Source organism: Bubalus kerabau, chromosome 1 (assembly GCF_029407905.1).
Source record: "Bubalus kerabau isolate K-KA32 ecotype Philippines breed swamp buffalo chromosome 1, PCC_UOA_SB_1v2, whole genome shotgun sequence".
Lineage (NCBI taxonomy): Eukaryota > Metazoa > Chordata > Mammalia > Artiodactyla > Bovidae > Bubalus > Bubalus kerabau.
This window is the reverse complement of record NC_073624.1, coordinates 85,370,901-85,611,068: the sequence shown is the minus strand read 5'-3', so window position 1 is coordinate 85,611,068 and position 240,168 is coordinate 85,370,901. Positions and strand designations below refer to the sequence as shown.

General features: G+C 37.2%; 1 protein-coding gene and 1 long non-coding RNA gene across 9 annotated transcripts; one reads left to right on the top strand and one right to left on the bottom strand.

Moving 5' to 3' along the window:
- Positions 1-25,332: 25,332 nt before the first annotated feature.
- Positions 25,333-30,925, bottom strand: LOC129641674 (uncharacterized). 4 transcript variants are annotated; one of them, XR_008709394.1, is made up of 4 exons: positions 30,796-30,893; positions 29,378-29,506; positions 26,638-26,709; positions 25,333-25,463 (listed from the first exon to the last, which is right to left on the bottom strand). It is a non-coding gene; the product is annotated as an uncharacterized LOC129641674 (long non-coding RNA). The 4 variants fall into 4 exon arrangements; XR_008709395.1 differs by lacking the exon at positions 30,796-30,893 and adding an exon at positions 27,371-27,436 and having other exon boundaries at positions 29,378-29,940; XR_008709392.1 differs by lacking the exon at positions 29,378-29,506 and having other exon boundaries at positions 30,796-30,925.
- A 120-nt stretch (positions 30,926-31,045) lies between these two features.
- Positions 31,046-234,735, top strand: ADAMTS20 (ADAM metallopeptidase with thrombospondin type 1 motif 20). 5 transcript variants are annotated; one of them, XM_055581264.1, is made up of 39 exons: positions 31,046-31,447; positions 32,025-32,386; positions 52,151-52,313; positions 79,210-79,469; positions 90,725-90,808; positions 91,324-91,448; positions 92,779-92,819; positions 105,100-105,205; positions 107,032-107,178; positions 109,019-109,160; positions 112,882-112,986; positions 119,081-119,226; positions 120,355-120,536; positions 120,633-120,769; positions 123,601-123,718; positions 126,099-126,194; positions 129,083-129,249; positions 129,405-129,534; positions 134,446-134,572; positions 136,138-136,348; positions 136,487-136,651; positions 137,377-137,541; positions 139,804-139,923; positions 140,524-140,631; positions 142,010-142,174; positions 142,270-142,560; positions 143,338-143,499; positions 145,305-145,481; positions 178,354-178,521; positions 186,990-187,163; positions 187,237-187,407; positions 194,267-194,467; positions 195,132-195,261; positions 195,468-195,562; positions 195,650-195,744; positions 196,277-196,410; positions 204,267-204,358; positions 230,401-230,505; positions 233,068-234,732. In XM_055581264.1, exons 1-39 carry the CDS (start codon positions 31,357-31,359, stop codon positions 233,155-233,157), a joined length of 5,748 nt encoding a protein of 1,915 aa, XP_055437239.1. In that variant the 5' UTR covers positions 31,046-31,356; the 3' UTR covers positions 233,158-234,732. The 5 variants fall into 5 exon arrangements, with proteins under 5 accessions (XP_055437239.1, XP_055437248.1, XP_055437257.1 ...); XM_055581273.1 differs by lacking the exon at positions 31,046-31,447 and adding an exon at positions 45,308-45,380 and having other exon boundaries at positions 32,345-32,386; positions 233,068-234,733; XM_055581282.1 differs by lacking the exons at positions 31,046-31,447; positions 32,025-32,386 and adding an exon at positions 46,830-46,900 and having other exon boundaries at positions 233,068-234,733.
- Positions 234,736-240,168: the final 5,433 nt, after the last annotated feature.

Sequence of the window (240,168 nt, the reverse complement as noted above, 5' to 3'; positions counted from 1 at the left end):
AAAATTAAGGGTACAAGGGGAATTGCCAGACACACTGTTTTGTAAGAACTGATAATGGGATCTTCCACAGAACATGAAAACATCCTTATTATTTATTTAATGGACATTTATTAAGTGTCTCCAACTGTAACCCTTGACATTCAGTTTCTTCTGTCTTGGAATATAGGAGTGAGCAGTAGGTGAAACTCAAATGCAAATCCCTTTCCCTGTGGAGTGATTTACTCAAGTTTCTTGTCATGTTAGGGTGTCCCCCTATAACCATAAGAGGTTGTTTCTCTAATTCCAGAGTAATTCTGTAATTTGTCAGAGGCCACTGCTACTGGTATGTCATAGGATCACAGTCACACGTGGTCTGTTGACTTCCTTTCCTCTGTGCCTGTTCATACACTGAGCCCACACACTTGCTGCTCGGCCTCTCATGGCACCCATATGGACAGACCAAATCACAATTCAGAGTTTGTCATCTTCCCTCGGATATCATGCCCATATCCTCATGCTTTTCAATACTTTCTTTTTATCCCTGATCACTCTCACCTTCAGCTGAAATAAGAAATAACTTTATTCCCTCCAATGAAATAATTTTTAAAAACTTTTTATTTTATGTTGGAGTATAGCCAAGTAACAATTGTGATAGTTTTGGATGGACAGCAAAGGGCCTCACCTATACATATACATGTATTCATTCTCCCCCAAACTTCCCTCCCATCCAGGCTACCACATAACATTAAGAAGAGTTCGATGTCCTCTACAGTAGATACATGTTGGTTATCCATTTTAAATACAGAAGTGTGCACATGTCAATCCCAAACTCCTTAACTATCCCTTTCCCCATCGTTCCTGCTGTAGAAACCATATGAAAAAACTCTTAACTGGCTCCCAAATAGCATCATTGCAATGCCTTAGAGATAAAAATCCTTTCTTAAGTTCAATTTCTTAAATTCTTCTCCTGAGGTTTCTAAATCGAGGTGTTGGGAACTGGTACCACTTATTATGGATCTTTCAGGTTTGTCCCTGGTGCATATCTGTTGGTACCTAAAGACTGAGTCTTACCACCTCCGCACAGTTCACTCAGGTTCATCTGAAGACCACACTCCTCATAGGTAACTAGATTTGCTTGACCCTGGACTTGTTCAAAGGTCTCAGTCACTGCTCGTTTAAGCAGACTCTTTGAATCTTCATGTAACTGGAATCTGATAAATCCATCTTTTTATTTCTTGATAAATTGAAAATTGGGAGTGAATATACATTTGGGGCTTTTGTCTTACACCCTTTCTACATGGCTAACTATAATATGAAACAGAATGAAATAAGATCAAAACGAAAAGAATACAGAAAAGGTCAAGCGAATACAGACCAGGGACTAACTGATTCCAACTGGAGGAATCAGGTAACATTTAAGAAAAAGTGATATTTGAGCTGAACTTTGAAGGGTGGTTGGATTTTGATTGGGGTTATGGAAGTATTTCAGCTTGAGAGACAGAGTTGTGACATTCATAGTAAGTTTGGGGAAATAAAAGTCCACATTCACAGAACTTTGTAGGGCCAAAATGTATTCTTAGAGATTTATTTAAATTTTCCTCTTCATAGTGGGTCCAAATACAAGTTAAAATACTTATATATTGGAAAATGAATACAGAAAATAGATTTTTGAATCCCTTCCATGAATACTGAAGAGTTCAATCTTAACTAGGAGGGAGCAAGCATTAAAAAAAGGGTCAGAGCAAGGAAATATTTATTTTGGAAAAGTATTATTGAAAACGATGTAAATGTTGGATAAATAACTGCTAGACTGAAGATAAGGTGACCAGTTAAGAAACTACAGGGGAGACCCTCTAGTCATCTGTTGCAATCCAAGGAGGCCTGTCCATGTGGCAGGCAATACCGAGTTTCCACTGAGTCAAAGATCTCTGTTGTGTTCTTCTACACCGGCTTCTGGAACTCAAGTAAAGGCCCTTTCATTTTGGGTGAAATTCCTTTTGGTAGATTGGACCTAGGCTGGTCTTTGGAGAGCAATAAAGCTCTGAGCCTTTGGAGTGGGAGCACTGACTCCAAGATCCTAGACAAGCAGAGAACTAATGCCGCCACTGCTGCTGCTAAGTCGCTTCAGTCGTGTCCAACTCTGTGTAACCCCAGAGACAGCAGGCCACCAGGCTCCCCCGTCCCTGGGATTCTCCAGGCAAGAACACTGGAGTGGGTTGCCACCTCCTCCTCCAATGCATGAAAGTGAAAAGCGAAAGTGAAGTCGCTTAGTTGAATCAGTCGTGTCCGACTCCTAGCGACCCCATGGACTGCAGCCCACCAGGCTCCTCCGCCCATGGGATTTTCCAGGCAAGAGTACTGGAGTGGGGTGCCATTGCCTTCTAGGGAGTATCAAATAGTGAGAACTCACACAAAGGAAACCACTTGAATACAAAACCCAGCATCACCCAACCACCAGTAGCATTCTGTGCAGTACGTCTCATCTAAACAACAAACAAAACAAAAATACAAACCCAATCATCAGAAAACAGGATTACCACCTCACTCAGCCTTGCCAATCAGAGGAAAAACAAACAAACAAAAATTCAGCACAAATCTCACCCTATTTGAAGCTTACACAAACCATTGGACCAACCTTAGGAAGGCAGAAACCAAAAAGAAGAAAGAATTCAACCTTGAAGTCTGGGAAAAGGAGACTTCAAACACAATAAGTTAAAAAAAAATAATGAAAAGGCAGACAAATACTACACAAATGAAGGAAAAAACTAGAAACAGAGAAGTCCAAATAAATGAAGAGGAAATAGGCAAACTACTTGAAAAAGAATTCATAATAATAACAGTAAAGATGATCAAAAGCCTTGAAAACAAAATGGAGAAAATGCAAGGGTCAATTAACAAAGACCTAGAAGAATTAAGAAACAAACATACAAACAACACAATTACTGAAATTAAAAATAGTCTAGAAGGAATCAATAGTGGAATATCTGAAGCAGAAGAACGAATCAGTGAGCTGGAAGAAAAAATGGTGCCAATAACTTCTGAAGAGCAGAATAAAGTAAAAAGAATGAAAAGAACTGAGGATAGTCTCAGAGACCTCTGGGACAATACCAAATGCACCAACATTCGAATTATAGGGGTCCCAGAAGAAGAAGAGAAAAAGAAAGGGTATGAGAAATTTTTTGAAGAGATTATAGTTGAAAATTTCCCCAACATGGAAAAAGAAATAGTCAATCAGTCCAAGAGGCACAAAGAGTCCCATACAGAATAAACCCAAGGAGAAACACTAAGAAACATACTAATCAAGCTAACAAAGACTAAACACAAAGGAAGAATACTAAAAGCAGCAAGGGAAAAGCAACAAGTAACATACAAGGGAAATCCCATATACTTAACAGCTGATCTTTCAACAAAAACTCTGCAGGCCAGAAGGGAATGGCAGGATATATTTAAAGTACTAAAAGGGAAAAATCTACAATCAAGATTATAGTACCCTGCAAAGATCTCATTCAAAATTGATGGAGAAATAAAAAGCTTTCAAACAAGCAAAAGTTAAGAGAATTCAGTACCACCAAACCAGCTTTACAATAAATGTGAAAGTGACTTATTTGGTCAAGAAATACAAGAGAAGAAAAAAGATCTACAAAATCAACCCCAAACAATTAAGAAAATGGCAATAGGAACATATGTATCAATCAGATCAGATCAGTCGCTCAGTCGTGTCTGACTCTTTGTGACCCCATGAATCGCAGCACGCCAGGCCTCCCTATCCTTACTTTAAATGTAAATGGATTAAATGCTCCAACCAAAAGACACAGACTGGCTGAATAGATACAAAAACAAGACCTGAATATATATGCTGTCTACAAGAAACCTACTTCAGACCTAAAGACACATATAGACTGAAAGTGAGAGGATGGAAAAATATATTCTGTGCAAATTGGAAGCTAAAGAAAGCTGGAGTAGAAGTTTTCATATCAGACAAAATAGACCTTAAAATAAAGGAGATAACAAGAGATAAGGAAGGATACTACATAATGATCAAGGGATTAATCCAAGAGGAAGACATGACAATTGTAAATATCTATGTGCTCAACACAGGAGCACCTCAATACATAAGGCAAACATTAACAGACATAAAAGGAGAAATTGACCGTAACACAATAATAGTAGGAGACTTTAACACCCCACTCACACCAGCGGACAGATCATCAAAACAGAAAATTAATGTGGAAACACAAGTCTTAAATGATATATTCGAATGAGGTGGATCTTATTGATATTTTCAGGGCATTCCATCCAAATGCAGAAGAATACACCTTCTTCTCAAGTGCACATGGAACATTCTCCAGGATAGACCACATCTTGAGTCACAAATCAAATCTCAGTAAATTTAAGAAAACTGAAATCATATCAAGCATCTTCGCCAAACACAATGCTGTGGGACTAGATATCAATTACAAGAAAAAATCTGTAAGAAACATGAACACATGAAGATTAAACAACATGTTTCTAAAGTAACAGGTTACTGAAGAAATCAAAAGGGAAATAAAAAAATTTCTAGAAACAAATGACAATGAAAATACGACAACTCAAAACCTATGGGGAGCAGAGAAAGCAGTTCTAAGAGGGAAGTTTATAGCAATACAATCATATCTCAAGAAATAAGAAAAAAATCAAACAGTCAAAATAACTTTACACTTAAAACAACTGCAAAAAGAACAAAAAAACCCCAACATTAGTAGAAGGAAAGAAATCATAAAGATCTGAACAGAAATAAATTAAAAAGAAATGAAAGAAATAATAGTAAAGATTAATAAAACTAAAAGCTGGTTCTTTGAGGACATAAACAAAATTGATAAATCTTTAGCCAGACTCATCAAGAAAAAAAGAGAGAAGAATCAAATCAACAAAATTAGAAATGAAAAAGGAGAGGTTACAATAGACAATGCAGAAATACAAAGGATTATAAGAGATTATTATGAACAACTATATGGCAATAAAATGGATAACCTGGAAGAAATGGACAGATTCTTAGAAAAGTTCAATCTTCTAAGACTGAACCAGAAAGAAACAGAAATTATGAACAACCCAATTACAAGCACTGAAATTGAAGCTGTGATCAAAAAACTCCCAAAAAACAAAAGCCCAGGACCAGATGGCTTCACAGAATTCTATCAAACATTTAGAGAAGAGCTAATGCCTATCCTTCTAAAACTCTCTCAAAAAAATTGCAGAGGAAGGAACACATCCAAACTCATTCTAGGAGGCTATCATCACCCTGATACCAAAACCAGACAAAGACAACACACAAAAAGAAAACTACAGGCCAATATCACCAATGAACATAGATGCAAAAATCCTCAACAAAATTTTAGCAAACAGAATTCAGCAACACAGCCAGAAGCTCATACACCATGATCAAGTTGGGTTTATTCCAGGAATGCAAGGATTCTTCAATATTCACAAATCAATCAATGTGATATACTATATTAACAAATTGAAAGATAAAAACCATATGGTAATTAACATATGCAGAGAAACCCTTTGACAAAATCCAGCACCAATTTATGATTCAGTTCAGTTCAGTTGCTCAATCGTGTCCAAATCTTTGCAACCCCATGAATCACAGCACGCCAGGCCTCCCTGTCCATCACCAACTCCTGGAGTTCACTCAGACTCATGTTCATCAAGTCAGTGATGCCATCCAGCCATCTCACCCTCTGTCGTCCCCTTCTCCTCCTGCCCTCAATTCCTCCCAGCATCAGAGTCTTTTCCAATGAGTCAACTCTTCGCATGAGGTGGCCAAAGTACTGGAGTTTCAGCTTTAGCATCATTCCTTCCAAAGAAATCCCAGGGCTGATCTCCTTTAGAATTAAAACTCTTCAAATAATAGGCATAGAAGGAACCTACCTCAATATAGTAAGGGCCGTATATGATAAGCCTACAGCAAATATTATTCTCAATGGTGAAAATCTGAAAGCATTCCCCCTCAGATCAGGAATAAGACAAGAGTGTCCACTTTCACCACTATTATTCAACATACTTCTGGAAGTCCTAGTTACAACAATCAGAGAAGACAAACAAAAGGAATCCCGATCGGAAAAGAAGAAGTAAAGCTCTCACTGTTTGCAGATGACATGATACTGTACACAGAAAATCCTAAAGATAGTATCAGAAAATTACTAGAGCCAATCAGTGAATTTAGCAAAGTTGCAGGATACAAAATCAATACACAGAAATCACTTGCATTTCTATATACTAACAATGAAAAATCAGAAAGAGAAATTAAGGAATCAGTCCTATTCACCATTGCAACAAAAAGAATTAAATATCTAGGAATAAACTTACCTAAGGAGACAAAAGAACTGTACATGGAAGATTATAAGATACTGATGAAAGAAATCAAAGGTGACATAAACAGATGGAGAGATATTCCATGTTCCTGGGCAGGAAGAATTAATATTGGGAAAATGACTATACTACCAAATGCAATCTACAGATTCAGTGCGACCCCTATCAAATTACCAATGGCAGTTTTTACAGAACTAGAACAAAAAATTAAACAATTCATATGGAAACACAAAAGACCCTGAATAGCCAAAGCTGTCTTGAGAAAGAAGAATGGAGTTGGAGGAATCAGCCTTCTTGACTTCAGATTATACTACAAAGCCACAGTCATCAAGACAGTATGGGACTGGCACAAAAACAGAATTATAGACCAATGAAACAAGATAGAAAGAACAGAAATAAACCCATGCACCTATGGGTACGTTATTTTTGACAAAGGAGGCAAGATTATACAATGGGGCAAAGACAGCCTCTTCAATAAATGGTGCTGGGAAAACTGGGCAGCTATGTGTAAGAAAATGAAATTAGAACATTTCCTAACACCATACACAAAGATAAACTCAAAATGGATTAAAGACCTAAATGTAAGACCAGAAACTATAAAACTCTTAGAGGAAAACGTAGGCAGAACACTCAATGACATAAATCAAACCAAGATCGTCTATGACCCACCTCCTAGAGTAAAAGAAATAAAAACAAAAGTAAACAAGTGGGACCTGATTAAACTTAAAAGCTTTTGCACAGCAAAGGAAACTATAAGCAAGATGAAAAAACAATTCTCAGAATGGGAGAAAATAATAGCAAATGAAACAACTGACAAAGGATTAACTTCCAAAATATACAAGCATCTCATACAACCCAATGCCAGAAAAACAAACAACCCAATCAAAAAGTGGGAAAAAGACCTGGGCTTCCTGTAGGAGATGCCTGAATGCTTCTTTTCCTCTGTTGGAGGCTCTTTTGTGGCTCCTCTGAGACCCACCCCAGTGGTCTCAGGACCTCCATATTGTAACATCCCCTGTCATGGGTGATACTTTCTCCAGCTTATCTTTCAGGACAACGTTCAGCTTTTCAAGCTCTGTCCTGGAGGTAGAGCAAGCATAGTCTTTCTCTGCTGGATTCCCACCCCACAACCAGACAACTCTCTTAGGCTAGGATCTGGCTTACTTCAATGACATTTGTTTGGTTCACTAGAGCTGGGCTCTGCATCCGGGTTCTACCAAGCTCTGGAAACACAAGTTGGTCTTTCCTACTACCCCGCCCTCTTCTCTCTACTCACCTAGCTGCCAGAGGCCACTGCGCCAGATACCACTGCCACTCTGCTCCAGGGGTGCATCTCATACCTAGGCTCTCTGCCCTCTGAACTCCAGGGATTCACTAGGTTCTCTCAAGGACTCTTCTACTTCACTCTTGTATTATTCCAGGATGAATCAAGGGGTTTATCCACTTAGAGGCATACAATGGGAGAATGAGATGTCTGTTCACCTTTCCTTTTGAGTATGCCACTTCCAAAGAATGTTCAAACTACCACACAATTGCACTCATCTCACTCTAGCAAAGTAATGCTCAAAATTCTTTAAGCCAGGCTTCAACAGTATCTGAACCGTGAATGTCCAGATGTTCAAGCTGGATTTAGAAAAGGCATAGGAACCAGAGATCAGATTGCCAACATCCGTTGAATTATCAAAAAAGCAAGAGAGTTCCAGACAAAACATCTACTTCTGCTTTATTAACTATGCCAAAGCCTTTGACTGTGTGGCTCACAACAAGCTGTGGAAAATTCTTCAAGAGATGGGAATACCAGACCACCTGACCTGCCTCCTGAGAAATCTGTATGCAGGTCAAGAAGCAACAGTTAGAACTGGACATGGAACAATGGACTGGTTCCAAATTGGGAAAGGAGGAGGAGGTCAAGTCTGTATATTGTCACCCTGCTTATTTAACTTACATGCAGAGTACATCACGTGAAATGCCGGGCTGGATGAAGCACAAGCTGGAATCAAGGCTGTCGGGAGAAATATCAATAACCTCAGATATGCAGATGACACCAGCCTTATGGCAGAAAACGAAGAAGAACTAGAGAGCCTCTTGATGAAAGTGAAAGAGGAGAGTGAAAAAGTTGGTTTAAAACTCAACATTCAGAAAACTAAGATCATGGCATCAGGTCCAATCACTTCATGGCAAATAGATGGGAAAGCAATGGAAACAGTGATAGACTGTATTTTGGGGGGCTCCAAAATCACTGCAGATGGTGACTGCAGCCATAAAATTAAAAGACACTTGCTCCTAGGCAGAAAAGCTATGACCAACCTAGACAGCTTATTAAAAAGCAGAGACATTACTTTGCCAACAAAGGTCCGTCTACTCAAATCTATGGTTTTTCCAGTAGTCATGTATGGATATGAGAATCAAAGAACTGATGCTTTTGAACTGTGGTGTTGGAAAAGACTCTTGAGAATCCCTTGGACTGCAAGGAGATCCAACCAGTCAATCCTAAAGGAAATCAGTCCTGAATATTCATTGGAAGGACTGATGCTCAAGCTGAAACTCTAATACTTTGGCCACCTGATATGAAGAACTGACTCATTGGAAAAGACCCTGATGCTGGGAAAGATTGAAGGAGGGAAGAGAAGGGGATGACAGAGGATGACATGGTTGGAGGGAATCTCCAACTTGATGGATATGAGGTTGGGTAAGCTCTGGGAGTTGGTGATGGACAGGGAAGCCTGGTGTGCTGCAGTCCATGGGGTTGCAAAGAGTTGGACATGACTGAGAGACTGAACTGAACTGATGCCACCTCCATAAGTCTATCCAAAGATTGTTCTTTGCTCCCATCACTAGGAATTCATCTTGCTAAAACCCCTAGGGAATTTCTAATGAAACTCTATCCTGATCTTCTATAGATTTTTAGAAGTGATGACTTCCAGAAAAATTATGGTAAGTCCTGTTATGCTGAGTCCTTTAGATCAGAGACATAGTACTTTTTATCCATTGACCTCAGATTTGGGACCTCAGCTGAAGACTCAAGAATGGAGTAGAAGTCCTATTTACTACTCTTTTATATAACTAAATATATGCCTAAATTATGTTTATGTGAAAATAAGCACATTATGTTGGAGAAGGAAATGGCAACGCACTCCAGTAAACTTGCCTAGAGAATCCCATGGACAGAGGAGCCTGGCAGGCTACAGTCCATGAGGTCACAAAGAGTTGGACATGACTGAGTGAACAAGCACAATCAGCACATGCCTAAATATGAATATGAGTGAAAGGTTCTCCAGTAGGAGTGTGGGCTCTGGAGCCAGAGAGGCGAGATCCAAATCCAGAGTCTGCCGCTCCTTAGATACATGATGGAAACACCCAGTACTTCACTTCCTTGAACTGAAATATGGAGTGCTATTTTTTCCCATCTTCTGTGAGAAAATACTGTGATAAATAAATGAATAATAAATTTAAAGGGCTTAAGTTATTGCTTGACCATAGTCATATTTGCTACAGTTGTTCAGTTGCTAAGTTGTGTCCCACTCTTTGTGACCTCATGGACTACAGTGTGCCAGGCTTCCCTGTCCTTCACTATCTCCCAGAGTTTGCTCAAATTTGTGTCCATTGAAGTCAGTGATGCTATCTAACCATCTTATCCTCTGCCACCCCCTTCTCCTTTTGCCTATAATCGTTCCCAGCATAAGGGTCTTTACCAATGAGTCAGCTCTTTGCATCAAGTGGCTAAAGTATTTGAGCTTCAGCATCAGTCCTTCCAATGAATATTCAGGGTTGAATTCCTTTAGGATTGACTGGTTTGATCTCCTGGCTGTCCAAGGGACTCTCAAGAGTCTTCTCCAGCACTACAGTTTGATAGCATCAATTCTTTGGCACTCAGCCTTCTTTATCATCCAACTCTCGTATTTGTACATGACAACAGGAAAAGCCATAGCTTTGACTATACAGACCTTTGTCAGCAAAGTGATGTCTCTGCTTTTTAATACACTGTTTACCATAACTTTCCTTCCAAAGAGCAAGCATCATGGCTACAGCCACTGTGATAGCAGAGTCCAGTGATATTGGAGTCCAAGAAAATGAAATCTGTCACTGCTTCCACTTTTCCTCCTATTTGCTATGAAGTGATAGGACCTACTGTTACTTTTTTCTATTTTTGATATTCTCCCAAATTATTCTTATAGAGGTCTTTGTTTCTTACTGCTCTCACATTACAATAATGGAATAATAGCAAAGATTATTATGACAGAATTTCTCTCAAATATCTGAGTTAAAAATATGTTCCTAAGTTATGAATTACAATAGATCCATTTCAGTTTGGTCAAAATTGTTGAGATCAAAAATGGATCCAGTCACTTAGCTAAGGGTGAATTTTGTTCATTGAGTCAATGAATTGGTATTAGGCAGTATTTGAAATTATGGTATTTTAAATTAATAAAATTACATTAATATGGAATTAATGTATCAGGGTTTATGGCTTTTAAGAATGGATAAGAGATTGCTGGGCTAGGGATGAAGAGACCTGAGTTCTATTCATCGGTCTATGATTAACAAAGTGTGTGAATATAGATAACTCACTTTATTCCCCAGGCCTTGGTTTCCACATTAGACAAATGAAGGGTTGCACTAGATAAGAAGACAGCATGGGGAAGAGTAGACTCTGGTGACAGAAAGAGCTAAACCAATATGAACTCTGACACTTACCAGATCTGTACTCCTTAGCAAGTTATTTCATCTCTCTAAGTATAGTTTCTTTTGTACAAAAAGAGGATGCTAATAGTGCCTGTCTCCCCTGGTTGTTGTAAAGATTAGAGAGTTCATCTAAAGTGCTGAGCCCAGAACATGGCACATAATACATATCCCAGAAAGTCATTTTAATAATGACTAACTACTGTTATTTCTGGTTTCATGATTAAGTCCTTGGATCACCACCTGAGGATGTGAAATTTGTATCTGTACTGACTGCATTCCCTGAGAGCAGCCCTCTGTCATTTGGCTACTGCCTCCTACTTTCTCCTGACACAATAGTTAAATATGATGATCTCCTTTTAGCAAGTGTCCCTGGATCTCTTTCAAATCATATTCTTCAGTAATAAGCTAAAAGTACATGTATGTCTTTCCACATGCAATTTGCCAGTAAGTAATCTACCCTTCCAGAGAAGGCAATGGCACCCCACTCCGGTTCTCTTGCCTGGAAAATCCCATGGACAGAGGACCCTGGTAGGCTGTAGTCCATGGGGTCACTAAGAGTCAGACACGACTGAGCGACTTCCCTTTCACTTTTCACTTTCATGCATTGGAGAAGGAAATGGCAACCCACTCCAGTGTTCTTGCCTGGAGAATCCCAGGGATGGCAGAGCTTGGTGGGCTGCCGTCTATGGGGTCACACAGAGTCGGACACGACTGAAGCAACTTAGAGAGAGAGAGAGAATCTACCCTTCTTTTCCTTTCACTGATGCGTGTGCATGCTTAGTCGTTCAATTGCATCTGACTCTTTGCAACCCCATGGACTGTAGCCTGCCAGGCTCCTCTGTCCATGGGATTCTCCATGCAAGGATACTGGAGTGGGTTGCCATGCCCTCCTTCAGGGGATTGTCCCAACCCAGGGATCAAACCCAGGTGTCCCACATTGCAGGTGGATTCTTTACCGTCTGAGCTACCAGGGAAGGCACTTTACACTGATATTTTATACTGATCTTTTTACACTGATACTCTATACTGATTTCTTTTAGTCTTGAAGACAAGTGACCAATGTTTTGTTTTCACAGTATATTGAAGAAACCCATCCCATAGCAAAACCCATAGCAGTGATTTAAATAAATATTTATCAACATTTATTGTCTGGTATGTGCTTGGCCCTGTTAGATCCTGGGGCACAGTGTCAGAAAGGCCTATCTCTGGCCTCAAGTAGACTTACAGTGATTAGTTCCTAGAAATATGAGAAATTTGGTGTGCCTTCCAAAAGGTTGTGTATGCATGTATTTAAATAGGTCTTTAAGGCTGGCAAAAATAATTTCCAATAGGTGATATAATCTTAGGAATATTTTAGAAGGCCATTTTATTTTTCCTCAATTGGTTCTAGTGGTTAAGAACCCACCTGCCACTGCTGGAGACATAATAGACACAGGTTTGATCCTGGGTTAGGAAGATTCCCTGGAGGAGGGCATGGCAACCCCACTCCAGTGTTCTTGCCTGGAGAATACCATGGAGAGCAGTCTGGTGGGCTATAGTCTATAGGGTCCAACAGAGTTGGACATGACTGAAGCGACTTAGCACCCACCCAATATTTTTTTCTACTAGGTGACTAGGTCCTGCTGAAGAAAGTGGCCTAAACATGGGTTCGGTGCTAGCATAGACTCCTCTCCAGCCTTAGGTGGCTTCTCAGTGCTTCTTGGCCATCCTTAAATATTTCCCCCAGAATCTCCTTCTGTGCTCTCATCAGGACCAAAACCTTTCAGACTTTCTCAACTTATCTGACACTTCTCATCTGCTTCCTGACCTTCCTTTTCAGAAGGTGACTTGGTTACTTACCTTAGGGTGAAAGTCTAAGTCTGAATGTAGAATTCCCTTAACTTCCTGCCACCACATTGAAATGTTAATTTGGGTTATAACCTACCCTTTACCACCTGGGTATCTCTTTGTATCCACGGCCAGTCCACCCGCTTCTTCCCAGGATACTATCCCCTCCTGCCTCTGACTTCTCTCAGTCTTCAACTATTTGCTCTCTACTAGCTCCACCCTGTTAATGTTTGAACATACTCAAGACACTTCTGCCTTTAAAATGTTTAGAAAACAAAGCCCTTTTCAAGTATATGTCTCTCAGATGCCATTCTCTCTTTGCAAAGAAGTTATTTGAACTTCATTCTGAACTCACTCTCTGCACCTCCTCACCCCTCCTCCACATTAATCCTACTCCAGTTTTCCATCAGTGGCTCCATGAAGGTCCTCGATGATTTCCTTTCTGTGAAATCCAATAGATATTTATCACTCCTCATTTTATTTGACCTTCTTACTTGACTACACCTGTCCTTCTGGAAATACTTTGGTTCTTAAGCAATCTAATTTTGAATCATATTTCAACATTCTGTCCTGATATTTTAAGACAGCATTTCATACCATCCCAACAGCTCTTTATTCCAACTGTGATGAAGCAAATGTGCAGAGGTGGGCATATCTCTATGCTTGTTACTATATTAAAAAAAAGATATGCTGTTAGAGCAGAGTGATTGAAAGAAAGAGATTAGGAGAGGGAAAGAGAGAGAGAGGTGATAGATGTTTTCAATATGCTTGGAGAATTGTTGGGCCAGATTTTGAGAGAAGAGGTTGCTGGGGATCTCTGGTTACATGGCACTCAGGCACTACTCTGGAAAAAATAAAACCCTGAGTATTGTTTTAACTCAAAAGAGAGACAAAGTGAGAGGGAATTTAAATAAGTTCACATGTGGGGCTTTGTAATAATAAGTGCAAAATCATGCCTGCCTGTTCTTACTGATTAGTCATAGATGTGGTTTCTATGGTGATTTCACACATAGGCAGAGCTCACCACCCTGCTCCTCCTATCTTCATTCTGGCTTACATTAAATGAGACAAAGCACTATCAAGAATAATTAACAAATATTTCAGTGCTTTAAGCTCTGATCCAGATTGTGGAAAACCACTGTCAAAAATAGGTAACTTAGCTTACCATTCCTTACTTTGTATTCATTCAAGGAAACAGGGATCTACTTATTTTCCAAATTTCCAACTTCATATGGCTCAAGCTCAGCAGGCATGTTAGAATTCTTGCTTACTTCTGGAAGAAGGGAGAAAACGATTGTAAGAGATGATATCTGGTTTGCGTTTCAGCACCATTTCTGTTCTGGATACTACAAACTTTGTGTGTTCTCAGCATTACCTCAAAGATAATGGAAAGTTACAATAGCACCTATTTGTATTTATCTAAAGCCACATAAGAGAAGGCAATGGCATCCCACTCCAGTACTCTTGCCTGGAAAATCCCATGGACAGAGGAGCCTGGTAGGTTGTAGTCCATGGGGTCGCTAAGAGTCAGGCACGACTGAGCGACTTCACTTTCACTTTTCACTTTCATGCATTGGAGAAGGAAATGGCAACCCACTCCAGTGTTCTTGCCTGGAGAATCCCAGGGACGGGGGAGCCTGGTGGGCTGCCGTCTATGGGGTCGCACAGAGTCGGACATGACTGAAGCGACTTAGCAGCAGCAAAGCCACATAAGTGAAAAAAAGCTATATAAAGAATTGCTTAGAAAGATATATGTTCAAAGTGATTCCTAAGGGTTCATTTAATTTAGCTGTGCTTGATAGAAGATAGTTTTATCTTTAAATTATGTATATTGGATAATTTTGGTCAAGCAGATTATTGGTAGGTAGATAGATAGATAGGTTATGCTTACAGTTCTAAAAATATTTTCACCTAAAATATTAAACAAAACATATTTGCTTTTACTGTACTATGTGATAGGGACTATTCATGTTTCTTAAAACAGATTGAAATAATTTTAAAAGAATTTTTCTTGGAGCGAGCCACTACAAAAGAAATTTTAAGGTCCCCAGTGGAGGCCTTAACATGTATTTGAATTTCCAATACCTTCACTATTCAACTGAGAGTAAGTCTGGTAAAATATGTAACTTGGACAATGGGTTAATAAAATGTATGTAGCAATAAAACAGGTAAAATGATTTTCTTATATGGCTCATAATTGGGTTCTGAAACCTACACTTTCCCAAGCATTTTTCATGCACTTGCAGACAAAATTAGGAAAAAGCAAACAACCAGAAAATAATACAGAATTATACTTGCTTCATAATGTCTTTCTTAAATTTTCTGTAAAAACATCATGCTTTTACATGAAATACATTTTCTGTCTCAGTTTACACAGGTGAGTACATGAAATAACGGAGACCCTGCATTTCTGTTGAGTCTATTTCAGTTTTTATTACCCTTATAGTTAAAGGAGTTCTTTTTATATTTGTGTGCAGTGTAAAAGGATGGAACAAAAAAAATCAGTGTGCATAAATCTTATTTCTATAAAACATCTCAATAATAGTTGTGAATTCTTTTCACTTCAATGTGTTTGTGAAACTTGGTAGACTACATGTAATTCATCTGAGCTGCACAGACCTGCACTGGATGGAGAAATATTGGTTTTAGCTTGTGGTTCCCACCATACTTTGTTTCATAAAGGAGTAAAGAATTTCTTCAAGTTCCTGTATTATATCCCAAAATGCATTGCCCATTTTTGCTACCCTTCTTTTAAAATGAAGATCTAATATCCATATTGACCTATTTCAGCCCACAAATTCTTCCACTCCCTGGTGTTTGTGTGTTTATTATACTTTATTTCAAGTCATAAACTTACAGAGACATAAAATATTAGGCTTGTAAATGGTCACCAAAATTATCCAGTCCTGTCTTCATAATTTATTGATAAGAAAACACACTGAGACCTCAAAAGGCTAAGTAAAGAGATTTGACATGTTTGCTCTTTTTTTTTTTGTGACATTGCCCTCGAGTATCTCTTTAATTAGCCCACATTTTTATAAAATAAATTGTTATAATTTTTGAAAAATATGACAATGTCTGTCGAAATGAAATGCCTGGATGGATTTTTGCTCAGTGTCATTTTCTCCTGAGTGCAGGCATGTACTTGGCTTTTTGCAAACACACTGGTAGAATCTTATATTTAAACACTCGGTCATCATCTTGTTAGCCTGATGGGTTTCCAGGCACCTCCCCAGCTAGAACAGAGTTGTATTATTAGCTCCTCCCTTGCTTCCAGAGTTTTGTAATTCAAGATGGGCTGGGTAAGAGCACTCTTTCTTCTTCTGCCCTTGGGAAGATAACATCCTTTCCTTCATTGGTTTGCTGAAGGCTCCTTGCCTTATTTTCACTCCATCCTGGTCGCATTTAGCTTATTTGGCATTCAATCATGTCACTGGGGTAAACTTCAAGAATGGCTCCTGTGTTTTCTGATCTTCTGCCATTTTGTTCTCTGGTGAAAAACTACCGGTTGTGTGCCACAGTGCTCATTTCCAATTTAACACCTTCTTAGAGGAAAGCTATTTTTACTTTTTCTAAATGTAGTATAACTTTGCTCTCTACTGTAGGATTTTAAATAAAGCTTGATGAAAATAATATTTCCTGACATTTTCTATCCTAATAGATTGCTAGAATTTTGTCTTATTAGCAAAATGAAATGAACAATATATTATTTAATTAAGTCCAGAAGGAAGCATTTTGTTTATATGTATCTTTATACTATAAACAATCAAGAACTTGCTTTCAATAATTTTTGACCAAAAGACCAACTTTCAGGAGCAAGACACATAAATTCATAATACTTTGCAGAATTCCAATTATAAAGGCCATTTAAACAGAAACAATTGTGTAAATGTTTTGAAAAACTTACATCCTTTTAAAGCAGTTGGTGCTTCCAGTTATATTTCATTTTTCATGGACTATTATTATGTCTCCATAGCAACTCAGTTGATGTATTCAGTGTGAATCCATTGTGTCCAAAATACTTCTATCAAATAATCCTATAATGTTTATACAACCATCAGAAGTTATTTTTATCAGAATTTTCCTGACAATTTTGGCTTGTGAGATTTCTAGTCATGACTCTAGTTTTGGATTAAATTGTGTCTGGAGTTAAATATTTATCTTAAAAGATTATTTTAATATTTAATTACCTGAAGTTCTTTCAAATTTTTTTCCATATGGCAAAAAAATAGTGAAGTTTCTTTATAGTAACATGTTACTCTAAAATGTCTATTATACAATGTATTGCATCACATATACACAGAAAAATGATACATATCATTATTATATGAAAATACACAAGATTTCAGATATATGAAATTTCACAAACTACCTGTACAACTAGAACCAAGATAAAGAAATAAAAAAGCACCAGCATCTTAGAAGCTCACCCATCTTTACTTCAATCTTTATTCTCCCCATCCTGAAAATTAGCCACTTCTAATAAATTGACTAGTTTGCCTGCTTTTGTATATTGCAAATAGATTGAATCATTTTGTATGCACTATTTTTTGGGAGGAGGGGGCTCTAAGTCTTTCTCTAAATATTTTTTCGGTGAGATTCATTTGTGTTGGTGCATGTAGTTGTAGATTACACATCCTCATTCTGTCTAGCATTCCACTATGTACATATATCACAATCTGTTGATCTGTTTTACTGTTGATTGATTTTGTGGTGTTTTCTCATTTTTGGCTATTGATTGCAAAAATAGTGCTGTTGTGAACATTCTTGTACATGTCTCTTATGTCTCTTCTTGAACTCACCAATGCGTTTCTTGTGAGAATATACTCAAGAGTTATATACTACGCATATGTTCAGCACTTTCTAAAGTGGTTGTAGTGCTTTGCACCCCCAGCAGTGTCTGAGTATATCAAGTCATTATCACCATTTTGTACTTTTCATCTTATAAATCTGTTCATTCTGTGGGTATGTGATAAAATGTGTAATTTTAAAATTGTGTGTTTTTTTAATTTTAATCTGTACTTTCTTGTTGACTAATGACGTTGAGCACATTTTCCTACATTTATTGGCTATTTTGATATACTGTTTAACCAAATATATTTAAAATATTTTGATTATTTTTATATTTGGTTGTCTATTTTTTATTTCAAGTTTTTTCTAATATATTCTGGTTACAAATTTTTGCCAAATAAATGTACTATAAATAATTTCTCCCATACTTTTCATTCTCTTAATAGTGTCTCCAACAGAAGTTCTTAATTTTATTGTAATTCCAAGCAAAATTTTTACCTGTTTAGAACAAGTCCTTTGTCACATACACGATTTGCAAAGCATGTCTTCCACATTCTTTATTTTTTAATGGTATCTTTTGATTAATGAAAGTTCTTAACTTTACTACAGTCATTTTTGATTGACACTTTTGTATCTTTTGTAAAAAAAAAAGTTAGGGTATAGTTGCTTTACAATATTGTGTTAGTTTCTGCTGTACATCAAAGTGAATCAGCTATATATATACATATATCCCACTCTTCATTTTCCTCTTAGTGATTCTCTCATGATCACCTTCCTTTCTTGTTTCACTCCCTTCCCTATTCTCAAAAAACAGTTGGGAAACTTATGGACATCTAGGATAACTTTGTCTTATACCTCAACCACCTTTTCAGACCTGTCTCAGTTTTAAACAAGCTAAGTGAAATAAACAATATTTTCTGAAATACGAATATTATTATCAATACTGTTTTACGCAACAGACTGTGCTTACTGTAAATCTTTCTTGACAAGATCTACAGACTGTATTAGGAGGATGAAGAAAGAAAAGAACAGAGGAGACTCTTGGAAGCATCATGTTGTTTTCCTCAAAAGTCAGAATAATTGCCTGGTGATAATGAGACATTTAAATCAGATTAGCTTTCCAAATGATTTAGATGTCACTCTGCAAAGTATGGATCTTCCCTGTAGCTCAGACAGTAAAGAATCTGCTAGCAATGCAGGAGACCTGGGTTCAATCTCTGGGTTGGGAAGATCCCCTGGAGAAGGTAATGGCAATCCACTCTGGTATTCTTGCCTGGAAAATCCCATGGACAGAAGATTCTGTAGCCCGCAGAAGTGGGTTACAGTACATGGGGTCACAAAGAGTCAGACATGACTGAGCAACTAACATTACCACTATGCCCTCCTTCTTGGACTTCCCACCCACCACCCCAACCCCACCCTTTTAGGTCATTACAGAGCACTAAGCTGAGTTCCCTGTGCTATGCAATAGCTTCCCACTAGTTATCTATTTTACACATAGCTGTGTATATGTGTCAACTCCAGTCTTCCAATTCACTCCACCACCTCTGTCGTGTCCATAGGTCTGTTCTCCACTTCTGTGTGTCTATTCCTGCAAATAGGTTCATCAGTACCATTTTTCTAGATTCCACATGGGAAGAATACTCTTTGACATAAATCACAGCAAAATTTTTTTTGACCCACCTCCTAGAGTAATGGAAATAAAAACAAAAAATAAACAAATGGGACCTAATTAAACTTAAAAGGTCTTGCACAGCAAAGGAAACAATAAACAAGATGAAAAGACAACCCTCAGAAAGGGAGAAAGTATTCGCAAATGAGAAAGAAAGAAAAGAAAGAAAGTGAAGTCTTTCAGTTGTGTCAGACTCTTTGTTACCCCATGGAATATAATCCACCAGGCTCCTCTGTCCATGGGATTTTCCAGGCAAGAATACTGGAGTGGGTTGCCATTTCCTTCTCCAGGGGATCTTCCCAACCCAGGGATTGAACCCAGGTCTCCTGCATTGCAGGTGGATGCTTTAACCTCTGAGCCACCAGGGAAGCCCACTTGCAAATGAAGCAACTGACAAGGGATTAAGCTCCAAAATATACAAACAGCTCATGCAGTTCAATATTGAAAAACAAATCACACAATCAAAAAATGGGTTGAAGATCTAAATAGACATTTCTCCAGAGAAGACATACAGATGGCCAAGAGGCACATGAAAAGATGTTCAATATCACTAATTATTAGAGAAATGCAAATAAAAATTATAGTGTGATATCACCTTACCCCAGTCAGAATGGCCATCATCAAAAAAATCTACAAACCATAAATGCTGGAGAGGATGCGGAGAAAAGGGACACCTACTGCACAGTTAGTAGGAATGTAAATTGATACAATCACTATGGAGCACAGTATGGAGGTTCCTTAAAAACTAAAAATAGAACTACCATCAGTTCAGTTCAGTTCAGTCGCTCAGTCGTGTCCGACTCTTTGAGACCCCATGAATCACAGCACGCTAGGCCTCCCTGTCCATTACCAACTCCCGGAGTTCACTCAAACTTAAGTCCATCGAGTGGGTGATGCCATCCAGTCATCTCATTCTCTGTCATCCCCTTTTCCTCCTGCCCCCAATCCCTCCCAGCATCAGAGTCTTTTACAATGAGTCAACTCTTCGCATGAGGTGGCCAAAGTACTGGAGTTTCAGCTTTAGCATCATTCCTTCCAAAGAACACCCAGGGCTGGTCTCCTTCAGAATGGACTGGTTGGATCTCCTTGCAGTCCAAGGGACTCTCATAGGACCCAGCAATCCCATTACTGGGCATATACCCTGGGAAAGACATGATTCAGAAAGACACATACACCCCAAGGTTCTTTGCAGCACTATTTATCGTAACCAGGACATGGAAGCAACCTAAATGTTCATCAACAGAGGAATGAAGAATATGTGGTATATGCATAAAATGGAATACTATTCAGCCATAAAAGGGAACAAAATTGGGTCATTTGTAGAGATGTGGATGGAACTAGAGGCCGTCATACAAAGTGAAGTAAGTCAGAAAGAGAAAAACAAATATTCTATATTAACACATATATGTGGAATCCTTTTAAAGAAAGTTTTGCTGATCCCAAGGTCACATATATATTATGTTTTCTTTAAAAGTCTACTGCTTTATCTTTCATATTTAGATATGCAGTAAATCTGGGATTGATTTTTGGGTCTGTTGTGAGATAGAGAATCCTCTTTTAGTTATTACTATTCAAGGGATACATGCCCATTGTAGCTAAAATTAAGAATACATATTAATTACGCTCTACCATCCAAGAATACCATCACTGACACTAGTGTGTATCTTTCCATATACGTCTTTTGCTATCATTTCTTAGTTTTATTACTTAGTGATACTGTTGTAAAAGTTTTTTTTTTTTTTTTTTTTTTTTTTATTCCTCTCATTTATGAACCAGAAATAAGATGTCTAGTTTTTTGTTTGTCTTTTTTCCCCTTGGAACCTCTCCCTTATCACCCATGACAAAAAACAAAACAAATCAAAAAAAGTTTGCCACTAGGATAATGTAAGTACACATATTTAAGCTACATATATTTAAAGGCTAACTTCTCAAGGATACTTTTGAGTTTCCCTTTTGTGGCAATTTTCTTCCACCAGTCATTTAGACACATTATCTTTAGTATAATTTAAGAGCCTATAAGTTGTTTTCTAGTATTTTATTCTGCTTGCATATTTATTAATTTCTTCATTCTGTTTTCCTTGAATTTTTAAATAATATTTGAATTACTTGCTAAATTAATTTTTCCTTTATTTTTTAAAGTTATCTGAAATTTTAAAATTATAAAATAAATTTCTTCTGAGTCTTGTTTTACTTTATCCCTATGTTCAGCTTTTTATTATTGCTGATATTCTAAAGCAATCTTTTAGAAATCTTTAGTATATGTTTTCTATTTGACCTAAGAATTATTTTAAAACTCTCTTGAGAAGCATCTTTAATTTTTCTGTTTTTGTTATTTTTTTATTTTATTAGACTGTGATCAAAGAATGCTGTTGCTGTCAGAACTATTTTTTTTTTTTTGGAACTTATGCATGTTACACGGAGAAGGCAATGGCACCCCACTCCAGTACTCTTGCCTGGAAAATCCCATGGACGGAGGAGCCTGGTGGGCTGCAGTCCATGGGGTCCTTAAGAGTTGGACCTGACTGAGCGACTTCACTTTCACTTTTCACTTTCATGCATTGGAGAAGGAAATGGCAACCCATTCCAGTGTTCTTGCCTGGAGAATCCTAGGGACGGGGGAGCCTGGTAGGCTGCCCCCTGTGGGGTCACACAGAGTCGGACACGACTGAAGCAACTTAGTAGCAGCAGCATGCATGTTACATGCTTATACAAAAGTCATATTTCAAGATACAACTATTTTATTACTTATGTTATTTAGGTCTTCTGTATTCTCACTTATGTTCTTGCCCTCTGCTATGTCATGAATTGATGGATGTGTTTTAAAAACTCCTGCAATTAATCTGTTCTTTCTTGTATCACCTTTTAATTCAATTTCTACTATGTGGTGTTTGTTTCTATGCAATACAGTTTTATATTTAAAACTGTGATGTATTTGTATTTTTCATCTTTGTTGTTCAGTTGCTTAGTCATGTCCAGTTGTTTGCAACCCCATGGACTGCAGTACGTCAGGCTTTCCTGTCCTTCACTATCTCCCGAAGCTTGCTCAAACTCATGTCTATTGAGTCAGTGATGCCATGCAACCATCTTATCCTCTGTCGTCCCCTTCTCCTGCTGCCCTCAATCTTTGCCAGCATCAGGGTCTTTTCCAATGAGTTGGCTCTTTGCATCAGGTGGCCCAAGTATTGGAGCTTCAGCTTCAGCATCAGTCCTTCCAATAAATACCCAGTGTTGATTTCCTTTAGGATTGACTGGTTTGATCTCCTTACAGTCCAAGAGACTCCCAAGAGTCTTCTCCAACACCACTGTTCAAAACCATCTTACTCGATCCAATTTTCATTTTGTTCTGTTACTCAACATTTGTTTCAATCTTAGCTTCAACTTAAAATTATTCAAAACTATCATTCATTTTGCCATCATTTACCTATCCTCTCTTTGCATTTTGGCCACCAGAAAAATATTCTCTGAGTTCTTGTATATTCAAAATTGTTTGTCTATTGTCTGTACTTAAAGGATAGTGAAGTCGCTCAGTCAGGTCCGACTCTTAGCGACCCCATGAACTGCAGCCTACCAGGCTCCTCCGTCCATGGGATTTTCCAGGCAAGAATACTGGAGTGGTGTGCCATTGCCTTCTCTGAAAGGATAGTTTGGGTGGGTACAATCCTTGTCTCATGTTTTCTTTCCTCAAGTATGTATACTAAGGGTATCCATTCCACTGTCTTGAGATGTTGAATGCTACTGTGGAGAATGTGAATATAACCTATTTATTTTATTCTCATAAATAATATTGATTTTATCTGATTGGGTAAAAACATTTCTATTGGACTGTTTCAAAGCCCAATAACTTTATTAGGAAATGTCTTGATGTTGACCTTTTTTGTCAATTCCTTTGTAGCCAGTGTGTCTTTCTAGATACACTGATTCAGGTGTTCTATTTCAACAAAAGCTCTCCTGAATCATGACTTTAACACTTTTTTTTCTGTTCTTCTGTATTTTTTTTTTTCCTTCAGGGATGACTCAAAATACATGCATGTTGATTTCTAATACATATCTTTTTATTTTTTCCTCCCTACTCTGTCCATTCTTCTTTCCTTCTTTTCTTTCCTGCCATAATTTCCATTTCAACATGGTCACTTTCCTCATTTTTCCAAATTCTATATTTCTTAATATTTTTCAATTTTTTCTTAAACTGTTTTCAATTTTGTTTTAGTTGTGATGCTCCCCCCACTTCTTTTCTAAATTTTGCTAGAATATATTTTATTTTTTTCTTTTATCTTTCTATACTGTCCCTCATTTCCTGTATTTCTGATTTGAGGTCTAATTTCAAAAGAAATCTCTTCATTGTTTTATAATTAATTCTAAAATATTTGGTCATAATTTTTATCTGCTCCATAACCAGATTTCTCTGACCTTCTTTTTTCCAGTGGTAGGTAAATTTTGATCCTCTTTCCCAGCTTGCTTCTTAGAGTTTATTTGCATTTATTATGGGCAATCCTTAAGGAAAAAAGCCATCTTTGAATTAACAGAATTTTTCTGGACCAGCTCAGCTACTTGTTGGGGTTGAGAGGTGCAGTAGCTTTCCAGCTATTTTCTTTCTGTCTCATCACAAAGCTTCCTATAGCTCTGGCTTCTTTTTTATTGTTTGCATAGCCTGTTTCCTCTGCTTCTCTTGACAAAACATGGTCTAGGAGAACTCCTGCTAATGAACCTGTTCACGTACTCAACTTTTGATGCTTCACACAAGGTCTATAATTTTCAAAAAAGAGGGCAAATACTCATCTTAAGAAAGTGTATTTTTCCCTCATATTACTTGATATCTGTGCCTGCCAAGCCTTCTTTCTCCTTTGTAAATATTTTATTTCTTTCTTTCCTTTATTTCTTTGTTTATGGTAACTGTTCTATAAGCTTGGAGTTACCATTATCCTTTGTTTTTTAAAGGAATTTCCAGAAGAAGGCTAACTATCCGAATTTATGCAGCAATGTTCATCTTTTAAGTTGACTTTTCCACCATAATTGAAGAATATGAACTATGCCACTCTTTAAAAACAGTGCATATGCATGCGAGACATTCTACAAAAATAAGGAAAGAACCATCCAAAAGAATCAGAAGTAATAGTGCCCTTGGCTCTTATAGGATTAGAAATAGTGTCTGTTCCCACTAACCAGACTGGAAAACCTTCCATTCATAAGCATTGATGTACATAGACAGGTCTTGCCTCTAAGTAATTATTATTAATAATAATACATAAGGGGAATAATTATCCCTATATTGAGCACTGCTTCACTGTTGCTTAATGCATTTTAAAAGTAGAATCAGAAGGGATCTAACTGCATCCCAGAACAAAGCTCAGGAAGATTTATAGGAATACAAACACATGTAGCACCCCAAAAGGTAATATTCACAATATTCCCAGATGTAATATTCACATCCAATCAAGAATTATCAAGTACTCAAAGGTGCAGGAAAGTATGACCAATACTGAGGGAAAAAATCAATTAGTCAAAACTGGACTAAGAATTTTGTTCATATGTTAAAAACAGACATCAAAAGAATGATTGCAACTGCATTCCATATGTTCAAAAAGTTCAGTAGAGGCATGTAAACTACAAAAAAGACCCAAGCTAAAGTTCTAAACTATAGCTTGTGAGACAAAAGATACATTGAATAGGATTACTGTCAAATTAGACATTGCAGAAGAAAAGACAAGTGAATTTGAAGACAGCAAAAATAATAAACCAAAATAAAACACAGAAAGGAAGAAATAAAGAGCTGTAAGACAATTTCATTAAATTTCATATATGTATAATTAGAGCCCTTAAAGGAGAAGAAGGAAAAAAAAATTTGAAAAAATAATGGCTCCCAAGTTAGCACATTTGATGAAAATGATAAACTTGCAGTCCCCCAAATTCAATGAACTCCAAAAACAAGACACATGAAAAAAATCGCCTCAGGGTACACCATAAACAATTCACACAACAATAGTGATCAAGAGAGAAGATCATAAAAACAGTCATTACAAAGATACCCCATATACAGAGGATAAGGATGACATATCTTTATTGGCAAAACACTCAAGGAAGAAGACAATAGGTCAAAATCTTTAAATTATGAAAGTGAAAGTGAAGTTGCTCAGTCGTGTCCGACTCTTCGCGACCCCATGGACTGAAAGAGAAAGAAAAAAAAAACCTCAACTGAGACTACTATTCCCAGAAAAAAAGAAGAAAATAGGAAACAAATAGCAGGATAATAGAGTTGAATGTAAACATTAATTATATTAAGTATAAATGGCATAAATATCATAATTAAAAGAAAGATGATAAGATTGGCTGATCAGTTCAGTACAGCTCACTTGCTTAGTTGTATCTGACTCTTTGTGCCCCCATGGACTGCAGCACGCCAGGCCTCCCTGTATGTCACCAACTCCTGGAGTTTACTAAAACTCATGTCCATTGAGTTGGTGATGCCATCCAACCATCTCATCCTCTGTCGTTCCCTTCTCCTCCCACCTTCAATCTTTCCCAGCATCAGGGTCTTTTCAAATGAGTCAGATCTTTGCATCAGGTGGTCAAAGTATTGGAGTTCCAGCTTCAGCATCAGTCCTTCCAATGAATATTCAGGACTGATTTCCTTTAGGATGGACTGGTTGGATCTCCTTGGAGTCCAAGGGACTCTCAAGAGTCTTCTCCAACACCACAGTTCAAAAGCATCAATTCTTCTGTGCTCAGCTTTCTTTATAAGTTCAACTCTCACATCCATACATGACTACTGGAAAAACCATAGCCTTGACTAGATGGACCTTTGTTGGCAAAATAAAGTCTCAGTTTTTTAATATGCTGTCTTGGTTGGTCATAACTTCTTCCAAGGAGTAAGAGCCTTTTAATTTCATGGCTGCAGTCACCATCTGCAGTGATTTTGGAGCCCCCCAAAATAAATCTGTCACTATGTCCACTGTTTTCCCATCTATTTGTAATGAAGTGATAGGACCAGATGCCATGATCTTAGTTTTCTGAATGTTGAGTTTCAAGCCAATTTTTTCACTCTCCTCTTTCACTTTCATTAAGAGGCTCTTTAGTTCTTCTTCACTTTCTGCCATAAGGGTGGTGTCATCTGTGTATCTGAGGTTATTGATATTTCTCCCTGAAATCTTGATTCCAGCCTGTGATTCATCCAGCCCAGTGTTTCTCATGATATATTCTGCATATAAGTTAAATAAGCAGGGTGACAATATACAGCCTTGACATCCTCCTTTCCCTATTTGGAACCAGTCTTTTGTAAGATTGGCTGATAATTTTCCCTAATTCTCCTAGGTTATAGAAATTTTAATATTGGTACTTACACTGCATTTGGTGATGAAGGATACTTCCTCAAACAGTCTGTTTATAGTTCTTCTTCACGTGATGCTTATAATCTAGTATTGTTTTCAGAAAAGTAAATAGACAATTAGAACATAGTGTAATAATTCCTTGGGAAGTGGAGCTTGGTTTTTTTCTATATACCTGTATATGAATACTGCAAATAACAAGGGTTAAAAGTTATTAATTCAATGGCCACAGCTTGTACTATTTTAACTATAATAATGAAAAATTTCCAGATCTGCTACAACATATAAAGAGTTTCTACTAAACAATTGGTCATTTATAATTAAAAAATTAAACAGAAACTATGGGGGTCTCTTGGCAAACCCATTTTCTGTGCATTTACCAATTTCCAACTCTCTTCCCCTGTTAGGTCAGTGGTTCTCAACTGGGGCCAATTTGTTTCCCTGGGGGCACATTTGACAATGTCTAGAAATATTTGGGGTTCTCGTAACAGGAGTGAGGTACTCCTGGTATTGAATGCGTAGAGGGCAAGTATATTGATAAACATTCTAAAATGTACAGGGCAGCAACTCTATAACAAAGACTCACCCAGCCCAAAAAGTCAATGGTGCCTTAGTTGAGAACCTTGGACCTGAGTGACCATTCATCCCAGTTTGCTCAGCACATCCCGTTTTCACATTGAAAGTCTTGCATGTCAGAAAACCCTCCAGTTTTAGGTAAACAGTGAAGAATGATAAACCTAAATCCTACCTACTAATACTAGAAAAGCAGTCTGTATTCATTTAGTTGTTTCTTTTGGCATGAATGCTCAGTGTCCTATTGTAACATAATAAAAATCATAGTCAGCATGAACATACATTAAGCACATATTTTGTTGAATATTATGCCAAATACGTTACCTCTTTTAGTCACCTTAACAATTGCTTGAGATAACTATCATTGTCTCTATTTTACAGTTGATAAAGAGTAGGCTTATAGAGTTTGAATATGTTCTTAAACTTTACACAGCTGGTCATGGTCAAATTCAGATGATAAAGCAAGGTCTATTTTTTTTTTTTTTGCTTAATTTTTTATTTTTTTAAAATTTTATTTTATTTAACTTTACAATATTGTATTGGTTTTGCCATATATCAAAATGAATCTGTCACAGGTATACATGTGTTCCCCATCTTAAACCCTCTTCCCTCCCCCCTCCCCATACCATCCCTCTGGGTCGTCCCAGTGCACCAGCCCCAAGCATCCAGTATCGTGCATCGAACCTGGATTGGCGACTCGTTTCATACATGATATTATACATATTTCAATGCCATTCTCCCAAATCATCCCACGCTCTCCCTCTCCCACAGAGTCCAAAAGACTGTTCAAAAAAAAAAAAAAAAAGCAAGGTCTATCTTGAGTATAGTGCACATATATCCTTGCTTTGAAAGATTGGAATTACTTCTTCCACACTGTGCTAATATCATAACATAGCTTGTATTTATAATGATAATTGTTGGCATTACAAATCAAACAATACATTTGATATAATTATGGCTTTGTTTTCCAAGTTGTTGCTGCTTATGACTGTGCTGCATGAGATTTCAGCTAGCATGAAGAATATAGCCTTCTCTTAAAAAGTATGGATTTTATATAGAACAGTCTTATGGACTCTGTGGGAGAAGGAGAGGGTGGGAAGATTTGGGAGAATGGCATTGAAACATGTAAAATATCATGTATGAAATGAGTTGCCGGTCCAGGGTCCAGGTTCAATGCACGATAATGGATGCTTGGGGCTAGTGCACTGGGACGACCCAGAGGGATGGTATGGGGAGGGAGGAGGGAGGAAGGTTCAGGATGGGGAACACAGGTATACCTGTGGCGGATTCATTTTGATATTTGGCAAAACTAATACAATTATGTAAAGTTTAAAAAAAAAAAGTATGGATTTTGAAACCAAAGAGATTTGAGTCTAACTTGATATGTGATCTGGGTTGAATTACCTAATTTCTCTAAGTCTCATGGGGGGAAATGCATAAATAAATAAAGTAACCTTTCTAAAGTCCTTTGTATAGTGCTTGGTATGTCAAAGGAATTCCGTAAGTGGTAGATATAATTGTCCATGTGGAGAAATGTTTGATTTAGATGGCAGAGATTAGTTTATTCATGACATTTTCACCGGTAGGAAAGGAAAAAGGAAGAGAGATAAACAATGCGAGATAATAAAGAGAGATAAGTAAATGTTGTCATATTCATCACAACAGTTCTAGTCTGGAATAATGAAAAAACTCTGGTGTCAGGGTTTTTAGAAATCCAGTGAGCTACTTAGATATTGTGTAACATTTATCTTTTATAAAAGGAAAGAAACAATGCTCTTTACTAAACACTGTGCAGATTATAATGACATACAATACATATCCTGTATATCTTCCTGCTTCTTTAAAACAAGAAAAAACAGTTCTGTTCTTAGGACATTGTTTCCAAAAAGTTAAAGCAGATCAAAAAAAATCAAATGCTCCACTGCAAATACTACTTTGAATGACAAACATTCTGTGATGAAAATGAAATATCTATTTTGCCTGCAATTGGCAGTCATAGTCAGTTAAACAGGTGCAGTTCTATTTTCTGTTATTTGTATGAAGGTAGGCAGGGACGGGGGAGCCTGGTGGGCTGCTGTCTCTGGGGTCTCACAGAGTTGGACACAACTGAAGCGACTTAGCAGCAGCAGCAGCAGGCACGACACCTGGGCTTCCCAGGCGGCACTAGTGATGAAGAACCTACCTGCCAATGCAGGAGATGTAAGAGATGCAGATTTGATCCCAGGGTTGGAAAGACTCCCTGGCAGAGGGCCTGACAATCCACTCCAGTATTCTTTCTTGGAGAATCCCATGGACAGAGGAACCTGGTGGGCTACAGTCCATAGGGTTGCACAGAGTCATATGACTGAAGTGATTTAGCATGCACACACAGGCATGGCTCCTAAGGTAACGATGCATTCAGAGCTGCAGGGCAATTGGAATGACTCTAAATTACAGTATACTGAAGGTAACCACCAAATAGTTGTGGATCAAATCCATTTTTGCTTTGTTTAGAGTAACAGTAGGATTAATTTAGAAAAACACTATAAGAAGTCTGTAATTCTGTGATGAATACAAATGACATTTGTGAGCACGGGGTAGATGAGAAGGGGATGGATTGTGGAAGAATTACCATTATCAAGCTGGGTAATTTCCTTGGCAAAAGTAAGAAAATCTTCCTTGGACAAGACTTCCACATTTGTGGTGAACAGATGGACCAAGGGCATGAAACAGAGGCTTGTTATGAGAGGTCAACTCAGAGTGAACAGTATTTTCATTGTTGAGAGCTCAGAGGAGAAAGGACAGCCAGGGACTAAATTGAGAGTGTATTTCTTTATGTTTGTGAAGATTTATTCATCTAATTCCTTTATTTTTTATACTCATACTTTTTCTCTCCCTTAGTTGGATTTGGAGAATATCTGACCACTTCCTGTTCTTTTTTTTTTTCATATTGGTTATTGAGAGGAGCAATATGGAATCTGTAAATTAAACAGGTGGATTTGGGTAATGAGAAAGGAGTTCTGAAATGATGATACTTTTTGCTGCCACTGAGTTTTATCCAACTTAACAAACCACAAGATGACACAACTGGATTCAGAGCTACAATAAAGGCTGAGGAAGATAACTGTGAATACATGAGGCTATTTGGGTATTATAAACAAAGGGCATATGAATACTGTGAAACTACCCGCAGAAAGTCTCCTAAAAACAACCCACAGACAGGGGTAGATCCAAATTTTGTGGTGGCTGATATTTACATAATTTGGTGAGGCCCTTTATGCAAAATTAGGTACAAAAAATGAACACTGAAATGAAAAAAAAAAATACGATGACTACTCTAACTTTGGAGACTGCGCTCCTTTTTTGTTGTTGAATTTCTTTAGGTGATTGTCAGAAATTCTCCCCCAGAAGTTTGCTGATTGCTGAAACTCTCAACAACTCCTCGGGTGCACAAGGGGCCCTGCAAATGAGGCCTGGCCATTAAGCATCATTGGTAGCATCTTCTGCCTATGAAAATTTCCCGCTGTAGTTTACTTTATCTTGTTTGAGAAACCTAACATTACCACCTATCCCCTATCTGGACCTCGGCCGCGCAACTTGAGTCCTAGGTTTTACGGGTACCTGGATGGTGTCCAATTGGGCCTCGGGCGACTCACCACGCTGCACGCCCACAGCGGGAGCCCTCAGGGACCGCACTCCGCGTGCGGCTGGGAGCTGGGGGCGGGCCGCTCGCTGGAGGGCGAACCCGGGCCGCGCCTCCCGCTGATTGGCCCGGCTCGGGCCCTGGGGGCGGGCTCTCCCCCGCGCTAGCCGGGCTCGGGGTGGCTATCTTGGCACCGTTCCTGCTAGGTCGGCTTGCTTCCTCGCGCTGGGCTGGACTGGTGTAGACGGCTTCTGAGGGCGGTGCGGGCGCAGGAAGCGAAGCGAGGCTGCCGAGAGCGAGCCGGGGGCTGCGGGGCTGCAGTGAGATGAAGCAGCGGCTCAGGGAGCGAAGACTGGCAGTGTGGCGCGACGGGCCGGCCGGGGGCCGAGGCTGCTGCTCCGGAGGCTGCTGAGTCGCCGCGGCGGCCGGCGCGGAGAGCGACAGGCGAGAGGCAGGAGAGGCAGCGGAGCGCTGGGAAGCCGGCGGGGCGGCGGGCGGCTCGAGTTGGCCTCCCCGGTCGGGATCCCCCCGGTGGAACCATGCGGGTGGTCAAGTGGCTGACGGGGCTGCTCTACCAGCTCTCGCTCTTCATCACCAGGTCTTGGGAAGTTCACTTCCACCCCAGGCAGGGTAAGGTCACCGCGGGGCGACTTCAGGAGCGAGGTGGGGCGCGGGCCAGAGGGGGTGGGAGGACGGAGGCGGGGGAGCGACTCTGTCCTTTGGGGGACCGTAGCCCTGCCGGGGCTCTCGGAACTCCGGGATCCGTCAGCTCGAAGCATCCCCGGAGGTTGCGGCTATGCGGGGTTTCTAGGAATCGCGCGCGCAGGGACCACGTCTCCCTTCGGGGACCACGCGGCGGGAGCGCGAGGGGCAGGATGGCGAGGGCGCCAGCGGGCACGAGTTGGCGGCCACAGGGAGGAGAAGAGGGACGCGGGAAGGAGGTGGTTGCTGAGGACCCTGAATGTCAGAGTCCGTTCTTGGGGAGGGTGGAGAGAATCGGGGGTGTGGGAAAGCAGGCAGGCACACTCACAGAGCGCACGTGTGTGTATGCGCGCGCGCTGGCCAGCGTGTGTCCATTTGTCGCGCCCGGCCGGGGATATGGGGACCTGGGGCCTCGGCGCTTTGGAAAGGAACTCTGGTTGATGGAGTTCGAGGCTGGGAAGTTGGAAACGGGTGGGGCTCAATGGCCGTATCGCTGTGATTGCAGAAGCCTTAGTGAGGACACTGGCCTCCTACGAAGTGGTGACCCCCGCGCGGGTCAATGAGTTCGGTGAAGTATTCCCACAGAGCCACCACTTCAGCCGGAGGAAGCGCAGCTCGGAGACTCTGGAGCCCACACCGTTCAGAACCCACTACCGAATCCGCGCCTACGGGCAGCTCTTCCAGCTGAACCTGAGCGCCGACGCGGCCTTCCTGGCTGCGGGATACACCGAGGTGCACTTAGGGACTTCTGCGCACCCGGCGGAGGAGCGCAGCGCGGCGCCCCCAGACCTACGCCACTGCTTCTACCGCGGCCAGGTCAATGCTCGCGAGGATCATACAGCGGTCTTCAGCCTCTGTGGAGGCTTGGTAAGCTCCCTCCGGTCCCTTAGCGTTTTCTTGGGATCCAGTTCAGTAAGCCGGGTATTGGCTTTTCCTGAGTGCGCGGTTGGGGGACCCAAGCGATCAGAGTGCGCCACCAGAGGGGTTAACACCTAGACGAACCCAAGCCAGAGGCCACTCCTTCCTGCAAGGGGAGAGGGGTGTGGAGGATCAGCCTGTCCCTCCCTGCTGGGCAAAACTGACCCTCTTTTGCAAAGCTGTGAGAAAAAGTGTCAGATGCTGAGCTAGTCGGGGAGGCAGGCAGGGCTCTTTGCCCTTACGTGAAGTGCGGTTTCCAGCAGGAGGGCAGGCCCTTACATTTACACATCCATGCTGGACTCTGTTGAGGCCAGCACCTCTGAATTTACTTAAATATGTTCTTTGAATGAAGAGTGATAGAAGAAAAAGAGAATGAATATAGGGTTTGAAAGGAGTTGGTTTTTTTTTTGGCTAGTGTGGGGATAATCATTAATCTGTGAATTACAGGATAGGGAAAAAGTTGAAAGTGTCTGTTTAAAATGTTCACTTAAAAATGTAGAGCATCTACAAAGATCTGGTGCCAACAAATGAGAAATGATTATCAGAATGACAAGAGTAAAAGATGTGGATTTTGTAAAAATCTCATTGTAGAGAGAGGAAATAAAATGAAATATTGGATTCTGTGTTTTATTTGTTTTTCTCCTTCTAAAACAGAGGTTCTAAACCTCTTTTTTTCCCCCATCAACTTTTTCAGCATTCTAGGGGAAACTCAGGACCTCCTGTCAGTGTAATTTTACTGTGCAAAATAGCATACATGTTCTTTAATTGGCTTTCTTTTAAATACTAACAATAATCAAAATGTTATAAGTATATAATTTGTGATGTCATAATACTTCCTTCTTTATTAATGCATTAAATAATATCTGTTGGGGAGAAGACTACTTACATACTTTTGTGGTGGTAATGAGAATAAATAATCCAGATCATTTCATATTGCATTATGTTAGTGTTGAAGTAGCTATTATTTTGGGGCTTCCCTGGTGGCTCAGTGGTAAAGATTCCACCTCCAATACAAGAGACACAGGAGATGAGGGTTCGATCCTTGGGTTGAAAAGATTCCCTGGAGAAGGGCATGGCAACCCATTCCAGTATTCTTGCCTGGAGAATCCATGGACAGAGGAGCCTGGAGGACTATAGTTCATGAGGTTACAAAGGGTCAGACACGTCTGAAGCAACTGAGCACAAATGCACAACTATTCTTTTGTTGCTAACAAAGTCACAATGACTGTAGTTTTACCTGCAATCATAATTGAAGGAAATGTTAGGTATCAGAGGTTAGGGAAAATAAAGATGTAACACTTTTTTATCCAAGTTCACAGAACCTGTAGTTGTGAACGCTTAATGTTAAAACACACATGAACTTACTTCATGTAAGTTAGTGTTCAAGAAGAGGACACTAATAATTTGGCTACAGGATTCTCTCCAAGTATTCTGGCTTTTGTTGGTCAAAATTTAGAAGAGTTTCAGAACATCAACATCATTTACTTTTTGATGAAGTAGAAAATTGATAACAGTTCCCTCTAGGCAAAATATAATACTTCCTTCCAGGGTAATTGATGTAAGATGTCTTTCTGGGTGTGAGTATTGGTCATTACTAAGTAGATTTGGAATGTCTCTTTGTTCTTTTCCCTGCTATTGTCGTGTATATATATATATCAAGATATTACATATATATATCTATATATATCTATAAAATTATTATTTTGATTTATACATACAATGAATGCCTTGGACAATTTTCTTTCCTGCTATAGATAAATATAAAATTCAACATCAGAATGGCAGAAACATGCTAATATTTACACAGTCATCTACACATAAAAGGAAAGAAAAATATTCTCTTTTCTAGAAACTTTCAAAATGTTTAGTTTGTCTGGACAATTCTAGATTTACTACCACAAATTTGCCACGGTCAGTATGTTTTCTTGATTTAGTATTTAAGGCATGGAAAAAAGTCCAGATGGGAAACGTTGTTAGGAATGATGTTTCTGCTTATGTTGATTCATAATGTTGGTGTAGTTCAAATTATTTTTCAGCATCTCCTTTTTGAAAATGTTTTTAAGTCTTAACAGAAGTTCATCCTTTCCTATCACTTCATCAATTTGGACATAGTTGTCCATTTATCCTGCGTTATTAATTTGATTTATGTATGTACTTTGCTTTTGATAGACTTATTGATATTATCAGAGTTTAATTTGATTTAACATTTAAAAACATATTTTTCATACTTACATAAATCAGCTTTATCTCACTTTCTTTGTATGTGTAAGTCTGTGTTGAAGACATCAGTCATGGCAGAGATAGAAAATTTCCAGTAACACAGCAAATAACTAGAGGTACCAGGATCTAAAAATCTTTTAGAAGTGTGATGAGGACCAATTACAAGTCTGAATAATGAGATTAGTGACATTTCTTTAATTTTCTTCACTTATGATATTAGTACTAGAACAGATATTAGCTATTATTTTGGGCTTCCCTTGTATACCAGCTGGTATAGAATCCACCTGCAATGTTAGAGACTGGGGTTCAATCCCTTGGTTGGGAAGATCCCTTGGAGAATGGAAAGGCTACCCACTCCAGTATTCTGGCCCGGAGAATTCCACACACTGTATAGCCCATGGCGTAACAAAGAGTCAGACACGACGCCTGAGCAGCTTTCACTTTATGATTGTTTTATTTCTACTTTGACTCGCTCCTTAGAACTCTTTGAAATAATAGTTCCATCAGGTGGCAGAATTTCTGGTAGGCTTTAGAGTCCGTTTGTTGTAACACTAGATTTCTTTTTTAAATCTCAGATTAGTCTTTAGATCCAGATAAAGTTGCATTACCCACAACCTGAACCAGCTGAGTTTTTGCAGATCCACCTTGATGCAATGCCCAGGTTGTCAGTAATGCTCACCTACAGCCCTGCTCCTGCTTGTTTCTCAGCTCATCTTTGTGACTTTGTATATGTGCTGCTGTAATAATCCAGCTTTGATCTCTGTCCGTCCATTAATAGCTAAATTTGAGATTTACTGAAGGATATTTAGAGCAAGTCTTACTGAGGTTCTCTTTTTCTGGTTGCTCCTTGCTTTTAGTTTTGCTTTTAATCATGAGTAGATGTTGTACTTAGTCAAATGGTTTTTCCAAATATCTTAAATGAGTGTGAGACTTCCTAATTTTTCTTTTTTCCGTTAATGTTCATTATCTTGAACATTGCTGGATTCAGGCAAATGTTGACCATTGATGAAAATGACCTTATACAGGGCCATAAAGTGTTCTGAGGCCTTTGTATTGCTTGAGAGGAGGGTGGGGAATTCATATGTGTCCTCCAGTTCCTCTGGCCTCCAGTGTCTTTTGTGCCTTGGTCTCTCTGCATTTTTCTGGCACCAGCAGCTATATTCTGAGCCTGATGGCTTTTCTTTGTTCAGTTGGATTTCACTGACTCATTCCCTCGTGGGTTCTCCCTAGTGCTGTGTGTCCCTCTGAGTTCTGGCTGCAACACCTGTTTGATTTCTTGTCTGCCCGATGCATTGTGCAGCCCTCGACACAGGGTCACTTAACTCCTGTGCAGTGCTGTCCCCATGTAAGGTGGTTTGGTGACGCCATTGGTAATCTTCCAGACCCCACTAAGGTTCTGAGACCCTCCAGGGCATGGGGACTTGATTCCTCCCCTTGCCAGACTCTGCCCTGCCTCTTAGTTCAGTGTGTGTGTGAGAGGGCCTTGCAGAGAGAAATCCCTTCCCTGAATCCTGTGTAGCATGCTGAAGCACTTATCTTGGCAGTCCCCCTAGAGCATCTAACTCGCCTTCTGCTTCCAGACCTTAACCCCCAGTGAAAGAGTCATCGCACACACTTCCTTCCAACTGTTTCCTTTGCACCCATCCTTCTTTTCTTCCTGGAATCCACTAAGTTCTCCTTTCATGTCTCATTCATCACTTGACTTGTTCCCCTTCCATCTTCTCACTTGCAGTAGCATCTGTCCTTCCTTTCTCTGGTATCTGCTGAGGAACTTGACTTTTAGAGGAAAGGAATAAAAAACAAATTACTATTTTCCAAACATTTCTGAGCATACAGCCTTTAAAAAAATTGACACCTCAACATATTTATTGATTCCTTTTAGTTGCTAGTGTTGCAACTCAGATATATGAACTAAAGCTTTCTTTTAATTTCTATTCAGCTATATTTTTCCTACTTCTGGAAGTCTTAGGTTTTACCTGTTTTTCCCTTTCACTAAACCACTGAACCATAACTTGTATTGTTTAGTTTTCTTAAGTGTTTTAAGACACTTTAAGTGTCTTAAGAACCAGAAGGGGCTATGAGTCTGCCAGAAATTTTCTTTGTTTCATGTGGGTATAACTTTTGCTTTTCTAACCTTACCTTCCCTGTAATTTTTCTTTCTCATAAGTATTTATCACATGCTCAAACATTTCTGATTATTTTTATGTTTCTAAAATCTATAGTAGATATGAAAATACAGCCAAATCATAAAGTTACCTATAAGCAATATAATGGCTAATCAAACTCTGTTTTTGGTTCATTGATAAAGTCACAGACTATATAGTTAAATCAGGCCTTAATACCCCTAGATTCAACTACAGACTTTTTTTTATGGTCATATTATCTATCTTCTCATAATGTTGATAGGCAGTTGCCAAAGTAGAGGTCAGTATTCCATAAGATATAATATTGGGGGCATATCCTTGTCAGGATGGCATGTGTAAATTGTACAGAGACGTTCCCGACAACCCCTGTCTCTCAGCTCTCTTACATTACCTGGTGGGTTCCCTTCTTCCAAAGGCCCTCAGGGACTAACCCGACTGCCTAGACAATTAACTTCACTGTTTCTTGGTGGGATTTGAAGCAATGCAGTCTTTTTGGTTGAAAGAAACAGTTTCCAGATGTCATAAAACCAGACGTTGCATCTGGCTTTTACAGTATTCTCACGGAGTAGCTTGCAGTGTCTGTGTGCACTTTTTTGAAGTTTCTCATGTGAACCATTCTGCAGCATGTCAGACACTAATGCCCTCTGATGACTGATTATTGAGGTGCTCTAGTAACTCCTTGTTCAGACAGGAAATAACTGCATGGAAACCATCAATAGTGTCTTTACTGTTTTTTTGTCTTCTTGTAAAACTTTTATTTTCTAAACTTTCTATTTGCTCAGAAGTCCTATAGCCTTAGATCATTACACATGCTAGTCTGTATTTTTTGTTGGTAAAATTCACAAGGACCCCTTTTATTTATTCCCATACTCAGTTAAATAAACAACACTAAGGAGACTTTCTTATGCCTCCGCCTTTAACATTGTAGTGTTAGCCTAGGTCCTCAGATGGCAAGGTGGGGTTAACTGTGCAAAGAGTTTATTTAGGGGAAGTGTCTCTGTTAGAGAAAAGGAGAGAGCAGTGGAGTCTGAAACCGGTGAAGAGAGGATGACAGTGTTGGGTAGAAGTACCCCAGGCTGCAGGGCAGTCTAAGCAAGGTTCCGCAAAGCTCCCCCTCAAAACTGTTTGTCCTTCAGAGGAATCCCTTGCCTCCTGAGAGAAAGTTTCCTCTTCATAGCCAGGCCACACTTGGTTACTGACTGAGTGGTGCATGGGAGATACTGCTGGGGCACGAGCACGATGGATTTCAAAGCCTACTGTGGGAGTCCTTAGCTAATTATGCTCAGCCTTCTCAGGGCCACCACACAGTGACGTCAGGCACACACACACACACGCATACACACATCCATTCAATGAAATAGTCTGTTAAATGCTGTTAACAGAGGAGTACAAGAAGTGCTGGGTGAACTTTGAGACACGTGCGAGTAAGAGTGTTATGACACCTAGGCTGTAGGAGGCTTCTCAGCTGGACTTTGAGGGACGACTAAACACTTGGGGATGTGAAAATTCAAGGGCTTCTTGTGGGTCTCAGGTGCTGAAACGTAGCGTGGCTTGTGGAGTAAGGGAGAAAATTAAGGTTAAGTTCAGATGAAGGCTTGAAATGTATTATGAGAGCGTGAGGGCTTAAACTGTAGGTGGTATGTTAGTCTGATGTGTTAGGAGTGGTCTCCCCTTATGCACATTGTGCAGGGGCAGAGGAGGCGCTGAGAAGACCGCCGTTGTGGAAGGACGACCCCTGTATGGGGAGGGGAGGGGAGCAGCTGGAAGTAATGTGGTTCCAGCGGCAAGAAGAGTGGGTCCCTGTGGGCAGGGCACATGGAGACCAGTGTTTCTCAGCTGGGGCAGTTTTGTCCCCTAGAGAACATTGGCAGTGTCTGGGGAAACTTTTGATGTCACAGCTGTGCAGGGCCAGGGGAAGCTAGTGGCATCCAGTGCGTAGAGGCCAGATATGTTGCCAAACATCCCACGATGCCCAGAACAATGAAGCATACCAAAATGTCAATGGTGCTGAAGTTACGCAACCTTGTAGGGGACCTATTAGAATTTTGGACCAGAAGAGCAGTCAAAATATGGTTCTAATGACTCATGACTTAAACGACTGAGTGATCCTGTAGCCATTAACCAAGAAAGTCAATACCAGGAGGAGGTGGCAAGAAAGAGATACTTATTCTAGAAATATTTGTTTGATTTTACCACAGATATATTTTAATCTTCAGAAGGATTTGAGTTCATATTTACTCTTCTCTTTGTCTAGAATGTCCTTTTCCTAAAACTCCTACTCATCTTACTAGAGCCATCCTGAGCCTTCCTTTCTTTGCCCTGACCTTCTCTAGGAAGAGCTGACCAGCCCTACCTTCATTCCACCACCAGACTTTATATACATCCTATATGGAATTGTGGTTATTTGTCCATGTTTCTGTCATTTATAGATTTTAAGTAAGAGAATGATAGTCCTGTTTACTTTAGCACCCAGTATAGCATATAGAAACGTTCAGTACTTGAATGAATGATCTAAAGCAACTTTTATTTATATGTTCCAAGTAATTAGGTTAACTCTTTTCTGGAATTCAGTGCAAGAAAATTATTTTATCAATTTTAGTTGAAATAATTTTATCAATTTTAGTTGAAATAAAAAATTTTATCAATTTTAGTTGGACATATTAAAAATTTTTTTTCATATAGGTTGAATCTTTTTCAGATGTCCAAGTTAGTTGTGTTCCATTTATTACTTCATTTATATGGCTTGGAGAAGGAAATGGCAAACCACTCCAGTATCTTTGCCTGGAAAATCCCATGGACAGAGGAGCCTGATGGGTTGCAGTCCACGGGGTCACAAAAAGTCGGGCTTGACTGAAAGACTAACACTTATATGGGCTTACACTGAACCTTTGTTACTTGTGGCTGTATTTCTGTTTATCTTGTAACTGCTGTTTCCCATAAAATAATGTTAATTAAGCTGTCCATTTCATACTAATATTTAGAGGAAGAAATAGATCATTCTTTTCAACTGATCCTTATCAGTCCTTATGTACCAGCCACTGTTATATATGACATACAGTCCTGTCCTTATTACAACAGCAGTAAATCTATTAATTAAAAATATTCATGAGTTACATAAATGCTTTATTACCATAGTAACAGAATTGGAAAGGCATACCTAACCTCTTGACTCCCTCAGTCCAAAGGTGACACACACCACTTCTATCTACATTTTGTTGATGAAAACTTATTGCCTGGCTCTGCCTAGATGTCAGGGGCTAGAAAATGAGGGATGGTGCTATGCGCATGAGGAAGAGAGGACAGTAGATTCTGGTGATCACCAACACTTTTCACTGTAGGCTGTTTTTCTGTTCACCAAGTATACCTTTACTTTTCTCTTCTTACACTTCAAACATATTTATATTGTATATAAGGAGACAAGCCTTCAGGGGCACTGTTTCTGCTCATGTGCAGGATCTCTGGGTAATGCACAGTCTTTGCCATAAAGTTCAGATGTGGCTCCTTGTGGTTTAGCAATTACTGAATTAAAAGGTAAATTATCTGCACCACCCCCAACCCAATATACAGCATGGCTGTAATTCAAATTTTAACTTCCTATAGAATGTTGGGGTAGTTCTGAGGGTCTGTAGATTATTCTACAATGAAAGTGTCCAGGGCTTCTTTAGTCTAGGCTCATGTATCTTGGAAAATGTAATCTTGAAAACCCGGTTGACTTCTGATGGGAAGTCAAGTTTTGGTAATTGTTTCAAATTAGTTTCTTGTGATAGTTACCAAAGCCTGAAAGGCATTTACATTAAATCCGTGATTTCCAAGACTCTTCTATGAAGAGAAGCAAAATATTGAATTCTTATCTTTGGTAAACCAAATTCCAACTGTATTAAAGAAGTATTGATAGAATAAACTTCCTGTATATTATAATCATTAGAGAAAAATGTAAAGGGAGATGTAACGAGTGACAAAGATGATATTTGCCTAATAATTGAAGAGTACCATATGTCCGAATAATGGTAAATAAATTGAAAATTTAAAGTGAAACTAGGAAAATATATGCTGTAAATATGACAGATGGTCTGGCAGGTATATGATATGTGTCCTTCTAGCTATTTTATATACGTAATACTTACATATAAATCTTTGTTAAGTAATATTGGCTTTATAATGTTTTGACACTAGATCATGAACATCTTTTCATTATACATCTATGGAGTAGTTCTTAATCATTTCTTATTGTTTTAAATTTATAATTTGTTATAATGGCTTTAGGCCTTACGTCTTCACAGATATTTTAGTCAGAGGTTGGGAGAGACTTTTCTGAGGACCACTACCCAGACTCCACAAGAGTATAGCCATTTCTTTGACAGTTCTCTCCACTTCTAGTGAGTCCACGCGACTTCAAACACATCTCAGTTCCTCCAGGAAAAAGAAATGTTACAGAATTTACTCTTTGTTAGTGATGTCGCTGGGACACAGTTTATATAGCTGAGTCATTTGGCTGCATGAATCTTGGGTAGATGGATCCAGAGTCTGTCTTATATTCTTAATCCTCATGGGTCAGGACATGGTGAGAGCATTGTCTTTTTCGGTGAGTATCAGCAGTATTTCCTCTCATGTTCACACTGGAGATATGGAGTTGTCCTGTGGAGTGGGGAATACAGAATGTTACCGGAAAACTAGCCAATCTGATCACATGGACCACAGCCTCATCTAACTCAATGAAAGTAGGCCAACCGTGTGGGGCCACCCAAGACGGACGGGTCATGGTGGAGAGGTCTGACAGAATGTGGTCCACTGGAGAAGGGAATGGCGAACCACTTCAGTATTCTTCCCTTGAGAACCCCATGAACAGTATGAAAAGGCAAAAAGATAGGATACTAAAAGATGAACTCTCCCAGGTGGTATATGTGCCCAATATGCTACTGGAGATCAGTGCAGAAATAACTTCAGAAAGAATGAAGGGATGGAGCCAAAGCAAAAACAACACCCAGTTGTGGATGTGACTGGTTATAGAAGCAAGGTCCAATGCTGTAAAGAGCAATATTGCATAGGAACCTGGAATGTTAGGTTCATGAATCAAGGCAAACTGGAAGTGGTCAAATAGGAGATGGCAAGAGTGAACGTCGACATTCTAAGAATCAGTGAACTAAAATGGACTGTAATGGGTGAATTTAACTCAGATGACCATTATATCTACCACTGTTGGCATGAATCCCTTAGAAGAAATGGAGTAGCCATCATGGTCAACAAAAGAGTCCGAAATGCAGTATTTGGGCGCAATCTCAAAAACTAGGGAATGATCCCTGTTCGTTTCCAAGGCAAACCATTCAATATCACGGTAATCCAAGTCTATGCCCCAACTAGTAACACTGAAGAAGCTGAAGTTGAATGGTTCTATGAAGACCTACAAGACCTTTTAGAACTAAAACCCAAAAAAGATTTCCTTTTCATTACAGGGGACTGGTATGTAGAAAAATAAAAGTAGAAAAAAATAAAAGTAGAAAGTCAAGAAACACCTGGAGTAACAGGCAAATTTGGCCTTGGAGTACAGAATGAGGCAGGGCAAAGGCTAACAGACTTTTGCCAAGAGAACACATGGGTCATAGCAAATACCCTATTCCAACAACACAAAAGAAGACTCTACACGTGAACATCACCAGATGGCCAACACTGAAATCAGATTGATTATATTCTTTGCAGCCAAAGATGGAGAAGCTCTATACAGTCAGCAAAAACAAGACTGGGAGCGGACTGTGGCTCAGATCATGAACTCCTTATTGCCAGATTCAGACTTAAATTGAAGAAAGTGGGGAAAGCCACTAAACCATTCAGGTATGATCTAAATCAAATCCCTTTTGATTGTAGAATGGAAGTGAGAAATGGATTTAGGGACTAGATCTGATAGATAGAGTACCTGATGAACTATGGACAGAGGTTTGTGACATTGTACAGGAGACAGGGATCAAGACCATCCCCAAGAAAAAGAAATGCAAAAAAGCAAAATGGCTGTCTGAGGAGGCCTTAAGAATAGCTGTGAAAGAAGAGAAGTGAAAAGTAAAGGAGAAAAGGAAAGATATACGCATTTGAATGCAGAGTTCCAAAGAATAGCAAGAAGAGATAAGAAAGCCTTCCTCGGCAATCAGTGCAAAGAAATAGAGGAAAACAATAGATTGGGAAAGACTAGAGATTTCTTTAAGAAAATTAGAAATACCAAGGGAACATTTCATGCAAAGATGGGCTCAAGGACAGAAATAGTATGGACCTCACAGAAGCAGATTTTAAGAAGAGGTGGAAAGAATACATAGAATTGTACAAAAAAGATTTTCATGACCCAATTAATCACGACAGTGTGATCACTGATCTAGAGCCAGACATCCTAGAATGTGAAGTCAAGTGGGCCTTAGGAAGCATCACTATGAACAAAGCTAGTGAAGGTGATGGAATTCCAGTTGAGCTATTTCAAATCCTGAAAGATGATGCTGTGAAAGTGCTACACTCAATATGTCAGCGAATTTGGAAAACTCAGCAGTGGTCACAGGACTGCAAAAGGTCAGTTTTCATTCCAATCCCTAAGAAAGGCAATGCCAAAGAATACTCAAACAACCACACAATTGCACTAATCTCACACACTAGTAAAGTAATGCTCAAAATTTTCCAAGCCAGGCTTCAGCAATATGTGAACCGTGAACCTCCAGATGTTCCAGCTGGTTTTAGAAAAGGCAGAGGAACCAGAGATCAAATTGCCAACATCCGCTGGATCATGGAAAAAGCAAGAGAGTTCCAGAAAAACATCTATTTCTGCTTTATTGACAAAGCCTTTGACTTTTTGGCTTTGACAAAGCCAAAGCCTTTGACTGTGTGGATCACAATAAACTGTGGAAAATTCTGAAAGAGATGGGAATACCAGACCACCTGACCTGCCTCTTGACAAACCTGTTTGCAGGTCAGGAAGCAACAGTTAGAACTGGACATGGAACAACAGACTGGTTCCAAATAGGAAAAGGAGTACGTCAAGGCTGTATATTGTCACCCTGTTTTAACTTACATGCAGAGTACATCATGAGAAACGCTGGACTGGATGAAGCACAAGCTGGAATCAAGATTGCCGGGAGAAATATCAATAACCTCAGATATGCAGATGACACCACCCTTATGGCAGAAAGTGAAGAGGAACTCAAAAGCCTCTTGATGAAAGTGAAAGAGGAGAGTGAAAAAGTTGGCTTAAAGCTCAACATTCAGAAAATGAAGATCATGGCATCCGGTCCCTTCACTTCATGGCAAATAGATGGGGAAACAGTGGATACAGTGGCTGCCTTTATTTTTCTGGGCTCCAGAATCACTGCAGATGGTGATTGCAGCCATGAAATTAAAAGACACTTACTCTTTGGAAGGAAAGTTATGACCAACCTGGATGCATATTGAAAAGCAGACATTACTTTGCTGACAGGGGAACGTCTAGTCAAGGCTATGGTTTTTCCAGTAGTCATGTATGGATGTGAGAGTTGGACTTATAAAGAAAACTGAGCACTAAAGAATTGATGCTTTTGAACTTTGGTGTTGGAGAAGACTTGAGAGTCCCTTGGACTGCAAGGAGATCCAACCAGTCCATCCTAAAGGAGATTAGTCCTGAGTGTTCATTGGAAGGACTGATATTGAAGCAAAATCTCCAATGCTTTGGCCACCTGATGCAAAGAGCTGACTCATATAAAAAGACCCTGATGCTGGGAAAGATTGAGGGTAGGAGGAGAAGGAGACGACAGAGGATGAGATGGTTGGATGGCATCACCGACTTAATGGATATGAGTTTGGGTAGGCTCTGGGAGTTGGTGATGGACAGGGAGTCCTGGCGTGCTGCAGTTCATGGGGTCACAAAGAGTCCGACATGACTGAGCGACTGAACTGAACTGAACTGAATCAGAGGAGAGAGGACACATCTTTTCAAAAACTTTGCAGTGAATCTCCTGCTTTAGGCCCCTGGGGCCAGTTACATGTTCTTCCTATCATCTGTTCATTCATTCAGTGTGTGCTTGTCTATAATACACCATTTCCTCGGCATGATTATTAGTGTAATAATGAGGAGCTGTCAGGGGAAAAATCCTTTTGCATTGAATAGAGTGCCCTAAAATAAAGATAAAACTCAGAGTTAATCTTTATCATCTTTTATTACATAACACTTATACTTTATTTAGAATAAAAAATAGTGGCTGTAACATTTGTGGTTTTAGTGGAGACTTTTCCATCCTGTGTCAAAATGTACTGACTTTCAAAACAGTTATTGACATTATTTGAACACACACTTTGCCTTTCTAAGGAAGTTAGGTGCTGGACCATGCTAAGTTTCTTCAGTCGTGTCTGACTCTTTGTGACCCTATGGCCTGTAGCCCTCCAGGCTCTTCTGTCCATGGGATTCTCCAGGGAAGAATACTAGAGTGGGTTGTCATGCCCTCTTCCAGGGGATCTTCCTGAGACCCAGGGATCAAACCCACGTCTCTTATGTCTCTTGCATTGACAGGCGGTTCTTTACCTCTAGTGCCACCTGGAAAACCCAGTGACATCATTTTAACAGACATTGCCTTTCTAAGGAGGTAAGATAGATGGAATTATGTGTTTGTTTTATAAGTTGTGGAAATGAGGTTTGAGATATGAAGTGGCTTGCGCAAGATTCCGTGAGTGCAAAGCGAGGATTCAGACTTCCTTATTACAAATGGTGTCAAAGTGATTTTCATATGACTTAATAATTAAAGATTGAGAAACTAAACATTTTGACTTCATGATATTAATTACCAGTGTTTCAGACCTTAAATAAAAATCTGATTTTATTAATAGTTGGGAGCAATTTGTTACTGAAATATATTCTCAATATTTGCTCTAATTGTCTTGTTCAATAGTACTGCATTTTGAACTAGTTCTGTAGTTGCCAATGTTAATGTGATTAGCTGTACGTTTTGGGAAAAGAGTCCAAATGGTTTATATTTTGTGCTTGTTTTTTTACCCTTTAATAAAATCTGAGAATACGTTATTGTTTGTGGCCACAGTACATGTGCTTGCCATGTTATTAGAAAAAAGTATGTATGAATGAATGTCACAATAGTGAAATAGAAACATTTTGGAAAAACAATTGTATGAAAATCCTCTAAACATAAAAATTTTAGCCTATGAGAGCAAATTAGATCTTGTTGTATAATCACTTACTGCCTTTCAAAACAGTGTGGCAAGTAGCAGATTATTGCTTCAAGAAACTTGGAACCCCTTGCTCAAGTGAAAGCTAGTTATTCTGCTTTTAATAGTCATCAAAAGGAAGAGTTTGGAATTTGATTGGCATTTCTCATGAATCAAGTTGCAGTGACTCTCTGTACAGAGGCAGTTGCTAAAAATACGGCATGCTCTAAATATAATTCTATGAGCCACCTGTTTTATTAAGTCTTCCAATGCCTTACCAGGTTCCTTTCCAAGTTAAAAAAAATAAATAAATAAGTGCTTTGTTAGGACCTTTAGGCAAGCTCTAATATTTTTATTATTTATGCAGAAAGTCCTCTGCAGTGGAGTGGTTTATAGGAAAATTGTTAGAAGCAAAATACTTCTTTCACTGATAAATACGGGTAAACCCCTTTGAGGACAATTATTTTTTTCTTCAACTAATTCTTTTAAAACATGAAATTTTGTTGAAGAAAAGACGTTTGAGTTATAAAAGTATTATTATTAGCAGGGTAGTATTCTAGGGTCTTTCCTAGTGGCCCAGTTGGTAAGGAAACAGCCTGCAACGCAGGAGACTGGGTTCAATCCCTGGGTTGGGAAGATCCCCTGGAGAAGGGAATAGCATCCCACTCCAGTACTCTTGCCTGGAGAATTCCATGGACAGAGGAGCCTGGCGGGCCGCAGTCCATGGGGTTGCTAAGAGTCGGACAAGACTCAACAACTTCACTTTCACTTTCACTTTCATGCATTGGAGAAGGAAATGGCAACCCACTCCAGTGTTCTTGCCTGGAGAATCCCAGGGACGGGGGAGCCTGGTGGGCCACCGTCTGTGGGGTTGCACAGAGTCGGACACGACTGAAGCGACTTAGCAGCAGCAGCAGCAGCAGCAGCAGCAGCATGACTCCAGGAGGTACTAATGGACTTGATACAACCATATTCACCTTTCATATGAGAATGAAAGTTGGACCTGTGTGTGGGTTTATTTGAACATTACCACTGAAGTACCCCATAGTAAAATTTTGTTCAAAAAGAAATATAAAAAAGTGTCCAAGATATGGATATTTTCAGCATTGCTTGGGGAAAATGTGACATTATTCAAAACATTTTTGGGATGAGTAACAAGCCTCCTCATGTCTATTTGTATCTTTTACCAGGATGCTATCACATTTTCCCTCCTCAGCATGCTTTTTAAAATAGGCAGAAAGTGATTTTTCATATGGGTCCCTTTACTCAGGTTTCAGAAATAGTCTGTTACTTCTAAGTATAGTTAATTATTTTTCTGGGAAGGCAAATAAAGCTAGAATTCTGGTATGCGTTGAAAATAAGTGATTTGTAGTTCTGTTTGAAAAAAAGCACTGTAGAATGAATGAAATATGCTAGAATATAATATACTAAGAAACATACATATAATATACTAAGAAACATACATATAATATACTAAGAAAAGATATCTATATATCTTTCTACTCTATAGAATGTCTATATATCTGATGAAATTTCCTTTATATTAAGCCTTTAAAATGTGTATTCCTAATATACATTAGGTTACCAAGAATGTCTGAACATTTAAATTTTTAACATTGAAAGAAATCATGCTAATCTCAGCCAAGTCCCTAAACTATTGTAACTTAAAAATATTAGAGAAAAAAAATAAAAGATCAGTAATGTGTATATGGTGTGGGGAAATCAGGTACATTACCATGTTACAAAAATGTTTATTTCTGTAGATATGTGTTGAGTGCCTGCTATGTCTCAGGCAATGGTTTAGATTTTGGAACTGTAGAAATAGTAAAGACTTGGTTACTTTTGTGTGGTAATAATTATGAATGTAGAGAAGAATTTATGACTATAATTGCCTGAGTCATTTAAATAGCTTTGAGTGACTATTCGGTTAAAATAATGATTTAAATACGTTATTAACAATGAAATTTAAAGCAACAATGTCAAAGTTATTATCCCTAAATAATTTAAGGATATTTACAATTAAGAAATGGAATTGAAGCCTCATTCACTAAAACTGTAGTTGTCATAGCATCCATAATTCAGTAATTCATTTCTGAATTGGCTCTTCCCAGAAATATGCTTTTCTAAGTGGAAATTTGCCAAGTTTTACATGTAGGTAAATGTATATTTGTGTCTTTGGAGGCATGATGAGTGCTTTTCACTGTCAAACGTAATGAGTACAGCGGGCTCCTGCCTGTTGAGCTTCTGCTGTGTATCCCTTGTTTGCAAATCTTCAGCCGCACTCTTCTCTGTCGCTTGAACCTGCCAAGCTTTTCCCCGTCACTGGGCCTTCCAATCACTGCTCTTCTGTTTGCAGTGTTCTCCCAGAGTTTTCCATGGCTACCTCCTCATTATTCCAGCCTCAGCCCAGAGTGCCTCCATCTCTGGGATTCTGTCTCCCTGCCTTATTTTTTCTTTATTGCACCTATTACTACCAGGCATATTGCATTTTTTTTTTTATCTGTCTTTTCCCATATAAGTGTGAATTCTTTGAAAGCGGAAATTTTGTCCCATTCACCTCTGTATGTCTAGTCCCTCGACCTCTGCCTGCTTTTTAAATATTTGTCAGCTGTTTTTCGGGTTTATCAGAATTGGTGTCCCATCACTAACACAGTGCACTGTATTAAGGCACAAACTATGGAGCCAGGCTACCTGGGTCCACACCTTGATCCTGTTATTTACTAGGTGTAAGACCTGGACAAGGTGCTTAACCTCACTGTTACTCCTTTGTCTCACCTGTAAAGTAAGGATAATAATAACTTGCTCAGAGTTATTGGTAGGTGGAAATAAATGATGAATGTATATGAATGATATCTGCTATATAATTTCAGAATTAGCTACTGAGATAATGATAAATGCCTGTCCTCTGTGATTTAGCCTCACCAAACTAGAGAAAGAGATCTATTTCCCTCCCCCACTATGTCTACAAGACCATTCTGTACATCTGTATCTCCATTCCTTCCCTGCAAATGGGTTCATCAATACCATTTTTCTAGATTCCGTACATATGTGTTAATACGCTGTATTTGTTTCTCTCTATCTGACTTCTTTACTCTGCATAGCAGGCTCTAGGTTCATCCACCTCACTAGAATTCACTCAAATTCATTTTTTATGGCTGAATAATATTCCACTATACATACGTACCACATCTTCTTTATCCATTCATCTGCCGATGGACATTTAGGTTGTGTCCATGTCTTGACCATTGTAGGTAGAGCTGCTATGAACACTGGGGTACGTGTGTCTTTTTTGATTATGGTTTTTTCGGTGTATATGCTCAGTGGTGGTGTTTCTGGGTCATGTTTCATTTGTAAATTGAATTGCTTCTTCCATAATATCTTCTCATTGTTTTTTATATATATGAATACTATTTAATCTGTATATTCTGTCACTAAATTCACTTAGTTTTTATAGCAGTTTTTCAATTCTTATTTGTTAAAGTGTACATCGATGAAGATGACAGTTTTAACTCTTCTAATTTTTTGTTTCTAATCTTTTATCTAATTCTGTTATCTAGAACAGGTGATACTGGGCATCCTTGTATTCCTGACCTAAGTGGGAGTGCCTTTGTTACTCATGATACTGTCTTGGGGCTGTGATAGAATTTATCTTGTTTAGGGAGCATCTGTCTATTTATATTTTATTGATGTTTTTAAAATCAAGAATGTTGACTTTTTTCAAAAAGCTTGTGATTTTTTTTTTCACATTTGTGTAAGTAGCTATGATGAATTAAGATTTCAAATGTTGAACCATAGTTATATTCTTAGGATAAACTCCATCTGGTCATTTTCAGATGGAGTTACTGACTTTTGTTTGCTTATATAATTTAGGATTTTAGCTTGATAGTCACATGTGAACTTGTCCTATATTTGTTTTTTTTTTTTTTTTTTTTTGTAGTTGTTTTGCTTTTGTGCTGTCTTAACTAGGTTTTACCATGTGTTTACACTATTCATAAAAATAACTAGTGTTTTTTTTTTCATATTTTGAAACGGTGAAAATAACAGTGAAATTATCTGCTCTTGCTAGGTTTGGTGGGATTCCTCTGTGAAATTATCCAGGCCAGGAGTTTCTATGATGTAACTCTGGTATCTTTTTCTATTGTTTGGTAGTAAAGAAGTTTGTTGGATTTTTACCATCTCTGAAGTCATTTTGGTAAATAATATTTTCCCAGAAAATTATCTCTGTCATGAATTCTTCCTCTCACTGTCTGCTTTTCTGCTCTCCTGAGGCACTGACATCATGTAATCTTTCTCTTCCAGCTGCTATACCGTCACTGTCACCGTAATTTAGGTTTTGTTACCTCCCTTCTGGGCTATAGCTTCTACCTTATAAATTCTAGTATTTTAACACACAGTGTCACTAGATTAAATTTTATTGCCTACAATATTATTCATTCCATTAATATATATTGTCCAATATGCTATGTGGTAGGCATGACAAGCATGCAGAGAAGACAGACAAAGCTCTATTCTCATGCACTTACATTTTGGTGAATGGTGTCAGACAAGTAACACATATAAGTCATAATCTATCAGGTAGTGATAAGCATTATGGAGAAAAATGAAACTGGATAGTGGGGATAGACATAGGAGGCTGGGTAGCATTTTAATACATAGAGTCATGAGTGTTGAGCAGGGACTTGAAACAAGTCATAGAGGGAGCCAGCTGGGAAAAGTGCTTGAGGCAGGTTTAGTAAGTCATAGGTCCTGAGCTAGGAGAATACTTGTCATATTTGGCAAAACCAATACAATATTGTAAAGTTTAAAAAAAAAAAAAAAAAGAATAGCAAAGACATCAGGATTGGAGCTCAAGAATGAGCCAAAGTGGAAGAGCAGAAGATGAAGTCAGAGCTCTTGGTTGTCTGTGTATTTGGAGGGATGGGGTGGTGGAAAGGAGTGGGCAGATCGTGCAGGGCATTGTGGACCATGATAAGGAATTTGGATCTTACTGAGTGATTTGAAAAGTTATAATACTTTTTTTGTTTTTGTTCTTTTTTGAGAGCAACATGATCTCGACTAAAGACAAATTATTGTGGCTCCTCTGTAGAGACTGTAGAGGGCTATTGATGTAGTTCAGGAAGGAGAGAAAGTTCGGTTAGTTTATGGATATAGTGGTAAAATTTGGGAGAAGTGGTTGGATTTCAATTATATCTTGAAGGTTGAGCGATTTAGATTTGCAGATGAATTGAATGTGAGATTTGAGAGAGAGCCATCCTTCATTTTTCTCTAAGGCTTTTGTCTGAAGCAACCTGAATAATACTGTTGCCATTTATTGAAAGAGAGAGCATTGAAGAATAGCAGTTTGGACTGAAAATAAAGAGTTTGGCTTTGGACATTCGAGGTTGAGAATGCTATTGTTGATCTAAGTGGAGATGTCAAAAAGCAAGTTGGATATTGCATTCTGGAGTTCAGGTGACAGGTCTTTGTGAAAACTCTTCACTGGCTGTCAACTTCTCACAAATTTTAGATTGCTAGTATCACACTCGATATCTTTTATCTGACCCTAGCCTTCCTTTTTGGAGAAGGCAATGGCACCCCACTCCAGTACTCTTGCCTGGAAAATCCCATGGACGGAGGAGCCTGGTGGGCTGCAGTCCATGGGGTCGCTCAGAGTTGGACACGACTGAGCGACTTCACTTTCACTTTTCACTTTCATGCATTGGAGAAGGAAACGGCAACCCACTCCAGTGTTCTTGCCTGGAGAATCCCAGGGATGGTGGAGCCTGGTGGGCTGCCGTCTCTGGGGTCACACAGAGTTGGACATGACTGAAGTGACTTAGCAGCAGCAGCAGCAGCCTTCCTTTTAAGACTTGTCTCACACTATTACCTTACATAGACCAAGCCAAACAGGCTTTCTCACTTCTAGAATGTGCTAAGCTTTTGGCCATTTTGATGCAGCTGCTTATGCTATTCTTTCTAGCATAATGAAATCCCTGTCATTTCAACTCTGTTTATTGGCATATTATTCATTCTCCATGACTTTATACATAAGAAGAAGACGTGAGCTAGGAAAGGAAACAGTATGTTCAGTTGATGACTTTAGTGACTGAACTCCTGGCTATCTTGTTCTGTGTCCTCATTTTAATCTGTGGGACAGCACAACACTTTTTCTACTTAGTGACAGAAGAAAATTAATTTTTATTTTCTTTATTTCCAGATGGGAACATTTAAAGCACATGATGGTGAATATTTCTTAGAACCTATAATGAAGGCAGATGGGAGTGAACATGAAGATGATCATAACAAGCCACATCTTATATACAGACAGGAATTAAAGAGGAACTATTTTCTGCAGTCTCACAAGCCTTGTGATGTTTCAGGTAAACTGTGAAGTAAAACTCTTTGTGGTAAAACTGTAATATTATTTTTATCTTTTTTAGTTTAGAATTTATGTATTTTCTTTAAATTTTGATATATGTGATATTTTAAACAAGTTTTCTTGACCCGAGGGATCCATTAGAAATTTATCTATAGGCAATTTTGTTGTACATTAAGTTTACATTCAAAAAAGTATTCAGTAGAGTTAGCCTTTGAAAAACATGACGGTTACTGATCCCCTGCCCAGTTGAAAATTCATGTATAACTTTACAGTTAAAGCTCCTTATATGCAGTTCTGCATCCATGGATTCAACCAATCATAAATTGCATAGTGCTTTAATATGTATTTAGTGAGAAAAACTCACATAAAAGTGGACCTGTGCAATTCTAACCTGTGTTCAGAGTCCACTGTATTTGAGATTTGTAACAAAGAATCAGAAATTTTTTACTTTAATCTGTTAGTGATAGTAGTATGATTTTTCTCAGCAGAATTCAAATGATTGAAAAAACTGAACCTTAGTAACAATAACATGTTGCTCAACTTTACATCCTTTTAAATTTGTATAAAGGAAATATTTCAAATAGTTTTCGGGGACTTTTTTTGCTCAGCATTGTTTCTAAGGGTTGGCCATGTTGGTACATGTAGCAGCTGTTCATTTTCATTGCAGGGTATATATCACAGTTCACATATCCATCTTCCTGTCAATGAGCTTATGGGTTATTTGCAGTTTTTTGCTACTATAAAAAATGCTTCAGTGAAAATTCTCATCCTCATCTCTGTGTTTGAGTCCATCCAGAGTATACACATTGTTACTAGAGAATTCCACATTATTTTGCAAAGTGTTTTTTTTTTTTAATCAATTTTTATTTCCAGCAGTATATGAGAGAAGTATGTTCCTCTTTTTTTTCCCTATAAAATTCAAACTAATGAAGATTATTCATGGTTTAGAACTTAGGAATTGATGATTTCTATAAAATGTAAGTCTGTTGCTAGTAGAATACTTGTATATTGCATAGAAGTTGTATTAAGAGAGCTGTGTCCTTATAATATACATGAATCTTCATCATATCATTTTATGTCACTCTGTGAAGAATGGTGAAAAGCACCTGCACTTACCATCAAAGTATAAAATCTAGACAAGAGTGGGATTAGAAAGGATTTATTTGAGATTGTAGGTGTCCATGAACTATGGTTCCAAACACTGCATTGCCATCTGTTTTGGGATATAATGATATGTAGGCCTTTGAAGGTTTTCCCTGGGAATGCACTTCTTAACCTTTGCTATTATATGAGTGCCATTTTGGAGTGGTTCTCACTGTGTCTAAGGCCGTGTTTTAAATCTATTGACATAATAGATGCCTTTCTTATGCTTTTAATATGAGCATAAGGGTTTCATTTTTATGGCTTCAAAGAAAACACAAATGGGTACAGCTCCACAATAGAATTCTACGGAAGGCAGCTTATGCTTGTTCTGATCCACCATTCATGAGCAGCTTGTTTAATGAATTGTTTAGCTTCTTAAGAAGAAAGCCACCAAGTAGACACTCTGAATGCGTAAATGTTTCACATAATGATATGCAGGGTTTTGCATTCACAATCTGTTCATTATCAGAAAGAGAATGGTTCAAGAAAAGCCAGACCCTTTTGTTTAAAAAAACAAAAACAACAACAACAAAAAAAACCTTGTACTAAATTAGATTTATTATAAAAACTACAAATAGCAAGCAAATAGAAAGCTATGAGTTTTAGTTTTCTTTTAATCATGATATATTTTCCCAAAATGTTTATCTACTAAAATGCTAAAGTAGTATCATTCTTTTCAATTCTTAAATTACCTACATTTAACATACATATTTTTAATCACTAAAAAGGCAATCAATTAATGGCCTAAATAATTAGCTGCTAATCATCATCCTGTTAGTAAAATGGAGAGTTGTAAATGTCATTAGTAAAATGTTATCAAGGTTTTTTTCTTCGTCCCCAGTTCACACACTGCTGTTCTGTAATACTTGCAGGATCTTATATATTCTAAAAACATGAGGAGAATTCTTCAAGTAGGTAGGCCTAAAGCTTTAACTTATGAACCAAAAGAATTAATTGGAAAAGGAAAAGCCATTTTCCCCCATATTTCTCTTGATTTAAATTTATTTAAAATTCTAAAAGGCTGTAATTCAGTCTTGATGGATTAAATTTTTTTTACATCAGATTTCATCATGTGGCATATGAATTATGTTTGGTAGCTGAACCTTAGCCATTGTGGATGCCAGGTTTCCAGGTAGATATCAGACATATTAGAAGTAAAATCCAGTGGAAATGGCAAAATAAGCTCATAAAACCCATGAGATGAACAAACAACCACACAGTAACAAAATTAAAACCCAAGGGGGAGGGAAACCCTGAAAAGATTGATAGGAATGAAAATAACCCTCTGGATTCTGCTAAGTGTGGTTCTGCCATTACTCACTCTTCAAGGCAGATCAGAGCTGGTCTGTGTTCCTTGGGAGGCTGGGTGAGCCTTATTCCCATTCTGCCATCACTACTCTGTCTCTCTCTTCTCAGTGTCCTTTTCTTTCTTCCCTTTCTTCCCATTTCTCTTCTTGGTTGTTATTGCTATTCCCATCTTCTAAGTTGAATATTTTTTAAAAGTGCACCTCTTGGCCGCCACTTTATACCACTTCTTACATAGTCTATGTGATTTTCTTTGTACTTCTCTAATTTTTAGCTACTAATTTAAAAGATACAGAACTTACACATGTTCATCTTCAGCTCGTCCTAAGATGAAATCTCGGGGTTACAATTGCCAGATGCCAGTGTTTTCTTGGATGTCCCAGGGTATCTTAGATTCAATACGTCTGAATCCAAAGTTACTCTCTCTCCCATTTCCCTTTTTACCTGCACTCCCCAAAAGAAGCCTGTATGTTTTTGGTATTCAAAGCATGTGCTATATGATGCAAACTTAACAAGTATTAGTTTTTAAAGTCCTGTTCAGTTAACTAGAAAAGATTGATTTCTTTTTGAATAACAGATTATTTGCCTCAACCTTCAGGTTTTCTTTTTTGATTTGTTAATCAGCATTCTAAAGTTCATAAAAGTAGTTTATTTGCTCAAGTGGCTATTCTTCATCTTATTGTACTAGCAATGTTCTTAAGTGCAGTTTCATCACAAGAAAAGAAAAATACCAAACTGTGAAATTTGACCAACCTATTAAGATTTTGAGACTGTGAATGCTATGGAATAGAATATATCTATCTATCTATCTATATATATATATCTTGTTGTTGTTTAGTCACTCAGTCGTGTCTGACTTTTTGTGACCCTATGGACTGTAGCTCGCCAGGCTCCTGTGTCCATGGGATTTCCCAAGCAAGAATACTGGAGTGGGTTGCTATTTCCTTCTCCAGGGGATCTTCCCAACCCAGGGATCAAACCTGTGTTTTCTACATTAGCAGGCAGATTCTTTACTGCTGAGCTCCCAGGGAAGACTATATATATATATGGATCTGTACTTTTCAAAGCACTCCTTATAGTCATGTGTCACTGTTCCTTAGAATAATTCTGAGCTGTAATCATCCTTGGCTCATACATGTTTTCTGTGAGGGGAAGACCTAGTAGTGCTGTGACAATTATTTGTTCTGTGCATATAGCATTATTTTATTAGCTGACCTATTTTGCCAGTTGTGTGTTCTGCTTGCTATAATAGTGAAATGTGCGTGTATTAAATAATTCATTCCAAAGAGAAGGATCAGTCTGCCATTTTTGATACTTACTTTGTGTTGTTATTATTATGTCTGTGGCAGTTCCCAGAACTTTGAAATCCTTTTTTATTTGTGAAGTCTTATATTATCTAGTTTTACTTGTAATGAAGTTAATGATTCCCGTTGGGTGAATTGTGTTTTAAAATGGGATATGAAGAAGGGAACGCACATGCTGGGAACCAGAGGATATGTTTATCCAGTCTGACAGGTGCATTTTGAAAATATGTATCATGGAAAGTCACTGTGATCCTTCATTTTTTAACTGTGGTAACAACAGTTCTTTCCAGGAAGGACTACCCACGCTTAAAAATTTAACAGTTTTTAAAAATCTTCCTTCCTCTGTATTGGGATTATATATTTCATGCTCTGTCTTTAAACTGGAGAATGTTTTGCTGGTAGGAATAATGATCCATTCTTCTAGTTTTGAAGTGTAGTCTTTTTCTTGATGTTGTCTTTGTACTAACTTGGGAATGATGGGGAGAATTGTGCTTCTCGAGGTATAAAAGAAACAATCATAATTATAACCCCTAATTGAAGAGTAAACTACACCTGTGTCTTAAACATAATAGTGTCAAACCACTTCTTATGTTTCTGTTAAAGGTTTGCTTATCTCTCGCTGTAAAATTACAGCTTTTTTTTTGTTGCTAGGCATTCTGATGTCAACTTGTTCTGGTTCATGTGTTCATCAAATCTCTGTTGAGGTGAGACTGAAATTGTTAATCCTTCTTTGACATGCACTGTGCATCTGTGTTTCTCTTCCACCTCCATTAAGAACTTTTCTGTCTTTGTTTCAAATTGATACACTTCCTGTTTTGAAATTTCTTATGTAGTGTTCTTAGTCACTTTGCAACTTGATTGTTTCTATGTGTTTTAACTTGACGGTAATATAAGCCTCACTGCTAGAATTGAATACATCTCCATTTACCCTTTATTGTAGCAGTACTTGTTCTTCAGTGCTTTGTCTCCACCATATGTTTCCTTTGGCTTCTTTCATACTCTTAGTCACTTGTTCTTTAAAGAAATTTCTCCTTAATGTTTTCTCTACAGGGAGTGGTATCTCCTCAAATTTCTAAAAAATCCCTTTGCTGTAAATATGTTTATTTAGATATTTAAGATGCTCTTCACTTATAGAGATAAAAATGTGAATGGAGTTATTAGTTTTTAGCTCTTTTACTAACTGTATCTTAGTATAGTTTCTTACTCTACTAAAAGTTGCTATTCATTTTACTTATATTTAGCATCTTACTCATTCTCCTATGGTTAACATACCTGCTCATGATTTTGTCAGATTAAGATCATGGACTTTTGAATGTCTGGCTCTGTAATATCTCACGATTTAGGGGCTGCTCTATTTATTCTGCACATAATTAACACTATCTTGTATTGTTTTAAAATTTCTTATGTGCTCTGTTATCCTACATTTCAGTTTTAAGATTCCTTGTTTATGCTCCTTAAACTAAAGGGTATATTTTATTTCATTTTTTATATTCCTCACAGCAATTATTACTATGTTATGGTTATAATACATGCCATGTACATAGTTGAGAAATTATTAGTACTAAAATAACTGTACTGCTTACAGATAGGTATGGAAGATGAGGTTCATTTAGAAGATGATTTGGGGCATCATACAAAGACAGTCTAACTCAGATATGAAAGTTGTAGAAGCTTACTTGAGAAAATAGCTCATTATCTGAAACCCAGAAGAAGAGTAGGGATTAGACAGGGAGAGGGTGAGAAGTGTTCCATACAGAAGCAGGATGATCTAATACCAGGGGGTAGACAAGGGAAAGTTCATGGAGGTCAGTGTAAACTGGATTAGGGGTTTGGGCTTTACCTCAGCACTGATCCTGTAGATATTGAGAGTCATCTCCTCAAGTAGGTCAAACAAAGATCCTGATATGGGGTCTAATTATGTTGTTTGGCCTGACTTGGTCTGAATTAATTGCTGTTATTGGGAGACAGATGTAACCAGGGTCAGGTGAGTGTAACTGGAACTACTGACTAAGTGAATAGATGGGGATAGATACCCAAAGAGAAATTGGGGACTGTTGTGAGGAGTTAGGTGAATAAATGCTAGAGACGGGAAACTGCAGAAACGCAAGATTGGCAGTTATAATGTTGGTGTTATAAAAATTGTTTGGTGCCTCTGAGCACTGGCAAAAGAAAATGCCAACAACTTACAAATACAGAATGAAGAGAATATTTCTGACATTATCAGATTAGTAGCTGAACTTTGTGTTGAAATATACAGAATGAGTAGAGGACTGAGACATTAATAACTAAAATACAAGCTCTGGTACAAGTAACAGAACTAGTAATTTAGTTTTTAGTGAACACTGTCCAGAATTTTCAGTCAATTCATTTTTTTCTGCTGTCATGGTATTCAATAATTTTGCATCAGATCAGATCAGTCGCTCAGTCATGTCTGACTCTTTGCGACCCCATGAATCGCAGCACGCCAGGCCTCCCTGTCCATCACCAACTCCCGGAGTTCACTCAGACTCACGTCCATCGAGTCAGTGATGCCATCCAGCCATCTCATCCTCTGTCATCCCCTTCTCCTCCTGCCCCCAATTCCTCCCAGCATCAGAGTCTTTTCCAATGAGTCAACTCTTCGCATGAGGTGGCCAAAGTACTGGAGTTTCAGCTTTAGCATCATTCCTTCCAAAGAAATCCCAGGGCTGATCTCCTTTAGAATGGGCTGGTTGGATCTCCTTGCAGTCCAAGGGACTCTCGAGAGTCTTCTCCAACACCACAGTTCAAAAGCATCAATTCTTCGGCGCTCAGCCTTCTTCACAGTCCAACTCTCACATCCATACATGACCACAGGAAAAACCATAGCCTTGACTAGATGAACCTTTGTTGGCAAAGTAATGTTTAGCAAATTTGGATTTCCTGACCACCTCTCAGTTTTTTATTTTGGTGATGGAGAGATTGCAAATAGAAAGACCAAGATGATATTCAGGTTATGACTTTTAAATTTGTGCCACAAGAAAATGGAAGAAATTTCTGAATTCTTTCTCTTTTACTATAGTAGTACATTCACTACTAGCCCTAGGGGACTCCATTTATAGCATTCAGCAGGAAGGAGAAAACATATGATGTAGGGTCAATGAATAAAAAGCCTGTCCATCTTGTGGTGTGCTAGAAGAAGAATGAAGAAGGGATACAAGAAGAGTTCAGTGGTGAAATATGTGTGCAGGTTTTCCCTGCTCCGTGTTCTGGGGTGAGATTAAATTGAATAAGTGGAGAAAAGAGCTGACCGCTAAGAGGAGACTCTGGTTCTTGTTTCACAACAGTAACTCTGGAGGATGAGGTCTCAATTTGACCCTAATGTGGGTTTGTTTATTCACTTGTTCATTCATTTATAATATATATATTTAAGCACTTCCTTCACTGATGCTGCAGTGGTGCAGGGGCTGTATAACTCATCCCATGACCAGCCTGTACAAGTACAGTTGCTGTGAGCAGGGTGAGAGGGTAGAAGGAGATGAAGTAAACATCTCCTATGGGAGGCTAGATCCTATAGATGTAGGTGAATCCAGGTTGCGGGACCTGGAGATTACACAAGGGGAGCTTCTTTAAGAAAAACAATAAATAAATCATGAGTACAAAAGCTTTTAGGTTTCCTTCAAGGTCTTTGAAAGGGACTTTGTAAGTGAGAGATCGAAAGTTAAGCTATTTTAGATTCATGATGAACCTGCCTCAACATATAGGACGTTGTAAGACACAATAATGGCTTTGGCTATAACTTCAACACTGGAAGCCACTGTAGGATTTTGAACACAGGAGTAACCTGATCAGCCTCTTTTTTAAAGATATCACTCGGATTGTTGTAAGGAATCCTGAAACGCTAGCAGAAGGGCAGAAGCAAGGAAGGTTAAGAGGATATTGCAGTAATCAAGTTGATAAATGATGTCTTGAATTGGGGCAATAGCCATGAAATTAGCCATGTGCACAGATACTGTGTACATCTTAATTGTCAAGCTGATAGGTGGAGTGAAGATGGGGGTTAAGAATAAAAATTTTCACATATTATTTATAAGTTTTATATTTGTTTTTCCTGAACAAATGGAAGAATTGTAATTTACCAAGATGGGGAAGTCTGTGGAAACCATGGATTAGAAAAGAATATCAAGAACTTAGCCTTTAGATATTTTAAATTTAAGGTGCTAATTAGATATCCAAAAGGAGAATAGTCAGGTAGGCAATGGAATATATGAGTTGGAAGATCAGTAAGGAGTCTAAGCTTGGGATAATAATTTTGAAGTCAGACCATATAAATGATGTTTTAAGATAAATTTGTATAAAATTGTGTAGGGAATGGATTAGATGCAGAAGAGAAAAAGTCCAAGGACTGAACAATGAGGCATGTTGATTTTCAGCAGTTGTGGAGATGAGGAGAAAACTAGGAAGACTGAAAAGTAGGGAGATAATAAAAAAAGCTGAGACAATAGTGTCCCAATCCAAGTGATAAAAGATTTTTCAAAAGGTAAGACTAATTGGCTAAATGGTGCTGAGAAATCAAAGAAGATTTAGAACTGATTATTGGATTTTGCCAAGTAGAGATAATTGGTGACCCTAAGTATCGTGCTAATTGGAATGGGTTCCAGAATATTTTCAGGAATAAAAATTCATAAAATTAAGGTATTACAAAGGAGACTTAGATTAACTATCTTTAGGCTTTGAGAGGACTAATCCTTTCAATGGTGAAAACTATTGTAGAAAAAGTGATACATTAAGCTTTGGAATGCAGCATAAAATAAACTAAACTATATCTTTGAAATTAAGAGCTCAATTTATCCATTTCAAACTTTGATTTGTTCCTTTTGTCAAAATCCAGAAATAGTAAACTTAATAAAGCTTTTGAGAAAGCAGTGTAAATAAGTTTATTTCATGTATATCAATTGAGATATTTCCTAGGAATTTAAAACATTTAGCATAACATTTATTTTGAAAAGTGTTGATATATGTGGATCTGTTTTAGATATAATTTTTTTCTTCCATTGGCCTATTTATGATACTGTGCAAAGACAAAAAAAGCTAAAAACAGTCCCCAAAATATTACAGCTCTGTTATAAGTCTTGAAATGTGGTACAACAGATCCTTGATTTTATTCAAAATTTGTTCAAGATTGTTTTGGCTATTCTTGATATATATATTGTTGATCTCCACAAAAGAATAAAGGGGATTTTTATTGGATTTAAATGGATTAATAGATCAATTTGAAGCATTGACATCTTTCCAGTATTATCTTCTAATCTACCCTATGACATATCTATAAAGTCCTGCTTAATTTCTCATTTAAATGTCTTCTAGATTTCTTTGTAGAAGTCTTGTGTATTTGGATTCTTCCTGGGTATTTAGCCAGTTCTGACAGTATTGTAAATGATATAATTAAATTTTATCTTCTAATTATTATACATAAAATGCATACATTTTATATATAACAATTTCATTTTCTAATTATTATACATAAAAGTGCAGGCAAATTCTTATATTGATATTGTTCTGCTTATATATTCCATTTATCTGTTTATAGTGTTGGGTTTTGTATATGAAAATATAAGACAGTTTTATTTCTTTCTTTGAAAGATTATTTCCATATTTTATTTCTTTTCTTGCCTTATTGCACTGACTAGGATTTCTAGAACAATGTTGAATGGAAATTGCAGTGATGAAAATTCTTTCCTCATTACCAGTTTTGGAATGAAGCCTTTTGATGTTTTCTGATGTGCACAATGTCTACAACAAAATGTTGCAGGTCTTTCTTAGGGAGAAAAATCAATTTTTATCTGATTAAGAAAGTTCCCCTAAACTCCTGCTTCATAAAGAACTTTTATTAAGAATGGATATTGAATTTTATCAAAACATTTTTTCCTTCATATACCAAGGTGATCATATTTTCCCCCTTTGTTCAGCTATTTGATTCTCAAATGGCAAATCTGGCTTGGGTTCTTATCAGACTAGTTTTGGTAATATTTTCTTTAGAGTTTCTGCATCTATGTTTACAAATGGATTTGGTTTGTAATTTTTCCCTTATTGCATAGAAAAGAGCAAGGAAGATGAAGGACTATTGAAAAGAATGATTAAAATGATGGACTATGAAATATAAGCTATATAGTCATTTTTGTTTTATACACTTGATATTCTTTTAAAATTACTCAAAAAGTAAAGAAGTAAATAATTCAATAGATTTTTGGAGAGCAATAAATGTAAAATTTTCTATGTAAAGTATTAGTTTATAATCAGCCAGATTGTTCATTTTACAGTTTTGTTTTGGTCTTCCAACACATGACTTAACTACAAACGCTAGTGAAGTAAATTTTGATCTTTGATCGCTAGTATTGAGTCATGTGATGCTTTTCTCATGAAGAAGATGCAGGATTCTAATTATTTGCAATTAAAATCTAATTCAGAATTGCAGCATTCAAAAGCAGCTCTGTTTAAAGACATCAAGACATGAGATTGTCTACTTTCACAATGAGTACAAATGTTGGAGGAAATTGCACAAGGATGGGCCAGGTTCTTGGCTGGTCCCAGCTGGTGTTTCTCTCTTTATGAGGATCATTACTGGTAGAGTGAGAGCTGGGCCAGTGGTCAGGTCAGCGACAGACATCTGTTTCATGTGGAAAGCATCCAGTTCTCTGGACCTCCCCCAAGGAGGCTTCTTCCTTGTGCTTTTCTTCCTTGGAAAAGAGCCAGAAAACTGAAGATAAAAACTCCCTTCCCACTCTGATCTGATCTGCAGTTTGCAACTTCTTTTGCCTAAATACAAATGTACCTAGATATAAAATAACTTCCTGGTGTACAATTGACAAAAATATTCTTTTAGAAAGTGGTAATTTGTTAAATTCTGAAGTGTAGCATAAGATAAACAAAATACCTGTTTGCAAATAAGAATTTGACCTATCAGTGATTTGAGTTTGATTTTATTCCCCCACTTTTGTTAGTAACTAAAAGAACTGGACTTAATAAAAGCCTTTACAAAAGCAATGTGAATAAAAATTTAGTCTATAATAAAGATGTTAATTACTGTTAAGATATTGCATAAAATTTTATTTTTAACATTTTATGTTCATTTAATGACTGTCTTTTAATTAGAGCTCTGAGTTTTTCACTGTTAAATTTACTTTGGGAAATACCTTTAATATTTCTTTTTTTTTAAAAAAATTAAGCAAATATTAAAGTTTCAAAGAATATTTCATACAAGAAGTCTATTTTCAGCCAAAGCTGTTTCAGGAATTTTAGAGTTAGGAAGAGTACATATATATATATATATATATATATATATAGTTTAAGAAATAAATTGTAATGACTGCAGTAACATTGGAATAAAGAATAAGTTAAAGTATATCTTTGTGTTACATTTTATATTTTTATGAGTTATAACTTTATTTTCCAAAAAATCTGAGACATAAATCATAGTTAATAACACTACAGGAAGTGTAAGATTTTAAAGAGTTACTTAGTAATAGTGTGGAAAAATAGTATATCAGTTCAGGGATAGAGAAAATAGGGTGTGTGTGCATGCTCAGTCATGTCCAGCTCTTTGCAACCCTTGGACCATAGCCTACCTGGCTCCTCTGTCCATGGGATTTTCTAAGTAAGAATACTGAAGTGAGTTGCGATTTCCTCCTCCAGGGGATCTTCCCAGACCCAGGGATCAAACGGGCATCTCCTGCATTGAGGGCGGATTCTTTACTGCTGAGCCATCAGGGAAGACCCAAGTAGCATGTAATGCTTATAAATGTCTGCTTAGAACTAACTTTGTACTTTGGGAAGTGTTCTAGGATGCTTAGTACTTAAAATTATCTCAAGGCAGTTCTGGAATGATTCCACATGAGGCAGATTGTCAGATAATATGGGGAAATGGAGCTCTAGGAGCAAGTCATGGAAAGTTTGGAAAGCAGAGGGAGTTATTTTATCTACTATTAAGTAATAGTAAGTGGCTGTGGTTCAGGAGTGGCTGGCCATGAAAGCTCATCTGAAAATAGGAAGACAAGACTAATGTAGAATTCTCAATTGGTGTCTATTTTAATAGTGTTATGCTCTGTTCTAATTTCAGCAGTCGTGCACTCTTGCAAAATAAGCTCACTACATATCAATGAGATATGTAGTGTTCAGCATGAATTCTGAATAACTGACTTTTCTTTAAAGAATGAAATGTCACATTTCATTTACATGTTTAGTTGCTAAGGGTATAAATTTAACTCATTAAGATTTTCAGCATCTTTTCAAGCAGTTGTTATCAATATACAATATAACTTTGTTATATCAATATATGTAGTTGTACATTCAGATTCTTCTTACATTTGTATCATTTGATTAGTTTGTCTTAGTCTCACTTTTTTTTAGAATTTCTGAAAAGAGATAGGATTTTAAGACCTGAAAAGGCACTTCCTAAAATGCAAAGGGCAACACAAGTGTTCCTATTCTATGGAGGTTGGCGTGCCAAAAGCTGATAGGAGACTATGGATGTGTATTCCTCTCCATTTAACAAATCTTAAAGGTTTTGAATTTATGAATGAATGTATGCTTGTTTTTAACTCTTGATTTATGCAAGAATCCTTGATTCAGCTTATTAGAGAAATTGTCTTGTACATCTTCAGAGCTAACCCCAAAGGTTGACTTTTGATAATGTGGAAGAAAGGATATTTACTCTGTAATATTTACCAGTGTGCCCTTTGCCCTGTCAGAACACATAGCAGAAGGAACTAGAATTTCTTGCTATATGTAGGATTAATGGGAGTAATTTGGGGGTTTCCAGTGTCCCCTTTTTTTCTCCCTGAGGGCCACTAAAGTAAAAAGTAAAGTAAAAGATCAAGCTAAACCCTTTTATATCAGAATTTTAGCTCAACTCTATGGCTCTGTAATGCAAAGAAGACAAGATCCCATATTTTCATGCATATGACTAACTCCTCTTTTAATTTTGTAGGAGGCAGGATTTTCCATTATAACCCTAATTACTAAATTCTTAACATTCTGCATGAATTACCCACTCTTGACCTTTAAAAGGGTCATGTGATGTGGAATTCAGATGTAATAATTGATATTGAGAAAATATGAATTCATCTCTTTGTTATGCCACTTATTTTTGGTGGCTGTTGAAATTTTATGTAACTTGTGTCACATGTCTCTGTTTTTAAAAGTACACTATAATAGTAGCTGATTCAGGGATGTAATGGGGACTAATGATGTAATAATGCTTTTATATTTCGTGTTTCAGCTGGCCACAGGCAAGTCCATGATGCCTGCACATTTATCACAAATAGATGGGGTTCTAATTATTAACTTGTGAACCTCTTTAAAATAAAGAATTATAAAGTGTTTTATAAGCAAATTCTTTAACAGTGGTTGATATTTCTAATATTGACAAATCAGAGAACTATAGATTTTTATGAATTTTTATGTTATGGAATACTACTGTTTTAAAAAATATGTTCTGAAAGTATATTTATAAGCTATGTTAGCATTATATTTATTAATGAAATTATATTTATAAGCTATGTACAGTTTACTTGACCCTCCTGTTCCTCGCTTTCTTCAAATAAAGATAATCAAAATACCCACCTTATAAAGTTGTTAATAATGAGATAATTTACAAGTACCTGATACATAATAAGCATTCATTGAATATTATGTTTGCCATTATTGTTGCTAGTAATATAAAGAAGAAAACTCAATAGGGTTGCAATATAGTATATATACTAGATCCAGAAAGCAATCTAAATCATGAGAAAATATAATTGAGATTTCACAGTATATGTGATATGATCGTCTTTTATGTCAAGGCACACTCAGTTCTTTGAGCTGAGAGTCCTATTGAGTATTTAACAAGTAGTTTGAAATATTGAAAGTCTAGAATAAGCTTCATGTGATTTCATGCTTGTTTTTAAAATGGATGATTACGTGCTGCTGGAGAATGTAAAATTTGTTTACTCATCTGGTTAAATACAGAGCAGGAATATCAATTCCAGCCTCAGCCCAGAGACCAGAATGAATGTTGTACTTGATATGTTTTTTTTTTTTAATTCAAGTATAATTGCCTTACAATATTGTGTTAGTTTCTGCTGTACAGTAAAGTGAATCAGCTTTATGTATATAGTTATGCCCTCCCTCTTGAACCTCCTTCCCACCCACTCCCTTAGGTCATCAGAGAGCGCCAAGCTGTGCTATACATGGCAGGTTCTCACTAGTTACCTGTTTTACATACGCTTTGACAGAAATCACAGCAAGGCTCTTTTAGACCCACCTCCTAGAGTAAGAAACAAAAAAAACAAAAATAAACAAATGGGATCTAATTAAACTTAAAAGCTTTTTTACAGCAAAGGAAACCATAAACAAGACAAAAAGACAGCCCTCAGAAGGGGAGAAACCATTTGCACACGAAGCAGCTGACAACTGATTGGATTACCCCTGCTCTGATGTGCTCCTCTGATAAATTTATTTTCTTGTTCCTCATTATATTCCTTTCTTCCATCTCCCTCCTTCTATCTTCCTTTTTTCTATCACACTTCCAAATTTATCATCCTCACTTTCTTCCTCCTTCTCCTTTTCCTTTCTTTCCATGAACATTTATTCAATTCAGTTCAGTCGCTCAGTTGTGTCCGACTCTTTGCAACCCCATGAATCGCAGCACGCCAGGCCTCCCTGTCCATCACCAACTCCCGGAGTTCACTCAGACTCACGTGCATCGAGTCACTGATGCCATCCAGCCATCTCATCCTCTGTCGGCCCCTTCCTCCTGCCCCCAATCCCTCCCAGCATCAGAGTCTTTTCCAATGAGTCAACTCTTTGCATGAGGTGCCCAAAGTACTGGAGTTTCAGCTTTAGCATCATTCCCTCCAAAGAAATCCCAGGGCTGATGTCCTTCAGAATGGACTGGTTGGATCTCCTTGCAGTCCAAGGGACTCTCAAGAGTCTTCTCCAACACCACAGTTCAAAAGCATCAATTCTTCAGCGCTCAGCCTTCTTCACAGTCCAACTCTCACATCCATACATGACCACAGGAAAAACCATAGCCTTGACTAGATGGACCTTTGTTGGCAAAGTAATGTCTCTGCTTTTGAATATGCTATCTAGGTTGGTCATAACTTTCCTTCCAAGGAGTAAGCGTCTTTTACTTTCATGGCTACAGTCACCATCTGCAGTGATTTTGGAGCCCCAAAAAAGAAAGTCTGACATTGTTTCCACTGTTTCCCCATCTATTTCCCATGAAGTGATGGGACTGGATGCCATGATCTTCATTTTCTGAATGTTGAGCTTTAAGCCAACTTTTTCACTCTCCACTTTTACTTTCATCAAGAGGCTTTTTAGTTCCTCTTCACTTTCTGCCATAAGGGTGGTGTCATCTGCATATCTGAGGTTTATTGATATTTCTCCCAGCAATCCTGATTCCAGCTTGTGTTTCTTCCAGCCCAGTGTTTCTCATGATATACTCTGCATAGAAGTTAAATAAGCAGGGTGACAATATACAACCTTGACGCACTCCTTTTCCTATTTGGAACCAGTCTGTTGTTCCATGTCCAGTTCTAACTGTTGCTTCCTGACCTGCATACAGATTTGTCAAGAGGCAGATCAGGTGGTCTGGTAATCCCATCCCTTTCAGAATTTTCCACAGTTTATTGTGATCCACACAGTCAAAGGCTTTGGCATAGTCAATAAAGCAGAAATAGATGTTTTTCTGGAACTCTCTTGCTTTTTTGATGATCCAGCGGATGTTGACAATTTGATCTCTGGTTCCTCTGCCTTTTCTAAAACCAGCTTAAGCATCAGGAAGTTCACGGTTCATGTATTGCTGAAGCCTGGCTTGGAGAATTTTGAGCATTACTTTACTAGTATGTGAGATGAGTGCAATTGTGCAGTAGTTTGAGCATTCTTTGGAATTGCCTTTCTTTGGGATTGGAATGAAAACTGACCTTTTCTAGTCCTGTGGCCACTGCTGAGTTTTCCAAATTTGCTGGCATATTGAGTGCAGCACTTTCACAGCATCATCTTTCAGGATTTGAAATAGCTCAACTGGAATTCCATCACCTCCACTAGCTTTGTTCATAGTGATGCTTTCTAAGGCCCACTTGACTTCACATTCCAGGATGTCTGGCTCTAGGTCAGTGATCACACCGTCGTGATTATCTGGGTTGTGAAGATTTTTTTTTGTACAGTTCTTCTGTGTATTCTTGCCACCTCTTCTTAATATCTTCTACTTCTGTTAGGTCCATACCATTTCTGTCCTTTATCGAGCCCATCTTTGCATGAAATGTCCCCTTGGTATCTCTAATTTTCTTGAAGAGATCGCTAGTCTTTCCCATTCTGTTGTTTTCCTCTATTTCTTTGCATTGATCACTGAGGAAGGTTTTCTTATCTCTTCTTGCTATTCTTTGGAACTCTGCATTCAGATGCTTATATCTTTCCTTTTCTCCTTTGCTTTTTGCTTCTCTTCTTTTCACAGCTATTTGTAAGGCTTCCTCAGACAGCCATTTTGCTTTTTTGCATTTCTTTTCCATAGGGATGGTCTTGATCCCTGAACATTTATTAAGCATATCCAAAGGGCAGAACATATTGCCCAGCAGTGTTTTCAGGCCTTGATGGAGTATATTGCTTAATGGTAGTGGGGATGACTATGTTTAGTGGTGGGCTGATGGGGAGGGGCTTGGGACTTCATCTTATCAGCAAAGATGATCCATTGTAATTTCCTGAATAAGGATGAGATGAAAGGGATAGTCTAAAAATGAATCATTTTGGATACAAATGAAGGGTGAATGGGAGGGAGAAGAGACTAATAATGATAGTGGGGTCATTCAAGAGATAGTTTGTGTCTTATTTTGATTTACAATTCATGCGGGCCTTAAGAAGTCAAGTGTGCCTTAAGAAGCATCACTTCAAACAAAGCTAGTGGACGTGATGGGAGTAGTTGAGCTATTTCAAATCTTAATAGTTGATGCTGTAAAAGTGCTGCACTCAATATGCCAGCAAATTTGGAAAACTCAGCAGTGGCCACAAGACTGGAAAAGGTCAGTTTTCATTCTAATTTCAAAGAAAGGCAGTGCCAAAGAGTGCTCAAACTACTGCACAATTGCACTCATCTCACATGCTAGCAATGAGCTTCCCTAGTGGCTCAGATGGTAAAGTGTCTGGCTGCAATATGGGAGACCTGGGTTTGATCCCTGGGTTGGGAAGATGTGCTGGAGAAGGAAATGGTGACCCACTCTAGTTTTTCTGCCTGGAGAATCCCAGGGACGGAGGAGCCTGGTAGGCTACAGTCCATGGGGTGGCAAAGAGTCGGACACAACTGAGTAACTTCACTTCACTTCCAGCTAGCAAAGTAATGTTCAAAATTCTCCAAGCCAAGCTTTAACAATACGTGAACCATGAATTTCTAGATGTTTAAGCTGGATTTAGAAAAGGTAGAGGAACCAGAGATCAAATTGCCAACATCCATTGGATCATCAAAAAAGCGAGCGAGTTCTAGAAAAACATCTACTTTTGCTTTACTGACAATGCCAAAGCCCTTGACTGTGTGGATCACAATAAACTGTGGAAAATTCTGAAAGAGATGGGAATACCAGACCACCAGACCTGCCTCCTGAGAAATCTGTATGCAGGTCAAGAAGCAACAGTTAGATCTGGACATGGAACAACAGACTGGTTCCAAATCGGGAAAGGAGTATGTCAGGGCTGTATATTGTCACCCTGCTTATTTAACTTATATACAGAGTACATCATGCAAAATGCCAGGCTGGATGAAGCACAAGCTGGAATCAAGATTGCTGGGAGAAATATTAATAACCTCAGATACGCAGATGACACCACCTTTATGGCAGAAAATGAAGAAGAACTAAAGAGCCTCTTGATGAAAGTGAAAGAGTAGAGTGAAAAAGTTGGCTTAAAACTCAACATTCAGAAAACTAAGATCATGGCATCTGGTCCCATCACTTCATGGTGAATAGATGGGGAATCAATGGAAACAGTGAGAGACTTTATTTTTTGGGCTCCAAAATCACGGCAGATGGTGACTGCAGATATGAAATTAAAAGATGCTTGCTCCTTGGCAGAAAAGTTATGACCAACCAAGACAGCATATTAAAAAGCAGAGACATTACTTTACCAACAAAGGTCCGTCTAGTCAAGGCTATGGTTTTTCCAGTAGTCATGTATGGATGTGAGAGTTGGACTATAAAGAAAGCTGAGCGCTGAAGAATTGATGTTTTCGAGCTGTGGTGTTGGAGAAAACTCTTGAAAGTCCCTTGGACTGCAGGGAGATCCAACAAGTCCATTCTAAAGGAAATCAATCATTGAATATTCATTGGAAAGACTGATGTTGAAGCTGAAACTCCAATACTTTGGCCTCCTGATGTGAAGATCTAACTCATTTGAAAAGACCCTGATGCTGGGAAGATTGAAGGCGGAAGGAGAAAGGGATTACAGAGGATGAGATGGTTGGATGGCATCACTGACTCAATGGACATGTCTTTGAGTAAACTCTAGGAGTTGGTGATGGGCAGGAAGGCCTGGGGTGCTGCAGTTCATGGGGTTGCAGAGTCCACAGCAACTGAGCAACTGAACTGAACTGATTGCAACAATGTTACTCTTAAGTGAGAAAGCTCTGAATAAGTTTAGAGGCAATAATATTATTGACAACAGGAGCAATACAAGGAAAAATATGAAGAAGTGGCAAAACTTGGTGATCAGATACAAACGGTGAAGGAAAGATAGGAAGAGCCCAATTGTGGTGTAGAGTTTAGTTTCAGTATGGTATTTGGAAGTTATTGCCCACATTGATAGAAAAAGGGAAACTCAAGATGGGAAAAGAAAATTAACTCATTTTTATATGCTTTGAATATGAGGTGTCAGTAGAATGTTCATGTCAAATTACGGATAATTTCATTATTGTTTGACAAACTTTTTAGTAGTTTATATTTGCATAGATTATTTAATCACCTTGCATTCTAGAATACTGTATGCTGTTGTAAGAGTTATTTTTGCTTTTGTAATTTTAAGTATTTTATGTTCTAGTAAGCAGATTATCATCGTTGCATGATGTTTAAGATGTAGTGCTTTGGTCTAAATTAGTTTTGAGTCATACTATGCTTGTTATTAATAAAGGACAAGACGTTGTTTAAACATTTGAGTTAATGGAGCATTGCATAGAAATGGTGTAATTGAATTGGCAAAGAGCTTTGCATAATGCTCATTTATTTAGGGTATTTGGAAAGGTCATTTTTATGATCATTTATTATAGTACTTAAGCATAAATATCAGAAAGAGGTAATGAGATAAAACATTTAGCCTAGTTACAGATACTGTTTTCAAAAATAATAGTATAATTCAGAAACCAGTAAACAAATTCACTGTAATGATTTAAAGGAGACTGAGATATTAATGAAAGAATTTAGTAGTTGTCTAGTCAAACCTCTCCTTATGACCAGTGCTAAAAGTCTGAGGTATATACTTCCATGTATTTTTGGCTCGTCATATAAGTTTTTATGAATCTGTATATTTTGTTAAAGTTTGTTTTCACAAAAATGAGATCATACTCTCATTCATATTATTTTGCTACTTACACTTTTTATTTAAAAATGCATCATGAACATCCTTCCTTATGAAAACACATAGACCTCATTCATTTTTTTTCCATATCTGCATAACATTCCATTGTTGAATTATTCCTTTGTTGAGGATTGTTGGTTTAAAAAATTTTAAATGTGGGCTCTTGGTTATTTCAGTTATCAAAGCCATTTGTCTTTGCAAAATTAGATTTGCAGAATCAAAACATTAGCAAAAAAACTTTCTCTCTAATATTCAGCATTTCTTTCCTAATATTTAGCATTTCTAAAACTACTGTATGATGGCGATCAGAACTGTCCTGTTATTTTAATAGTAGTTGGTTTTGTAAATTACTGTTTGTTAAGAACTTGTTAATAATAATAATGAAAGTCATGAATATGTAAACCAATATGAAAAACAGCATTTGGACAACAGCCCATATATGGCCACACAATTTTGCTTGCACCCACCCTCTCATTTAGTCCATCTACCTCCCCTCACCTGATCATTCTAAATGTCATGCATGTCATCTCCCTGCTTTTTACCTAGTGTTATTGCATCCATATATATTTCTTAAATCTTTATTTTGTTTTTTAAGCTACATAAAAATGTGTCGGATTTAATTTTTTTCATTTTTGTCACTTGTAATTAACAAAATTCACTCATATAGTTGTGTGTTAAAGCATGAAATCAGATTTCTCCCAAATAATTCAAATATTTTACAAAGTCTGCACAATATTCTTATCATTATTTCATTTTCTATAGAGATCAAACCCCTGATATCTGTTTTGGTGAAAGTGTGTTTGTTGTTAAATTACAGTTTTCTTTCTTTTTTTCCTTCATTGTCAGGCAATATGTTTTAGTGGTTAAAATCATCAACTTTGGAGCCAGATATCTAGGATTTCAATCTCAGATGTGCTATTTATTAATTAGATATGGCTGTATTTTACTAATCTAATTCTATAAAGCCTTTGCTTTTTGATTGACAAATTTAAACTACCTTTATTTGTATATGAACCAGTTACTTTTTTTTATCTGGTTTTTGAAATGAACCAGTTATTTGTTTTCATTTTCAGCTCAGTCAGTTCAGTTGCTCAGTCATGTCCAACTTTGTGACCCCATGGACTGCAGCACGCCAGACCTTCCTGTTCAGCACCAACTCCCAGAGTTTACTCAAACTCATATCCATTGAGTCAGGGATGCCATCCAACCATCTCATCCTCTGTCGTCCCCTTCTCCTCCTGCCTTCAATCTTTCCCAGCATCAGGGTCTTTTCAAATGAGTTAGCTCTTCACATAAGATGGCCAAAGTATTGGAGTTTCAGCTTCAACATCAGTCCTTCCAATGAACACTCAGGACTGATCTCCTTTAGGATGGACTGGTTGGATCTCCCTGCAGTCCAAGGGACTCTCAAAAGTCTTCTCCAACACCACAGTTCAAAAGCATCAATTCTTTGGCACTCAGCTTTCTTTATAGTCCAACTCTCACATCCATACATGACCACTGGAAAAACCATAGCTTTGACTAGACAGATCTTTGCTGGCAAAGTAATGTCTCTGCTTTTTAATATGCTGTCTTGGTTGGTCATAACTTTACTTCCAAGGAGTAAGTGTCTTTTAATTTCATGTCTGCGGTCACCATCTGCAGTGATTTTGGAGCCCAAGAATATAAAGTCTGCCACTGTTTCCACTGTTTCCCCATCTATTTGCCATGAATTGATGGGACTGGATGCCATGATCTTAGTTTTCTGAATGTTGAGTTTTAAGCCAATTTTTTCACTCTCCTCTTTCACTTTACTAAGAGACTCTTTAGTTCTTCTTCCCTTTCTGCCATAAGGGAGATGTCATCTGCATATCTGAGGTTATTGATATTTCTCCCAGCAATCTTATTTTATTTTTATTTTTTTAATTTTATTTTATTTTTAAACTTTACATAATTGTATTAGTTTTGCCAAATATCAAAATGAATCCGCCACAGGTATACATGTGTTCCCCATCCTGAACCCTCCTCCCTCCTCCCTCCCCATTCCATCCCTCTGGGTCGTCCCAGTGCACCAGCCCCAAGCATAATCTTGATTCCAGCTTGTGCTTCATCCAGATCAGTGTTTCTCATGATGTACTCTGCATATAAGTTAAATAAGCAGGGTGACAATATACAGTCTTGATGTACCCCTTTCCTGATTTGGAACCAGTCTGTTGTTCCATGTCCCGTTCTAACTGTTGTTTCCTGACCTGCATACAAATTTAATTAACTGTGTATGTTAATTCCTTAATCTCTGTGTATTGTGGATTACTCATCTATAAAGTGGGATTAATAATAGTACTTACTTTATATGCCACCGTTAAATAAGTTGGGCTTCCCTGGTGGCTCAGTGGTAAAGAACCTGCCTGCCAGTACAGGAGATGTGGTTTCCATTCATGAGTCAGGAAGATCCCCTGGAAAAGGAAATGGCACCCCACTTCAGTCTTTTTGTGTGGCAGATCCCGTGAACAGAGGAGCCTGGTAGACTACAGTCCAAAAGAGTGGGATATGACTTAGTGATTAAACAAAAATTAGATGAGTTAATATAAGTAAATTTGTTAGAAATGAAAAGTTGACCCATAAACAAGGAAGGAGTTTGAGGTGCTGACTCCCCTGTTCAGTGTAAAATCTGCATGTACCTTTACAGCTGGCTCTCCATATCTGTATTTCTGCATCTTCAGATCTGCAGATCACAGTCCTATAGTACATATTTATTGAAAAACATCCATGTATAAGTCAACCCACATAGTTCAAGCCTGTGCTGTTCATGGATAATCTCTACTTGATTTATGATAGACAATATACATTGTGTTATTTGTGTTTCATGTTAATTTTATTCTGTTGCTTTTTTTTCTATTTCCTTACTTTTGCTGATTTTTCTGTTCTTAAGTCATCCCACAACACTTTGAATTTAGAATTTGTACTAAGTATCTTTTTTCCTTTGGTAATGGGCTTATTTTAATAGCAGTATATACGCATACCTATACTTACTGATTTTAAGGGAATATAATAATTGTATCCTTTTTGCACTAAGCTATGTGACATATCCCAATTCCTTCTTAGTCCACTGAAATTTTACAAAGTGATTATTCCACTTTTCACTGTCTCCAGCAGTATATGAGAGGTTCAGGAGCCCCACATTATATTACCATGCCTAGTTATTTTCAATATTTTTCATTTTAGCCATTTGGGAGGATATATAGTTAAATTTCATTGCGTTTTAATGTGCATTTCCCAGATTATTGGTAATTTTTGGTACTGTTTCCTGTGTTTATGCCTTTGAATTTTGCCTTTTGTGAAGTATTCATGTCTCCCTTATTTTTATTATTATCTTATTTGCAGTGGTTAACGATATAATCTGTATATAAGTCCTTTGTTTATATTTATTCCAGATATCTCTTCCTTTTCCCATAATAATGTTGTTTGGTGAACACAGTTCAAAGTCTTGGTTTACTCAAATGAATAGTCTTTTTGGTTAGTATTTTTTGTCTCCTAAAGTCCTTTCTCAAACAAAAACTAAGGTCATGAATATATTCTGATATATCATTTAAAAGACAGATGAAACATGTTTGAGATCTTTCCCTTTTTTTAAGTTCTTAGAAAAGTTTTGAGAAAGTAGTGCTATTTATTCTTTAAATGTTTAGTCATGTTTGCTGGTGAAGCCCCTTGAGACTGGGTTTTTGGGGAAGAATTGATTCGAGTTCAATTTTTTTAAGTTATTTGGCTATTAGACTTTCTAATTCTTCGTGGGTCAGTTTTGATAAGTTGTGTTTTTTCAGAAATGTTCTAGAAAACATTTCTTAATTTGTTTGTATCAAGTTGTTTATAATATCTTCTTAATGTTTATTTTTCCCTTTTTAAAGCAATTACTCCAGAATTGGATTTTAAATTTGAATTTGTATATTTTTTTGTTCTAAGGATTCTTTTTATTTTTTTTATGTGTATATTGTTTATCCAATGTTTTCATTCCAGTTTGGAGTTCTTCTTTCTTTCTTTCATTATTTCAGCCTACAGAGAGTCACCTATTCTAACTTACTGTCAATCTGACTCCTTCAAGCCACAGTAATTCCTCAATTATGTTCTTGTTTAGCTTACTATTAACCAGTGAGATGTTTAATTTTGTAGCACCCAGGCTGGACAGAACTTTGGGGGCTATCTCAGGTGGAGATATTGACAGGCCCTGGTAACCAACCATTCAATTTTGTTTCTATGATTTTTGACTGTTTTAGATAGCTAATAAGTAGAATCAAATAGGATTTATACTTTTGTGCCTGGCTCATTTCTAGTTATCCTACTATCCTCAAGATTCAGCCATATCAGAGCATGTAATAATTTCCTTTTTTAAAGATGAGTAACCCATTTGCTATATATACCGTGTTTCATTTATCTATTTATCTATCAATAGATATTTGAGTTGCTTCCACCTTTTGGTTATTGTAAATAATGCTGCAGTGAACATGAGTGGGCAAATATTACTTCAAGACCCTGCTTTTAATTCTTTTGGATATATACTGAGATGTAGAATTGCTGGATCATTTGGTAGTTCTGTATATAAATTTTTGAGGTACTTTTATACTATATCCCATAGCGGTTGCACCCCATTTTATAATCCAACCAACAGTTCATGAAGGTTCCAGTTTCTCCACATCCTCATCAACACTTATTATTTTCTGTTCTTTTTAATATTAGCCATCCTAATCGGTTTTAAATGATATCTCATTGTAGTTTTGATTTGCATATCTCTAATGATAAGTAACATTGACCATCTTTTTATATGCAGTTGTACATTTTTTACCTTTGGTAAAATGTCTATTCAAGTCCTGTCCCCATTTAAAAAATCAGGTTATTTTTATTGAGTCATGAAAGTGAAAGTTGCTTAGTCGTGTCTGACTCTTTACAACCCCATGGACTATATAGTCCATGGAATTCTCAGGCCAGAATCCTGGAATGGGTAGCCATTTCCTTCTCCAGGGGATCTTCCCAAGCCAGGGATCGAACCCAGGTCTCCTGCAATTGCAGGTGGATTCTTTACCAGCTGAATCACAAGGGAAGCCAAAGAATCCTGGAGTGGGTAGCCTATCCATTCTCCAGGGGATCTTCCCAACCCAGGAATCAAACTGGGGTCTCCTGCAGTACAGGTGGATTCTTTACCAATTGAGCTATTAGGGAAGCCCTTATTGAGTTATAAGAATATATATATATATATATATATATATATATATATATATATATAGTGGGTATTACCTCTGTAGCTCCTCATCAGATATGATTTGCAAGTATTTTCCCATTGCATTTTCACTCTTTTGATTGTGTTCTTTAATGCATATACATTTTTAAGTTTGCAGTCACGTTTGTCTGTTTTTTTGCATTTATTGCCTGCGCTTTGGTGTCATATCCAAATAATCACTGTCAGACCCACTGTCATGGAGCTTTTCCTCTGTTTTCTTTTAGGAGTTTCAAAGTTGTTTTAGATCTTAATCCATTTTGAGTTAACTTTTATATATGATATAAGATGAAGTCCAATTTCACTCTTTTGCATGGACATATCTAGTTGTCCCAACACCATTTGTTGAAGAACCTATTCATTCTTCATGGGCTGTCCTTAGCACACTTGTCAAACATCATTTGACCATATACATAAAGGTTTCTTTCTTGGTTCTTTATTCCATTGGTATTTATGCAGGTCATGCTATGGACATTCTTAGTGTTTTCTGGACATATGTTTTCCTTCTTTTAGGTATCAGGATTGCAATTGAGGGGGTCATAGGATAGGTACATGTGTAATTTAAAAATTGCCAGATAGTATTCTGAAGTGGCTGAGACAATACTTGGTATTATCAGTCTTTTAAGTTTTAGCCATTTTGTTAAATCTTTTGATTGAATTGTTATTTAAGGATTAATTTGAGAAATAACTTTAAGTCCTTTGATATGTGTTCATTTTTTTTACTCTTCCCACTGGAGTATAAACTTTATTAGATGCTATTTGCTGCTTAATTTCTGATGTTTGGTGACATTGAGCAGGTACTCAGTGAAAGTTTATTTTGAATGAATGAAATGAGTGAACAAATAATCAAAACATGAATATTTATCTTTTTCCTGATAACGCTGGGATTTGTGTACATCGGATACATCTAAGATCTTCTCCAGGGTCAAATAATTAGTCATGAATATTTTGGTGGGCTTCCCAGGTGGCACCAGTGGTAAAGAACTTGCCTGCCAATGCAGGAGACGTAAGTGATGCAGTTTCAATCCCTGGGTTGGGAAGATCCCCTGGAGAAGGGTATGGCAGTCTACTACAGAATTCTTGCCTGGAGAATCCCATGGACAAAGGAGCCTTGCAGATATGACCGTAGCGACTTAGCACAGCACAGCACATTTTGGTGGTTGACTCAACTTAGGAAAAATGGCAAGACAAAATGTTAGGAATCTATATTCAGTTTGTCAGATGCCCATAGTCTCCCACTGAGCTATATTTTAAAACTTAACAGTGTAGTAATATTAAAAGGCAGGATAGTTTTAGAAATTAGAAAAAGCAGTTCATCTGTAGAAACATTGTTCAAGGACTTTAGTTTCATTTTTTACAACCATAGAGTTGCTACTAATTTTAAGGGAAATGAATTATTTTTGTAATACAGGTTTATATTCTGTCTAATCCTTGTAATACAACTAAATCTTGATTGTTGTAGTATTGATGATTTGACTTATGAACTATCCAGGACCTTTTATTTCTTCTTACCTGTTTGCTTTGATCTACTTTCCTGTTCTAAATATTTTCACCAAACAATTATCAGAAAAATTAGTGGAGAAAAATAAGAAAGAGAGTAGAGGAACAAATTGAAGGAGAAGGAAATAGAACAAACACTGAAGCTGCCTATGAAATTTTTTCCATTGGCACAAATAATCATGAATTTAGAAGTGACTTTTATAGAAGGACTTAAAGTGGTTGCCATAATAATCCCTAATGTTTTAGCAGTTTTAATGCTGTATTTATATATAAACAAACATAATCAAAGTAATCAGGTATTTTATATAATCAAGTATTACAAAATTTATATCAACATTTGAATTTCTGGGTTTGAAAAGCCATCTGTTGCCATACGGATTCATTTTCTTTTGATGCTCTTTAGATGTTGCATAACAAAAAATATATTTGTTTTCTGTACTTTATGAAGGTTTATCCTATAAAATATAATTTCTCTGTGATGAGATTAGATGCAGTCAATGGCTTGAGGACCCAATTTACCTACTGAAAAAAGCCTGAGTTCTCCTTGGTTTGTTTTTATTTTCTTCCCAGTGGTTAATACACATTTTGAATAGTCATGGCTGTTAAAGTAAGACTTATATATGGTTTTGTTACTGCAATATGTGAAAATGTGAACATTGTATTACTATGAGTAGTAGTAATGCTTATGCTAATGCGGTGTAAGACTTTAAAATAAATTTTTTGTCTTTATATTTCATATTGGAAACAGATGTAAAAATATTAAATATTTTTGGCCCTTCTATTCTGTGCAGTATTTTGAGCCACATCCAATTTAATGACTCTACATTATTATATTTTTCCCCCACCAGAAAGTGAAATAAAGAAAACTACTTTATCCTTTCATAACTACAGCGACGTGAATGAAAATCTCAATATAAAGGAGGAAAGAGTTTTAGGATACACTTCAAAAAATATATCGTTGGAAGATGAAAGAAGTCAATTGCATTCCAGGAAAAAACGTTTTTTATCATATCCAAGATACGTGGAAGTTATGGTTACAGCTGACTCTAAAATGGTTCATCATCATGGACAGAACTTGCAGCACTACGTACTAACTCTGATGTCAATTGTAAGTAAACTTAACAGGTCCTTTGTATTTTCTAAAATGTTTTACATAATATTTTTTCACATTTAATTAAAAATTTCCCCAAACTTTAGATGTAAGCAAATTGTTTACATTTAAGCCAAAATATCTGAATGAAATTTAAATAGATGTATATAGCAAGTATTCCATTCTGTTACTTGGACAATTTTTTAAAAAATCTAAAACTCTTTTAAACAAACCCCTTACAGAAAGTGCTTCAATCTTGACTTCATCATGTGAATGACTTCTGCCCCCTAGTGACAGAATTGATCTTTTGCCCTTTGAATCTGAATTTTTAATCTTGTTTCTGTATAGAAGGAGGGAATACTAATTTTACTACTACTGCATTCACCAAATCAAATTGGGACACATATTTTAAGTTATAAAGGTATTTATGGTAATAAAAGGAACTCTATTATTAATAGAGCTGCTTTAACAAACTTGTGATGTAAAACTAATCTTAAGATCATGGCATTCGATCCTATCACTTCATGGCAAATAGTAGAGGAAAAATGGAAACAGTGGAAGATTTTATTTTCTTGAACTCCAGAATCACTGGATGGTGACTGCAGCCTTGAAATTAAAAGACATTTGCTCCTTGGAAGAAAAACTATGACAGATCCAGACAGTGTATTAAAAAGCAGAGACTTTTTAACCTTTTTATCAGTTTGCTAACAAAAGTCCATAAAGTCATAGCTGTGGTTTTTCAGTAGTCATGTATGGATGTGAGAGTTGGACTGTAAAGTAGGCTGAGTGCTGAAGAATTGATGCTTTCAAACTGTGGTGCTGGAGAAGACTCTTGAGACTCCCTTGGACTGCAAGGAGATCCAACCAGTCAATCCTAAAAGAAATTAACCCTGAATATTCATTAGAAGGACTGATCCTGAAGCTGAAGCTCCAATACTTTGGCCACCTGATGTGAGGAGCCAACTTGTTGGAAAAGACTCTGATGCTAAGAAAAATTGAGGGCCAGAGGAAAAGAGGGTGACAGAAGATGAGATGGTTGGATGGCATCATGGACTCAACAGCCATGAGTTTGAGCAAACTCAGGGAGAGAGTGAACGGCAGGGGAGCCTGGTGTGCTCTAGTCCATGGGGTCGCAGAGTCAGACACAAGAGTCAGTCAGACAGAGTCAGTCACTTAGTGACTGAACAACGACAACGAACAATAAGAGCACAGTAGCTACAAGAACTTTTGATCTAATGTTAACGTCTCTGTTGAGCAGTGGTGGTGGCATATGAAAGATTTCTAGTGCTAGTGAAGAGCACCAGTTCTGTGTTAGTGGTAGCGCTCTATATACATAAAAGTACATAGGCACACATTACATAGGTATGGGCTTTCCTGGTGGCTCAGATGGTGAAGAATCTAGTGCAGGAGACCCAAGTTTGGTTTCTTGGTGGGAAAGATCTCTTGGAGAAGATCCCCTGGAGAAGGGAATGGCTCCCCACTCCAGTATTCTTGCCTGGAGAATTCCATGGACAGAGGAGCCTGGTGGGCTTCAGTCCATGGGGTCACAAAGAGTCAGACACACCTGAGGGACTAATGGGCACATATATATACACACTTGTACCTACTGTCTGGGACATTCCTGGATTAAGTCCTGTTCTATTGAAGTAATTGCTAAAAACAGCTCTTTCATGCTCAGGAGTATCTTGGTTTAGCTGATGAAATTTATAGTTTCCTCTATTTATACACATTCAGGGTATTGGATCATATCTCATATTCACAGGGAGGGAATTCAGGGCTGCTTGGCTGAAAAGATGGGACCTGGACACATCTATTATAAATTTCACTTAGCAAGAACTCTCTGATCAACTTCATTGTGACCAAAAAGACCCTAAGACCTTGTTATTTTCCTTACATATAGCATTTTATCTTAAATTCTTATACATGCTAGGAATACATTGCTTCTGTGTCTAAACAAAGTATCTGTTATGAAATGAGCACTCAATAGTTAGTAAAAGAATAAGTAGATAAATGATTAAGGTAATACTTTTTTCAGAATAAGTGACATTATAATGGGAAACAAACATATAATCTAAAATGACGCTTTGAAATTTGTGCAGTGTAGATGTGTTTTATTTCCTTGAATTGAATTTTTAAAGTGACAACACAGCAATACATACAGATTTATCCTGATTACTTTTTAACCTCTGAATCCAAGTAACGATCTAGATATGTATAATTATCTAGATGTGTAATTATTTAGATACTGGTGTGGCATGCTCATTGTGAAGGGCTTCTAATGAGAACATTGACATGGAGGATGCTGATTGATATATAGGAAATTATATCATTTATATGGAATCAGTTCAGTTCAGTTCAGTCGCTCATTCGTGTCCGACTCTTTGCAACCCCATGAATCGCAGCATGCCAGGCTTCCCTGTCCATCACCAACTCCCAGAGTTCACTCAGACTCCAGTCCATTGAGTCAGTGATGCCATCCAGCCATCTCATCCTCTGTCATCCCCTTCTCCTCCTGCCCCCAATCCCTCCCAGCATCAGAGTCTTTTCCAATGAGTCAACTCTTCGCAAGAGGTGGCCAAAGTACTGGAGTTTCAGCTTCAGCATCATTCCTTCCAAAGAAATCCCAGGGCTGATCTCCTTCAGAATGGACTGGTTGGATCTCCTTGCAGTCCAAGGGACTCTCAAGAGTCTTCTCCAACACCACAGTTCAAAAGCATCAATTCTTCGGCTCTCAGCTTTCTTCACAGTCCAACTCTCGCATCCATACATGACCACTGGAAAAACCATAGCCTTGACTAGACAGACCTTTGTTGGCAAAATAATGTCTCTGCTTTTCAATATGCTGTCTAGCTTGGTCATAACTTTCCTTCCAAGGAGTAAGTGTCTTTTAATTTCATGGCTGCAGTTACTATCTGCAGTGATTTTGGAGCCCCCCAAAATAAAGCCTGACAGTTTCCACTGTTTCCCCATCTGTTTCCCATGAAGTGATGGGACCAGATGCCATGAACTTCATTTTATGAATGTTGAGCTTTAAGCCAACTTTTTCACTCTCCACTTTCACTTTCATCAAGAGGCTTTTTACTTCCTCTTCACTTTCTGCCATAAGGGTGGGGTTTCACATGCATGTCTGAGGTTATTGATATTTCTCCTGGCAGTCTTGATTCCAGCTTGTGCTTCTTCCAGCCCAGCATTTCTCATGATGTACTCTGCATAGAAGTTAAATAAGCAGGGTGACAATATACAGCCTTGACATACTCCTTTTCCTATTTGGAACCAGTCTGTTGTTCCATGTCCAGTTCTAACTGTTGCTTTCTGACCTGCATACAGATTTCTCAAGAGGCAGGTCAGGTGGTCTGGTATTCCCATCTCTTTCAGAATTTTCCACAGTTTATTGTGATCCACACAGTCAAAGGCTTTGGCATAGTCAATAAAGCAGAAATAGATGTGTTTCTGGAACTCTCTTGCTTTTTCCATGATCCAGCGGATGTTGGCAATTTGATCTCTGGTTCCTCTGCCTCTTCTAAAACCAGCTTGAACATCTGGAAGTTCACGGTTCATGTATTGCTGAAGCCTGGAATAGTGTGGGTTAAACTTGGGAATTTTATATGGTTGAAGAAGATATTCATTAATAAAATTGGGAAGGTGATAGAGATACTGAAGAAAAATACTAGATTTTTTAAGTACAGCAGGTTTTGATGCTAAATGACAACTCCCTTATCAGTGCTTTGGAAATACTGACTCTAAGAGGTAAAGGAACACAAGAGTAATTTTTGAATAGTTACATCCAGTTTTGGTGATGGTACCATCCTCAGAAAAGTTTTGTCATGTGTATTTTATGATTAAAATCATTATAATCACAGTATCAATTAGAAGATATTGTGATGTACCTTGTGAAGTTGTCCATGGGGGTTTTAAAACCAGAGTTCATCAATGACAAAGTCAACCTTCTGCCATCATGAAAAGTAAATCTGTTCTGAGATCGCTTGAAACTGCAGACCAGTGCATGCACGTACCATTCCCTAGATGTTTAATTACATTAGGAGAGCCCGTTTCAGTTAAGATGAAATGTTCATAGATGCTGTCAGTTAGTTTGTGTTTAGCTTTCATTCATAGGGAAATACTGCCACAGTTGAGGAACAGGGGGATATTCCAAATATAGATGTTGTTGTTGTTTAGTTACCAAGTCATGTCCGACTCTTTTGCAACCCCATGGACTATAGGAGGAAAAATTTAGGAGGATAAATCTCCCTTTTGAGGTAGTTTTGGTTTTATACATACTTTCTTTCCTCTTCAGAGGTCTAATTTCAGATGACTTCAGATTACCTGGGTTTTTTGTTTTCCCTATTCCTTTTCTCTTTCATTAAATGTTTAAATACGGATATAGGAAAGTCAGCAGACTTTATGATTTTGGACATGCATTGTTATTTTATTAGTTAACAATAGTGGCTATAGCTATATTTGTAGATGTAAACCATATTAAAGGTAAGAAGAAACTTGGAGAAAGAGTCAACAGACTTGTTTTGCTTGGGAATTTCTTAGTTGTAGTATTAAAAGTCTTATATCCCTGGAAATCCCTCAGTCCTGAGCAGACAGGACAGTTGGTCACACTACATAGAGACTCATCAAATATGATCCAGCTTGTTTTATCTGCACTTGTGAAGTCCATTTCCAGATTGCTCTACAGAAGTAAGAGGAATGCTGTCTCCCCAAAACTGTCCCCAAATGTTGCCAGTTAAAGAAGAAGCCATTCAAATTTTGTGTATGTCCTAATTTTTAAAGAGACCTTAACTGTATTTATTGACACACTTGGGGTATTGGTAATATTATTTGGTCATAGTACTTTAGGGAAAAGACAAGAACATGTGATTTACACCTGGAATATGATTGAGAGTCATTTAAAGAAAAGTTCAAAGTGATGAAAGAGATTTTGTGTTGCGCCCCAGATATAGTCGGGGAGATTGCTGAATGCTTTCAGCATTGAGCAGATGGATTGTATACATACTTTACAGAGGTGATTATCTACCCTTACTCATCCCATACAAAGTAAACAATTCTGCTGTCTTCTCAAACTTTTCCTTTTCTTTCAACAGTTTAACAATATCTGAGTGCAGTGGATATAGAAATAATGTGCAATTTAATTCACCTTTTAGAGTGCTTTACTCATGTTGTAAAAATAGCTTAGTGATCTCTATTCAAAGAGTTTCTAGAAATAACATTAAAATTAGCTGAGAAAAACACATTTGTGGTGTATAGTGTACCTAATGAAATAAGTGTGTGTTAAATGAGCAGAGATGTTCAGTTTTTCGCTACTCTAAAATTATTCCTTAGAGAATTTGGGGGATATTAACAGGTTAAAATGTCAATTTAAATTCATTATTAAAGTATTAAGTAGTATTTAAATTAGGAAAATTACTTTTTTTAGCAGATTTATTTTGATATGCAATGACTTACTGTTTAATAAACCTTGGATATATTGTCAGAAGCCTCTGCACTCCTTTTGTATACAAAGTTTGATTTGATAATATTCACCTTGTTACAGATTTAATAATGTAAATCTCAAGAGCATCATTTGTCAGGAATTAGCCCTATTTTTAAAAACACAGTTGCTATTAGAGGCATTTATTAACTAGAAAGTTTCACCTACATTACATTGACATAATATCATTGCTTTCAATTCTTTGAGTTGTTTTTACTGATGTTATTTAGGATGGGGAAAATTTTCAACCACATTAGAGTAAAAACTAATGATTTGCTTTCGTACATCACATTCAACCATTTTATTTTACCTTTTCCTTCAACTCAGTGCTCTACCTGTTCTTAATTCTTTGCATATATTTTCTTTGGACATATGTGGACATACGTCATTTTCTAACTTAAAAACAATAACATCTTTCTGGTAAGTAAGGATCTATGTAACAAAATCTGTTCACTTTGCTAAAATCAGATTTTTATAGATAACTTCAAAGGTGAAGGTGGTCAGAAGGTACAAATATCCAGTTATAAGATAAATTACTCCTGGGGAATGTAATGTACAGCGTGGTGACCGTAGTTGCTGCTGCTGCTGCTGCTAAATCGCTTCAGTCGTCTGACTGACTGACTTCAGACTGTCTGACTCTTGTGCGACCCCATAGACAGCAGCCCACCAGGCTCCCCCATCCCTGGGATTCTCCAGGCAAGATCACTGGAGTGGGTTGCCATTTCCTTCTCCAATGCATGAAAGTGAAAAGTGAAAGTGAAGTCGCTCAGTCGTGTCCGACTCTTAGCGACCCCATGGACTGCAGCCCACCAGACTCCTCTGTCCATGGGATTTTCCAGGCAAGAGTACTTATTGTAGTGGTCATTTGCAATACACACACACACACACACACACATATAACAAATCATTGTATACCTAAAACTAATACACTGATATATGTCAATTATCTTCATTTTTTTAAATGGCTTTAAAAAAATGGTGGTCTCTAAACATGCCATATATGAACATTTGCTGAAGCTGTGTTTCAAAATAGTGGTCAGTTAATCGAGATATAATTTACTTCATGCTTTGCATGAACTGTATGTTGCTTGAGATTTTCTTAAATATTTAAACAATTTATAGCATTTCTTTTCCTTTTGCTAATTATCTATGAAGCAATGTTTACTATTTTATGAAGCCTGTAAAGCAATATGAATTCTAGATGCCAGGGGGGCGGAAAACACTTATAGAATAAAGGACTGAACACATTTTAATTGGATCAATAAAAGTCCTAATGCATAGCACTCTAAAATGGAGTGATTACAGTTATATATAATAATATTACGTAGTTTTATAGAACAGAAAAGATACCTTGGAAATCTGATCTAGTGTTTTATACTGTATAGTCTGTGGGGTGGGATGCTAGTCCTGTGGCTTGTTCATGGAGGGGAAAAGAGAATTTGGCCAGGCAATTGAGTGAGATGCTGCATATAATAAATACCTCTCTTGTACATTTAATATTTATGCATGTCAAGACTAGTCAAGGCTAGTCAAGACTTAGCCTAGTCAAGACTCCATGAAGAGTTATCCTTGGAGTTATCCACTCCAAGATATCCATGAAGCTATCTTTTTACTCAACTTTTCTCCAACTGTGGAATAATTTTTTTCTTTAAAACAAATGTTTGCACACCCTTTTCCCAACAGCTTCTGGTGAATACTAATCCAGTACACCAGGGCATTGTGACCAAGGGTGCTTGGTGCTCAGTGTGGTGGGGGGTATTGAGACAAAAAGTAGATAAATCTATTTCCAGAGCTGGATAACTGGCTTGTAACTAGTAAGAGCCAGAACTGAAATCTAGGTCTCCTGTCTGTGTAGGACTTCTGAGGCCATGGTCAAGTAACTGTAGCAGGACAGTGTCAGGGGGTAGGGCATGAATCACTCAGGGTCTAAAATACCGTTTGTGCCAAGAGCTATTTAGGAAGTACTTAGGGTAGAGTGCTGAAATTTCATAAGATCAGACAAAGTAGTCAGAGCTGAAGCTAGACTACCTCGGGTGGAAATTACTCTGTTGCTTCCAGCCACCTAACCTTGAGTGTGTTATGAATTTCTCTGTACCTTAATTTTCTTATATGTAAAATGGACACCATAGTTTCCAGCTCATAAAATTTGTTGTGAGAATTATTAAATGAATTAATACATTTAAAACTTAGATCACATCTGACAAACAGTAAATATTCAATAAATATTATTTCTAGTTATGTATTTATAAGGAAGTTGCAAACATGATACCCTATCATTATGGTGGCCTATTATGGTGTGGCAGTTTTAGGGATAAGAGAAGCATGTTGTCATGATAATTAGAAAATTTTCTGAAATAAAAAGTAGGCCTTCTGATCGTTTACCTGCCTGATTCACCATTCAGCTTAACTGAACAGTTATTCAATAAAAGCACCTCTAAATATCCAAATACTGAAAAAATATATATGTATAGAATGTGAGGACATAGATTATAAAGGTCAATGCATAAAATAGTAAGAAGTAAGTGTCTACAATTAAATAAGCAAAATGACCTTGAAGAGACATGCCATTTAATTTTAATTAATTTTTATTGCCGTGCATTTGCTTTACACTGTTGTGTTAGTTTCTGTTGTGCAACACTGTGAACCAGCTATCTGTATACATATATGCCCTCCCTCTAGAGCCTCCCTCCTAACCGCCACTGTCCCACTCTTCTGGGCTGTCGCAGAGCACTGAACTGAACTCTTTATGCTGTACAGCATCTTCCCACTAGCTTATCTGTTTTATGCACGAAAGTGTATATAGAAACATGGCATTTTAGTGTAAAAACAAAATACCATCCTGAGGATTTTTTGGGGGGTATATGAATAATTATTTAAACTGAACCATCTGTGTCTTTTACCCCTGGAAGACTGAATTTTTAATGGTATTAGGTAAGCCAGTAGATATTTAATAAATATCGAACGAGATAAAACTGTGAAGCTTTTGGATCCTTTGCTTTCAATTTGCCATTCTATGATAACTAATTTGAAACACATGAACTAGAATAAACATTATATGTAACATATGCCTTTTCTTCTGAATGTAGTAATAATAGCTGTCATTGATCACTGTGACCCAGACCCTGATCTAAATCCTTTTCTTTAAAATAACTAGTGTTCTTTATTTTTTATTGTTGTTGCTTTTGTTTGTTTGTTTTTAATTGGAATATAATTGCTTTATGATGTTTTGTTGGTTTCTGCTGTATAATGAAGTGAATGGGCTATATGTGTATATATATCCCCTCCCTCTTGAACCTCCCTCCCACCACTCCCTCCTACCCTTCTAGGTCATCACAGAGCATTGAGCTGAGCTCCTTGTGCCAGACAGCAACTGGCCGCTCACTGTCTGTTTTACACGAAGTGGATGTGTGTCAGTGCTGCTCTCTTAATTTGTCTCACCCTCCCCTCTCCATTCCCCTCCCCGCCGCCCATGTCCACAAGTCCCTTCTCTATGTCCGTGTCTCTATTCCTGCCCTGAAAATAGGTTCATCAGCGCTATTTTTCTAGTGATCTAAATGCTTGTTGTACACCATCTCATTTAATCTTTATAGCAGCCTGGTAATTAGGTGTTATCAACAAGTGGCAGTTAAAATTGGAATTAAAAGGACTCTGCTTCATAACATTGCCCATCTTACATAATTACTTGAATTATTTTTTTTCCTAAAGTTAAATTTTAAAAGAAATTTTGCTGAAGTAATATATTTAAAAACATAGTGTCGGAACACTGGGAATGTGTTTCTAAATTCTAGCTGGTTGCTTGGTCACTTGTCAATCAAGGTGCCACATCTGTTTTCTTCTGAAACTGAAAACATTTTTGTGGTTATTTTATAGTTTATATTATATATCCAGATTGTCATTTGTAGGCAGCACATTTCAGGCAATGCATAGAGAAATTAGCCGTTTAGATACTTCACAGTGCCTAAGCTTTTATCTCTGGAGGACCAGGAATGCATGCCGGCCAGTGACAAGTCTTCTCAATTGGCTTTCATTAAAAGAGCCTTTGTGCTTACCTTTGAGGTGCTTTGTTTACCTTCTAGTTTGACTTAGGGAAACATCTACTTTTAATCTCACATGATCAGAGGATAACTCAGAAGGCACACATATGGGTATACTTTGTTTTTTACAATAGATGCTCATTTTCCATGTAACTCTCTATATATTAGTCAGCCATAGATTTTTCCACAGCTGCCATTTTAAAGTGAGCAATACTGCAATACTAGCCGATCAGCATGAAATTGCCAGTCATCTGCCTGTCTCTGTTTAACTGAACTCTTAACTCCACTGGGGTGACCATCACTCTTGCCAAAAAATACTAGAACAAAAGGCATCACTACAGGTAAAGATGGTCAATCTGTGTTTGTGGTTGTACAGCTAAAACAATAGGAAAAATGCTAGAAACTTTATTTAAGTTCATGCTGACCTACAGGGTCAGCATTTCCAGAGATGCTTTTGGGCCTGGTTCTGATGGTTCTCATGTTATTCATTATGTTGAAGCAACTTTGGCTGATAGCATCAGGGCTTCACTACTGGTTCTTCTAGCAAACTGTAAGCTCCACAAGGTCAGGGACCATCTTCTCTTCCCTGTATCTGGGTCTGTAGCCAATAAAGGAAGGAATATTTGCTCAATATTAATTAAATAAATGAAAGAAGTAGCATCTCCTGAAGGAATTGCTGTCTTGGTTTGGACAGTGGTCCAGGAGATGGTGATCCACATTCAGAAGCAATTTTCATGGCACGGGTGGCCCAGCTCCAGAAAGGTGTATCTCTACAGAAATCCTAGGCAGAGGCGTTGGTCATGGAATACACTCTTGCTATCTGGCAACCTCCATGGTGGCTATAAGAGGAGGATATTATTTGGTGAATTGTACAACACTATGAGTCACAAACTGAGCCCATGCAGAGTCCCTTGTAGAATTGCATTCTCCAATTTTGGAGAGTGGAAGACCAGATTGTGACCTATGACTTCTTCTGTGGCTCTTTGCTGACTTGATGGACATGAGTTTGAGGAAGCTCCAGGAGTTGGTGATATACAGGGAAGCCTGGTGTGTTGCAGTCCATGGGGTCACAAAGAGTTGGACATGACTGAGTGACTGAACTGAACTGATGACTCTTTGTGATTCTTGATGAATTTGTCTCCATGGATTCTAATGGTGCTAAGCAATTAAAAACCATAAGCATATTCAGAATTGAAAATACCCAGTCATGGCAAGAAAGATTAGGTAAAACTACCAAAGAATAGGTAAAATTTATGTGTTTATTTTTATGGAGTATTTTGGTCACATAAATTGTGGATTGTGACACAATTTTTTGCTGAATCATCAAGAACAGTATTTCCAAGCCACAATCCATATTCAGATGCCTTGGAGATCTTATTAAACTAAAGTTTCTGACTCACTTGTCCAGATGGGCCTGAGAGTTTGTATTTCTAATCAGCTCTAGGTGATATGGATGCTGCTGATCAATGGATTAATCTTGGTAACAAGATTAAGGATACTGTTTCTCAAACTTGGCTTCACATTGGAATCAGAAAAATGCCAGGGAGTTTTAAAAGATACTGATGCCTGTGTCTCAACCCTAGAGATTCTGATTTAATTAATAAGGGGGGATGTGGCCTGAGCTTTAAGGTTTATGAAAAGCTCCCTAGGAGATTCCAGTGTGCAAATGAATTGGAGAATTGATGATGTCAGATTGGTTTTAATTTCCTTTTAAGGAAAAAACATTGATTTTAGGCATCAAATCTTATACTTTTTCCTTGCAGGTTGCAGCAATCTACAAGGACTCAAGTATTGGAAATCTTATAAACATAGTAATTGTAAAATTAGTTATAATTCATGATGAGCAGGTAAGAAACAGTTCTAAAACTAATATTCCTAGTTGTAGTAAGCTCTTAGCAGGAATATATGTATGTAGATCATGAAATGGGATAATTGAAAAATACATGTTAAAAATCTTGATTCAGAAAGGAATGAGGTTGACTTTTTCCATCATGATGGAAATGACAACAGAGGAAGTCACAGAAAGTAATAAACAATTTAAAAAGTTAAGGTTGATAACAATCAGATATTCACTTTTTATAATTCTACTGTTAGATTTAAAATATAAATTTTAGAAGTTAGTTTTTTGATCTGAAATATTGGATGCTTACATTGAGAAGCATCTAATTCAATTCTGTTTTCATCACGACGTTTTAAGGATTGCTAAAATATGTTTGAGGCATGAGGGAGCAATGAAGTGACTTCTTCATTTGCCTATAAAAATGCTATTGAATGAACTGCATAAACACTGACAAGTTTGGAAGGGAGAGGGCATGAATGTTTTGATGTAATTTTGAATTGCTGAATTTTTGTGTGTGTATAGGAAGGACCAGTCATCAGTTTTAATGCAGCTACCACGTTACGCAACTTCTGTTTATGGCAACAAACTCAGAATGTTCTTGACGATGCCCACCCATCCCATCATGATACTGCTGTTCTTATCACAAGGTACAGTTCTAGAAATAACCCTTCCAATGAAATTGTTTACCCTTTCTCTCCTGCATGATCACTGATACTTCTTGTTACCTTAATTCTTAATCAGTAGTACATAGTAGTGTTCTATGAGAACTTGTATTATGAAAGATACCCTTGAATGAAAGCATTCTTCTGTTTCTTTCAGACCAGAACACTGGCCTGATTCCTTAGGAAATTAGCAGCATTAGGTTGCTAAGTAATGGCTTGACCTAAACAAAATGATTTCCTTAGTATGTTAGTGACAGAATAACAGAATTAGGAAAATTATTTGAAAATTAACATAGTTATGGAACTGAGAATGCATTTTGTTTTTTCCCTATTTGACCTTCCAATCGCTTGGAAAAGAAAGCCTCTGAATTTATTTTGGACTCCTTATACTTAAAAAAAAACCCTATCTGCTCTGTGTTTTGTTGCTCAGTGCGTATCTTAATTACTGGGCTGCTTTTGCTAGGCTTTTTTCAACCCTATTTATTTATATGAAAAACAGCTGCTATTATTATAAAATGATTATTTTACAAGTACATTGTTAATTCACACTGTTGTTTCAGCAACCGTCATGGTATAAGAATCCCAGGTTTGTAGTTTGTTTTGCTTGGTTGGTTGGCCAAAGGGGAAAAAAATCTTTTGTTTGAAGATTAGACTCAGAGAAATTTTGACTTTCTAGAACCCTGAAATGAAAACCTTTAGTCAGTGTAAAACAACTGACATAGTCCATGTGCTTTATCTGTTTTCCAAAGTAAAGCAGAATTGCTCACATTTATACACTGTATTCTAATGCCCTATGTTATGGCTAGAGATAATATATTAAAATGGGAGGGAAGAAAAGGGCTCTAAGAGGAGACCATGGGGAAGGAGACTAGAGAATTGTCATACTGAATGGTTAGAGACTGAGTAATGCAGAAGCAAAAAGTTTAAGCAACTTGGTAACATTTGAGAACATCATTATTTTGCAGCAGAGAATAGTTTTAGTTCATAATGATGTTGAAACATCAAGAAAAGAGTATTACATATACTACTGCAAAGGTAAAGGCAGAGAGGTGAAAAATACATTGAGAAGGCTTTTCATTGAAAATGATTAAGCTCCAGCTGTTTATAGCAGTCACCTTTATACTGTACCTATTTGCTTATTGGTATGCAAAAATGGTGCCTTACTCTAGGTTTAAACTTATTGAGAGCTTGAGAGAACTAGATCTTAGAAGTCAGTTTAGGGCAATAGACATGTCAAAATTAAAGCTTTTTTGTCTTTGCTTTGGCTTGTTGCAAAAATATTTTCTAAAAATGCTTCAAAATCTTTTGTTTTAAGGGAAGACATTTGTGGAGCTAGAGAGAAATGTGACACATTAGGTAAGTTATTTTGTAAATATAGCTTATATAATTGTTTACTGAATTATTTAGGATGATGTTTAGATTATCTTTCTTTTAATTTACATATTGATCATTTTGTTTAGTTGTCTTAATTAATGATTATAGTGTCACTATTATTTGATTTTTGCTTCTATAAGTTTTAAAGAATAATAGGAACTACTATTTATATAACAATTACTAAACATCAAGTGCTGTGCAAAGCTTGACATATTTAAAGTATTTTATTATGTATCATTTGATCATACAAAATAGTACATAATAACTTATATGCAAATTTAAAGCAAGAAAAATAAAATGAATGGACATGAATCCACTATCAGATTTATGAATTAGATTTAAGAATTAGAAATTTAGCAGTACTGTTCTATGGCCTGTGCTAAGTCCTTATTCTATCCCTTACATTTTCCCAAGAGATAATTAGTTGCATAAATGTTGTATGTGCTAGTTCCTTCCATTTTTTTGAAAAATAGTTGTATGGCACATGTATGTATTCTTAAAAGAAATTGCTTGATTATGTTTATTTTTGAGCTTTAGTTCATGCATTTTCACTGTTACAGAATATTTCAACCACAGTTCACATATCTTTATTCTGTCAGTGAATATTTGGGCTGATTTCAGCTTTTTTCTATTAAGAACTTTATTATTATTTTTTTTAATTTTATTTTATTTTTAAACTTTACATAATTGTATTAGTTTTGCCAAATATCAAAATGAATCCGCCACAGGTATACATGTGTTCCCCATCCTGAGCCCTCCTCCCTCCTCCCTCCCCATACCATCCCTCTGGGTCGTCCCAGTGCACCAGCCCCAAGCATCCAGTATCGTGCATCGAACCTGGACTGGCAACTCGTTTCATACATGATATTTTACATGTTTCAATGCCATTCTCCCAAATCTTCCCACCCTCTCCCTCTCCCACAGAGTCCATAAGACTATTCTATATATCAGTGTCTCTTTTGCTGTCTCGTACACAGGGTTATTATAAGACCCTAAGGTATATTCCTAAGATTAGAATTTCATGTCATTAAATGTGCTCATGTTCAACTTTATAAGATATACCAAAGTATTTTGCAAAGTGGTACCAATTTTAATTTTTTATCAATAGTGTATAAGCATTTCTTTTGATTATATTCTTATCAATACAAGAATCTTCAAATTTCTCATTTTTGCCAATCTAAATTTAATATATTTCATTATAGTAGTAATTTTCAGTTCCCTGGTCACTAATGAGTCTGGACATCTTTTTATATATTTACTAGCCATTTATATATCTTTTCTGAGAGGAATGAAATAAATGAAAAAAGTTGCCTGTTTTTCTGCTGTAGTACTTTTCATTTTCTTATGCCTTTTAGTGTTCTTTATAACTTCTTGATACCAAACCGTTTTTGGATTATATGTATTGTAAATATCTCTTAATGATTAGTTCCTTAGTGATTATTGTTGTATTTGTATGAAAATATATACTGTAGCTGAATTTATAATTTTTGAGTTAGAAATCTTATGTCTTATTAATGAAATTATAGCCTTCTAAGAATTCTATAGTGCAAAATCTGCATGTATTATTCTGTTTTCTTATAAGGATTTAAAATTTGTCTTTTCACATTTAAATCTCTATACTATTTGAGTTTTTTTGATATGGTATCAAATAAGGATCCAGTTTTGTAAGATTCTTTTTTGTGTGGATGGATATCCAGTTTCCTGAGATCATGTTTTGATTAGTTTCCTAGACTCTGCAGTGCCTTTCCTTAGAATCTGCAATGCCACATATAAAATTTCTGTTTGCACTGGCATGTGCAAACATCCTGCTGTTTCATTAATCAATACTTTTTATTTAGTTCATCTACCAATTCCATAAATTCAAATTATATAGTTCTATAATAAATCATCATAATTCATAGAGTATATACTCCATCTAATTTTCTTCAAGAGTTTGTGGCTATTCTTGGACCTATGATCTCCTATAAAATTTTAGACCAGTATGTTAAGTCATTATGAAACAATTATCTATTTATGAAGGTCTTTTAAAATATTTTTTAGTAATATGTATTATTTTCTTTCAGAGTTTATTGTGCCCAACTTTCATTTACCTCTTTTATTAGTATATTGGTGTATGATGTTGATTGATAGAAATATAATAAATTATATGGATTATTGATTTTAAATATAGACACCTGATTCATTAATTAATCTCATAATTTACCTGTGGGCATTTATATCATTGTGAATTATGGCTGTTATTCTTTTCCCTTCTTCAATCCTTATAATATTTTTTCCTTTTTTTAAATCTTTTTCTTTTCCTTTTTTTTTTTGTCTTAAAGTAAGATATAAACCTTATTGAATGTTGAATAGAAATGATGATGATAGCCTTTTTCCCCTGGATTTTAAAGGGAATATTTGTAAAGTTTCACCATTAGGAATATTTGCCACAGGTTCTTCTTGGCTGATAAACTTATAGTTTTCTGAAACTTAGAAAATATATACTTTTTATTAAAAAATTTTGCAGATCTAGTAATGATCATATGATTATTTTAATCTTATGAATTCCTTTTATGAGTTTTGTAACACTAAACCAATCTCGATTAAGGTTTTTTCTTTTTTTTGTTGTTTCTAAACACACCACTAGATTTCATTCCATGCATATATTTTCAGGAGTGAAATGACATTCCTTTGATTGTATTTCTCTGATTTTGATACTGTACTACTGCTGCTAAGTCACTTCAATCGTGTCCGATACTGTGAGGAGAGAGCAAATTAGCCAAGATGGCCTGGTCAGGCTATCTCACCGCACGTTTTGTAAATAATAACTATGTAACAGCTGAGCTCACTTACAGCACTGCGCATGCGCATCACGAGATACTTGCTTAGTCACAAGCTGCTTTGTGCCTTACGCCCGTCAGAGCTTCACCACAAAAGCCGTAGCTGCTATGGCATTGGGGCTACATTGGAGTGGCATCATGGTTATGTTATATGAGGTTATGCCATGGCTGTATTACTGCTGCATTATGGTTATGTTGTGGCTGCTGCTACTTCTGCTACGTGAGTCAGGAGAGAGGCTGTGTAATGGCTGCTGTGCCAGCCAGGAGAGAATAAATGTGTCTGTAGTTCCTACGGCTCCTTTCAGCCTCTCAGCTCACGCCTTGTCTAGCCTGCTGCTGCTGCTGCTAAGTCATTTCAGTTGTGTCCGACTCTGTGCGACCCCATAGATGGCAGCCCACCAGGGCCCCCCGTCCCTGGGATTCTCCAGGCAAGAACACTGGAGTGGGTTGCCATTTCCTTCTCCAATGCATGAAAGTGAAAAGTGAAAGTGAAGTCCCTCAGTCGTGTCCGACTCTTAGCAACCCCATGGACTGCAGCCCACCAGACTCCTCCATCCATGGGATTTTCCAGGCAAGAGTACTGGAGTGGGGTACCATTGCCTTCTCCTTGTCTAGCCTGGGTTCAGCGAAAAGTGTGGACAGTGTGAACAGCGAGACAGTTGTTGTCATGAGTAGGAAGAGCCACACAGATACCAAAGTTTTATTCACCATGCCAAATTTGTTGGGAGTATATTGTTTCTTTTCCCATTCTCTGGAAGATTTTATGTAGTGTTGGAGTGATCTATACCTTGAAAGCATGGGAGATCCCACCTAGAAAACCATCTGGGTTTTATCTTTCCTGTGTGGAAATATATTTTGCCATTTAATTTCTCCAAGGATAATCAGACTTAAAAAAACATCTTTTTGAATAATCTTTAAAAACTGTTTTTCTAGATATTATACCATTTCTTTTAGTAGTAAAATTTATAACTTAAATTATTCTCATAGCATTTTCATTTAAACTGTCTTGTCTATAGCTGTCTACAAGCCTCATTTTATTTCCAATATTATTTATTTGAACTTCTTTAAATGGCTTAAATTCACTGAAATATTGTCTATTACAATTTGTATTTTTTTACAGGATCAACTCTTTCTTTTAATCTCATTTTTATTTCTTTAATTTCTCCTTTCTCTCTCTCATTTTTTCTCAATTTACTTATGCTTGTTTAGCTCAAAAACACCCCAAATTTTTCTTTTCTAATTTGTTTAAGACTACCCATTTACTTCAAGGTATCATTTTGCTATGTCCTACATGTTTTTATAGATATTTTCAATGACATTTAAAATTTAAAAATTCTAAGTATGTGTAAACCCATCTTGATTTCTTCACTTATTAACTAGACTTATAATTTAGAAATGCATTTAAAATTTTATGAGTGTATCGAGATTTACTGTTTTTTATTGAATTTCATTGTAGTTGCAGAACATGATCTATATGATACCCATTCTTTGAAGTCTTTTGATATCCCCTGTATGGTCTATTGTTCAGTCACTCAGTCATGTCTGACTCTGTGCGACCCCATGGACTGCAGCACAATAGGCTTCCCTGTCCTTCACCATCTCCCAGAGCTTGCTCAAACTCATGTCCATTGAGTTGGTGATGCCATACAACCATCTCATCCTCTGTCATCCCCTTTTCCTCCTGATCTCTATTTCCGAGCATCAGGGTCTTTTCCAATAAGTTGGCTTTTCCCATCAGGTGGCCAAAATACTGGAACTTCAGCTTCAGCATCAGCCCTTCCAATGAATCCTCAGGACTGATTTCCTTTAGGATTGACTGGTTTGATCTCCTTGCAGTCCAAGGGATTCTCAAGAGACTTCTCCAAAACCACAGTTCAAAAGCATCAATTCTTCGGTGCTTAGCTTTCTTTATGGTACAATTCTCATATCCATACATGACTACTGGAAAAACCATAGGTTTGTTTAGATGGACCTTTGTCAGTAAAGTAATGTCTCTGCTTTTTGAAATGCTGTATAGGTTTGTCATAGCTTTTCTTTCAAGGAGAAAGTATCTTCTAATTTCAAGGCCACAGTCACCATCTGCAGTGATTTTGGAGCCCAAGAGATTAAAGTCTGTCACTGTTTCCATTGTTTCCCCATCTATTTGCCATGAAGTGATGGGACCAAATGCCATGTTCTTAGTTTTTTGAATGTTGAGTTTTTTTTTTTTAATTTTATTTTATTTTTAAACTTTACATAATTGTATTAGTTTTGCCAAATATCAAAATGAATCCTCCACAGGTATACATGTGTTCCCCATCCTGAACCCTCCTCCCTCCTCCCTCCCCATACCATCCCTTTGGGTCGTCCCAGTGCACCAGCCCCAAGCATCCAGTATCGTGCATCGAACCTGGACTGGCAACTCGTTTCATACATGATATTTTACATGTTTCAATGCCATTCTCCCAAATCTTCCCACCCTCTCCCTCTCCCACAGAGTCCATAAGACTGTTCTATACATCAGTGTCTCTTTTGCTGTCTCGTACACAGGGTTATTGTTACCATCTTTCTAAATTCCATATATATGCGTTAGTATACTGTATTGGTGTTTTTCTTTCTGACTTACTTCACTCTGTATAATAGGCTCCAGTTTCATCCACCTCATTAGAACTGATTCAAATGTATTCTTTTTAATGGCTGAGTAATACTCCATTGTGTATATGTACCATAGCTTTCTTATCCATTCATCTGCTGATGGACACCTAGGTTGCTTCCATGTCCTGGCTATTATAAACAGTGCTGCGATGAACATTGGGGTACAGATAAACCAGCTTTTTCTCTCTCCTCTTTCACTTTCATCAAGAGGCTCTTTATCTCTTTGCTTTCTGCCATAAGGGTGGTGTCATCTACATATCTGAGGTTATTGATATTTCTCCCAGCAATCTTGATTTCAGCTTGTGCTTCATCTAGCCTGGCATTTCGCATGATGTACTCTGCATATAAGTTAAATAAGCAGGGTGACAATAATACAGCCTTGATGTGCTCTTTTCTCAATTTTGAATCAGTCTGTTATTCCATATCCAGTTCTAGCTGTTTCTACTTTACCTGTATACAGGTTTCTCAAGAGACAGGTAAGGTGGTCTCATTTCCATCTCTTTAAGAATTTTCCACAGTTTGTTGTGATCCACACAGTCAAAGGCTTTAGTGTATTCAATAAAGCAAAAGTGGTTGTTTTTCTGGAATTCTCTTGCTTTTTCTGTGATCCAGCTGATGTTGCCGATTTAAACTTTGGTTCCTCTGCCTTTTGTAAATCCAGCTTGTACATCTGGAAGTTTTCTATATAAGCTCTCTCCATGTGTACATAAGATGGAGAAGCTCTATATAGTCAGCAAAAACAGGACCAGAAGCTGACTGTGGCTCAGATCATGGACTCCTTATTGCAAAATTCAGACTTAAGTTGAAGAAAGTAGGGAAAACCACTAAGCCATTAAGGTATGAACTAAATCAAATACCTTTCGATTATATAGTGGAAGTGACAAATAAGATTCAAGGGACTAGATCTGATAGACAGAGTGCCTGAAGAACTATGGACAGAGGTTGTAGCATTGTACAGAAGGCAGTGATCAAGATTATCCCCAAGAAAAAGAAATGCAAAAAGGCGAATGGTTGTCTAAGGAGGCCTTACAAATACCTGAGAAAAGATGAGAAGAGAGGCAAAGGAGAAAAGGAAAGATATACCCATCTGAATGCAGAGTTCCTGAGAATAGCAAGGAGGAGTAAGAAAGACTTCCTAAGTGAACAATGCAAAAAAAAAAAAAAAAAAAAATAGAGGAAAGCAATAGAATGGGAAAGACTAGAGTTCTCTTCAAGAAAATTAGAGATACCAAGGGAATATTTAATGCAAAGTCAGACACAATAAAGGACAGAAATGGTATGAACCTAACAGAAGCAGAAGATATTAAGAAGAGGTGGTGAGAATACACATAAGAACTATACAAAAAAGATCTTAATGATCCAGATAACTACAATGGTGTGATCACTCACCTGGAGCCAGACATCCTGGAGTGCAAAGTCAAGTGGACCTTAGGAAGCATCACTAGCAACAAAGCTAGTGGAGGTGATGGAATTCCAGTGGAGCTATTTCAAATCCTAAAAGATGATGCTGTGAAAGCGCTGCACTAAATATGCCAGCAAATTGGAAAACTCAGCAGTGGCCACACAACTGGAAAAGGTCAGTTGTCATTCCAATCCCAAAGAAGGGCAATGTCAAAGAATGCTCAAACTATTGCACAACTGCTCTCATTTCGTGTGCTAGCAAAGTCATGCTCAAAATCCTCCATGCTAGACTTCAACTGTATGGTCTATTATGTGGTCAATTAAAAAATGTTTGTGTATGTTCAAACAGAATGTGTATTCTTAACTATGTCTGTTAAATCAATTTATGCTGTTCAAATCAACTATGTATTTACTATTTTTTTTTTTTTTTTTGCTTACTAGGACACTAACCTGAAACATAAATATATCTTTGTTACTCTTTATTTTTAATTTGACATTAAAATTTCTTCAATTACAGTATTCATATACTTTGTTTCATCTATTTTTGGGCTAACTTATTAGGCACATATAAGTTTGATTTGAACTGTTTGCAGTTGTATAGTGACTTTTTATCTCTAATGCTTTTTAAAGAAAATATAGTCATTATTTTATTTTTATAATATTATGTCTAGCAATACTATAACTAGACCAACTTTTTCTTGTTTAATATTTGCTGGATATATCTTTTGTTTCAATTTTTCAGAGTCTCATTTCTTTAGATAAATCCATCATATAATTGGATTTAAAAAATTATATCCATAGTAATCTTTGTTGCTACCAAAGTTTGTCCATTTACATTTATTATAATTTCTTTATAATTATAATTTCTTTCTTTTTATCTTCTTTCTTTATTCCAGCAGCTCTAATGTGCATTTTATTATTTTTTTTCTTTGGCTGCATCTAATTTAGTATTTCATTCATCTTCTATATTTTCCATTTCAACATGTTTTACAATTTCAAATATTCTACTTAGTTGTTATTCAAAATCTGCCTATTTATTTTGTTTATACTCTTTTTATATTTTCTTATATTTATCATTGCCTTTCATATTTACTGAAACATTTTATTTGGAGTAATTTTATATTCCATCTTTGACAGTTCCCATATTCTAAACATTTGATAACCAAATATGTGGTGTCTGCTAATTTTCTGCTATGTTTACTTGTTTGTATGTTTCATGATCTCTAAGCGTAAGTTCATATTTATATAAAAATCATCCATACGGTTAGTGGTGAACTGCTTAAAAAGTGTTCTTTCCTCTAGAGAGATTTTCACTTATTTTTGCTTTAATCTGAAGGGTGTTAATAACCAAGGTCTCTGACTTAAGGCAGGGACTTCAGAATCAGATTCTCTACTTTGAAGCTTCCTCTAGCAAGCTCTTAGTCTCTGCATCATATTGCTTTTCTCAGTATTTGCTCTCAGAGTAACTCCTATTCTTACTATTCCTTGCTTGCTGTTTAGGATTTAGCACATGATATAAATCATATGGGCCTTCCCTTGTGGCTCAACTGGTAAAGAATCCGCCTGCAATGCGGGAGACCTGGATTTGATTCCTGGGTCGGGAAGATCCCCTGGAGAAGGGAAAGGCTACCCACTCCGGTATTCGGTCCCGGAGAATTCCATGGACTGTATAGTCCATGGGGTCGCAAAGAGTTGGACACAACTGAGCGAATTTGACTCACATGATATAATTGTTTATATGTATGTATGCATGCATTATTAGGTATGAGATGAGCAGGGAGAGAATATATCTTAGGTTTTGGAGGTGTGTGGTTTTGATAGTTCTCATACATCATGAGCTCAGTATTCATTTAAAAAGTAGTTTTTATTACTGGATGTGTTTCTTTGTGGTAGAAGGACTGTCTAGAAGTTAATCTTCCACAAATGTGGAAGTAGGCACCTGCCATTCTAATTTTTACAACAGACCTTATTCTTTTCTCCTTGCAAGCTACTATCTAACTTTGTAGATATATTCTATATAATTTGATATATTTACATATCTAGATGTATTATTCTATATATCTAGGCTTCCCAGGTGGTGCTTGTGGTAAAGAGCCCGCCTGCCATGCAGGAGATGTAAGAGACGCGTGTTGATCCCTGAGTCAGGAAGATCCCCTGGAGGAGGGTACTGCAATCCACTCCAGAATTCTTGCCTGGAGAACCCTATGGACAGAGGAGCCTGGCAGGCTATAGTCCATATGATGGCAAAGAGTTGAACACAACTGAAGTGACTTGGTACTCAGATATATATGTTCTATATTTCTTAGATTATCTTTGCCTTGTTTTCACATATTTATACTAAAAATTAAGTATGAATATATTCGCTATATTTTTCTATTTTAAAAAATGATTTAAAACTAAATTTTGGGTTACTCACTCCCCATTCATTTTTTGCAGTTTTCAGCTACTCCTGTGCACATAAATCATACTGATGTCTAGAAACATAGACTATGCAAATCAAAGTAGCCCTGTTATCCTTTAAGTCAAGAGTAGCAGTGATTATAATGATAGCTGATATATTTGAATGCCTATGTATCAAACATTACATTAAGGTTTAACATGATTATACTCATTTAATCTTTACAACAAACCTATGAAGACCTATTATTCCAATTTTATAAATGAGGATAAATAATTTGCCCAAGGCTACACAAGTTGTATTAACCCAAGTTTTAATATTTTAGTTTCCCTTCTAAAATATGTGGAAAAAAAAAACCAAACTGTGAATAGTTCTTAATAACAAATACAAGATACTGGCAATAATTACTAAGTTTCCTGCTTATATCTCCTTTTGCAAGTATTGTTGTCTTAGTCTCTGGGCATATTTTACAAAGTAAGTTAAAAATTGTTGTTATTCTTCAAGATGACAGATTGGTGACTCTGTGCAGCTTCTTGAACTTTCAAACACAGGGAATCTGTGTCAAATTTGGGCTGTGCTAGTTTATTCTGTTAATATCTCTGCCCAGTTTCAGAGAGCCCTGAATCAGAATGAGTGAATCTAGGCATAAAATCTCAGCCAACTGCTTGGTACTATAAGGCTATACATTCACTTTGATTTTTGTTAGTCTTGTTTATCTAATGAACGTGCTTGAGCTTGACCTTTAATCATATGCAATGCTAGTTTTTACAGATATGTCATGTGACTAAGATGTTCAACTTAGAATATATCCATCTTTAGGCTGGAAGGAGTTGCCATTTCTTCCTCCAGGGGATCTTCCTGAGCTAGGAATTGAACCTGGGTCTCTTTCATTGCAGGCAGATTCTTTACCGTCTGAGCTATAGGGAAGTCCCGCCCATCTTTAAGCATGAAGCAAAGTTTGGGTGGTAATGGAGTCAATGAAAAAAGTGAAAAGTTAAAGTATTAGTCACTCAATCATGTTCGACTCTTTGCTACTCCATGGGCAATAGCTTGCCAGCCTTCTCTGTCCATGGAATTCTCCAGGCAAGAATACTGGAGTGGGTATATTCCCTTCCCCAGGGGATCTTCCCAACTCAGGGATTGCACCGATGTCTTCTACATTGCAGGCAGATTCTTTATGGTCTGAGCCACCATGGGAACCCAATGGAGTCAATATTGTATTTCAAATACCCAGCACTGTAAATGAATAGTACACTGGAACTGAGCCACTAGGCAAATTGAAAATACTAGTGAAGGCAAGGGAACAGCACATATTCTTAAAAAGCAATGTGTACAGTTTAACTTATTTTGACAAAGGAGAAATACAAAATTCACTAAAAATTGCCCATACAGTATAAATTTTAAAATCTTAAAGACAGTAATAATTCTCTCATTCTTTCTCAGAGGACTGTTAAAAGAAAGAATATCTTTCTTTTTTTTTTTTTTTTTTCATTCTTGCTTTAGTCTTGATTCTAACTAAGGAAAAGTTATTTTGGGGGGGACTTTGCCCAAGCAAGGCTTTTTGGCATTAGAGTCAGAAAGAGGGCATCTTTCATTTTTGTTAAGAATGTATTGGTGAGTGAACTCATTAGTCTGACTTTTTTCCAGTATTTTTAGATTCTTTAGTTAACTTCTATTTCTTTTTTTAGGTACACATAATAGGAAAGACCTAAAACATAGTAGCTAATATGTCTGTTTATTTTATATTAAGAAATTTCTAAATGAAAAACAGTAAGAAACTGGTTATTGTACATATGAAAATATATATTTTTTAATCAAAGGAATCATCATAGGAGAGAAGATAAATTTGTAAGCAAATGTTGAAGGATAGCAATAGTGAAAGCCATGGTGTTATGTTAAAAAGTAAAATGGAATGCTAACTTGATGATGAAATATAGAATATTGTAATGAGCACTTATTTTATATTTCTTACCCTAGATTAAAAGACTATATCAGTTGTAACTATTGTCTTTGGTGTCCAGCCAGTTCATGTTGTCATCATTTTTCGGCAGCAATTCCAGTTGCAAGTTGTTATTTAAATGAGTGGCTAGATCTTGATGTGTGATACGTTTTCCACTGCTAAAATGGTTACAAAATCAAGTGCTTCCAATGATTATGTCATTATCATGCTTTATTTAACATCTATTAACTCCAGGCACTATTCTAAGTATTTAACATATTTTTAGTCATTTAATTATCATATGGTAATTGAATAAGTGTATGCTGCTTCAAAGCTTTAAAAAATTAAATAAAATTTATAATTTATATTGTTCTGGACTATTTTCTTTATTAGTACTGTTACCAGTTTAGACATTCAATATCTTTCCTACTAATTAGTACTGTTACCAGTTTAGACATTCATTACCTTTCCTACTAACCCTGCTGCTGCTGCTACTGCTGCTAAGTCGCTTCAGTTGTGTCCGACTCTCTGTGAACCCATAGATGGCCTCCTACCATGCTCCTCTGTCCCTGGGATTCTCCAGGCAAGAACACTGGAGTGGGTTGCCATTTCCTTCTCCAATGCATGAAAGTGAAAAGTGAAAGTGAAGTCGCTCAGTCGTGTCCGACTCTTAGCGACCCCATGGACTGCAGCCTACCAGGCTCCTCTGTCCATGGGATTTTCCAGGCAAGAGTACTGGAGTGGGGTGCCATTGCCTTCTCCACTAATAACACTAACGTGGCCTAAAATTTCATTCTTCCTGTGGCCTTTTCCTTTTCCTGTCTTTTACAAAATTGTTTGCTTATCCCATATTTTGGATTATTTTATTCAGTAAAAGTATATGGTTTCAGCTACTGATAAATCATTCTGTTCTTTTTTTTTTTCCTTTGCCTTATAAAATATCTGTGCAGTATTAACAGTCAACTGTGCATTTATTTCTAAGTAGTAATGCCAAATGATAAATGCTTTAGTGCTTTCTGTATGATTCTGCTATTCCCCATTTTGTTGAAATACAAACATGAAATTTTTCAGGTTTAGCAGAATTAGGTACCCTGTGTGATCCTTTACGGAGCTGCTCTATTAGTGAAGAAAATGGACTCAGTGCTGCCTTTACTATAGCCCATGAGCTTGGTCATGTGTAAGTACCTTCTGTCACTTCAGTAGTGTGCCTTCTACATAGCATGGCATGAATGTCTACAATTCTGTCTTCAGCTGAGTAATTAGCATCTTTATATCTTTACAAAATATTAGTAGTGTAATTTTAACCCCTGAAATGCTAACTCTGGCTCTTTTGTGATCTATGTTAGGTCAGACAGGCTACACAGATCAACAGACTAAGCAAAGAACTAGAACTTTGGAACTCTTTTCTTTCATTTACTGTATTGGATTATATGACAAGCACTTCTGGCCTCTATCCCTTGTTATCCTATGCATGACCAGGTACTGTGCTCTACCGTCTTATGGGAGGGCCTGTAGGGTCCCCTGGTTCTAGGGAACTCCCCCAAATATTTGTAGTATCAATTCATTTCTTGCTTTTATTGCTCAGAGCCCCAACAGAGTATGTGGTCTGTGGGAATTTCTTAATCACTGAAATATTTTCTTAAAACTTTTTCTCCCAGATCTATAGTTTTTTTTTTTTTGGTAAACATTTGGAATTCTCCCATCGGTTCCTATATTATTAAAAATTCCGCTGGGGTTTTATGCTCTAAAAATGTGGAGGCCATGATTTCCCCTGATACCCGTGAAGCTCCCATAGAAAGTCAGAAATCCCTAGAAGTTCATCCTCTGAAAAATGATTCCCAATGTACCCACCCTACTCTTTTGATTTTTTGGTTATTTGCTAATAAGGAATTGAAGCTGGAACGGCTTCTCTTGAACTCCATTGTCTTTTCCTGGTCATGCCTTGACATCCTTAGAGTATTCAACTGGAATAATTTCAGGCAGAGATAATTTTTATTAAACTATTTCCTCTTCAGTTCCCTGTAGCATAGTTATATCTCATGACCACCCACCAAATGCACACTCAGATTTGTACGTGTTTGCTGAAGTAGAGCAGGTTCAGCAGCATGCCCGAGGTATATCATGCATTGCGGTAACATCCTGAAGGCAGTGTTTGCTGGTTACCAAGGGTGTTAACTAGTACAGTGTTCTTGCAAAGGATACTACCTTTTATTTTCTTCCTGAGAAACTTTTTAGGTGTGTTTAGAATATAAGTAAGTAGTTTAATTAAAACACTGATATTGAGTACAAATTTTGACAGGTAAGGACTGAATCAAGTGGTTTCAATATCCCTTCTAAATGTAGTTTTTACTGGGATCCTCAAAAAATATGTAGAATCTGTTGCTGAACAGCTGATCATTTAATGTCATTGCCCTTGTAAATATTTGGTTGCCATTTGGGAATATTTTTACTATTCCAGTCCTATCAGTCATAATTGCTTTATGATTATAAACCAGAAAGAGCAGTTAAGCTGTTTCATGTGAAATAGGTGGAAAGCATAAAGTGATATGGAATTAAGAATTAAAGAAGTTTTTTTTTTTTTTTTTTCTTTAATTCTGTAGTGATAGTCAGTAGTCTGGAAGTTATTGTGGTAGAGCCTTTACCTAATCTTTCTACACACATTGCCTTGGGTATGCATGTTGGAAATTATAATTGTTTTATGTGAATGCTGTGTTGATATTGTGATGAGGTGAGCCAGAATCCAAATAATTTGATTGTTGAAATTAACATACCAAAGCAGCAGACTGTGCTACTGATCAGAATTATAATCTACTATTTCTTAAACATCATGTACTTTTAAACATGAAGGTAAGCCTAGCATTTCAGTACTTTATGAAGAGATCAAGAGTACAAATCCTGATATAATCAGATTGATCTACATTTTAGATTATATTATAAAATAAGAGATCTGTTTCTAATGTGTACATTTCATTATTCTTTTTAAGTGTTTATTTTTATTTTTAGATTTAATGTTCCACACGATGATAGTTTTAAATGTAAGGAAACTGGAATTAAACATCAGTATCATGTCATGGCTCCAACTTTAAATTACCACACAAGTCCTTGGACCTGGTCAAAATGTAGTCAGAAATATATCACTGAATTCCTGGAGTAAGTGATTTCGTGTTACTTTAGTTACATAATTGAACATTTATTAGATTATAAAGTTTGAAATGTGTATTCTTTTAGAATAGTTCAATCTCTGTTGAGTTTTTTGTTGCTTAAATTTAAGTTTGCTTCCACTGTACAAATGGATGTTTAAAGACAACGAGTTTTATTATTTCATTCTTAACTATATTTTTTTTTGGTGGGGGATTTAATTCAGAGCTATCTTTTTTTTTTTTAATTTGCGTTCCTGTTATGATAAAAACTCCTTCTTAGGGGGATGTTTAATGGGAATCAAAGCTTCCTTGTGTATTAGAATTTCTTCAGAAGCTGCTAAATAATATTTTGAGAGGAGTTTGAGTGGCTCAAGTTTGAGGTGTCCTTGAAGGACAGAGAATAGCTGAAGTCAAATTATGAGCATTCCAAATAGTTCCTTAAAGAGATGTGGAGTCTCTGGGTTTACCTGTCCTTTGGAGGCTATTGCTAGCTCAGATTGCCTCTTCATCTCCTACATTTCTCTGCTTCCCAACTTATCCAAATGCTGTTTCTATCCTAGTTACTGAAACTTGTTCTAAAAGCAAAGCCAAACTCTTTCCAGGTAATCTTTTGGTGTAAACATAATATTGTTTGATTTTTTTCTACTACATATTCTAATCACCAATTTACACAGTTTCACTTACCTATCTCTATGAGAACTATGGGAATGAATGAAACCATCTTTTGGAATATATATTTATAAATGTATACCTTAGTTATGATTAGCAGTGATTATTTATCCTTGTATGGGAACTTGATTTAAAAGCATAGCACATAGTTGCTGATCTGTACATGGTGGCATATGGCTTTGTTAGATTGCTGACTGAAGCACTGATTAAAAATACCAGTAGGTATGCTTATTTTTGGAAGGAGGTGATATGATTCTTGCCAATGGGTATTTTAAAAGTTATATGTTCATTTTTGGGGGACAAAATTTATTATGCCCTCTAGCCAGTAAAAAATTCCCCCCAAAATGTTTCTTCTAATTATTTCAAATTGAACAAATGGTTGCTTTTAACTGAATTGAAGTGGCTGAACATTTTCACAGTTTTCTATATACTATATATTACTTGACAAACTAGGAGTAGCAAATACACATTTTTGCCACTATCTACTATTTTGCAAACTCCTTTGAAGATATTAAATCATGCATTTAATAGCAACTTGCAAGGCAGACATTTCTACTCTCAATTAGCAGATGAGAAGTCTTAGACCCAGGGAGACTGACTAACTTGTTCACACCATGCAATTCGCAAAGTGGTGACACCCAAATGCAAAGTCCCAAGGCTGGCATTCTTTACCCTGCATTATATTCTCTTCCTAAGAAAATCTGTTTGAGACAGAGACAGCATAGCACTTTCTGAAATTCCTTTATTTTGTTGTCAACTATAAACGAACTTTCTCAGATGATCTGAAAATGTTACTTTTTACATTTTGACAGATTGGACATTAGATATAGGGCATTCCTGTTGGATAGCAAAGCAGACCAAAAGTGTAGTGTGATCAACATAGGAATGCATGTTTTAAACATTATATTTGATGAATTTTTGATTATTTTTCATTATTCTTTAAAAAAATTTTTTACCTTTAAGGCAGTTGTGGGGGTTAAAGGAGAACAAACACATATAATAAGTCCTTTATAAACTGTGAGGTTTTTTTATTGACTTTGATGTGAATTGGTTTTTAAATTATGAAAAAATACTGATGTTCTCTTTGAAAGTGCAGAGCTACAGAAAAATGTAGTAAAGAATCTTCTACTGAAATACATCCATGTGTATTCACAATATTTTTTTCCCTGTCGTTGCTACAGTACCGGTCATGGGGAATGCCTCCTTGACAAACCAAATGGAAGAATATACGATCTATCTTCACAGCTTCCTGGATTAATGTATGATGTAAACAAGCAATGTGAGCTTATGTTTGGTCCTGGATCACAAGTGTGTCCCTATTTAGTAAGGAAAATTATGTTCTTTTGTTTGCAAACTACCATAAAGTTGTAGTTAAGATATATTTCAAAATGTACTTTATTCTCTTGGACAGGTAGTGTGCTGAACTTATCTTGATTTTTAAATATTAGAAAAATTTGGTGTTTGTCAGAAAGAGGTTTTTAAAAAAGGGAAACTATAATTTATTGAATACTTATTATTCGCCAGGTGCTGTTTTAGATGGGCTTCCTTGGTGGCTCAGATGGTAAAGAATCTGCCTGCAACGTGGGAGACCCAGGTTCGATCCCTGGGTTGGGAAGATCCGCAAGAGAAGGGAATGCCTACCTACTCCAATATTCTTGCCTGGAGAATCCCATGGACAGAGGAGCCTGGTGGACTATAGTCTATGGGGTCGCAAAGAGTCACTCTTTGTTAGTCACAACTGAGTGACTGACTTTCACTTTCACTTTGTTAGATACTCAAAAATTATCTTTCAGTTCAGTTCAGTTGCTCAGTCGTGTCTGACTCTTTGCAACCCCATGAATTGCGGCACGCCAGGCCTCCCTGTCCATCACCAACTCCCAGAGTTCACTCAGACTCACGTCCATCAAGTCAGTGATGCCATCCAGCCATCTCATCCTCTGTCATCCCCTTCTCCTCCTGCCCCCAATCCCTCCCAGCATCAGAGTCTTTTCCAATGAGTCAACTCTTCGCATGAGGTGGCCAAAGTACTGGAGTTTCAGCTTTAGCATCATTCCTTCCAAAGAAATCCCAGGGCTGATGTCCTTCAGAATGGACTGGTTGGATATCCTTGCAGTCCAAGGGACTCTCAAGAGTCTTCTCCAACACCACAGTTCAAAAGCATCAATTCTTCGGTGCTCAGCCTTCTTCACAGTCCAACTCTCACATCCATACATGACCACAAGAAAAACCATAGCCTTGACTAGATGGACCTTTGTTGGCAAAGTAATGTCTCTGCTTTTGAATATGCTATCTAGGTTGGACATAACTTTCCTTCCAAGGAGTAAGCGTCCTTTAATTTCATGGCTGCAGTCACTATCTGCAGTGATTTTGGAGCCCCAAAAAGAAAGTCTGACACTGTTTCCACTGTTTCCCCATCTATTTCCTATGAAGTGATGGGACCGGATGCCGTGATCTTCATTTTCTGAATGTTGAGCTTTAAGCCAACTTTTTCACTCTCCACTTTCACTTTCATCAAGAGGCTTTTTAGTTCCTCTTCACTTTCTGCCATAAGGGTGGTGTCATCTGCATCTCTCACAAAATCCTATGAAATATCCTCGGTCAGAAAACAGTCACATACAGGTTAATGAAAATTAAAACATTCAAATAGTTATTTTCAAATGATGTTGTTTTGTGGGTGGGAGAGATAATACAAGTGCTTTGATAATGAATTGTATTAAAGACCCCAAGAATTTCATAGACTATATTTTACTTTATACAGATTTGAATCCAAAGGAATGAAATTTGGAGCCTATTGTTTAGTTTTCTTTAATCATTACTTTATAATTGGTTTCAAGGATTTTTTATAGGTTCAGTTCAGTTCAGTTCAGTCACTTAGTCATGTCCAACTCTCTGCGATCCCATGAAATGCAGCACGCCAGGCCTCCCTGTCCATCACCAAGTCCTGAAGTCCACCCAAACCCATGTCCATTGAGTCAGCGATGCCATCCAACCATCTCATCCTCTGTTGTAGCCTTCTCCTCCTGCCATCAATCTTTCCCATAATCAGGGTCTTTTCAAATGAGTAAGCTCTTTGCATCAGTTGGCCAAAGTATTGGAGTTTCAGCTTCACCATCAGTCCTTCCAATGAACACCCAGGACTGATCTCCTTTAGGATGGACTGGTTGGATCTCCTCACAGTCCAAGGGACTCTCAAGAGTCTTCTCCAACACCACAGTTCAAAAACATCAATTCTTCTGTGCTCAGCTTCCTTTATAGTCCAACTCTCACATCCATACATGACCACTGGAAAAACGATAGCCTTGACTAGATGGACCTTTGTTGGCAAAGTAATGTCTGCTTTTTAATATGCTGTCTAGATTGGTCATAACTTTCCTTCCAAGGAGTAAGCATCTTTTAATTTCATGGCTGCAATCACCATCTGCAGTGATTTTGGATGTTTTTCTTGAACACTCTTGCTTTTTCCATGATCCAGCGGATGTTGGCAAATTGATCTCTGGTTCCTCTCTGCCTTTTCTAAAACCAGCTTAAACATCTGGAAGTTAATGATTCATGTATTGCTGAAGCCTGGCTTGGAAAATTTTAAGCATTACTTTACTAATGTGTGAGATGAGTGCAATTGTGTGGTAGTTTGAGCATTCTTTGGCATTGCCTTTCTTTGGGACTGGAATGAACACTGACCTCTGAAAAAGTTGAGTTGACATTTTTATTGACTCTGTAGCCAAGATTTTGTCTTCTTTTGGGGGTAAATTTAGGATTTAGTTCTAATAAATGTCATTACTTTGGTGAATCCATGCCTTGCTTTTCCAAGCAGAATACTCATTTCATTTTCTTCAATCCTGTGCGGACCTTTGCCAAATTGCTTACTATACTACTAGATTGTGAAGATCATTGAACCAGGAATCTCACTTTGTTCATTCATTTAAATAAAGATATATTCCAAGGATTTAGTTCAGATCTGTCATATAATAGAAGCCATAAAACAAATGTTTACTGACTGTTGAATGAGTGAATACATGAATGATTTATGAATGAATGAATGGATGTATGAATAAATGAAAGGTACTTAACAGTGAGCACAGGGACATGCAAAGCATGCTGCATGTAGTGAATATTATTCCTAAAATCTTAAATTTAAAATCACAATTATTTATGTCTTTAAATATCTACTCTGAAGAGGGGAAGATTTACGTCAATTATTTTTTATAAAAAAATACTTTTTTTTCATACTGACTTGGATACTGAATGAACTTTGAATTTAAATTCAAAGAAAGAAAGGGATTATCTTGGGCATAGCTCCTATGAGCCTCTGTGGATTTTCATATCTTGTGAAAACTTCAGAACCCTATGTTCAAAAATTGAAAGTATGCATTATATTTACAAAATAGGAAACCAAGATACATTATACAGTTTTTCTATGCACATTATTCATACATTCCACTGTTGGATCAAAAGGACTTTTGGAAACTCCTTGTGATTAACATTTAACAACAAAAAATCCTTTAGAAAAATGTCTTGCAAAGAGAGAAAAGTATCTCAGTAATTTTGAATGCTTTGCTCCAAGTCATCTCTTCCATTGTTCAGTGTTTGATGATAATCCAATTTTTAAAAAACTAAATGTTGCCATTTTATGTGTTTAGAGGAAAATTGATGACCAAGACTGACTTAGTAAAGGTTATTATGTGTATCTGTGTTAGTTGTTCAGTTGTGTCTGACTCTTTGCAACTCCACGGACTGTAGCCCATCAGGTTCCTCTGTCCATGGAATTTGCCAGGCAAGAATACTGGAGTGGGTAGCCATTCCCTTCTCCAGGGGATCTTTCTGACCCAGGGATCGGACCCAGGTCTCCTGCATTGCAGCCAGATTCTTTACTGTCTGAGCCACCAGTGAAGCCCTAGTAAAAGATTATTACTGATTATTTCCAGCTCTGACCATGAAACCAGGAAGTATCTAGGATCAATGTATAAATCAATGCATGATACTGAATTGATCTGGTGGTTGTAGTGTTATTTTTACTCTTGCTGGCCTGCCTTTTATTACTCTGCAGAAACAATGCAGGCGTCTCTGGTGTACCAGTGCAGAAGGAGTTCACAAGGGCTGTCGCACTCAACACATGCCACTGGCAGATGGAACAAACTGTGGTCCTGGGATGGTAGGTTTTCTCGAAGGGTGAGTTTTGTATCAAGAGATTATCCAAGGATGTGATTGCTCTGTGTTTCAGCACTCTTCATTATTCACCGTCATATTTTCTTCTGCTAGTTGAATTAATGTTTTTGCTGTATTTGTTTACTGTATGTTTTCAAGTGAACTAGAATTTCTATTTTATCCTTTTTTCAAGATAAAGCAGATGGATATTATAGTTATATAATTGCATGGACATTTACTTATGTAAGCATATTATAGTCTTGTTATTAAAAATGTGTCTAGCCATAAATATTTCAGAAAATATCTGAAATACTCCCAAATTTAAGGATTTACCATTGTATACATTTCTTCTAAAAATTCAGATAAATATAAATGAAAGTTTTAAGTTTCTTTGGAACTTTATTGGTTTTAGTGTTTTTAAATACATTGTATCTCTAAGACAAACTGTCAATCATACTGCATCTTTTCCATTCTAGCATCAGTGATAAACTTATGTAAATCTGCCAACATGATGTGAAGTGACTGGGTTCACCGTGATAATGACATGTGATCTATCACATACATTGATTGGTGGATATTGAACAATACATCCCACTCAATCATAGTGTATGATCCTTTTAATGTATTGTTGAATTCAGTTTGCTAATATTTTGTTGAAGATTTTTGTATCTATGTTCATCAGTGAACTGGTCTGTAATTTTCCTTCTTGTGATACCTTTGTCTAGTTTCGTTATGAGGGTGATGCTGGCTTTGTAGAATGAATTCCAGAGCATTTCTTCCTCTGTAATTTTTTATAATAGTTTGAGAAGTATGGGCTTCCCTGGTGGCTGAGCCGGTAAAGAGTCTGCCTGCAATGCGGGAGTCCTGGGTTCGATCCTTGGGTTGGGAAATACCCTGGGGAAGGGAAAGGCTATCCACTCCAGTATTCTGGGCTGGAGAATTCCATGGACTTGTATAGTCCATGGGGTCACAAAGAGTCAGACATGACTGAGTGACTTTCACACCTGCAGAAAAATAGGTGTTACTCTTCTCTAAATGTTTGTCAGAATTCACTTGGGAAACCATCTGGCTCTGGACTTTAAGGGTTGGGAGTTTTTAAAATTATTGATTCAATTTCATTACTAGTGAACTTCATTAACTGGTATTTTAACATTTTCTTCCTGATTCAATCAGGTAAAATTGTACATTTCTAGGAGTTTATCCATTTCTTCCAGGTTATCCATTTTATTGGTATGTAAGTGTTCATCGTAATCTCCTAGGATCCTTTGTGTTTCTGTGGTGTCAATTATAACTTCTTTTTCATTTTTTATTTCATTGATTTGCTGCTGCTTAGTGGCTTCAGTCATGTCCAACTCTGTGAGACCCTATTGACTGCAGCCTGCCAGGCTCCTCTGTCCATGGAATTTCCTAGGCAAGAATACTGGAGCGGGTTGCCATGCCCTCCTTCAGGGGATCTTCCTGACATAGCTATTGAACCATATCTCCTCCACTGCAGGCAGATTCTTTACCACTGAGCCACTGAGAAGGTTTTAGCCTTCTCTTGTTTTCTTGATGAATCTAAATAATAAATTTTGTTTATCATTTCAATTATCAGCTCTTACCCTCTTTGATCTTTTCTATTCTTTTTTTGGTATCTTTTATTAATTTCTTCTCTTTCTGATCTTTATAATTTCTTACCTTCTACCAACACTGAGTTTCGTTTGTTCTTTTAATTCTAGTTCCTTTAGGTACAAGGTTGAGGTATAAGGTTTACTTGAGATTTTTCTTCTTCCCTGAGGTAGGCTTGTGTTGTTACAAATATTCCTCATAGAACTGCATTTGCTTTCATTGCATAGTTTAGATTGTTGTGTTTTCATTTGTCTCCAGGGTTTTTTTTTTTTTTTTTTTATTACTTTAGTGACCTATTGGTGGTTTAGTAAGTAGCACAGTGTTTAGCTTTCACACTGTGTCTTAGTTTTCTCTTTGCAAAATGTTTCTTGTAGTTGATTTCAGGTTTCATAGGGCAATGGCACCCCACTCCAGTACTCTTGCCTGGAAAATCCCATGGACAGAGGAGCCTGGTAGGCTGCAGTCCATGAGGTCATGAAGAGTCGGACACGACTGAGCGACTTCACTTTCACTTTTCACTTTCATGCATTGGAGAAGGAAATGGCAACCCACTCCAGTGTTCTTGCCTGGGGAATCCCAGGGACAGGGGAGCCTGGTGGGCTGCCATCTATGGGGTCGCACAGAGTCGGACATAACTGAAGTGACTTAGCAGCAGCAGGACTGTGGTCAGAAAAGATGCTCAATATGATTTCAGTCTTCTTGGTCTTATTGGTTGCCAGATTCTGTCTTGTGCGGAGATTGCTGGCCACTTGCAGGTTTGATGGGGTCCTGATGTGGCTGGCTGCATGGTCAGTGGACGCTTGGTCTTGGTGCTGGCTCACTGGTGGTTGGATCTCGATTCCAGGGCAGTTGGCTGAGGTTCCCAAGAGGTCCCAGAGCTAGTGCCAGCCTGCTGATGGCCTCCTGATGGGTGGTCCAGGTCTTTACACAGCTGGCTATGGAGCCATGGTACTCCCAGGAATGGTGTCTGTGGGGTCCAGGGAGTCCATGTACTTGTCCCTGCCCACTAGCGGCTGAATCTGGCCTCAGAGCTAGTAGTTGCCCATGGCGAATGGAGCTGGGTTCTGGGGTCCCTGTGTACCTGGGATGTCCTGGAGCTGGTGTTAGTTTCCTGGTGGGTAGGCTAAGGCCCAGGAAGCCCTAAGACTGATCTGGTCTACTGGTGGCTGAACCTGGTCTGGGTTCCTGTCTTCAGGGCCCTGCTAGTCCCCAGAGTCAGTGTGGGCCAGCAGGTGGTATGGCTGGAGCCCAGGAGTTATAAGGGCTGGTACCTGCCCCTGTTTGGGTGGAGTCTTCTCTGATGGCTGGCTGCAAATCTCTTGGAACTTTGGGGTTAGTGATGATCCACTGGTGGTTGGGGCTGGGTCCTGGGCCCTCTGGTGGTCAAGACCAGCTTTTGGAGTGGCTGGGGTCTCAGTAGGTTCTATGGCAACTGGCTGGCTAGAAGATGGGTCTGTGTTCCCTCCCAGGTAATTGCTTGCCATGGGGTGACCCAAGGTATGTGCCAGCAAGCCAGTGAATGGGGCCAGGTCCTGATGCTAATAAGCTAGCAGGAGTGAAAGTGGTGCTTGCCAGTACCAGTGTCCTCGTGGTGGGACGAGATCCCTAAAATGCCTTCTGTCAGCTTCTGTGTTACCAGGGTGAGGCCCAGATGCTTTCTTTCTTTTTGGGAAGCTCTCCAAGATCAGCAAATGGGTCTGACCCAGGCTTCTTTCAAATTTCAGCTTCTTCTCTGGGTCTTGAAGCATGTGATATTTTTTGTGTGTGTGTGCCTTTTAAGAGTGGAGTCTCTGTTTCCTACATTTTTCTGACTTTCCTGAAAGTAAGCCTTGCTGGCATTCAAAGCCAAACACTGTGAGGCTCGTGTTCCTGGTGCAGGACTCCCAGGCTAGGGAGCCTGCTGTGAGGTTTAGACCTCTGGGTCCTTGGGGAGAACCTTTGCAATTCTAATTATTCTTTCGATTGTGGGTTGCCTACCCAGGGGTGTGGGTCTTAACTATACTATGTTCCCTCCTACCCATCTTGTTGTGGTTCCTTCTTTATATCTTTAGTTATAGTCTTTTCTTCTGCTCTTCAGGTCACTCTCATTGATAGTTGCTCTATAAATAGTTGTAATTTTTGTGTGTCCTTAATGAAACTATCTAGTATACTCTCTCTTGGCTAGGAGCTAGTGGGTCAAGCTTCTTTTGTTCAACATGATGGTTTTGAATTCTATTCATATCATTGTGTGCATCAATACTTCTTCCTTTATGTGGCAGTTTAATGCAGTTGTGCCATAATTTGTTTACCATTCTTCTGTTGATAGATATTTGGGTCATTTCAAGTTTGGGGCTTTTATGTATAAAGCCACTGTGAGCATCCTTATATAAATCTTCTTGTGGCCATATGTTTGTATTTCTCTTGAGTAAATTGTTAGGTTATAGGGTAGGAGTGTGTTTAACTTCATAAGAAAGTACCAAACTATTTTCCAAAGTACGTGAACCATTTTAGACTCACCAACCAATATAAGAAAGTTTGAATTGTTCTGCATTCCCTGCCAATTTATTTTGTTAGCCTTAACAAACTTTTAGCCATTCTAGGGGGTACAAAATAGAATTTAATTCTTATTTTGACTTGTATTATCCTAATTATTATCAATTTTGAGCATCTTTTTTATTAGCTCACTTAACTATTTCCCCAATGAGACAGTATGGAGAGCATGGGTTTGTTGAAATCCAGGTAAATATGGTGAGATACTGAGACCTACTTTAAAACCCATGTAGATTAACAGTAGGGGTGACATTTGGCATAAAATGTAAATCATGCTAGGTATAAATTCCCTTTAAAAAATTAACTGAAAATAGTTAGCCCCTATGCATTAGCCATATTGAGTATTAAGAGGTCCTGTTAATCAAGGAAAGTTTAAACAAATATCCTATAATTTTTCCTTTAGTTCTTTTATCTTGTGACTATCTTACATGGGTGATGTCTGTTAAACACTTTTCATAGAAAATCTATTTGCATGTAGACATGCTGAACCCATCTGACAATGAGTTAATTTTACTGCACGATGAACAACATAGCATTCTTTTTCATGGTCTGTTCCTTCAGAAACATATAAATAAAAAGGGAATGTGCCAGGATTATTTAAACATTTCTGGAAGATGCCCATAAAATTTACCTGCACACAGTATATTCTATTTTGAGATTTTATTTTTGTTCACTTCTAGTATGGCTTTCTCATATTAAATGATTTTTTCTAATGGAGGGCACAAAGCATTTTTTTTCTGCTAATAATCTTGGTTATATGATTAATTAATTCAACAAAAATTTGTCAAGGGCTTCCTACATGTCAGATACTATTCTAGGTGCTCAGAATATATCAGTGAACAAAAGAGGAACAATCCCTGCCCCCGTCCTGGAGCTTATATTCTAGTTGGATACTGCAGTATTAAAAACAATATAATGGTACCATGAATAAGAGAAATAGAGCAGAAAAAGGATTAGATGTTGTGTGGTAGGAGAGGGCAGATTTGCAATTTAAAATATGATGGTCAAGGGTGATCTTATGGGAAGTTGCCTAATGAGCTGTTTTAAAGGAAGTGAGGGAGTTTGCTATGAGGACATCGCAGGGGAGTTGAGCTCCAGGCAGAGGGAACAGCCCGACTTCTAAATCTGGAATTTTCCTAGAGTGTTTTACTATTGCTACTGCTAAGTCGCTTCAGTCGTGTCCAACTCTGTGCGACCCCGTCCCTGGGATTCTCCCAGGAAAGAACACTGGAGTGGGTTGCCATTTCCTTCTCCAGTGCATGAAAGTGAAAAGTGAAAGGGAAGTCGCTCAGTTGTGTCCGACTCTGAGCGACCCCATGGACTGCAGCATACTAGGCTCCTTCGTCCGATGGAGGGACTGATTTTGGATTTTTCATGTCTACTAATGGGCAGGAAGGCTGCGTACTGGGTGGAAGGGATGGTGGGAGATTTTGGGTATTGGGTGGGTAGAAGAGGTTGTGGGAGATTTTGGACACATTCTTTTGTAGATTTCCACTTTCTTGATGAAAACAAGAAATAAAGTGATCTTTGAGACTTTGAATAAGATAGAGTAGAAAGTTAGCTAAAAGAGTAGGAGAGTGATAGATACCTTTGCATAAAAGGTAGAAGCATGGTTATAGACCATATTAATCAAATATTTGTTTGCTTCTTTTTCAAAAATACTTTTCATTATTAAGTTTTCCCCATAGGTATAGGTCTTCCTTCTCCAGTGAGACTCCAGCTCTCATAAGCACAGTAAATTTCCTGTTCTTTTTTGCATTCTGTTGATTTGTTTACAGTTACTCAGTATATACTCAGGAAATATTCACAAAATGGTATCAAATGTAATTTCATTTCTGAATTGATAACATTCTGCTTAAAGTTGTATGCATTTTCTGCTACTGGTCTTTCTGCTGTTGTTATTATTACTGTGATGTCCTAACTAGATAACACACGAATCATTTCTTTTTGTGTCATTTTCATAGCATTGCCACCATGGGCTATGTGTAAATAAAGAAATGGAAACACGTCCTGTAGATGGCGATTGGGGACCATGGGGACCTTACAGTTCTTGTTCAAGAACATGTGGAGGTGGAATCAAAAGCACAAGCAGGCTCTGTAATCGCCCCGAGTATGTCTTTTTTATGTCACTGTAAATTAAGATTATCTCAAGGCACCAGAAAGTAAACATCAGTTTCATTCACTTCTAAAACTGGAGGTCAGTCTGTAAGTTTCTGAGATTCAGAAAACTTCTGGAATACTTTAAGCCATATTACTCTCTATCTTGGTAGATTCAAAGTAAAATACTTTAAAGAATTTGAGTTAAGACAGCCATTTTCTTTCTTTTTTGATTTAGTGTAAATTTGAGAAATAGTTGCAAATAATGACAGTAATATAATGGGATTTTTACTTTTACTGTGCTTTTGTTAAAAGAGCCTGGCCCCTTTCAACTGTGCTTTGGTTTTCCTGGGTAAACTAGGTAGTTTTGTTACTGGTTCTTACTGTTTGGTATAATTTGTCATGTCATATTTTCTTTTTCTTATTTTCATCTTATAGTTGCTTCAATGTCTTTAGCTTGAATAAGTACTGAAGCACAGATCCTGCTCACCAAACTATTTAAAAGAATTTAGGCATTCCATAAAAATTTTTAAAAATGGTTCTCTTATTATAGATATAAATAAAGAATTTTTAATGCAGAAATATGACATAGTATGAATAGAGTATGACTTAGTTTATTTGAATTTTAAAATAGTTGAATTATGCTGAAAGTCTTCATATAAGAGTTTAATCTTCCAACATAAACTGAAATGGAGTTGGATGTCTATAGATTGATACCATGAAATTCTTTGAACTGAGTGATATGTAGGATATACACAACAAAGAGTAATATATACTTCTTTTTAATTTTAACATGGTGTCATCTTCCTTTGTGATCATCTTGGGCTCACTCTATATGTCTCCCTGCCTCCAAAATGAATAAACAAATCCCCACCATTAGTTCCTTGTTAGTTAATCTAGTCGTGAATAAGACATCATTTCTGCCCTCCGGGCCACAATGTCCATGTTAAAATGGATTTTCTATAGTTCATTAACCACAGAGTTGCTTCCCAATCATGTTACGTACTTCTGTTAAAAACAAAAAGTGTTAGTGGGACATCAGTGATTTTCCAGATCCTGGAAAGGGATGGAACAGTTTTAGAATGAAATGGCAGAAATAACCTTGTACTGATGTGCTTTAAACTGTAATGAATTTGACTAGGCCAAGAAACGGAGGCAAGTACTGTGTGGGCCGCAGGATGAAATTTCGATCATGTAACACTGATTCATGTCCAAAAGGCAAGCAAGACTTCCGTGAGAAGCAGTGCTCTGATTTTGATGGTAAACATTTCAACATCAATGGTCTCTCCCCTAACGTGAGGTGGCTTCCAAAGTACAGTGGGAGTAAGTAATTAGAATGTTTTTTTGCTGTGAACAATTTTGAGACAAAGGAACACACAGCTGTGTTCGTGTCCACCCAAATTGGACTTTTTCTTACAGTTGCTGTAAAAGATCGTTGTAAACTCTATTGTCGGGTGGCTGGAACCACTAGCTTCTACCAACTGAAGGACAGGGTTGCTGATGGTACTCCTTGTGGAACTGAAACAAATGACATCTGTGTTCAAGGCCTGTGTCGGGTAAGTAAAATTATTGCATTTAAAATGACTTTCAGAATACTGTTTTCCTTCTATTTTTCTAGCCAGATATTACTTCTGCAACTTGATATACATTCTTATGAATTTCAGTGCAGCATCCTTTGTTGCTACCCTGCTGTCTATAGGAACATGGTTAGGAGCTATTGTTTGCCATCAGGAGTGACTCACGAAGCAGTAAGATGAGTTTGCTGGTTTTGTTTTGCCTATGGTGCTCAAAATCAAGATGAGGGATGAAGTTAACTTCCTAAGATGTCTCAGGACCCAAGGAATGCAAAGTTCTTTCGCTAGTTTGAACATGACCTTCTGTGGAGACACTTTTTCCTTCTGTGTTGGAAGTGGTGATATCCTCCCACCCTCTTTCCATTCTCCTATTTATATGCATTAGACAAACTTTTACCAAATTTCTATTTGGGCTCCCCCAGTGGCACTAGTGGTAAAGAATCTATCTTCTAATGCAGGAGACACAGAGACACAGGTTTGATCCCTGGGTCAGGAATATCCCTTAGAGGAGGAAATCGCAACTCACTCCAGTACTCTTGCCTGAAGAATCCCATGGACAGAGGAGCCTGGATGGCTACAGTCCTCGGGGTTGAAAAGAGTCAGATATGACTGAGTGCACACACACACACTCTGAATGCAACATACTGTTCTAGTCACTGAGATGAAAGGATAGAAAAGAACACCCGCCTCTGACATGGTGGCAGATCTGTGGGGGAGATGGGTGCACACACAGGGCTGTGGGCTTATCTGCAAGGTGGCATGCAAACATTGTAGATGGCATGTCTTAGTCTATGGGGAAGTGGCTAAAGGATTTGGGGAGGCTCATGCAGGGTGTGAGTCTGGATCTAATTATCAGGATAAGAAAGTTTTAGAAAGGTGAAGAAGTAAGGGGCCAAGGTTGGAGGTGGCCACCAGCTAATGGTTGTTATGTGAAAGTGTTTTCCAAAGTCCTTGAAGATCCAAGGATTTGGAGTTAAGCAAGAGGTGTGATTTGATTTGCATGTTAAAATCTTCAGAATGTACTGAGTTGTTAGGAAACTGGAGTTAGGAAGGCCATTTAGCAGGGCTTCCTAGGTGGTGCTAGTAGTAAAGAGCTGGCCTGCCAATGCAGGAGATGTAAGAGACGCGGGTTCGATCCCTGGGTTGGGAAGATCCCCTGGAGGGGAGCATGGCAACCCACTCCGGTATTCTTTCCTAGAGAATTCCATGGACAAAAGAGTTTGGCAAGCTGCAGTCCAAAGGATTGCACAGAGTTGGGCATGACTGAAGCGACTTAGCACACATGCACTCAGGCAGGATTTTAGGTGAGAGCAGATGAGCCCCTGAATTAAAGCATGTAAATTGCAGATGGCAATTCTAAAAATGGATGGTGAGTTTGAGAACTAGGATAGTGAATGTTGTCTAAAGAATATAAGTATCATCTTGTGAACTCATTCCTTAAGTGGAACTTAATAGGACCAATTCTTCTCCCTATAACCAAACATCTGTTATTACCTAGGTGATAAAGGCCTTGCACCCAAAGGGCTAATGAGATGTTTAGAGAAGCTGAAAATAACTTACAGATTGGAAATAGCTTTCAACTTCCCTGATAGTTCAATTGGTAAAGGATCTGCCTGCAGTGCAGAAGACCCAGGCTTGATTCCTGGGTCAGGAAGATCCTCTGGAGAGGGATAGGCTACCCACTCCAGTTCTTGGGCTTTCCTTGTGGCTCAGCTGGTAAAGAATCCACCTACAATGTGGGAGACCTGGGTTGGATCCCTGGGTTGGGAAGATCCCCTGGAGAAGGGAAGGGCTACCCATTCCAGTATTCTGGCCTGGAGAATTCCATGGGCTAGTCCATGGTGTTGCAAAGAGTTGGACATGACTGAGCGACTTTCACTTCACTTTATTTGACTTTTAAATGTGAGAAAAAGGGCACTTGGTGCCTGAAAACTTGTTTTATCTAAGTTAAACCCAGAGAGTCAGATATAATGAGAAAATATGACATATGTCTGAACATAAAGATGCATGTTACTTTCAGAAAATATCTGGATGAAATTTTCATTTTGGAAATATTTACCTTGTAAATACAAAGTCATAAGGCCTATGAATTTTTCTTATTCTCCTGATCACTAAATTTAAAGGAGTGTTCCAAAGAACTAAATGTTACTGCAGTGTATGCAGAGGGCACCATCTGTGTGGAAAAGAGCTGCATTTGTTCTTCAAAGCCTTGGGTCAAACTGTGTACTCTCACCTTTATTTATTTACTCATTTGTTTCTGAAACACTTTATTATGCTGGATATTAATTTTAAGGAAATAAGTTATTTCTTTCAGATATGCTCAGTTTATCCTCAGACTTCTAAGGTCATAAGTTAAAAAAAAAAAAGAAAAGTAAATCATCAACGACCTCTTTTTGAAGTTAGTATAGTGTGTTACTTTTTGTCCCATTTGAATCACATGTCCTTAAAGAATTACTCTCAAATAATCGAAATAGGAATCACTGTCAATATTTATTACAATGTGGATTCTTAGTTTTTAACCTCCAGGAATTTTTAAGAACATTTAAGAATCTATCTTTAAATCCTACACCAGGTGATTTTGATGCAGGAAGTATGTAGATGATCCTTTAAAAAACTGCTTTTTCAACCATGTGAACAGCTATGTGAAAATACCGGTGTACATATAACAAGATCATTAGATATTCTGAAAAAAATCCTGTTGTATTGAATTTCCTGTTAATTGAAAGAATATTTTTGGAAAGAACTTTGTAAAGCCCCATTAGTGGTTTGCTGGTCATTTTAATAATCTTGACTGTAATTATTGTATTTTGAAGCAAGCTGGCTGTGATCACGTGTTAAACTCCAAGGCCAGGAGAGACAAATGTGGTGTGTGTGGTGGGGATAACTCCTCCTGCAGAACAATGGCAGGTGTCTTCAACAGCGCACATTATGGTGAGCTTTGCATTTCTTTCCAGTTTTCTCTTTGGATATAATAATGGGACTATATCATTAAGGAATAATAGTGTTGGTTTGTTATTGTTTATTCTGTATTTTAGTTCAAAATGATTAATTAAATCTTGTACAAGTTGTATGATTGAATTAATGAATTTACCTGCTTAAGACAAGTTTAATTCTTAAAAAAAGTTTAGGTGCATTTATTAGAATAAATCCAGTACAATTTGACAATGATGTGTAAATAGTCCCCCTGTCGTACCAGTTAATGAAGTGTTTTTAATGCTGCTTCTGCAATCTATATTGTATATGTTTATAATCTTTCCAGGAAATTTGCTTTCAGTTATTTTTAATCATCTGAACCACATGCTTTCTGTGTGATCTGGCCTATCTGTTGTTTTTTTTTTTTTTATTTTTTACTCTTTTTTTAAATTAATTTATTTTTATTTTCTATCTGTTGTTTTTTATTGATGATATATTGAAACTGATTGAAGGTGAAGGATGAAGCTGTTAACTTAAATGTTAATTTGGAATTATCATTACATTTGATTTTTCAGTAAGTCTGGATTACAGATATAATTGATATTTGGCCATGGCTTCATTTTTCCTGAAAATTTTTATGAGAATGTTTCAGATATTTTCCATTAAATTTTCTGAGAAACGTTTTTTATGGTAATAAAATAAACCCATTAAAACTTTCTTTGCAAAATAAATGATGTATGTTTTACAGTTTTATTGTTCAGCTTCAAATTGTATTCACTTGTTTTTGAACAGAGTTGTTTAAGGTAGTAAGAATTGCTTCAGTTAAAACAGAGTCATTTAGATCACTATATTTGTATGAAAAGTGTAGAACATTTACTATTCTGGTCATGCTTATGCATCTAAGTTACTAGATGATTTGACATTATTTTTCTAGTTGTTATGATTCTTTATTTCTTGGAAACCATATATATTTGATCCCTTTTTATCATCAGTGGCACACATTTATCAAAGTCTGGTCTGTATTCACTGAAAAGTAATTTTGCTATATAAAGCCGAATGCACCAAATTAGAATTTAACCTTGCAAAATTGTGCTATGAATTAATCAGTTTGCAAATGGAAAAAGATTAAATTCATGCGCAGGTTCTGAACAGCATTTGTCACATTACTGCCCCCTAGTGTTAGCTTTCATCTTGTCACATTTGCAATGCCTTGGAATACTTTCTTGAAAAGCATAGCAAAGACATAAATAGTGGAGCTGGTAGGAACATTTTATAGTGAAAAAGAATCATGAGTCAAATTATTTTTGTAGGCTTATAATCTACAACCAGTATGCATTTAATGTATACAGAATAACCATACCATTTATCACCTTATATTTAAATGTGATATCTTAAAGAGATATAAATAAATAAGGCTGCTCTGAAAACACAAGATAATCTCATATGAGACTTAACCTCTTTTAAAACTTCCTCTTCTAAAGTTAATTTCATATTTATAAAATTTAATGTATATGAAAAATTTCAACTCTTTTTGTTTTTATATTAAATGAAAGAGGAAAATCCTAGTAAGAGAAAGGAAAACCTTAGAATAATATCACTAGAGCAGAATTAATTGTTGACTTAAAACCTGAGAGTATTTGGAAAACGATGTGACATGAGTGGTTTTAGTGCAGGAAAAATGTTTCTTGTTTAATGTATATTTGTATATGTAATGTAATGTATATTTGATATAGTGTTTCCTTATATTTTGAGAAGTGCCAGTGTTATTGAATTTGGTCTCATAAAACATTTCTCTAGAGTAAACTTTTTACTTTTCTCTTGACAATTTGTTAGTAGACTTTAAAAAATAATGTAAAATTTGGGGGATAGCTATGGAGATTCCTGCTTACACTGGAACCTAAAAGCTTAAGAAAAATATTTCTCTTTAACGTTCACTATTTTGCTGTTCACTGAGTCTGTGTAAACATCTAGCAATGGTCAACTATTTTTATATCTCCTGGATTTGTGAATAGCATTTGGAATCCTGTATTTTTCCCCATTAGGAAGTATAAAATGTTAGCAGTATTGGTCACATTTAAAAATTAATGTGTGTGTTAAGTAGTTCAGGAGCTAAATTACTAGATTCATTTTTATTCTATATTCAGAATTTTAAAAGTAAGAGAAATTAGGAAGTGCACCTTAAGAATCGCAAACTCTGTGTTTCTAGACAATAACCACTTTTTGTTAATCCTTAGTAATTTGTATAAGATATTGATTCAAAAAGAATAAGCACATATCATCTTTCAGAGATAAAATGAAATTAATTCTGACTATACTATTCAGATTTTTCACTCAGCAGTACTAGCCTCTGGGCCATCTGCTTTTCATGAAAGTTAACATGTATAAAATTATATTGCAGGTTATAATGTCGTTGTAAAGATTCCCCCAGGAGCAACAAACATTGATATTCTTCAGCACAGCTATTCTGGAAAACCAGAAGATGACAATTACCTGGGTAAACATTTTTAGTTCAATGGCAGCCAGTATGTGCAGTTTCATGGAGGTCTGTGGTTGTAAATTCTTGGAAGGCAAGAAGAGCCCCTTGAATAAACATGCAATTTCGGCTCAGACTAAGCCAAGTCATCTGACTCCATATATGTGTTCTCTTTTTGAATTACATACCATATCATGTTTTAAAGATACTGAATTAAATTCTGGAAGACAAATTAAGCTTTTTTCCCCATGAGGGTGTTTTAGATAACCAGGGGTTATATTCAGTTAAAGTTGTGTGTGTATTTAGAATACAGTTCTCTAGTTATAAACCTCATTGGGGTTAAATGTTTTTAAAAAAGTGAAGTCGCTCAGTCGTGTCCGACTCTTTGCGACTGCATGGACTGTAGCCTACCATGCTCCTCTGTCCATGGGATTTTCCAGGCAAGAGTACTGGAGTGGGTTGCCATTGCTTCTGCAGAGGATCTTCCCAACCCAGGGATCGAACCTGTGTCTCCCACATTGTAGGCAGATTTCAAACCATCTGAGCCACCAGGGAAGGGAAATGTTTTTAAAATTGTTTCTTAAATATCTTTACCATGTAGTACAAGTCTTTAAATACAGTTTTTTATTGTGATTGTATTTTTATTGCTCTTGTGTAACAGAAAGAGAACTATAGTTTCATATTTTTGGATGTTAATGAACATAGTCCTAATATATTCTCTTTTAGCTATTTCTAGAGTATACATTTCAGTTGTTATTTACTTTTTGGAAATTGACTTTAAAGTATTTCACTTAGGCCCAGAGATGAAAAGAATGCTTTACAAATCTTTTGTTTCTGTCTGATAAATACCTTAATATTGACTTACATGTAATTCACTAAGCTGGCGATATAAAGCTGATAATGCAAAAACACCTGCCTCACATTAATGAAATGTGAAATATTGGCTCAAGTAATCAATGCTTTGAATTGATTGGGAATCTGAATCGATAATGAACAGCCCATTTCAGAAATTATATTTGGCTTTATAGAGTCAACTGTAGAAAGAACAACTGCTGAATGGATGCAGATTTTCCTTCCAGGGTGGTGAAAAAGTTTAGACAACTAGTAGAGGTTACACAGTGTTGTGAATGTACTACATGCCATCAAGTTGTTCAGTTTAAAATGGTTAATTCTGGTTTTGTTAATTTCACCTCTATTTAAAAAAAAAATTCCTAAAGGGTAAATGTTTTAACTGTTTACATTTAGTTGCACTTCTTTTTCTTTTGCATATACATAGATATATGCCATATATATCATTTGGTATAGACATTTGCCATATGTATTATAGATAATTTGTTATGTCTCTCTTAGGATCCAAATGTAGATATTTGGTTCTGCTCAAGTTTAAAGATTAGAAATGTTCACTACTAAAATATCAGTATACTTTGTGAAAGAACTACTAATGGGAATATCAAAATCTAAATAGGGGAGCAAAATATATGTGTGGAGTCTTTAGAAAGGACTTGTAATTTGCTTTGGTAACTAAAAATAATGAAATATATTTAGTTTTTCTCAGTAAAATTTTGTTTATTTCCCTTAATTTTAGTGTAACAGGCAGTCCTTTAAACAGGGCTGTCCACTTCTGATAATGTCCAAATTTACAGAGTGACTTTCATTTTGTTGGTTCTTCACTGAATTCAGTGTAGTGTATAAAGACAATCACAATAGTCCACACAGACACAGAATCACCAAACATATTTGGTAGTATTCCCTTCAGCATTGGTTTAAGGTGTGTAGTATTTGTTAAGTTTAGTCATGGTAACTTGTGTGCTTTGGGTAGGGTTTCCTGGAAGACCAAATAAGTGTTTTCCAAAAAGATTATTCCACTGAGAAGTATAGTAAATCAGCAAAAATGTATTTAATTAACATGGGGGTTTTATTAGTGTAAAATTTAAAATATTAGACACCCTCTCGAAAATTTAAACTAACAGCACAGTGCTTTACAATTTATACATTAAAAAAAAAAACATTTTCCAAATTTTATTCTAATTAAAAGTCTGTGAGTTGGGAATTTTTATTATTCCTATTATGCAATTAAAAAGCAAGTAGTTTATCCAAGATCACATAGTAATTAATTGGAACAATTTGAATTTAAATCAACCGTACCAAGTCCTGTGGTCTTTTTACGACCACAACACTGTGGACGCCATGCATTTTTGTATTTACAAAAGTAACAAATTATGAATACAAACTCTGTTCCATACTCATATACACATGTAAATATTAGTGTATAGATAGGCACACATATACTTATTTGATATGCAGATGTTAATACCTGTCCATGGGAAAGCGCAAGAATCACCAGGGGCAAGAACAGAGGGGGCAGTGGAAGGGTTCTGAAAAAGTAACCACTCACACAGGCATGACCAATGATGAGTGCCTCCCATGAAAAAGATCCAGATGTTTACAGAGGGAGGAGTGGATAGGCATGGGCTTTTAAAATATTGACCCTAGGATGTTGAAGCTTTATACATGTTTTCCAAGGTAAACAGAACACTACAGCAGCCTGGCTGCCCTTTCTTTCCTCCCCGTGGATGACCAGGATTGATTTAGCTGATCTGTCTGCATGATTTCTCTCTGTTTTTCCACTTCCTGTATGTCTCTCCTGGTGCTGCATGCTTTGTGAAAGATGACCTTCTCAGAAAGAAAAATTATAGAGTGAATGTATTTTCATGGGTTTGGCTGATATGCTGAAGTTTCGCTGCTTATGGGTTAGATACCACTTTATAGTAAAATAAAGTTTATTTCCTCTGTATTAATTTATATTTATATTCTCTAACTGCAGAAGAAAAGAATGTGAATTGTAAAAGTTAAAACTGTTTCTGGACCGTTGACGGTTTTGCTGTTTCATGAGCACTATCCTTTTACAGCATTATCGGACACGCAAGGGAATTTTCTTTTGAATGGGAATTTTGTTGTAAGTATGTCCAAAAGGGAAATCAACGTACAAGGAGCTATTTTTGAATACAGTGGTTCAAACAACTCAATTGAAAGGATTAATAGTACTGATCGACTGGAAGAAGAACTTGTTTTGCAGGTAAATTCTTAGTAGTTGTTACTAAGACAATTTTAATCATAATAGTAAAATATGCTTAAGTAAATAATTTGTATTTATTATTAAACATAAAGTGATATCTTTTAAGAATACATCTTTTATGAATTGATTGTGTGCCCCTTTGCATTTTTATTGAGGTTTTGTGCGTGGGTAATCTATACAACCCTGATGTACGTTATTCCTTCAATATCCCCGTGGAAGAGAAGAGTGATCTATTCACATGGGACCCATATGGACCATGGCAAGACTGTACAAAAATGTGTCAAGGTACACTAGAATTAAATAAAAGGGACATAAGTTCAGCTGTGGCATGCTGGTATAATTTGGGGTGCTCTTGAGTCTGGCTGCCTGTGGAACCCACATACTTATACCACATAGACTTACAAAGGTTTCCCGTCTTTGTTCTCTGTCTGCTTTTCTCCCCACTCATTCTGGGCTTCTTATGCTTAACAGCCTCCCTTATCTCAGCCCTTTTCAACGTTTTGCATCACAGCTCCTTTCCTACCATGTCCTTAATCTTTTTCTCGCAGTTACAGAAAGGTTCGCTTACCGTGACACAGTTTTCTAGTGAAATGCTCACCTTCTTGTCCTTTTTCTTCCATCCACTTTCCCAGACACCCATCTCCTTCTTTTAGTGTTGTGGGGTCAACATTCTCCCATCCTCTTATTTCCCTTCTCTGACCACAGGGAAATGTGTTTGTATTGATGGATGAATAACTGAAAGGAGCACAGGGGAAGATGAAAAAGCCATGACATTATAGTAGAAAAGCAAGTGAAGAGGCTGGTATCTTTGGGCAGTCTATAATTATGAATACCTGGTTGTGTGATGCTACCTTTGTTTGAATCAGTAAATGTTTATCGACAGACTATTGTTTTGGATTATTAGGACCCTGGTTTTGCATTCAAATTTTAAAGTCTAGTGGATGAAACACAAGAATGAGTAAATTTTCTTAATTTTAAATGGTAAAAGCCATGCCACAAGTAGGCATCGAGGAGACCCCAGGAGAGATGGAATGAGCAGTATGAGGTGAAATGGGAAGATAGAAATTGGTGTAGAGTGGAAAAGTAGTTCCCAGGGGCACTAGAGACAAGGTCTGGGAATTAGGGGAGCAGTGAGTCAGAGGAGAAGCAGCTCTGAACAGTACAGAAATGAGCTGAAGAAGGTAGGTGGCCAGAGGCAGGAATCACAGAAGATGGGAACTTGAAGGGCATGTTAACAAACTGACCTCAAGGTACTAAAGGAATGGTGGTATCCCATCCCAGAAAAAGGCACAGACTTGGTCCTGTGGTACTAGAACAGCAGTGCCCGGATGCTGGTGTGGCTGTGGAAACAGGCATTCCTGTTTGAACAGTGTCTCCGGGGAGGGAGACTGAAGCAGATGATGCCAGGCTGACTGGAGCAAACACTGCAAGTAGGAACAAAGCTTTGGTAACACACAAGACAGAGGAATTCATTTCGGCAAAAAGAACCTGGTTGTGCTTTATAGAAGAGCATAGAGAAGTGGTTTGGGCGTCTGGGACCAGTATTCCAACATAACTGGGTAAAACTGGTCTGTGGCAGTAGAAATGGGGAGCTAGAAGAAATCTAAATAAATAGTTGAATGAAGGAACATTCTAAAATATGGGGGACACACCAAATAAACACATAGCAAGATGCAAAATGAAAGGCTGGAGAAGGCGTTTTGAGATAGTTTGAGAGTCTGAACCAGGAAAGATCTCTTTCCTACAGAAGGAAAGGAGCCATTAATTCAATGGCCACAAAGTATATACTATGATTATAGTTCCTTTTGTATGTGTATAACTTTTGCGTTTCTCTAAAGTGAAGTTTCTTTAGTTTTGTTCACTTGTTTCCCTGTGCACTGAAAATGATCAGGCTCCAAACATTTTGTGAACGCTATAAATTTTGTGTTAATATTTTGGAGCTCTATATTCAGTGTATTGGTTTCAGCTTTCCTTTCCTTTTTCTTATCTGTTGCTCCCTTGGCCCTCTCCTCTCCTGCTCTCACTTGGCCATGTTGCTTTTCAGGCCTGTTACCCGGCTGTCATCGTGTGCTTTCCCTTCTTTATCATCCTGTGAGGTCTCTTTAACTTTCTTCTGTGTTGGATTCCCTGTGTCCCAAATTCTGTGAATTCCTCTTTTTATTTCCTCCACTGAGGATAACATAGCTGTCGGACATTTCCTGAGAAAGCAAGGCAGTTTTTAGAGACCTTTCCTGTCTGAAAATAGCATTATTCTGTTCTCACCCTTGATTGATAGCTTGGCTCATATAAAATTCTGAGATAGATTATTTTCCTTTAGAATGCTGAAAATCTTGTTTTCCAATTTCCAGTGCTTGGATATGATACTTCCTGGTATAGAAATTTTGTGTCTCCCCTCCTAAATTCCAGGAGTGAGAAATGTCAGGACACTGTGTGTTGGGTTGGCTTTTCCTTTCATCTATTTCCCTGGTAATTAGGATGCCTTCCAAACTGGAAACACAGATTCTTTGATCTGAGAAGTTTTATGTATGATATCTTTGATAATTTCTCCACATTAAATTTTCTCTTCTCTCTTTGTAAAATTTATATTGTCTGGGTATACAGCCTCCTGGTCTGATCTCTTATCTCGTAATTTTCTCTCCAAATGTACATTTTTTTCCTTAGTGTTTCTCATCAACAGCTTGCTTTTGTTTCATGGATGTAATACCTGTGTCCGTGAGAGTATTAATTATAGTCTTGGAACTTTCTTCTTCTCCCTGACATATTTATTTCCTTTTAATTCTGTTTCTGCTTATTTAGGTCTCTTTTGTGTGAGTTGTCTTTCCTATATTGCCTACTGATCCTTTGATGTTTATTCATATTTAAGACTAAAATGCTAATTGAAAGTCCTGTGTGGGTTAAATAAGTCTTCTTATAGTTCTTTACTGTGTCTTTGGGGGAAAGGCTCAAATGTTGCTGTCACTTAATCTTTCTTCTTGAGCTAAAGAGTTTTCCAAGAAAGGAATTCTCCCATCTTCTGATGGCCAGTGAGGGGACTGGAGAAACTGTAAAAATTGGCTTGGAGCCAGAGGGAAATGGAGGGTGAGCCCAGTGGGCCTGAATCTCATCATTTCAGCATGGAGACTTTTATTGAGTCCCTCTCTTTTCAGTACAGAGCTTCCCCAGCTTCCCTCAGCTGCTGTGTCTGTGCCCCCAAGGTCATGTGCTCTGGAGCTATGCTATCCAGTATCCGGTATGGTAGTTACTAGCCACATGTGGCTAGCCCATTGAAATATGGTACAAGTGTGAAATGCACAATGAATTCTGAAGGCTTAGGATGAAAAAAGAATGTGAAATATATCATCAATAGTGTTTCTGCTGACATCATGTGGAAATGATCCTATTTGGATATTTGTATCTTTTTACTTTTTCATGTCACTACAAGACCATGTAAAATCACATGTGGTTCACATTGTTTTTATTAGATAGCGCTACTGTTGACTCTTAGGTGAAAGTCTGACTGTTCTTCATGAATACTTTTCAATCACGTCTCCATTTTTTCAGGCCTATGCCTTACACATTCACCTCTTCAGGGGAACCTGGTGTTTTTGATTCCTGGGCTTTGGTTGGATTCTGTGGCATGAATGGTTTGTTTCTTACTTTCTTCCTCCACAGGCTCAGGTTTCAGCTTCCTTGGCTCTGTTAAAATAGTAATTTCCATCTTCTTTTCATATTTAAAATTTCCTTTTCCTGCCTACTGTTCCCTCTTTTATTCTTTTAGGTTTTTGCCTTTTCAAAATTCTTTATAGTTATTTCAGATGGTATGCATGCAGAGATAAACATGCATGTTCATGTTTCGCCAACTGGAAGTACACAGTTGAACTTGGAGAAAACAGAAATTCGATCATGCCACTGACAGCTTGAACTTTTTCCTATCTCCTCATTGTGGAAAGTGCAAAATTCAGTCTACTCTGGCCTCTCTGACTTCTCTAAGTTTCCTTCATTGTGGTTATGCACCATATAAACAACTGCTAAATCTCAATGACTTAGAACAACAAACATTTATTTCTCGCTCATACTGTGTGGTGGCTGCTAATTGGTTCTGACTCTTCTTCAGCTTGTTATTTGCATCCATGTCATTCTCAAACAAATTAATAGACTTTATTTTTTTAGAGGGGTTTTAGGTTTGGGTTCAGTCCCTGGGTTGGGAAAGTCCCCTGGAGAAGGGAACAGCTACCCACTCCAGTATTCTTGCCTGGAGAATTCCATGGACAGAGGAGCCTGGCAGGCTGTTGTCCATGGGGTCACAAATAGTCAGACACCACTAAGCGACTTTCACTTTCACACTAGGTGTATAGAAAGTTGGGCAAAAACTGCAAAAAAGTCTTATATTCTCTTTTCTTCTACAACCCCTCCCCAGTTCCCCTATTATTACCATCTTGCATTCATGTGGCATATTTATTCCAGTTGGTCCATTATTATCAACTGAAATCTGACCATGCTGCCTTTTCATTCAGGATTCCAGGCTTGATTGATCAGCCCCATCTGGAGAAGGCTGTTTTAGAAACAGAGAGATAAGAGTTGGCAGAAGCAGGAAAAGACTTTGAGAGCTTCTGCTTGGAACTGGAATAGTCATATTCCCTTCCAGGTGGTTGGCACAAACCTGCTGTCAATGGGCAGGGAAGTCTGCTCCTCCTCCGGGAAGTTATAGAAATGTTGTAGCAAGTAGAGATGTATAATTTTGTTGCAGTGAAAAGGCAAGCAAATAATGGGGAGCAGTAGTATACTATATCATATCAGCAAGGACTCTGCCCACTCAGTTCTCCACTAGCAACCCTTCCATCCAGCTGTAATAAATTTCTTCTTACTTCACACACTTGCCCCACCTTCCTTACATTTCCTTACTCAGCAAACTCCTCAGTGTTTCAGGATTCAGCTTGCTTATTGTAGAAAGTGATTCCTGACTAGTTCAGTATGCTAGCCTATTTGTATGCTATGTTGGAATTGTTTTTGCTTTCTTAGCTGCATCCTTCAAGCTTTTAGCAGAAGTAAATTATTATGAACACATGTATACCTGTGGCGGATTCATTTTGGTATTTGGCAAAACTTATACAATTATGTAAAGTTTAAAAATAAAATAAAATAAAAAAAAATTATTATGGAACATCTCCTTATGTGAGTTTTCCTTTAATTTTTATTTTTCATTTGACTTTGGCCAAGGTCTTCATAAAAGAAAAATTACTTGTGTACGTAAGAGTGATCATATGGTCGTGTCTGATCAAAGCTGTGACCACTTACCACTTCCATTGCTGGTGACTGAAAGGTGCAATACAGACTGTGAACTCAGGTAAGAAAAAAAGAAATAACGTATAATATAACCAGATAAAAATCAATAAGTGAGATAAGATGTAAAGAATCTACTGCAGTGCCTGGTATAAGGTGGACATGTAATTAATGTCTGTCCTTTCCCATTCCCTTAAAAAAACTTTAGACCCACTAATTTATTGTGAAACTCACCAATTGGTTTGAGTTTTTTATTCATAGTATTTGCTGAATTTCAGTATAGAGACCTCAATATTTTGTGTAAGAAATGGAAACAGATTTGTCTGTAAAATAAATACAGGAAAACTCTAATCTGAAAACCTATGGTTTTAAGCTCTGAAACAATACATTTAAGCATGATCCTCTAATTCCCATTGAACTCATGTACCAATAAACTTTTAAAGTTTGAGGATTAGAGAATCGATAGATTGATTTGTCTATCTTATCAACATTTTGTCCATTAAACTTTAAGTAATGAGATCCTAGACCATGGCAGGCAAGTTTTTTCTTCTAAAATTCTTGTCATTTGTTTTCTTGTGGTGGGTCTTACAGTGATGCTAAGAGCAATAACCCCGTCTAGCAGGCGACAGTCAACGTTCAGAGATGGCCAGAATCTCCTTTACTCAGCAAGGATGAGAATTTTTATGTACTTGTGGTGGTGTTTGGAGACATGTGGTGCAAGGCTCATGGTAGAATGGCATGTACAAGTTGCATCCTCTGCCTTGCTGTAGAGTGAAGTGCAACGAAATCCTTGAGATGCTGTTCAGATGGAAAGAAGCTCCATGAATTCTCTTCTTTGCTGTACTGCCGTGCTCATACTGAGAGATTGCTTGAGTGTAATTGGGATAATTTGGCTAACGCTGGCAGATTTTACTTGTGGAAAAAAAAAATGTTCTCTCTGAAAGCATGTCTAAAAGTAGATTATATGAGTTAATGAGAAAATGTGATATGCTTTATAAAGACAAGTTTACCAACTTTTAAAGGCTTTTGATGTAGTTATGTTCCCAGATGTTCTCTGATCCTCAGTCAAATAAAGATGTTACATAGGGAGACACCACCTGATTATAGGTCAGATATATTTGGTTATAGTTTTAAATCTGCCACTTAGTAACCTTAATCTCAATCTTAATCTCAACCAGGTGTTTTCAAAAGTCTAGGGAGAGGCTTGGGATTCCTAGGAAGAGAACCCAAATTTCCCTGGGGTTCTTCTAGGGTGAGGCTTGTGGTTCCTCCAAATGCCTGGGTGTAGTGCTGGTTCCCTACCTCCAGCTTTTATGGATTTGGAGTAAATGTTAAATTTTATTTAGAGAAAAGTAAAATTTCTGACAGAAGCCAAGCATATATACCATTTGAATGCACAGCACCACTGAGCTTCATTTTCTCATCTATATGATGAAAGTTTGGACTCTCTGATCTCTAAGAAGTTTTCATCACTAAATCAATGATATATCAAATATTTTTATTGTGGCTTGTCCATAAATTCTAACATAATTTTTAAACTTGAATAATATGTGTGAATTTTTCTGAATCCATGTTTTAAATTGTGTTCATCAGCATACCTTCTAAGCATAATAACATCATTTTTTATAGGTGGCACATCACTGGCAAAAGTGAATGTTCAGCCCTTTGCGGTCAAGGATACAAGTCGCTGGACGTCCATTGTATGAAGTATTCCATTCATAAAGGACAGACTGTTCCAGTAGTTGACCACCACTGCAGTGACCAACTTAAGCCTCCAACCCGAGAACCCTGCCATGGTGATTGTGTCTTAACCAGGTGGCATTATTTAGAATGGTCTCAGGTACAAAGAAAAAAGTATAGCTTAAGAAAAGTTGCTCCTTTATTCTACATCTAATTAAATATTTGTCACTTCAGAGAAGCGTTTTGTTCAACTTTTTATTTCGTGTCCATTTCGCACCACTTTTCTTTTTTTAACCAGTGTTCCAGGAGTTGTGGAGGAGGGGAGAGGTCTCGAGACTCTTACTGTATAAATAACTTTGGCCACCGTCTTGCTGACAGAGAATGCCAGGAACTTCCCCGAGTGACAGTAGAGAATTGCAATGAATTTTCCTGTCCCAGTTGGGCCACTAGTGAGTGGAGTGAGGTAACATTAAACACTTGAGGCTTAGAATTATTATAACATTGTACAGGAGATCTTTGTAATGGAAGGCTATATAATCCAAAAAAATATTTCAATTTGCTTTATCATTTGGTAAATAACTGTATTATCAGGGTAGTAAAATTTAAAAATGGCTGGTCCTTAAGCTATTTACAGCATCTGGCCAAAAATGACATAATTGGTGTTTAATCTAAAACCATTTTCATAGTGGGCTTTCCTGGGGGCTTCCCTGGTGGCTCAGATGGTAAAGAATCCTCCTGCAATGTGGGAGACCTGGGTTTAATCCCTGGGTTGGGAAGATCCCCTGGAGAAGGGCATGGTAACCCACTCCATTATGCTTGCCTAGAGAATCCCCATGGACAGAGGAGCCTGGCAGCCTACAGTCCATGGGGTCACAAAGAGTCAGACACGACTGGGTGACTAAGTACATTTTCATGGTGTGCACAGTAGGCTGAGATACATACTTGTTCTAAGATCGGTTTTGTATCTTTATTTCTGGAACAAATAGATGTTGTGCTGGGATTTGGGCAGCAGAAATTTGGGGTGGCTGATTTTACCCCATGAAGATCTCTGGTTTTTCTGAGGCGTGGAGGGAAAATATCCTTAAGGATGATCTTTAACTGTATTTGAATATACAAATTGATCGTTGCATTTTTTTGGGTATTTGTGTTGACTAATACTGAAAGTAATGGTCAGTTGGATTTTTCCAGTGTCTGGTTACCTGTGGAAAAGGAACAAACCAGCGGCAGGTGTGGTGTCAACTGAATGAAGATCACTTGAGTGATGGCTTCTGTGACCCAAGCACCAAGCCTGAGTCTCAAAGACCGTGTGAGCTTCATGCGTGCACTTCCTGGCAAGTAGGACCTTGGGGTTCTGTGAGTATATTACAGTACATGCACTTCTGCTCTAATCCATCATTACAGAATAGCACAGAATTATAGTATATTCAGTCTTTTAGTGGCTGCATCTAATTTTGGGTGGCTCTTGGAGAAAGATTCCTGAAATGTAAATTTGTACCTGTACAATTTTTTCAGTACTGCTAATTTTGCTGTGGTAAATATTCTAGCTTTGACTTTTAACTCACTTTTGTTAGCCACAATACTACAAATTTCTGTATTCAGTATCATGCCATAAGCCGTAATAGAAAAGAATATGAAAAAGAATATATGTATGAATAACTGATTCACTTTGCTATATGCCAGAAATTAACATAGCATTGTTAATCAGCTGTACTTCAGTAAACAATTTATGCTTTCACCAACTTTATGTAAACTATGCATTTTCATGTTTGGTGCCTAAATTATTCGTTCTCCTGTATTTAGAGTAGCCCTTGTTGGGAAGTTTTCCCAAACAGGTGGTTAGGAGATAATCTGATGGATGAGTTGTGAGCAGCTTAATATTCTGTGCAGATTGCCACACTTGCAAGGAAAACTGCTCTCATCTGCCCTTTAACTCTTTCCTGTTCTTTTCTTTCTTTATCTATTCAAAATTTACTTAGTATATTAAGCGACATGCATACACCAGGTCAATTTTGAAAAGTATTTAGTTTGCCTAAACTGTATTGACTCTGCCACCAAAATATGAAGCTTCTATTGATAGTTTTACATGATAACTTTTTAAAGATACAATAATAATTGCCATTTCAATTTCACTATTTTCAATTCAGTTCAGTTCAGTTGCTCAGTCGAATCCAACACTTTGCAACCCCATGGACCACAGCACACCAGGCCTCCCAGTCCATCACCAACTCCTGGAGTTTACCCAAGCTCATGTCCATTGAGTCGGTGATGCCATCCAACCATCTCATCCTCTGTCATTCCCTTTTCCTCCTGCCCTCAATCTGTCTCAGCATCAGGGTCTTTTCAGATGAGTCAACTCTTCGCATCAGGTGGCCAAAGTATTGGAGTTTCAGCTTGAGCATCAGTCCTTCCAATGAACACTGATTTCCTATAGGATGGACTGGTTGGATCTCCTTGCAGTCCAAGGGACTCTCAAGAGTCTTCTCCAACACCACAGTTCAAAAGCATCAATTCTTCTGTGCTCAGCTTTCTTTATAGTCCGACTCTCACATCCATACATGACTACTGGAAAAGCCATAGCCCTGACTGTACTGACCTTTGTTGGCAAAATAATGCTGTCTAGGTTGGTCATAACTTTCCTTCTAAGGACTAAGCGTCTTTTAATTTCATGGCTGCAGTCATCATCTACAGTGATTTTGGAGCCCCCCAAAATAAAGTCTGTCACTATTTCCACTGTTTCCCCATCTATTTGCCATGAAGTGATGGGACCAGATGCCATGATCTTAGTTTTCTGAATGTTGAATTTTAAGCCAACTTTTTCACTCTCCTCTTTCACTTTCATCAAGAGGCTTTTTAGTTCCTCTTCACTTTCTGCCATAAGGGTGGTGTCATCTACATATCTGAGGTTATTGATATTTCTCCCGGCAATCTTGATTCCAGCTTGTGCTTCTTCCAGCCCAGCATTTCTCATGATGTACTCTGCATAGAAGTTAAATAAGCAGGGTGACAACATACAGCCTTGACGAACTCCTTTTCCTATTTGGAACCAGTTTGTTGTCCAGTTCTAACTGTTGCTTCCTGATCTGCATACAGATTTTTCAAGAGGCAGGTCAGGTGGTCTGGTATTCCCATCTCTTTCAGAATTTTCCACAGTTTATTGTGATCCACACAGTCAAAGGCTTTGGCATAGTTAATAAAGCAGAAATAGATGTGTTTCTGGAACTCTCTTGTTTTTTCGATGATCCAGTGGATGTTGGCAATTTGATCTCTGGTTTTCTGCCTTTTCTAAAACCAGCTTGAACATCTGGAAGTTCACGGTTCACGTATTGCTGAAGCCTGGCTTGGAGAATTTTGAGCATTACTTTACTAGCGTGTGAGATGAGTGCAATTGTGTGGTAGTTTGAGCATTCTTTGGCATTGCCTATTTTATTAGTATCTATATAAATTTGAATAAAGATGTATGTTGATTAAATTTCCTCATTTTAAGTCTAGAATCTGGAATAAAGGACTAATAAAAATATCTACTGAAAGTAGATTCTTAACTGTGTACATGTTAAGAAAATTAAGTCTATGTAATGTCTGAGCGATGGTGTTCCGTATCTGCTTATATTCTTCCAGTGCACAGCCACGTGTGGACAGGGGTACCAGATGCGTGCTGTGAAATGCATCAACGAGCTGTTCAGTGCAGTGCTAGATGACAGACTGTGCCATGGAGCTAGTCGCCCAAGTGAAAGGCAGGTAAACAACACCTCTCCATGGATTATAAACAAAAATGTTTGATACAGGAAGATTATTGATGTGTTAAAATTATTTCCATATGTATTTTTCCACTTAAACGTATATGCCTTAAAAATGTAGGTGGGCATCAGAGAGTTTATTGTTCTTGGTTTTGGCAGCTTTATTGATGGATTTGTTTTTACTCTTCATCTGATATTGGATCACTCATTTAACTTATGTTTCCATCCTTTGAACTACAGAAGGATGATGCATTATTATGAGTATAATGAACTTCTCAAGTGTGGCTTAAGGTAGTGATCTGTGTTCATTCAGAAGGTTTCAGCTTAGTGATATTTTTCAAAGACTATTACTCTTTTCTTTTTAAATCATTGGGCAGAATGATCCAAACTTTAACCTTCAGAGTCAAACTATCCACTTCTAGCCCTTGATAGTACTTTGTGCTTTTGGAAAATAAAAACCTTTACATTGCTTATTTGTAGTTTACTATGCAGCCGTTCTTGACTTACATAATTGAAAAAAGAAATGAAGTATAGGACTTTAGTATCAATCATAGTGTTTAATTCATTAATGTTTCATGAGGTCCATTTTTCTTTTGAACAGGATTGTATTGTTACACCTTGCCCAGTTATCCCTAAAATTGGGGCCACTTCCTTGCCAGCTGTTCCCGTGAGAAAGATAACACAATGGCGATATGGTTCTTGGACCCCAGTAAGTGAATTTCTTTAAGAGAGACAGTATTTCTACTATGGAGGCTTTCAGTTGCTCCAGATTTGCCAAATTAATATATGCATTCATTCTCAGGTATTTTGATGGAGATGGTGTTAGAAGAGCATAGGGTTTCAGATCAGATCAGATCAGTCACTCAGTTGTGTCCGACTCTTTGCAACCCCATGAATCGCAGCACGCCAGGCCTCCCTGTCCATCACCAACTCCCGGAGTTCACTCAGACTCACGTCCATGGTGTCAGTGATGCCATCCAGCCATCTCATCCTCTGTCGTCCCCTTCTCCTCCTGCCCCCAATTCCTCCCAGCATCAGAGTCTTTTCCAATGAGTCAACTCTTCCCATGAGGTGCCAAAGTACTGGAGTTTCAGCTTTAGCATCAGTCCTTCCAAAGAAATCCCAGGGCTGATCTCCTTCAGAATGGACTGGTTGGATCTCCTTGCAGTCTGACGGACTCTTAAGAGTCTTCTCCAACACCACAGTTCAGAAGCATCAATTCTTCCACGCTCAGCCTTCTTCACAGTCCAACTCTCATATCCATACATACATGACCACAGGAAAAACCATAGCCTTGACGAGACAAACCTTTGTTGGCAAAGTAATGTCTCTGCTTTTGAATATGCTATCTAGGTTGGTCATAACTTGCCTTCCAAGGAGTAAGCGTCTTTTAATTTCATGGCTGCAGTCACCATCTGTAGTGATTTTGGAGCCCAGAAAAATAAAGTCTGACACTGTTTCCAGTTTCCCCATCTATTTCCCATGAAGTGATGGGAATTAGGTAATTTAATGACTAAATCCTGTTCTGTCTTTCAAGAGCTCTGTTTCTGTGGGCAAGAATTTAAGTTTTCTAGATCTGTTTTTTAATCCTACCAAATAAGGATAATATTTATGTCATAGGTTGTTATGAGAAGCAGATGTGATATTAGACTTTTATTAGATTTGGAATATATACTTGCTTTAGTCTTATATGAAAGATATATTTTTAAGTTTCATATATTCTCTGAATATTTTAATTATGAGAGTCTATCTTCTCTATTACCTAGGTCTTTCAGAGTTGTCTTAAATGTTATCTTAAGATTCTCTTATCTATAATCTTTTTTTTAATTTTGACAAATAGCTAATCACTATTCTGAAAAGTTGAGTGTTTTGTTTTATTATCACAAGCATTCTGATTTGTGAAGTTTATTTTTTAAACTCATTGGAATATTCACTGCCCTGTCTTTGACTCAGAAATGATGCCAGGTGATAATATTTATAAATTAAGTTTTTTCAAGAATCTTGAGGTTTAGAAATTTGAACAACAACCAAGTGTAAGGGATGTAGGAGTGTCCTGTATAATGCTTTGGTATTATTCAATTTTTCAGTGCTCTGTGTCTTGTGGAAGAGGAAATCAAGCCCGCTATGTAAGTTGTCGTGATGCTCATGATGGAATAGCAGATGAATCATTTTGTGCCCACTTACCCCGACCAGCTGAAATAGCTGTCTGTTTTAGCCCTTGTGGAGAGTGGCAAACAGGGAATTGGTCACCTGTAAGTACTTTTTTGCAAACAAAGTGAAATGAGAAATTTAAATATAATATTTGAACTTTGAGGTAATGCAGTTTATTGGCTAAATTTGTGATCAGTGTTCAGCTTCCTGTGGCCGTGGAAAAATGACTCGACAAGTTTTATGCATCAACTATCATCAGCCAGTTAATGAGAATTACTGTGACCCTGAAGTCCGCCCTGTGATAGAACAAGAATGTAATCTGGCAGCCTGCCCTCCCACGTACAGCCACTTTCCGAGTTCCTCTGAGCAGCCAAGCCATTTTCCAGGCAGGAATTTTCCATTAACTCACAAACCAGAAGATAATCAAAATCAGGGGGTCCATCCATCAATCAGAGAAAACCAGTGGCGAACAGGACCATGGGGATCAGTAAGCCCTCTTTATTGAGTTATACTAATTCTGTAATTTTGTTATGTTATATGGCCTTTTAACAGAAATGTACATAATGACATTAGATGCTTTTAATGCTAATTATTTCTGAAGATCAGTAGTTTAAATCTTAAAAAGATTAAGCAATTTTTGATGCAGATTGCAAATCTCTAGAGTTCTAATTGAATTATACCCTAATGTGGTATTATGATTACAGAGGAATCCATTTGAAAAAAATCTTAGAGTCCATTATAGTAAAAATGAAATCTTTTAAGTGTTAAGATTACCAATGTCTATGAAGAAAAATATCAAACCCAGAAATTACTATGATAACAGTGCAGTAAACTGGTGTAAAACCATGATTACTTTGTACAAAAGGTACAATTGTGGTTTGTATTTTGTATGAGATTAATGATACCAAGCAAAGAAAAATAACGTGAAAGTTGGGAAACTTAACATTATCTTTTTTTTTTTTTTCCTTCCTAGTGAGACCTGAAAACTTGAATTCCTTTTTACTTAATGCCTAGGACAAGGGTGAATTTTTTATGGCAAACTTTAAAGATTTACCTTCCTACCAATAAATTTTAATGAAACTCATGGTAATACCCAGGTTTTTTTGACAGATATTCTTTATTCAAATTATGATTCCAAAGGGAGGGTAACTTGGCGAGCTTGAAGTTGAGTCAAAGAACTGTTTTTCTTTTATCTTAGTGTTTTGTATGTAATTTTGTGACATGGAGTCTCAGCTTGTGTGTCCCTGTGTTCCATCCTTTCCAGTGCTCTAGCAGTTGTGCTGGAGGTGTTCAACGCAGAGTTGTGGTCTGCCAGGATGAGAATGGACAAAGTGCCAGTTACTGCGATGCAGCGTCCAAACCCCCAGAGTCAAAGCACTGTGATTCGGGACCTTGTCCACAGTGGAACTATGGAAGCTGGGGAGAAGTAAGTCCTACTGTCTCCTAAACTTGTGGAAATTATGACAGGCCCTAAGACCGAAAGTTAAGCACTTCATACCCTTCCTGTTGAATAATCTTACTTCACTATACTAGACAGATTTTTTAAAAATTGAGTCACTAAAACTATAATCTTTTAATAAACATTGTATCATGGTATAAATCACTCATTTATGATAGGAAATATATGCTCCAGATTTTTGACAGAATGCTATGTGCTAGCCAGTAGGTGACTTCCTAAACCTCTCTACGGAGAAGGCAATGGCACCCCACTCCAGTACTCTTGCCTGGAAAATCCCATGGACGGAGGAGCCTGGTGGGCTGCTAAGCCTGGGGTCGCTAAGAGTCGGACATGACTGAGCGACTTCACTTTCACTTTTCACTTTCATGTATTGGAGAAGGAAATGGCAACCCACTCCAGTGTTCTTGCCTGGAGAATCCCAGGGACGGGGTAGCCTGGTGGGCTGCTGTCTATGGGGTCACACAGAGTCGGACACGACTGAAGTGACTTAGCAGCAGCAGCAATACCTCTCTAAAACTAGTATATTATTGTCTTAATTTCTTAGAAAATTAATTGATATAAAGACAGAAAAATAGAGTGATATGTAGGCCATGTTAATATCCTATTATGGAACCATTCATTTGATGAATCTAAAATGAATAACTATCAATTATTGAGCACTTTCTTCATGTCCTGACCTTCTTTTAGGCACTGGGATATGAGGATAATTTTTAAAATGGTTGTAATAAATACTAATTCCACCTATATTATGCATGAGAAAGAAGAAAGACTTACATTGGCTTTGGATAAATAAAACAAGCCACCTAATTTAATTAGTCAAATATTTGTGTTTAATGATTTTTTAAAAATTAATTTATTAATTTTTGATTGCACTGGGTCTCTGTTGCTGCGCTCAGGCTTTCCTTAGTTGCAGCAAACTGGGGTTCCTCTTTATTGCAGTGCTTGGACTTCTCATTGCAGTGGCTTCTCTTGTTGCAGAGCACAGGCTCTAGGCTCATGGGCTTCAGTAGTGGGCAATGCGCGAGCTCAGTAGTTGTGACGTATAGGCTTAGTTGCTCTGCAGTATGTGGAATCTTCCCGGACCAGGGATCAAACCCCTGTCCCCTATATCGGCAGGAGGTTCGTATCCACTGCACCGCCAGGGAAGTTCCCTGTTTAATGATTTTCAGTACCTATTTTCTGTCCATTGGGAATTTGGAAATCATTGTTTAAAGATATACTTCTGATCAGGTGCTAATAAAGTATGTCTTTAAAATATACTTCTACAATTTTCCAAAATGAAAGTAACTTTTTCAGTTGTGAGTTAATTCTTGTGAAAATTCAAATAATTTGAAAAATTGTGAAAAGATATGAACTTTTAATATTGATACATTTCCTGCCAGACTTTAGTTCTGTGTGGGTTTCAGAAATAGGTTCATTAATTATACATGTTGCTTTGCCACCTGCTGTTCTCATGTAATAGATATATTCAACATCTTTCTGTCTTTATAAATTTAGATTTCCCTTCATGGATACATAGCTATGTATCTTTTGATAGGATACCATATACATTATGTAGTTATTACCTATTACAGTACTAATTTTCAAAATTTTGTCTTTAAAAAAAAAGGATGGAACTGAAACTTTGATTTATTTTTGAAGAAATGTTGAGAGTTATGAAGAAAGGATAAACTTTAAGCTGTAGCAGTTCTGATTATGTACTCATCACTGAATCAACCAGCATAATATTCTCTTTGAAGCCACATAGTTTTTCTCTTCCTTCTTATTTTTAGTGTACACAAACGTGTGGAGGAGGAATAAAATCAAGATTTGTAATATGTCAGTTTCCCAATGGCCAACTGTCACAAGAGCAAAACTGTGAAATGTTGAACAAGCCACCTAGTGTGGTACAGTGTCATATACATGCTTGCCCTGATGATGTATCATGGCATCGGGGACCATGGAAATCGGTACGATAGTACTCTTATTTTTATCCTTCTGTTTTGTTTTATTCTGTCCCTTTTACTTTAATTTTCTCTCTTTATAAATTGTGATGCACACATTTTATCTTCCAATATTTTTTAAAGCAGACCATTGGCCATGTTGGCTTGTGTCATTAAATTTGATAGTTTGAAAGAGTATTCATTCAAGTACTGTAATATATACATATATATATATATATAATAGTTTTACATGTATTTATTTTTTATAAGTGAATTTTGAACCATAGCACTAATCTAATGGAAGTGTTTTTCTCCAGTACCGTTTTGGCTTGCCACAAATTAATTGAAAATGTTTTACTATTTACATTTGTACATAATGTTAACATTGTGCTTGTAACAATGGCAAGTTAAGGCTGTGTCTTGTTTGAGTGTATAACTGTTTGTGGCTTTTGTCTGTCAATGTCCAGTAACTGATCTAAAAGCAAATAACATTTTTATAATTGTTAAACTTTAATATTTTGTTGGAAATGTGAAAATATTGTATTAAAAAAGAGAAATTTACTTACACAAAGTAAATTAATTGTTTATAATTTGTTACATACATCATGAAAAAGTATGATTTATGTAGTAATTTATATGAATGTTCATATCTTCCACTGTGTGGAGTTACTGTATTTTGGACTGTTTTAATTTTTTATTTTTTGAAGCCATAGATAAAAATTCATAAATAGTCATGAATGATTAATTTCTTCTAGTATTTTTTAACTACCCAGGCTTTGAAGAATAATTAATATATAGATACAGTAAAACTAGCATTTTGGTCAATTTTGATATTTTAAATCACAAACAACCAAGTATACTTCTTTCTGGTGATAAAATGATTGGAGTCTATAATCTATTTATAATTAAGATTATAAAGTTAAACAGTTCTTTATTTGGAAAATAATTAACTCTGATTTTATACCCGAACCTGATGTAGGCACTTGTTTAGCTTCACCCAGGTCAAAGTTTTACAGTGAAATGTAAACCTGTTTCAATTCATGCTATTTGAAGAACAGGTCAAGTTCTAGTTCAGACTAAATTCATCTTTTTAGTCACTATGACTGATACAAAACAGCAGAGCATTTTAACTTTATGGGAAGATCTTAAATTGCTGCATTAGAATTAGAGAGCCATAACTTTTTGGGAGCTAACAAAAAGCATTTTGCTATAAGCATTCACATATGTACTTAAAATGTTCACTGACCATGTGCTATATCCTAGGGACTATTCTGTCGTGATACTATAAAGACATATTTGTTAGCCTATGGAGTTTACAATCTAATTGGAGAGATATGAAGTCCTGTAAGAAGTCACTATAGATTTTTTTTTGTTAGTCGTTTTTGGTTGGAAATTCACTTTCTCTGTACTATATCTGTTACATTTTCTTTTGTTTTATTGGTTTAATTATAAGCCTAGTCATTAATAAGACTTAATCCATAGATTGCCTTCTTGGAATTTGCCTCAATTGGGACAGCAGACATAAAGGTTTTATTTTCTCCATTCATGAATTCATTCATTCACAAAGCATTCAACATTTACTCATGGCTTCTGCTTTGTGCTGTATATTGAAGTTCCTAAAATTAAGTGGTCTGAATCAGATCTTCTATATCAGGGATCAGCAAATTATCAAACCTGGCCAATTGTCTATTTTTATAAATAACTTTTATTGGAACACAGGCGTGCACATTTTTTATGTATTACCTATGGCTGCTTTTGAGACTTTCTTAGACTCAATAGAGACTTTCTTTTACGATAGAGACTGACCCTCAAAGCCTGAGATATTTACTATTTGGTCTTTCTGGGGAAAGTTTGTTGATTCCTGTTCTATTTAATAAATATCATGAAACTTTAAAAATTTGACACACCTAAATTTATAGCATATTGGAATTGCAAATATTCATTTGGAGTCAGTTTTAGATTTTTTGATCCTTTGTTTAATATTTTAAAATATTTTAAGGTTTATCAATCTTTTCTACATATTCACTATAGTATTTACATAATTTTGCCCCATCTTTATTGAGATATGTAGTCATATTGTATGTTTAAAGTGTACAACCTCACAAAATTTTGATTGTGTTGGATTCCATCAAATGCTATATTCCAATAATTTGTATCATGATATTTTTTGGTATGTCATAAGTGAAAAACCCGAATGTTCACTAAAGACCCTTTGCAGAGATAACTTTGTCAACCTCACAAAAACAAGTGACCAAGAAAACAATAATTTCAAATTACAAAATAGTAAAACAGAAGTATATAATTCTTCATTGTTTATTACATGTCTATCCCACAAAGGAGTTCATTGATTAATTCAGTCTTTGCACTAGTAAAGAACTAGTAAATTGAAGATAATTTAAAAATTACAATAATTTTATTTATTAATTTTTAATAAAGTAAATATATATCATTAAAGTTTCTGGATTTCTTATTATATGAAGAATTTTAATCCTTAAATTAGCCTTTTATATTAAAAGGGTTTAAGGGATCTGAAGTTTTATTGTTAAAACCAGTTATAACTTTTAATTTACCTCTTTCAGTGTTGCTACGTATTAGCCAGATTTCAGAATACCTCTTATTAACATATCAGGTTAATATTCTTTAATGCATAACTTTAATTTCAGAAGATCCTATTTACTAGGTTAGAAAAGTAAGAAAACGTGTATATATGTATATAAGTAAACATATATAAATAACATGAAATCTTAAATACTTTTCATTTTAAAGTAAAATTAAAGTACCAAGTGCTAAATAATTAAAATGTAGCTAGGAATTAAGTTGTAAATATACATGTAAATTTTCTCCATGTTGGAAACTTTATGTTGTAATAATCTATAAGCATGATTAAAGAAAGAAAGTAATCTTAACATATATCTGTTAATGACTGCATTTTTGTGACTAGTCAATGTGAAATGATTGTATTTTAACCCTTGCTTATTAATGATGTGTTGCTGGCCTTGTGCTTTTCTTAATTCACATGTATGTTGTATTTTTATTCTTTGAACCAATATCTAAAATGTTTTAAGTCACTGAACCGATTCTGTATTGTAAAGAATGCCTCTTTTCTTTTGAGGGTTTTTTTAAATAACAAATTGCTAATTTTTCTTATTAAACATTTAATTGTTGAATAGTATATGTTTTTATAATTTTACTGAGTATGTATATAAGCTACTGTTATTTTTATATAATCTTATTAGAAATTGACATTGGTTTTTAAAAATAAGATTTATTGTTTAGCTATCAATTTTTAAATACTAGGAATTTTAATATTCATATATTATAAATAATGAATAAAAATTTATGGTGTAAACAAACTTACTTAGTAAATTAATAGATGTACTCATGCCCAGTATAGTCTTTAAAAGGTGAGTAAAATTTTTATTTTTCTTTGATAAAGTGAGGGACACTACATGTAACATAGACTATTTTAGCAAATGCTCTTTAAATAAATTTGTATAAATTTCTTTATATTTCCCCATAGGCTTCATTTAAGTAATTCATTTTCCTAGAATGTTTTCATTCTGTACATAAAATCAGTTCATATTTGGTAAGAAAATAATGTGCATTCCATTGTTTTCTGGAGTTAATGATGATCCAACAGAAGTAAAGAGAATAATTTTTCATTTAAGATTGTTTTTTCTTCTAAAATTGAGAAAATATTTTTTAAAAAGATGAAAGCTTGGTGCTTGAACCCTCTTGATCCTACTGCTTTTTCCAAAGCATTTCTTTATAAAATAGTACCCTCCTGTAGCACTGTGTTAAAACATATATATGTATACGTGAGTGTGTGTGTGTGTGTGTGTATGACTAAATTTCTATTAAGATACAATGGAATGTGACAAATAAAAACACCTTCAGAAATGAGCATGGGGTAGCTGCACACACCTAGTAAATTTGCAGTTTGTCAATTTAACAGTTTTGTGTAACAAAAGAACATTGAGAGTCTGAGCAGGAGGGGTTGGGCTCCCACTCAAGGTGGAATGCACTTGGAAAGGAACTTGCTCCTAAGTTCAGCAGCAGCCAGGGGAACAAGGTAATGTGTGGGGAAATGGTTTCAAGAAGCTGTCAATTCTTTGTAGAGTGTTCAGTAAAACTATAGTAATTGGTTATTTTCTTGAATTTGGAAAAGACACACATAAGTATAGCAAAGGGCTGGAAATCTACTTCATTACCAATTTATCATGGAAATCTACTGAAATAATGTTTCTATTTGTTATATTGCCATACCGTTTTATGGTACATTCAGTAACTCCCCCAAATTCTAAGCATTCCCTACATGTTATAGGCATTATGTTAGTCACTAGAAGTAAATCGGCACAATCTCTGTATATAAAGAATTTGCAGTTTAGTGGTGAATGTACTAAATAAACAGATGATTAGAAGCAGAATGGGATTCCTATCTCTTTTCAGTAACAACCTTGTGATTTGTAATAGTGAAGACTCATAATATTAGGGGCTTAATAGACTATAATTATTCAAGAATTTGTAATGAGGATTGTACTTGACAACATAATTATTATTGCAACAATTCCTTCCAGAAAGCCTAAACTAGTATGATATATTCCATTACAACCTGGCAAGAGATGAGTGGTGTTAAAGTCTATGCTAGAAGAATACTTTAGTTTTTGTGTAATTGCAACATCTTTTTCTTTTTTTGTGTATGCATAGATTTCATGAATCACTAAAAGGGAGGATGTGGACTGATTTATAGTTCGCCCTAGCTGTGATGCTTTGAAAACAGTTTTAGAGGCACAAATGGGCCTTGCAGGTTTGACATGTGCAATCTAGGCAAAACTGAAGGAGACAATCTAATGATGAGAATGTAGAAAAGACATTTGTATGTGTGTTTGGTTGAGTGAAGTTAGAATGTAATTTGAAATAACTAAAAAGTTAACTTTATCATTATAGTTAACTAAAAGTTTATATGCTGCTGCTGCTGCTAAGTCGCTTCAATCGTGTCCGACACTGTGCAACCCCATAGACGGCAGCCCATCAGGCTCCTAAAGTTTATATAGTTTATAGTTAACTATAGTTTGAAGTTAACTAAAGTTAACTATATCATTAAATGGTGATATATGTATTTTTCTTAATATTAAAAAATAGACAATCATGTTTCTGTTGTAATTCTATTTTTTCAGGCATAGTGCTTCAGAATATTTAAGAATCTCTGGAAATAGATTTTTAGATGTTTTAGAAGAACGTAGTCTCAGTATTCTACAATATCTGTGTGCTATATAGAACTATATAGCACATTATTAATATTAGCATATTTATTAGATACTCTGACTTTGTTGTTAATTATATAGGCACTAAATCTTATTCTCAAGCTACCAAATGTTGATACTAAATTATAACAAAAAATCAAACATTAATATATTTGGCAAAACTAATACAATTATGTAAAGTTTAAAAATAAAATTAAAAAAAAGTCTATTTGACATTTCTACACAATTTTCTAATTTTTTAAATTATATGTATATTTCTCAGTAAAATAGTTTGATCATATACCCTTATGTATTATTATATAATCTATACATTACAAGCATAGACTAACATATAAATGTAATTTATAGAATAGATACAAATAAGAATTTAAGAGGATAAGATGAATATTTAATATATTTTTAATTTTGTGGATAACAAAATTTTTCTCTATTTTTTCAATAGTGAGCTATTGTTATAGTCATCTCATTTTTAAAAAGTGATAGAATGTTTCATTATTTTCATTAGTTTGAAATCTTTGTTCAGCACAGTTAGAGTGGTTCAAAAGTCTGATTTATTCTAATATGTGATTTCAATAGCTTCCATAGCTGAAAAAATTACTTTGCAAAAGTGCATATCTCCATGTAGCATTACCACTGACTGTTCCTGTTATAAAATAGTAATTCAATTTAAATCCAATATTCTAGTTATTGAAAAAAATTTATTGAAATTTAACAAATTTCCATTTTCCATTCTGTCATTCACTTCTTGAAAAGTATCATACTAAAAGGAGTTATATCTTTGTATTTTAACAAATAGTGTTAAAACTCAGTGAAAGTTTGAAATATTTGGAAACAATTTAAACATATTAGAAAATTTTGCTCCAAAGTTTTAAATACAATGGAGAGTTTTTATAGTTGGTATATATACAGTGAGTGAGTGAATGAAGTTGCTCACTCTTTGCCATCTTGTGGACTGTAGCCTGCCAGGCTCCTCTGTCCATGGGATTCTCCAGGCAAGAATACTGGAGTGGGCTCTCATTTCCTTTTCCATGGGATCTTCCCAACCCAGGGATTGAACCCTGGTCTCCCGCATTGTGGGCAGATGCTTTATCCTCTGAGCCACCAGGGAATCCCATAACACTAGAAATACTTCAAATAATTTCAAAATGTTCTCTCCTTAGGAGAAGTATTTTAAAGAAGCACTTATTATTATTATTATTATTGTTTTTGCTGCACCAGGTCTTAGTTGTGTCATGCGAACTCTTAGTTGAGGCATGTGGGCTCTAGTTCCCCGACCAAGTATTGAACCCAGATCCTCTGCATTGGGAGTTCAGAGTCTTAACCACCAGACCACCAGGGAAGTCCCCCAAAAGCAGTGTTTTCTTGTCCAGTGTTAAATGTCTCCTTTGCCTTAAAGAGAGATTATGACTCTATTTGTTTAAGTGCCAGGTATCACATTTTTATCATTATCATAGAAAAAATTCGGCAGATTTTGAACAAGCCTCTTTTTGTAATAGAGTTAGTAATTACTTCATCTTCATGAGCCCATTTGGTACTTTGAATACAATGTGTAAAACTCTGGAGAAGGGCATGGCAACCCACTCCAGTATTCTTGCCTGGAGAATCCCATGGACAGAGGAGCCTGACAGGCTACAGTCCATAGAGTCACACAGACTACACATGGCCACACATGGTCTCATACACTATGGCTACAGTCCATGGAGTCACATAGACTACACATGGCCACACATAGTCTCATACACTATGGCTACAGTCCATGGAGCTGGACACGACAGAAGTTATTTAGCACACTGGGCCTAAAACAGAGAAAAAAGCAGCAGCAGTGTGTCATGACACTCATCTCATTAGAGTGTTACAAGTGTATAAATATGTAACTATAACCGAAATCTTTCTAAATGGGTGTGTGTGACGTGTGGTGAGTACACTGAAGGTGAGTTGCAATTGATGCTCTCCCTGCCAGCATACCTGGTGTATTATATGCTTGACATATCAGGCTGGCATATAACTCCATATAGTAAAGCCTATTTTCTTATTTTAGGTAAAAATAAATGTGAACAGAAATTATTAAAAATGTTTTGGGTACTCCGTTGAATCACCTTGTCTCTGAGATACACTTAAAGATTCAGTAACATCTCTAAAATCTCATACACTACACAGGAAAGACTGGAATTATGTAATTTGTTTTCATAGACACTATCATCTGCTCTCTGGTTGTACTCCCCCACCCCTAAGATTGTACTTAAACTCACCAATGTACCTAAATCCAGTAGGAAATTGCTCTATCATATCCTATTGTGATATGACCTTTGTACTAAAACTGGTATCATATGATATATATATATATATATCATATCATATTCATATATTTGGGATAATTCAATGAAGTATTACAAAGTTTTTGGTAGATCACATAAAAAATTCTTCTATACCAGTTGTAACTGTGCTCTAAGGTGATCCTCTAAGACCACTCTGATCCATTTTCAATCTTCTTGAACTTTTGACATTTTGCAGTTGTGACCCAGGGAAACTCAGAGACTTTGGAGGTAACTATGAAGGGAATGGTGGCTACTGAGCTGCCAAAAAAATCTCCCATCAATCCATTCAAGGTTATTAAGAGTCCATCCTTAATAGGCACTGGGCTAAAAAAGCTCGAGATGAATAAGAATGACACACTGTATTCAAAGGACTCACAGTTCAGGGAAAAATAATACACACACAAATAACTGTAACAAGACAGAAATAAATGTCATGGAAAGTGAGAAAATATTATGTATCCAGTTAGAGAAATGTAAGACTTTCTGAAGAAGGCATGAGCCCTGATACAGAGATAGGATTTAAGTGGGAAAAGAGGTACCAGATTGGAGACCCCTCTGAGCTAAGCCAGAGGCCAAAAAAGTAGTTTCATTTGACTGGTGTCAGTTGGTTTGTGAGAGACAAGGGGCAGGAATAAAGTTAGAAATATGAGTTGGGCCACAACAAGGAGGACTAATGAATATTATACTTGAGAGTTTTAAAAAGTGAAAATTCTGTAAGTTTTTTTATGTGCCATTGAATTTTTTGGCGTACGATCACAATGGTGTTTTAGGAAGATTTATAATAGGCATTTCTCATCATGAAAACATTCAGAACATGAGAGACTAGAGAAATCCAGGACAGGACTCTTCTAAAAATTTAGGGTGATGATTTAGGGACCAGGAGAAGGCAAAGGCAACCCACCCCAGTACTCTTGCCTGGCAAATCCCACGGACAGAGGAGCCTGGTAGGCTGCAGTCCATGGGGTCACGAAGACTTGGACATGACTGAGCGACTTCACTTTCACTTTTCACTTTGATGCATTGGAGAAGGACATGGCAACCCACTCCAGTGTTCTTGCCTAGAGAATCCCAGGGATGGGGGAGCCTGGTGGGCTGCCGTCTATGAGGTCACACAGATTCGGACACGACTGAAGCGACTTAGCAGCAGCAGCAGCGGCAGTTATTATCACATATTTACAGATGACTCACAGCACTCAAACTGTAGTGGAGTAGATGAAGCCAGTAGACGAGAGATTCATGGAACTATTGGACTTCGCAAATGGGAGGAAAAGATGTATAAGAGAAAACCTTGTCAAGTACTTTATTGTCAAGATAATAAAGCTGAGAAAAGTCATGGTTGATAATTATCAGATCAATTAAGTTTGGGTTTGAAGAGAGTAAACATGTGGGGCAATGAGTCAAAGACTGAAGAGTATTAGGATTACAAACTGCAGATTGAAGAGCCCATTTGATGGTGTATACTTGGTTTTGTGTTAGTTTCATGTAAGAGAATATAATCAACTTTACCAAGAGAAATATAATTTTTCATTTACCAAAAAAGCTTTGAAGCAATACTATTATTCTTAAGCCTCTTGAATCTTTAAATATGAAGTCTCTCCTACATCTTGAGATTAAGAATTGTGGTAGCACACCTAGGTTTGGGTTAAAATTGCTGTTGTTTAGCAGAGTAACTTTTGGAAAGTTACTTAACATTTCTAAGATTTTGTTTCTTAGAGTATAAAATAGTGCCTATCTAAAGAGGACTTTTTTAGTATTAAAAGGAAAAATAGGTAAAGTGGTTGACATAAACTCATTACTTAAAGATTCCATTATTTTGATTTGTATTATCACTGATCTACTAAGAAGTACTGGATATTTATGTAGCAGTTAGAAAGTGTTAGTGATAGTTATGCAGCACTAGATGTGGAGGGTAAAAATACAAATGTATCAAGAGATAGAAGGTAGGACAAATTACAGGTTAAGTACATATTACTGGTTAAGAAAAGACTAAAACAACACAAATTATACATTTAATTATGACTATCATAATTTTGAGACAAATGTTTGTTTTAACGTGTAATTTATCAATAGCAGGAAATATAACTTTAACCTAGTTCCAGTTCAGTTCAGTACAGTTGCTCAGTCGTGTCCGACTCTTTGCGACCCCATGGACTGCAACACGCCAGGCCTCCCTGTCCATCACAAACTCCCGGAGTTTACTCAAACTCATGCCCATTGAATGGTGATTCCACCCAACCATCTCATCCTCTGTTGTCCCCTTCTCCTCCTGCCTTCAATCTTTCCCAGCAGAAGGGTCTTTTCCAATGAGTCAGTTCTTCCATCAGGTGGCAAAGTATTACAGTTTCAGCTTCAACATCAGTCCTTCCAATGAATATTCAGGACTGATTTCCTTTAGGATGGACTGGTTGAATCTCCTTGCAGTCCAAGGGACTCTCAAGAATCTTCTCCAACACCACAGTTCAAAAGCATCAGTTCTTCGGTGCTCAGCTCTCTTCACAGTCCAACTTTCACATCCATATGTCACTACTGGAAAAGCCATAGCCTTGACTAGACAGACCTTTGTTGGCAACATAATGTCTCTGCTTTTTAATATGCTGTCTAGGTTGGTCATAACTTTCTTTCCAAGGAGTAAGCATCTTAATTTCATGGCTGCAGTCACCATCTGCAGTGGTTTTGGAGCCCCCAAAATTAAAGTCTGTCAATGTTTCCACTGTTTCCCTATTTACCATGAAGTGAAGCAACTGGATGCCATGATCTTAGTTTTCTGACTGTTGAGCTTTAAGTCAACTTTTTCACTCTCCTCTTTCAATTTCATCAAGAGGTTCTTTAGTTCCTCTTCACTTTCTGCCATAATGGTGGTGTCATCTGCATATCTGGGGTTATTGATATTTCTCCCGGCAATCTTGATTCCAGCTTGTGCTTCATCCAGCCCAGCGTTTCTCATGATGTACTCTACATATAAGTTAAATAAGCAGGGTGACAATATACAGCCTTGATGTACTCTTTTCTCTATTTGGAAGCAGTCTGTTGTTCATGTCCAGTTCTAACTGTTGCTTCCTGATCTGCATACCGGTTTCTCAAGAGGCAGGTCAGGTGGTCTGGTATTCCCATCTCTTGAAGAATTTTCCACAGTTTGTTGTGATCCACACAGTCAAAGGCTTTGGCATAGTCAGTAAAGCAGAAATAGATGTTTTTCTGGAACTCTCTTGCTTTTTTGATAATTCAACAGATGTTGGCAATTTGATCTCTGGTTCCTCTGCCTTTTCTAAAACCAGCTTGAACTGGTTTTAGAAGTTCACGGTTCACATACTGTTGAAGCTTGGCTTGGAGAATTTTGAGCATTACTTTGCTAGCGTGTGAGATGAGTACAATTGTGCAGTAGTTTAAGCATTCTTTGGCATTGCCTTTCTTTGGGATTGGAATGAAAACTGACCTTTTCCAGGTCAGTTTTGAACCTAGTTCCAAAATCGAAATAAAAACATAATTGAAAATACTGTGACAAGTAATCAGATTTCTGCGGAACATAAATTTGGTCCAGTTATTACAATTGCCAGAAAAAGGCTCATCCACAGTAGAACCATTTTTGTTTATAGGCTGTAATTTTTTTCAGGGTATAAACATATTTGGGCCTCCCTGGTGGCTCATTGGTAAAGCCTCCACCTGCAATCTAGGAGACACAAATTTGAACCCTGAGTTGAGAAGATTCCCCTGGAGAAGGAAATGGCAATCCACTCTGGTATCCTTGCTTAGAAAATCCCATGGACAGGAGCCAGGTGGGCTACAGTCCTAAGGATCTCAAAAGAGTTAAATGCAACTTAGCAACTAAACAACAACAATATAAACATTCACAAAAATTTCTTTCTTATGGTAGATTTTACCCATCATAAACAAACTGACAAGTAGAACCAAAAAGCATTTTCTGTGATTAAAGATTATTCACTATGTTTGGGATATCATTAAATATAGTGTGAGAATTAAAATGTGCAAATTATACTGTATAAATGGTGATGTGTGCTCTGTGAGAATATAGTCTTTATAGGAGAATGAAAGAATAAAAGGAAATTTTTACTGCCACACTAATAAAAAAATGTTTCCATATTCTACCACCAAAGTTTGCACCCTTCCATCTAAGGGAAACTTTTTCACTGTTTATTCTTAGGCCTTTGGAGCATTTTCACATCTCGGAGTAGGGACGATAACCAGGCTTGGCTCCTCCCACATCAGTGTCCAAGCTCAAAAGAACAGTAGGAGTCCATATGGGCTCCTGTTTCCAAGTCAGCATTTTGCTGCAAGATCTTAATTTTAGATACAACCAGAAGATTGCATTCTTCTCTTCTCTGCTGACCCACAGGGTACCCCATAGAATCAAAACAACAACATCAATAATCTTGAGGAAAGAGATGTAAATTAGATGAAGCTTTCCTTTCTGTATAATTTTTGTAGAACTAAAGTTCATCCAACTCTACCTCATTCAAGTAACAAAAACTGCATATTTAAATAATCTTTGTGTGTGTTTGCTCATACATGTTTTCTATATAACATTTATTCAGTAAACGTTTATGGTTTCTGACCTTATTAAATTTAGAATTCTCTTTTATTCTTTATTTCAGCACCTTTAATGTGTATGCCTACTTTGATAGAAAATCTAAGTATTTTTGTTGATACATAATTTAAACATGAAAATCATCCTAATATCTAAATTTTTATTGTGCTAAGAAGGATATGGTATTTATTTAGATACATTAAATAGGCCATTTAAGATTATGGTTTAAACTGAGAAGAGCACTGGAGACTTTTTTTGTATTTTATGAAATTAAATATTTTCTTCAAGTTAAGAAACTGCCTGCAATGTGGGAGACCTGGGTTCAATCCCTGAATTGGGAAGATTCCCCTGGAGAAGGGAAAGGCTACCCACTCCAGTATTCTGGCCTGGAGAATTCCATGGACTGTATAGTCCATGGGGTCGCAAAGAGTCAGATATGACTGAGTGACTTTCACTTTCACTTTCAAGTTTTTTGTGACCGTGTCACTATCAAACTATGAGTATTTCTTTATAGTTACTTTTAAAGTCAAAATATGGAGAAAACTTTTAAATAAAACTCACTTCCTTATCTATTGGGAAAATGTTTCCATATAGAGTGCTTAGGAAGTTTCTAAAAAAGTTATGAAAGGAGAAATTAGTTGGAATGTTTTTATTTTACATCTGTTGTAATAAAAAACATTATTTTTTCATAAAATTTAAAAGTCTGGGAATAACTTCAGGATTTCACTCGATACCTATGTCATAGTAAATGAGGCAATATCAAACTATAAAATTGATTTGAAATTCTTAAGAGTTAAAGGATGGCATATTCTCCAACTGAAAGATGTCCTATAATTCATGTGTGCAGAAATTTTCATTTTCTCATTTTAGTTAATAATACAGTTTTTAAAATAAACCCCTAAATATATATATCTGAAGAGATTGTTGTGATATTTGAAATATTTTAAAAATACTGTTTTCTTACATTTTTTGGTATTATATCTTTAAAATTGGGAAAGACTTACAATTTCCTCTTTCATATCCTACTGCACAAAGCGTACATTATTAAGTTTCTCATCTGAATTATACACAGTTTCTATATTGATGAACATTTCTAAAGGTTGGAGACTATGCATAACACAACATAACCCACTTCTTTCTAGGAAAATTATGTGATTTCTGTTCTGTATTTTGAGCTGAAATTGATATATATGAAATATTCATCTGTAACTTTCATTCTGTACCCTGAAGTAAGAATACATCAAATTCCTCCTCCACAGGGCAAATATTTGAAGGTAGCTATTTTTCTGTTTTCCTCATTAAATATATCTATTTTGTTCAGCTCTTCATAAAATCTGACATCTAGAATTTCATTCATTGGCAAAATTGGTCTAACTGTTAAGAATATAGCTAGAAAGAATATTGCCACTTTTGACATGAACACTGTGCCCAATATAATCAATATTACATCAAAATTCAGTTCCTAGTTGTCACCTAGTCTTTTTTTATACTATTTACATGAGTATAAGCCTAATATGTATAGTATATGATAAGGTTTTGAATAATTTTATTTATCCATAGCAGTAGATATTTTTAAGCAAAAGTATAGAACTTCTATTTTTCTGTAATATTTTGGATTCACATATCTTTTTAAATTCTTATATCTGAATTTTATTTTTAAATTCTTTTCCAGTGAAAGGATTCATTTTATTTATTTTTAAAATTTTATTATTGGAGTATAATTGCTTTACAATGTTGTGTAAGTTTGTGCTGTACACCAATGTGAATCAGCTATAAGTATACATATATCCCCTCCCTCTTGAGCCTCCTCCACCCCATGCCATTCCTCTAGATCATCATAGAGCACTGAGCTGAGCTCCTTGTGTTATACAGAACCTTTCCATTATCTAGCTATGTTACACATGGTAGTGTATATCTGCCAATGTTACTCTCCCAATTTAACCCTCTCCTCTCCCTTTGTATCCACATGTCCATTGTGCACATCTGCATCTCTATTCCTATCCTGCAAATAGGTTCATCTGTACTGCTTTTCTCAACTCCACATGTATGTGTTAATATATGATACTTGTTTTTCTCTTTCTGACATACTTCATTCTGTGTGACAGACTCTAGGTCCATCCACATCACTACCAATGATTCCAATTCATTTCTTTTTACGGCTGAGTAATATTCCATTGGTATAATATTCCACTGGAGTTGGTGATGGACAGGGAGGCCTGGCGTGCTGCAATTCATGGGGTCGTAGAGTCAGACATGACTGAGCAACTGAACTGACTGAATATTGCATTGTATATATGTACAACTTCTTTATCCATTCATATATTGATGAGTGTTTAGGTTGCTTCCATGTCCTGGCTTTTGTAAATAGTGCTGCAATGAACATTGGGGTACATGTGTCTCTTTCAGTTATGGCTTTCTCAGATTATGAACCCAGTAGTGCAATTAGTGAGTCATATAGTAGTACTGCTAAATTGCTTCAGTCGTGTCTGACTCTGCGTGACCCCATAGACGGCAGCCCACCAGGCTCCCCCATCCCTGGGATTCTCCAGGCAAGAACCCTGGAGTGGGTTACCATTTCCTTCTCCAATGCATGAAAGTGAAAAGTGAAAGTGAAGTCACTCAGTCGTGTCCGACTCTTAGCGAACCCATGGACTGCAGCCTACCAGGCTTCTCCGTCTATGGGATTTTCCAGGCAAGAGTACTGCATTGGGATGCCATTGTTTTATAGTTTTTTAAGGAACATCTATACTGTTCTCTTAATGCCACCCCACTCCAGTACTCTTGCCTGGAAAATCCCATGGACGGAGGAGCCTGGTAGGCTGCAGTCCATGGGGTCGCTAAGGGTCGGACACGACTGAGCGACTTCCCTTTCACTTTTCACTTTGCTGCATTGGAGAAGGAAACGGCAACCCACTCCAGCGTTCTTGCCTGGAGAATCCCAGGGACAGGGCAGCCTGGTAGGAGGCCGTCTATGGGGTCACACAGAGTCGGACACGACTGAAACTATTTAGCATACTGTTCTCCATGGTGGCTGTGCCAATTTACATTCCCACCAATAGTGTAGAAGAGTTCTCCATACCCTCTCCAGCATTTATGGTTTGTAGATTTTTTGATGATGGCCATTCTGACTGGGTGAGGTGATACCTCTTTGTAATTTTGATTTGCATTTTTCTAATAATGAGTTATGTTGAAAATCTTTTCATGTTGGCCATCTGTATGTCTTCTTTGGAGAAATGTCTATTTAGGTCTTCCACCTATTTTTTGCTTGGGTTGTTTGTTTTTTAGATATTGAGTTGCATGAACTGCTTGTATATTTTGGAGATTAATCCTTTGTCAGTTAAATACATCCTTCTAACTTTATGTCAAAAGTAAATTTGGAAGCATGCTTTTCATGTTTTCATAAAGTAATGAATAATGTTCTCCATGCAGACTCAGTCATTATGGCATCGGGGTTTAGTTGCTCCATGGCACATGGATATTAGTTCCCTGACAAGGGATCAAACCCGTGTCCCCTGCATTGTAAAGCAGATTCTTAACCACTGGACCACCAGGGAAGTACCCCAAATGAATTTTGATTCAGTCAATAGTTAGTTTTTCTTATGTCACTGTGAAGTCAAGTAATGTACTTGAAGCACTGCTCCTTTCTTGAATAACTCTTTGATTTTCTTAGAGTTAATAATTTCAACCTTTAAAAATTTTCTGTTTCTTTTAACATTCCAACTATTATTTTTTCTCTTAAGCTTGAACAGTTACATAAAAGCTCTATTAATTATTTTCCCCTAAATGCTCAGATAGTTTCTCTTTCCTAAACACTTCCCAGAACCACCCACCCCCAAACCCTGATCTTCTCCCTCTGATCTGGTTAGGATGAACTTAACCTTGCTGATCATTCTCTCATCCTGTGAGGTCTTTTCACTCAATTTCTATATTGATGACTTTTTCTTGCATCTCATTTACTTTTTTTATTTACTCTTTTATATGAAAGCACTTTGCCCTGTATCTTCTTGAAAGATGAAAAATGGGAGGTTCATTTTTCCTTTTGTGCAAATCTGAAAATGTCTTTAGTCAGTCCTCATATTTCCTTGATAACTGATAACTTGGCCAGTTATAGAATTCTAGCAGAAAAATAATTTCCCTCAGAATTTTAAGGCATTATCTTATTCTTTAGCCTTTTGAGAAATCTAGTGAGCGACTTCACTTTCATTTTTCAGTTTCATGCATTGGAGAAGGACATGGCAACCCACTCCAGTGTTCTTGCCTAGAGAATCCCAGGGATGGGGGATCCTGGTGGGTTGCTCTCTATGGGGTTGCACAGAGTCGGACACGACTGAAGCGACTTAGCAACAGCAGCAGCAGCAGCAGTGATTCTGAATCCTTGTTATAAGTGCCTTTGACTCTGTGCCTATGCCACTGAAACTTTGGTATCATTGTCCTTGTTCTGATATTGCATGAAGTGGCTTAGTGTGTGTGTGTTTAAAATTCACTTTGTTAGGCATTCTATGCCATGCTATGTGCTGTTCTTAGACAGTCATGTCCAACTGTCTGCGACCCCATGGACTGTATCTTGCCAGGCTCCTCTGTCCATGGAATTTCTCCAGGCAAGAATACTGGAGTGGGTTGCCATTCCTTTCTCTGGGGATCTTCCCCACCCAGGGATTGAACCCAGGTCTCCCGCGTTGCAAGTGGATTCTTTATCATCTGAGCCACCAGGGAAATCCATAGGCATTCTATAAGCCTTTTCATTAAGGAGATTTGTGCTGAGAAAATCAATTTTATTATTTCTTTGGTAATATCTATGCAACTATTTTCTTTGTTTTTCTTTTTTTCAACTCTTTCTCATTGAATATTTGAGTTTTTGAATTTTGTTTTTATTATCTTATGTTCTATCACTTGGTTTTACTTAATGGGAAACTTTGTCAATGTCTAGGCCATCTCTTGAATTATTAATGTTATTATATGTTTAATTCAAAGTCTCTTCTTGCCTTCTCATTATTTGGGGTCATACTAGTCTATTCTTTTGTCCATATAACATCTAGTTTACCTCTCATTAATATCTGTTTTTTGAGGGGAGAGTCTCTTCTTAATTGTCTCTTTATCCTTTGGACCCTTTTTTTTTAAGGATAAGAGTGGGAGTGGTTTTCTGGTTTTCCTAAGGAATTTTTTTTTTTCCCCTAAAGTTGATAATCCTCTGCAGCTCATTCTTACTTAAGAGTTAGGCAATAGAAAATTGATATAAAACTGCATTTGGATAGAGTTTAGTGGCGGGTGATTTCCCCTGTAAGTCATTATTTTAGATCTTTTCTCTTGGGGTCTCCGTTTCTCAAAGGACCCTGGAATGCCTTGCCTGTGAGCAAGAGTACTATGCGCCAAGAGACCAAGGGTCAAGAATTCAATGTGCAGAATTCCTTTGTTCGTCCTCCAGCGTCCTCAGCTCTGGGGCTCCCACGTTTAACTTCTCTGTAAAATAAACCCCTAATCTACCCTCATAGCTCAGTTTGTAAAGAATCCACATGCAATGTAGGAGACCCCAGTTTGAATCATGGGTCGGAAGATCCGCTGGTAAAGGGATAGGCTACCCATTCCAGTACTCTTGGGCTTCCCTTGTGGCTCAGCTGGTAAAGAATCCACCTGCAATGCGGGAGACCTGGTTCAATCCCTGAGTTGGAAAGATCCCCTGGAGAAGGGAAAGGTTACCCACTCCAGTATTTTGGCATGGAGAATACCATAGACTGCATGGGGTTGCAGAGTCAGACAGGATTGAGCGATTTTCACTCACTGCCTAAGGAGGAGTGGAGGAGTTGTAGCTTTCCTTGTTGCATCCAGGTACTGAGCCACTCACTGGTCCTGCTGGTAAAAGGTTGTCTTGCTTCACATTGGTCTTCTTTTTTCTTCTTGCATCTTCCAAATCTATTTTATTTACTTTGATATTGTGGGTTGAAAAAGAAAATCAATCAGGGAGGGGAAATGAATACATATGGTCACTCCACCATTTTTAACTGAGGTTTTTTGACCATATGTCTATTCACCTTCTATTCTATTTTCTTTTCTTTCTCTCCGCTCTGAAATAACTTGAGGTATGTCTGATGTGTTTTTTAGTATCTTGGTAAACAGAATTTTTTTTTTTTGTGGGAAAAACAAGATAGGATCTTAATGAAATTCACTTGAAGTGGTTACCCTCCTTCTCTCACCTATGAATGATCTCTAAATGTAAGAGCATTGAACAACGCACCTGTTCCATTCGAGTGTTTAACAGAGAAACCTACACCATAGATTGTATTTTCATGACATATTTTATATTTCCTGAGGATCTGGGAAGGATGAAAAAAGACAGGGGAAAAGAGGTTTAATATGACGTTAGAGTATTGTGTCAAACACTGTTTTAGATTCATTCATCCATATCACCTTTAATCTCACAACCCCCCTGAGGTGTAGGTGTTGTTATTACTGCTTTATGATGAGAAAACTGAGGACCAGCAAGGTAAGCATCTAGCCCAAGGCTGTTCAACAGCTCACAGTTGAGTTTCAAGTGTAGGTCCGTGATTCTAATCTCATGTCTTTTTTTATTATTCTATTTTCCACACCACAGTAGTAAAAACTATAAAACCCAACCTTAAATTTTAACATAAATAATTTACTTTTATCTGATTAAGATGATTTTAAAATTAGCTTAAAATCACTCAGAATTAATCCCTATAACACTCTCACAAATTTTATTGCATATGACAAATAGACATAAATAGGTGTTGTGGATATTGTTCCTTTAATTTCAACTTTGACTTTTCCCTTATCAAAGCCTTCATAGAGCTCATTTTTTATTTCTCATCGGAGAGTTCTCAGTACATATTCCTTTTCAGACCCTTATAACCCTACTGGAAAGCAAACTTCTTGGCTTGACTTCTGCTAATTCCCACAGCTAGTGCAAAAACATTTGAAGAAACTTGAAATGGTAAATCCTGCTATTTTGTTAGCGCTTGATTTTAAGAATTTTGTAAATGTTACCATAGTAAGTAATGCCTTGAAAGTCAATATATTTTTAAAGGTTTCAGTTAGTTATTTTTCTGATTTCATTAACTTTTTATGGCCCACCCACACTGAATAGTTTTCTGTTTTGTTTTGTTTTTTTTTTCCATTCAGGAAAGCAGATGCTCATGATTCTGAATGTAAGCTCCCAGGGGATAAAATAGGAGTGGGTTTGCATCATGGAATGTGCCATACCATCTAACAAAAGTAACGTCCCAGTTGTTGTCATTTATATAAAAACATCAAGAAAAAGTAAATGCACAATAATGACCTATAACAAATTGTTAAAATTAGACAAGATTTATGTTAGTCTCATATTGACAATAACATTTTTTCCCTCAGTTCAGTCAGTTCAGTCACTCAATAGTGTCTGACTATTTGTGACCCCATGGACTGCAGCACACCAAGCCTCCCTGTCCATCACCAATTCCCGGAGTGTACTCAAACTCATGTCCATTGAATCAGTGATGACATCCAACCATCTCATCCTCTGTTGTCCCCTTCTCTTCCTGCCTTCAATCTTTCCCAGCATCAGGGTCTTTTCCAATGAGTCTGTTCTTCACACCAGGTGGCCAAAGTATTAGAGTTTCAGCTTCAGCATCAATCCTTCCAATGAATATTCAGTACTGATTTCCTTTAGGATTGACAGGTTAAAACCCCTTGCAGTCCAATGGACTCTCAAGAGTCAACACTACAGTTCAAAAGCATCAATTCTTCGGCACTCAGCTTTCTTTATAGTCCAACTCTCACATCCATACATGACTACTGGAAAAACTAGATGAACCTTTGTTGGCAAAGTAATGTCTCTGCTTTTTAATATGCTGTCTAGGTTGGTCATAACTTTTCTTCCAAAGAATCAGTGTCTTTTAATTTCATGGCTACAGTCACCATCTACAGTGATTTTGTAGCCCCCCAAAATAGAGTCTCTGCCACTGTTCCCCATCTATTTGCCATGATGTAATGGGACTGGATGCCATGATCTTAGTTTTCTGAATGTTGAGTTTTAAGCCAGCTTTTTCACTCTCCTCTTTCACTTTCATCAAGAGGCTCTTTAGTTCTTCTTCGCTTTCTGCCATAAGGGAGGTATCTGCATATCTGAGGTTATTGATATTTCTCCAGGCAATCTTGATTCCAGCTTGTGCTTCATCCAGCCCAGTGTTTCTCTTGTACTCTGCATATAAGTTAAATAAGCAGGGTGACAATATACAGCCTTGATGTACTCCTTTCCTGATTTAGAACCAGACTGTTGTTCCATGTCCAGTTCTAACTGCTGCTTTCTGATCTGCATACAGATTTCTTAAGAGGCAGATCAGGTGGTCTGGTATTCCCAGAACTCTTTTCCAGTTTGTTGTTATCCACACACTCAAAGGCTTTGGCATAGTCAATAAAGCAGACATAGGTGTCTTTCTGGAACTTTTACTTTTCCGATGTTCCAACACATGTTGACAATTTGATCTCTGGTTCCTCTGCCTTTTCTAAATACAGCTTGAACATGTGGAAGTTTATGGTTCATGTACTGTTGAAGCCTGGCTTGGAGAATTTTGAACATTACTAGCGTATGAGATGAGAGCAATTGTGTGGTAGTTTGAGCATTATTTGGCATTGCCTTTCTTAGGGATTGGAATGAAAACTGACCTTTACCAGTCTTGTGGCCATATAATTGTAAAGATTTGTGTTACTCAGAGAGTCAATAAAATCTCTGAACAGGAAGTCTTCGGATGAGTTCCACTTGCTAAGCAGATTTTATAGAGGAGTCTGAAATGTGCATTACTCCTTTGTCATACACACAAACCATACTATTAGAAAGTTAAAACAATAAACTATAAGTTTTAAATTAATAGAAGTTTTTCTTGACAATTTTTTGCTACAAATAGTGCTTACATTTTGAATTAGAAATACATTTACTGAGAATCCCATGGATGGAGGAGCCTGGTGGGCTACAGTCCATGGGGTCTCAGTGAGTCAGACATGACTGAGCGACTTCACTTTCACTTTGCTGTCGCTTCTAGCACAGTAAACCTGAGTTCAGTAACTTATGTTTCTGGGTTTGTAATGATTGTTTGTCAGGTCTTATTGTTGAAGAAAATGAATCCAATTATTAAATATTTTAGTTATCATTTACTGAGATGATTTTCCATTCTGATTTTCTAGTATTTGTGTGTGGAAAATAATGTATGATAAGTGAAAATTTCTGTATAAAGTACTTGCTTGAGTTAATGCAATTTTGCTTTGGGTTTTACATTAAAAAATAATCACAAAACTTTTCCATATTATAGTAAATTATCTTTAAACATTACTTACAATTGAATTAGTCAAATGAATTATGCATGAGATAATCATGTTGCATTGATTAGTTTTGAATTGTAAATGTATTTTGTGTTTGTACATAAATATATACATATATACTCTAAAATTTTAGAACATGAAATAGAAATTAAAATGTTCTAATTTTATGATGATATAAATATAATGAAAATTTATTGGATATGTTTATTATTAAGCCTATGTTTTTTGTCCTTTAAGTTGAAACTCAAACATCTTTGCAAATAAACCTGACTTGAAATATTTTAGATGTCTGAATTTGCAAATTTTATATATAATCAGATGCAGTACAACTGAATGAAATATTTCAGTAGTACATGTTTTAAAAACCAAATGCTGTCTTGGGTTGTTAAAGCTACATAGTCAAAGGGTGTCTGTAACAGGTTAAAAAGGAAATTTTCAGACTCCATTAAACTTTAAAACTCTAAGTATAATCTTTCAGGAAATACTGTGAATGGGGTCCCTGTTGATAGATTTAGTATCTTACTCCTTACTGCACATATGCATCGAATTAAAGGAACAGTAGCAGTACTATTTTATAGAGTTGACACTACATTTAATATGCATATTTTGACTTTTTTGTGTGTGTGCTTCTGTTTAAACACAGAGATACTCTACTATACTTTGGCTGTTTCTTGCTATGTTGTTTTACTTCTCTAATAATTTAGGAGCTCTATTTTAAATAGTATTCTAGCATTGTAGGGAATGCTCTTAATTACAAAGTAGTTGTACAAAATTCATATCTAATGTTTTTCTGTGCATGCATGAGCGCTAAGTTGCTTCAGTTGTGTTCCACTCTGCGTGACACTATAGACTGTAGCCCCCCAGGCTCCTCTGTCCACGGGATTCTCCAGGCAGGAATGGGGGACTGCATTGCCGTGCTCTCTCTAGGGGATCTTCCTGCCACAGGTACAAATCCATAGCTCTTGTTTCTCCTGCATTGGCAGCAGGGTTGTTTTTTTACCACTAGTGCCACCTGGGAAGCCCACAGTTTTTCTGTAGTGGGGCTTTTCTCTTAGGTAGATAGTTATTGTTGGCTTCCTGAAATTTCAAAAACCATGCTGCTCCTGGGTTTAGGTTTGGCCTGTTTTTGTTGTTGTTTAGCTTCTTTATTCTTAAAAATCAGAAAGAAAAATGAAACATACATAGTGTTTTATTCAACAGGATATCTAATTTCTGGTCTGTTTGACCTGAAGCTCTATTATTTCCCTTTGTAATATGTCATTTCATAGACAAATCTTTTGTTTCATTAGTGTTACAAAGACATTTAACATGATCACCAAAATGTCATTCTAAAAAATTCTCTAGAAAAATAATGATCAAATATATCCCATGAAAAAAATTTTAAATTTAGCTTTGCTACAGAAGTATATGATAGTTTAGTTTTGAAAAGTACAAAACAAAGATAGATAATACATATTCCTACAGAGAAATCCACTGATACTTTTGGAGTTGCCACAAGGACTAAGAAAAACACAACTAATCCTCTTAAATTGTTTCAAGAAAGACACTTCAAATACCCAATTATGTTTTAGCTACTGTAATATGTTTGTGTTTAAATCTACATCACTCCATTTTATTCCTTGTAAATTGATGCTTCTCATTCAGTTGCCCTTGTCTTGATGGAAAGGATTTTGGGTTTGTAGTAAGGTGTATTGAATGATTGCATTTCTGTGAGTTTAGCTCTCCTAAAACAGACTCTGTGTGAACCCCTTTGTCACTTGGTAGCAGATTTTTCTTGGTTGTTTGAAGAAATTAGCTAATATCTGCCATACCATAAGCAATCAGGTGGATATGACATCCAGTCATCTGGTTGTGAGCTTTTACTTTTTCAACTAATGACTGTGAATCTTGCTGTATATGAAACAAAGAGATGATGCAATATCTAGAAATAAAGTAAAAATTTTTTTCTTCATCAGATTGCCTAATGACATAAGAATTAGTTTCAAAAAACAAGCAGAAAAATCCAAAAATTTTGAAAAGCAAAGATAAATTGATTAATAGGGCTTCCCTTGTGACTCAGATGTTAAAGAATCTACTTGCCATGTGGGAGACCTGGGTTCGATTCCTGGATGGGGGAGATCCCCCCGTAGGGAAAGGCTACCTACTCCAGTATTCTTGCCTGGAGAATGTCATAGACAGAGGAGCCTGGCGAACTACAGTCCATGTGGTCGCAAAGAGTCAGACATGACTAAGTGACTAACACTTTCACTTTCAACTTATTTATATTCAGTTCTATATTTGCTTGTTAATCATTTTTTGTATAACATCATTTTCTGTAAAACTAAAGTCAAGGTATTTCTGATAGCTGAAAAACCAAATGTCATAACTTTAACCATCCCTGAAATGGTTTGTGAAAAAGTGTAATATTGAATAAAATGTTTACATAGTACTATCAAATTTTGATAATAGTTTAATATATTCCTTATCAGCGATTGAATAAGAGTGTTAAGGAAGCTGTACTTTTATTGTTACAAGATGCTTCTAGTTATGATGAATTGACCATGAATGACTAACTCTGCTCACTTTATTATTTTTTTTTAATTTTATTTTATTTTTAAACTACATAATTGTATTAGTTTTGCCAAATATCAAAATGAATCCGCCACAGGTATACATGTGTTCCCCATCCTGAACCCTCCTCCCTCCTCCCTCCCCATACCATCCCTCTGGGTTGTCCCAGTGCACCAGTCCCAAGCATCCAGTATCGTGCATCGAACCTGGACTGGCAACTCATTTCATACATGATATTTTACATGCTCACTTTAAAAATGGGGTCATCACCAAATTTACTGACTGAAGTCCAGTTAGAAAACTGGAAATTATTTAGGCTATATATCAAATTAATTTAGAAATTTTAAGTGGAAAACCAAGAATCTATATGAATTTCTGAGGTTTTCTTTAAAATTGTACTTTCGCTGATTGGTTGCTTATCTTGATATTCATTAAAAATATTTAATGTAGAACTTGCTGTTGATGTTAGAGCTCTTTTCTAATATTAGGTATTTATAATAATAATTTTCTAATATTAAGAATCATATGTTAGTTTTAATACTTATCCTTAGAGTTATTTAGCTAAAATTTACATAAGGAACATAGAAACAAAAATATATTCCTTTGTTCATAGAGAACACTATGCAGGAGCATTGAAATAAACATTTCTAGTCAAATTTCTAGTCTAGGTACACTTCTAAATGTATTTATAAATTGTATGTTAGTGACTCTGTCTTGTCCGACTCTTTGCAACCCCATGGCCTGTAGTCTGCCAGGCTCCTTCTAGTCAAACTTAATTAAAATAATTAGTAATTAATTCTTACACTTAACTTTGATTTCACTTGTTATTCGGTAGGCCAAACTTTACGTTCTTTTTTTTTTAATCTACTTCTTAGCTAAAATTGAGGGTGACCATTGCTATGTAAAATAAGCATTAAATTTAAAACATATCATCTAAGTCTGCTCATGTACCACCAGTGAAATAGCTATTATTTTAGAAGACCTATGGTTCATGGTACACAGGAATTACTTCTTCCTTTGAGACGAAGAATAGTTCATAACACATTTAATTAGAAACAAGTGATTCTGGGTTCTTTTTCATTTTCCATGATTTCCTGCAGTAGGTCTGTTCCCAGGAGAATTTATAGTCTAGCAGGTAAATGAGACATGAAACAGGTAACTGAGTATTGAGGTATAAAAGCTGTGTAAGAGCCACACCTAATCTAGTCTGGGCTCTGATATCAGGAAAGGAGGGAGGGAAAGTAATTTAAAATTTAGCATTGAAAAATTTGTAGGAATGCAATGGAAGAAAGGTGTTAGGATTGGAGGAAATTACATGTACAAAGGGATGGGGATGAGCAAAGCATTTTCCAGGAAATGATATTCTTTATGTCATCTTCCCATTTTCTTTTACATTATGAGAGACATTTTCAAGGTTGTCCTTCATGTAATCAACACTATATTTTGCAGGATTCTTTATTAATTTTAATTTATTTTTACATTTTGCTATAGCTTTATAAATTCTTTAGAGTTTTCTGAGTCTGGTCATTTCTCTTGTTTAAAAAATCTCTTTCTCCTCACCTTTGTGTCATGTCATGACATGTGCTGAGTTGTGTTTGACTCCCTGTGACCCCATGGGCTATATGTAGCCTGCCAGGCTCCTCTGTCTGTGAAAGTTTGCAGGCAAGAATAATGGAGTGGGTTGCCATTTCCTCCTCCATTCCTTACCTTTACCCAGACATTTATATGAAATAGTTGTTCTTTTACTAATATTACATGTGAAAAATAGGGGTTGAATGAGATTTAAAAAATTACCTAAAGTCACCCAGTTTGTTGTCAATAAAAGGCAATTTACATATGGCTAATGTACAGCGTAATAGTTACTTTTCAGGGCTATTTTTTTTCTAATTAGGATACAAACTAATTAACCCAGTATCAGTATGTTTTCCAGTACTTTCAGAGATGATAGAGACCTAGATCACCATTAAAATTTATGAAAGTCTAATGTGTGTGCACACACACCCCCGCCCCATGGTTTCCCATTTCCTAGAACTGGAGCTAGATAAACTTCATTTCCTTATTTTATTTTGTCTTGCAATTTAAGTTTGTAGAATTAATCAACAAGTTTCTCGCAAATTGTCTATTTATTCTTCTATAGTATCCTTATATGTAAACAAAAAGAGCAATAGTCCACATTTATAATATCAGAAGGAATCTTATTCTGTAATTATATACAACTTCACTTGAAAAACTAGACTTTTGCTCCAAAGTTAATCATGTGAAAATGGACTCATTAATTCTGACTGTCCATTTTGGGATTGAATGTGCCACCCAGCCTGCACAATTCTGGATATTCCATTGCATTTTTAGGGCTTGCAAATTCTACATTTGTTTCACATGTTCTGTTTTCCTTAAATAGGCACATGTCTTCACCTAATTTATAAGAATAGTCAATTCAGGTTACTTGTATTTAATGTCACCATTTCCTGTAACTAATCCTCTACATTATTTATGGAAAAATCTCAGAAGGAGATTGTTTGTCAAAGGTGTAGAGGTGATTTTTAAAGAAAAAAATTCTGAGAAGCATGCTGGAAATGAGTTATACAGTGTTAATATATCTTCAAGGAGATAAAATTGTATCAGGGACATAAAATAGAGAAAAGCAATGAAAAGAGTTACTGGGATCCCAGAGAAAAGAATGGCCAAGTTGAGTCTTTCTACCAAATAAGCTATTTTTTAGGATCTTTACAACTCAGAATGTATTGTGGTTTGAGAGAAGGAAAGTAATATTTCACTACTTATTTACAATGTGACTGCCTCATTCCAACTAAAACATGACTCTTTGCATAACATGTTCTCTTACTTAAATCCCCACATGAAATTCATCAGACATGACAAAATAATATATCTATTCCTTTTCAGATCTTGGGGAAAGAGTTCTTTAAAAGTGTTATTGAAGCATAATTTACTTAGCAATTCTTTGATTTTATATTTTTTGTCTATCTTTCCTAGAGCACCTTGAGTTTAATACCAATGAATCTATTTCATGGAAATATAAGCTGTTTTAATAAATTATTTTAGAGTTTAATAAAAACAAATTAGAACTGCTTGCACCCAGGATCAACATCAATTAATCAGCTGATATTTATTGTACCTACCAGTTGTGGATCACCTGGGTGATCTAAAAGGTCCTTGACCTCTAGAACTTTGGGTAGATAAAGGATGACACAAAAATAGAAAATGATGAAATGCTAAAAGCAGAGTGAGACAGAAGAGTTCAGAGAAGTGAATGATATGTGTCCGTAGAGTTGACTTTAAGCTTTAAAGATAAATACTATTTAGAAACACCAGGGCAAGTGAGTAGTCCAGGTAAAAGGAAATAATACCAATCAGGCATTGGTGTGAATGAAGATGTCACCTTAAAGGGAAAGTAATCATATTATGCCTAATTAGAGCAAAGGTTGTGTGTTGAAAAGAAACTGAATACGAGGTTGGAAAGGGATGTTGACTGAAATTTGGTGGATCAAGAAAGCAAAGAAGAGTGTAAATTTGGTTCACCATTATAGACAATAATGATGCATTGTCAGTTCTTAAGCAAAGAAAAAAAAGCAATATGCTTAAAATTATGTTTAACCATAGTCTTGGTTACAGATTAGAATAACAAAGAAGAGAAAGAATCAAAGGAGACTTTGAGTTACATGAGGAGAAGCCAGTCTTCACTTTAGCAGTGAACTATAGTATCACAGTTTACATTCCATACAAAGATGTTGCTTATAGAGAAAATGTATTGTTCATTCTAAAGTAGTATCTTTGGCTGAATGTCTCCTCTTGTGTTACATAGTTTCGTTAAGTGAATTGGTCATTCTTATAAAAAACATCAACAATTTACTGCATGTTTACTGTGAGATTCTTGGATTCTTGGCACTGATAAAAGAACTATGAGAATGCTGAAAAACAGAGACACAAGGGCAATGTATAGATAAGATACATCTAACAAATATATAAGACCATCCACCTTTGTCCATCAACAAACCTACATCTTCAAGACTGAGTTTAAATATCACATCTTCCTGAGTGCTTACCAAATATCCCATAAAGAAATGGCTATTTTTCATGATTGTCTTGATTTAATCATAAATTTTATTGTATTATTTTAATGGCTATGCTTTTAGCTCTGGTCATGTATGGATGTGAGAGTTGACTGTGAAGAAGGCTGAGCGCCGAAGAATTGATGTTTTTGAACTGTGCTGTTGGAGAAGGCTCCTGAGAGTCCCTTGGACTGCAAGGAGATCCAACCAGTCCATTCTAAAGGAGATCAGCCCTGGGATTTCTTTGGAAGGAATGATGCTAAAGCTGAAACTCCAGTACTTTGGCCACCTCATGTGAAGAGTTGACTCCTTGGAAAAGACTCTGATGTTGGGAGGGATTGGGGGCAGGAGGAGAAGGGGACGACAGAGGATGAGATGGCTGGATGGCATCACTGACTCGATGGACGTGAGTCTGAGTGAACTCCGGGAGTTGGTGATGGACAGGGAGGCCTGGCGTGCTGCGATTCATGGGGTCACAAAGAGTCGGACACGACTGAGTGACTGAACTGAACTGAATGTTTTTTTTGCTGTCTTATATTTTTATTCTGATCTTTATGGAGTAATATTATTTATGACGTACTCTGGCATTATTCCCCATCTATTTCCCATGAAATGATGGGACCATGATCTTAGTTTTGGTCCCATCTAAGATGCCATGATCTTAGTTTTCTGAATGTTGAGCTTTAAGCCAACTTTTTCGCTCTCCTCTTTCACTTTCATCAAGAGGCTTTTGAGTTCCTCTTCACTTTCTGCCATAAGGGTAGTGTCATCTGCATATCTGAGGTTATTGATATTTCTCCTGGCAATCTGGATTCCAGCTTGTGCTTCTTCCAGCCTAGCGTTTCTCATGATGTACTCTGCATAGAAGTTAAATAAGCAGGGTGACAATATGCAGCCTTGACGTACTCCTTTTCCTATTTGGAACCAGTCTGTCGTTCCATGTCCAGTTATAACTGTTGCTTCCTGACCTGCATTATAGGTTTCTCAAGAGGCAGGTCAGGTGGTCTGGTATTCCCATCTCTTGAATTTTCCACAGTTTATTGTGATCCATACAGTCAAAGGCTTTGGCCTAATCAATAAAGCAGAAATAGATGTTTTTCTGGAACTCTCTTGCTTTTTCCATGATCCAGTGGATGTTGGCAATTTGATCTCTGGTTCCTCTGCCTTTTCTAAAACCAGCTTGAACATCTGGAAGTTCACGGTTCACGTATTGCTGAAGCCTGGCTTGGAGAATTTTGAGCATTACTTTACTAGCCTGTGAAATGAGTGCAATTGTGCGGTAGTTTGAGCATTCTTTGGCATTGCCTTTCTTTGGGATTGGAATGAAAACGGACCTTTTCCAGTCCTGTGGCCACTGCTGAGTTTTCCAAATTTGCTGGCATATTGAGTGCAGGACTTTGACAGCATTATCTTTCAGGATTTGAAATAGCTCAACTGGAATACCATCACCTCCACTAGCTTTGTTCGTAGTGATGCTTTCTAAGGCCCACTTGACTTCACATTCCAGGATGTCTGACTCTAGGTGAGTGATCACACCATCGTGATTATCTGGGTTGTGAAGATCTTTTTTGTACAGTTCTTCTGTGTATTCTTGCCATCTCTGCTTCTAATGTCTTCTGCTTCTGTTAAAGCCATACCATTTCTGTCCTTTATCGAGCCCATCTTTGCATGAAATGTTCCCTTGGTATCTCTAATTTTCTTGAAGAGATCTCTCGTCTTTCCCATTCTGTTGTTTTCCTCTATTTCTTTGCACTGATCGCTGAGGAAGGCTTTCTTATCGCTTCTTGCTATTCTTTGGAACTCTGCATTCAGATGCTTATATCTTTCCTCTTCTCCTTTGCTTTTCGCTTCTCTTCTATTCACAGCTATTTGTAAGGCCTCCCCAGACAGCCATTTTGCTTTTCTTGCTTTTCTTTTCCATGGGGATGGTCTTGATCCCTGTCTCCTGCACAATGTTACGAACCTCAGTCCATAGTTCATCAGGCACTCTATCAGATCTAGGCCCTTAAATATATTTATATTTCCCACTTCCACTGTCTAATCATAAGGGATTTGATTTAGGTCATACCTGAATGGTCTAGTGGTTTTCCCTACTTTCTTCAATTTCAGTCTGAATTTGGCAATAAGGAGTTCATGATCTGAGCCACAGTCAGCTCCTGGTCTTGTTTTTGCTGACTGTATAGAGCTTCTCCATCTTTGGCTGCAAAGAATATAATCAATCTGATTTCGGTGTTGACCATCTGGTGATGTCCAGTACTTTGGCCACCTCAGGCAAAGAGTTGACTCATTGGAAAAGACCCTGATGCTGGGAGGGATTGGGGGCAGGAGGAGAAGGGGACGACAGAGGATGAGATGGCTGGATGGCATCACTGACTGGATGGATGTGAGTCTGAGTGAACTTTGGAAGTGGTGATGGACAGGAAGGCCTGGTGTGCTGCAATTCATGGGGTCTCAAAGAGTCGGACATGACTGAGCGACTGAAGTGAACTGAATTGGCATTATTCATTTAATAGGTGATATGTGTCATCTGGATTATAAGCACTTTCAGGATAAATCAAAGGCAAGAGTTGTTCAATGAATCTATATTTATTTGCTACTTTTGGTATATGGTAGAAACGTGATAATATTCACCAAAAGAATAAAATAATAAGTGTTTTCCCATCTTCCATAAGTATTGCTGCATTCATATCATGAATATTCACAAATGATTACTGTTTAAAAGGGACGTTCAGGGAGAGTAATGAATGCTCTTTTGCTCAAAAGGTCACAATTGAAAAGTTAGAAAAAATTATATGAACCTGAGAAGAAAAACTTTCTTTGTGTGTCTGTGTGTGTGTGTGTTTTAAAAAGCAGCTTAATATATTTTTAATTGAAGTATAGTTGATTTACAATGCTGTGTTTGTTTCAGGTGTAAAGCACAGTGATTCAGTTATACATACATGTATAGCTATTAGTTTTCAGATTCTTTTCCCTTATAGGTTAATACAGAATTTTGAGTATAGTTCTCTGTACTATGCAGTAGGTCCTTGCTGGTAAAAGCATTCTTCTATGTGTGGACATGCATGTATACTCCCTGATAATATATGCTTGCTATTCAACAGTATGTGATTTTTAAAAGTTTAGTATACTTTATACTAAAGTATAAAATATGTTATATTCTTTGAAAAAAAAAAACAAAAAACACTGAAGTCAAGAAGCAGGCAGGGAAGTACCTAAGATAAACAGCCAGGGGAAGTACGTCATACAGAAAGGTAGGTCTGAAAGAGAAGATCAATAGCAAGAAGGAATGAACACAATACAATTTATGAAGATCCATTAGCAATTCACACAGAATTAAATATTTTTTAAGTCACATGTAAGGGTGTAGGTGTTAAGGGAAAGAGAACATCTCAGATATGGTAATAAGTCTTAATAATCAAGGCAACAAGTTCAATTAATTGCCTATTCAAATGGGATATACCATTGCAATCTAATAAAGGTAAATTATCCTCAAACTATTCATTTTTTAATTTAAAATATTTAGGCAATATATAGTCTATATTAGATATGCAGTCTTTGAACTCATACATAAAATGCATAATATATTATCTAATGTTCTCAGAACTCAGTATATGTTTTCAAATGAAACCATATGTGACCAGCTATTCCAGGAGAATGACAGGAGTTATCTGGAATCCATGTCTTCTTAGCTTAACTCTTCCCTGGTGCATATATCATGCTGAAAATTATCAACATCCTGAGAGTTTATGAAGGAAAATGGTAGGAGAAGCTAATACTCACTGAGGATGCACCATGTGTAACAGGACCAGACATTCCATACACTTTATCTCATGTTAATCTTCATAATAAACCAGTAATATTGGTGAAATTATCATCTTTATAATGAAACCAAGGCTTGGACAGGGGGTGAAATATGTCTAACGTCACCCAGCTAGTAAGTGGCAGAGCTGGTATTTAGTGCTAGAGCCCCAGCTCGTCTCCTCTGCAATGACTTCACTCATAAAATGGTAACTGGTTGAAAACTGAAGCCAAATTATTTAACCTGTATATTTACAGAGATTTTAGTTAGTTTTCTGCAAAATATTTTGGAGGGTTTGTGTTGGAATGATACCATTGCCAGATCGATTAAAAAAAAAAAAAAACACTTCAATTGAATCATGCTTAAAAAAAATAAATTTGGAGGATTTCTCTGGTGGTCCGGTGGTTAAGAATCTGCCTTCCAATACAGCAGATGCAGGTTCAATCCCTGGCCATGGAACTAAGATCCACACGCTATGAAACAACTAACCCCTCTTGCATAACTGGAGAGTCGTGTGCTGTAACTAGAGCCTGTGCACCGCAATGAAAGATCCCACGCGCCACAATAGAGACCCAGTGCTGCCAAATAATGTATTGAAAAAAAGTTTTCTGCTTTCTCATATTTTTCTACATTGAGAGTTTTTTTTTTTTAACATTCAAAACATAGTTTGCACTGTGGCAAGACATACAGGGTTAAAAATAGAGTAGGACATGACCATACAAAATTGAAAGCAAGTTTTTTATTAGAATATGTGTGGTAACGGTAGTTAGTTGCAGATAGTCTTTAAAGAGCTAAAGCATTTATGTGCCAGAAGAGTGCTTAGTGTATGGTAGTTAATCAATACTTTTTATAATATAAATGGTTACCTTATGATACCAACATTGATTTATGGTCTAGGGCAGACTGGCAAATTTTAAATTCTCTCCTTAGAAATATCAAAGTATAATTTGATGAAAATATCAAAGCAATGATGTTTTGATTGTTTCATTTCCTGCTTCTTATAGATAAATCAGTCAAGGTAAAATGAATCAAGTGCATTCATATTTATCTTCCAGTGCTCAGCTTCCTGTGGTAAAGGTTTAAAATACCGTGAGGTGCTTTGCATTGACCAATTCCACGGGAAATTAGAAGAAAAATATTGCAGTCATCTACAGAAACCTCAAACGCATAAAGCTTGTAGATCTGTCCGATGCCCTTCATGGAAAGCCAACAGATGGAAGGAGGTATGTAAGGTGTTTTATGGTAATATATGTATTTTTGGATTTAAAAAGAAAATCTTAATTCATTCTGCATGCTTTCAATAACCTTGAAACCCACTAAATGTGTTTTATTCTATTACACATTTTTTTTCGCACTATGCTCTGAATTGATACTATACAGTGTTAACACGTTTGCTAAGTTCATAGTTTAATAACAAATTAGTCTTGATTATTTTGGGGGCTATAAACTTTACAAGGAATTCTGTTACTGAATACTAGGAAGGCTACCAATGATTATAACATTATTCCAGGTGGTCTAACTGTAAAATACGTATGTTGAGGTATTTAGTAACTGCCTTGTTACCGCACTAAAGTCTTGACTTTGCACTGAGGTAGCAACTTGGAAAAGGGACTGGTAAGTTCCAGATGGATCATAATTGGAGATGGTTTAAGAGTTAGGGACATGACAGATCCAGGGAGCCTTGCTGGTCTAAGGCCAGAGTGGACACACTTGAAAAGATTCAGCAAAAACAAAGCTTATACTGAGATGAGAACAGGGCTAAGAATGTCAGGTTATAGAAGCAGGATGATGGATACTTGCTTTGGCACACTCAGAGAGGTAAACTCAAAATCTAAACTTGGAAAGGCATATATTTGAATGTGGTTGTTCAGCAAAGACCAGTGTGGGTAATAGTAAAGAGGAGAAAAACATAAATGAGGCCAGAAATGTTAACCAGAATAATTTCCTGAAGCTTGATTTCAGTGGGGCTAAGCTTTCAGCAAAGCTACCTGGCTGCTTGCCGCCGTATCTCAGGGTATGTATCCATCTCTTAAAAGAGCTAGTCCTGCCATGGGGAAAAGAAACCCATCTTCTGCTGATGGAACTTTCTTGTCTTTGTCTGATGTAGGAGCTACATTAGAAAGCTAGGGGCTCAGACAGGAGCTGGAAGTGGGGTTCCACTGGGCCCCTAAATTTTATCCTTCACTCCTTGAGATTGGGGCTTCCCAGGTGGTGCTACTGGAAAAGAATCCACCTGTCAATGCAGGAGACTCAAGAGACCTGAGTTTGATCCCTGAGTTGGGAAGATTGCCCTGGAGGAAGGCATGGCAACCCACTCCAGTATTCTTGCCTGGAAAATCCATGGATAGAGGAGTCTGGTGGGCTACAGTCCATGGGGTCACAAAGAGTTGGACACAACTGAAGTGACTGAGCATGCACACACAGTAAATGAAATTATTTTTCATGGTTTAGCAGAGACCATGGTTTAAAGGATTTCACATTAATCTGTTCTGTTTAGTGAATGCCACTACTACCCACTAAGTCATTCAAGAAAGAAACACTGGGTCTATCCTGTTTCCCTTGACCCCGGTTAGTTATTCCCTGAGTGAGTGAGTGAGTGAAGTCGCTCAGTTGCGTCTGACTCTTTGCAACCCCGTGGACTGTAGCCCCCCTAGCTTCTCTCAATTCTTCCATCGGAGTCACTCTTGCGTCTCCATGGCAATCACCCCAGTCTAGTTCATCATCATCTGTTTCCAGGTGACCTCGTAACATATATTTTTGCCATTATTTACTTACATGTAGTATGAGCTCTGGAAGAAGTCTTAATTCTTCTATGACTTAGTTTAAAGTCTTTGTGAGTGTGTGCTCAGTTGTGTCCGACTCTTTGCAACCCCATGGACTGTAGCCCTCCAGGTTCCTCTGTCCATGGGTGTTTTCAGGCAAAAATACTGGCCTGGGCTGCCATTTCCTCCTCCTGGGGATCTTCCCAATCCAGGGATTGAGCCCATGTCTCCTGTGTCTCCTGCATTGGCAGGCAGACTCTTTACCACTTATCTAACCATGCCTATTTCTTTAGCATTATCACAGGCCTCGAAATCTTAGATACAATGGATATCTTGTTCACTAAGTGCCCAGCTTAGTACGGAGCTACATACTTCTTACTTTGAATTCTATAATTCAGTTGCAAAAAAAAAAAAGGACCTGCCATCTGTTAATTGATACATTTTTCACGTTGTGGTTTTGCTTAAAGTAGGGATAGGCTTTATTTTATCTGGACCAAAATGTGGCAGGGTAACGACAAAGCAGCTTTCCACTGGAGAGGCAAACCTTCCAAAGGCCCTGCACCCCACACGTGGCAGAAACCTTTCAATTCTGACGTCAGGTGGGAGATGCTGGGGGGTGGGAGATGCTGGGGGATGGGAGTGGGAGAGACTCCCCTTTTGGCCAGCAGCAGCCCTGGTGATCCCCTGGACTCTTTCGCTGCCTTGTAGCTGCTGTGGTTGCTATTCATGAGGGACTCTTCCTGACCCTTGGCCTCCAGTCCCACAAGAGCAAAGCAATCACTGGCGCTAACAACTCAGCCTTGGCTTTCCACCAAGTCTGAAATTATATAAGATTCACTAAAGGAACATATTCCAGGGGTTTGTGAGATACAGATATGAATATGTAAAGACTATAAAAAACACAGATGCTTTTGTACAGAGTCGACCTTCTTCTCTTTGAATTGATTTTCTTGTCATAGAAATTAGCTTCATACACCCACACAGAACCTAAAACTCTGCCAGAAACAAATAACCACTTGTGAAGTCATTGGTTTTTGATTTATTCTATAAAAAGTACCCACATGGAGTTAACAATCGCAGGCTGTTGCTGTGCTACATATAATAATATATTTAACAGAAGCGTAATTTCAGAGGTAGTTAAGAGATAATTACTGGTTGCTACGTTGTTCTGACTGCATAAATTGTAACATTGCTTTAATAGCACTCACTAGAAAATAATTTCATTTTATTACTGTTTTACATTATACCTCTAATGGAAAGATTTGTTTGGCAAATTGTGACCACAGAGGTGTTCAATGAATTTTGAAGTTAACACTTCTGAGTTGGTATTTGATATCATTTTTTTTAATGAAAGGATTTAGTAATGCATTTTAATGACTGCAGCCAAACAGGAACAAACATTACTGCATAGAATTCTTTGTCTCCTGGGTCCAGATGTATGCCATTAGATGCAACAGAAATACTAGAATCATTTAAAAAGAAAAAAAAGGCTCATCCTCTTCTTTTTGGAACCAGACATTTTTTATTTATGTTTTCACATAATTTTACCCATTTGAGGGTACCAGCTTTACTTATAAATTCAAGTTTTTAAGGCTAGGCTGGTGTTAGATTCCTCATGTCTCATGCTTAGTTCAGTGCCATCCAAAGATAGTTTACATGCTCAGAAAAAAGTTGTTCAGAATTCTCCCCTCCCCTTGATCAAGAGAAACCTGCTGGACAGCTTAGAAAGGACCTAATCTCAGGCCTTGCTATTGAATCAAAAGCCTTGTGACGACAGTCACTTACTTGGTTCCCCTTCTTAGAGACCCATCATTTTCTTTCTAGTATTTTAATCTCAGAGCTGGAACCAAAGGTGATATGTGTTCCAAAAATCTCACAAATCTGTTGGTTAGTGCCCTCTTTCCCAAACCCCCTGATCTGGAAAAAACTTTTTTGGAAACTATCTGCTAAATGCTGGCATGTTTAAGTGATTTGGTATTTCTCTGTAATTCCATATTTTATATATTTCCAAAATACACACACACATGCACATATGTATATAGTCATACTTGAAAAAGTTCCATTGTATACATATATATCTTTTATAATCTAAAAAGATAGTAAACCTTAAGCTCCCACGGGCCCCTCATCTTTATACCCAGGTTGAGTGTTTCTCCCAGGAAGACAGCTTGGAGCCCAAGGTGAAGGAGGATGCCTCTTTGCTCTGGGAATGGGTGAATATGCTTCTCAATCTTTTCTAGCTAGTGCCAGCAATTATGTTTTTGCATTTGTCTGCTGCCTGTGAAATCTATTCCTTTATCATCCTTCTTGATACTTAAGACAGTGTGTCTTTGAGTGGGCTGAGATGACTAATACTCTTTGGTTTGAGGCGTGTGTTGAGAAATTTTTCAAGGCAGGGATAATTGTATCTCTGTAAGAAAAGTGAAAAAATAGGAATAGGAAGGAAGCAGCAAGGGTCAGTGACCTCCTAACACTGTGTGAGAGACTTCTGTATTCCTCACAATTGTAGGTCTTATTCATTATGTATATAAGGAAACAAGGCTTAAATGGTCTAAGTAGCTTGTGCAGGTCACTGGCAGGAAGTGATGGGGAGACAGACGAGCATTTGAATACTGGTCTGAGTTTTCCCTACTGCAATTGCTGCCATAATTATTTTATTTTTATCATTTTACATTAGCTTGTCTTTATATTTTCTTAGCAATATCTTTTACTTCCTTAGCAACCTATTGCTCCTCTTACAAAGCACCTAAAGTCAACAACTACAGAATGTCACTGGGCTACACATAATAATGCATTCAAGAGAAATATAGTTTCTATGTTGTGTTGAGCTCATTACAGGCCTATTTATATATAAAAAAGTCTGTTGCATCAATTTAAGGTATACATGGATGTCACACAACACGGGTAAATAACTGAAGGTTCTATTGCTTATGTATTAAATCACTAGCAACATATTAGATTACATTAATAGGTGAAGTGTTCATATCTTTGCACTAATAAATTCTGCTCAGATTTTTGGAGTAGTACCTATTCTGAGACCCACACTAAATGAAAAGTCTTGCCAAATTACCAAATCCCCAGAGAAGCACAATTGAATTATAACTATTCTGTATAAGTTCCATTGCATTCTGTTGCAAGCAGGAAAAGCCCTGATTATTAGTGGCTTGAACTCAAAGACATTTATTCTTTACATAATAAAATCAGAAAGTCACTAGATTTAAGTTAGATTCAGGAGTTCTACAATGGCAAGGGTGCTGGATTGGCATTTCTGTAGTTCTGTTGATCAACTGCTAATGGTCGTAAAACAGCTGCCACAGTTCCAGGCATCACATCTTTATACTTTCTCACATGGAAGTCAGTATGCATTTGTTCTATGTTGGTAGGGAGGACAGATTCTACATAGTGGGTAAAAGTTTAAGGAAGAATATTTCAGCTCAATATAAGAGAGAATTTGCTAACTTCAGAGTCAGCCAAACCAAAACCAGAATGCTTTCAGGATATAGTGAAGGTACCCATATTGAAGCTATGGAAGTCTGGATGAATTTGATGTTCATTCATTCACCACTGCTGTAAAACAGAGTTCAGTATTGAAGAGAAATTGGAATCAGATATTTCTAGTCTTTTTTAACTCAAAATTGTCTACTACTGCTCCAATACAATTACATTTTAAATGATTGTTTCTTAAATGACAGAGTGAATTAGCATTAATGAACCCATTTTGGCAAAGCATGTTCTAACATTTCTTCATCTCTGTTCTGTAGTAGTTAATGTGGCTATTGTACCTGTGGATTGGCTAAAATTTATCTTCTACACTTCCACTTCACACTTCAGGCTTATGTTGGACAGTTGAAGTGTTGTAGCACATTTATGCATAAGTAGGAGATATGGCAGACTTTTCCTATCTGAATTAAATTATACAGTGGTGGTGAGTTAAGTGCCTTAAATCAATTATTTGTGTCATACTTGTAATAATAACCTCAAATTGCCTTCATATGAGTTACTTGGATTTTTAAAGAAAGACAAAATTTAACATGCTTATAAATATGTGTCTCTAAAAAGCTGTTGAATAAGGGTGCCTATTTTGGAGGTAGGGATATACCTTGGGAGGTCATTCTAATAGTAATATATTGCTGGACTTAAGAGTGAGGTATCATATCTTCCCAGCATTTACAACTGGAAGAGGAGCTAATGGGCAAAGGCCCTAAGTTCTCCTTTGGAAATGTTGGATTTGAGGTGCCTTTGATAAATCTATGTAGAAAACACATGAAAATCTTGTCAATAGATAAAAAAGTATAAAAAGTAGTGTTAGTTGTTCAGCTGTGTCCAACTCTTTGCATTCCTGTGGACTGTAGCCCTCCACGCTCCTCTGTCAATTGAATTCTCCAGGCAAGAATTATGGAGTGGGTTGCCATTCCAGCTGGAGAGAACAGATTTAGAAATTATTGGTATATAGAAGAAATTGCTCAGAGAGACCTCAGAAGGTATAAAGAGAAGCAAGTTATAAACCCTGGGAAACACTAACATTTAAAGGCTAAACAAAGAAAATAAAGTCAATTAAGGACTCCAAGAGAAAAGTACCTGGAACCAGAGAGGATTGAAGCCAGAATGGCTCAACAGAACATGATTAGTGGTGCTGAATGTGTCAGTGAGATTAACTAAGAAAAGACATGAAAAGTTTTTGCTGGACTTGGCAGTTAGGGTTATTGATGACACTCAGCTAAGAAATATTTCATTTAAGCAATGGGTTATCTTCTCTGTTCAAATCTGAAATACATCAGTTTACTCTTTTATATTCTTCTCTCTTAAAAAAAGAAAAGAAAAGCAAGCAGTAGTCCAATAGTCCAGTTTTTTTCTTTTTTTTTGTTTGTTGGTTTGTTTCCTTTGAGGATAAGCTCCACAATAGTAGTTACTCATGGCCTCAGTGGAGTCTTCTAAACCTGTGCTATGGTCAGTCAGGATCAATCAGCAACTTGGATTATTGCATTACAGAATATTATATTTGTGTGACAAAATGTTTTACTAAGCTGTCTTTGTGAATTTCTTTCTCAGGAATATTTTTTTTTCAGGTTTAGAGGTAGAAAATTTTCTGAATATAGTTTATATTTCTGTAATTATTGCTGGAAAATATTTGCAGGAGTCTTATTTTATAGGCTAAACATTTTCGCCAGAGGTTCAGATAAGCAAAATCACATCCCAACATCTTCGCCTGCTTAATATTGTGCCCTGGACAAAATATACAAAATAATATGTGATTATTATCTGCATACAAAGGAGCCATGTCTTTTTTTTTTTTTTTTAAACATTCAACAAGTTGGCAAAATTCAACTGCAAAAGCATTAATTGAGGGTTAGTATAAGTAACCTACGGGCTTCCCAGGTGGTGCTAGTGGTAAAGAACCAGCCTGCCAATGCAGGCAACATAAGAAACACGAGTTCGATCCCTGGGTCTCGAAGATCCCCTGGAGGAGGGCTTGGAGAATCCCAGGGACAGATGAGTCTGGTGGGCTATCGTCCATGGGATCATGAAGACTCAGACACAACTAAAGCAACTTAGCATGCACGTATAAGTAAGCTATGTGGATATGCAGAATATTCTTCGTAAGTTAAAAAATAATATAAAAATTCTCTTTTGAGTCAGTGGTTGCTATTTACAGACACAACACAAAAAACTAAATTTAAAGGGGCCTCTAGAGTAAAACTGCTATAAGAATTGATTAGAGAAATTTGAATCCATCAAGTGAACTACGTTTTTTAGCATTTGTGGCTTTAAATGTTTTTTTAAGTTCATGATGAAGCTATATTCTGCCGATAAATATTTACTGTTAGGAAAGAGAGATCAATGACTCTGGGAATTTTGTAGAAATAAAGACCTTAATGAAAAACCTGAATTTTTACCCTTATACTATCACAGTTGGGAACAATGATAAGGCCCCACATAACACTCAATATGACCTCCAGTCCCTTCTGGAATAACAAAGAGTATAAAAACCAAGCTCACAAATTAAATAAATACCCTTAGACATTGTCCATACTGTATTACTGTTGGCATCACAGCTCTTGGTTGTGGTCAGGCTCTGTTGTTTTACGGCTTGGCCTTGTGGAGCTGAGAAAGCCCTGAGAGGCTGCCAAGTCCTTCTCCGTTCCCTGGAGGCGGCACAAGGAGAGTTCGGAAAGAAGTGAGCTTAAATCTGCTTCACCAGTGACTCCAGGCAGCAGCTCAGGCAAATGACCCAACATCTCTGAGTCTCAGGACCTCAGTCTTGGTACGCCCTTTGGAGATCTCCTGTCAGGAATAAATGTGTGGAACGAGTTCTATGAAATTTTACAAACAACACAAAATCTTCTTTGTGTAGATAAGGCAAATGAGACCTGGAGAGGTTAAGGCAAGGTTGCCTAGGTAAACTGTAAGTTGACGCCGTTTCCTCAAACACCTCTTTATTGAAATATAATCATGAGTCAACAAATATTTGGACTCCCAAGCTATACTACCTACTGTAGGTATAAAGATGAATAGAACCCAAACTTGGAAATTATTGTTGCTTTGAGGGAAATTATGCATACAGTGTAAGGATTTAAATAATTTTCAAAAGCAATGTAATAGTAGAATAGTTTGATTGAATGTTGTGGCAAATTTTGTAGATATTAAGCATGTTTAAGTCAGAAGAGAATTACCAATTCGGATGGAGTATCAGGTCATAGTTTCTATACAACTTGAATAAATATTGCAAAATAAAGAACATCTATTTGTGTATTCGAATAGCTGCTCCAGACAAATGTTAAAAATACTTCCTGCATGTATTTTCTTATTTGTGATATAATATCAGGCTATGTTAAAAGAAACAAGAAAATAGGTCATGACTCTATTTTGTGATTTTTACATAATTTGATGTTTGTTAGTTGATTATTCAAATCGTTTCGGCTTCTTCATAGTGCTCTGTGACCTGCGGCTCCGGAGTTCAGCAACGGGATGTGTACTGCAGACTGAGAGGAGTTGGTCGGGTGGCGGAGGAAAAGTGTGATCCATCCACGCGGCCTTATTTTCAGAGAGAGTGTTGGCATCGGAACTGCACACAGTACCACTGGGTGGCAGGAGAGTGGTTGGATGTGAGTATTGTCAAGTAAGCTTTCACACGGCCGTTCAGTGAGAGTGTTCTTCATTTCATCATTGTATTTCTAGTGCTCAATATCATGTAAGAAAAGAGAGACATATCGGCAAGTGAAGTGCATGGATGCACAAAACATTGAAGTGAGTGAGAGTTTCTGTGACCTCGCAACCAGACCTCTCGCCATCAAAAAGTGCAGAAACTCTCCCTGCAAGTATATCGTGGTAACAGGAGACTCATCCCAGGTAAGGCAAAGAAAGGAAGTTGAGGATTTTCACTCTTAGAAAGTAAAATTGAATCTCAAATTTGATACAGTTGAAACTGGGTCTGAATTTGAACATGGGAGCGGGTAATAGTGTATATATTAACCTAAGGAATAAAAGCGCTGGGAGATTAGATGGTGCAAATACAGGAATAGTGGCATGCATGTTAAATTCTGGTGCATTTCTGAAGTGTCAAGCGGTGATAACTGTGAAACCAACTACCAGGAACAGTTTGGCATCTGGCCCTGCATAGTTGGCAGCTTTAAAAAATGTTTTTCTTCCAATTTTATTTAGGTATAATTGACCCACAGCACTGTACAAGTTTAAGGTGTATATATGAAGTATATACTTTATTTATTTATTTATGGACACTTAGATTGCTGTCATATCTTGGATGTTGTAAGTAACGGTGCTATGAATATTGGGGTGCATATATCTTTTTGAGTTAGTGTTTTCATTTTCTTCAGAAAAATATCCAGAAATGGAATTGCTGGATCATATGGTAATTCTACTTACAATTTTTTGAGGAAACTCTATAATATTTTCCACAGTGACTGTACCAATTTATATCTCCACCAGAAGTGCATGGGGGTTACCTTTTTTCCACATCCTTGCCAACACTTGTTTTTTTTTAAATCTTTTTGATTATAGCCATTCTGACAAGTCTGAGGTGATATCGTGGTTTTGATTTGAATTTCCTTGATGATTAATAATGCTGAGCATTTTTTCATGTGTCTGTTGGCCATCTGTATGTCTTCCTTGGAAAAGTGTCTATTCAGAGTCTCTGCCCATTTTTTAGCTGGATTGTTTGCTCTTTTTTTTTTTTTTGGATACTGAGTTGTGTAAGTTTATTTATTTTAGGTATTTTCTTATCAGATGCATTATTTGCAAATATAGTGTCCCATTCAGTAGGCTGCCTTTTCATTTTGTTGATAGTTTCCTTGGCTATGTAAAAGATTTTTAATGTGCCGAGGACCCATTTGTTTGCTTTTGCTTTTGTTACCCTTGCCTAAGGAGATGTATACAAAAAAAAAAGAAAAAGAAAAAACATTGCTAAGCCTGGTGTGAAAGAATATATTGCCTATGTTTTCTTCTGGGAGTTTTATGGTTTCAGGCACTATATTTAAATCTCTAGTCATTTTAAGTTTATTTTTGTATAAGTTGTAAGAAAGTTGTCCAGTTTCATTCTTTTGCATGTAGCTGTCCAGTTTCCCCAATGCCATTTATTGATAAGACTGTCTATTCTCCGTTGTATAGTCTTAGCTTTTTTGTTGTTTGATTGATCACATAAGCATAAGTTTATCTGGGGGCTTTCTGTTCTGTACCATTCATGTGTGTGTCTGTTTTTGTGCCAGTATCATAGAGTTTTGATTACTATAGCTTTATAGTGTAGTTTGAAAACAGAGTTTGGTACCTCCAACTTTTTTTTTTCCTCAAGATTGCTGTGGCTATTCAATTCAAATTTTAGGATTCTTTGTTCTACTTCTGTGAAAAATTCCACTGATATTTTGATAGGGATTGCATTACATCTGTAGATGGCTTTGTGTAGTATGGACACTTTAACATATTAGTTCTTCCAGTCCAAGTGCACATGCTGTATCTTTCTGTTTATATGTGTCTTATTCTGTTTATTTCACCAATGTCTTACAGTTTGCAAAGTGCAGGTCTTTCACTTTACTGGTTAAATGTAGTCCTAGATATTTTATTCTTTTAAAGGAGGCTATAAATGGAATTAAACTCTTTTTGTCTTTATGACAGTTCATTATTAATGTATAGAAATGCAATAGATTTCTGTACATTTATTTTGTATTCCACAACTTTACTGAATTCATTTATTAGTTCTAATAGATTTTTGGTGGAGTCTTTAGAGTTTTCTATATATAATATCTTGTCCGCTGCAAATGGTGAAAATTTTGCTTCTTCCTTTCCCATTTGAATGCCTTTTGTCTCTTTTTTTATCTGACCACTATGGTTATAACTTCTAAAACTATGTTGAATAAAGGTGATAAGTGGGTATTCTTGACTTGTTCCTGTTCTTAGAGGAAAAGTTTTCAACTTTTCATCATTAAGTGCAATGCTAGTTATGGGTTTACCATATATAATTTTTATTATTAATATATTTAGGTATATTGCCTCTACTATTAAGATAATCATATGATTTTTATCCTTCATTTTCCTAATGTGGTGTATTATACATGTTGACTAGTGGATATTGAAACAGTCTTGCATCCCTGGACTGAACTCCACTTGAATTTGATTTGCTAATATTTTGTTGAGGATTTTTGCATCTATGTTCATCAGTGATATTGACCAGTATTTGTGTGTATGTATGTGTGTGTGTGTGTGTGTGTGTGAGAGATATTTGTCTAGTTTTTGTAGGTTTTGGTATCAAGCTAATGCTAGTCTTGTAGAATGAATTGGAAAGTGTTCCTTCATCAATTTTGGGGGATATTTTGAATAGATAGATGTTAACTCTTCTCTAAATGTTTGGTAGGATTTACCTGTGAAGCAGTCTGGTCCTGGATTGTTGTTTTTTAAGAGTTGCTTTACTACTGATACAATTGCATTACTGGTAATCAGGCTGTTCATATATTTTGTTTTTTCCTGGTTCAGTTTTGGGAGACTGTACATTTTTAGAAATTTATTCATCCATGTCTTCTAGGTTGTCTAATTAGTTGGTATATAATTGTTTGCAGTAATCTTTTATGATACTTGTATTTCTGTGATGTCAGTTGTAAATTTTACCCTGTGTTTTCATTTTCTTGGTGTCTTTTCACGTACAAATGTATTTAATTTGATGAAGTCACATTTATTTTTGTTCACTTATACTTTAGGTATCATATCTAAGAAAATAAGGTTACAAAGTTTATATTTTCTTCTAAGAATTTTATAACTTTAGCTGTTACATTTAGGTATGTGATCCACTTTGTATTATTTTTTGTATATGATATAAAGTGGGATCCAACTTTATCCTTTTGCATGTGGCTATCCAGATATTTCAACACAATTTTTGGAAAAATTATTCTTTCTGCATTGAATTATCTGTTATTGAAGAGTTATTTCTGCACTCTCAATTCAGTTACCTGACCTATGTGTCTATCCTTATATTGGTTCCACATAATCATGGTTTTATAGTAAGGTAGTTTTATAGTAAGTTTTGAAATCAGGAACTGGAGGGAACAAATTTTGCTTTTCTTTTTCAAGATTATTTGCTTATGCTGTGTCCCTCACATGCCTATGTAAATTTTAGGATCAGCTTGTCATATTGTGTGTAAACTTGAGCATCATTGAATCATGATCAAGTTGAGGAATATTGCCATCTTAATTGTGTCTTCTAATCCATGAATATGACCTGTCTTTTCATTTATTTAGGTCTTATTAATTTCTTTAAAGGATGCTTTAAAGTTTATAATTTTCATTGTGCAGACCTTACACTTCTGTGGTTAATTTTGTTCCTAAGAATTTTGTTAATGTTTTATGCTTCTGAAAATGGAATTGTACTCTTTTCATTTTCTGCTTATCCATTTATAATGTGCAGAAATATAATTAATTTTTGTATGTTGCTGCTGCTAAGTCACTTCAGTCGTGTCCGACTCTGTGCGACCCCATAGACAACACATTTATTTCTTTTTTTGTGTAGATTACTTTTCTATATGCAGAAGTATATCATTTGCAAATTCAGGTAGTTTTACTTCTTCCTTTAAATATGGATGCTTTTTGCTTGTTTTTCTTGCCTGGTTTCCCTGGCTAGAAACTCCAAATCTGTTGAGTACAAGTGGTAAAAACAGACACCTTCCTCTTTGGAGGAAAATTTTCTTTCAATTTTCATAATTAAATATGCTAGCTATTAATTTTTTGTAGATTCTGTTATCATGTCCTTATATACCTAGTTTGCTTAGTGTTTATATCATAAAAATGTGTTAGATTTTGTTAAATGCTTTTTCTGCATCTATTGAGATACTTATGTGGTCTTTGTATATGAGTCTATTCCTATGATGTAGTCTATTGATTGATTTTCATATATTGAAACAATCTTACATTCCTGGGATAAATCTCACTTTGTCTTGATGTACAATCCTTTTTATTTGCTTCTGGGATTGTTTTGTTAGTGTTTTATTGACCGTTTTTGCATCTATATTCATGAGATATTGGTCTGTAGTATTTTTTCCTTGATATGTCTTCATCTAGTTTTGGCATGAGGGTAATACTGGCCTCATTAGGAAGTGTTCTTTTCTAGTCTGTGTTTTGGAAGTATTTTGGAAGAGTTGGTACTAATTCTTCTCTAAACATTTGGGGCAATTCACCAATGAAGCCTCTAGTCATGGATTTTTGATTGTATGAAATTTTTTGATTATTAATTCAACCTATTTACTTGTTTATGGGTCTCCATGGATTTCTATACATGTTATCCCATCTCCCCATAGTTTCTTTACTACTATTTGTTGTTCTTTGTGACTTTTCTGAACTAACTGTAACATGTTTTCTTTGTCACATGTGGTCACTAAAGTCTCTATGTGATTAATTTAGTTTTAAACTTATGACTGGATAATTATTTTTTTAGTTATTTGGAACTAATAATCTCCAGTCTTTGCCAAGGGGCTCTGTGTAATGTGTGAGCACCTTTAACAGACAACTGTTCCTTAACTTTACTTCCTGCTTATGCAGAACCTTGACATCTGTTATGCAGAACCAACACTCTCAGAAGTGAGAGTGTAGGCACTTCTCAGTTATTTCCTAAGTTTGCAACAGCCCTGGATAAACTTGTGGATGTCCATGGCCTCCTAGTTGTTTATGACTCTGTTGGAGCCTTTAAAGCCTTGTGGACATTTCTTTTCCAAGCTTTTCCTTTTAAGCTTTTTTGGTTTGCCCATTGATTGCCTGCTTATACACCTCCTGTGGAAGTTGCAAAGTTAAACATAGCCTTTAATTGTGTCCAAAAATGCCCTCAAGGAGAAGGCTTTTAGCACTGGGCAAATGCTGAGTAAAGTCAAATAAAGAGAGACTTGCAAGGGAGGTCTTTCAGAAAACCACCAAACAGTTCAAATAATGATAGTTTTCTGGAAATGAGGCTTAGACAGTTCAGTTCCTCTGGTGGCTTCCAGGCTTTTGTTCCTCACTATGTTTGCAGAGGTATTGATTTTCAAGGCCACGATAGGGCTGGAGAGGGGGAATGGGAATAGGGCACCTAAAACATACAAAAGTCTTCTTCCCAAGATTTAGCCTTATTTCTTTAATAAATGCTTCTAGGATTGCTGCAAGCCTTTGGTTAGTTTACAAAGCTCGGAAAAATTTGATTTTCACAAGTTTTGCCAGTTTTCTCACTGCGTTTCTAGAAGAGAACATTTTCAGACATTCTTGCTCTTCTATTTTCACTGATGTCACTCACCCCTCAGGATTGGCTTTGACAGATGGATTTTTCTCATCATAGTTTATATTTTCCTGTCTCTTGGCATGCTAGTTATTTTTATTGTGAATTTTGATTGTTATTGTGTTGGCTACTGGATAGTTTTTATTCTTGTATCTGTATGTATATTTTGAACTTTGTTCCAGAATGTAGCTATTTTGATTGTAAGCAGTTTGCTCTTTTCTTGTCTAGCTCTTACAATTTTTTTTATGTGAGACAGGTGCGTTGTGAGACTGGTCTTACATAAAGAAAATCCCAAAGCATTGTTTAGGCCTTCCCTGGTGGCTCAGATGGTAAAGAATCTGCCTGCAATGCAGGAGACCTAGGTTTGATCCCTGGGTCAGGAAGATCCCCTGGAGGAGGGCATGGCAAACCACTCCAGTATTCTTGCCTGGAGAATCCCATGGACAGAGGAACCTGGTGGGTTAAGTCCATGGGATCACAGAGAGTCAGACATGACTGAAGTGACTTAGTATGCTTGCACAGTGCATTGTTTAGTCTAGGGTTAGCTATTCCCCTCTACTGTGCCACAAGACCCTTTTGAATACGGTACCTATTGCTGCGTGTATATAAGGTTTTACAGTCTCAATGAAAGGAACTGACACTATGTCTGGTCCTGTGTGAGTGCCAGATACAGTGATTCATTTTTTGATCAGTCCAACCTTGGCCTCAATTGGTGTCTTCACATGTTTACACTAATCTGAACTCTTGCTGTCCCACTGGGGTCCCTTTCCTTGTTCCAAAACCTGGGCACTCACTCAAGGCAGGAGGCTGGAGGAATTACAGGGTCACTTTGTTTTGCTCTCCCAGGGACCACTATCCTTTATTGCCTAATATCCAGTGTCTTAAGAGCTATTGTTTTATGTATTTTGTCCAGAAGTTTCTGTTGTTTTAGGTTAGAAGGTAACTCTATTCCTTGTTATTCCTTTTTCCTGGAGTCAGAAATTTGTTTGCCCATTTTTGCTCTGGATCTTTCATTTATATCTAAATCACTTACCTATTCTAGTCAGTGGTAATATACATCACATTGTGTGTATGAAGATAGATGTATGCTAAACTTATATAGAGTTACAAACATGTTAAGACTAATAAATGTCCTTTATTTCAGTTAAGAACCATTGATGTTTCATTTTTCCAAATCTGTGCTTATCAGGAGATAACTTTTGATTCAGTTAAGCTGTTCTTAAATATCAACAAGAAAAATAAGCGTAGTAAAAAAAGAACCCAAATGAGCAAAACACATAGGCACTACAAATAGACAGTCAGTCCTGAATCCAGATCCTTTCCATTTACTGGGAAAGCTGCCTAATGTCTCTGAACCTTTGTTTACCCATCTGTAAATGAGGCTAATATATAGGATTGTGTGGGGAAACCCTAAGCAGTGACCCTTAAATTTAAGGGCGTCTTCTTCAGCCCTTGTAACACTGTATTTTTCAGTGTGCAGGTAACTGTGGATTTAGTTATCGACAAAGGATTACATATTGCGTTGGGGTCCAGTCTACGGAGAAACATAAGCTTCATGAGCTGTGGCCTATAGACTATCGAGTATGCCCTGTGCTGCCTTCCCCTCAGGTTTACAAATGCAATTTTAGGACCTGTTTGCATATGGCCACTTGGAAAGTTGGAAAATGGAGTGAGGTCAGTATGTAATTATGAATTTAAAATCTTATGAATGGGACTTTCTAGTTGTGGGGTGCATGGCTATCTGCACATCTATCTAGATATCAGAGTTGTCTCATACCCCTGTTTTCTAGCAATCACTATCAGTTATTTGTACAAATATCTAGTCTCTATGTTTCCTATAACTTGGTTTATGACTGATCCTGTGTCTGTTCCTCAGAGAGCCTGGCATGGTGGCTTGCATTTTGAGCAATACTTACGCAGTATTTTTTAGTTCAGTGAAAAAGTAAATAAATTTAACATATGAATAGTACAGGTTATTTGCACCCTGCTCCATTTCCAATTTAATTGATAGAAAGCAGGTAAATATTGCTATGCAAACTTAACCTGTATCACTGAGTAAAAACTCAGGAGTTTGAATAACCATCATTAAATAATATTTAGCAAGGATTTACAACAAACTGCTGAGATAACTATACAAAATGAAGGGAAAGAAGTCAGTAACCGAGAAAGAATAGCTTCAGTCTCTTAAGGATTAATCCCACCTGTGACTCTTCAGCCTCCTGGATGTTACTGATCATCAGTTTGTTCCAAAAGGACCTAGTCAGGGAGGAGGAGATGTGCATTTACTGGCCTTATTATCCGTCTTATAGTTTACCTTCCAATTTTACTCTATTCACAGTGCTCTGTGACTTGTGGAGTTGGGATGATGGAGAGAAGAGTGGAATGCATGGCCGATAATGGTCTGTCCAGTGATTTATGTTTAAAGCATTTAAAACCAGATGCTCAAAAGAAATGTTATGTCAGTGACTGTAAGTTAACACTTCAAAAATATATTTAGAAACTAAGTATTTTAAAGAAGTTTTAGTTAAAATTTGAAAATAATATTTAGTCATACACTCCACAAAATGAAGGTTTCTTTTTTCAGAGTATAACGATATTGGTATAATTAAGTTAAATTCATGTTGTGTCTATAATATGTTCTTTGTTGATAAGTTGTACTCACTTGTCCTTGAAGGTAAAACATTTACCAGCTGTAAAGAAATACAAATGAAAAACAACATTACCAAGGATGGTGACTATTACCTTAACATTAAAGGAAGAATAACAAAGGTATTATGTAAACAGTTCCTATTTGATTTTAACACCGACCATTGACTTTGAAACAAGCTTTTCCAGATCTTTACATTTTCCCTTTAGATCTATTGTGCTGGCATGCACTTGCAGAACCCTAAGGAATATATATCACTGGTCAAAGGTGAAGAAGACAACTTTTCTGAAGTGTATGGTTTTAGGTATGAGCTGTATTTTGCCCTCTCTGTGCATTTTTATGGTCCATAAAGAGAATTAGAAGTTCCAGAGTTCGAAGTGGTAGTTGAATAGCTCACAGCGGAACAGGTAATTTAAGAGCAGGTGGACATATTAGGACATAAGTCAGATGTTGTCCATGCCTGTTCAGTAATCAAACTTTGGGTATTAACATGTACTCACAGAAACACTGAATAAGAAGGAAGCTGTGGGTGAGCAATGGGACAACAGAGGAGGGTAGAATTTAAGACCTGTGTATATTTTCATAGAAATCAAGTTCATTCCGGTAACAAAAGCTGGGAGAACTACAGCTGAATTATTTTTCTACAAACTGGTCTTGAATTTCCCATTGATCATTTTGTACGTTAACCTTGAGTGATTTTTACTTCTTTCACATTTAACTTGTTGACACAAAAAATATTGAAGAGGGTGTCTTTTTCCCTCCCACTTCCAAAGTTACTATTTACATTATGGTCTAATAACTGTACCTAACACCAAAATATTCTAATGTTGTTATAGACTACGAAATCCATATGAATGTCCTTTTAATGGAAGCAGGAGGCAAGACTGTGAATGTAAAAATGACTATCTGGCTGCTGGACACACTGTTTTTAGCAAAATAAGAATTGATCTTACTTCCATGCAAATTAAAAGTAAGTACTGAATCGCTAGTTGTAAAATGAGAAACATTTATTTGCTAGTCCAAGTTTAACAATATGCTATATGGTGTATGTGGTAACTGGGGTCTAGCATTGTACAATAATTACTTAAAATTTTTTAAAAAATGTTATTAGCTACATACTCCAATGCAACAATATAGACCTTGGGAATTCTTAATAAAAATGTGGTGGTAATGACACTGTTATTACTAAAGATACTGTTGTAGTAAAGATATCGCCCTTCCGAGATATAACCCTGTACCCTAAAATTCCAAATTACATTAAAAACAAGGAAATCAATATTTTAAATGTAGTTGTATAAGCTTCCTGGAAAGGTTTAAAGTAATAATTAGCATGAGTTTTAGGTGACAGTTTGTCTAATATTTTCTTATGCTTTGTCTCCTTTGATTTTTTTAACAACCTTATACTAGATAGGCAGTATTTCATCATATTGTTGCAAGTGATAAAATTAAGATGCACTTAGAGAATTACATGACTTGCCCCACGTCTTGGAGTTAGTACTGGCACTGCAGGGATAAAGTCCCTCCCACCCACAATCCCAGATTATGGACCAGCTGCCTTTCTAGGAATCAATTTACAGAATGGTAAAGTTTAAGTATATTTATGAACCCTAACATACACTGACCATCAGACAGTCTACCCTCCTGGATATTACATAGTGACATGAAAAGGCAAAGAAGTTCATTTCAGAAGCAGAAACTCTAAATCAAAATTAAATCACCAAAGCCTAGCATAGTGCCTAAATCATAAAAAGAAACAAAAAAATGTTTGTTGAGACAGTGAATGCATGAATACGTAATCTCTAACTTGCAGTCATATGATGGTGAACTATTACTGTTAGTAATAGTGGCTACCATGTGCTAAACACCCGCCACTACTGTAGTGGGTAAGGATTATGCTGCTTTGGATATGATCATAAACTGAAGTTAGACTCCTGAGTGTAAGCTGTCTTCATCCAGTTACTAGTCTGTGACCTTGGGCATGTCTCTCTAAGCCTAAATCCCCTCGTTTCTAAAGTAAGATGCCTCTCAAGCTTTTTCTTTTTCTTTTTTTTTATGTCTTCTTTCCTTCTTTTCTTTATTTATGTTTTGTTTTTGGATAGAATTAAGAGATAATACTTGCAACATACCTAGTAAATTCCCTGTAGGTAGTAAGTGCTCTATAAATAATGTTATTATTTAATAATATATGCTGTGTCAGTATTGCTGAGTAAATAATGGACATTTAGGAACTTATTTGCTGTTCATTAACTTTTTATTTTTCATTCATTTATCTAACAAACCTGCCATTTTGCCAGGCATTGGGCTGGGCTCTGAAGATACAATATTAAATGTATACACTTTCCACTTGCTTTCATTGTCCTTCCTCAGACGTGTGTGCCAAAAGTCCAGTCTTGATTAAATTAAACCTTTCACCTGCTCTGCATCTGCACCATGAATTTTGTGTGTGGCAAATAATACACAGGCCTCCTGACTGATTTACTTTAAATGCTGACTCCTGAGCTTGCATGGACCCTATTTCATTCCTCCTCCACTCCTTTCAATGTCTAACTCACAGCTTCTTCTCCAGCTTCAAGTTTCTAAAATTTCTAATACCTCCACTCTAGTCCCTAATTGCTGATGATCTGTTTCCTCTCTCATTGAGAAACTAAGAACAAGAATGGAATTTCTGCAAACTACCACTGAAATGGAGCAGGACCCTATAGTCCTTGCCCTTCATGTCCTCAGCCTGCCTTCTGTCTGTAGAGAAACTTTAGCCAAAGAGTAAGTTTAATCAGAGAAGTGAGAAAATGCAGAAACAAAGGAAAACAGTCAAAGGAGACCAATAGTCATTAAGCAAAGTCAAGGATCTTTAGTTTCTCCCCAAGAGCTATAGGTAATATTCTGAGCCATATCCTTTGAGCTGTCTTATAGATACTGAAACTCCCAGCAGGTTGAAGAAGATAACTACATGATGATCATCAGACTGTAGATGTGACATAAGCTGCCACAATTTTGAGAACTGGCCTCAAAGAAATGGGAAGAAACTGATCCTGGAACTAAAGACTGTGTGGGTGCCTGATGCTTCAGTCGTGTCTGACTCTTTGCGACCCCATGGACTATAGGCCTCCAGGCTCCTCTGTCTGTGGAATTTTCCATGCAAGAATACTGGAGTGGGTTACCATTTCCTCCTTCACGGGATCCTCTTGACCCAGGGATCCAACCCGAGTTTCTTATGTCTCCTGCCTTGGCAGGCAGATTCTTTACCACTAGTACTACCTGGAAAGCCTGGAACTAAAGACTAACTGTACTTAAAACAATCAGGATGACTCTGATCAGACTACTGCATGAGTAATTCCAAGGTGACTCTCAGAGCTGACTGTGCTGTTTTTGCATGTAGCCCCCTCCCTCTTCTATAAAAGCTTTTGCCCACTGACTGTCAGTGGTGGGGGAACCAGCTTGTGGATAGGAGCCTGCCCAGTCCTCTGGTTGCTGGCCTCTGAAATAAAGCAACCTTTCCTTTTCACCACCCTTGACTCTTTATTTGGGATTCCCTGGTGGCTCAGATGCTAAAGAGTCTGCCTGCAGTGCAGGAGACCTGGGTTCAATCCCTGGGTCAGGAAGATTCCCCTGCAGAAGGAAATGGCAACCCACTCCAATATTCTTGCCTGGAAAATCCCATGGACAGAGGAGCCTGGAGGGCTACAGTTCATGGGGTCACAAAGAGTCGGACACGACTGAGTGACTTCACTTTCTGACTCGTTATTAGCTTGAGACCTGGGTTCAATCCCTGGGTCAGGAAGATCTCCTGGAGAAGGAAATGGCAACCCACTCCAATATTCTTGCCTAGAAAATCCCATGGATGGAGGAGCCTGGAGGGCTACAGTTCATGGGGTCACAAAGAGTCGGACACGACAGAGTGACTTCACTTTCTGACTCTTTATTGGCTTTAGAGTGGCAAGCAGTTGGATCCCACTTTTGGTAACATCACAACTACTAACCCACCTAAACCTTGACCTAGATTTTGCCTTCTCTCCTGGTTACTGTGGATGAACTGTTCCCACTCCCATTTGAGGCAACCCTCTCTACTTGTGCTCTGGGTTTCTTGCTTTGAACCAACTCCAGAACATTATTTCAGCAAGCTTTCCTTTCTCTCTTACATCACCAGTTTTTCCTCCATTTCTCTAAATCCAATGACAAATTCTTGGTTTTTATTTTACTCGATCCATCAGCAGCATTTGGCTTCCAGGAGTCCACATGCTCATGATTTGGTACCTGTCTTGGTCACTCTTTCTTCCATTTTTCTCACTGTTTCTCAACTAGGTTCTTTATCTTCTACAACAATGAGTATTGAAGAAATTCAGGACTCCATCATTTCCTTAGAGGTCTCTTTCAACTTACAGATTTCAAACACCATCTGTTAAATGACAGTCCCAAATGTATAGCCCCAATTTGGACTGCTGCCCTGAATTTCAAGAGTCAACTCCCTTCTCAGCATACCTACATCTAATAGGTACCTGACAATGTATCCACAACTCAACTTTCAATGTTTCTTCACAAAAACTCCTTCTATGCCTAATTTTCACCATTTCAATATATGGCAACTATAATCTTCTAGTTACTCTTGTTGAAACACAGCAACATCTTTAACTCCCCCCTTTCTCTCACACCTGCATGCCATCCATTACCAAGTTCTACAAGCCAGGTAGGGGCCTTTCATCAGATCTTGATGATGTTGGCACCTGATCTTAGGGTCTAGAACTGGGAAAAATAAGTTTCTGTTAAGACACCCAGTCTTTGAGTTTGTTAGGGAAGCTTGAGCTAAGACACACACCAAGTCCCTCTTTGATATTCCTCATTAGCTACCACCTTGATAGAAGTCTATATTATTTTTTTCCACCTGAATTATTATACCTATGGAGTGGCATCCCTGTTTACTCTTGTAGCGCTCAAGTTCCTTTTTACCTTTCCTCCTACTCCTGACCTAGATTCTCTTCTTAGCAGAGAAGCCAGAGTGATCCATAAAACAAGCCATGTCATGCCTCACACATGATCTGCTTTCATCTTTTTAACAACTCCAACCTTTGCTCAAAACTCTCCAAACATCTCCCATCTAACTCATAAAATAAAAACCTTGCCAGTGGCCAGTAAAACTCAACATGACCTTCCCAACCCATTATTTTTCTGCTTCTTCCCTCCACATTCCTCCCGTGCATGAACTGCTTCAGACACACTTGTCCCTTTGCTGTTCTTTGAATACATCAAGCATCTACCCCATCCCTCCTTAAAGCCTTTGCACTTTCTGTTCTATCTGCCTAGAATGATTGTCCCACAGTTATATGTTGGATTTACCACTTAATATTTTTTGGGTCTCTGCTTAAATATACTTTCCCAATGAATGCATCCTAGACCCTCTCCATGCCTAAACTTCCTTTTCCCCTGTCCTTTTCCTGGTTGTTTATTTTTCCTATAGCAATAATCACCTGTAACATATGATAGAATCTACTCTGTTACTTATCTCTCTCTCTGGTAGCACTCAGAGTCCATTGGGCCCTTTTTCATTCACTTGCAGTACTTATAATAATGCCCAATACATAATGTTCTAAAGAAGTATTTGCTGAATGAGTCAACTTTCCTCAAGAAGCTATCTTGAGGAAATCTTGAAGCCAAATTTGTATTAACCAAAGAGAGAAAATGGAGTTTCAGGAGGCAGAGACATCTTGAACAAAGCATGGGATGGTGAAGCATCTTGGTTCCATCAGAGATTAAGTCATCCAATTTTTCCTAAGCATAAATTGAGTGGATGTTGGTAGCAGTTTGTTAAATAATTTCCCAGAAAGAAGATCATAAATGACAATGTATACTAAACTATAAATTGAATTTATCTTTTTTTTTTCTTTTGAGTTATGAGGACCTTTGGGGTACAAGTATAAGCAAAGGAGGAAACAGACTTATTTGGAGGGAAAACAAATTTTATCCATGAAGATGATTAGAAAGCTAATATTATTAATAATATAATAATTCAGATAGACAGTGATGAGGGTCTAAATTATTAAGGACAAGGTTTAAGACAGACAGCATAAGAACCTGAGAGGAATATTAAAGAGGCACACTCTGTGATTTTCTAACAGACAGAATATGGGGATTTGTGGCATGAAATGTTAATTGTGACATGAAAGGATAATTGCATTTAGCTTGGGACCTGTTATTGTTCAGTCACTCAGTTGTGTCCGACTCTTAGCAACACCATGGACTGCAACATGCCAGACTTTCCTGTCCTTCACTTTCTGGAGCTTGCTCAAACTCATGTTCATTGAGTTATTGATGCCAAACCATCTTGTCCTCTTGTCCCCTTCTCCTCCTGCCTTCAGTCTTTCCCAGCATCAGCATCTGTTTCAGTGAGTCGGTTCCTCGCATTAGGTGGCCAAATATTGGAGCTTCAGCCTCAGCATCAGTCCCTCCAATGAATATTCAGGATTTATTTCTTTTAGAATTGACTAGTTTGAGCTCCTTGCAGTCCAAGGGACTCTGCAGAGCCTTCCCCAACACTACAGTTCAAAAGCATCAATTCTTCGGCTTTCAGCTTTCTTTGGACTCTTTAAGTGAAAGCTATTTTGGGGTTATCCAGGTAATCGTGTAGGAGACCATAGCAAAGGATGATTTGAAAATTGTGTCTGTTGTTTGCCTCAGCCTAACCCTAAGTGACATGCATAAGCAATGGGTAAATGTTCAACAACCAACTCTTAACAACCAGGAAAAAAGTTTGATTTGTATTATTTTTCAGTTTCTTGAGGTATATATTCCCACCACGACCAATTTTAAGCTACCATCATGAGCTCATTTTGCATGCAGATAGGAAAAGACACACCAAACTTGTTCTCATGATTGGGTACAGGCTGACCTGGCACACCACGGAAGGCCTCCTGGATTTGGAAACTACTCTTAGAGATATGATAAATATTTCCAGAGATGCTACCTTTGGGGATTGCCTCTAGGGGACTGGTGTCATCACTGGGGCATGCAGTGGTCTTGCAGTCTTCTTGAAAAGTATTTGAAACAACGTTAGCAGAGGTGAAAGCCACTGACTGAATGAACATTAGTTGTAATGTTAAGTGGTTTAAGCATCAAAAAGTGATTGGGCCAGCTTATTTTCAGGGTTTCTCCTATTTTTGAGCCAAGATCTCTATTTTTTTGATACTTTATGTAGAATCCCCAGCATTTTTGCCAATCAAGAAATTTTGTTAACACCATTAGAAAAAATAAAATAGGAATGAAATAATAATATAATGTAATAATATAAGAAATCAAAGAAATAGCACACTTTTTAGCTGGGTGTTTTTGAATTCCCTAAATTAATTGATAATGTGTACTCTCTATAAGCACTTGCATATTGCTTTGTCATAATTTATCTTTTTTAAAATTTGTTTGTTTTTTTGGTTGCACCACAGTTTGTAGAATCTTAGTTTCTGGACCAGGGATTGAACCTGGGCCCTTGAGCAGTGAAAGCACTGAGTCCTAGCCACTGGAATTCCCTATTTATCTTTAGTATGTGTCTTGGTGTGTTCCTCCTTGGGTTATCCTTCCTGGAACTGTCTGTGCTTCCTGGACTTGGTTGACTGTTTCCTTTCCCATGTTCAGGAAGTTTTCAGCTATTATCTCTTCTAATATTTTCTCAGGTCCTTTTTCTCTCTCTTCTCCTTCAGGTACTCCTATAATGCAAATATTGGTGTATTTAATGTTGTCCCCAAGGTCTCTTAGTCTGTCTTCGTTTCTGTTCATTCTTTTTTCTATATTCTGTTCTGTGGCAGAGATTTCCACCATTCTGTCCTCCAGGTCATTTGTCCATTCTTCTGCCTCAGTTATTCTGCTGTTGATTCCTTCTAGTGTACCATTTATCTCTGTTTGTTTGTTCTTTAGTTCTAGGTCTTTGCTAAGCATTTCTTTCATATTCTCAATCTTTGCCTCCATTCTTTTCCCAAGATCGTAGATCATCTTCACTACCATTATTCTGAATTCTTTTTCTGGAACGTTGCCTATCTCCACTTCATTTGCTTGTTTTTCTAGGGTTTTATCTTGTCCCTTCATCTGGGACATAATTTTATGCATTTTCATCGTGATTAACTTTATCTAATGTGGTTTTGTTTTAGCTGCTTTGAGACTATGCTTCTTCTTGCTTCTTCTTGTTTGCCCTTTGATGGATGAGGCTAACAGGCTTGTGTAAGCTTCTTGATGGGAGGGAATGGTGATGGTAAAAACTGGGTCTTGCTCTGGTGGGCAGGGCCTTGCTCAGTGAAGCTTTAATTCAGTTATCCGCTGATGGGTGGGTTTGTGCTCCCTCCCTGGTAGTTGTTTGGCCTGAGGTGACCCAGCCTGGAGTCTATAGGCTCTATGGTAAGGTTAATGGTTAACTCCAAGGGGGTTTACACTGGGGGACCTTCCAGTGCCACCGTCCCTGTGGTAAGCCCCTGCCAACCCATGCCTCCACACCTATTTATATTTAAATAATGCTTCTTCTAATTTTGTTCCTTGACCCCACTTTATCTATTTTAGATATTCACTATGATCTAAAATACAATAGAACATATATTTAGCTTTTAAAACATCTGGATTAGTTACAGATGTCCCTGCCATTTTTAGGGCAGTTTTTGAGATGAACATTTTTATGTTAAATAAAAATTTGAGAGCCTAATCTATGTTACATATGACAATTGTGCAACAGTTTTGCTTAAAGTTTTGGATTAATTATATGAATGTATTTAAGAATATAATGTGAAGACTGTATGTTTTGTATTCAATGAAGATTTGAATACAGTGTCTTAGTGCTGAAGAGTTTCATTTATTATTTTTTAGCTACAGACCTTCTTTTTGCCCAGACAATATTTGGAAATGCAGTTCCATTTGCCACAGCTGGAGATTGCTATAGTGCTGCCAGATGCCCACAGGTATTTCATATTTGTTTATTATTTTCTCACTGAAAAAAATTAATAATATTTGTCCTCATTTATTTTCTTGACCACAGTACTGCAAAAAGATAAGTAAATAGAAAATGCTAACTTCTTAGATGAAATTTATTGCAAAGTTTATAGATAAACTTTGGAAGAAAAGCATCTTTGCCAATATTGCATTTGTTTGAAAGGTATAATATAAGAATTTAAAATAGTTTAGATCCTGTTTCTCCTTCCACAATGCTTTATTATTTTTACTCTTTCCACTTAGTTCCTAGAAATGAATAGACATATATTACAAGGTAAAGAAATGCCTCACAAGCATGTGACTTTCATTACACTGCTACTAACATCAGTTATTTTAGCTTCCTGGGCCTGTAACATTCTCAGAATAATTTTCTATTATTTGTGAAGTAATACATTTCCATGTCTTCTTGGTTTTATTCTTTCTTTTCCAGGGTCCTCTTCATATATTTTTTTATGTCACCTTTGAGATTTCTAGTACAAAGTGTGTTTTCTAGAAGAAATTTACTATCTCATTTTTAATAAAGGATTTTATAGAGTTGTTATGAGCGAGCAATATTTTTATAATAAGATGGAGAGATAAAAGCTAGGTGAATATAGCATCATTAGGTAGATTTATTGAAAATTTAAAAATCATGCACAGGAGGACTAATTATAATATTGATATCATTTTGAAGACAAGTAGTCAATAGTTTGCTTGTATTGTCTCTTCCAGGAATTTTGTATTCACAATTTCCATCAAATTGCATAGAAGAGATGCTTAATGTTAAAAAAGCGGACTTTTTCTGTATTAGAGAAGTGCACTTAAAGGAGGTCACTAGAACTATAGGCTCAAATGAATATGAAAAAGTTAACTGAGATAAATATATAAATCTTAGACCCAGAAATACAAATAGAACCTGGTAAAGGGATATGAGGGCTACCCTGGTAGCTCATTCCAGTACATTTTAGTCAGTTCAGTTTAGTCACTCAGTTGTGTCTGACTCTTTGTGTCCCATGGAATGAAGCATGACAGGCTCTCCTGTCCGTCATCAACTCCCTGAGCTTGCTCAAATTCAAGTCCATTAAGTTGGTGATGCCATTTAACCATCTCATCCTCTGTCATCTCCTTCTCCTCCTGCCTTCAGTCTTTCCCAGCATCAGGGTTTTTTTCCAAAGAGTCAGCTCTTTGAATCAAGTGGCCAAAGTATTGGAGCTTTATCTTCAGCATCGATCCTTTCAATGAATATTCAGGACTGATTTCCTTTAGGATTGACTGGTTTGATCTGCTTCAGTCCAAGGGACTCTCAAGAGTCTTCCCCAGCACCACAGTTCAGAAGCATCAATTCTTTGGCACTCATCTTTATTTATAGTCCAACTCTCACATCCATACCTGACTACTGGAAAAACCATAGCTTTGATTAAACGGACCTTTGTCGAGAAAGTAATGTCTCTGCCGTTTAGTATGCTGTCTAGGTTGGTCATAGTTTTTCTTCAAAGGAGCAAGCATCTTTTAATTTCATGGCTAGAGTCACCATCTGCAGTGATTTTGGAGCCCAAGAAAATAGTCTGTCACTGTTTCCATTGTTTCTCCATCTATTTGCCATGAAGTGATGGGACCGGATACCATGATCTTAGTTTTTTGAAGGCTGAGCTTTAAGCCAACTTTTTCACTCTCCTCTTTCACTTTCATCAAGAGGCTCCTTAGTTCTTCTTTGCTTTCTGCCATAAGGGTGGTGTCATCTGCATATCGGATGTTATTAATATTTCTCCCAGCAATCTTAATTCCATGATGTACTCTACATATAAGTTAATGAAGCAGGGTGGCTATGTACAACCTTGTCTTACTCCTTTCTGGAACAACAGACTGGTTTCAAATCGGGAAAGGAGTATTTCAAGGCTGTATAGTCATGCTGCTTATTTAACTTATATACAGAGTACATCATGAGAAATGATGGACTGGATGAAGCACAAACTGGAATCAAGATTGCTGGGAGAAATATCAATAAACTCAGATATAAGATGACACCACTCTTATGGCAGAAAGTGAAGAATAAATAAAGAGCCCCTTGATGAAAGTGAAAGAAGGGAGTGAAAAAGTTGGCTTGAAACTCAACATTCAGAAAACTAAGATCATGGCATCTGGTCCCATCACTTCATGGCAAATAGATGTGGAAACAGTGGAAACAGTGACAGACTTTATTTTGGGGGGCTCCAAAATCTCTTCAGATGGTTACTACAGCCATGAAATCAAAAGATTCTTGGTCATTGGAAGGAAGTTATGACCAACCTGGACAACATATTAAAAAGCAGAGATATGCTTTGCCAACAAAAGTCTGTCTAGTCAAATCCATGGTTTCTCCAGTAGTCATGTATGGACGTGAGAGTTGAACTATAGAGAAAGCTGAGCGCTGAAGAATTGATTCTTTTGAACTATAGTATTGGAGAAGACTCTTGAGATTCCCCTGGACTGCAAGAGGATCCAGTCAGTCTACCCTAAAGAAAATCAGTCCTGAATATTCATTGGAAGGACTGATGCTGAAGCTGAAACTCCAATACTTTGGCCACCTGATGCAAAGAATTGACTCACTAGAAAAGACTCTGATGCTGGGAAAGATTGAAGGCAGAAGAAAGGGACGACAGAGGATGAGATGGTTGGATGACATTACTGACTTGATGGACATAAGTTTGAGTAAGCTCCAGAAGTTGGTGATCGACAGGGAAGCCTGGCTTGCTGCAGTCAATGGGGTCGCAAGGAGTTGGACATGACTGAGTGACTGAACTGAACTGATATTGATTTGGCATACTGTACAAAGAAAATTTCAAATAAAGGTTTTGACTTTATGGTTTGTAGAGAAACACAAATGCCAGCTACGAAGCAGGAAAATTCCTTTACTGAGTAAGTGGTTGAAAAGAGCATCTTTTGTAATACTAATTATCCATCTTCCACTGTATTTAATGAAGATGTGGCCTATGTTCATTTTCTTTCCCCACAAAAATGCATTCAGTACTGTACAAGCACAAATCTAGGCAAAGGAAGTGCCCAGATCACAAGTTTTGAGAAAACTCCAGGAGTTAATTATAGACAGGGAGGCCTGGCAAGCTGTAGTCCATGGGGTCGCAAAGTGTCGGACACAACTAAGCAACTGAACTGAGATGTTCTTCTGGAATTCTATTATTTTTTTTTTAGGATCCAATGTATGTTGACAATTTGATCTCTCGTTCCTCTGCCTTTTCTAAATCCAGCTTGAACATCTGGAAGTTCTTGGTTCACATACTGTTGTAGCCTAGCTTAGAGAGTTTTGAGTATTACTTTGCTAGTGTGTGAGACGAGTGCAGTTGTGTGTTGAGGAAACGTGGTCCAAGGAGAAGGGAAGGGCAAACCACTTTACTATTCTTGCCTTGAGAAACCCATGAACAGTGTGAAAAGGCAAAAAGATATGACAGTGAAAGATGAACTCCCCAGGCAAGTAGGTACCCAATATGCTACTGGAGAAGAGTAGAGAAATAGCTCCACAAAGAATGAAAACAATGCCCAGTTGTGGATGTGACTGGATGTCAACACAAAGAATTGAACATTCTTTGGCATTGCCTATCTTTGGGATTGGAATGAAAACTAACCTTTTCCAGTTCTGTGGCCACTGCTGAGTTTTCCAAATTTGCTAGCATATTGAGTGCTGCACTTTAATAGCATCATCTTTTAGGATTTGAAGTAGCTCATCTGGAATCCATTTTAGTTCGCTGATCCCTAAAAAATTGATGTTTACTCTTGCCATCTCCTGTTTGACCACTTCCAATTTACCTTGATTCATGGACCTTCCATTCCAGGTTCCTATGCAATATTGCTGTTTATAGTAGTGGACTTTACTTCCATCACCAGTCACATCCATATCTTTCAGTGTCATATCTTTTTGCCTTTTCACACTGTTCATGGGTTTCTCAAGGCAAGAATACTGAAGTGGTTTGCCATTCCCTTCTCCACCTGACCACATTTCCTCAATACTCTCTACCATGACCCATCTGTCTTGGATGTCCCTGCATGACATGGCTCATAGTTTCATTGAGTTAGACAGCACTGTGATCCAAGTGATCAGTTTGTTTTCTGTGATTGTGGTTTTCATTCTGTCTGCCCTCTCATGGATAAGGATAAGAGGCTTGTGGAAACTTCCTTATTGGAGGGAATGGCTGTGGGGGAATCTGGGTCTTGCTCTGATAGGGAGGGTGCACAGTAAATCTTTAATCCAATTTTCTGTTTGGGACTGTGTTCCTTGCCTGTAGTTTGGCCTGAGGCCAAACTTGATGTGGAAATGGGGTTCCATTAGCTCAGTCAGTAAAAAGTCCTGACAGGAGCCTGTCAGGCTACAGTCCATGGGGTTGCAAGAGTCGGACAAAACTTAGCAGCTAAACCAAATGGCGATAATGGCAACCTCCTTCAAAAGGACTTATGCCAGGGCTGTTGTATTCAGTGCCCCGACCCCATGGCAGGCCACTGTTGACCCACATCTTCACTGGCTACTCCAGGACACTCACAGGCAAGTCTGGCTCAGCCTCTTGTGGGGTCACTGCTCCTTTCTCCTGGGTCCTGGTGCACACAAGGTTTGGTTTGTGCCCTCCAAGAGTCTGTTTCCCAGACCTGTGAAAGTTCTGTAATCAAATCCCACTGGCTTTCAAACTCAGATTCCCTGGGGGTTTCTAAAGGAAATCAGTCTTAAATATTCATTGGAAGGACTAATGCTGAAGCTGAAGCTCCAATACTTTGGCCACCTGATGGGAAGAGCTGACTCATTGGAAAAGACCTTGATTCTGGGAAAGACTGAAGGCAGGAGGAAAAGGAGATGACAGAGGATGAGATGGTTGGATGTCATCACCAACTCAATGAAAACATGAGTTTGAGCAGGCTCCAGGAGTTGGTACCAGACAGAGAAGCCTGATATGCTGCAGTCCATGGGGTCACAAATACTTGGACATGACTGAATGACTGAACTGAATTGAACAGGCAGCTCAGCTGGTCAAGAATCCACCTGCAAGCAGGAGACCCAGGTTTAATTCCTGGGTCGAAAAGTTCCCCTGAAGGAGGGACAGGCTACACACTCTAGTATTCTTAGGCTTTCCTGCTGGCTCAGTAGGTAAAAAATCCACCTGCAATGTGGGAGACCTGGGTTTGATCCCTAGGTTGGGAAGACCCCTGGAAGAGGGCATGGCAACCCACTCCAGTATTCTTTCCTGAAGAATCCCATGGTCAGAGGAGCCTGGCTGGCTACAATCCATGGGGTAGCAAAGAGTTGGACATGACTGAGTGACTAAGCACAGCACACAGCACAGGGATATGAAAGTGACTTCAGTTCAGTTCAGTTCAGTCGCTCAGTCATGTACAACTCTTTGCGACCCCATGAATTGCAGCACACCAGGCCTCCTTGTCCATCACCAACTCCCGGAATTCACTCAAAATCATGTCCATTGAGTGAGTGATGCCATCCAGCCATCTCATCCTTTGTCATCCCCTTCTCCTCCTGCCCCCAATCCCTCCCAGCATCAGAGTCTTTTCCAATGAGTCAACTCTTCGCATGAGGTGGCCAAAATACTGGAGTTTCAGCTTCAGTATCATTCCTTCCAAAGAACACCCAGGACTGATCTCCTTTAGAATGCACTGGTTGGATCTCCTTGCAGTCCAAGGGACTCTCAAGAGTCTTCTCCAGCACCACAGTTCAAAAGCATCAATTCTTCGGTGCTCAGCTTTCTTCACAGTCCAACTCTCACATCCATATATGACTACTGGAAAAACCATAACCTTGACTAGACGGACCTTTGTTGGCAAAGTAATGTCTCTGGTTTTGAATATGCCATTTAGGTTGGTCATAACTTTTCTTCCAAGGAGTAAGTGTCTTTTAATTTCATGGCTGCAATCACCATCTGCAGTGATTTTGGAGCCCCCAAAAATAAAGTCTGACACTGTTTCCACTGTTTCCCCATCTATTTCCCATGAAGTGATGGGACCAGATGCCATGATTTTAGTACTCTGAATGTTGAGCTTTAAGCCAACTTTTTCACTCTCCTCTTTCACTTTCATCAAGAGGCTCTTTAGTTCCACTTCACTTTCTGCCATAAGGGTGGTGTCATCTGCATATCTGAGGTTATTGATATTTCTCCAGGCAATCTTGATTCCAGCTTGTGCTTCTTCCAGTCCAGCATTTCTCATGATGTACTTTGCATATAAGTTAAATAAGCAAGGTGACAATATACAGCCTTGACGTACTCCTTTTCCTATTTGGAACCAGTCTGTTGTTCCATGTCCAGTTCTAACTGTTGCTTCCTGACCTGCATATAGGTTTCTCAAGAGGCAGGTCAGGTGGTCTGGTATTCCCATCTCTTTCAGAATTTTCCACAGTTTATTGTGATCCACACAGTCAATGGCTTTGGCATAGTCAATAAAGCAGAAATAAATGTTTTTCTGGAACTCTCTTGCTTTTTTGATGATCCAGAGGATGTTGGCAATTTGATCTCTGGTTCCTCTGCCTTTTCTAAAACTAGCTTGAACATCTGGAAGTTCACGGTTCACGTTTTGCTGAAGCCTGGCTTGGAGAATTTTGAGCATTACTTTACTAGCATGTGAGATGAGTGCAATTGTGCAGTAGATTTTTTCATTCAACTACCCTAAGTTCAATATGACTCATGTAGAGCATGTAGTAATGTCTAAACTGCCCAGTATAATTGTAAGGTACCAAAACAATGTTGAGACCAAAAGATTTATTTGTACTTGACACTGGAATATTATATTTATTTAAAATTTTCTGCCTGAGAAAGATAAAATTTTAATCTATCTAGGAGTAGAATCGGGGGGAAAAGGGGAAGGTCTAAGTCATGTTTTGTAAAGAAAATGAAGAAGGTAGCCAGGAAAAGGGGTTAGATTAACTATCATTAAGTATGTTGAGAGTGCCATGAGAGAGCAGTGGCATCAGTATGTGTTACTCAAGGAGATATTAATGAGACAGAAGATTCCAGTTTAAGGTAAAGAAGACTTTTGTCAGAGCGAGTTTTCCAGTAAGGAGACACTCTGCAAAATCTGAGGCCTCAGTAAATCACTAATTTTTGTCCATATTTTTGTAAATTGATCTTGTATTCTGCAAGCCTGCTAAATTCATTTATTAGTTGTAATGATTTTTTGTTGGATTCCTTAGGATTTTCTGTATACAAAGGAATGTTATCTACAAATAGTTTTACTTCTTCCTTTGCAGTCTGGATTTTTTTTTTTTAATTTCTTTATCTTGCCTCATTGCACTGTCTAAAACTTTGAGTATACTGTTGAATAGAAGTGGCTACAGTGGACATCCTTGTCTTATTCTTGATTGCAGAGGAAAAGCATTAAGTCCTTTATCATTTATTGTGTTAGTTGTGAGTGTTTTGTAGATGCCTTTGATCAATTTGAGGAAGTGCCCTTCTATTCCTAATTTAAGTGGTTTTATCATAAATGTTGTGTGTGTGTTCAGTCACGTCTGACTCTTTGTGACCCCTATGAACTGTAGCCAACCAGGCTGCTTTGTCTTTGGGATTTTCCTGGCAAGAATACTGGAGTTGGTTGCCATTTCCTCCTCCAGGGTATCTTCCTGACCTGATCAAACCCATCTCCTGTGTCTCTTGCTTCTCCTGCATTGACAGGCAGATTCTTTACCGCTGAGCCACCAGGGAGGCTCATCATGAATGCTGGATTTGTCAAATGCTTCTTCTGCATCTGTTGAGATAATCCTGTGGTTACTGTTCATTACTATAGTGATAGTGAAATGGTGTATCACACTGATTTTTGTGTGTTGAAGCAGTTTTGCATTCCTGGGGGAAATCCTTGATGATATCTAATCCATTTTGTATGTCACTAGATTTGGTATGCTTTGTTGAGAATTTTTTGTTTGTTTACAGAAAAGATAGTGGCCTATCATTTTCTTTTTTTGTGATGCCTTTGTCCGGTTTTGGTATCACGGAAATACTGGCTTCATAGAATAAATTGGTAAGTACACCCCCGCTTCTAGTTTTTTGGAAGAGTTTGTGAAAAAGTAATGTTTGGTGGGATTCACCAGCAAAGCCATCTGAGCTTGGGCTTTTCTTTTTGAATGTTGTTTTATTTACTAATTCAATCTCTTTATTTATTGTGGATTTTTTCAGATTTTCTAGCTCTTAAGTCTATTTTGGTAGTTTTTTTCCCCTAGGAGTTTGTCCATTTCCTCAAAGTTATCTAAATTGTTGGCTTACAATTGTCCATAGTACTGCCTTATAATCCTTTATAGTCCTGTAAGATTCGCAGTTGTTCCGGATTTCAGTGATTTGAATCTCCTCTCTTTTCTTGATTTTGTTCTTTTCAAAAAACCAACTTTTGATTTTGCTGATTTTCTCTGTAATTTTTCTCATTTGTTTCTTCAGTTTCCACTCTATTCATTATCATTTCTTTCCTTCTGCTTGCTTTAGATTTAATTTGCTCCCCCCCCTACCTTTTTTTTTTTTTTCAGTGCTTAAGGTAGACGTTTAAGTCATTGGAATGAGAGCCTTTTTATATTTTAATATGGGCATTTACAACTATAAATTCCCCTTTAAATACTTCTTTTGCAGCATTCCTGAAGTTTTGGTTGTGCATTCATTTTTATTCATCTTGAGTGTTTTCTATTATCATTTGTGATGTCCTATTTGACTCACTGGTTATCTAAGAGTGTGGTGGTTTTGTTCTTGCATCGCTGAGTCTTGTTTGACTCTTTGCAACCCCATGGACGGCAGCACACCAGGCTTACCTGTCCTTCACTATCTCCCAGAGTTTGCTCAAATTCATGTCCATTGACTCAGTGATGTTATCTAATCTTCTCATCCTCTGTTGTGAATTTCCCACATTTCCTTCTGTTATTGATTTCTACTTTCATTCCATTGTGGTTAGAAAATACATTTTGTATTATTCAATCTTTTGAAATTTATTGAGGCTTGTTTTATAGCATAGCATATGGCTATCCTGGAAAATGTGCAGTGTGTGCTTGGAAAGAATGTGTGTTCTGTTGTTGTTGGGTGAAGTGTTCTCTGGATGTCTGTCAGGGCTAGTTGATTTAAAGTATTGTTCAACTCTTCCGTTTCCTTGTTGATCTCCCTAGTTATTTTATCTATTGAAACTGCAGTTATTATTGCTGAATTATCTACTTCTCACATCAATCTTTTAGTTTCATTTACTTTGTATGTAATTTATTTACTTTGAGATTTTTATTGCACATGATTGTCTGTTTATAATTGTCATAATTTCCTGATATATTGACACTTTTGTCTTTATAAAACGTTCCCTTTTATCTGTAGTATCATTTTATGTTTTAAAGTCTAATTTATCCGATATTATAGTGGCAACTCAGCTTGTTTATAGTACATGGTATATATGTTTTCCTCCCATTTGCTTTTGACTTATATATTTTTGACTCAATACTGTCTCCTACAGAGAGCATTTTGTTGAATTTCTGCCATTTGATTGGACTGTTTAATGTTATTATTGATATATCTGTATCTTTGCCATTTGCCATTTTGTTTTTTATATGTCATATCATTTCTGGTTTTCTGTCCCCTTTTTACTGTTTTTTAAAAATTCAGTGAATGTTCTCAAGTGTAACATTTTCATTTCTTTAATAATTTTCTCACTATGTTTTTAATTGCTTTCTTAATAGTTGCTCTAGGGCTTATAGTGTACATCTTAATAGAATTTACTCCAGATTTATGTTACCTAATTGCAGTGACATAGAAGTATTACTTCTACATATACTTTTTGCCCTTTCCTTTTCTGTTGTTGTATTTGTAATGCATACACCATCTAACCTATATAACAAACCCACAATACATTTTTGTAATATAACTTTATATAATTTTGGGCTTCCCTTGTGGCTTAGCTGGTAAAGAATCCACCTGCAATGCAGGAGACCTGGGTTTGATCCCTGGGTTAGGAAAATCCCCTGGAGAAGGGAAAGGTACCCACTCCAGTATTCTGGCCTAGAGAATTCCATGGACTGTATAGTCCATGGGGTTGCAAAGAGTCAGACACGAGTGAGCAACTTTCACTTTAACTATATAATTTTATATCTTTTAGAGGTAAGAAATGAGAGAACTTAAATTTCATAGAGTTTTTTTGTGTGTGTGTGTGAAACTTTTTGCTTCTCTTCATTTCCTCCTGTGGATTTCAGTTATCAGCTGCTTTCATTTAATTATTCCCAAACATCTTTGGTTCCACCTGCTTCATTTGTAGCAATCTTTTCAAGTATGTTAAATTTCTGTATGTGTGCTAAGTCGCTTCAGTCATATCTGACTCATTGCAACCTATGGACCATAGCCAGCAGACTCCTCTGTCTGTGGCATTCTGTAGGCAAGTATACTGGAGTAGGTTGCCATGCCCTTCTCCAGAGGATCTTCCCCGCCCAGAGATCAAACCAGTGTCTCTTACATCTCCTGCATTGGCAGGTGGGTTCTTTACTACTATTGCCACCTGGGAAGCCCACATTTCTATATATTACTGGTCAATGGTATAATTACATACATGCTGGTTTAAACAATTACTTTTAAATAAGTTGAGAATAAAGAAACATACAATTATAATGTCTTTTATAGTTGCTATTGATGAAATTATCTTCACTTGTATGCTTTACTTCTGTGGCAACTTTAAATTCATTCCCTAGGTCTATGAGTCTAAATATGCCATCCCACTGTCCTCTGGCTTCTAGATGAACAACAGAACTCAGCAATTTATCTTACTGAGATTCCCATACATGTGCTTATTTTTCTCTAGATGCTCTCAGATTTTTTCCTTTGTTTTTGACTTTCAGCATCTTTCTTGTGATATATTTGGATATGGATCTCTTTGTGTCTACTTACTTGGAATCCGTTGATTTCTTAGACGTGTAGATTAATGTAGTTTCACCAAACTTAGAAAATTTTCAGCCAGGATTTCTTCAAATATATTATCTGGTCCTTTTGGTACTTCCATCATCCATGGTTTGGTGTACTTATGGTGTCCCTCATTTCTCTGAGGCTCTATCCATTTTTCTTCATTTTTTTTTGCTACTTTTTCAGCTTGTATCATCACTATTGGTATCTTTTCAAGTTTGCTGATTCTTCTGCCAGCTCCAATCTGCTGGTTGATCCCCTCTAGTGAATTTTTATTTTGGTTACTATACTTTTCAGCTCCAGAATTATCCTTTAGATCTTTTTATAAATATAATGTTTATCTCTTTAGTGATACTCTCTTTTGATGAGACATTATTATCATACTTTTCTTACTTTTTTAAACATGGGTTTTCTTTAGTTCTTTGGACATATTTTTAATAGCTGCTTTGAATCTTTATCTGCACAGTCTGACACCTGAAACCTCTCAAAGGCAGTTTCTGCTGCCTTTTCTGCCATTATATGAGTCATCCTTTCCAGTTTCTTTGCATGTGTCACAATTTTTTGTTGAAAACGGATCATTTTAGATAGTATATTTTAGCAACAGTGGATACTAAATTTCCCTTCCCCTTTAGGATTTGTTGTTTGCTTAGTTGTTTATTTGTTTGGCTCCTTGGCTGGGCTATTTCAGTGACATCTATTTCCCCTGTGATATGTAGCCTTTAGTGTCTCTCAGCCTGGGACATGTACACAGTCACCCAATCCTTCTGGAAAGACAGTGTTTTTAGCTGGGCTCTCTTTGATGAAGTTTCTAGCTGGTCTGCCTCTACTGATATCACACTCAACTCTTACCCACTACTAATTGGTAGATGATGGCTCTGTTCTTTTAATAACATCCTGGAGGGATAAATTACTCTATGGTCTGAGCCAATTAAACTCAAGCCCCAGGGCCAGCATAGGCTTATAGGTCAGTCTTTGAGGTCAGGTCAGAAAAACCTCAAAAAGAGACATTCTTAGCTATCTCTTTCCCTGGTTTTCTCTGTTAAACTGATTTCTGACCTACTGTTTTGCTTGTTGCTCTCATCCAGTTACTCCCATGCTCCTCTTAACTACACACCACTAAAATCTTTTTTTTTTTTTTAATAGCCCCTTTAGGCTTGAACTTTCTCATTTTCTGTCCCAAATACTCAGGCTACTTAAGAAAATCTGTGAAACTTTCTGTTCTTACAACTTAATTTTTCCCTGAGGAAGAGCCTTTGCACCCATTCTGTGGATTGAGTGAGTAGATCCCACTTTGCAGATCTAGATCCCTAGTCTATAAGCAGAATGCTGGGTCAGGATATTATTCCCTGGTCTTCTCAGCTTGTACTGCTCAGCATGAAACCTGTGCCCTACCAGTGATTTTAAGTGGGAATGATTCAGGCCTTGAGTTCTTGACCAACATTGCCTGGGGCAGATCTCCTGACCACTCAGTAAGGACTGAGTGGTGGACAGGAGCTACAGATCTCTGTAGTTCTTACCTCTGATCCAGTTTCTGTAGCACAGAGCTGTGTGAGATGAGGAGTGCTGGTGTCCTGCCTGCCTCATGCTGCCCTTGACATATACCCTGGAGAAAGCTTATCCCTAACAGAGAGCTGGGGGAAATAAAATCCTCTGTTCTTAGCTGTACCCAAGAAGAGTGGAGCTATCATCTTGCTGAGGTGGGGAAAAGAGAGGACAGGCCATAGACAGGTCATGGTTCAAATGTCACAGATGCTTACTCTTCTAACCTAGATTTCATAGATTTTCTTGAATAAATGTTTCTCCAATTGTTGTATAACCTTAGGATGATTTCAGTCAGTTCAGTCAGTTCAGTCACTCAGTCGTGTCCGACTCTTTGCGACCCCATGAATCGCAGCACGCCAAGCCTCCCTGTCCATTACCAACTCCCAGAGTTCACCCAGACTCATGTCCATCGAGTCAGTGATGCCATCCAGCCATCTCATCCTCTGTCGTCCCCTTCTCCTCCTGTCCCCAGTCCCTCCCAGCATCAGAGTCTTTTCCAATGAGTCAACTCTTTGCATGAGGTGGCCAAAGTACTGGAGTTTCAGCTTTAGCATCACTCATTCCAAAGAAATCCCAGGGCTGATCTCCTTCAGAATGGACTGGTTGGATCTCCTTGCAGTCCAAGGGACTCTCAAGAGTCTTCTCCAACACCACAGTTCAAAAGCATCAATTCTTTGGCGCTCAGACTTCTTCACAGTCCAACTCTCACATCCATACATGACCACAGGAGAAACCATAGCCTTGACTAGACGAACCTTTGTTGGCAAAGTAATGTCTCTGCTTTTGAACATGCTACCTAGGTTGGTCATAACTTTCCTTCCAAGGAGTAAGCGCCTTTTAATTTCATGGCTGCAGTCACCATCTGCAGTGATTTTGGAGCCCAGAAAAATAAAGTCTGACACTGTTTCCACTGTTTCCCCATCTATTTCCCATGAAGTGATGGGACCAGATGCCATGATCTTCGTTTTTTGAATGTTGAGCTTTAAGCCAACTTTTCACTCTCCACTTTCACTTTCATCAAGAGGCTTTTTAGTTCCTCTTCCCTTTCTGCCATAAGTGTGGTGTCATCTGCATATCTGCCATTATTGATATTTCTCCCGGAATTCTTGATTCCAGCTTGTGTTTCTTCCAGTCCAGCGTTTCTCATGATGTACTCTGCATATAAATTAAATAAGCAGGGTGACAATATACAGCCTTGATGCACTTCTTTTCCTATTTGGAAGCAGTCTGTTGTTCCATGTCCAGTTCTAACTGTTGCTTCCTGACCTGCATACAGATTTCTCAAGAGGCAGATCAGGTGGTCTGGTATTCCCATCTCTTGAAGAATTTTCCACAGTTTATTGTGATCCACATAGTCAAAGGCTTTGGCATAGTCAATAAAGCAGAAATAGATGTTTTTCTGGAACTCTCTTGCTTTTTCCATGATCCAGCGGATGTTGGCAATTTGATCTCTGGTTCCTCTGCCTTTTCTAAAACCAGCTTGAACATCAGGAAGTTCACAGTTCACATATTGCTGAAGCCTGGCTTGGAGAATTTTGAGCGTTAGTTTACTAGCGTGTGAGATGAGTGTAATTGTGTGGTAGTTTGAGCATTCTTTGGCATTGCCTTTCTTTGGGATTGGAATGAAAACTGACCTTTTCCAGTCCTGTGGCCACTGCTGAGTTTTCCAAATGTGCTGGCATATTGAGTGCAGCACTTTCACAACATCATCTTTCAGGATTTGCAATAGCTCAACTGGAATTCCATCACCTCCACTAGCTTTGTTGGTAGTGATGCTTTCTAAGGCCCACTTGACTTCACATTCCAGGATGTCTGGCTCTAGGTCAGTGATCACACCATCGTGATTATCTGGGTTGTGAAGCTCTTTTTTGTACAGTTCTTCTGTGTATTCTTGCCACCTTTTCTTGATATCTTCTGCTTCTGTTAGGTCCATACCATTTCTGTCCTTTATCGAGCTCATCTTTGCATGAAATGTTCCCTCGGTATCTCTAATTTTCTTGAAGAGATCTCTAGTCTTTCCCATTCTGTTGTTTTCCTCCATTTCTTTGCATTGATCACTGAAGAAGGCTTTCTTATCTCTCCTTGCTATTCTTTGGAACTCTGCATTCAGATGCTTATATCTTTCCTTTTCTCCTTTGCTTTTCACTTCTCTTCTTTTCACAGCTGTTTGTAAGGCCTCCCCAGACAGCCATTTTGCTTTTTTGCATTTCTTTTCCGTGGGGATGGTCTTGATCCCTGTCTCCTGCACAGTGTCATGAACCTCATTCCATAATTCATCAGGCACTTTATCTGTCAGATCCAGTCCCTTAAATCTATTTCTCAATTCCACTGTATAATCATAAGGGATTTGATTTAGGTCATACCTGAATGGTCTAGTGGTTTTCCCTACTTTCTTCATTTTCAGTCTGAATTTGGCAATAAGGAGTTCATAATCTGAGCCACAGTCAGCTCCTGGTCTTGTTTTTGCTGACTGTATAGAGCTTCTCCATCTTTGGCTGCAAAGAATATAATCAATCTGATTTTGGTGTTGACCATCTGGTGATGTCCATGTGTAGAGTCTTCTCTTGTGTTGTTGGAAGAGGGTGTTTGCTATGACCAGTGCATTTTCTTGGCAAAACTCTATTAGTCTTTGCCCTGTTTCATTCCGTATTCCAAGGCCAAATTTGCCTGTTACTCCAGGTGTTTCTTGACTTCCTACTTTTGCATTCCAGTCCCCTATAATTAAAAGGACATCTTTTTTGGGTGTTAGTTCTGAAAGGTCTTGGAGGTCTTCATAGAACTGTTCAACTTCAGCTACTTCAGCGTTACTGGTTGGGGCATAGACTTGGATTACTGTGATATTGAATGGTTTGCCTTGGAAATGAACAGAGATCATTCTGTCATTTTTGAGATTGCATCCAAGTACTGCATTTCAGACTCTTTTGTTGACCATGATGGCTACTCCATTTCTTCTGAGGGATTCCTGCCCGCAGTAGTAGATATAATGGTCATCTGAGTTAAATTCACCCATTGCAGTCCATTTTAGTTCACTGATTCCTAGAATGTCGACATTCACTCTTGCCATCTCTTGTTTGACCACTTCCAATTTGCCTTGATTCATGGACCTGACATTCCAGGTTCCTATGCAATATTGCTCTTTATAACATCGGACCTTGCTTCTATCACCAATCACATCCACAGCCGGGTATTGTTTTTGCTTTGGCTCCATCCCTTCATTCTTTCTGGAGTTATTTCTCCACTGATCTTCAGTAGCATATTGGGCACCTACTGACCTGCGGAGTTCCTCTTTCAGTATCCTATCATTTTGCCTTTTCATACTGTTCATGGGGTTCTCAAGGCAAGCATACTGAAGTGGTTTGCCATTCCCTTCTCCAGTGGACCACATTCTGTCAGATCTCTCCACCATGACCCACCCGTCTTGGGTTGCCACACGGGCATGGCTTAGTTTCATTGAGTTAGACAAGGCTGTGGTCCTAGTGTGATTAGATTGACTCATTTTCTGTGATTATGGTTTCAGTGTGTCTGCCCTCTGATGCCCTCTTGCAACACCTACCGTCTTACTTGGGTTTCTCTTACCTTGGGCGTGGGGTATCTCTCCACGGCTGCTCCAGCAAAACGCAGCCACTGCTCCTTACCTTGGACGAGGGGTATCTCCTCACCACCGCCCTTCCTGACCTTCAACATGGGATAGCTCCTCTAGGCCCTCCTGCGCCCACGCAGCCACTGCTCCTTGGACGTGGGGTTGGTCCTCCTGGCCGCCGCCCCTGGCCTTGGGCTTGGGGGCGTGGGGTAGCTCTTCCTGGCTGCAGCCCCTGACCTTGGATGCGGGGTAACTCCTCTCATCACCACCCCTGACCTCGGACCCTGGGTAGCTCCTCTAGGTTGCCCCTCCTGACTTCGGACCTGGGGTAGCTCCTCTTGGCCGTTCCTGCACCGTCACAGCCTGGCACTCTCAGCCCTGCCCCTGACCTTGGACGCATTCAAAGGCCGTGGGGTATCTCCTCTTGGACGTGGGGTAACTCCTCTTGGCCTCCACCCTTCAGGCATGGGGTCCTCCCGGCTTCTGCCCCTGACCTCGGCCGCGGGGTAGCTCCTCACAGCCGCGCTTAGTGGGCAAGTTGCAGCCGCCTGTGCTTAGTGCGCCAGTGATTTCAAGAGAATTTAAATGGTTGTTGTATTTTATAATTTTTTTATTGCTTGAAATGAAACATTTTGTTCTGAGATAACCATTGACATGTAGCTCTAAGAAATAATACAGGGATCCCATGTACCCAGTATCCCCAAATGGTAACATCTTAGAGGATTATAGTATAATATTGCAACTAGGATATTGACATCACTACATCAAGATACAGAACATTTTCATCATCACAAGGACTTTTTTAATGACAACTACTCCCCTTGCACCACCAGCTTCACCTTATCTCCTAGAAACCACTAATCTAGTCTTCCTTTCCATAATTTTTGTCTTTTTTTGTCTATTATATAAGTAGAATCATATTAGTACATATGTCTGTAACTTCTAGCATTTTGAAGAGTGGCAATAGTGAATATGCTTTAATTGCTTCTGATCTTAGGGGGAAAGTGGTCAAACTTCCATCATTAACTGAATTGTTGGCTACAGACTTTTGGTATGTTTTCTTTATCAAGTTGAGGAAATTCCCCTCTATTCCTGTTTTTCCCTATGTTTCACTCTTTAGTCCACACGTCTCTTCAAATTGTCATTCCAAAAGTGCTCCCTCTCTTGGCTCTGTTTTTTAAGGTAGATAACTTTTCAGAGGAATCTCAAGTTCTCACTCAATCCTTGAGCCTGGTCAGCTCGATTCATGTCCATTCTTCTCTTTCTCTCCTTCTCTCATGTTGGTCTACCAGACAATTGGTCTCCCTCCAAGATGATGACTCTCTGACCTACATCTTTTATTTAGTTCTCTTCCCAGGACTGTGTTTCCCCTGATGAACTCCCCCTTCTGAAGTTTTATATTGCATCTCTTTGAACACCTGCTCTAAGGTCAAGGATGTGTAATCTAAAACTTTTACTGCTCTAAACAATCTTTTCCCTCATATATGTATTTTTAAATAACATTTCCATTTTTACTCTTTTAAATGGAGATTATTCATTCTCCAATGACCAACTCATGTCAAGACTGGTCAGCTTTGTCCAATAATCCATTTTCCTTCTAATCTCTTCCTTTTGGTCATGTACTTGATATGATCAGAGAGAAGGAAATTGAAGATGCCACCTCGAGATGTGAAGAGTCTGCTACAAGGTACCATCATTTTGGGAAGATCATGAAGTTCTGGAAAGCTGGTCCTCTGTATAACATGTTGAATTGAATAAGGTCTGGAAAATGAGAAGATGTATGACATATGTTCACATAGAGACTTGTAAACAAATGTTTATGGCTGTGCTCAGTTGCTCAGTTGTGTCCGACTCTTTGTGATCCCATGGACTATACCCTGCCAGGCTTCTCTCCTCTGTTCATGGGATTTCCCGGGAAAGAATGTTGGAGTGAGTTGCCATTTCCTTCTCCAGGAATCTTCTCAACTCAGATACTGAACCCTTGTCTCTTGCATCTCTTGCAGATTCTTTACCCCTCCACCACCTCAGAAGCCCCTGGTCAATGAGACATCAATAAAATTCACAGGAGACTGATACACAAATAAGTAATAAATGGTCATTTTCCCCTACAATATCTTGAGAGAGTTTTGTAGTTATAAACTAGGTAACCCCAGTTTACAGTTGGAGAAAGAGACACTCTGTGTCAACAACCTATCTAAGATCCTTGAGAAAGTCAAAGGCAGCATCATTATAGTAATAAAATGCTCCTCCTGCTCATCAAGGTGAGAAATCTTCCCCACAGAGTTCTCTAGGCATTTCTGGAACACAAAGCTTTATTTCCAAAATTAGATGTTATTGGGCATAAGTATGTTTTGCCAAAAAAAGATATGCCCATTTTTTTCCCAGTCTGTGTCCAATTGCCTGAAGTTACTGTTACTAAGAGTACAAACTGCCCAGTATTCTTGAAGATATTCTGTCAAATATATAAACCAGATTCTGTGTTAATTTATACAACATTTTCATGAATACTCTCCAGATGTTTAATGTCACAGAAAGAACTTATTCTGTTGTTTAGCATTCATCCAAACCACATCCTCTGTGTTTGCATATGACAGGGCACCCCAGGACATAAATGCTAAAAAGAGAATGGACACATATGGCAATCTTTAGGGAAAATAAACTTTGCCGCATTGTAGTATAAGATGAAGTTAAGGAGTGTGATGTGACTTTAGAATACATATATCAAAAGTGAAGTGAAGTAAAATGTTTGGTACTTTTCACAGAGCCACAAAAAAGAGAAATCCCCAATGTGTATCTCTTTATCTATTTTGTAATTAATATTGATTATACGAGAACAGGAGAAATGCCCAGTGCCAAAGGATCATGGCCAGCATACATTTTGAGTATTTGGAGCCAGTTTTTAAATATTTTGAATGTGTATTCTTTGTTATAATGTGTCGAGTTAGATATATATGCATACCCTTTTGATTATATTGCTTAGATCCTCTTTCTCCTTATTCTTGTCCTCTTGATCTATCTTGTTGCTAAAAGTGGTATGTTACAATTTCCTATTTTTAGGGTGTTTCTACCTATGTCTCCTTTCATCTCCTGTAGTTTTGCTTCATAAAAGTAGCTGTGTTATTTGGTGTTATAATATTCATGTGCTATATCTTCATTGTGGATCATGGTTTTCAGCACTTCTTTGTCATGTTTTCCTGATTTCAGACTTGAATTCTATTTTACATGATCAGGATTTGCTTCACTTGCTCTCTTTTTATGCCCAGTTTCCAGGTATACTCTTGCGTGCATGTGTGTGTGCAAAGTCACCTCAGTCATGTGCAACTCTTTGCAACCCTTTGAACTGTAACCCCACCAGGTTCATCTGTCCATGGGATTTTCCACACAAGAATACTGGAGTGGATTGCCATGTCCCTTTCCAGGGTATCTTCTTGACCCAGGGATCAAACCCACATCTCTTCTGTCTCCTGCATTGGCAGACAGGTTCTTTAGCACTGGCACCACCTGGGAAGTCTGTATAGTCTTGCACATCCTTTTTTTTAAAATTAATTAATTTATCTTAACTTTTTTTAAGACAATCACTGTAAGTCAACACAGTAATTCTGTCTTCACTGCTGCACATACTTTTAATTTTTGCTTTTCTGAGTCACTTTGTTTGAAATGTGTTTCTTACATATAGAATGTAGTTGGGTTTTGTTTTCAAGTCAAGTGGAATTTTTTTTTTTCTTTAGACGTTATATCCATTCACATTTTAAATTGAAAAAAGATAACAGTAAAATTGCCTTTATTAATATACAGTTTTAAACATGTATGCAAATTCATGTTGTTAGCACCATACTCTGAATATAGAACAACTCCCTCACACTTCCTCCGTGGAGTCAATTCCTTCCTCCCACCTACCTCCTGGTAAACACTGATCTTTTCTTTATTGCTTTAATTTTGCATTTTCTGGGACGACATAGAAATGTCATAGAAATGAAGTCACACACTGTGTAACCTCTTGAGATTGGCCTCCTTCTCATTACATTGGTCAATGTAATGCTTTTGAGGTCCATCTGTTTTTTGCATGCTGCATGTATCAATAATTTGTTCTTTTTCATTGCTAAGCATTACTCCATCAATCAGATGTCATACAGTTATCCTACAGTGTTCATTTGTTGGAAGAAAACGGGTTGCTTATAGAATTTGGAAATTATGGATTGAGCGGATAGGCACATTTGCGTACAGGTTTTTGTGTGTACATGTATTTTCATTTCTCTGGGAGAAATGCCTGTGAGTGAGATTGTAGGGTCATATGGTGTATGTATGTTTAACTTTATAGGAAACTTGCAAACTAGTTTATTTTTGTTGTTTTAATTTATTTTTAATTGAAGAATAACTGCTGTACAATGTTGTATTGGTTTCCACTGTACGGCCATGTGAATCAGTCATGAGTATACATATATCCCGGCCTTCTTGGACCTCCCTCCTACCCACCCCCCATCCAAACTGTTTGATACAGTGACTGTACCATTCTAAAATTCCCATCAGCAAAGATTAAATTTCTAGTTGTTTTTCTTCTTTGTCAGCACTTAGTATTGTCAAGTTTTTTATTTCTCCATCTTCAGTGATATCTTTTTGTAGTTTTAATTTATATTTCACTAATAATGTTAAGGCAGCCCACTCCAGTATTCTTGCCTGGAGAATCCTAGGGACAGAGGAGCCTAGTGGGCTGCCGTCTATGGGGTCACACAGAGTCAGGCACGACTGAAGCGACTTAGCAGCAGCAGCAGCAATAATGTTAAGCATCTTTCATGTGCTTATTTGTCATCTGAGTATCCTCTTTGGTAAAGTGTATATCCAAGTCTTTTCTCATCTAAACAATTAAGTTGTTTGTTTCCTAATTGTCCATTAATGTTTATAGTTCTGACAGTTCTTTTTTTAAAATTAGTTAATTAATTTTTGGCTTCCCTGGGTCTTTGTTGCTGCTCATCAGCTTTCTCTAGCTGTGGTGGCAGGGGTTTCTCTCTAGCTGTGGTGTGTGTTCTTCTCATTGCAGTGGTTTATCTTGTCGTTGAGTATGGGCTCTAAGTGCATGGGCTTAGTTGCCCCATGGCATGTGGAATCTTCTTACACCAAGGAGCAAATCTTTCTACATCTGTGTCCCCTGCACTGGCAGGCAGATTCTTATCCTCTGTACTACCAGGGAAGTCCTGAGAGTTCTGTATATAGTCTGGATACAAATATTTTGTTGTATATAGCGTTTGCAAATGTTTCACTCATGGTCTGAACCTTATCTCTTCTTTTTCTTAAGTGTCTTACACTTAAGTGGAGGTTTTAAAGTTTAATGAATTCAAATTTACCATTTTTTTCTTTATGACATTTAGTGTCTTATTTAAGAACTCTTTGACTTAGTCCAAGTTACAAAGATTTTCTGCTATGTTTTCTTAAAAAAATTTATAGTTGTATGTTTTACATCTAGACCTATGATTGATTTTGAACTAATTTTGTATGAAGTTGGAAGAGTTTTGCCTATAGACATCCAATTGTCCTAACACCACTTGTTGAGAAGGCAGTTGTTTCTCTCCTTTCCACCTTTGTCAAAAATCAAATGGAGGGGACTTCCTTGGTGGTTCAGTGTTTAAGAATCTGTGCGTCCAATGCAGTGGCTCCAGGTTCAATCTCTAGTCAGGGAACTAAGATTCCACTTGCCATGTGGTGTGGCCAAAAGAAGTCAATTGCACATATTTTGAGTCTATTTCTGACTCTCTGTTCTGATCCATTGATCGACATGTCTCTCTCTCACCATCACAGCACTGTCTTGGTTATGATAGCTTTATGTTTGGGTGTGGATGTGTGTGTGTGCTCAGTTGCATCTGACTCTTTGACCCCATGGACCATAGCCTGATAGGCTCCTCTGTCCATAGAATTTTCCAGGCAAGAATACTGGAGCATGTTGCCATTTCTTACTCCAGGAGATCTTCCTGATCCAGGGATTAAACCCACATCTCTTATATCTCCTGCATTGGCAGGCAGGTTCTTTAACACTAGCACCACCTGTGACAGCTTTATGCTCACATGTGTGCTAAATTGTGTCTGGCTCAATTGTGTCTGGCTCTTTGCATCCCTATGGACTGAAGCCCACCAGGCCCCTCTGTCCATGGGGTTCTCCAGGCAAGAATACTGAAGTGGGTTGCCGTGCCCTTCTCCAGTGATAGCCTTATAATAAGTGTTAAAACAAGGTAGTGTGGGTCCTTTAACTTTATTATTTTCTTTTCAAACTTGTTTTAATTATTTTAATTTCTTTATAAAAGAAATATAAATATAAAGTTATATAAATTTTAGAATCAGTTCTCTTTTTGGAATTGCATTAGATTTATAGATCCTTTTCATAGTAAAATAGATGGAACAAACTTTAAAACTGTAAAACCTAATGACATAATGGGGACGTATGAACCAAGCAGTCAGTCCAAGAAGTGGAACTTTAAAGCTTGCATCTATTTCTATGCTTTCCCTCTGTATCCATAAGTATATTTTCCTTTAATGAAGCTAATTATTCAAGGAAGACATTCCTATTTGTCGAATTCTTAGTTCTTTGGAATCACCGTACTTCCACTTGTGATTTATCTTGTCACTGGAAGGTTTTCTTTTTTGTCCACCCTCACACACTTCCCTTCCTCTTGACTCCTGCCTCTGGCAACCATCAATCTATGCTTCCCTTCTCAGATCAAGACTAAGACCTTTCTCTGTACTCCCACAGTTGTTGTTATTCAGTCACCAAGTTGTGTCTGACTCTGTGACCCCATGGACTGCAGCACATCAGGCTTTCTTGTCTCTCAGCATCTCCCAGAGTTGTCTTCTGATTTCATGGCTGCAGTCAACGTCCGCAGTGATTTTAGAGCCCAAGAAGAGGAAATCAGTCACTGCTTCCACCTTTTCCCCTTCTATTTGCCATGAAGTGATGGGCCGGTTGCTATGATCTTAGTTTTTTAAATATTTCGTTTGAAGCCGGCCTTTTCACTCTTCTCCTTCACCGTCATCAAGAGGTTGTTTTTTTCCTCTTCACTTTCTGCCATTAGAGTGGTACCATCCTCATATCTGAGGTTGTTGATGTTTCTCCTGGCAATCTTGATTCCAGCTTGTAACTCATCCAACCCAGCATTTCTCATGATGTGCTCGGCTTATAAGTTAAATAAACAGGGTGACAGTAAACAGGCCTTGTCGTACTCCTTTCTCAATCTTGAACCAGTCAGTTGTTCTGTACAAGATTCTAACTGTTGCTTCTTGACTGGCATACAGGTTTCTCAAGAGACCGATAAATAAGATGGCCTGGTATTCCTGTCTCTTTAACCGTTTTCCACAGTTTGTTATTATCCACAGAGTTGAAGGTTTCAGCACAGTGAATGCAACAGAGGTAGATGTTTTTCTAGAATTCCCTTGCTTTCTCTGTGATCCAGCAAATGTTGCCAATTTGGTCTCTGGTTCCTCTGCCTTTTCTAAGCCCAGGTTGAACATCTGGAAGTTCTCAGTTCACATAATGCTGAAGCCTAGCATGCGGGATTTTAAGCATAACCTTACTAGCATGGGAGATGAGTGTAATTGTTTGGTGGTTTGAACATTCTTTAGTACTGCCCTTCTTGGGAATTGGGATAAGGATTGACCTTTCCACTCCTGTGGCTACTTGACACTAAGTCTGCCACTCAATTTTGAACAAATGAGTGAAATGTATTTTTACCTCAATTGATATCATCCCCAGTTTCAGATGATCTGTTTTTCTACTTCTTGGTACCATTATGTAGCTTTTTTTTTTTTTTTTTTTAAATGTGTTGGATTTTTATTTTTTTGTTTGCCTTCCATATCAATTTCCATATCAATCATTTTCTCTCTGATTCTTTACTTCTTTTTTTTTTTTTGCTATTTACCTATTTTATTTTTATTTTTAAACTTTACAATATTGTATTAGTTTTTGAAGAAGGACTAAAGACGTAAGCAAAGCTCTTGAAAATTAATCTGAAGAAATGAAGCAATAGATATTTCTAGACCCAACTGATTGTGTTAATGACCACTTGACTCTCTCATTGCTCAGTTGGATTTTTTTCTTTCACTTCCAGTGTATATACATTTGAATGCTTCCCAGCAATGTTGAGCAGGGAGGTAAACGATAAATATTAAGTTGTGAAAATACTGCATGACACAACAAGAGTGCCGTAAATGGTTAGTTACAGAAAAGCTCCTTCACAGAATATATTTCCATTTCTTTTATTTGGCAAGAAGCTGACTTATGAGTTAATGTGGGATTAAGTATTTAGTCCAAAACCTGTATCAGATGACTAAGTATCAAATAGTAGAATATATCCTTAGAATTAGTTTTAATTTAAATATTTACTAATATAAAATTCTGATGTGTCTAGTGTTACTGTCATTATCGCAAGTATAAAGGGTTTAGATATGTATTTATACATTAACTTTTATGATGCTAAAATTTAATATTTATAATATTGCACTTAATTCATCCATTTAAAAACACTTACTGAGTACCTGAATGGGCCTTCCTTATGGTTCAGACAGTAAAGAATCTGCCTGCAATGCAGGAGGCCTGGGTTCTATCCCTGGGTTGGGAAGATCCCCTGGAGGAGGGCATGGTAACCCATTCCAGTATTCTTGCCTGGAGAATCCCCATGGACAGAGGAGTCTGGAGGACTATAGTCCATGGGGTAGCAAAGAGTTGGACGTGACTGAATGACTAAGCACACACACACGCTGGGTTCCTAGGCCTTCTTTTGGAATCTAGGGTTACATCAATGAAGCAAACATACAGGCATTTTAAATTCCATAACTAAATGATGTATATAATAATAAACTTTGTTTGGAATTTATCTAAAACAAATTATTTCTGTTTTGGGGAAAATTCTGCATATATTATCATTGTATTATAAATACATTTGAATCTATTTTGATTTTAAATAAGTATGTGAATGATAAGAAATCTAACTTAATAAACTGAATTGATACATAATTTTTAGCAATTGTAGTAATTTATATTACAAATATATGTGAAATCTATTTTACTTTTGCTTTCATGAAAGATAGTATTTCCCGTCACGTAACATAATTCTTAATGTTTTATCACAGTTTTGCTCAAGATTCCTGTGCCCTAGGCCACGGAATATTGTGACGTGATCTAAGATTGGCCTAATATAGCTCTAAATCTATATGTATATTGAACATTGGAGTAGGCTTAATTAGCATTCATTAAATACTTCAGCTTTTCAGTGTGTAATTTTGTACTGTGAGATCACATACATGAATGCCACAAATTTTATCCATTTTAGTCATGCGCTTTCTTACTTAACAGATATTTAAAGTTTAGTTTTTAACAGTGATAGTCTAGAATATTTTGACATAAAATGGTTCTTGTGTCTTGAAAATAATTAGACCATAATGCCACTAGGGGGCTCACATACCATGTGTGTAATTCATGTGGCATCACACATCTGCATAACACTTTTGGGTACTTAAAAGGATGTGATAGCTGGGACCATAATACTATATTCAATAGTTTTTGTGTGATAGATGTAAGGGCACAATAACAGAAGGAAATACATTAAATAGGTGTAACTTATCAGTGAAGTTAGCAGTGAGGGGTCAAAAATGGAAACTGGATAAATGCTAGTCTGGTACCAGTCCCTATGACGCCCCTTCTATCTAGACTTGCTGTTGCTGATGCTATAGGAATGTAAGCTCTAGCTGTCAATTACTAGAGTCCTAGGACTGGACAGAATTACTCTTCAACAAATAACACTATCTGGCATTATTTCAGTTTTCCCTTGTAATTAAGAAGATTTATTTGTAATCAGTTAAAAAAATCTTTAGCTTGCTCATTTCGTTAGTGTAAGAAAGTGTATGGTTTGTATCAATGTTCTTTCATTTTCTAAAGAACCTAGGAAGGCAAGTTTTTTAGATCATGCCAATTCATGTGTTTCCAGCCAAGTACATGCGTAAATATTTTTTTTACTAATTCCATCTAGTCTTATTTTTTTACTTTTTATTTATAATCAAGGGACAGTTCAGCATTAATTTGGCAGGAACTGGGATGAAGATATCCAGTACAGCAAAGTGGCTGGCTCAGGGCAGTTATGCCTCTGTGATCATTCACAGATCACAGGTAAGTCCTGCTGGACCAAAAAGCCTGTCTGAAATACTTCTGTAATGTGAAGTAGTGTTAAATTACTCTGCCTTAAATCCAGAATTATATGAAGTTAATTACTAATGAGTTCTTTCATATAATGGGGTATGTTACATTATGATGGGGTATAACTAACATGAAATTATGGACTGAGGTTCATTTTTATTCATGTGCTTATGGAGGTTTTATATATATACACATTCATGTTTAGGCTATAGATATCTGTGCATGAAATCAAGTGCCAGAGCATATAGATTTAAGTAGTTCAAGTTTGGGGCTAATGGTTTGTAAAACAGGTGCTTCAAAAAAAGGTAGTCTTTTTAGCTATACTCTAATTATTAAAGACTGTTACATTTTAATATTTCAAAGTGAGAGGTAAATTTTTGGTTTATTTTCCTCACTGCTTTGATTTAGCGATTTAGTGATGTTGGAGTCATTTGTCATTTAATGAACATCCTTTATAGTTTCTTCAAGAATTAGGAATATTTTTATGGTTGTATGGTTGTATGAACATTTTCCTCGTCTATCTTTATTTAGAAAACATTGTCATGATTTGAGAGAATAGCACTGAAACATGTATATTACCATGTGTGAAACAGATCACCAGTCCATGTTCAATGCACGAGACAAGGAGCTCAGAGCTGGTGCACTGGGATTTTAATTTTTCCTATAGCACACGTATTATCTAAAGTATTATCTAATGTATTATCCTCCTAATTTTGGTGCTGGTGCAGTGTGCTAGCACATAAAATTTATGAGATGGCTCCTGGTACTTAGAATTACCACATCTTAGATAGCATGACCTGATCTACATTAAATCAAGATCTGTGTTATAATTTCTGTTCTCACCTATATTGCACCATTTAAATCAGTACCATCAATAGTCCCTGTCTACTCCAAGGTTTTATAATTTTTCTTTCTTTTGCTAAAAGTGACTTCATTCCTAAAAATGAATACTACTTGTAAATGAAATTCAATTTTCTGATATTTGCAGACTTTAAAATACTTTATTTCTGACTATTATGAAATTGTGTTTTAATTAATAAAGAATTTATATTTTTATTATTTCTATCATATGGGTAAATAGTAGGCTTTTAAAATGGCTATTTATTTCTAAATATTTATTTGGCAAATTTAGGTCTCATTATTTTGGGTAGAAGAATGGAAATAAATCAATTACTTAGGTTAAAATATGTTCTGAGCAGGTATAAAATTTAGACACTGCAATGCTGACTTTATCTAGTTGTTAGGTATCTTCTGGTTAAATGACAGCTGGCCAAGGGCAGCAGTAAAAATGAATATTTAGTACAACCATTCCTTTTGCGTTTAAGTTTTATTGTACAGACTATTTGTTTACTTAATTAAGAATTTCTTCCTCAGTCAAAGAGTTTGCGCATGAAGGTATTTCCTGAGATCTGATGCATGGTGTGAATGAAACTCTGACTTATGAAACCCAAATGTACTTATGGAAATGAACACATATTTTCATTTCCTAGTAAAGTTAAACAAGATTAGGGGTTTACTTGATCCATTTGAGGACAGGAATGTATATAAATTGGAATTTTTACTGCCATCCCCTTCTCTGTTTACTCAGATTCTCTAGAGTGTAGAAAGCTTTTGAAAGAAGAGGCAACTTCAAAAGCCCCTGATCTCAAAACATTCTTTATCCTCAAAAGTTTCAGGAACCCAGTTTCCTTTCCTATCCTCCCTCCTTAGATTAAAAAAACAAAAACATAAATAAAGCAAAACTTACCTTCTGTAGAAACCATAAGAGTTCAAACTATTTTTGTTTCATCCTATCAAAAGGCCTTTTGACTTTTGGACCTAAAGTTGGAAGACAGTCTGGAAAGAAAATCTATCCTGTCCTCATCACTTCCTTCACCAGCCTCTGCCCACCCATTCCTCTGTTAGCAGCTCTGCTTTTCTAAAAAACAAACAAACAAAAAAAAATGAAGAAGAATCTCCTTTTTTGTTGTTGTTTAGTCACTAAGTTGTGTCTGACTCTGTGTCTAATTATAATTATTACTTTCAATCCAATTCTTTCCCTCCATTCTATCACCTTTTATATTTTCTTCAAGCTGTGTTTCTAATGCTTCCAGGAGATGTTTGAAGTTAAGGTCAAGTTTGCATAATATCCTTCTTTTATTTAGTCCATGAGAATCTTATATAAAATCCTAATACCTTTCTTTTATTCAGTCTGTGAGAAACACTGGATAACAAATTGGGAGAGGTTTTAATAAACTCATTGAAGCAAATAGACACCTTGATGAAAAATACGTGGATTGAGATGAATTGTCTAACATAAAGTGTGGTTTATAATCATCAAGTGGCTAATATGAATCTCGGGTTCTCTAATTCCTGTGACCACAGATTTCAACTAATCCTGAAATGGCATGATCTTTGACCTCAAGTGTAATTGTTATAGGAAACCTTGGCTAATTATTTCAGCCACATGATTCAAAGTGTTTGCTTTTCTGCCTTGTGCACACAGATACCTGCATGTAACAGATTCTCCTGTATCTCTGCCTCTTCTATTTTCAGGATGGAACCAAAGTCTATGGCAGATGTGGAGGATTCTGTGGAAAGTGTATTCCTCACATGACTACTGGTCTCCCAATTCAAGTAGTGTGAACATTCAGAAGAAAAGTGTGTCCCAAAGAGGAGACATTCTCTGGAACCTGCAAATAGCTGGTGCTTGTTTTTTTATTCCTTCCTGAGATTTATGTCTAAAATATTTGTGCCTTTTTTCTAGGATGCTCATGAGGAGTCAATCACTGCTTAATTTTTCAAGGCCTTTGAAATAAACTCAATGATACATGGCTCTAATCAGGATCCTTAAAAGGATGAAATAATTTATGGTAGGGCATACAGGGATGTTTGAATTATGCTAAGATAATACTGCTGTTAACAGATTGCACTGGACCAGAATTATGTTATGCCTGTAAACACACATGTAAATCTCTGCTCACATCCTACTGTACAATGAAATGTTTATTCTACTTGTTAAAGTGGAGCAAGTAAAAATTAGGAAAATGAACTTAAATCATAAACATTATTGAATCTGTCAGGAGAATAACAAATCAATGGTCACATCAAAAAAGTACATAGCCATTATACTTTCTACTGATACAGCTTAGATACCTTGTTTTATGTTTCCTTTAATTTTTAACTGTGCATTATGGTGCTTCAAAAAAATCATCCTAAAATATAATATAGTTTTGTAATTAAAGTATATAGTTGGGTTAAATACTAAACATGAAATTTTGTGGGTATAATACAGAATAAGATATGATATAGTAGAATTTCACTTAAAAACACCTACCTCTAATTTGATTGTACTTATAAGAGCAATACATTGTTTTTAAAATGTTTATATTCTATCATGTCTTTATAACTTATATGCCTATATGTCTACTCTTAAAAAATTTATTTTCTCAAAGTTATGTACTGTATTTTATTAATCAAGTAGAAAATTAAGAATTATTGACATTTTGAAGAACCTGTTTTGGTAAACATAAAATTATGTTTACATATGCAAAATTTTTATTAGAGAGTTCAAGTTATTTTATATCTGAGGTCTCTCAAATCCAGAACATGAAAGATAGTATAAAAATTAACTATTCATGAGTAAATGCTCAGGTATTAAGAGATTTTTTTAGGTGAATAATTTAATTGTGTATTATACAACCATTTGATTTTAAAAGAATCATAGATAATATTTTTCTATGATAACCTCCTCTATAAACCAAGGAAGCTGAATCTAATGATAGATTTTTGCCAGGAAATAGTAGTGTAGTAATTTTACCCACAAAGTTTTTCTTTTTCAAACTATTAGGGGTATACTGTACCATATAAGGTACTAAAGCAATTTTGTACCAATGTGGTTAAATAAACATTTAGGGATCTCTGTATCAGAAAAGAAGTATTTTGCACTATGTGCCTGAAACCAGTTACAAACATTATTACGAAATGTATAACATGTTCTAGAAATGTTTTTATGCATAAATAAAATCATATAATTTATAAACATTTGAATAATAAAGATATTTGTGTGATACATTGGGACTTTGCTTTCATTTTCCTTACATGTAAAAAAAAGAAAAAAGAATTCTTCACCAAAAGAAGTCTGTAACTGGAAAATCTCTTCAGAAATTCTAAAATATTTTACTCTAATTGTTGCAATTTCGATGGAAATAGCTCCTGCCTAGTGCACACCCTTATGGAAATAGGGGCATGGGGCTGACAGAAATTTGCAATGACTTCTATTTATAGAAGGGGTACCATGTATGCTCATATTCAGTTGGCCAAATTAAATCACATGACCAAATCCTGGGCAATGGGACAGGGAAATATACTTCCGCTACAGGGCACGATGGCCAGATGTATGGAAATGAGTGAGGACTCACAATCTTCTCCCAAGAGAGGGAGAAGATCCTTGGAAACAATAAGATTTTATGTCCACCTGTCTTCAACTTCACCAGAAATTGCCAGAGTACTACTTTCTAAAGGGATGAAATAAATTTAAATTACCACTGCCTCTGTATACAAATATTAGAATATCTACATTCTCAGTGACATGTCAATTTTTTCTGATCTGATGGGGTAGAGAGCAATATTCAACTGTTTGAATTTATATTTTGTCTAACACAATTGCACTCATCTCACATGATAGGAAAGTAATGCTCAAAATTCTCCAAGCCAGGCTTCAACACTACGTGAACTGTGAAAATTTCAGATGTTCAAGTTGGTTTTAGAAAAGCCAGAGGAACCAGAAATCAAATTGCCAACATCCAACAGATCATTGAAAAAGCAAGAGAGTTCCAGAAAAGCATCTATTTCTGCTTCACTGACTACAATAAAGCCTTCGATTGTGTGGATCACGACAAACTGGAAAATTCTGCAAGTGATGGGAATACTAGGCCACCTTACCTGCCTCCTGAGAAATCTGTATGTAAGTCAAGAAGCAGCAGTTAGAAACGGACAAGGAACAACAGACTGGTTTCAAATCGGGAAAGGAGTACGTCAAGGCTGTATATTGTCACCCTGCTTATTTAACTTCTATGCAGAGTACATCACGAGAAACGCTGGGCTGGTTGAAGCACAAGCTGGAATCAAGATTGCCGGGAGAAATATCAATAACCTCAGATATGAAGATGATACCACCCTTATTGCAGAAAGTGAAGAAGAACTAAAAAGCCTCTTGATGAAAGTGAAAGAGGAGTGTGAAAAAGCTGTGTTAAAATTCAACATTCAAAAAACTAAGATTATGGCATCCGGTCCCATCACTTCATGGCACATAGACGGGGAAACAATGGAAACAGTGACAGACTTTATTTACTTGGGTTCCAAAATCACTGCAGATGGTAACTGCAGCCATGGAATTAAAAGACGCTTGCTCCTTGGAAGAAAAGCTATGACCAACCCAGACAGCACATTGAAAAGCAGAGACAGTACTTTGTCAACAAAGTTCCACCTAGTCAAAGCTAAGGTTTTTCCAGTAGTTAGGTATGGATGTGAGAATTGGACCATAAAGAAAGCTGAGTGCTGAAGAATTGATGCTTTTGAAATGTGATGTTGGAGAAGACTCTTGAGAGTCCCCTGGACTGCAAGGAGATCCAACCAGTCAATCCTAAAGGAAATCAGTCTGAATATTCATTGGAAGGACTGATGCTGAAGCTGAAACTCCAATACTTTGGCCACCTGATGGGAAGAACTGACTGAATGGAAAAGACCCTGATGCTGGGAAAGATTGAAGGCAGGAAGAGAAGGGGACGACAGAGAATGAGATGGTTTGATGACATCACTGACTCGATGGACATGAGTTAGAGTAAGCTCAGGGAGTGCTGCAGTCCATGGAGTCACAAAGAGTCTCAAAGGACTGAGGGACTGAACTGAACTGTTGAGAGGGCCTTGTAGAGTAAAACTTACAATTAAAACTTAATCAAGTAAAACTTAATCCAGTTATCTGCTGATGAGTGGGGTTGAGCTCCCTCCCTGGTAGTTTTTTGGTCTGAGGCAACCCAGCTCTTTGATCTAAGGGTTGTATGATCAGGTTAATGGTGACCTCCAGCAGGGTTTAGGCCAAAGGGGACCTTCCCAGAAAGCTGCTGCCAGTCCTTCCATTCCTGTGGTGAGGCCCTGCTGACCCAGGCTTCCACAGGAGACCCTCCAACACTAGCGGGTAGTTTTGGTTCAGTCTCCTGTGGAGTCACTGCTCCTTTCCTCTGAGTCTTGGTGTGCACAAGGTTTTGTTTGTACCCTCCAAGTCTTGAGTCTTTGTTTCCCCTAGTCCTGTGGAAGTTTTGTAATCAAGTCCCTTTGCTCTTCAAGGTCAGCTTCCCTGGGGTTTCCCAATCCCTTTGTTGGGTCCCCAGGCTGGGAAGCCTGACACATGGTTCCAAACCTTCACAACAGTGGGAGAACTTATTTGGTATTATTGTTCTCCAGTTTGTGGGTCACCCTTGCAGCGGCTATGGGATTTGATTTTATCATGATTACCCCCTCCTACCATCTTGCTGAGGCTTATTCTTTGTCTTTGGACATGGGGTATCTTCTTTTAGTAGGTTCCAGCATCCTCCTTGGAGAAGGCAATGGCACCTCACTCCAGTACTCTTGCCTGGAGAATTCCATGGACGGAGGAGCCTGGTAGGCTGCAGTCCATGGGGTCGTGAAGAGTCAGACACGAGTGAGCGACTTCACTTTCACTCTTCACTTTCATGCATTGGAGAAGGAAATGGCAACCCACTCCAGTGTTCTTGCCTGGAGAATCCCAGGGACGGGAGAGCCTGGTGGGCTGCTGTCTATGAGGTCGCACAGAGTCAGACACGACTGAAGCAACTTAGCAGCAGCAGCAGCAGCAGCATCCTCCTGTTGATAGTTGTTCAACAGTTAGTTGTGATTTTGGTGCTCCAGCAGGAGATGAGTGCCTGTCCTTCTACTCTGTCATTTTGAACCAGAAGAAACAAAACAATTTAGTATTTAACTGTGAGGAAATAATGCAGTCCTGGAATGGAGTAGATCAACACTTTTAACGCACAAAACCTGTTCAGTTTACTAAACAAAGCAAAAAGATTTCATTCACAGTGTTTCATAGTTAAGTCTGCCTGAGTTTTTGATGTACTTTGCATTTTCTGTCTTTTGGGTCTCATAATAGACACACAACTTTAACCTCAATGTTGTAAATTGTAAAATGGTGGGAAGAAAAATTTCACTGCTTGCCCTCCTAATATATAAGTTATGAGATTAAATGGGCTACTGTTTGTGAATATGCCTTGAATGGTAGAAAGTGCTAAATTAGCTATCTTCTTTAATGTTAAACATAGAAAATAATTCCAAAAGGGCTCTAGTGACCAAGCAGCAGGTTCTGAAGGTCTACACTCCAGTTCTGCTGCTTATGTAAGCTCTATGACCTTGGGAAAATAACAGACTTTTTATGAACATTATGGTAACTATACATGGGAGCTGTTAGTAGTATCTTTCTCACTTTGTGGCTAAAATATTAATCTATAAAAATTTGGCACTAGGTCAGGTTCATAAGTTAGGTTAAAAATCATTTTTGCTTAAACATTCGTATTGTGGTAAGATATGCATTACATGATATTTACCACCTTACCCATTTCAAAAGTTCAGTTTAGGGATATTCAGTACTTCAGCCATTGCCACCATCCATCTTCAGAACTCTTTTCATTTTGGAAATCTGAAACACTGTGCCATTAAACAATAATTCCCCATTTAATGTTCATCCATGTTGTAGCATGTGTCAGAACTTCTATTTTTAAGACTAATAATATTCCATTGTATATACAATCCATTGCTTATCCATTCAACTGTCAGTGGACGTTTGGATTCCTTTCATGTTTTAGCTATTGTGAATAATGCTCTGTCAAGATGGATGCACAAGAATTTCTTTGGGACTCTGTCTTCTTTTGGGTGTATACCCAGAAGTGAAATTATTGATAATATGGTTGTTCTGTGTTTATTTTTTTGAGGACCCAGCATACTGCTTCATGCTGTTTTCCAGTTGTTCCATTTTACAATCCCATGAACAGATCCAATTTCTCCATATCTTCACTGACAGTGGTTATTTTTAATGTTTCTCCAATGCGTGAAAGTGAAAAGTGAAAGTGAAGTCGCTTAGTCGTGTCCGACCCTCAGCGATCCCATGGACTGCAGCCTTCCAGGCTCCTCTGTCCATGGGGTTTTCCAGGCAAGAGTACTGGAGTGGGGTGCCACCGCCTTCTCCGAATGTTTTTGATAGTAGCCACACTAATGGATGTAAGGTGCTATCTCATTGTGGTTTTGATCTACATTTTCTTAATGATTAATAATTTTGGCATTTTTATATGCTCATTGGTCATTCATATACCTTCTTTGGAAAAATGTCTATTCAAGTTCTTTGCCCATTTTTTAATTAGGTTGTTTGTTTTTGCTGTTGTTGTTGGGTTTTATTCTGGATTTACTCCTTTATATGCAAGTATATATTTTCGGTTGCATAGTTTGCATCAATGTTCATAAGGGTGTTGGTCTGTGGTTTCCTTTCCTTCTAGTGTCTTTGACTTCGGTGTTAGAGGAATGCTGGCCTCAGAGAATGAGAAATTTGAAGTTAGAAAATGTTCTCTCACCTTCAAATTATTTTTTTAAAGTTTGAGAAAAATCGGTGTTAGTTTTTCTTTAAATGTTCAATGGAATTCACAAGTGAACCCATTAAGTTCAGGAATTTTGTTGGAATGCTTTTGATTTCTGATTCAACCTCCTAACTAGTTATCAGTTTAATCATGTTTTCTATATCTCTGTGACTCAATCTTGATTGGTTTTGTGTTTCTCAGATTTGTCCATTTCATCTAAATTATCCAATTTGATGGCACAAAGTTATTCATCTTACTCTTTATAATCCTTGTTCTTGTCTATATTTATTATTGATGGTAATGCCGCCACTTCCATTTTTTATTTTAGTTATTCAGTTCTACTCTCTCTTTTCTTAGGCCAACTAAAGGTTTTCAGTTTTGTTCATATTTTCAAAGAATCAACTTTTGGTTTTATTGATTTTTCTTTATTATTTTTATGTTGTTTCATTTATCTCTACTCTAATCATTATTTTCTTCCTTCTGCTAGTTTTATTTTTAGTTGGTTCTTTTCTAGTTCTTTAAGTTGCAAAGTTAGCTTGTTGATTTGAGATATCTCTTCTTTTTTAATGTGCTTGTAACAATAAATTGCCTAGTTAGCATTGTTTTTATGTTCCCAAATGGTGCTAGTGGTAAATAACCCACCTACCAATGCAAGAAATACAGGTTAAGTCCTGGGATGAGATCCCCTGGAGGAGGGCATGGCAACCCACTCCAGTATTCTTACTTGAAGAATCCCATGGACAGGGGAAACTGGCAGGCCACAGTCCATAGGGTCTCAAAGAGTCAGACAAGACAGCACTCACATAATTTTCAGTGTATTCATCTATAAGTATTTTCTAATTTCCCTTGTGATTTTTTCATTGATGCATTTGTTGTTTAAGAGTATGTTGTCTAATTTCTACAAATTTGTGCATTTTCCAATTTTAGTTCTATTTAATTTTCTAACTTCATCATTGGATGAAAAAAAAATACTCCATTATAAAAAAATACTCTGTATGATATCTATCTTATTAAACCT

What these genes read in the sequence shown, in the direction of transcription:
- ADAMTS20 (XM_055581264.1), top strand. Translation starts at nt 31,357, where the DNA reads ATGCGGGTGGTCAAGTGGCTGACGGGGCTGCTCTACCAGCTCTCGCTC. An exon ending in CAAGCCTTGTGATGTTTCAG is followed by an intron (nt 52,314 to 79,209) that starts GTAAACTGTGAA and finishes TTCCCCCACCAG; the next exon opens with AAAGTGAAATAAAGAAAACT. An exon ending in CTTCAACAGCGCACATTATG is followed by an intron (nt 123,719 to 126,098) that starts GTGAGCTTTGCA and finishes ATTATATTGCAG; the next exon opens with GTTATAATGTCGTTGTAAAG.